Source organism: Apodemus sylvaticus, chromosome 22 (genome assembly GCF_947179515.1).
Source record: "Apodemus sylvaticus chromosome 22, mApoSyl1.1, whole genome shotgun sequence".
In the NCBI taxonomy this organism is placed as follows: Eukaryota; Metazoa; Chordata; class Mammalia; order Rodentia; family Muridae; genus Apodemus; species Apodemus sylvaticus.
Window position 1 is genome coordinate 5,026,634 of NC_067493.1, and position 258,662 is coordinate 5,285,295.

The following is a 258,662-nucleotide window of genomic DNA, read 5'->3' on the forward strand; positions in this document are numbered from 1 at the left end:
CCATTTTACTGATCTGTTTGGTGGGGATGTTCAAGAGGGAATGATTGCTCATGTTGAAAGCTGGCAGAAGTCTGAGGCAGGAAATTATGATCTTAACAATCAACCAGGAGACTTAGTCAGGAGAGAGGTTAAGCTGTCTCTGGTGTTTGTACAGTGTTAGGTAGAGCTGTTTAAATTGCATGTTGGATAATAAATAGTGTGGTAAATCTTATGGAAATCCTATTTGTCTCCTTGCAGGCATGGCATGTGGTTGAAAAAGAAGTGTACATTCCTATCTACTGGAAGAGGAAGGGATATTCTGTAACACTGTATGTTGTAAAGATATTACTTGCTTTCTGATTTTAAAAAATTTGGCCTTCAATATATTACTTTGAGTGTCAGAAGACACTGTAGACATTGAACCGTGTAGGAGCTCCTGCAGAAAATTAACTTCATTGTAGACTGATTGCATTTTCATCACAGGATAAACATGAGCCTATAGCATCCAGGGTCAGAATGGAGGTGATTGAGTCTCCTGGGTATCTCCACATCATGGGGCTTCAAATTTCTACTGGGTTAAGTGCATCCTTTCCACTGAGGCCAGACTTTGGAGTACAGTAAAATGAACAGATACCAAAGATAGGCAGAAGTTTAGGGACAGCCCTTGTTCCAGTTGTTGGAGGACACCAGGGGCCTTAGACAAGCTTGTGTCTGCTATTTGGTTGTTGGCACTCTGAGACCTGCGTCCCCAAGGTTAATGTTTCGTTGAGGCTGCTAGACTACATGAGGAGTACCAACCATCTTCAGGGCCTTCAATCCTTCCCCAAATCTTTTTTAAGGGTTTCCAAGGTCCATCCCATGCTTCACTGTGGTTCTCTGCATCTATTTCAGTCAGCTGCTGGGTGAAGCCTCTCATTGGACACTTATGAAAGTCTCCTGTCTGGGAACATAACATTGTATCCATAATAATGTTAAGGATTGGAGATTGCCCATAAGGTGTGTCTCCAGTTGGGCGAGTTTTCATTGGGCATTCCCTCATTCTGTGCTCCAGGTGTGCCCTTGCTTTTCTTTTAGATGGGACAAATTTTGTTCTGTGTGTCTACTGTGCTGTAGTTGAAACTGATCTTTCAGGTTTCTTCTCATGCTACCATACCGTCAATATTTGGACTGTGTCCCTAAATCACATAAGATGCTTTAGCCCCATTTGCATATAATGCTAAGCTATTTTGCAAGCCTGGTGTTTTAATATTTTTTTTAAATTCCTTTGTTGTCTTCAAGACAAAATCTCTCTGTGAAATCCTTCCTGTCCTGATAGTCAATATAGGAACCACATAAGCCACCTGACATGGTTTAGAACAATAAGGATATGCTTTTGTGCACATTTTAATCCTCAGGTTTCACTTTGAAATTTGGCCAAATATATAGGTTATATTCTAATTCTCAAGTTGATATATGTTCATTACATTAATACTACCTGGACCTTCAGAGTCCTCTGTTCCCTAGTGTATGATGTACTTCCTCACACTTGTGATTGTTCTGAAATGTTTGAATAAATAGAATTTTGCCTATGTGTATGAATATGAATATCATATGTCTCTTCATTACTGTTGTCATAAGATGGCCTCAGAACTCTTGATCTTGAAGTAATGAATAAATGTTGGTCCCCATGCTTATGTGAGAAATTGATGAACACAATGTGGAAGACCAGTTAGAGCTTTCCACTGCTGAGCTCTCTCTCCTGCCCTACATTGCTTATTTAAGATCAACATTTATATTACTGTATTTTCATCTGTTCATTTGTAACTGTTTAAGCACTCATTCCCTTTTAGTAAAATTTTATTGATTTTATAGTTTAAACTGTTGCACTTCATGCTTCTATAAGATGGATATGGATCTCAAGAGAATGTATAATTCGCTATGGGAAATTTTAGTATAGAACTCTGAGTACTCTATCATTTTTATTTCCTTGGTGGATTTTTGTAGGGATTGAACGTCTTAATATATAACTTTTGATCTCCTAGAACATGATACATATGACATGCTGCCATCCAACACACTGACATACACCTGTTTGTACGTCTGTGATTGAAGTCATGGGCAAATACATCCAGCTTGCCAATCACTCTTTTAGTTAGTAAAAGTTCATACAATTTTTCAGATGTGTGCTCAATGTTGTGCATCTGTTTCCCCTGCATCTCCCTCTTAATTGGCATTTCTCTGGCAAGGCTGAATCCTATACAAAGTGTTCAAAAGCAACACAGGTAGATCTTATAATCAATGCTCCTTCTAAAATGACACAGTGATTGTAAATTCTGAGTCAGAATATAAGTGGAGCAAGTGCCAAAATTATATGAATATGTTTTTGAAAAGCATGTATTTCCTTTAAATTGATGTTAGTACCATGCTTTGTGTTGTATACATGTATGAGAAATATAGGATGCAGTGACTTTTGATGATGTGCATGTGAAATTCACTGAGGAAGAGTGGAATTTGCTGGATCCTTCCCAGAAGAATCTCTACAAAGATGTAATGAAACTAATAGGTCTATTTTAACATGTGACTTGTTTTTGTTTTCTTTTTATTGAAGTTTTCATATTTCTTTACATGTATAGTGTTTTGAATATTGTGTGGCAAGGTGATTTTTTTTCTGTTTCAATCTATTTGTTATTTTGGATGCTTCGTGTACCTTAATAGGAATCTTTGTCTTTAGTTTAGAAATTGTTCATTTATGATTTCATTACAACTATTTTCTTGACCTTTGAACTGATATTCTTCTTCTATTGCAGTCAATTGTAGTATTTGCTTTTGGTTTGTTGCAGTGTTCCTGGTTATTTATTGCCTGGAATCTTTTAGATTCCAAATATTTTTTGACCAATAAGTACAGTTACACTATTTATCTTCCTTTCCCTGTTGGGTGTGTGAAATTTGCCTCTGTAGTATTCCATGTGCTAGCAATTTCAATGGCCTGCACTCAGGAACTTAGCACCTGCTTAAATCATTACCTGCCTCCATTAACTGCTGCAGTTTTCAGGTGTGCTTTATATACATGGAGCACTAGCTTCAGCTGCTCTCTATATTTATTCCCTGTTTCTGTTCTCTACAAAAGCCCCATCTATAGTCTTTCTCTACTCTCATCACATTCTCTCTGCTCCCTATCTGTGTTCCAGTCTGCAGGCCTTCTTGTGTACCTCTATCCCTTCCACAGGTTCTCACTCCTGTCCTTTCCATACAACAACCTCTTTTGTATCAGATATCTTGCATGTTTTAATTTTTGAGGATCTGCTGAGACAGGACAAATTGGATTACTTGGTGGCATATTTCCCTGTCTTATCTTTATTATGTTCCAATGCTGATGTATAAGTACCTGGTTTGGGGGCGATTATAGGTCTAGATACTAGTCTCTGGGTTTGTCTGGTTTAGGTAGTAATTTTATTCCTGAGTTACTTTTTGTTTTCTGTATTTTTACTGGATGTTGGCTGAGTGTAGCCCCTTTTACTGACCTGTTTTGCGGGTATGTTCAAGAGGGAATGCTTGATAATGTTGAAAGTTGGGAGAAGTGTCAGGCAGGAAGATATGATCTTAGCAATCTACCAGGAGACATAGTCAGGAGAGAGGGTAAGCTATCACTGGCATTTGTTAGGGACAACTGTGTAAATTGCATGTGGGATAAAAGTAGTGTTGTAAATTTTATTGAAACTTACTTTGTTTCCTGGCAGCCATGTCGTATGTTTGAACAAGAAGTGTATATTCCTGTCTACTGTAAGACGAAGGTGTATTCTGAACCATTGTACGTCAGAAAGAAATGACTTGCATTTTGATTTTATAAGATTTGACTTTCGAGATATTGCCTTGAGTGTCAGTCGACACTTTAGACATTTGAACTGTGTAGGAGCTCCTGCAAACTATTAGGATCAATGTAGACTCAATGCATTTTCATCAAAGGATGAACATAAGCATATAGCATCCCGGGTCAGAATGTAATTGCTTGGGTCCCCTGGGTATCCTTACACCGTGGGGCTTCAAGTTTCTGCCTGGTTAAGTGCATCCTCTCCCACTGAGGCCAGATTTTGGAGTACAGTTAAAGGATACACATTGGAGTCCAGTTACCAGATACCAAAGATATGCAGCAGCTATAGGGGCAGCCCATGTTCCTGTTGTTGGAGAACCCTCATGGAGACTAACCTGAACTTCTGCTACTTATGTGCCAGGAGCTCTTCGTCCAGCTTTTGGATGCTATTTAGTTGATGTCTCTGTCTCTCTGTGTCCCCAATAATCCATGTTAGTTGAGATTTTTGGTCTTCTTGTGGAGTTCCTATCTTCTTCAGCTCCTTCATTCCTTCCTCCGACTCCTTCATACGAGTCCCAGCAGTACATTCAATATTTGACTCTGGATCTCTGCATCTGTTTCAGTCCGTTGCTGAGTGGATCCTCTCAAATAATTATCAAGGCTTATTTGTGTGAGCATAGAAGAGTATCCATAATAATGTCATGGATTGAATCTTGCCCATAAGGTGGTTTTCCTGTTGGGAAAGTTTCCCTTGGGCATTCCCTCAGTCTCTGCTCCATGTGTCCCCCTGCATTTCTTTTGGACAAGATAATTATTTTCTCTGTGTCTACTGTGTTTTGATTGAAACTGAACCTTCTGCTTTCTTATGCACCCATGCAGTCACCATTTGGACTCTGTCCCTAAGATACAGTATAAACTATTTAAGTCTAAGCTATTTTGCAAGCCTCGTGGCTTAATATCTTTAATTTTATGCCTTTTGTTTTGTTTTTCAATTTTTTTTCTCTGTGAAGCCCTTCCTGTCCTGATAGTTGATATAGAAAGTACAAAATCCAACTGAAATGCTTTTGCACAATAAGCATATGCTTTTGTGCAACTCTTCACCCACACCTTTAATTTTGAAATTTTGTCAATTACATTGTTTATATTCTATTTCTCAAGATAGCATATCTTCATGATATCAGTACTACCTGAGGCTTCAGAATCATTGTTTCCAGGTGTATACTACTCTGCCTCACTGTTGTTTTTTTTTTTCCTGGAATTTTTGAATAAATTGTAGTATTTCTTCTGTGTGCATGGATATTAATATCATGTATGTCTCATCTTTACTTTTGTCAGAAGATGGTCTCAGAACCCTTGATATTAAAGTAATGGGTAGTTAGTTGTTCATTCCTATGTGTATGGTAGAAATTGACAACCATTATGTGGAAGACCAGAAAGAATATTCCACTGCTAAACTCTCTCTCCTGCCCTCTGTTGCTTATTTATGATCAACGTTTTCATTACTAGTATTTACATCTGTCCATTTGGAACTGTTTAAACATGCATTCCATTTTGATAAAATTGTATTAATGGTGCAGTTTAAACTAGTGCAATTAACAGTTCTGCAAAATGAATACAGAACTCCAGTGAATGTATAATTTTTTGTAGGAAGGTAAGTAAGGAACTGTGAGTTCTCTATCATTTTTTTTCCTTGGTTGATTTTTTGCAGGGGATTGAAGGTCTGAACATATAACTTTCTCTGTCCTGTAACACATTACATAGACCATGCTTGTATCCAACTCAATGACATAAACCTGTCTGCACCTCTGTGATTAAAGACATGAGCAAATACACCCAGCTTACCCATCATTTTTATATTTAGTAATTGTTCATACAAGTTCTCAGATGTGTGCTCAATACTGTTGATCTGTTTCCCTTGCATCTCCCTTTCAATTGCATTTCTCTTGAAAGGCTATATGCTATTCCGAGTGTTCAGAAGCGACACAGGTGAATCTTATAATGCAAGTCGCTTCAAAAATGACATAGTTACTAGATGATAAATTCTGAGTCATAAAATAAGTGGAGGAAGCACTAGAACTAAATTAATATATTTTCAAAAAGTATACATTTACTTTACAGTAATGTCCATATATTTCTTTCTGTTGTACACATATATGGGATATTTTAGGATGCAGTGACTTTGGATGATGTGCTGGTGACATTCACTGTGGAAGAGTGGGATATACTGGATTCTTCCCAAAAGAGTCTCTACAAAGATGTGATGTTGGAGACGTACCTGAATCTCACTGCTATAGGTAAGACTGTGAATTCTTTTTCCAAATAAGGAAACGAATGTTTCTTGGTTATTGATGATCTTCTGTTATTTCAATTGGTAACAATAAAGATTGAGCTGAATAAATTGGGTTTGCTGAGTTTTCATGATAGCTTTCACAGCACTGTGAAAATTCACAGAACTTGAATTTTACCTTATTTCTAATAAGATATCATTCATTTTCTGGTACGGTCTTTTAGGCTATAATTGGGAAGAGCATCGTATTGAAGAACATTGTAAAAATTCTAGAAGACATGAAAGGTAATTTTCATGTCCAAGCGGATGCACTTATGATTCTGAGGAAAAGTTAATATAATATTCTGGAAGCTCTAAAAAAGCAAAAATGTTAAAAAAAAAACAATCATTTAGGTGTAGCTATGAATATAATATTCTTACCAAACTATGTACCTCAAATTCAGCTGTCCGTTTTGTGTATTCATTTGTTGTGCTGCTCCATTAGAACTATGCTGTGAACTTGCCAATCTGTATAGTCTCACAGTACTTAGATATTGCATATTGAATAGTGATACATTTATAGCTGAAACTTTCTAACAAGCAAATAGTCCATGGTAAATATGGTGATACTCATATTCTTGTAGTGACATTGTAAAATTTGTTGAGAGGGCAGTTTATGAGAATCAAGAATAGTGTAGTGGTGAGACATTATACTATGTACTGCATTTTATGAGAAACAAAAATTCAAATTGGGTGAATGCAATGTGGAAACCTTTCAGTTGTTATTCTTCTTTTATTAAATATATCATGTGTCACAATAAATGCCATGAAACAACGGGGATATTGAAAGAAACAAACTACATTTTTATTCAAAAAGATTAAGAAGATGTGTAGCCTTCTGCCTTCAGTATATTTTGTGAATTTGTTAGACATTTCCAATTAATTAGCTTTCTAATTTTACTGGGAAAATCCCAAAAATCATACCGTAGAACAACTTTATGAGTACTAGGAACTTGGAAATTCTTCTACTTGTCCTGGTTCAGTGTCAAATGTGGTGTAATTCATACCACAGGAAAAATTATGAATGAAATCATTTTTATAAAATTCTGGGTTTTTCCAGTTTTCTTCAGATAGGAGAAATACATCATAGAAAAATTCCATATAAAAAAGTATGTTATAAATAGGAGTCATGTAATAACTATTATACATATCTTGTACAACCCAAAAAGAGAGAGAGAGATCACCATGAACATATGAAGTTATAAAACCTTAAGATCTAATGCATCTTTACCATTAGACAAATCTATAATCTTAATTCATATTGATAAAACTATTGATCAGGTTAATGAATGTTGTAAAGATTCAACATGTGTCAATTATCATTGCAGGCATGTAAGAAGTCATACTGGAGAGAAGCCATATGAATGTAATCAATGTGGTAAAGTCTTAGCAAATCTCAGTAATCTACAAAGACATAAAATGACACATACTGGAGAGAAACCTTATGAATGTAATCAGTGTGGTAAAGCCTTTGCAAAACTGAGTTATCTCCAATGTCATAAAAGAACACATACTGGAGAGAAACCATATGAATGTAATCACTGTAGTAACGCCTTTGCAAGACTGAGTAATCTCCAATATCATAAAAGAACACATACTGGAGAGAAACCTTATGAATGTAATGAATGTGGTAAAGCCTTTGCAGGACTGAATAATCTCCAATGTCATAAATTAACACATACTGGAGAGAAACCTTATAAATGTAGTCAATGTGGCAAAGCCTTTGCACAGCACAGTACTTTGCAATATCATAAAAGGAAACATACTGGAGAGAAACCACATGAATGTAATCAATGTGATAGAACCTTTGCAACAACCAGTCATCTCCAATACCATAAAAGAACACAAACTGGAGAGAAACCTTATGCATGTAATCAATGTGGCAAAGCCTTTACAGGTCACAGTAGTCTGAAAACACATAAAAGAACACATACTGGAGAGAAACCTTATGAATGTAATCAATGTGATAGAACCTTTGCAACAATCAGTCATCTCCAATATCATAAAAGAACACATACTGGAGAGAAACCTTATGCATGTAATCAATGTGGTAAAGCCTTTTCAGGTCACAGTAGTCTCCAAATACATAAAAGAACACATACTGGAGAGAAACCTTACGAATGCAATCAATGTGGTAAAGCATTTTCAAGACCCAGTCATCTCCAAAGACATAAAAGAACACATACTGGAGAGAAACCTTAAGAATGTAATCAATGTGATAGGATCTTTGCAACAATCAGTCATCTCCAATATCATAAAAGAACACATACTGGAGAGAAACTTATGCATGTAATCAATGTGGTAAAGCCTTTTCAGGTCACAGTACTCTCCAAACACATAAAAGAACACATACTGGAGAGAAACCTTATGAATGTAGCCAATGAGGTAAAGCCTTTTCACATCAGAGTAGTCTCCAAACACATAAAAGAAAACATACTGGAGAGAAACCTTATAAATGTAGTCAATGTGGTAAAGCCTTTGCAACATGCAGTCACTCCAAAGACATGAAAGAACACAGCCTGGAGAAGAATCTAATGAATGTAATCATGAATTAAGTGGGAGTTAAGAGGACATTGGATTAGGATTAAGGCAGAAATCGGTGGTTAGGATTATTTCAACTCTAGAGATGGTTCTTATGATGATTTGGCAAAGAATGTTGTCTATTTCCCTTGTTTGAATAGTCTCCTAGAGTTTAAGGTAAAGAGGTTTACATTAATTGCATTGACAAAGGAAGTATCAAAAAAACAACCCACATAGAATTTGGCCTGACAATTTTGATCAAACATAGCAAACTTTTAAAGGAAAAATACAAAAAGGAGGTTTCAAAGAGCAAAGCATCACCAGGAAGTTGAATTAATCTAAATCCTGTTATTAAGGATATTCTATGATATTAAATATATGGTTTCATTAGAACAAGTTTCCATGTAGCTAAACTTATGGATTTGTAGTTGTATAAAACACAAGTGTATCATGTTAGGAATTATTATTACCTGGTAATTGTTTTCCTGTGGACATACAAAGATATATGTATGTGTCAAAGTCAGAAGGGATAGATTATATTTGCGATTCTGGGTTTTCAATTTCAGATCTAAAAAGGTCCAGGCATGGTGTTTCATGATTTTTACCACAGCATTCAAGAAATGGAGTCATGGACATCTCTCATTTCAATGTTAATCTACTGAGCAAGTTCTAGGACAGCCAAGCTTAGGCAGTGAATTGTTTGAAAAATAGAAACTGGTAATAATGTAATAGAAGGGGCCATGTTTCAGCACCAGCAAGCAGCAGAACTCAGCAGCTTTGTCTACATTGCTCTGGATTTAGCAGCAAGATATAAGGGACTAGTGAGACAATTATCGCTGAATAGCTGTAGATAAAGAATTAGAGGCTATGGAGAATAAATCAATATCACTGGAGTAAAATCTTCTGGGTAGTGTTTTTGGAGTGGCAAAGAAGGTGTGTCAGAGGTCAACAAGTGTGGACCTAGTGGAGCAGCTAGACTCAGTCATATGTAAGTGTCACACAGGTGGTACTGGTTTTAAATGCATGATGTTGTTATGCAGAGCAGGTGAGGCTTGGCATCACTGAGTGAGCATAAGGGAGGCTATTGGTCAAGCTTAGTTGCAGCAGAAGAACCCAGCATAGTGAAGATGCATGTACAATGGGATGAGCAGCAAGAACAAAAGGAATAGGAGAGTGGAGTCAAACAGAGCTTAGAGTGATACAGAGGGCAGAGCTGGAGAAGTGACCCAATCTCTTCGAAGGAGTAGAGATGAGCATGTGTAGATCCTGGACATTGAATCAAGAAGACCCCAAAATTATGCGATGTTAGGACTGTGTGTTACCTGCTCAGGAAAACTGCTCTCCGAGAATAAAAACTACACAAAAAAAATTCTTCTGCATTGAACCAAGCAGAAAGGAGTTGGAGATCTGAAGAATACTTTGACAACAGATATGGAGATGCAGAGTTTGGAGATTGTTGATCTGGCTTGGGTCTTATTTAATTCCACTACTTCCTCATGCTGCCTTTAGGAATGGTGAAGTGTATACTGTGATTTGGAGGGAGGCATATGATGTGCTTTTATGTTTTTGAACTTGATTACATGATAGGATTCATATCAGAAGACTCTTTGTCCTTTGGACTCTTAACATTTTTGAGACTACTCTAGAAAATGGGGACTTTTGAAGCTGTCACTCATGTATTCTACATGTTTAAGTATGATCCCCAAAGACTCATTTGTTTGAACAATAATAGGAGGCCAGGCAGTGGAATGGGGTAATTTAAATATGACACCTATATGAGTGGCATTATGCTGTCATATGGCCTTGTTGGAGGTAGTGCATTGCTGTGTGGTTGGGCTTTGGAATTCCTACAGGTCCGGAAGAGCTGAAGGTCACAGGAAGACAGTCTCTTCCTAGTTGCCATTGGATCAAGATGTAGAACTCCCAGCTTCCTCTCCAGCATCAAAGTCTACCTTCATTCCTGGCATTCTTCCTGCTATGATGAAATGGACTAAACCTCTGAAACTGTAACCCAGCCCCAATTAGATGACCGCTTTTATAGGAGTTGTCTTGTTCATTGTGACTTTACATAGCAATGGAAATGATAAGACAGGAGCACTGTGAGTGAATTTAATGCGGTCAAGAATTTGCACAGTTCTGTAGTCTTCATTTTCTTGAAAGAATGTGTTAGAGAGAGACCTCGTGAATGTGTTTAGTATAATGAAGCCTTTGTATACCTCTATAGTCTTCATCATTGTGAAATTATTCATTCTGTAGAGAAATACTTTGAATGTTAGCAATGTGGTAAAACCTTTATGTTATGGGATCCCCTGAGTTCCAACATAATTCACACACAAGGACATGGCAAATAATAAAAATCTTTTGTAGTCAAGTAGTTACTGATTAATCTGGACCAGAAAATATATTAAGAAGCTAATCTGAATCACCCGATCCTGTCCCTGCCTTGAGCTAGAAACTGATATAGATTTCAAAACTAAAAACTATGAACATACTTGCTGTTACAGGTATATTTCCCACCAATTGGGAATTTCTACTGTTGTTACTCGATGTCAAATGATACAGAATGTAGGTTTTATGGTTTATCCTATCACACCACGTTGTTCTTTTGTAGTTAGTAACAGGCATTTTATTTTTAGGAATAAAACATGAATAACAGAAATTATGGTTAGGAACAGTCATTATGTTTTGAGGAACAAAAGTAAATGATGAAAGCTTGCTGAATATTGTTAAATTATGCAGGTCCCCTATGACCTGGGACTTGAAATTTGTTTCAATTCATGATTAAATGGAGGTTGGCAACAAAATTGCAGTACTTAGAGCAAGTTTCATTTGCTTGTTCCCAACATTTGTATATCATAGTAATCTTTAAATATATTATAGAACACATATTGAAGAGAAATCTTATAAATATAATCAGTGTAATACAACATTTTCACAACAGTTATCTATGAATGCATAAAAGAAGATATCCTGGAGAGAAATGCTATGAATGTGCAATTTGGTAAAGAAAGCCTTTGTATGTAGCAGTAATCTTAGAAACCATAAGAAAATGTCATAATGCAGAGAAACATCATAAATGTAGTTAATGGGTTAAAGTTTTGTATTTTCTACGATCTTTATACAAGAGTAAACTCTTTAGCATGTAATTAATCTATTAAAGCCTTTGCTTATCACAGTAGGTTTTGAGAACCTTCAGAAATCTGTGATTAAAATTATTTTCGTATGTACTTAGCCAACACACCTATATTGAGTTACTCAAGGTTATTTATTATGTAAAAAAATTGAGAAGTGTCAACAATAATTTCAAATTTTATGATATCTCTCCATTTTATTTGCACTTGCAAGCTCATTTTTACATACAAAGGCCACTAATTTGTATTTTCTTTTTTAGTTATTCATGTATCCAACAACTTTGCTGACAGTGTTCATCAGCTCTAGAAATTGCCTTTGTGAAGTTTTGATTCACTTATGGAAACTAACATATCAGCTGCAAAGAAAGATAATTTTACTTCCTCCTTTCTAATTTATATTATCTTCCTCTCCTTCAGTTTTATTGCTCTACCTAACTTTTACATAATATATTGAATAGATAGTTATAGAGAGAATGGAACATCTTGTCTAGTTTAGGAATTATTGGAATTAATTTGAATTTCGACCCAGTTAATTTAAGGTTGGCTCTAGACTTGCTGTAAAGTGACATTTTTATGTTCAGGCATGCCCCTTGTATCCTTAATCTCTGCATGAATTTTATCATAAAGTGGTGTTTAATATTGTCAGAGAATTTTACATCATGTCATGAGATGATCACTTCTTCTTTTTTCTTACATTTTAATTCCATTATGTTGAATCATCACTGTGTTTCTTGAATGAATCCTTCCTCATTGATCACAGTGGATGATCTTCTGATGTGATTTGTATTTTATTTTATTTGATTTGTTTTTTCTCTTAAGTATTTTTGCTTCTATGGTTTTATGGAAAATTGGTCTATAAATTCTGTTTTATTGCTTAGTCTTTACTGACAGGATATATGAGTCATCATGGCTTCAGAAAATAAATTGCCTAATATTTCTTTTGCTTTTATATTATTAAATACACTGACGTGTATTTTTGTTAAAACCTCTTTGAACGTCTTGTAGGAGTCCACCCTAAAATTCATGGCCTTTGATTGTATTGGTGGCATATTTGTGATGAATTCTGTTTTCCTAGTTTATGTCTGCTGAAGTTGGTTCTCTTAGTTTCATTTATTTTTGGTATGTGGAATCTATTGAGGAAATTAATCATTTTTTTTTTTTTTTTAGAATTTCCAATTTGGTGGAGTGCACCATTTTTAAACCTATGTCCTTACCATTCTCTGGATTTCTTAATTGTCTGTTATTTTATCTCCAATTTCATTTTAGATTTCACAAAATTGTATATTCTTTATCTTTTAATAAAGGTTTGTTTATCTTGTCAAATAAGACTCAAAAGACTAACTCCATGTTTCATTAATTCTTTGAATTGTTCCTTTTCTATTTTATTGATTTCAGCCCCAAAATTAATAATTTCTTGATGTCTTCTCCTTGTTTTCATTACTGCCTCATTTTCTTCTGCTGTAGTCTTTAAAGTGTGCAGTTAAATTACTAGCATTAAAGCTCTGAATTTTTTTTTCATGTAGGCATTTTTGTTATGTGAACTTTCTTCTTAGCTCCACTTTCATGTTGTGTTCCATGAGATTGTGTATGTTGCACATTCATTTCCATTGAACTCCAGAAAGTCTCTAATTTCTTCCTCTATTTCTGTGTAGACCCATTTTCTCTCACACAGTTAGTTAGTAGTCAGTTAGCTGTCCTCCCTCACCTCCTACCGCACTGAAACATCAACGGGTTTTTGGCACAGATGATGTCTTTTGTCTGATCATATAGTGTGGGGACTCCTGGGTCTGGTGCAGTCAAGGACATGAGGAGCCCAATTTCTAGGAGCCACTCTCGGGGCTGTCTTGTTGCTCTGTGGGATGGAGTTTGTCTTTGCTCATCAGAAGGCTCCTTTCCTCCCCGTGGATATGAGAGGTAGCAATGCCACACCAGCCATCTGTGTCTTGACTGTGGGGAAAAAATAACCTGAGAACAATGTGGAGGTCATTCCTAAGCCTATAAACCCACAGGAAGCGGACACATCAGAACTGGAAGTGACCATTTGAAGTAAGTGACTGTACTACACCTGGAAGTGGCAGTGATGTGACAGGCAGTGACTGGCCATAATCGGACGTGAGTGTACATCACAGGAAGTGGCTCTCTTTAAGAGGAAGTGCCCATTCAATGGCCATAAGTGACCACCACTGTCATAGGAAGTGGCTGTGTCTTGACAGAATGTGACTGTGATATAATAGGAAGTCATCGTACACCACAGGAAGTGGCTTTAATGTCGTTAATATCCTTTTTTAGCACTAAGGTCTTTTTCAGAGGTGCCGGTTCAGCTTTCTGGGCTGACTTTCCTGCTGGGTGTGGTTCTGCCCATGTGATCTTAGTATTTGACACCACCATTGTCCCAGGATACCTCTGTCCAACCTGAATGAGGCTGCTGCCTTTGGTGAATCTCATTACCCCTGCATCTATCTGAGCAGTCATATAGAGGCTCATACAGTGAGGTCTTGGTGTGGCACCAGGTCAGTTGGGAAGTTATCCTGGGAGCATTCAAGGACAGAGGCTGGCAATGAGACGTTCTGCCATCATCTTTAACCAGGAGGTCAATTGGTTATTCATAATAGATCAGTAATTGGAAATGAACACAAATAAATGAGTAACCGATCATCCATCGATCAGTATTCAGTCAGGGGCCAATCAAATGTCCACCTGCCAGTCAGTCACTTGATTGGTGATCAATAACAGACAGGCAGTCGATGACCAGCCAGTGATGAGCTACCAATCAGTCAAGGAATCAATGATCAATAAATAGTAACCAATTGATTGAATATTAATCAATGATCAATATTTAACACATGATGAATCCATTGATAATTTATCACCAATCAATATAATTAAACAACTGACAATTACTCAATTACTTTGGTCTTCACTGGACCAAAAACTGACTCGATTGATTGCTGATTGATTGTGAACTGCAGGTTCGTGACTGACTATAGGTGATTGATTGATTAATTGGTGTCACATTGGCCATTGGTTTATGACAGGAGCCCTGGTCTGAGTATGCATTCCCCAGGTCTACAAAGGTCAGCTAAAGTTGTTAGAGTAAGGCCCTTTTCAGCAGTGTCTTAAATAATCTGAATTTCTCAAGGCAAACAAGAAGTCCTGCATTTTTATTTTTATTCTGTTGCCACTGATAATTCATTTATAAACTGATGAAGAGACTCTATCTGTAGGTTTTAGTAAGACATAATGCTGATCCTTTTATTCTCTGCCTGCACCCAGAGCTGATCCCCTGCCTCAGTGCTCTAATATCCAAATTCTGTGTGGAGAGAGTTGATCTCCCAGAAATTCCATCACACATGTAAGCTCCACTTCTGCTCAAATCCCCAGACCATGAGAGAGCCACACAGAGCCATCAGAACCCAGGAACCAAGGGACAGCTGGGGACAGGATCCTTCTGGATTCTGTCTGCACCTTGGAGGTAGCTGATTATGTGCCAATTATTTCCATACAAAAATTTCTCCTGGAGAGAACTGTTCTCTCAGGAGTACTGACACACAGACTCACAGGAGAGACAAGCCTCAATCAGAGACAGATCAGCTAACATCAGAGATATCCAGAGATCAGGACACAAGGGCAAGATCATAAGCAACAGAACCCACCAGAAACTCTTTGATATGCAAACAATCTAAGAAAGCCCTTACATATTACAATAGTCTTTGAAAACAATCAAGAATACCAAAAGTAATCTGTGACTACAAAGAATTTGGCCAGATCTGAAGCAACACACTTACATTGTTTCACTCAAGATTATTTTTGTTAAAAAAAAAACTGTGACAAGTGTCAAGAATCAATTTAGACTTTATGATGTCCCTCGATTTTATTCGCACGTGTAAACATGCATTGAGAAAAGACACATGAAGGAATCCTTTTCACATTTCACAATTCCCTTAAGTTACATGAAGGAACTTTTGCAGGTGTAAAAAACTTTTGCTGTGTACTAGTGCCTTTTATGTAGTAATGATAAAATATAATGTCTAAGGCCACTTCTAAAAAAGTTTAATTTGTTTTATTATTCCAGAGGGATATGGGTTGACCATGAAAGTGGAAACACAGCAAGTGTCTCTCAAGTGGGAGAATTAGCCTGAGGCAGAGAAAGCTTTCAAATTGCTTATACAACACAAGTCTTCATCTAATTGTTCATCCCTGGACCATATACACACAACCAACAGAAATGCACTCAGCATATTGTATTCTTATATTTGTACACACTTTCTAAAACATACTTAAAATGATTGACTTGGTAGATGTAGTGAAGGCAATGAGAGAGCAAAGACATAACAAAATATACTTTAATTAAAAGGTCAAATAATTTTTCAATAAAAGTGCAGGTAGACAGGCAGAATGCTAGTGAAGAACATTGTGAACTGAAAGAAAAGATGTTTCATTCCCAGAACAACTTGGTAGGTGATCCACTCCTGTAAATGTAGTCCCAAAGGATCTGATGCTCCTCTGGCCTTGCAGGAACTGCACAAAGATATACGCAGGCAACACATCCAAGCACATAAAATAAAAAAATCACACTAAAAATGAATTCACTATAGTCCTGTCTTAGTCCCGAGACAGAGCACAGTCAGGGCGAGTTAAAATGGACTCCTTCTGGTATGGATTTAGGCGCAGCTGTGGCCATCCTTGGAACCATCCTCCTTAGAGTCAAAACTGAACATATGACAGAACTTATGAACCAAATGTATCTGGCAGATATTTGTAGATATTTCATCCTAAAGCAAAAGAACATACCTTATTCTCAGCAGCACATGGTGCCTTCTCTAAATTTGATCACATGATCAGTAGCAAAACAGGGCTCAACAAATACAAGAAGACTGAAGATAACCCAGTGCATCCTATCACATTACCAAAGACTTAGGCTGGGTTTGAAAAAAACAACAGAAATGCCACATAAACATGAAAACTGAACAACATCCTACTCAATGATATCTGGAACATGGAAGAAATAAAGAAATTAAAGACTTCTTAGAATTTAATGAAAATGAAGGCACAAATACCCAAAATTTGGCACACAATGAAAGCAGTGCTAAGAAGACTCATAGCTCTGAGGTTGTGTAATTCCCACAAAAAAAAAAACCATGAAGATTAGCGAACACTAATGTGTTTCCATTCACACTGAGCAGTAGGGCCCAGCCTTAGAGGAGGTTTGTGACTATCTTGAAGGAACATCATAGCAGAGGCAGGATTAAGTCCTCAAAGCAAGTCTTAATTGCAAATAATAAGCCAAGTCTCAGCTGCAGAAGACATTGCTTTAACCAGAAACAAATATTAAATACCAAAGCTTCTGAGCAAAAAGAATGAAATTCTTAAATATGAGGAAACTATGGAGAATAGAAACAAATAAGTGTTTAGAGCATTTACACATAGAGAAAATGAAATTCAAAAAGCAATAGGAACCATTGACTTTTTAAAATGATAAACTTGTTTGAAAAAGACACATAGGTATATTAACATTTAAAAAGAGCAGACATTTGTTGGTAGAGGGCATGACAATAAAAAGATAGTTTTTGACTTTGTCCCTATGGGCAATGTTACTGGGGCCAATCACAGCACAGGGAATGTTTTGTCTCACAAATTTGTTTGCTGACTTAACTATATCATTGAACATTCCACATAGCTCTACGGGAGAATCCCCCAATTGGTAATTCAATATTCACTGGCTCAAGCTAACCTACCCAAATTTCACACCCCCACAATCTGGTGTGTTTTCTTTCACATATATGCATTAGTACATGCTGGGAATTTACTGGGATTAAAGGCGTGCACCACCAAGGCTCAGCAAAAATATCTTTAATGACAGCATGCATTCAGCTCTGGCTAATGCTCTTTTAATTTCACATCCCACGTTATACTTTAGACAATTGAATAGGGACAGGAGACTGCAAGTCTCATCTATTAGGTAGATAGAAGTTTTATATAGAAAAGATATTCCTGAAATTATTTCCTAAGTACATCAGTGCCTCATACAAAGAGTCATTCTTCAGTGACAGGGTCGTAAGTCGGAAGTCTCAAAGGATGAAAACAGAGACAAATATATATACATTTGTGGTGGGAAAGTCTTACAGAAGCCATGTCTTATGCCTTATGGTAAGTAGATCTCTTAATAATAGCAATTTGTCTTTCAGTGGGGGTGAATTGGTCAGTCTGTTGACCATGTTCTCCCCAGCATAGAATTTTAATTTACTCATAGGTATAGAGTGACCAGGATGGAGATATGGGCATCTCCACAGCACCTGAGTTGATGTGAACTGTGACATTGTTCTCCTGACTTTGGAAACCATGGGCTGGAGACCTCTAAGGAGAAGGACCTTTCTATGTAGTAGGGAATAAGCCAAAAAAGACATTCCCTGTGGTGGCTTGAAGCACCCGGCACCCAGTATGTCACCAAAGATTTTGGTCCAGGACAGAGATGCCTACTCTAAAGGTCACATCTCTTGCATCTCTGTGGGGAAGTGGAGATCTCAGCAGCAGGTATTTTCTCTGCCTTCCTACTTGTGCAGGGACGGTCAGATCTCCCCAACATATCAAGGTGGCCCAGAAATATCTATCGGCTCCCTGACCTTCAAGGTCCCCTGGCTGTTCTCTGCCCACTTCACCCACAAGACTAACCGGTGTAGTAAATCCTGGCTCTGAGAGCAGAGACAGTGTCGAGGCTCAGAACGTCACTTCCAGATACCGCACTGCACGAGGGGAAACAGGACGCAAGGGCGTGCCAACGTCAAAGCACACACAGTGTTAACCAAGGGATGGGTCAGCAGGAGCAAAATGCTTCCTCTGGCTCTGGGGTACAAACTGAGCTCTCAGGATGTGAGGCTCACGTGGACAAAGGACAGTCCTGTGTGCCCTCCCCGTCCTCACAGCCCAGCCCAATTCCGCCTGGATTTTTGGTTTGTGTTGGTTTAGAAGCCAAAGTACGCGGAGCTGGTGGTGGTCTCTCCTCACTGCCTGGGGCCTCTACAGGAGCTGAAGCTGCAAGGCTCAGGACAGCAGCCACCGGGCCCTGTTGCAGTTACATTGCAAATGCAGGCTGCTGATCGGAAGCTGGGGTGTGAGCCGGGGGAGAGCTGTTCTGGCACACGTGAGACCCTGGGGCTCATTCCCAGAGCAGATTTTAAAAGAAAAGGGAAGAACCTAGCAGGACAGAGTTAAGTGAAGGGGAGCCCAAATATAAACTCCTTGAGAAGGGAAGAGAAGCAACTCGACGGGACAGAAGGGAGGCTGCGGAACAGGCCACCTCCATGTTATTATTATTAACTGACCTATTATTACTACTATTATTATTATTAACTATATCCAGCAAAATGCTGCCGGTATATTATTAACTACATTATTATTATTATCACTATCATCATCATTATTAACTGCACCACGGTTATTATTATTTTTGTTGCTGTTATTATGATTGTTATTTTCTATTAGTATTAACTGGTATTATTATTTTTAAGTATATCAAGCAAAATTTTGTCACTATATTATTAAGTATATCATTTTTAGTAATAGTAGTAGTAAGTATACTTTGCAAAAGTCTGCTATGAAACCAAAAAATAATATACTTAATGATAATAATAATATAGTTAACATTAACAGTAATTATTATGACATAGTAAATAGTAATAATAATGCACATAATAATAATAATAATGATGATGAAGCTAATAATGCAGTGAACTTAATCAGTTCGAGGACTGCCAGGGCTACACAGAGAAACCCTGTCTCGAAAAAAAATAAGCAATTTGCATCCCTGATTTCTTTCTCAGTTGTTTGTTGTTTGTGTGAAGGAAGGTTACTGATTTATTTGAGGTAATTTTATATCCAGCTCCCTTGCTGAAATTGTTTTCCAGCTACTGAAGTTCTCTGGTGTAGTTGTTGGGGTTGTTTGTTTATACTAAATTATCCTCTGTGAACAGTGATACCTTTATTTCTTCTTTGCTAATTTGTATCCCCATCATCTGTTTTTTGTGTTATTGTTGTAGCTGGCATTTTGAATGCAATATGGAATAGATAAGAGGAGAGTGGGCATCCTTGTCTTGTCCCCGAATTCAGCGAGATTCCCTCAATTGTGTATCCATTTAATTTGATAATGGCTGCTGGCTTGCAGTAGATCATTATTAATATGTTTATATCTGGGCCTTGAATTCCTGATGTTTCCATCATTTTTAACCTGAACGGGTGCTGTGTTTTGTCACGTGCTTTTCCTGGATCTAAGGAGATGATGTTGTGATTTTTTTGTTGGCGTTGTGTATACAGTGGATTGCATTAATGGATTTTTGTATATTGAACCAACCTTGCATCCCTGGAATGAAGCCTACTTGACCACGGTGAGTGAGGGTTTTGGTGAGGTTTTGGATTCAGTTGGCAAGCATTTTATTGAGTGTATTTGCATCAGTATTCATCAGTGAGATTGGTCTAAACTTCTCTGTTTTTGGTTGTGTACTTGTGTGGTTTAGGCGTCAGAGTAATTGTGGCTTCATAGAACAACTCAGGTCGTGTTCTCCTTTTCCTATTTTATAGAGAGGGCTGAGAAAAATTGCCATCAGGTCTTCTTTGAAGGTCTAGTCACATTCCACACTGGATCCATCCGGTCTGGGCTGGTTTGGGTTGGGAGGATTTTAATGACGTCAAAAATATATTTTAAAATACACACAGGTGCACTAACCTTGAGATAGCGCACACATTCCCTGGTAGAGGGAAAAGTCACTGTGGACACACACAGCACACAGTTTGTGTGTCTCAAATTTCTGAAATGTCTCAACATCCGTGAGCGTCCACATCTCTGCACAGCAGAGTCTCCGGATTGTGAACTCAGTAATCACTGGTTCAAGCTCACCTGTGCCGTGTAGACATCCCCAACATCTGGTGTGTGTGTCCTCACAATGGCCGCCCCCCTTGAACTTTAACCTGTGACGTAGCTGCGGCCTCTCCTGTCTCACTCTACAGTGCGCACCGTGACCTGCTTCTCGTGTCCTGTTCTGCAGGCAAAAGCCACGCTGCACCTGCACATCCGTTTCCTGTGGCTGCAAAGGCGAGTTCGCTGCAGGACGCCAACATGGACGCCGACCTCGGCAGCATCGTCCATCTTGTGCTGGTTCTGGAAACGGACAGATGACAATGTCAAGGTCACGGACTCTTCCTCGATGGCGTCAGTTTGGCGCGACTCCCGCCATCTTTCGGCAGAGTCAGGGCCTCAGCGAAGCCTCTGAGAGTTCATGGCATTGCACGGAAGTGGTGAGGACGATGCTTACGTGGCGTTTTGTGACCAGGAGGTGTTGAGTTGCCTCAGGCGTTGATAAATTTCCTAAGAAGACAGGCGGACAAGGAAAAGAAAGACCCGAACTCGGAGACCGAGAACGGACAGGAAGAGGAGCATCGAATCCTCTAGAAACTGAAGTGCAATGTGTGTAAGACAAAGCTGCATCCACATCTGCACAGGAGATGTGAACCTCCGGGTGCAGCCCTTGAAATAAAGAATTCAGGAAGTTTAATCAAGAGGAAAGCAGGGTCACTTACGTGGGGAGCATCACACTGGCAGCAAGGTGTCCTGAGTCAACACAACATATTTGGGAAACATTATTCTAAAAGGATGAAGATACTGCTATCTTAGAACTAATACGCCTTCCCAAGGAGAAAGCACTCTACACACATTTAGAGATTACTTAAACATATTTGTAATGACAGCATGAATTCAGCTCCGGCTAATGCTCTGTTAGTTTCACTCCCCGTGTTACACTTTAGACAATGAAACAGGGACAGGAGGCTGCAAGTCTAGTCATTTAGGAAGACGGAAGATTTACATAGCAAAGACATTCCTCAAACTATTTTCTACGTACACCAGCGCTCTCATACAAAGGGTCATTCTTTAGTGACAGGGTCATAGGTCAGAGGTCATAGAGTATGAAAAAGAGAAAAAGTATAATAAAACTTATTATAAAATATATAAAAGTTGTGGTGGGGAGGTCTTAGAGAAGCCATGCCTTATGCCCAGCAAATCCATGTATATTATATTATATTGTATATTATTTACAGAGGCAAAATGGAAATAAATGGGAGACTTCTATGAACCCAGAAGTTAACATCATACAATAGGACAAAATTGGGAGGAGTCGTATAAACAATGCAGCACTAGGAGAACAGACCTCATCTCAACAACATGACAGACCCAGTCTACAGGAGTCTAAGCACTGACAACCGCAGCCCCACAGGGTAGAAAGTGCTGGGTTCTGAGGATATAAAATGTCCTTACAGCCCCGGCCCTGGATCATTCCCAGCTTTCCCAAGGATGTTCCTGGCTTTAGAAAAGGAGCTCTATTTTTCTTTGTTTCTATTCCATTCATCCAGGATTTTCATTATTTCCTGCCTTCTACTCCTCTTTGGTATTATTGCTTCCCCCTACCCCTGGGAGTTTCAGGTGTACTTTTGGGATGGCTATCCCTGGTTGCCTACTTGACTACATCTAGAATGGACTATAATCATGAAATGAAGGGCACACCTGTGATCCAGATCTTGAAACTGAAAGACACAGGCTTCCGAATTGGATCTTGGCAAGAATATCTAGAAGCAGAGCGGCCAGGAAAAGCATAACCCCAGGCAAAGTAGTCCATGCTTTAATCCTAGGAGACTGTGGCAATTAGATTTCTTAGTTCAAGGTCAGTCTTGGAAAAAGTGAGATCCAGGGGCCTGGTGGGACACACCTTTAATCTGAGCCACACCTTCTCCTGGAGGCCTAAATAAGATCAGTGGAAGGAGGAAGACTCACTCTTTGCCTGCTTGCACTTACTTGCCAGCACATGTATTGGAACAGAGCTCTTCAGGATTCCAGCTTGTACAGGCGACCAGCTGAAACTAATATTGGACTTCCCATTCACAGTTGCCCATTTTTGGCTTGGTTGGACTGCAGATTGTGAGTCATTACAATTAATTCCCTTAGCATAGAGAGACTGTCCATCGGTTCAATGGCTCCAGATCACCCTGTCTAATGTGACTTTCACATTGCCGATATGAGAACTTTCTACTTTCTTTAAGGAGGCCTTGTATTATGAACTATTCTCTTAGTGGCTATGCTGTCTGTAGTGGCTATTCCTGGTTGTCAACTTGACAATATCTGGTATGAACTACAGTCTAGATTTGGAAGGCTCACCTGTATCCTTCCCCCCCCTGCAACTAGTTGGCTAGCGGGCACCCAACTCTTCCGATGGCTACCTCCGGCCTTTGTTCTGCAAACAAAGGGGTTCCACACCTCGGCTATCGACACCGCCCCCAGGCCGGCATTCACCTGAACTGCCAGGCAGAAGGCAGACGACCCACTGAGACTTGGAGCCAGAGGATTCACAGCACCGCCTTTGAAGCTACCGACTTCTGGGGGGTTGGCCGATCCCCCAAATGTCTATAAAACCTGTCTTCAATTTATTAAAAGCAGTCTTGACCAGAATCCTAGGCTTGACTCAAATCCCTTGTCTCTGTCCCTGTACCTCAAGATTCTCTCAACAGGTAACCTGGTTCACATGTAGCCGCTGGCGGTTACATATTGGCGCCCAACGTGGGGCACCTGGCACGAGAGAATTCCTGAGGTAGCCCTATCCAGCGAAGCTTCGCAGAAAAAGGTGAAAATTAATGGTATCCGCACGGTAAGCAACATAGAAGTCAAAACTAGCGCTAGTGAATCCGTGTCTATTGTTGTGAGTGCAAGGAAGGGATACAGTTTTTCAAGCATACTGTGTGCACCCGACACAGGAGTTGCTTGGGTTAAAAGGATAGGAAAAAATGGGACAGGAAATTTCGCGCGAGATCTGCGCACGCAACATTCAAGAGTTGCTTCAGGCAAAGGGGATTGGGTTTGAAGAGGAAAGATTAGAAGATTTCTTGGACCAGATATATTCCTGTTGTCCTTGGTTCCGAGAAAAACGAACGTTAAATGAGAGAACTTGGCTGAGAATTGGTAATTCGCTAAAGGCAGCCAAGGCAGACAATATCACCCTCTGCCTTTGGACTCTGATTAAGGACATCATAGATGAAGGGAGTTTGGAAGAATTAGGTGTTATTCATGAAAGTGAGGATTTTCAAGTAAAAGGCCATGTGGAGAGGATCCCTGTTATAGAAAATTCTCCACAACCTGAGTCTCGTAAACAAAGAGACAGTTCTGATGAGTCTGTGGTTAGGAAAAAAATAGCTCATCCCGAGAAAGGAGCGATTGAAGTTCATGGAGAAACTTGGCCCCCTGTAGCGCCATCCGCGCCGCCTGTGACCTTGATGGCAGAGGCCGAAATCCAGAAGGATACGCAATTACAAAAGTTAGAGTTTGAAATTAAATTGCAGAAATTGACTAATGAGTTACAGGAGCTAAAAAGGGTCTCTAATACTAGAGAGAACAATAACTCGGAGACCCGCCAGTCGCCATTAGAAAGAGTTATAAACCAGGCCCGCAGAGAAGGGCAGGATACGTCAGAAATCTTAGCTTTTCCAGTCCTTGAGATAGAAGACCAGGACAATGTGGTCAGACAATATCAGACCTTGGAATTTAAGGTGATAAAAGAGTTAAAGCTAGCCGTAGCCCAGTACGGCCCGACAGCTCCCTTTACACAGGCGTTGTTGGATACTGTGATTGAGTCGAATCTAACTCCACAGGATTGGAAAACGCTGTGTAAAGCTACGTTGTCGGGGGGAGATTTCTTGCTCTGGAGTTCTGAATGGCGTGAGGCTTGCAAAAGAACCGCCGCCACTAACACTCAAGCAGGCCATCCAGAATGGAATGCGGAGATGTTGTTGGGGGAAGGCCTATTTGAAGGAAATAATAACCAGATTGGGTTTCCCATCGCAGTGTATGCGCAGATTGCGGTGGCCGCCCGCCGTGCTTGGACTCTGTTACCAGCTAAGGGAGATATTAGTGGAAATCTAACAGCTGTGAAACAGGCTCCCGACGAACTCTTTCAGGATTTCGTAGACAGATTGCTGAAAACGGCTAATAGAATTTTTGGAAACTCTCAGGCAGAGAATCCGCTGGTTACGCAACTAGCCTATGAGAATGCTAATGCGGCCTGCCGAGAGGCCATTAGACCCCAGAGGGGAAAGACAGACCTAGCCGGTTACATTCGCCTTTGTTCTGAGATCGGTCCATCGTATAATCAGGGTTTAGCTATAGCTGCAGCGCTGCAGGGAACAACTATTCAAGGGATTCCGTCACAAAGACGAGGAAATAGGAGATGTTTTAAATGTGGTAGTCTGGGTCATTTTAAAAGTGATTGTCCTGATAATAAGCCCAGTATAAACGGGCAATCAGGTGGTCCACCAGGAACGTGCCATAAGTGTAGAAAAGGAAATCAATGGGTTAAGAGAGACAAGTCAAAAAATAACTTCCAAGGTAGACCCGTGTCGGGAAACGGGGGGAGGGGCCAGCCCCAGGCCCCGATGCATCAGACTGTCTGCGGGGCACAGCTACTGCCGAGCCAAGGAAATCCATCCTTGACCTCGCCAGAGCTACACCAGGAAGTGCAGGGTTGGACCTCTGTTGCATCTGCCATGCCGTACTAGCTCCAGAGATGGGAGTTCAGGTTTTGCCCACGGGAGTTTTTGGACCATTACCTGAAGGTACTTGGGGATTGTTGTTAGGACGAAGCAGTTCTACTGTGAAGGGACTGCAGATTTATCCAGGAGTCATAGACAGTGATTATGAGGGAGAAATTAAAATTATGGCTGCTTCCTCTCGTGGTGTCATAAGTATACCAGCTAATCAAAGAATTGCCCAGTTAGTCTTGGTGCCCTTACATCCACTGCCTTCCAAATTCATTAAAGATAAGAGAGGGGAGGAGGGCTTTGGCTCCTCCGGAGTGTTCTGGGTTCAGTCTATTACTAATAAAAGACCTAACCTTAAATTGACTATTGAAGGAAAGAGTTTTGAAGGATTAATAGATACGGGAGCTGATGTTACAATTATTAAGGGACAGGACTGGCCATCTAACTGGCCATTGACAGAGACCCTAACGCATCTGCAAGGGATCGGTTATGCAAATAATCCGAAACAGAGCGTTAGACTTCTAACTTGGAAAGATGCAGATGGAAATTCAGGACAAATTCGGCCTTTCGTGATGCAGAAGTTGCCTACCACGCTCTGGGGCAGAGACCTGTTATCTCAGATGAATTTAATTCTGTGTAATCCTAATGAAATTGCCTCTAAGCAAAAGACAGTGTCGGAGGAATCCGAACCTACTCGGGGGCTTGGATATGAAGGACAAGGCACTAGTAGGTTTAAAAACCCCCAGACAAACCCTAACTCTAGAAGTCTGGGGCATTTTCAGTAATGGCCACTATCTCGCCTGCACCCCACGCCGATAAAATTCAATGGCTTAGCGACATTCCAGTGTGGGTTGATCAGTGGCCTTTAACTAAAGAGAAATTGGAGGCTGCCTCTCTTTTGGTGCAGGAACAGTTAGAGGCAGGACATCTTATAGAGTCATTATCTCCATGGAACACGCCGATATTCGTAATTAAAAAGAAGTCCGGCAAATGGAGATTGTTACAGGATTTAAGAAAGGTAAATGAAACAATGTTGCCCATGGGAACCTTACAAACAGGTCTTCCGTCTCCCGTGGCTATTCCAAAAGGGTTTCATAAAATAGTCATAGATTTAAAAGATTGTTTCTTTACCATTCCTTTGCACCCTGAAGACTGCAAAAGGTTTGCGTTCAGTGTTCCTTCTATTAACTTTGCAGAGCCTATGAAAAGGTTTGAATGGACCGTGCTTCCCCAGGGCATGGCAAACAGCCCCGCCTTGTGCCAGAAATTCGTAGCACAGGCCATTCAACCTGTGAGACAGAAATGGCCAGATATTTACTTTATCCATTTCACAGATGATTTTCTAATTGCAGGAAAAAATCCTCAGACCTTGCTTTTATGTTTTAGAGATTTGCAGCAAGCCCTGGTCGCTAAAGGGCTGCAGATAGCTCCAGAAAAGATTCAGATTCAGGAGCCATATAACTATCTAGGTTTTAAACTTACGGACCAGTCAATTTTTTCCCAGAAGATAATTATCCGCAGGGACAATTTGAAAACTTTAAATGATTTTCAGAAATTATTGGGTGACATTAATTGGCTTCGGCCGTATTTAAAACTTACCACAGGGGAATTACAACCTTTATTTGATATTCTTAAAGGAAATGCTGATCCGACATCCCCTAGGGTATTAACTTCAGAAGGACTTTTTGCCTTACAGACAGTGGAGAAAGCTATTGAGAACCAATTTATTACCTATATAGATTATTCCTTACCTCTGCATCTGCTAATTTTTAATACTACTCATTCGCCTACAGGATTATTATGTCAAAAGGCTCCTCTGATGTGGATTCATTTGAGGGTGTCTTCTAGGCGTAATATCTTGCCATATTTTGAAGCAGTGGCCCAAGTAATTATTCTTGGTAGAAAGCAGGCATTGACTTATTTTGGTAAGGAACCGGACTTTATTATACAACCTTACAGTGTAAATCAGGATGAATGGCTAAAACAGCATAGCACAGATTGGCTGCTGGCTCAGATTGGTTTTAAAGGGTGTATAGACAATCATTATCCTCAAGATAAGTTAATAAAGTTTTTAAATATGCATGAGGTCGTATTTCCAAAAATGACATCTCTACAGCCGCTGCAGAATGCACTCCTAGTGTTCACAGATGGTTCATCAAAAGGAAAAGCCGGATATCGTGTTAACAATCAACAGGTGGTCGTAGAAACGCCTGGGTTATCTGCTCAGTTATCAGAGCTTACAGCAGTGCTGTGTGTTTTTCAAACTGTAAATAGTACGTTTAATCTCTTTACTGACAGTGCTTATGTTGCATTTTCTATACCGCAACTAGAAACCTGTGGCATGTTTAATTTTAATACGCCAGCTGGATCCTTGTTTTCACAATTGCAAGGTATCATTCTTGCTAGAAAAAATCCTTTTTATATAGGACATATTAGATCTCACTCGGGTCTCCCTGGACCTCTGGCTCAGGGCAATGAGTGCATTGACAAAGCACTAATTGGTCAAGTCTTGGCACTCACACCCATAGAATTGGCAAAACGTGATCATGATAAATTTCATCTTTCTAGTCATACGTTGAGGCTCCGTCATAAAATCACAAAGGAGCAAGCTAGAATGATCGTAAAGCAATGCCCTAATTGTCTCACTTTAGCACCAGTGCCCCATTTAGGGGTTAATCCACGTGGCCTGGTGCCCAATCAAATTTGGCAAATGGATGTAACTCACTATGCGGAGTTTGGGAAATTAAAATTTATACATGTTTGCATTGATACGTGCTCAGGACTTATTTTTGCTTCCCTGCATACCGGAGAAGCCTCTAGAAATGTAATTGATCATTGTTTACAAGCCTTTAATACCATGGGAGTACCCAAGGTCATTAAGACAGACAATGGACCAGCCTACACTGGTAAGAACTTTATCTCATTTTGTAAAGAATTTAATATAAAACTTAAAACTGGAATTCCTTATAATCCAATGGGGCAAGGAATAGTGGAGCGTGCCCATCGCACGCTTAAAAATTGGCTTATTAAAACTAAGAAGGGAAATTTATATCCCCCTCGGTCCCCAAAGTCACATCTTGCCTTTGTTCTATTCGTTTTAAATTTTCTCCAAACGGATGCGGAAGGCCAGTCTGCCGCTGACAGACATTGGCATCCGGCTACTTCCAATTCCTACGCCATGGTTAAGTGGCGGGATCCTTTAAATAATTCTTGGAAAGGCCCAGACCCCGTTTTGATATGGGGAAGAGGCGCGGTATGCGTTTTTTCACAAGAACAGGACGAAGCGCGTTGGTTGCCAGAGAGATTGGTAAGACAAGTGGATTCGACCCCAAAAACGGTTGGTAAGTATATTTAGGTCAGAACGCTGTTTTTCAAGCCGCCCCCCCCCATTCATTTGGGGAGATATAGTTCCTTTGCCTCCCATTCACTTGGGGAGATATAGTTCCTTTGTCTTCTTGCAAATTAAGTTGCAAGCCAGGCCTTTTGCCTGAGTGGATTCCACCCCCAAACTGTAGGTAAGTATAATTAATTCAAAGGCTGTTTTTCAAGCCACCTCTCAGTTGCTTGGGGAGGCATAGTTCCTTTGTGTTCATGCAAACTAAGTTGCCGGCCAGGGCTCTTCCCTGAGGCCACTGAATTTCAATTAAACCAAAAACCGGTTTGACCTCCCAAGACTAACCAGACAGGTTCTCTTAATCTCCTTTTATATTTGAAGCAGATAACACTCAGAAGGCGAAATTCCTTCAGCAGTGGCCCTAGGTGGAGGATGGGTTGCCTTTTCAGCTAGCCAACGCTTAGCCGCAGAGAATTTACTCTGCCAGTGGAAATCCTCGGAGATGAGGCTGCTTGATACTCGGAATCATGCGTGTTTGTTGTCACAACAAACATGGGCATCAGTTGAGGTGCGAGGCGAGGCACTGCAAGGGAATGGGAAAAAATTCCTGGCTCTGAGTTTCCCTGAAAAGCACGCCCAGCTGCATGGGGGTTTGACATCGTAAGACCGTCCTGAAAAAGGCGGTCTAGCCCCGCCCCCCCTGAAAAAAGATGTCGGTAACGCTTAAGGGGGCTGCGGCCAATGCTTTCACTCACTGGTGAATGCCCGTCATCCATTGGATGAACTTAATCATTTCCACTGAGTGGTTTTAAATTAATAATTAAGGGGGAATTGTATCCTTCCCCCCCTGCAACTAGTTGGCTAGCGGGCACCCAACTCTTCCGATGGCTACCTCCGGCCTTTGTTCTGCAAACAAAGGGGCTCCACACCTCGGCTATCGACACCGCCCCCAGGCCGGCGTTCACCTGAGCTGCCAGGCAGAAGGCAGACGACCTGCTGAGACTTGGAGCCAGAGGATTCACAGCACCGCCTTTGAAGCTACCGACTTCTGGGGGGTTGGCCGATCCCCCAAATGTCTATAAAACCTGTCTTCAATTTATTAAAAGCAGTCTTGACCAGAATCCTAGGCTTGACTCAAATCCCTTGTCTCTGTCCCTGTACCCCAAGATTCTCTCAACAGGTAACCTGGTTCACATGTAGCTGCTGGCGGTTACACTCACCTATGATCCTAATCTGGAGGCTCAGAAATATAAGTTTCTGACCAGGATCTTGGCAAGGAGGTCTTGATGCATAGTGGCTATGAATTCCAGAAGATTAAGACAAGATCCCAGAGTTCAAGATCATGTGGGATTAAAGGCAGGGAGGCACACACCTTTAATCTGGGCCACACCCTCTGCTGGAGACTCACACACCTTTAATCTCTGCCACACCCTCTGTTGGAGATTTAAAGCCTTTAATCTGGGCTACACCGTAGCCAGATATATAAGGACTTTGGAAGAAGGAAGATTTACTCACTCTTCCTTGCCTGCTTGCCTCAGGGGACTGAGCATCTGCTAGATCCTTGGACTTCCATCCACAGCTGCTGCTGACCATTGTTGGGGAGTTGGACTACAGACTGTAAGTCATCACCAAATTCCCTAACTATATAGAGACTGCCCATACATTCTGTGACTCTAGAGAACCCAAACTAATACAGACTGATTTTACTGAGTTTCAGGAATGTGCCTTCATTATCACTGAATTCTATAGAGTCTTTAATTTCTTCGCTGACACAGAGATCAGTGAGCAGAGAGTTGTATCAGAAGACACTTGCTTCTTGGTCATGATATCTGTGCAGGAATAGAAACGGTGACTAAGTCACCTCAATTTTATGTATGAACCTCAATGTAATGCCTCAATTCATGTATGAACATACCTGGTACATGGATGGATAGAGGAGTGTAGGATCCCACAAGACAGTATTATAGGCAGTTGTGAGCCAATTTCTGTGTGCCTGGGACAGAAAACAGTTCTTCCACAAGAGTGTCAATTGATGCTTAATTACTCTGAGTATTAAGCATAATAGTATTAAATCATGTGTGTGTGAATCCTTGACATTTCTTCTAGATGTGCATTTCCCATATAAATAAAATGTTACCTTGTGTTACATTTTGGTGTGACAGTGCATACAAGCCACGTGAAACACACTATCACCTGGAACTCCATATCCACATGCTTCTTTACCTTCTTTTTGCCACCAAAGTTTACGTTAGGGAATCTTCTGTTTTATAGTGCTTACTTATGGTAACAGATCAACAGGCTTTGCAGCAAGAACTACACCATCTTACGAGCCTTAATTTTTTCTTTTTCATTTTTTTGAGACAGGGTTTGTTTGTGTAGCCCTGGCTGTCCTGGAACTCACTCTGTAGAGCAAGCTGGCCTCGAACTCAGAAATCCACCTGTCTCTTCCTCCCAAGTGCTGGGATTAAAAGCTTGTGCCATCACTGCCTGGCCCCACGGCTTACTTAGAAATTATTAAACACTGAGTATAACAAATGTATTCCACTCTAGGTACCATGGTTAGTTCTAGTTCAGTTGGCTTTAAGGGAATCTACTGTGTTTGTTTATGTGTGTGTGTGTATGTGTATGTGTGTGTGTGTGTGTGTGTGTGTGTGTGTGTGTGTTAGAGAGAGAGAGAGAGAGAGAGAGAGAGAGAGAGAGAGAGAGAGAGAGACTTATTTATTTAAACATGTATGCCGGGCAGTGGTTGCGGATACCTTTGATCCCAGCATTTGGGACATTGAGGAGGGCAGATTTCTCCATTTCTCCATTTGAGGCCAGCCTGGTCTACAGTGTGTGTTCCAGGACAGCCATGGCTACACCGAGAAATACTGTTTCAAAAAACAAAAAAAAACAAAAAAAAAAAAAAAACCAAAATAAAACATACAAACAAACAAACAAAACCAAATAAGGAAGAGCTATATCATAGGAAAGCCAACAAGAGCCAGCGATAATAAGTATCATTAAGCACATGAAACTTGCTCTCCATTAGTTCTGTAAGGGGAATAGCAGATGTAGAAAAAGTAGTGGTGTTAACAGTAGGACTATGAAGCATACCAGATACTGGAGAAGAAAATAAGAAAGCAGTATTACTCCTATTCCTATTAGCATTATTTTTTTTTCTTTTTATCTTCATAGTTTCTCTTTTGGGGCTTATTCATGGTCTTAGTAGGTCCTACAGAAAAAGACATAGGCACAATTTTGGTAAAATGTAATCCATCCTGGTACACATATTTAATCACAGTGCTTGGGAGGCAGAGGCAGGAAGATTTCTGAGTTCGAGGCCAGCCAGGTCTGCAGAGTGAGTTTCAGGACAGCCAGGGATACAAAGAGAAACCCTGTCTCAAAACAAAAGCAAAAACGAAAAACAAAAAAGCAAAAAAAGTAATACATCTTCATAATCTTCCTTATAGAGCCAAAGTCCCCAAGTCCTTCCTTTAATCCAGCATTCTGTAACATTTTTTCCAGACACTAGAATAGGATTACAAAGAAAACTCACACAAGATGCTATTCCTGTCCAGAATCCAGACAGCATGGCTTTGGCACAACAAAAACGATGAAAAAAAAAGAACAATTTTCATTGCCTTTACAACTAGAACTAGATATGCCAGGACATGTTGAAATCCTAGCTACTTTAATTAAATCTCTTTGGGGCTTCCAATAAACATTCCTTTGCACAAACAGCATAGAAAAAATTTTCTGAAAGTCCACAACTATGATCCTGTGATCTAGTCCTGCCATCTCAAGGACACACGCCAATAGCACAAGTGCTTTAATGGTCTGTAAGCACTGGATGTCTACATCCCAACTTTCAGATAAAATCTTCACATGAGCAATGATTTGGATCAGGACGCTTTTTCATTACACTTAAGTTAACCTCCACTGGGTAATTGCTTAGTTAAGTGCCTAAATATGCTGGTAGCTGACAAAGATCAAAACAAGATCAGGTCACCTGGTGTAAGGAGGGTGGCATTGAGAATAGATAGAAAACGCCTGCTATCCAGTAAGGGTGAAGACAACACTGCAGGATAACTTAGATGGGTAATGGGATTCTGAGTTGCCTTCATCATTAGGCAGAGGTAAAAGTATCTGTATGAGTTTGAGACTGTTCCAGAATAGCCAGCGACATGAAGAGTGATGATGTCACACAAAGTAAACATTCATTAGGTAGCATTGGATCAGATTTTAGATAAACAAAGACTAAATTATTTTCTGAAAGGAATTTTTACAATTTACTCTTGGCAGAACAGCTAGTGCAGTGACAGTTGGTTTGTTTTTTATTTCCAAAGATTTATTCATCTTATTTTATGTTTGATTTGTTTTTTTTTTTTTTTGTTTTTTGTTTTTTGTTTTTTGTTTTTTTGTTTTTGTTTTTTGAGACAGGGTTTCTCTCTGTAGTCCTGGTTGTCTTGGAACTCAATTTGTAGACTAGGCTGGCTTTGAAATCAGAAATCACCTGCCTCTGCCTCCCAAGTTCTGGGATTAAAGGTGTGAGCCCCCACCGCCGAGCATTATTTTTGGGTTCTTAACACAGGGCCTTTGTATGTAGTCCTGACTCTCCTGTAAGTGGTTATGTAAACAAGACTGCCTACCACATATGGAAATCGTCTTCCTTCTGCCTCTCAAGTAATGGGATTAAAGGCCTACGCTATGATGGCCAGGCTTATTTTATTATTACAAGTTGTACTGGATGGTTTTGTGTGTCAACTTGACAAATTCTTTCACAAAGAATGGAGCTTCAGCTGGGGAAGTGCCTCCATGAGATTCAACTGTGGGGCATTTTCTCAATTAGTGATCAAGAGGAGAGATCCCCTTGTGGGTGTTACCTTCTCTGGGCTGGTATTCTTGGGCCATACAAGAGAGAAGTTTGAGCAATCCAGGGGTAGGAAGCCAGTAAGTAACACCACCACCATGACCTCTGCATCAGCTCCTGCTTCCTGAGCTACTTGAGTTCCAGCCCTGACTTCCTTTGGTGAGCAACAGCAATGTGGAAGTGAAAGAAGAATAAACACTTTCCTCCCTAACTTGCTTCTTGGTCATGATATTTGTTCAGGAATAGAAACCCTGACCAAGAGACATGTGAATGCCTGAATCCATATTTGAACATACTTGGTACTTAGCAGGACAGATGAGTGTATGTTCCTACAGGACAGGATTATAGGCAGGTGTGAGCCAATTTATGTGTGCCTGGGATTGAAGTCAGTTCCTACACAAGAGCATCAAGTAATGCTTAATTACTCTCACGAGTATTAAGCATCATAGTATTAAATCATGTGTGAGAATCATTGACATTTCCTCCAGATTTGCAATTTCCATGTGAATAAAATATTACCTTGTGTTGCTTTTTGATGCAACAATGCATTCAAGCCACGTGGAACACACTATCACGTGGAACTCCATGTCCAGATGCATCTTTACCTTGTTTTTGCAACCAAAGTTCACTTTGGGGAAACATCCGTTTTTTTAGGGCTTACTTAGAAATTATAAAGCACTGAACATAACAAATGTACTCTTCTCTAGGTGCCATGGTCAGTTCTAGTGCAGTTGGCTTTAATGGAATCTACTGTGTGTGTGTGTGTGTGTGTGTGTGTGTGTGTGTGTGTGTTTGTGTGTGTGTGTGTGTTATTAAATTAAACATCTATGCTGGATGGTGGGGGCTGACGCCTGTAATCCCAGCACTTGGGAGGCAGAGGCAGGTGGAAGTCTGAGTTCGAGGTCAGTCTCGTCTACAAAGTGAGTTCCATGACAACCAGGGCTACACAGATAAACCCTGTCAGGAAAAAAAAAAAAAACAGTCTATTTACTATACATATTTTTGGATACAACCTGATTCATGACTACAGATGTGTGGAAGACCTGAAGAAGGGGAATAAATATAGTTTTATTTATATTCACATCTATACACAACCTCGAGTGATCTCGAGGTTTCAGATTTGTTGAGGCCGGTAGTCTTCTATTGGGGTTGCCCTACACCGCAACTTCCTCTAGTCTTTCCTTAATTCAGCCACAGGGGTCACCCACTTCTGTCCATTGGTTGGACATAAGTATCTGCATCTGACTCTTTCAGCTGCTTGTTGCAACCCTTGGAGGGCAGCCATGCTATGCTCCTGTCTGTAAGCACACCATAGCATCAATAATAGTGTCAGGCCTTTGTCCCTCCCCTTGGCCTGGATCCCAATTTGGGCCTATTACTGAACGTTCTTTCCTTCAGTCTCTTCTCCATTTTTGTCTTTTAGACAAGAAATATTCTGGGTCAGAGTTTTTGACTGTGGGATGGCAACCCCATTCTTCACTTGAATGCTCCATCTTTCTACTGGAGGTGGACTCTGCAAGTTCGCTCTCACCACTGTAAGGCATTTCATCTAAGGTCCCTCCCTTTGAGTCCTTAGTGTCGTTCACTTCCCAGGTTTCTGTTAAAATTTAGAGGGTCCTCCACATCCTACCTCCCAAGGTTGTATATTTCCATTCTTTCTGCTTGGCCGCGGGGCTTTACTCCTGGTACCCCTCCCACATTACCTGATCATGATCCCTTTTTTCTCTGCTCATTTTCCTCCTCTCTTCCACACAGTTACCCCTCCATCTGCCTTCTGCTGTCTTCTTGTTCCCAAGTGGGATTAAATCATCCTCACAAGGGTTCCTTGGTTTGTTAACCTTCTTAAGTTCTGTGGCTAGTATCCTGGGTATTCTGTGCTTTTTACCACAGAATTGGAATATGCACATATTAGTGAGTCCTTTTGTGTCTGCAATACTTCACTGAGATACTTCACTCGGGATGATATTTTCTTTTCTCTTTCTGTGTTTTTAAATTTTTCCTTCTTTTTTCTTAGATATATTCTTTATTTACATTTCAAAAGATTTCTCCTTTCTTGGTTTCCCTGAACCTGAAAGTCCCATAAGCTATCTCCACTCCCCCATTCCCAAATCCACCCCCACCCACTTCTCTGTCCTGGTATTCCCCTACAGTGCTGCATCAAGCCTTTCCAGGACCAGGGGCCTCTCCTCCCTTTCATGTCCTACAAGGCCATCCTCTGCTTTCTATGCATCTGGAGTCATGGCTAACACCATTTGTACTATCTGGTTGATGTTTTTGTCCTTGGGAGCTCTGAGAGTACTGGGTGGCTCATATCTTTGTTCCTCCTATCATGCTGCAAACTCCTTCAGCACCTTGAGTCCTTCCTCTAGGTCCCCTATTAGGGAGCATTTGCTCCATTTAATGGCTGGCTAAGAGGGTCCTCCTCTGTATTTCTTATGCACTAGCAGAGCCTCCCAGGTGAGAGCTATATCCTGCTTCAGTCAGCAAGTACTTGTGGGCATCGATAATAGTGTCTGGGTTTTGCAACTGGATATGGGATGGAACACTAGTTGTGGTAGTCTCTGGATGGCCTTTCCCTCAGTCTCTGCTCCACACTTTGTTTCTGTATCTCCTTCTGTAGGTATTTTGTTCCCCCTTCTAAGAAGGACCAGAGTATCCATACTCTGTTCTTTCTTCTTCTAGGGCATCATTTGATACATGAATTGTGTCTTGGGTATTTCAAGCTTCTGGGCTAATATCCACTTATCAGTGAGTGCATACCCTGTGTGTTCTTTTGTGATTTGGTTATCTCAGGTAGGATGATATTTTCCAGTTCCACCCACTTGCCTAAGAATTTCATGAATTCATTGTTTTCAATTGCTGAGTACTATTCCATTGTGTAAATATACCACATTTTCTGTATCCATTCCTCCGTTGAGGGACATCTGAGTTCTTTCCAGCTTGTGGCTATTATAAATAAGGCTGCTATGGACATAATGGAGCATGTGTCCTTATTACATGCTAGGGAATCCTCTGAGTACAAGCCCAGGAGTGGTATAACAGGATCCTCTGGTAGCATCATGTCCAGTTTTCTGAGGAACATCCAGACTGATTTCCAGAGTGGTTGTACCAGCTTGCAATCCCACCAGCAAGTGGAGGAATGTTTCTCTTTCTCCACATCCTCGCCAGCACCTGCTGTCTGCTGAGTTTTTTATGTTAGCCATTCTGACAGGTGTGTGGTGAAATCTCAGGGTTGTTTTAATTTGCATTTGTCTGATGACTATGGAGGTTGAACATTTCTTTAGGTGATTCTCAGCCATTCATTATTCCTGAGGTGAAAATTCTTTGGTTAACACTCTACCCCATTTTAATAGGGTTATTTGGCTGTCTGGAGTCTACCTTCTTGAATTCTTTGTGTATATTGGATATTAGCCCTCTGTTGGATGTAGGGTTAGTACAGACCTTTTTCCAATTTGTCAGTTGCCATTTTGTCCTATTGAAAGTGTTGATATGAGCCACCCAGTACTCCCAGAGACCCAGGGATAAAAACATCAACCAGAGAGTGCACATGGAGTTACCCAGGGCTCCAGACACTTAGGCAGCAGAGGATGTCCTTGTTGGACCTCAAAGGGAGTGGAAGCCCTTGGTCCTGGAAATGCTCAATGCCACAGTGTGGGATTAGCTGTGACAGGGAAGCCAGAGAGGTTTGATTGGGGAATCGGGTTAGGGGACATGGGATATGTGAAGAAATAAGAAAGCAGTATTACTTCTATAACTATTAGCAGTATTCTTTTTATCTTTTTTTTGTTTCTCTTTATGGGCTTATTTATGAACTTATCAGATCCTACTGAAAAAAGACAAAGGCACAATTTTGGTAAAACGTAATCCATCATCATATCCTCCTTATAAACTCAAAGTCTGCAAGTCCTTCATTTAAGCCAGTGTTCTCTAAGCTTTTTTCCAGACTCAGTGAATTTTACCACAATACGATTACAGAGAAAACTAACACAAGATGCCACTCTTGTCTAGGATTCAGACAGCATTACTTTGGCACAACTAAAGCCATGACAAAAACAATGTCCATTGCCATTACAACTAGAACTACACAGGCCAGGACCTGTTGAAATCCTAGCTACTGTAATTAAATCTCTTTGGGGTTTCCAATAAATATTCCCTGTGGTCTCACATTACCAAACAGCACAGAAAAAACCTTCTGCACCTCCCCAACTATGAGCCTGGGATCTAGTCCTGCCATCTCGAGGACACAGATAAAAAGAACAAATGCTTAAATGGCCTCTAAGCACTGGATGTCTACATCACACATTACCTATAAAACCTTTACATGAGCAAGGTTTGGGGGATCAGGACTCTTTTCCATCACACTCAAGTTAACCTCCATGGGGTAATTGCTTAGGTAAGTGCCTAAACATGCTGGGAGCTGACAAGGATCAAAAGAAGATCAGGCCACCAGGTGTAAGGACGGTGGCATTGAGGACTGATAAAAAGCACCTGTTCTCCAGTAAGGGCAGAGAATACAATTCAGGTAGAGTTATAAGGCTAATAAGGATTCTGAGATGCCTTCATCATTAGTATAATAATCACTATAAGGCTCAGGACCTGAGTCCACTTGGCAAACCAATCTTTTTGGTAGCCATCGAGCTCCATATTCTTTCTGTGAAAAAACACAAACAGAACCTCATCCCCATATTAAAACAGGGTTGGGACCATTCCAAACTATTAGTTAGAGGATCTCAACATTTATCCATGGTATATGAACTGGAATTGACTGGATGCCAGTGGATATCTGCTGCAGTCTGAACTTTAGCATCAGTTTGCAAAATATTACAACAAATAAGACAAAAGAGAGATGTGCTTTAGTGAACTTGGAGGGAATAACTCCCCCTTTTTTGTTTTCAAAAGTCAATTTTTCAGATACATTCAACAATTCCTTGTTCCATTGGATTGTAAGGAATTTCAGTTTTATGTTCAAATCCAAATTCCTTACAAAATTGTACAAAGATGTTTCCAGTATAAGCAGGCCCATTATCTGTCTTGACGATTTTAGGCAATCCCTCAGCAGTAAAAGCCTGTCAGGAATGATCAGTTACATTTCTAGGAGCTTTTCCTGTTAAAGCAGTTGCAACTAGAAAGCCTGAAAAGCTGTCAATAGTCATATGTGCTAAGAGGAAAACTCATAGTGCTAAGTGCCTCCAAAAGGGAAATGGAGAGAGCTGACACTAGCAGCTTGACAGAAAATCTGAAAGCTCTAGAACAAAATGAAAGAAATACACCCAAGAGTAGTACACGGCAGGGAGTAATCAAACTCAGGGCCAAAATCAACCTAGTAGAAACAAACAGAATTATGCAAAGAACCAACCAAACCAGGAGCTGTTTCTTTGACAAAGTCAGCAAGATAGATATACCCTTATCCAGACTAATGAGAGGGAATAGAGGACCCATACAAATTAATAAAATCAGAAATGAAAAGGGAGATATAACAACAGAAACTGCAGAAATTCCAAAACCATCAGTTCCTACTACAAAAGCTTATACCCAACAAAATTGGAAAATCTGGACGAAATGGATAATTTTGCAGACACATGCCAGGTGCCAATGTTAAAACAGGATCAGAGAAAACATCAAAATAGTCCAATATCCTCTGAGGAAAGAGAATCAGGCATTAACACTCTTCGAAAAAACACCACCACCACCACCACCACCACCACCACCACCACCACCATCATCAACAACAACAACAAAAGCACAGGACTATATGGGTTTGTGAGGAATTCTTCTAAGAAGGAATTCTTCAAAGAAGACATACTAGGGATACTCTTTAAACTATTGCACAAAACAGAAACCCAAGGAACACTACCCAATTCATTTTAGGATGTCACAGTATTGCTTATACATAAACCAAACAAAGAAAGAGAATTCCAAGCCAATTTCCAATAAGAACATTGATGCAAACTATGCAATATAATTCTTGCCGACTGAATCCAAGAATACATCAAAACAATAATTCACCAGGATCAAGTAGTCTTCATTCCAGGGAGGCAGGGGTGTTTTAATATATGGAAATCCATCAATGTAATCCACTACATAAACAAACTCAAAGAAAAAAAATACATGATAATTTATTTAGATGCTGAAAAAACATTTGACACAATTCAGCATCCCTTCATGCTAAAAGTCTTGGAAAGATCAGGAATTCAAGGCCTATACCAAAACATAGTAAAAGCAATATACAGCAAACCAGAAGCCAACATCAGAGTAAATGGAGAAAATTTGAAGTAATCTCACTAAAATTGTGGTCCATAAGAGGTTGCCCACTCTCTCCCTATCTATTCAATATAGAACTTGAAGTTCTAGCTAAAGCAATTAGACAACAAAAGGAGGTCAAAGGGTTACAAATTGGAAAGGAAGAAGTCAAAATATCACAATTTGCAGATGATATGTATACTTAAGCGACCCAAAAAACTCCACCAGAGAACACCTACAACTGATAAATAATTACTGCTAAGTGGCTGGATGTAAAATTAACTCAAGCAAATCAGTAGCCTTCCTCTACTCAAAAGATAAACAAGCTGTGAAATAAATTAGGGAAATGACACCTCTTACCATAGTCACAAATATTACATATCTTGGTGTGACTCTAACTAAGCAAGTGAAAAATTTGTATGACAAGAACTTCAAGTATCTGAAGAAAGAAATCGAAGCAGATCTTAGAAGATGGAAAGGTCTCTCTCATTCTCATGGATTGGCAGGATTAATGTAGTAAGAATGGCCATCTTGCCAAATGCAAACTACAGATTCAATGCAATCCCATTCAAAATTCCAAATTACTTCTTCCTAGAGCTAGAAAGAGCTATTTCTACGTTTACCAGGAGTAACAAAAACAAAAAAAAAAACCAAAATAAAACAAGCAAAAAAAAACCCTTGGGATAGCAAAAACTATTCTTAACAACAAAAGAACTTTTTGAAGAATCACCATCCCTGACCTCAAGCTCTACTGCAGAGAAATACTGATTAAAAGCTGTGAGGTATTGGTGCACTGGCAGTCAGGAAGATCAATGGAATAGAATTGAAGACCCAGAAAAGAACCCACACACATGCAGTCATTTGATATTTCACAAAGGAGCTAAAAACATCTGGTGTAAAAAGAGACAGCATTTTTAACAAATGGTGCTGGATGACCTGGAAGTCAGCATATAGAAAAATGCATATTGACAGATTCTTATTTCCTTGCAAAAAACTTCAAGTCAAAGTGGATAAAGAACCTATACATAAAACTTGACACAATGAAGCTTATAGAGGAGAAAACTGTGGACAAGTCTTGAACTCTTGGGCACAGGGGAAATTTTCCTGAACAGTACACCAATGGCTTATGTGTTAAGAACAGGAATCAACAAATGGGACCTCATAAAACTGCAAAGCTTCTGTAAGTCAAAGGACACTATCAATAGGACAAAACATCAACGAACAGTTTGGGAAAAGGTCTTTACCAATGCTACACCCGATAAAGGGTTATTATCCAACACATAGGAAGAACTGAAAAAGGTAGACTCCAGAGAGTAAATTAATCCTATTAAAAACTGGGTACAGAGTTAAATAGGGTACTCTCAACTGTGAACATTTGAACGGGTGAGAAGCCCCTAAATAAATGTTTAAGAGCCTCAGTCATCAGGGAAATGCAAATCATAACAACTTTGAGATTCCACCTCACACCAGTGAGAATGGCTAAGATGAAAAACTCACAGGACAGCAGATGTGGAGAAAGAGGCACACTCCTCCATTGCTGGTGCAATTACAAGCTGGAAAAACCACTTTGGATATCACTTTGGCAGGTACTCAGAAAATTAGCCATAGTACTACCTGACGAGCCAGCTATACCATTTCTGACCATATACCTAGAAGATGTTCTTTGATATTATAAAGACACATGCTCCAATATGTTTATAGGAGTTTTATTTATAATTGCCAGAACCTGGAAAGATCCTAGATGTCCTTGAACAAAGGAATGGATACAGAAAAAGTGGTGTGTGTGTGTGTGTGTGTGTGTGTGTGTGTGTATGTGTGTATAATGGAGTACTACTCAGCTATTATTATTTTTTTGTTGTGCCTTTTTTAATTATATATTTTTATTTTTTATATACTTTCTTTACATTCCAAATTATGTCCCCTTTCCAAGTTCCTCCTTCCCCATATGTCCCATAAACCTTCTTCTCCCCATTCTTTCACCCATCACATCTCTCCTTTTTCTCTGTCCTGATACTCCCCTCCAATGCTAGATCAAGCCTTTCCAGGATCAGGACCCTCTCCTTACTTCTTCATGGGAATCATTTGTTATGCTAATTGTGCCTTGGGTATTCAGAGCTTCTGGGCTAATTAATATCATCTTATCAGAGATTGCATTCCATATGTATTCTTTTATGATTGGGTTGCCTCACATAGGACGATATTTTCCATATCCAAACATTTGCCTAAAATTTTCGTGAATTCATTGTTTTTAATTGCTGAGTAGTGTTCCATTGTGTAAATATAACACATTTTCTGTATCCATTCCTCCATTGAGGAACATCTGGGTTCTTTCCAGCTTCTCGCTATTATAAATAAGGCTGCTATGAATATAATGGCGCATGTGTCTTTATTGCATGCCAGGGAATCCTTTGGGTACATGCCCAGGAGAGGTATAGCAGGATCCTCCAGAAGTGTCATGTCCAGTTTTCTGAGGAACAGACAGACTGATTTCCAAAATGGTTGTACCATCTTACAACCCCGCCAGAGGTGGAGGAGTGTTCCTCTTTCTCCACATCCTCACCAACACCTGCTGTTTCCTGAGGTTTTAACCTTAACCATTCTGACTGGAGTGAGGTTCTAAAAGAACGCAAATGCCAACCAAAACTACTATACCCAGCAAAACTATCAATCACCATAGATGAGGAAACCAAGATATTCCATGACAAAACCAAGTTCACCCAATACCTTACCACAAACCCAGCCCTACGAAGAATAATAGGAGGAAAACAGGAATACAAGGAGGGAAACTTCACCCTGTAAAAAGCAGGATAGTAACCTTCTTTCATCAATCTCAAAAGAAGATAACCAGTCAAATTTAAAAAAATAACAAAAAAAAAATGACAGGAAGTAATAAACACTATTCTTTAATATATCTTAAGACCAACGGGATCAATGCCCCAATAAAAAGACCTAGACTAACAGACTGGATATGTAAACAGGATCCTACATTCTGCTGCATGCAGGAAACACACCCCAGTGTCAAAGACAAACATTACATTAGTGTAAAATGCTGGAAGACAATTTTACAAGCAAATGGTCTCAGGAAACAAGCTGGAGTAGCCTTTCTAATATCAGATAAAATTGACTTTGAACCTAAAGTCATCAAAAGAGACTCTGATGGACACTTCTTACTGGTCAAAGGAAAAATACACCAGGAAGGATTCTCAGTCCTGAACATCTATGTGCCTAATGCAAGGTCACCCTCATTCATAAAAGAAACTTTACTAAAGCTCAAAGCACACATTGCACCTAACACAATAATTGTAGGCGACTTCAACACTGTACTTTACTCAATGGGCCAAACAGGAAAACAGAAACTGAACAGGGACACAGTGAAACTAATTGAAGCTTTGAAGCAATTAAATTTAACATATATATATATATATATATATATATATATATATATATATATATATATATATATATGTAACATTTTATCCTAAAATAAAAGAATATACCTTTTTCTTAGCACCTCATGGTACCTTCTTCAAAATCAATCATATAATGGTTACAAGACAGACCTTAACAAATATAAGAAGATCGAAATAATCCAATGCCTCCTATCAGACCACTATGGAGTAAAAGTGGTCTTCAATAGCAACAAAAACAACAGAAAACCCACATACACGTGGAAACTGAACAATATTCTACTCAATGATAACTTGGTCAAGGAAGAAATAAAGAAAGAAATTAAAGGCTTTTTAGAATTTAATGAAAATGAAGACACTACATACCCCAATCTATGGGACACAATGAAAGTAGTGCTAAGAGGAAAACTCATAGCCCTGAGTGCCTCCAAAAAGAAAATTTAGAGAGCATACACTAACAGCCTAACTACACACCTGAAAGCCCTGGAACAAAAAGACGATAGTTCACCCAGGAGGAGTAGAAGGCAGGAAATCATCAAACTCAGGGCTGAAATCAATCACGTAGAATCAAGGAGAACCATACAAAGAATCAACAAAACCAGGAGCTGGTTCTTTGAGAAAATCAACAAGGTAGATAAACCCTTAGCCAGACTAACCGAAGGGCACCGAGACAGTATCCAGATTAAGAAAATTAGAAATGAAAAGGGAGATATAACAACAGAAAGCGAGGAAATTAAAAAAAAAAAAAAACATTAGATTTTACTACAAAACCTATACTCACCAGAACTGGGGAACCCAGAGGAAATGGACAGTTTCCAAGACAGATGTCAGACAACAAAACTAAATCAGGATCAAATAAATAATCTAAAGAGTCCCATAACCCCTAAAGAAATAAAAGTGGTCATAAAAATTCTCCCAACCAAAAAAGCAGGGGACCAGATGGCTTCCGTGCATAACTCTATCAGACATTCATAGAAGACCTAACACCAATACTCTTCAAACTATTCCACAAAATAGAAACAGAAGGAGCACTACCCAACTCGTTCTATGAAGCCACAATTACCCTGATACCAAAACCACACAAAGATCCAACAAAGAAAGAGAACTTCAGGCCAATTTCTCTTATGAATATTGATTCAAAAATACTTAATAAAATTCTTGCCAACCGAATCCAAGAACACATCAAAAGGATCATTCACCATGATCAAGTAGGCTTCATTCCAGGGATGCAGGGATGGTTCAATATAAAGAAATCCATCAATGCAATCCACTACATAAACTCAAATTAAAGAAAACATATGATCATTTCATTAGATGCAGAAGCATTTGACAAAATTCAGCATCCTTTCATGCTAAAAGTCTTTGAAAGAGCAGGAATTCAAGGCCCATACCTAAACGTAGTTAAAGCAATATACAGCAAACCGATAGCCAACATCAAACTACTTAGCAATTAAATACAATGAATTCATGAAATTCTTAGGCAAATGGATGGAACTAGAAAGTGTCATCCTAAATGAGGTAACGCAATCACAAAAACACACATGGTACGCAATCACTGATAAATGGATATCAGCCCAAAATATCAGAATGAGCAATATATAACAGACAGACCTTAAGAAGCTCAAGAAGAAGGAAGACCAAAGTGCTTAGGATGTTTTGAGAAATGGAACAAAATACCCATTGGGGCAATTGTAAAGACCAAGTGTGGTGCAGAGACTGAAGGAAAGGCCACTCAGAGAATGTCCTATCTCATGATTCATCTTATAAACAGTCATCAAACTCCAACACTATTAAGGATGACAAGAAGGGCTTGCTCAAAGGAGCCTCATATGTCTATTTCCTGAGGGGCCCTGCCAGAGAATTGCAGATACAGAGGCAGATGCTAGCAGCCAACGATTGGACTGAGTTTGAGGTCCCCAATGGAGGAGAGGGAGGGAGGACTGGAGATGCTGAAGGGGTTTGCAGCCCCATGGGAAGAACGACAATGTTGGCCAAACAAACCCCACAGGGTACCCAGCGAGTAAGCCATCAAGGAAATGGTACACACGATTCCAGCAGCAATTGTGGCAGAGGAATGCATTTTCGATCAATGGGGCCTGGGAAGGAGGGTCCTATGAAGGCTCAATAGGTACCCCTCTCTGGGAAAATCTCGGCAGGGTAGGTGGGAGTGTGTTGGGCAGAGGGGCATTTTCTTGGAGGCAGGGAATGTGTGATTTTCGGGGAGGGGAGGAAACCAGGAAATGGTGTAACATTTGAAATGTAAATGAAGAATATATTCAATTAGAAAAAAAGAAAGAAAATTGAGGCCACTGAGAAGTTTTTATAATTTAACGTGCATATTTTCTTGAAATACCAAATTGTTGTCTTATTCTGTTAGAAAGTTGATGATGTAAAGAATGAGATTGATTGCCTAATTGTTCCTGTCTAAAGACCATAATATGACTGGCAAGGAAATCTGCTTGACATTGCGCTCATTAAAGGATCCAGGCAGAACAGTGTGAGCTCTTAAATGACCTATAAAGTATGGAACAGTATGTTCTCTCATTTTATTTATTTATTTATTTATTTATTTATTTATTTATTTATTTACTTATTTACTTGTTTTTGTATTTAGAAATAGATTTTCTCCATGTAGGTCTGGATGTCCTTGAACTCACTCTGTAGACAAGGCTGGCCTTGAACTCAGAAATCTGCCTGCCTCTGCCTCCCAAGTGCTGGGATTAAAGGTGTGCACAACAACTGCTCTGTGAAAGTAATTTCTCTTAAATTGAGATGTATTTGCATAAATAATTGCAAAATTTGAGATTTAACAATATGTAAAAAAAAGAAACTTTTTTAGCAATTGTAAGGAATGAGCTATATATTTTGATTATCAGTCTACAAATTAAAAGCTTGATTATTCAACATTTCAAAAACAATGGTTATAGCACACATAATTCAATACTTTGGGAAGTAGGAGAGAAATTCAAGGGAATAAACATGTGATCCCTTATATATGTCTCTCTCCCATTAGATGGTCAATTTATAAATACAGTAATTGCATTATTTATCAGCTGAATGCATACATTTACAAAAGCATTAATTCAGGCAAATTATAAAAACTTGTCTTTTAAATAATGATTATCAAAATTTCCTAAAAAAATTGCCATGCTATAGGGCAAATGTCCATATTCTGCAATAACCATTTTAATTGCTGTTTAGACTAAGGAATAAATATTTCATCAAGTTCTTTTTCAAAATGTTTTCATGAGTCTATTTTGTCATACTTTATTAATATAGCAAGAGCTTCATAATAGGGTGTTCAAATTTACATGGAGATGAAGAAAGATAAATTCACATTAATGGTCCCTTTTGCAAAGGACTGCTGTGAAACAGAAAACAATGGACTTTTCTCCAAAGCTATTGGTCCCTCATTACTTAATTGTCCAGGGGATTTGCATTCCCTTTCAGACTATTAAACAGAGGATTAGTTCTCCTGTGGCAAGCTTAAGGTGAGGTCTTAACCAATTATCATGTTCTAAAACATTTGAAAATCATTAAAGACAAGTAAATTAGCTTTCCTTATTTGAATTTTCTGGGACAAGACTTGTTTAGGATATAACTGATTCACATGCCTGACTTTCTTCTTAATTACAAATACGGGTGGTTTAAAATCTTGAGCTTGTGATTGAATCGCAAATTGCAGCTAATGGAACATTGTCAGTTTAACGATACTTTTAAGTTTCTTCTCCCATATTAGAACATGCGCATAATGTTAAAAAAACAAAATTTACTTTTAAACAATCTCTTCTCTTTAAAATAAATACCAGGAGCATTTATTTCCCATTCAAAGTTAAGCTGGCAGGTCTTATAAATGTATGCCTGACAGAGTAACATTTAATACCTAATTAAAGAGGCATTGCTTAAAATCATATCCTGTTTCAGTCTAGATTCTAGGATAAGAATTACATTAAATATTATACCAATTTAGAAGTATCTTTAGAGGCCTGTTTTCCTGAGTTGGCTCATGCCACGTGGTATTGTTTAGAAGGAGTCCAACCTTGAGTTACCAAATTTAAGGTAGCTTTCTGTTACCAATATTACACATTTTTAAACATGCCCAATAATATATAAGCCAAAATTCTATAACAAAGACCTACAGAACATATCTATGAATTAAAACCAAGACAGAAGCAAAAGTGAAATATCTACACATATTTACTTATTTCAAATAGAAAATAGGCCTGGTGTGGACAGCATTTTCTTGGAGACAGGGGATGAAGAATGGGATGAAAAAATGTGGGTGGGAGGAATGGAAGGAAAGTAACAGCTGGACTGTGACATAATAAAAGTGAAATACAAAATATAAAGAAATGAAGGATTACATATCACAAAGTTTAAATTCATGGGTTCTATAAGATGAGGTTACACCCGGAGTAGCATCAAAGGGTGGGTGAGAATAATGGATTTGATTATTGCAAGTGGTGGAGCCAAAGGGTGGGAGGGACTTTGAATTCCAGATTTGGAGAGATATATAAGGGCACGTCTTCTGAGTAGAATTCAAACAGAGGACTGAGCAGGTTACAGGAACCCTCTGCATTCCTGGTGAGTTGGTGGGTTGCATGAAATGCCTAAGGTTGCTATGTGAAGGGGATATCATGTTGAGGAAAGCCTGGGAGACAGTGGAGGAGGATTTTTGGTAACTTTTAGTAGCTTGAATGGGTGTTTGTTTGGTAAAGCCTAAAATATGTCCTGTGTACAGGCAGAAGATATTGAAAATTAATACATGTTTCAAGTCTATCCCATAGATGTGAACAGTGCAGAGCAGTAACTCGCCCTGATTGGCGCACTTTAGGAATGAGCTTTCAAGAAACCTCTAGATGCTCTATTGTTCATTCTAGGCACAATATTGAGTCCTGGGTTGTACAGAAAGCCTGAATCAATAGATAGCTTGGCCTGTCTATAGGACAAAGGAAAGAACTGATAATGGGATGTCTTGTGATCTTGGGACCAATTGAGGCTCCAGATAGCCTAGATCAGGCATAGTGGTGTTATTCCTCCTCAAAAATGTGACTTCCAGGATGGTTTTTGGCTGAACAGTGCCTCTTTCATCTAGAATCTTTAACCATTTTGGATGCGTGTTCCAATCCTTTAATCCCAATACTCAGAAACCAATGGCAAGTGGGTTTTTGTGATTATGAGGCCTGGCTTGTCTGTTTAGTGAGAACCAGGAAGTCAGAGACATGCACATGGAACCTCTCTCAGTCTCTGAAGAGAAAGTTTGGAGAAATAATTAGGTATTAGCGGTGTCCAGTAATGTGCATGTCCTCTGAGCAGCAGCATGAGAAGAGAGCCATTTCTTGAGATGGTCACTAGAGAGTAAGGAAATTTTGTTTTCTAGATGGATCCCAATATAGGAGGGAATCCCAGAGAGTGGTTCAGTTCTTTTTTACACACCTTTAATCCTAGCCGTGCTTGGGAAGTAACAGTTAGTCTGATCCCTATGAATTCTGTTTCAGTCTTTACTTTTGTTTGACTCACATAAAGCACAGTTCATATAGAGAACCTCTGTCTTAATGAAAAGAATAGAAAATAAAATGTCTTCCATCAGGCCAGGTTGCCATTATATATTAAGGTGTGGCTAAAAACTGTGTGTGACCACAGGGTTTGAATGTATCCTGGATTAGAGAGTATGAAAAGTTGAGCTTTTGGGAGGTCCTGGATAGGGAAATTCAATGAAGGCTAAGTTCTTAGTACAGAATTTCAATATCAGGGTGATCGGTCTTACTTTTTAGTGCCTTCTGACATCCAGGGTAATTAGATCATCAATGCTGTTCTTTAGAAGATGAAAGTGGAATGGAGTATATAGCAATCGGCCATGCTCTCTGGCCCTTGATTTTTTTGAGGCATGGTGTCATGCAGCAAGGGGGAAAATCTGGGAACATTTATTTTCAATTATGATACTATTCCTTTTTTAAAAAAGTAAATTTTATTTTATCATTTTTACAGTCCAAATTGCCTCATGTTATTGTTGAAAAGGACTCCAACCTTGAGTTACCAAATTTAAGCTAATTTTCTGTTACCAATGTTACACATTTTTAATCATGCCCAATAACTTATAAGCCAACATTCTATAACCAAGACATGCGGAATATTTTTCTATAATAAAATCCAGACAGAATTTTAGTAAAAATAAAAAGAGTTCATATCCTTGCCTCCTTGTCTTGTGGCTTTGAGCAAGAGCTGGTTCCTTTGACTTTAATTCATGGATGCTGCAGACCCTTCTTGGAGATGTGAACTACAGTCTATGCTTATGAGCTGCCAAGAGGGTTCTTGGAACCACATGGCTCCTGTCTTAATCAGGGTTTCTATTTGTGCACAAACATCATGACCAAGAATCAAGTTGGGGAAGAAGGGTTTTATTGAACTTACACTTCCACATTGCAGTTCATCACTAAAGGAAATCAGGACTGGAACTCAAGCAGGTCAGGACGCAGGAGCTGATGCAGAGGCCATGGAGGGATGTTTCTTACTGGCTTGCTTCCCCTGGCTTGCTCAGCCTGCTCTCTTATAGAACCCAAGAGCACCAGCCCAAAGGTGGAACCACCCACAAGGGGCTCTCCCCACTTGATCCCTAATTGAGAAAATGACACACAGCTGGATCTCATGGAGGCACTTCTCCAATTGAAGCTCCTTTCTCTGTGATAACTCCAGCCTGTATCAACTTGACACACAAAACTTGCAAGTACAATTGACCCCTTGTCAACTTGACACACAAACACAGCACTATTAAGCCTCAACCCTTACTTTCTTATTCATCCCCAAGATCTAAATTACTTTAAAGTCCCACAGTCTTTACATATTAAAAGTTTAATCACCTTAAAATGTCCAATATCGTTAAAATTCAAAGTCTTTTTAAAATTCAATCTTTTAACTGTGGGCTCCACTAAAATACTTTCTTCCTTCAAGAGGGACACATATCAGGGCACAGTCACAAACAAAAGCAAAACTCAAACTCCAATGGTTCAATATCTGTAATCCAACTCACAATCTCCCCGGCTCCACCAAAGGCTTGGGTCACTTCTCCAGCTCTGCCCTTTGTAGCACACAGCTTGTCTTCTAGGCTCCAGCTACTTGTACTCCACTGCTGCTGCTCTTCTTGGTGGTCTTCTCATGACACTGGCATCTCCAAAACACTGCTGACTTCTACTGTAATTAGGCTTCACCAATAACCTCTCGTAGGTTCTCTTCATTGTGACAAACCTCTGCTCCTATGCATGACCCCTTCAAGTCTTGGGCCATTAATTGCAACTGAGGCTGCACCTTCACCAATGGACTTCTATGGTCTCTCACTGTGCCAAGAGCCTCACCTGCTCTTCATGACCCCTCATGCCTTCAAAACCAGTACCCTCTGGGTAACTCTTACACAGTACCAATCCAGCCATTGCACAAAATACAACTGTGGCTTTCTCTGGAACACACTCTCTGTTCTCTCAGAAAACACTTCCAAGAAGATTCCATCTCAGTGATGCTGGTCTCTTCTTAATCACCGCTAATTTCTTACCTCCAGCTTACCAGCATCAATAGTCCCAGTAACACAAAGGTTTGCTTTAGTGGTTCTGGTATCTTGTTACTCACAGCTGATTCTTCAGCCCCAGCTAACCAAAACCACAGAATATTCACAATAAAAACATGGCCACTGTAAGTCTTTAATCTTCTCTCTGAAATTTCACAAGCCAAGCCTCCATCTTTTGCAATGTTTTTAACATTGTCTTCCAAGCTCCTACAGAACTTTCCACTGAGCTCTTAATACTCTAATGGATTTTATAGTTCAAAGTTCCATAATCCTTCAACAGTCCTCCACAAAAATGGTCAGGTTGTCACAGGAATAGCCCACTACGCTAGTACCAATTTGTCTTAGCCACTATGCTTCAAGATCTCCATACCAAGATACAGGTCAGAAACTTACCTCTCTGAGCCTCCAAATTAGGATCATAGGTGAGCCTTCCAATTCTAGACTGTAGTTCATTCCAGATATAGTCAAGTTGACAACCAGGAATAGCCACTACAATCCACCCCTTGTCAACTTGACACAAATAATATCTCATGTCCATATGAAACAATAATATTTTGAATACACCTAACATGATATAACTATTCCTAGTACAATTGCAAACGTATTTGTAAATTTACAATGGGGAAATGTCCCTTGGGAACATTCTTTTAGTGTTTCAATACCAATTGATGTTAAAGCGATTGGAAGAAAAATAAATGTATCTTTAACAAAATAAGGTAGAAGCATTCATATTACTTATAACCCTCATTTCTGCAACTGGTTACATGGCCTTAGCTGGTATATATAACTACCTTCCTCCTGCACTCCAGACATAATTAGCATGAGTGGCAAGTGTGCTGTTTACAGCTGAGCTTTTTCCAAGCCCCAGGGTTCAATGAGAAGCCATTGTGAGGACCAGCACAGAAGAGAATACTGTAAGTCAGAGAGCAGCAAAGTTAGTGAGTTTATTCAAAGAGCAGAAAATCAAGATGACCTTAGTGAGAAGGATTATGGGAATGAGTTTTCCCAAGGGCCACAGGAATGTGTGAGGCCCATACCGAGGCCTGGATGACTATCCTAAAAGTCCTGGATGTCAGCTGCTGGGCAACAGAAACCAATCAAGAGAACAAAAAGGAACCTATTCTCTTTTCCTGCCCTTTTTATTTCCTAAATAGCTCTCCTGTTTTAATGTAGTGTCTATTTATGTCTTAAGCTTTCAGTAGGCCAAGCTTTCTGTCTTTCCTTTTCTCTTTTGAGACAGTCTCATGATGCACGCTAGACTCAACTTTTCTATATTGCTGAGGCTGACAGAGGATGTCTGTGATGGCTATGGCTCTCAACTTGATTACATCTCCTCGAATTAACTAAAATTCAAAAATGGAGAGCATACCCGAGAGTGATTTTTGTACTTAATTTAAAGTAGGAAGATAGACTTCTATTCTGTATTATATTTTTTTGGAATTTTCATTTCATTTATTTCATGTGCATTGGGCTTTTGCCTGTATCAATGTCTGTAGTGAGAGTCTCAGATTCCTCTGGAATTGGAGTTATAGATGGTTGTGGGCTGCCATGTGGTTGCTTGGAATTAAAGCCAGGTCTTCTGGAAGAGCAGCTAAGTGATCTTAACTACAGAGTCATTTCTCCTACACTTTTAATCAGGATCTTAAGGTAGGACATCACACCCTTAGTTTTTGCCACACACTCTTCTTTCATTCTAAATAAATACGACATGGAAGGAGGAAACATTTGCCTTTTGCTCTTGGCTTACTAGCACGTGCATTCCTTCTCTGATATTAGAGCCTGCTTTCTTGGGATTCCAGCTTCTTCTGAAGACCAGCTGAGACAATGAGCTTTGTGGACTGAGCAACTTTGGACACTTGAATTTTCCATTCATAATCAGACACCGCTGGATGATAATAAACCCCATGTATGTAAGTACAATATATAGATTTAAAAATGTTTATGTCTATGTGTGTGTGTCAGAGAGAGAGAGAGAGAGAGAGAGAGAGAGAGAGAGAGAGAGAGGGAGAGGGAGAGAGGGAGAAGGAGAGGGAGAGGGAGAGGGAGAGGGAGAGGGAGAGGGAGAGGGAGAGGGAGAGGGAGAGGGAGAGGGAGAGGGTGGAGGGAGAGGGGAGAGGGGAGAGGGAGAGGGAGAGGGAGAGGGGAGAGGGAGAGGGGAGAGGGAGAGGGAGAGGGAGAGGGAGACCGGAGAGGGAGTCTGTTACTCTAGAGTTTGCTACCTCATATAATGCTCCTTACCTTGCACTAAATTCCTGCTGGGAATTCCTTATATTTATTACCATGTCTCTTTTATTATGTACAGAGTAGAATCATACAGGGTTTCTTGCAGCCTAAACATGCAATCTATGAATGTAAGGAATTACAAAGAAAGTCCTCAATGGAGTATATTTTCTAAAAATCTAAAAATTAATGTCACCATTATCTGAGGTAAAGCATAAAATATAGATCCTAAGGAAATTCAAGTCTAGGGCCATTGAGATGGCTCTGCATGTATTGGCCCTTGCTGCTAATCCTGACAGTCTGGGTTTGATATGCAAGACCTACATGGTGGCAAATGGGAACCAGGTCTTACACATTGTTGTATGACTTTCACATCACTGGATGCACAGGCCTTTAATCCCAGCACCAGGGAGCAGAGGTAGGCAGATTTTTGTGAATTTGATGCCACTAAAGCAAAAGGGTAAAAAACAAATGTCTATGAAAAGAGGACATTTCTGTGATAACTTAATGCTTACTCCTCAGTATGTCTGTAAATCCAGGAAACAAAGTCTCCAAGGGAGACAGAAGAACTCCAGCATATCATATTGAATGCCTGCTTCCCAGAGACACAAATCCCTCCTCTGATTAGATTCTGTCAATGGCAGGGCGTGGCCTATGGATCAGGGGTTGGCTTTCCTATAGGATTTAACTATGGTGTGTAGAGAGAGGGTTGAATCAGCCATCAATCTGAGTGAATCTGCTGAGGTTGAATCGGTCCCCAGCACTGACGCACCAATATGCTAGGTGTGGTCTTAAATATGGAAATAGGTTCAGGAATTTCATCTATAGTGACCCAGCAAATCCTTTATTCTCTTTCAGCCTCTTTGGTAGACCTGAGTTCCTTCCATCCCAGAAGACCGGGCTCCAGAATTTGTCAAAATCAGTGGTCAGATTGGTAACTAGCACAAGGAATCCTTTGCCACAATGTCCTGTGTGTACTATAAATTTTCCTTTAAACTCACCTATGACATCATCAAATTTGATGGGCTCCATATCTCCCTGTGCAACTTAAAGAAGCAGATTATGTGGAGAGAAAAGCTGAAAGCTGCCAATAGTGATCTGCAGATCATCAACGCAGAGACCAATGAAGAATATACTGATGATAATGTGCTCATTCTTAAATATTCATCGGTGATTGTCAGAAGAATTCCTAGCAAAGGTGTTAAGTCTAAAAGCAAGAACTCTGTTCAACAGAAAACTGAACCAGGGATGACAACCAGAAAAGCAATTGATGACTCTTTGAATCTATTTCTCTGGCCCAGCTTACAAACACTGCCAATCTGGCTGAAACCAACGCTTCTGAGGAAGACAAAATCAAAGCAATGATGCTGCAATCTGCCTGTGAATATGACCCAGTCAATTACATGAGGAAAACCCAGGCAGGTCTACCAACTCCATCTTATATTTGCCTTCATTGTGGTAAACCTGGTCATTATATTAAGAATTGCCCAGCAAATAGGGACAAGAACTTGGAATCTGGCCGCAGGATCAAAAAGTGCAGTGGAATTCCTAGGAGTTTTTTGATGGAAGTGAACGATCCTAACATGAAAGGAGCAATGCTTACAAACACTGGGAAATATGTAATATCAACTATACATGCAGAGGCCTATGCAATTGGGAAGAAAGAGAAACCACCCTTCTTATCAGAGGAACCATCATCACCTTCAGAACAAGGTGGTCCTATCCCAGAGGAGTACTTGTGCCTCATCTGCAAAGACATTATGAGTGATGCAGTGATCATCCCTTGCTGTGGAAACAGTTACTGTGATGAATGTGTAAGAACAACACTCCTGGAGTCAGATGAACATACATGTCCAACATGTCAGCAAAACGATGTTTCTCCTGATACTTTAGTTGCCAACAAGTCTTTAAGACAGGCTGTTAATAACTTTCAAAATGGAACTGGCTATCCAAGAAGACTACGAAAACGCTTACCTCCACCCACATCCCCAATACCACCAAAAAGGCCACTCTTTCAACAGAACCTGCAGCCTAGGATGAGGTATCCCATATCAGGACAGCAGGATCCTCTGATTCCAGTGACATCTTCCGCAGCTCGCTCAACTCGCTCCATATCTTCATTAACTTCAAATCTATCTTCCTTGGCTCCTTCTGTGCCTGGAAATGCATCTTCTGTCCCAGCTCCAGTACCTGATATGACTGCAACACTATCAACATCAGTCCATGCAGAAAAATTAGATGAACCCTTTCTGGATTCTGATAGTAAATCATTACCAGCTCCTGCACTTACATCAGAGCATTCAAAGGGTGCCTCTTCAACTGCTATTGTGGAAGAAAAGATTTACCAGGTGCCAGTCCTTTCATCTGGTCCAGTAAGAATAAAGACTGGTTCAGGTCTTGTTCGACCAGGTTGGGAACATTCCAACAAGCTTGTGTACCTAGTTTCTCCACCACAGAAAATTAGAAGAGGAGAAAGAAGCTTTTACAGACATATAAACGGAAGGAAACACGACAGTGAAAGATCACAGATAACTCAAGGCCCATCACTAGCAGCAACCCCAGGCTTTTTGCCTGTTCCACTAGCTCCATTGTACCTGCCTCCTCCACAGACACTACCTCTTCCTCCAGGTGTACCTCACCTAAAGTTTTCTCTTCAGTTTCCTCCTGGTCAGCCTCCACAAGCAGGATATAGTGTGCCTCCTCCAGGGTTTCCCCCAGCTTCTGCCAATACAACCGGAGTACAGATTCCCCATTCAAATATGGTCCCTACAAAACAGGCACCTCCTTTGTCCAGAGAATAATTCTATAGAGTGCAAGGGCTACTAAAGGAAGAGTCTAAATATTCCTATAGTGGGGCATCATATTTAAGAAGTTCACACATGTACGCAAAGTCAAGGTCTGGCTCAACAGGCTCGAATTCTTGCTCTAGGTCCTTCAGATGCTCACATTCTCGCTCCTATTCAAGATCACCCCCATACCCCAGGAAGGGGAAAGAGGAGAGCATCAATTACTGTTCACGGTCCAGAACTCATGGATACCACAGATCTAGGTCAAGGTCACCTCTATATCGTCCATTCCACTCAGTGTCTAGATCTTCCAAGCATTTAGTGGACAGTCTCCCACTAAAAGCAAAGTACCTCAAGGAGAAAAAGAGCGTGATTGTTTTTCCTAGATACAGGCACAACACATCCCCTCATGACATCAAAGAGTATTGTGGACAGAGTGTCAGCTTTACAGACTCTCTTTGTACAGAGAAATAATACCACCAGGAATGAGAGAGGAAATACCATGAGTAGTATGACAAGTACCAAACGGTATGCAATGGGTGTGAAGTATAGATCCTCTGCAAACAGAGAGGTCTTTTCTCCAGAGAGACTTTTACCTTCCTCAATATCAGAAATTCACCCTTCACAAGTGGGCACAGAGAAGACTATGCTACTGGACAAATCATAGAAATAAACATCTAGGTGACAACTATCCAGATAAGCTTTCAAGAAGAGACAATCACAATCCAAAAGATAATCCGAAATCAAGAGAGAAGGACGGTGAGAATGTTCCTGGGAACAGAAAAGGAAATAATCGCATGCTGGACATCAGTAGGAGGAGAGACTCTCAGGCATGAGAGTATTCCATTCTCCAGTGTAAGGGAATGCCAGGGTGGGAGAATGAGAATGGGTGGGTGGGGGTGCACCTCCCAGAGGCAAGGGGATTAGGGATTCGATGGGGGAGACCTGGAACAGGGAAATCATTTGAAAGATAAATAAAGTAAATATCTCCCCCCCCAAACGCTTTTGGACTGGTATTCAATATCAATTTTGTTTCTGAGATATCAGTTGGGAGTTCAAGTCCAAGTATGATAAAATCAAATCATCTATGCTAGTTTATTTGTGCCTCAATACCACGATCCTGCACTTCTTTACTTAAATGTACAGATTTCATTTCCAAATATCTACTCAAACATAAAATCTCAGACTCTTAGGCTTTTAAAGCTCTTTGGAAATTGGTTTTGGAGAGACATTTCATTTTACATATATGCATATATTATATGTAAATTAAATTATATTTAAAGCCACATTTGGAGAAAAGAAAAATGAAGAGAAACAATTTATCTCAATGACTTTTATAAAATTGTCTTGACTTATATTTTAACTAATGAAACCATTGCAATTATTTATTAATATGTAAATATAAATAATACTTTCTATATAAATACGCATACACAGAAACATGTATATGACAGTTTTAATGGCCTAATGACACCATTCCAAGCCATTTTCTCAGGTACACAGTTCTTCCATTTTTAGCTGTTCCAAAAACTTGACAAACTGAAGATAATTGCCCTTTTAGTGTATTCTTTTATCACCAATAAAGAGTTAATGCATTTAACGAATAATTGCTTGAAAATGTGTTTGCTTTCCTTATTTTTATCCTAATTACATTTGTCCGTGGATCCATTTTCCTGACAGTAGTAATGAGGTTGATTATTTTAATGGTTTCTTTAAGATCTGAAAATCGGGAAAAGGTCTTTACCAATCTGATAGAGGGCTAAAATCCAATATATACAAAGAACCCAAGAAGTTGGACTCCAGAGAACCAGATAACCCTATTAAAAATGGGGTACAGATCTAAACAAAGAATTTTCACCTGATGAATATCAAATGCCAAAAAGCACCTAAAGAAATGTTCAATAACCTTAGTCATCAGGGAAATGAAAATCAAAACAACCCTGAGATCTCACCTCACACCAATCAGAATGAATAAGATCAATAACTCAGGAGATGACAGGTACTGCACAGGTAGTGGAGAAAGAGGAACACTCCTCCACTTGTGATGAAATTGCAAGTGGGTTAAAAACATAAAAACTATCCACTCGGGAAATCAGTCTGGTGGTTCCTCAGAAAAGTAGTCATAATACTACTGGAAGACCCTGCTATACCATTCCTGGGCATATGCCCAGAAGATTATCCTGTATGTTATGAGGACACATGCTTCACTATGTTCATAGCAGCCCTGTTTATAATAGCCAGAACCTGGAAAGAACCCAGATGTCCCTCAGTGGAGGAATAAATACAGAGAATGTGGTATATATACACAATGGAGTACTATTCAGCCATTAAAAATAACAAATTCATGAAATTCTTAAACAAATGAATGGAACTGGAGACTATCATCCTGTGTGAGCTAAGCCAATCACAAAAGAACACTCATTGTATTCACTCACTGATAAGTGGATATTAGACTAGAAGTATTGAATAACCAAGACACAGTCCACACATCACAATCCACACATCAAATGATGCCCAAGAAGGAGGAAGTGACAGGCAGGTAGATCAATGGACTAGAATTGAAGACCCAGAAATGAACCAACACACGTACGGTCACTTGACCTTCGACAGCTAAAACCATCTAGTGGAAAAATGGTAGCATTTTTCAACAAATGGTGCTGCTTCAACTAGAGTTGAGTATGCAGAAGAATGCAAATGAATCCGTTTTTATCTACTTGTAGTAAGTTCAACTCCAAGTATATCAAGGCCCTCCACATAAAACCAGAAACTCTGAAACTAATGGAAAAGAAACTGGGGAAGACCCTTGGGTACATGGGCACAGGGGAAAAGTTCCTGAAGAGAACACCAATAGGTTATAATCTAAGATCAAGAATTGACAAAGGGGACCTCATAAAAATATATAAAGTTTCTGTAAGACAAAGGACACTGTCAAAAGGACAAAATGGCAACCTACAAATTGGGAAAAGATCTTCACCAACCCTACAACTGACAGTGAGCTAATATCCAATATATACAAAGAACTCAAGAATTTAGACTCCAGAGAGACAAATAACCCTATTAAAAATGGGGTACAGAGCTAAACAAAAAATTTTCACCTAAAGAATTTCAAATGTCTGAGAAGCACCATATGAAATGCTCAACATTATTAGCCATTAGGGAAATGCAAATCCAAACAACTTTGAGATTTCACCTCACACCAGTCAGAATGGCTAACCTGAAAATCTCCGGAGACAGCAGGTGTTGGTTAGGATGTGTTGAAAGATTAACACTCCTCCACTGCTGTTGTGATTGAAAGCTTGTACAACCACTCTGGAAATCAGTCTGGCCATTCCTCAGAAAACGGGGCATGACAATTCCGGAGGCCTTGGCTATACCACTCCTGGGCATAAACCCAAAGGATCCCCCCAGCATGCAGTAAGGACACATGCTCCACTATGTTCATGGCAGCCTTATTTATAATAGCCAGAATCTAGAAAGAAGCTAGATATCCCTCATGAAGGAATAAACACAGAAAATGTGGGCTATATACACAATGGGGTACTATTTAGCCATTAAAAATAATGAATTCATGAAATTTATAAATAAATGAATGGAACTGGAGGCTATCATCCTGAATGAGCTAACCCTATCACCAAAGAACACTCAGGGAATTCTCAAATGGGGAAATGTGAATGGGTGAGAAGCATCTAAAGAAATGTTCAAGAGCCTCAGTCATCAGGGAAATGCAAATCAAAATAACCCTGAGATGACACTTCACAACAGTGAGAATGGCTAAGATGAAAAACACATAGGACAGCAGATGTAGGCAAGGATGTTGTGAAAGAGGAACACACCTCCATTGCTGGTGGTATTGCGAGCTGGTAAAACCACTTTGGAAATCAGTTTGTTGGGTACTCAGAAAATTCGACATAGTACTACCTGAGTAACTAGCTATACCACTCCTGGGCATATACCAAGAAGATGCTGTTCGATATTATAAGGACTCATGCTCCACTATGTTCATAGCAGTTTTATTTATAACAGCCAGTATCGGGAAAGAACCTAGATGTCCTTGAACAAAGGAATGGATACAGAAAATGTGGTATATATAATGGAGTGCTACTCAGCTATTAAATACAATTAATTCATGAATTTTTTAGGCAAGTGGATGGAACTAGAAAATGTCAGCCAAAGTAAGGTAACACAATCACAAAGAACACACATGGTATGCAATCACTGATAAGTGGATATCTGCCCAAAATGTCAGAATGAACAATATACAACAGAAAGACCTTAAGAAGCTCCAGAAGAAGGAAGACCAAAGTGCTTTGGATGTTTTGAGAAAGGGAACAAATACTCATAGGGACAATTGTAGAGACAAAGTGTGGTGCAGAGACTGAAGGAAAGGTCACTCAGAGACTGTCCTACCTGGTGATTCATCTTATAAACAATCACGAAACCCCAACACTATTAAGGATGACAAGAAGTGCTGCTGAAAGGAGCCTCTTATGTATGTTTCATGAGGGACCCTGCCAGATCATTACAGATACAGAGGCAGATGCTAATAACCAACGATTGGACTGAGTTTAAGGTCCCCAACGGAGGAGTTGGAGGGAGGACTGGAGAAGCCTAATTGGTTTGCAGCTCTATGGGAAGAATGACAATGTTGGCCAACCAATCTCCCCAGGTTTCCCTGGGAGTAAGTCGTCAACAAAATAGTGCACATGGTTCCAGCAGCAACTGTGGCGGAGGAATGCCTTGTCGATCAACGGGGGTTGGGTGGAGGGTCCAATGAAGGCTCAATAACCTGTCTGGGGAAATCCAGGTGGGGTAGGTGGGGGTGCTTTGGGTAGAGTGGCATTTTCTTGGAGGAAGGGAATGTAGGATTTTCTAGAAGAGGGGGAACCCGGGAAAGGGTGTAACATTTGAAATGTAAATGAAGAATATATCCAATTAAAAAAAAAAAAAAAGAAAAGAAATTGAGGCCACTGATGACAAGTTTTTATAATTTGACATCCATATTTTCTTGAAATACCAAATTATTGTTTTAATCTATTACTAAGGTGATGATGTAAAGAAGGAGATTGATTGCCTAACTGTTCCTGTGTAAAGCCCATAATCTGACTGTCATGCAAACCTGATTGACATTGCCCTTATTAAGGAATCCAGGCAATACAGTATGAACTCTTAAATGTCCTATAAAATAAGGGACAGTGCATTCTCTATATTTATTTATTTATTTATTTATTTATTTATTTATTTATTTAAGTTTTTTCGAAACAGGGTTTCTCCATGTAGCTCTGCCTGTCCTGGAATTAAGTCTGTAGACCAAGCTGGCCTTGAATTTAGAAATCTACCTGCCTCTGCCTCCCAAGTGCTGGGATTAAAGGCATACACCCCCACCGCCTGGCTAAAACTACATTCTCTTAAATTTAGTTGTTTTTGTACTAATAATTGCATAATTTGAGAATTAGCAATATCTTAATTAAAGAATCAGTTTCGAGCATTTGTAAGGAATGAGCTATATATTTCGATTATCAGTCTACAAATTAAAAGCTTTATTATTCAGCATTCCAAAAAGAGTGGCTATAGCATGTAATTCAATCATTTGTGAAGCAAGAGGGAAATTCAAGAGAATAAACATGTGATCCAATTATATATGTTTCTCTCCCTTTAGATGATCGATTTATTAATACAGTAAATGCATTCTTTATCAACTGCATGCATACATTTACAAAAGCATGCATTAAGGCAAATTATAACAACTTGTCTTTTGAGTAATGATTATCAAATTTGCCTGAAACGTTTCCCATACTATAGGCCAAATATGCATATTCTGCAATACACAATTTAATTGCTGTTTGGACTACGGAGTAAATATTTCATTAAGTTCTTTTCCAAAATATTTTCATGAGTCTATCTTACCATACTTTATTAACATAGCAACAGATTCATAATAATATGCATGGCAGTGTAGCTTTTAATACCTCAATAAAGAGACATTGTTTAAAATCCTATCATATATAAGTCTAGCTTCTAGGATACGAAATATATAAAATATTATTCAAATTTAGAAGTATCTTTAGAGACCTGTTTTCCTGGGTTGGCTCATGCTACATGTTATTGTTTAGGACTCTAACCTTGAGTTACCAAATTTAGGCTAACTTTCTGTTACCAAAGTTACACATTTTTAATCATGTCCAAAAACCTATAAGCCAAAACTATACAACGAAGGCATGCAGAACATATTTATACCTTAACGACAAGACAGAAACAATAATGAAATGGATACACACATTTACTTATTTAAACAAGACCAAAGGCCTGGAGTGGAAGGCATTCTCTTGGAGACATGGAATGAGGAATGTGATGAAAAATTGTGGGAGGGAGACCTTTGAGGAAAGTAACAGCTGGACTGTGAAATAATAAGAGTAAAATATGAAATATAAAGAAATACAGGATTACAAATCAAAAAATTAAACTCATGAGTTCTATAAGATGAGGCTGCACCTGGAGTAGCATCAAAGGGTGGGTGAGAATAATGGATTTGAATATTGCAAGTGGGAGGAGCCATAGGGTGGGAGGGACTTTGAATTCCAGTTTTGGAGAGATATATAAGGGCAGGTCTTCTGAGTAGAATTGAAACAGACAGAGGATTGAGCTGGTTACAGGAAACCTCTTCAATCCTGGTGAGTTGGTGAGTAGCGTGAAATGTCTAAGGTGGCTATGTAAAGGGGATATCATGTGGGAAAGCTTGGAAGGCAATGGAGGAGGCTTTTTGGTAAATTTTTGTAGCTTGTATGGATGTTTGATTGGTGAAGCCTAAAATAAGCCTTATATACAGGCAGAAAATATTGAAAATTAGTAGATGTTTCAAGTCTATCCCATAGATGTGAACAGTGCAGTGCAGTGACTTGCCCTGATTGAAGCAGTCTGTGAATGAGCTTTCAAGAGACCTCCAGGTGCTCTATTGTTCATTCCAGGCACAGGATTGAGTCAACTCTTGGGTTGTACAGAAAGTCTGAATCAATAGAGAGTGAAGCCCATCTATAGGACAAAGGAAAGAACTGACAATGCGTTCTCAGGTGACCTTGGGAAAAATTGAGGCTCCAGATTGCCTAGATCAGACATAGTGGTGGTATTCTGGCTCAAAAGTGTGAAATCCTGGATGGTTTTTGGCTGAGTAGGCCCTCCTTCATCTAGAATCTGTAACCATTTTGGATGCATGGACCAAATCTTTAATCCCAGGACTCGGAAACCAATGGCAAGTGGGTTTTTGTGATTATGAGGCCTGGCCTGTCTGTATAGTGAGAACCAGGAAGTCAGGGACATGAACATGGAACCTGCCTCAGTCTCATAAGAGAAAGTTGGGCAAATAAAGAGGTGTTAGAGGAAGCCAGAAATGTGCATGTCCTCTGGACAGCAGCATGAAAAGAGACACATTTCATGAGAAGGCCACTAGAGAGAAGGGTTTTTTTTTTTTTTTTTCTGCATGGAGCCCAAGAGAGGAGGAAATCCCACAGGATGGGTCAGTTCTTTGTTACACACCTTTTTTCCCAGCCCTGCTTGGGAAGTAACAGTTAGGCTGATCTCTATGAATTCTGTTTCAGCCTTCTCTTCTGTTTGACTCACATAGCATACAGTTCATATAGAGAACCTCTGTCACAAAAGAAAAGAAAAAAGTCTTCCATCTGGCCAGGTTTCCATTAGATATTAAGGTGTGGCCATAGGGTTTGAATGTCTGCCAGATTCAAGAGGATGAAAGAGGAGCCTGTGGGATGGTCCTGGATAGGGAGATTCAATTAAGGCTAAGTACTTGATATAGAATTCAATACCAGGGCGATCTGGCTTAGGTGTAAGTTCTTTCTGACATCCAGAGTAATTAGACCATCAATGCTCTTGTTTAGAAGATGAAAGTGGAATAGGGTCCATTGCAATGGGCCATGTTCCATGTCGCTTGATTCTTTATTTTGAGACAGGGTGTTATGCAACAAGGAGGAGTATCTGGGATCATTTTTTCCAATTGTGATAATATTCCTTTTATTAAAAATAAAGTTTGTTTAATCTTTTTACAATCCATTTTTTATCCCACTCATGATCCGCCCACTGACTATTCCTCATCCCATACCTCGACCTTCCTTATGAAAGAGGATGTCCTGAAACCACCCCCTACCTTACAAAAATTCCCTGCCCACTTGAAGCCTCCAGTGTTTTGAGGGTTAGGTACATCTTCTCTGACGTATTCCAGACCCACAGTATTCTCCTGAGTATGTGTTGGGGACCTCATATCAGTTGGTGTATGCTTAATTGGTAGTTGCCTATTTTCTGAATGATCTTGGGGATCCAGGTTAGTTGAGACTGCTGCTTTCTCACTTGGACTCTTGTATTCTGCTGGTGATGCTAACTTATTCCAGATCTCATTCCTAGGTTTTCAATTTCCAGGGTTGCCTAAATTTATACTTATTATATCTACTTCCACTTTTATGTATTGGGATGCTTTAATAAATACTTTCACTCATTTGAATGTATTATCCTGTATTTCTTATGGGATTCATGTGTTTCTTCCCTAAGTGCTTCTACCTGTTCACCTATGTTTTCTTATATTTCTTTAAGTGAGTTATTTATATCCCCTTTAAGGGATTCTATTATCTTAAAGAGATAAGATTTTAGGTCATCTTCCTGAGTTTCAGGGGCATTTGTATATTCAGGGCTTGCTATGGTGGGAGAAGTAGGTTCTGATGATGCCAAAGTTTACTGGCTTCTGTTTCTTATGGTCTTGCTCTTGCCTCTTGCCATATGGAGCAAGTCTTTTCTGGTCAATATGTTTCGGCCTGGGGAATGCCTCTTTTGTCCCTGGGTTGATTCAGGTCTCATGGTAGGACAGTGGCCATGGATGTAGCAGACCACCTGTGGGATCTTCTGACCGTGGCATCTTCAGAGGGACATGTACACTGGTGACTTGTTGCCTTGGTGGCCGTGGGTCATCAGGGAGGCCTTCTTGGAGACCTTTTAATTGTGGGAACTTTAGAGGTGCAGAGAAGCTGGAGATATGGTACTTTGGCTGTGACAAATCTCCTGGGATGCCTTCATACTGTTGAATCTTCAGATGATCATTCAAGCTGTTGCCCTCTGTTTATCTGTTCTCCAAGGAAGTCTAAGGGCTGTGGGTTCTCTTTCCCTGTGTGCAGCAGAACTGCAGGGAGGCTTGTAGACTGTTGATTTAGTTGCTCTGCATGCTGCAGTGCCACTGGGATGGCTTCAGTCTTTGGTGTCAATTGTCCAGTTGCCTTGTTTGCAGAACTCCTCTTATGTGATTAGAGTGTGGAGTCAGTTGCCCTGCATGTCACAGAACTCCTGTGAAGACTTCATGATGTGTATTTTTCATGGGCAAAGGCAGAATAGCTGGTGGTCTACCCCAACAAAATTTGACAGCCAGAAGGGTAGGAACTGAAAAATATAAACATTGGACAAGAACATCTAACTGCCTTCGTACCTGGATTGACAAGCTCTCCTTAACACTGCTTGTTGGCTATGCTCCCATTACAACTTGGGATTCTGGTCAATCAGCATCATTTGAAGCCCAGAGTGATCTAGCAGTGATTGAAACCCCAGATGGCCTGGAAACTGCCTCCCACAGCCCAGTGGAGTCTCAAAGTTCAGGTCCATCTGCAGAGGAACTCTGGCAAACAATCCTTGAAGACTTTGACAAATTAGAGGACTGGCTTACTCTGAATTCCACTCCAACTCCAAGTTACATCTCTCAGTTCCTTGAGCATTCCAGGCCTTTACAGTCATGAAGAAGTGTGTTATATACACGATTCGTCTCACTAATTGGGGAAATACACTAGGGCTATCTTTAGAAGTTTTGTACCACTGTGGGTTATATAGAGGAGTTGTTTCAAAGTTACTGTAAATAATAATTCTTCATTATTAGATTATGTTCTCATTAAATAAAAGGAGAAAATAGTTACTATATAATTATTTTATTGCATTATATTATTCATTTATATTCTAATCACTACCCCATAAGTCCCACTGGCCCCTAGTTCCTCATCCAATCCATTATGTAAAGTTTTCCCCTAATATTTTTTAACATTTTTTACATTTACTATGATAGTATCACATAATAGAATAGAATAGTCACAAATTAAGAAAGAAAAAAATCAGGATAAAGTTTCCTTGCCATTTTTGTTTACAGGATGCAGTCAGAAAAGGGAACAAATTAAGATGACTAGGGAAACATTCTATAACCACCAGAACCTAGCTAAAGTTACATAATGTTAGAACTCAAATGTTAATTAGATATTACCCAATTACTCGGTAAGTAAAAAGAGACTCCAAAAGTTATGTTGTATAGTATAACAACTTATACGTGAAATACACAGCAATTTTTTTTTCTCAGAAAGCAATAGGGCAACTCTTATGAATTTCCTTTGTGCAGTGACTAGAAAATCTTGATATGACTAGGCAGCTCTGCTTTACCAGTAAGCTGCTCAGAGCTAGTATAGAACTGCTTAATAGAGAGGTACCATTTCAGGTTTCAGAAGGCAGCAATAATTCTATTTTGACTTTTATTCTAAATACTTACAATATTTAGCTTGACAATTGAAGCATATTAAGTGTAGGTCATTAAGATTTAATGACAATTGAGACCTCCGGTTGTGGGTCTTTGTCCTCCCTGGAGAACAGCAGAGGGAGATAATCCCCACAGCCATATTCGCTGCCTGCTGGGGCAGAAGAGCTTCATTAGATACTGTATCACCCTGAGCTTTAAATCTCTGGGGGTGAAAACTGTCAGTGGTCTGCCTGCTCTCAGGAACTGAACACATAGGAGGTTCATCTGCCAGACTTCCTGGTGTGGGGCCTGTGTCCTGCCTGGAGAGCAGCAGAGGGAGAGAATCCCCACGGCCATATTCGCTGCCTGCTGGGGCAGAAGAGCTTCACTAGGTACTATATCACCCCGAGCTTTAGGTCTCTGTGGGTGCAAACCGCCTGGGGTCTGCCTGTACCCAGAAACTGAGCACATAGGCGGTTCGTCTGCCAGTCCACCGGGTGTGAGGCCTGTGTCCTGCCTGGAAAGCAGCAGAGGGAGAGAATCCCCTTGGCCATATCCGCTGCCTGCCGGGGCAGAAGAGTTTCACTAGGTACTGTAGCAACTGAGCTTTAGATCTCTGGAGGTGAAAACCACCAGGGGTCTGGCTGCACTCAGGAACTGTGCCATAGGCAGTTCTGTATGCCAGTCCACTGGCCATGGGGCTTGTGTCCTGCCTGGAGAGCAGCAGAAGAAAAGTATCCCCGCGGCCACATTCATTGCTTGTCAGGGCAGAAAAGAATCACTAGGTACTGTATCACTCCGAGCTTAAGATCTCTTGGGGTGCAAACCACCAGAGGTCTGCCTGCATCCAGGACCTGAGCACACAGGTGGTTCATCTCTCAGCTGGTAGGTAGTAGGGCCTGTGTCCTGCCTGGAAAGCAGCAGAGTGAGCAACTCCCCATGGCCATCTTTGTGGCCTACTAGGGCAGAAAGAATCCCTAGGTACTGTATTTCGTGAGCTTAAGATCTCTGGGGGTTCAAGTCTCCATGGGTCTGCCTGTGCCCAGGACCTGAGAACATAGGCAGTTTATCTGCAAGCAGGTCGGTCGTGGGGACTGTGTCCTATGTGATAATCAACAGAGGGAGTGACCCCACACACACCATCTTTGCTCCAAAACAGAGCAGTCTGAGAACACCTGGTTCACCTTGACAGCCAAAGTATAACATTTCTTGAGGCAAGACTGAGCAGGGATCCAAAGGCAGAAAAGAGGAAGGCAGCATATCAGTAATCTGTGCCAGAGGAAACCCAGTCATCCAGTGTCGTGGACATAACCTTAAAGGTCCAAAGTAGGTTGAAGCACCAGCCAGTAACAATAAGACCATCTAACACCAGTGAAAACTAGATGGCTAAAGGCAAGTGTAGGAATGTTACTAACAAAAAACAAGGCATTATGGCAGCATCCGAACTCAATTCTCCAACAATGGCAAGTCTTGGATACACCAACACACCAGAAAAACAAGAGTTGGATTTAAAAGCACTGGTAAGGATGCTGTTTCCAACACACCTATATTGAGTTAGTCAATGTTATTTATTATGTAGAAAAAATGTGACAAGTGTTTAAAAATCAATTAAAATTTTAAAATGTCTATTTTATTTGTACTTGCAAACTCATTTTTACCTACAAAGGCCACTAATTTTTTTTTTTCTTTTTTAGTTAACCATGGATCCAACAACATAGTTGACAGTGTTCATCTGCTCTAGGAACTGCCTTTGTGAAATGTTGTTTCACTTATTTAAACTATCATATCATCCCAAAGAAAGATAATTTTACTTCCCCCATTCTAATTTATATCACCTTCATCTCCTTTAGTTTTATTGCTCTAGCTAAACTTTCACATAATATATTGAATAGATAGTTATAGAGAGAATGGTCCACCTTGTCTAGTTTGGATTTTAGTGGAATTAATTTGAATTTATCTCCAGTTAATTTAATGTTGGCTCTAGGCTTTCTGTAAAGTGACATTTTTATGTTTAGGCATGTCTTTTGTATCCTTAATCACTCCATGAATTTTATCAAAAGTGGTATTGAATATTTTCAGAGAATTGATTATCTCCTGAGATGATCAATTCTTGTTTTTTCTCACACTTTAATCCCAGTATGCTGAACCATCGCTGTATTTCTAGAATGAAGCCTTCCTCATTGATCATGGTGGATGATCTTTTGATGTGTTTTATATTTTATTTTATTTGTTTTGTCTAATAAGTATTTTTACATCTGTGGTTTTAAGGATAATTGGTCTGTAATTCTCTTTAATTGCTCAGTCTTTCCTGACCGAATATATGAGTAATCAGTGGTTCAAAAAATAAACTGACTAATATTTATTTTGTTTCTATATTGTTGAATACACTGAATTCTTGTTAAATCCTCTTTGGATATCTGGTAGGATTCTACCCTAAAACTCATGGATGTGGGCTCATATTGGTGGCGTATTTTTAATGAATTCTGTTTTCCTTAATGTTTATGTCTGTTCAAGTTGATTTTCTTAGTTTAATTTTGGTATGTGGAATCTACTGAGGAAATTATCCATTTCTTTTATAGTTTCCAATTTGATGGAGTAGACCCTTTTAAAAACTATATCTTTACCATTCTCTGTATTTCTTCATTGTTTGTTATTTAATCGCCAATTTCATTTTAGATTTCATTAATTTGTATATTATTTATCTTTTAATAAGGGACTTTTATCTTGTCTAATAAAAGGATCAAAAGACCAACTCCATGTTTCATTAATTCCTTGAATTTTTCTTTTTCTATTTTATTGATTTCATCCCCCAACGTGAAACTTTCCTGATGCCTCCTCCTCGTTTTCTTTGCTCCCTCACTTCTTTTTGTTGTAGCCTTTAAAACACGCTCTTAAAATTGCCAGCATGGGAGTTTTCCAATTTTTTCATGTAGGCATTTTGTGCTGTGAGCTTTCTTTTAGCTCCACCTTCATTTTCATTGTGTTCCCTGAGACTGTGCATGTTGCATATTCATTTCCAATGAACTCTAGAAAGTCTCTGATTTCTTCCTTTTTTCTGTGTAGACCTATTTTCTCTCACACATTAGTTGGTATTCAGTTAGCTGTCCTCCGTCATCTCTTACAACACTGAGACATCAACAGGTTTTTGGCCCAGATCATATATTTTGTCTCATAAGAGAGTGTGGGGACTCCTGGGTCTGGTTCAGTCAAGGATGTGAGGAACCCAAATTCTAGGGGACACCCACTTTTTTTTGTTGCTCTCTAGGATGGAGTTTAGTCCTTCCCCATCAGAAGGGTCCTCTCCTTACAAATGGGCCCATGGATATGAGAGGTAACAATAGCACACCAGCCATGTGTGTCTTGTCTTTTCTCAGCTCTAATGACATTTCAGAGCTGCCAGTTCAACTTCCTAGGCTGACATTCCTGCCAGGTGTGGTCCTCCACATGTGATCTCGGTATTTGACACCACCACTGCCCCAGTGTACTCCTGTCCATCCTGAATGAGGCAGTTGCCATTGGTGAACCCCGTTACCCCTACTTCTATTTGAGCAGTCATACAGAGGCCCATCCAGCGAGGTCAGGGTCCAACAGCAGGGCAGCTGAGTAGATACTCTGGGGAGATTCAAGAAGGGTGGCTGGTAATGAGTCCTTCTGGTATCATTTTTACCCAGAAGCCATTGTGACCGAGGTGTAAATAGAGTGGTTGTTAGCTTGTGCCAATTGGTTACACATTGGCCATTGGCTAATGTCAGGACCCCTGGTCTGAGTATGCAGTCCACAGTTCTACAAAGGTCACATGAAGTTGGCAGAGTAAGGCTTTTTTTTTTTTAGCAGAATCTTAAATAGTCTGAATTTTTAAGGCATCTACGAAGTACTCCATGTTTGTTTTGTTTCTGTAGCCACTGGGAAGTCACTTGTAAACTGGTGAAGATACTCTATCTGTCTGTTTTAGCAAAACGGAATGTTGAATTTTATCAACAAAAACTGGTGGGTTTACATTTCACTTTTAGGGTGACCCTGATCTTCTGGTGGGGGCACTTTTGATTCTCAGGGCCCCCTCATCTCCTTTATTGAGGCTCCAGTCTGTTGCTTCTCTCCTCCCATCTGCATCTCCTCTGCAGTCTGTCCTCCATTAAACACTCTCTTTTCCACTGTCCTTAAATCTCTTAGACAACTCTTTCCTAAATACTCCACCCTCTGGGGCTTTGTCTTCATAGCTGGTGTTCCCTGATTGACAAAAGCTCAAGCCACTGCTGCCTTTGCTTCTGGTGATTCAGGGTCCATGGGCGTGTACTGTCAAAAATGTCTCCATGACACAATCTAAAAAAGCTGTAAGGCTTTTATTTTCTCTCTTTTATTTTTTCGTACACTCTGGCCAAATTTGTGAGCCATCTTGTGGCTACCTCGAGACCTGCCAGCATAGCCGGACTGTGGACAAAGGGCCTCCTCTTTCCTTCAGTGTTGTTGCAATAACAGTTTGGGTGAGTTAGGGTAGTGCAAGCATATTGGGGCCAGTAACCAGCTCATACACCAAACCCAGACACTATTGTGGATGCCAACAAGTGTTTGCTGACAAGAGCCTGATATAGCTGTCTCCTGAGAGTCTCTGCCAGTGCCTGACACACACAGAGGGCGACACTCTCAGCCAACCATTGAACTGAGCACAGGGTCAACAATGGAGGAGCTAGAGAAAGGACCCAAGGAGCTGACGGGGTTTGCAATCCCATAGGAGAAACAACAATATGAACCAACCAGTACCCCCAGAGCTCCCAGGGACTAAACCACCAACCGAAGAGTACACATGGAGGGACCCATGGCTCCAGCCACATGGGTAGCAGAGGATGGCCTGGTCGGACATCCATGAGAGGAGAGGCCCTTGGACCCATGAAGGCTCATTGCCCCAGGGTAGGGGAATACCAGGTCAGGGAAGCAGGAGTGGGTGGGTTAGTGAGCACGGGGAGGGGGGATGGAATAGAGGGTTTTCAGACGGAAAATGAGGAAAGGGGACAACATTTGAAATGTAAATAAAATATAAATATGAACATATGAATATATAATATAAAATATATAAAAATATAAATAAATTTAAAAATAAAAAAAAATTAAAAAAGCACTTGGGAAGCAGAGGCAGGTGGATTTCTGAGTTTGAAGCCAGCCTGATCTACAGAGTGAGTTCCAGGACAGCCAGGACTGCACAGAGAAACCCTGTTTCAAAAAAGAAAAACAAAAAAAAAATAAATGTAAATAAGAAAATATCTAATAAAAAATTCTTTAAACAAAACACAATATTACCTCTCATTGTGAACACCTTGAATGGATAAAGGTCAATTCACAAGTATCTTAATCACTGCTACTGCTTTGATAAAACACTCTGTCAGAAGAACAGGTTTATTCCAGCTCACGGTTCACAGTAAAGCCCCTCATGGTGGGCAATGCCACCCTGAAGTGTGAAGCAGCTGCACACTCACATCAGGTGTGTAAATAATCAGGACGCCAAGAGCAATGAACGCCTGCTGCTGCTCAGCCCCTTTCCACACACTGCCCAGGATCCTAGCCAGGGAATGGTGCCGCCCACATGCATAGGAGTGAAACAGGTTAGGGTAGTTGTCAGAAAGGATGTAGACATGGCTGAACTGTCAACAAGAGCAGCCTCTGGGGTTTTTCAGTTTACAGATGCATTACTTAGAGGGTGTACTGGCTGGATTTGTATTAACTTGACACAGGCTGGAGTCATCACAGAGTAAAGAGCTTCAGCTTGGAAAGTGCCTCCATGAGATCCAGCTGTGGGGCATTTTCTCAATTAGTGATGGGGGGGGGGTCTTGTGGATGGTACCAACTCTGGACTGGTAGTCTTAGGTTCAATAAGATATCAAGCTGAACAAGCCAGGGGAAGAAAGTCAGTAAGTAACATCCCTCCATGGACTCTGCATCAGCTCCTGCTTAATGACCTGCTTGAGTTCCAGTCCTGACCTCCTTTGGTGAAAAACAGCAATTTGGAAGTGTAAGCTGAATAAACCCTTTCCTCCCCAACTTGCTTCTTGGTCATGATGTTTCTGCAGGAATAGAAACCGTGACTGAGAAAGAAATGGTCTGGAAATCCAAGGACCATGGTGACTCAGCTGAGACCTGCATACCTGAGATCTATAGTAAGGTAAATTTTCTTTTGTTTTTGTTTGTGTTTTTTCTGTGTCTCCTTGATTGTCCTGGCTGATTTCCTGTAGAACAGTTTTTCAGAATAAAATCTACAGGCAGGGACCAGAACTATATTTTAGATGGGCAACAGCTTGCTTCCCTGAATGTCCATCAAAATGCTCACTAAAGTCCTGCCTACTTTATTCTGTTTTCTACAAGAAGTCTGAATGCTGAATTCTTTTTCTGAGCGGTAAAAGCCTTCCTGTACTCCTGAGTTGGAAAGGAAGGGGATGCTACTTAAGTGTCCTCCTCATGCTGACAGCTGTGTGATCACTCTCTAGCCTGGAACATGACTTACTTCACAGCTTAGGGCTTTCTGGGGGAGGGGGGTTGAAGAAGATGCCTTAAAATTCCTGGCAATAATGAAAAGATGAAACTGAAACCCACAGTACAAGAAAGTACAAAACCACTATCTTGGAATCACAGCAGATGTTGACCATGCTGCCTGAGTACTAGCACCCACATCTTCAGCATGGTGTCAAGAACTCAGTTGGCACTGGAGGGAACGGGTTGGCTGCAGAGTGAGAGCTACTAACTTCCCATTGTCTTGTGCAGATGAAATCCCCGGAGAAAGAACATAGCTGACTCTCCCAGTTCCTGAGCACTGTTTTACAAAGCTGCTTCCTTTTATACTCCACAAATGCAGCAAGGATTGTCATTCCGACCCATCCATCATTCATTTATTCCTCTCACTATACATCCATGTCTCTCCTAGAATTCTCTGTGCAAATCAGACTGACCTGAAACTCACAGGGATCCACCTGCACGAGTGAACATGGCAGATCCATTTCCTGCTGAGAGGCTAGGATTTCTGGAAGACCAAGAGGTAAAGTAAGGCTTATAAAATGAGAAGCACTTCCAAGACTGGAAGCACATAAAAGACACCCTCTCAAGGCTAGGTGGCTCGATTTTCTGTGTTAGGTCCAGCACTTCAAATTAGATGCAGAAATGTGCTCTGGAAATTGGTAATAATAGAAAGAGTCACCTGTGTAGAAGTGGTGTCACAGAGCTCTTATACCTTTCGTGGATAGGCATGGCAACGTGAATCTGAGTTCAGGGCTAGCCTATGCTATACAGAAGGAAGAAGGTCTAAAATGGAAGTTGCAGTTGCCTGCTAGATTAATTTGTATTGGAAGCACATTGTTAGATTTGTCCTCCTACATGCTGATTCAGCAGATGGTTGTCTGCTGTGTGCCGGTTATCTTATGGCCCAATACGTGAGAACAGGAATGCCTGAGGTCGTCTTAGGATTTCCTTTAAAATAATCCACCACCAACTAATGTAACCAGCATTAGGAAACTGTAGAGTATCCTCATGTGTGTCCAATCCACCCTTCATCTTTTCCCTTGGGCCATTTTAAGACGAATGTAAACTTCCAGGTTTTAAACACTTTTATTAAGAGAGCTGTAAACAAATAAAGAAACAAAGATCAGATGGCTGCAAAGACACAACTGTCCTGTGTGTGCCTTTTCTGACACAGCTGTCAGAGCAGCTGACACAACTTCCCCTAATTGCAAGTCTTAGAAAGCATCAGTGTTCCTGGGCTCCAAACAGAGATCTGGGTAGCTTTTTCTCCTCCTCCTCTTCCTCCTCCTCATCTTCCTCCTCCTCATCCTCTTCCTTCTCCTCCTCTTCCTCCTCCTCCTCTTCCTCCTCCTCCTCTTCTTCCTCCTCCTCCTCCTCTTCCTCCTCCTCCTTCTCTTCCTCCTCCTCCTCTTTCTTCTCCTCCTCCTCTTCCTCCTCCTCCTCTTCCTCCTCCTCCTCCTCTTCCTCCTCCTCCTCTTCTTCTTCTTCTTCTTCTTCTTCTTCTTCTTCTTCTTCTTCTTCTTCTTCTTCTTCTTCTTCTTCTTCTTCTTCTTCTTCTTCTTCCTCCTCCTCTTCCTCCTCCTTCTCCACTTCTTCCTCTTCCTCCTCTGCTGCCTCCCCTTCCTCCTCCTCTTTTTCTTTCTCCCCTTCCTCCTCCTCTTCCTCCTCCTCTTCCTCCTCCTCCTCCTCTTCCTCCTCCTCCTCCTCTTCCTCCTCCTCCCCCTCTTCTGGAAGCTGTGCCCAGCAGCCTAGGCTTCTGGGACTATCAGAAGCAGGGTCTTGGTCAGTGCTGTCCCCATCATCACAGGTCTCAAGTTCCAGGCCTTTCTCCCTGATCAGGCTCGGTGAGTGTTTTTCTGGTTCTTCTCTATCTTTGTCGTTGGCTACATCTCCCGGGGATACTTGTGGCTCCCTCTGACTCTCACTCTGGAAGACCTCTGTGGCTTTTCTCATGTCACGATCCATTATGTGGTGGTATCTCAAGTAGTCCAAGATCTGAAATACCCAGGGTGAGGAGTAAGAATGCGATTCAACAGTCCAGTTGTCCTCAGAGCACAGGCTTGGCTCTCCACAGAAAGAAAGTGGCACAGATGTGCAAGATCCTGTACTCAGGGCTGTCAAGACACATGTACATGGTAGTCGATGCTCTTCAGAATCTGATGTATTTTTGAAAAAAACTGAGACAGAACTGCTTCATTGCCTTGGCTTTATCCCTGGACCACTAAGAGCAAGTACCTGACCTCCAGAGAAGATTCCAATAAATTAATTATACACTCCCCACCATTACACTGCACGAATCTGGGTCTTAAACCCTCTATCCTAGCAGCTATTGGCATTGCATAAGGAGGCCTGGGTCTTCCCAGGTTGGTGGTATAAAACATTAGTCCCAGCACCTATGGGAAAAGAGCAGATCTGGGAACAAAGGCATAGAAAGGTGGATCTCTGATCTCAAGGACACACTGGTTGTCAGACCATGATTAAGGACAGCTAGGGCTACACAGGAAAACCTAGGCCTCCACCTAAACATCAAGAAACAAAACAAAACAAAAAAGGAGTGAAAATACTTTCACTATGGATGCAATTGTCTATAGTTATTATAATCATTATAGTCAACTGAATAGACAGGCAATGTAGAAAGTGCCCTTTCCTGAAATGGGATATATTAGAATGACTTACACAATGCAGTCAGCCTTTTCACACAACAGCTGGATAGGAAGCCAAGTCCAAGAATTCAGAAGATCTCAGTTCCTGAGGCTGGATGTCTCAGCTCCTCTTCAGTAATAGCTGGACACCCAGACAAGAAAGCTCTAATGACAGCAAAGTAATAAGACTTGCTAGCTAGGAGAGATCAAGTGTGCAATGTGAAAATATTGCTTCCTCGGTGTTCTTATGTAGGCCTCAAGATGAAGGTGTGGCCCCGATTAAAGGTGTGAGTTCCAGATTCAATCTCTGGATTAAAGGTGAGTGTCTGCTGCTGGGTGTGGTGACTTATTCCTTTAATCCAAGCACTATCACAGTGAATCATGAAGCTGGATCTCTGTGTGTAGCCTGGTCTACAAAGTGCGTTCCTAAACAGCCAGTGGTATTGCAGACAAACCCTGGATCATAGAAACAATAACAATCACAATGACACAGTTATGTGGCTTTCTTGCTCCATATCCAGATTAAAGGCCTGTGTCTTTCAAGCTCAAAGAGATTATGCATTGAATTGGAGTGTTCCTACTTCAGAGAACCTGATTACCTTCTACAAATTAAATAGCAAATCCCTTGAAGTTGTGGCATTAAGTTTTGGATTTTGCATAATTCGTGACGTAATCAAGTAAAAGCAGATTTTCAGAACAGTCATGGTTAAGCAGAGAAATACACTCTGTGGTCTCTATTCTTCTCGCCTGAGAAGGAGCCTGGCCAGGAAATGAGTCTGGCCAGAAGGTTAACTGTTTCTTGGCTGTGAGCTACAAGCCAGTACCTACTTCAACTTGAGACTTGCAGCCTAGCTAAATTCCACTAGGCTGTCAACAACTCCAAGCTCAAATTCCGTAATAATTTCAAACCTCACAGGTGATTTTGTTTCTAGGTGCTATCATTTTGCCAATAAGATCAGACCCTGCCAGTGTGATTCTGGGAAAGCACAAGATGTGGACCCCATGCACCAAAACACTGACCAAAATGGTTGGTATCCGAGTGTGAGTGTGTAGGAGATGTGATGCTGTGCTGTGAGCAGGTTGAGGCTTAATCAGACCTTGATTGTTATCAACATAGTTGATATTGTTTGTATGCGTTTTACTCTTCAAATGGAACCAGACTTTGCCAGGGAGGCTGTAGTGAGATCGTTTGTAAACCCATTTCCAGAAGGTGTGGAGAAAACCCTGGATGAAACCCCTGGCGCCCATGTGCCAGTATACAAGAAATGTGATCCAGACACAATTTCATTTTTTTTCAGGTCCTCTCTGTTTGCTGTTATTTCTAAGTATTTCCGTGGTGTGGAGACTCTCTACACTCTCAGAACAGTTGCCATTCATGTTGACTCAGCAGAAGGGTTTCTCAAAGTTCTCAAGGTTGCTTCCTGTGTGGTGGTTATCTTATGGCCCAGCACACATGAGAACCAGATTTCCTAAGACTGCCTGAAAACTTCTTTAAAAAACAAATCATCATTTAGTCCTCTGACCTAGGCTCAAAAGACAAAAGAAGCAGGAAAAAAATGGAGTGAAGCTTCTTAAGTTAAGATCCTATCACTCTGGATGCAATTGTCTAGACTTAATCACTATAGGTAATTGATGAGACAAGCAAAGAGTAAAGTGCTCCTGGGCCAGCAAATCTATTTGAGGAGCCTACTTTAAAGAGTAAAAGATCACATAGAATGATCTCTCAATCACTCTATTTTCCTGAAATAGAATGACTTACAGGATGCAGTCCCCCTTATTACATAATAGCTGCATAAGAATCAAAGTCCAAGAATCCAGATGTTATCAGTTCCTGAGGCTGGAAGTCTCTGCTGGTCTTCAGCAGCAGATGGAATCACAGACAGGCAAGATCTAAGCTAGTGAAATCATAAGACTTGGATGTAAGAGAGAGCAGGCAGGCAATGTGAAAGCTTTCTTCCTCTGTGTTCTAATATAGGCCTCAGGGTGAAGGTGTGGCACAAATTAAAGGTGTGTGTTCCAGATTCAATCTCTGGATTAAAGCTGAGTGTCTTCAAACTATCACTATTTGCAGATGGTATGATAGTATACTTAATTAACCGCCCCCCCCCAAAAAAAAACTCCACCAGAGAACTCCGACAGCTGATAACTTCAGCAAAGTGGCTGGTTATAAAATCAACTCAAGCAAATCAGTAGCCTTCCTATACCCAAAGTATAAGCAGGCTGAGAAAGAAGTTAGGGAAATGACCCCCTTCACAATAGCCAAAAAACAATATAAATACCTTGGTGTGACTCTAAGCAAAGAAGTGAAAAATCTGTGTAACAAGAACTTCAGGTCTCTGAGGAAGGCTGTTGAAGAAGACCTCAGAAAATGGAAAAATTGTCCATGCCTGTGGATGGGCAGGGTTAATATAGTTAAAATAGCCATCTTGCCAAAAGCAATATACAGATTCAACACAATCCCCATCAAAATCCCAACTCAGTTCTTCAAAGAGATAGAGTAATTCTCAAATTCATCCGGAATAATAAAAAACCCAGAACAGCTAAAACTATTCTCAACAGTAAAAGTACTTTTGGGTTAATCAGTATCCTGGATCTCAATCAATACTACAGAGCAATAGTGTTAAAAATTGCATGGTATTGGTACAGTGACAGGCAGGTGGATCAATGGAATAGGATTGCAGACCCAGAAATGAACCAACACACCTATGGTCACTTGATCTTAGACAAAGGGGCTGAAAACATCCAATGGAAAAAAGATAGCCTTTTCAACAAATGGTGCTGGTTCAACTGGAGGTCAGCATGCAGAAGAATGCGAATTGATCCATCCTTGTCTCCTTGTACTAAGCTCAAATCCAAATGGATCAAGGACCTCCACATAAAGCCAGACACTCTGAAGCTAATAGAAAAAAAAAACTGGGGAAGACCGTAGAGGGCATGGACACAGGGGAAAAGTTCCTTAACAAATCACCAATAGCTTATGCTCTAAGATCAAGAATTGACAAATGGGACCTCATAAAATTACAAAGTTTCTGTAAGGCAAAGGACACCATCAAAAGGACAAATCGGCAACCAACAAATTGGGAAAAGATCTTCACCAACCCTACATGAGATAGAGGGCTAATATCCAATATATACAAAGAACTCAAGAAGTTAGACCCCAGAGAACCAAATAACCCTATTAAAAAATGGAGTACAGAGCAAAACAAAGAATTTTCACCTGAAGAACTTCGGATGGCTGAAAAGCACCTTAAGAAATGTTCAACTTCATTAGTCATTAGGGAAATGCAAATCAAAACAACCCTGAGATTTCACCTCGCACCAGTCAGAATGGCTAAGATTAAAAAGTCAGGATATCCGTCTGGCAGTTCCTCAGAAAACTGGGCACAACATTTCCGGAGGACCCTGCTATACCTCTCCTAGGCATATACCCAGAGGATTCACTCACATGCAATAAGGACACATGTTCCACTATGTTCATAGCAGCCTTATTTATAAAAGCCAGAAGCTGGAAAGAACCCAGATGTCCCTCAATGGAGGAATGGATACAGAAAATGTGGTGTATTTACACAATGAATTACTCAGCAACAAAACACAATGATTTCATTAAATTCTTAGGGAAATCGATGGAACTGGAAAATATCATACTAAGTGAGGTAACTCATTCACAAAAAATCACATATGGAATGCAGTCACTTATAAGAGCCCAGATGCTCAGAATACCCAAAACACAACCCACATATCAAATTATTGGCTTCCACATAAAACCAGACACAAGAAGCAGGAAGGAGAGGACCCGGGTCCTGGAAAGGCTTGATGAAGCATTGTAGGGGAATACCAGGACAGAGGAGGGGGAGGGGATTGATTGGAGAATTGGTATAGGGAAGAGGACTTATGGGACTTGGGGGTCGGAGGACTGGGAAAAGGAAAATCATTTAGAATGTAAACAAAGAATATAGAAAATAAATAAGTAAGTAAATAAATAAAGAAAGAAAGAAAGAAAAGAAAAAAGAAAAGAATACTCCCAAAGAATCAGGTGCACTACATTCCAAGTCTGGAATCAGAATAGACCTAACCTCAGAAGTTCACATAAAAACAAACTCAAAAAACACACATACACATAACTGAAATTACATAAATTTTATTTCACTTTACAAAGAGACATTTGGGAAAATTGGTTTCATTTTGACCCAATCTTTTCTTCTTACATTGTAAGAATATTTTATTTATTTATTTATCTATCTATCTATTTATTTGTTTGTTTGTTTAAGTTAACCTTCAAATAATTTAGAAATATTTTATTCCTACTATTTTATATGTAAAATTGTCTGTGACAATCTTCAATTTTAACTTGTTTATCTATATAATTCTTCAAATTTTTCATAAGTATTTCCATGTAGCTTTTTGATTTTTTCATAAAAAATACTCTTACCTTTTTTGTCAGTTAATTTAGCCATGTATATATGTCTTCTATTTTATCTGAATAATGTGTCATGAAAATCGTCAATTTTAACATGTTTTCCTGTATATTTCTTCAATTTTATCAGATTTAATTTCTACTTAAATCAATTTTATCAGAAAATGTGTATAAATCCTCCTGCAATTAATTTAGAAATGTTCTTCAAGTCAAACACTTTTTCCATTATAATCTTCAATTTATCAGTAAATGTTTATAATTCCACTTTGAATTAATTTTGAAATGTTTTTTATGTCAAACTATTTATGTTATTATTGATGAAAATCGTGAAATGTAATATTTTTTATATATTTCTTCAATTATACCTAACAAACTTTCCAGGTAAACCTGTTTTTTCCACGAAATATTTCTACTTCATTTCTGAATTAATTTAAAAATGTTTTTATGCCTACCATTTTATCTGTATGATTTTCATAGAAAATTGTCAATTTTAATGTGAATTTCCATATATTTCTTCAGTACTTTAGAAATATTATCCATGTATCTTCAATTTCATCAGAAAATATTTTACTTTCTTTTTCAATTACTTTAGCAATATTTTATGTCTACCATTTTGTTTGTATAATTTTCCATGAAAATTGTTAATTTTAATGTATCTTTCTATATATGTCTTAAATTTTGTGAGAAATATTTTGTGTCAGTAAATAAATGCCATTCAACTTTAAATCAATTTAAAAATATTTGTAATATTTTTATCTGTAATTTTCCTTTATAATCTTCAATTTTAACATGTGTTTCTCTTACATGTGTTGATGTATTTCATCAATTTTATCAGAACTATTTTTTAATGTAGCTTCAATTTTATCAGAAAATGTTTATACTTTCTTCTTCAATTAATATACATATTTTTTAAGTCAACAAATTTATCCATATTATTTTCTATTATAATCTTCAATTTTGATATTTTTATATATTTCTTCAGTTTATATGAAATATTTCCCTTTAAATCTTTGATTTTATCAGAAAATGTTTACCATCTACTATCACTTAAATTAGAAGTATTTTTTGTTTTTAATTTTGTTTTTGTTTTTTTGTTTTTTTTCGAGACAGGGTTTCTCTCTGCAGTCCTGGTTGTCCTTGAACTCACTCTGTAGACCAGGCTGGCCCTTGAACTCAGAAATCTGCCCGCCTCTGCCTCCCAGAGTGCTGGGATTACAGGCATGTGCCACCACTGCCTGGCAGAATAGTTTTTATGTCAAACAATTGATATATTATTATCCATGAAATTTGTCAATATTTTTTAAAGTTGTCAATTTTAGTACTATTTTCTACATAATTCTTCAGTTTCATCAAAAATACTTTCCATGTAAATCTTCAATTTTTCATAAAATAGTTCTACTTCATTTTTCAGATTATTTAACTATTTTGGTGTGTTTCTTATATATTTCTACAAATTTATCTGAAATAATTTACATGTAATATTTTCCATTTCAATTTTACCAGAAAATGTTTATACTTCCTTCTTCAATTAAATTAGAAATGTTTTTCAAGTCAGTCAATTTATCTGTGTTATTCCATGAAAATTGTCAATTTTAACATTTTTGTATATATTTCTTTAATTTTATCAGAAATGCTTATAATTCACTTTTAATTATTTTGTGATTTCTTTATTGCTTCTGATTTTAAGTCTTAGTCTCTCTTGTTCCATTCCACCACCTTTTAAATTGCATTTTCTTCCATTTCTTCAAGTGATTTATTTTCCCCTCTCTAAGGGCTTCTACCTGTTTGTCTGTGGGTTTCTGTATTTCATTAAAGGAATCATTTTTATCCTCATTAAAGACATTTGTCATCCTCATGAGGTGACATCTTAGGTTAGACTCTTGCTCTCATTGTGTGTTTGGGTATCCAGGGTAGGAGAACTGGGTTCTGATATTGCCAAATTACACGGCTTCTGTTGTTTATGTTCTTGCCTTTTTCTTTCACCTCCTGGTCATTTCTCTTTTTAACTTGTCTGGGCCCCTCTGACTGGAGCAGGCGACTTTGGAGACAGGCAGTGCTGTCTCTGGTTAGGTCAGGTCTTCCGTGTCTGTGCTTAGTGCAACCTTCATGTGTCCCCATGTCTCTGATTAAGGAACACGTTCTAAAAGCCAGGTTGGCTTTGGGTTCCGGGGCAGACATATTGATCTGCCATAGTTTGAGATGGAAATGCAGACTGAAAGGACAATGTGGCTCAGGAAGAGCCTGCTAGATGCCACATCTGCTAGTCTTTGTGGGGGTACAAAATGTTGTGGGGGTAAAAAATGTCTGACCTATATTTCTAGATATGGAAGGCCACCTGTTTGACAGGTAGACTGTTAGGAGTTTGGGGGACACCTGTTTTTCATAAGTTCAGACAGTGTAAATCCTTCAGGTATAAACTCTTTATACAATATTGTGTATGAAATGAAAACAGATAGAGGCTATCTCATGTTCCACACAGCACAACATGGAATCAGATATATGGTTTCAACAAGAAATAAAAGGACAACAAACTGAAAAGAAGCTATGAAATATTATTCGTGAGATATAGAAGAACATTTTCTTTATATACTCATAAAGTACTGTAGGGAATATCTTAAGACTGCAATGCAAATGTATAACTTAAAGGAAAATGAAAACAAAACAGCAACAACAATAAAAGGCTCCCTGGATAATCAGGAAGGATACAGTGGTGTGTGGTGTGCCTTCTTTCCACCATGTCAAGTCAATAACATGAGCTTAAAGCAGAAAGAAAAGCAATTACAAGAAATATCATTTGTGTTCCAAGGACATGGAGAATTTCTCTGTAGAAAGCCACATGGAGTCTCACCTCTCAATCTTGGCAAAATCAAATTCAAATTTATTGGAAGACCTTTATGTTTGACCTCTAGTCTGACTATGAGTATAGCATGGATCCAAGTCCAATGCTCATGTGCATCAATGACTTCCAAAAGAATGCCACAGCACAGGATGGCATTTCCATAGTAGACACATTAGAGTGAGAGTCAGCTTCCATGCAAATTCCCAATTCATTTGTCATGGTATTAGTACCCAATATACAAGAAGTATGGAATAAAACAATATCAAGGCACACAATTTTCCCAATCTACAGGTCTGCAAAAGTACAAAAAATATTCAAATTGACAAAGTTATAATGCAACTGAAGTATGAAACAAATTTTTATTCGTAGTAGATAAGATGGTACAATAAACTACATAGCAAGATTTTCTTAGAAGCCAATGACATAGCAACCATTCCACTAATTGAGTTAAAGATTCCATTTTATTCAGTGTGTACATTATGGGTCAAATATAATGTAGTTGAAACTATCATTAATCAAATTCAATGCTCCATCTGTGACCCTCTTTGTTACCAAGTGACATGAACTGGCATAACAGACATACATCTGTGTTGTTGCAATGTAATCCAAACAGGACTGTTTCTAAACACCAACTAGACATGGATGAAAAATATAAGGTATATACTAACGTAAGCAATAAAATTCTCTCTCAGAAATGGCATGTGGATTCATGCATTTCTTTGAGAAAATCTGTGAAATTGTTCTCAAGCTTCTTAATGAGGTGCAAACAAACATCAACAAAGAAATGTTTCATCAAATGGCACTGACTGCCAGGGACTGATTATCAGCCAAGAGATCAGCATGATAACTCAGTGAATGTCTGCACAGTTACTGATATTGGACAGGACGGGGGTTGGATTTTTATAATACAGGCATTTTGGATTTAGCATAATGACGTGTTCCCCAGATGACAGGAGTCACAGGAAGTTTAGATATATTTTGTAAACATGACTAGTGTACAATAGCATATGAACAACAGAGAGAATGTTTAACTCCTGGCTCAGTGTTTCATGTGAGACTGTGCTTCCCTACACTAGACAATGGAAGACATAATGTCCCATGATTCTTCTCACAGTGTGAATGATAAGAAACTTTTATGCCCTTTTAAACTTTTGTCTATGGAATTTCTGTTGAAATCCATTGTGTTTTCCATATGGCTGTTGACACATATTCTGGGCCAAGCTGCCCAGGAGAAGATTGTCCTTGGGAATTATGCCATGCATACAAATGAAATCATGGCACCCGAGGATGGAGAGCATGATTTTCAAAACATGTTTTCAGAAATATGAATGACATCATGGCACCTGAGGATGGAGAACGTGATCTCCAAACCATGTTTTCACAAATGTTTTGATCAAAAGTTTTCAGACCTCAGATGTAAAGCTTGAGGCCAGATTTTTCTAAAATTATCTAGGGAGCATGACATAGTTTGAATGGAAAGGAATTGCAAATATTATGTGAATCTCTGGATAGCAATAGTCTTAAAACAGACACTTAGTTGTAAATGTCTGTGTTATGTTTGTCTGCATAAGAAACGGATTTCACAACTGCTACATCCGAAGGCCTAGCCGACATGAAGAAGCTGTGTGCTTTCTCTATTTCATTTTTGCTCCTGAAGTTTTTTCCCTTCTTGTGCTGTTTGACAGAACCCATTTGCTTTTGGAGGATGAAAAATAATGAAGACAATGATGGAGATTTTAGAAGTGACTGTGGTTTTTTACTTTGGCCAGAGGAGGGACCTGTTGAAGACTATTTATATAATAAAATGATTGATTTTAGGTAAGTCATTAACTTTATTTTCTGCATCAGTGTCATGAATTAGAAATATGTTACCCCCTGTAACTTTAGAAACCACTGAAAATTAATTATTACACCAATCACTATTTTAATAGCTATAAATGAATCACAGTTTAGTATAGCTTTAATACATTGGGCTCCATCTCACAATGATGGAAAATGACTCTTGATTCTCCCTCTTGAGTATTTGTTGATATTATGTATTATTGAAAGATGTCTTTGCATCTGCCTTGAATGCACAATTCCCAGCTTTATTAACAATTCAATATGAAAAAACAGCATCACTGACTATATTCAATTGCCTGCCAATGATTCCTGTATGAGCATACATCTAAATGCCTTCATAAAATGGTTATCTAATTTTGGTCTACAACAGTTGGGCATACATTCATTCATTAAAATATTTCGGTATGTTTTGGTTTACTCTACCTGATTACAAGTATAACATTACATATATACTTGTGAATATACATATACTTTGCTTTATAAAATAGTCATTAAATGAGAACCTCTTGAAATTCTAGATTTAACTCTGAATGTGGGAAAAGGCTGCCAGGCTTCATATTCTGTTATGAGAATTAACTTTTGGTTCAATTACACAAATACCCAGACACAGAATATGCTTATTGTCAGGATCAGAATAATGGTCAATATTTCTACTAACTATTGAATAAATCTAGGAGAATAAATATACTTCTTTTTGAGAAGAAGATGTCCTCAATATCTAAGATCCTAAGCATGAGATGTTGCCATATGTGCATGGAGATAATGGGATAAGGTGTGTTGAAATAACTCACCTTTTAGCTAATCAATGCACTTTGGATTTCTTACTTTCATGAAGCAAGATTTTTGGTGCTTTTCTGTCTCTGATGCTCATCACATCTCTTATTCAATTTTCATGTCTTTGGGATTTAAATAACATGTTTTTCCATTTGTAGCCACAATACACTGTACACTTTGATAATGATGGTTGCTTCACATGATCATTTTTCTCTGTGGGGTTAGTATGAATTTCTCTTCTGGTGTTTTCTGTATTTTTCCACACTTCATTGGAAAATAGTGGAAATTATCCTTGGTGACACTTTGATAAGCCATTATATGATTTATATCCAAACATATATGAACTGTGTCAATGCACTTATCAGGTTTTAGAAAGAAAAACTTATCTCCAAGCATTCAATTGAAAGTCCAAATTTCATTAAAAGAGCGTGTTTGGTATGTTTTCTCCAGATGAGAAGTAATAGGTAATAATAACAGATGAACTGCTAACTGTGTTGGTGTAGATCAACAAATTTCTTAGGCAGGGAAGATCTCTGTGCGAAGACACCATTTAAAAGATTGCAAAGATTGAGGAAGAGTGAAGTGATAAGAGAAATCTGATTGGTTTTTAATAAATTGACATACTAACAACATACTAAAAGTTAATATTAAATTAGTGCATAAAACAGCTCAAATGATAAAAAATCTGGATATGTGGTATATTATATCATTGTGTGTAATTTGAAATGGATGAAAAATTTAAATGAAATATATTTTTAAATAATAATTCTGTTTGATGAATATTAACATTTGAAAATAACAAAAACATGTTCTACAAACATCATGGATATATTATTGATAGCTTTTCTCATTGTGCAAGAACTTAGCATTTTCATAATATTTAACTTCACAATGTTTATTCTGTTTGGAAATTTGTAACATATTCTTACTGACAAAATAATGTCTTTCTTTGTAAAGCAGATAACCATTTTCAAGTATAATGATTGTTAGACAATATACACACATACAAAACACATTTTAAAAACACTCACACAATGCCAGGTATTATCACATAAGAGCTTTTGAATATATATTTTTTTGTTTTCCTTTATTGGATATTTCCTTTATTTGCATTTCAAATGTTTTCCCTTTTCCTCTTTCCCCTCCAGAAACTCCCTACCTATCTCATCCCTCCTGCCCTTGTCTTATGTGGGTGTTCCTGCCCACAACCACCCACAGTAACCTCACCACCCTGACACTACACTGGGGTACCAAGCCTTCACAGGACCAAGGACATAGCCTCCCATCGAAGCCCTGCAAGGCCGTCCTGTGCTTCATATTCAATGACAGCCATAGTTCTCTACATGTGTACTCTTTTGTTTGGTTGTTTAGTCCGTGGGAGTTCTGGGGTTTCCAGTTGGTCGATGTTGTTGTTCTTCCTATGGGTTGCAAACCCCTTCAGCTCCTTCTGTCCTTTCTCTAACTCCTCCATTAGGGAACTGATGCTCAATACAATGGTTGTCTAGAGCATTCATGCCTGTGTTTTTCAGGCTCTGGCAGAGTTTGTCGGGAGGCTGTTCTATCAGGCTACTCTCAAAAAGCATTTTTCAGCATCCACAATCGCGACTGGGTTTGATGACTGTATATGCGATGGTTTCTTGACAGTCTCTGCATGGCTCAATGTCTGTTCCACACTTTATCTCTTATGAGTATTTTGTTACCCCTTCTAGAAACGACTGCAGAATCCACAATTTGGTCTTCTCTTGGAGTATCATTTGGTCTGTGAGTTGTGTCTTGGGTGTTCCAAATGTCTAGGCTAATATCCACTCAGCAGTGACTGCATACAACGTGGGTGCTTTTGTGACTGGCTTACCTGACCAGTTTTGATGAGTATAGATATTTGTAGTAAGATCAATTTTTTTAATTTCCTCAGTTTCTGTTGTTATGTCCCCCTTTACATTTCTGATTGTGTTAATTTGGATACTGTCTGCGTACCCTGTGGTTAGTCTGTCTTAAGGTTTATCTATCTTGTTGATTTTCTCAAATAACCAGTTCCTAGTTGTGTTGATTATTTCTATAGTTCTTTTGTTACTACTTGGTTGATTTCAGCCCTGAGCTTGATTATTTCCTGCTGTCTACTCCTCTTCGATACATTTACTTCATTTTGATCTAGAGCATACAGATGAGCTGCTAAGCTGATAGCGTATGATCTCTCTACTTTCTTTATGGAGGCACTCAGAACTATGAGATTTTATTTTAGCACTGCTTTCATTGTGTTCCATAATTTGGATAGGCCCAACTTTATTTTCATTAAATTCTAAAAAAATCTTTAATTCCTTTCTTTATTGTCTCTCTGACCAATGTGTAATTGAGTAAAGTATATATTGAGTAGTAGTTATATATTGAGTAGTTGTTCAGCTTCCACGTGTATGTGGGATTTCTGTTTTTATTGTTATTGAATATCAGTCTTAGTCTGCGGTAATCCCATAGAATACCATGGATTAATTCAATATCCTTGTATCTACTGAAGTTTGTCCTACTGAAGTTTGTCCAACTATATGGTCAATTTTTGAGAAGGTAGCAATATATTTCTTAATGGTTCAGTTATAACATTTTATGTTCTTTTCCTATGCCTAATCCCCAAATAATACCATGTAGATTTTGAAAAAAAATTCTCAATGTTAGATAAAGGACCCTCAGCTGCAGATATGGTTAAATATGCATTAATGATAATTTCAGGCTATGAAAATATACAAACATAAGAGTTGAACAAAAATTTTGATGTATTATTTGCTTCTCAAAAGACACAATATTATTAAGATGTTTGATGTATAAAATCATTTTAAATAATTAAAAAGTAAGGAGAATATGTTGTATGTTTTGTATGAGTATCTTTTAAAAATATATCTGTTGAATTACATCTCTAAGATTATTTTATAGTGTCTTATTCAATAGGACTGTATTCTACTTCAAGGATGGCATTGAGTCATAGAACAAACTCCTTAACATTTTACACAAATACAAATTTTATCATATCATATCATATCATATCATAGTGCCTTATACCTATGAATTCCTAATTTTGGATTCAACACTAAATATGACTCATTCATGAGACTTATTTCAAGATATTTATTTAGAAATTTACAATGTATCATAGTACAAACTATTGCAATTGAAATTTTATGTTTCACACATCTCCCTTAATCATCACTATGCCTTGTTTTAGAATACCAGCAAGAAGATACGAGTTTTTTCTGGTTATGTTTTTTGCTACTGAGGAGATTAATGAGAATCCTTATCTATTACCCAATATGTCTTTGAAGATTGCAACCATGCTTGGTCTGTGCCAAGATACGTTGGAAGTTCTGGATATAATACATTCACAACAAATGTATAGTGAGAAATTTATTAATTATTTCTGTGGAATACATGAAATTTGTTATGTAGACCTTACAGGCCCATCATGGAAAACCTCCTTAAAACTGTCAATTCATTTCTGGACACCAAAGGTAAGAATGCATGACATTGGATGAGTCAACAACATTAAATTCCATTTAAATGTGCCAACAAGAAAACTTTGACAGCATGCATTTATGAGTGTTCTGCTACACATTCAGACAGACACAGACACACATAGGCTACATGTTTGTGTGTGTATGTGTGTGTATGTAAATCTATGTATATCTATACACACACACACACACACACACACACACACACACACATATATATATATATATATATATACAAATCTATCTATCTATATATATCACTGTATATGCATATCACAATATAAATATACATAGAGAGAGAGAGAGAAAGAGAGAGACAGACAGACATACAGACAGAGAGACAGAGATAAAATGTGAGAGAGATAAATACGTAAATTAAGGAATTAAATAATCAGTTCACAAATGTACCGGAAAAACAGGCACACTGTGTTCTAGAAATTCCAACTTGTAAGAAATAGTCTAGAATCTAAAAGGAATAATACATGATATTTAGAATATATTCGTACTATCCTTGATAGGAGTTCAGAAAGGTGAGATATATTATTTGAATATAATTCCAAACATTCTAATAATCATATTCCTGGTGTGGATGTTTCATCCTCTCTTCTACATTCTTTAGGTTTTCTTTGGACCATTTAATCCTAACCTAAGTGACCATGACCAGTTTCACTATGTGCATCAGGTAGCCACCGAGGATACACATTTGTCCCATGGAATGGTCTCCTTGATGCTTCATTTTAGATGGACTTGGATAGGCGTGGTCATTTCAGATAATGACCAGGGAATTCAGTTTCTCTCAGATTTAAGAGAAGAAATGCAAAGTCATGGGATCTGTTTAGCTTTTGTGAATGTAATACCAGAAACCATGCAGATATACACAACAGAGGCTATGATATATGATAAACAAATTATGACATCTTCAGCAAAGGTTGCTATCATTTATGGTGAAATGAACTCCACTTTAGAAGTCAGCTTTAGAAGATGGGAATATTTAGGTGCTCAGAGAATCTGGATTACAACTTCGCAATGGGATGTTATCACAAATAAAAAGGAATTTAGCCTTAATTTTTTCCATGGGACTGTCACTTTTGCACACCACAGCAGTGAGATGCCTAAATTTAGGAATTTTATGCAAACTATAGACACTGACAAATACCCAGTAAACATTTCTGAGTCTATCCTGGGGTGGAATTATTTTAATTGTTCAATCTCAAAGTACAGAAATAAAATGGAACATTTTAAATTTAACAACACATTTGAATGGATAGCACTGCAAAAATATGACATGGCCCTGAGTGAAGAAGGTTACAATTTGTATAATGCTGTGTATGCGGTGGCCCACACCTACCATGAACTCATTCTTCAACAACTAGAGTCTCAGATACCAGCAGACTACAAAGGAATGTTTACTGACTGTCAGCAGGTTAATCAATGTGACCTTTTATATGGACCCAGAGAAAAACATGCATATTGGTTAGAGATTATTCTCTCAGTTGAAAGATTTCTGCCCTGCAAAATTCACTAATTTATTTTTCACTTGGATGAATATCATGCACAAGGAAAACATTTCATAGGAAACAGTAATTTTTTTTTTATGATATCAGTGAGGTTTGTGAAAACATGTCTCAACATTTCATCAAATGAGTTCAAAAATTAAAATAGAATCCAAGGTTTTTATAATAAGAGCCCTAAGTGATGACTAAATTAGAATATTTTTCTAAAGAGTGATTTTTCAAGAACCAGTACATATGCTATAACTAATACTTACTCATTTAAATTAACAATGATTTACAAAACCACAAATGATTAATGCTGTACATTTTATTAAGTTTCTGTTTACCTCATATATGTTCACTATCTTTACATGAGAGACCAGCAGCCATTCTTTATTTTCACACACATTCAGAATTCCCCTTCATTTGTGCACACATGGCTACATTTTTAAAAATGTATTTTGGAAAACATAAGCACACATACACTCATACACATTCACATAGAAAATGCTACTTGTTATATGCTAATCAGTTTTTGCACAATTTACCATCGAACATTAATATAATGTATATAAATTTTCAGTTATCAATGAGGTATATATATATTTCTTATTACATGGGCGTATTTCAATTCTGCTGTCTTTTTTGAAAATCATAAAGAAATTAGGGGAAATTCTCAATTTTGCTTTCTCTTTATTGATATGCACATGTAAGCATCTAATGATGGATCTCATTTAGGTGTCTTCCTTGCTGAAGACCAGGGTATTTATGAACCCTGTTGGAGAACTGGTGAACATGAGACATAGGGAAAACCAGTGTACAGATTATGACATTTTCATCATTTGGAATTTTCCAAAAGGATTTGGAATAAAAGTGAAAATAGGAAGCTATTTTCCTTGCTTTCCACAGATGCAACAACTTCACATAATTGAAGACATGGACTGGGCCACAGGAGGAACTTCAGTAAGTATACCACAGATTTTAGTTGTTTTCAAGATATCTACATTTTAAAAATTGAGGTACTGAAATAATATCTCTGCAGTTAATTCCAATTGCTACTTTTGCAAAAGACCATGCTCAGTTATAAGCACCAATATCTGTTACCTCTCAACTCCCTGTAAATCTTATCATAGAGATAAATAGCCTCTGTATTCCAAATGTCTATTCTCCACACACTACAGCAATATATTTATAAATTAATATAGATAATGAAAATTTTGAAACTATATGTATACCATGGAATTTTTTAATTCTGTAACAACATATATATATATATATATATATATATATATATATATATATATATATATATATATATATCCTAATTAAATATAGAATGTATTCTTGAACAGAAACCTTTTTCCATATTCAAGGTTTACTTTTTTATTTATGTATATGTTATTGGTTATTTTATTTACTTACATTTCACATGTTTTTCTACTTCCCGGTCTCCCCTCTTCTATAGGGGGATTGCCTTATCTGGCATCAGTGGGAAGGGAGCTCCTTGCTCCTGTGCAGGCTCAATGCCCCAGGATAGGGGTATGCTAGAGTGATGAGACAGGAGTCTCGTAAAGGCAGGGAAAGGGGGGAAGGGAAAGAGATTCAAGTTATTGTTTTAAACTTCATTAATTTTAGGGAAGTCTTATAAAACATATTTTGTTCATATCAGTCAAATAAACTTTTTTTGATTTACCCTACATTGTCTCTCTACAAACCTCAGTATTCTGATTCTTTTATTTATAAATCATGAGAAAAAAAAAAAAAAACCTGATGCCATGTATGCATTCTTTTTGGACATATCAGTTTAGGAAGTAAAGTTTGAAATTGCCACAACCTGAAAGTTACATATATAATATTGCATGCTGTAGAAAATATTGTACGGCATTTGGTGTACTCTAGGGAAATACAAAATAATAATGTGTCTGAAATTGTGAAGAAATACTGGTTCACAGAGGAATATTTACAGCCATATCTGTTAAGGTACTATATATATATATATATATATATAAATAAATTTATATTTATATTTATGATGTATACATGAACTACACACACACACACACACACACACACACACGTACACACACACGTACATATACACACATTCACTCTTACACACATACTATATAATATTTATATTTTGTCTCAGGTTCCATCCTCCTTGTGTAGTGTGCCATGTACTCCTGGATTTAGGAAAATTCATCAGAAAGAAACAGCAGACTGCTGCTTTGATTGTGTTCAGTGCCCAGAAAATGAGGTTTCCAATCAAACAGGTACCTGCTTGCATGGAGAAAAGAAATGCTGAATTTGAATCCTTCTCCTTCCAAACTAGAAAAGTTATATGGCCTAAATGGAAACTGAAATCCTAAGATCTTCCCATTTCAGAACTTACTCAGTTAAATAATTTCAGCTTCTTTTGAACCCAGCAAATAACCTGCAGACTCTTCTACAAACAATACATTTCTCTCACAGTATGCTGGTTTATGATTTTATATTATGCAGACAACATTTAGGAGGACAAACATGTGTACCAATTGTTAAGGACGGATTTTTCAGCATAATCTAGGAACATATTTATTTTTCTTTGATTTTTTTTTTTGTACAAAGAAACTTGATTAGTTGATCAGTCGATTATCTTTCCCTCAATCACCCATCTTCCTTCCTGACAATACTAGATGCTCAGGATAAGAGTTGTTGTTTTATGAAATATATTTTAAGATGTAAGATGAATGCCAGGCAGTGGTGCCACATGCCTTTAATCCCAGGACATTGAATGCAGAGACAGTTGGATTTTCTGGATTACAAAGCCAGTCTGGTCTACAGAGTGAGATCCAGGAAAGCCAGGACAGTACCAAGAAACCCTGTCTCAAAAAAGCAAAACAATTCATAACAATAAGAGGTAGATGGCTTAAGGGATTGAGCATTTCCTGTCAAACAGTAAGAACAAGAGTGAAGAGTTCAAGAGTGAAGATTTCAAGAAAGAAGAGATGGCATAGTGTTTATCATCAGTCACCACCTACTTAAGTCAAGAGAGATGAATATGAATATTCATTACCTTCACGCCACCTTGGAATGAATAGTGGGGAAAAAAGAAATTGTACCAAAATGAGAGGAATATGCAAATGTTTATGAGACAGAGAGCATCAAGAATGAAAATATTCGTTTAGGCAAACAGTGTTTGCATGAGGAATTGTATGTTCTGATTTCTATAGGAGATATTGTCAATTGGCACCACCCAAAAAGCAAACAAAGTACATAATGCATTTCATCAACAGACATCAGTAACTACCCATAGACTAACCTTGTCTATGAATAGTGATATTATGGTTTGACGAATTTGAATGTATCTGAGATCATCCATATTACTATTTATCATATTTTCTTTCTTTTTTGTTTAATACATAAATTTTTTTCCATTCCATTTCTTATCATGGTGCTTTGTTTCACTACAAAACGTAGGTAAGTAGAGAGCAATCTTAAGTCAGTTGTCCCTAAAACAACAAGGAATGGATTAGATGCTCAGTACCTAAATATTTAGTGATATATTCTCTGAATAATACAAATACATAATTATTAACTACATAATTATAATATCTTATATGGTTTTATTGTTTTTGCCAGCAGATATGGAACAGTGTGTGAGGTGTCCAGATGGTAAGTATGCCAACTTCGAGCAAACCCACTGCCTTCAAAGAGCTTTGTCATTTCTAGGTAGCTGGAGCCATGGGTCCCTCCATGTGTGCTCTTTGACTGGTGATTCAGCCCCTGGGATGTTACAGATTGTAGGTCTGCCGTGGGATAACCGAGATTTTTAGGTCGAGGAAGACACGGTCCCAGAGGAGTTACAAACTGACGTGACAACAGAGGTGGTTTGAACTCTGAATGTATTTTCAGGAATCTCCCAAAGTCCAGTCAAGTTAACATCTCAAATTAAGCATCATATACATCTGTAAAAGGCTAGCTTGGCTTTCTTGGGCAATACAGGTGTTTACCCAAAGTCCAGAGCCCATGTGGCTAAAGTGCTTCTTCATCTGGGTCTCAATGTCGCACCTACCCAGGAGGTGAAGAAGGAGGATTCTTGTGGCCAGCCTCCTGGCAAAAATGGCGACATTGTAGAGCTTGGGAAGCTGTGTGGCTCACGCTGTCTTTCAAGAGTCCTTCGGCCTAGTCTGTTGGTTTCATTCTTCTCTGTGTCAGGCTTGGGGCCATCGTAGGCCCAGGGCGATCAGCTCTAATGATTAGCTCTGGTCGCAGCCTCTAGCCGGGTAAAACCAATCGGCTACAGCTTTTTGGGCCAGCCTGGTAAATTAATCGGCTGTTAGCCATTAGGCCCAGCCTGAATGAACGAACTGATTTGTCCTCTGAGAGTTTCTCTGAGTAGAAAAAAGTATCTACTGTCTCTCTCCCAGACTCTAAAGTGAGCCTTATTTGAGTATTAAGTATAAACTGTTCCTGAATCACACCTGGATAAGCTAAGGTTGCCTTGCTCAAGGACTCCCTGGGTGGGGCCTGTAATAAAAGGCCAGTTCCTCATCAACTTCCCTTGCTATTCAGGTGGGCGTGACATAGCTGGTCTGCAAGCAAAATCAAGAGTTAAAGGAGGAATTGGAGTAAACTGTGGGGGAAGGTCGCTAGGAAACCAACTCAAACGTAAATTATTTTTACCTTGCCCAATATTCATTTGTATGGCAGGGACCTCTTAAGCTTTTTCAGATGTAAATATCCTTAGTCTGGGCCCATTGTTTGGGATCCACCTGCCCTGCAAGGCAGTGACTAGAAAACCAAAATAAATAAATAAATAAATAAATAAATAAATAAATAAACAAAACAAACAAAAAAACAACAACAACAAAAAAAACAAAAACAAAAAAAGAACTAGTGACTGGAGTTTCTGGAATGCCTTCTCTACCATAATAACATAAATGGTTGGAGCAAAGCAAAGCAGAATTTTTTGCTATAAGATGGATTCTTGCATCTCTATATTTGCTTGGATAGACCATGTCCCGGCCATCAGAATTGCCGAGTGAGATTTTTAGCTTCTAAATATATAGAGAGGCCTGCGATCCCCAGGAGACATTTTTTCTTTCGCCTCTGTCTGTAAAATATCATGTTCACAGACTTCACTGGGCCCCCGCGGCACTGGGAGTTCTGTGGGTACTGCTCCCACAGATCAAAATTATTGTTCCTCCTGCAGGACTCCAAATCTCTTCAGCTCCTTGGGTCTTTTCTCCAGCTGCTCCATTGGGGAACCTGTGCTCATTCTATTGGTTGGCTGTGAGCCATGGGTGTTTTGATCTACTTTTCAGTAAGGATTAAAGTATTCATACTTTGTTCTTCCTTCTTCTTGAGCTTCATGTGGTCTGTGTGTTGTATATTGCATATTCTGAGATTTTGGTGTAATACTCACTAATCAGCAATGGCATAGCATGTGTATTATTGTGAGATTGGGTTATCTCACTCAGGATTATAGTTTCTAGCTACTTCTATTTGCCTAAGAATTTCATGAAGTCATTGTTTTTAATTGCTGAGTAGTATTCCATTGTGTAAATATACCACATTTTCTGTGTCCATTCCTCCATTGAGGGGCATCTGGGTTCTTTCCAGCTTCTGGCTATTATAAATAAGGCTGCTATGAACATAGTGGAGCCTGTGTCCTTATTACATGTCGGAGCACCTTCTGGGTATATGCCCAGGAGTGGTATAGCTGGCTCCTCAGGTATTATTATGTCCAACTTTCTGACGAATCGCCAGACTGATTTCCAGAGTGGTTTTTCCAGTTTTCAATCCCACCAGCAATGGAGGAGGGTCCTTATTTTTCCACATCCTCTCCAGCATTTGTGGCCCTCTGACTTTTTCATCTTGACCATTCTGACTGGTGTGAGTTGGAATCTCAGGGTTGTTTTGATTTAAATTTCTTGATGATTAAGGATGTTGAACTTTTCTTTAGGTGTCGCTCCACCATCAAGTCTTCCTCAGTTGAGGATTCTTTGTTTAGCTCTGCACCTCATTTTTAATTAGGGGTTATTTGGGTCTCAGGAGTCTAACTTCTTGAGTTCTTTGTATATATTGGATATTCGCCCTCTATAAAATGTAGGGTTGGTAAAGATCTCTTCCCAGTCTGTAGGTTGCCATTTTGTCCTATTGACCGTGTCCCTTGCCTTACAGAAGATTAGCGATTTTATGAGGTGCCATTTGTCAATTATTGATTTTTGAGCATAAGCTATTGATGTTCCATTTTGGAAAATTTCCCCCGTGCCTATGTGCTCCAGGTTGTTCCCCACTTTCTCTTCTAATTATTTCAGTGCATAACTGTGTATGAGCACAAAAGTTCAGAATATCCATGATTCAGTTGACAAACATCATGAAGCTCAAGGAAAAGGAGATCAATGTGTGGATTCTTTGGTTCTTTTGGAGACACGATTCTCACAGGAGGAAACATGGAGATAAAGTTAGAGCAGAGACTGAGGGAAAGGTCACCCAGATGTGGCCCACATGTGGATTCATCCCACACACAATCACACCGGCATTATTGATGGCAAGAAACGCTTGCTGAAAGGACCTGGTATGGCCACCTCCTGAGAAGCCTTGCCAGAGCCTCTCAAACACAGCTGCCGATGCTCTCAGCCAACCACGCATCTGAACATGGCGTCCCCGAAGGAGGTGACAGAGAAAGGACTGAAGGAGCTGACGGGGTTTGCAACCTCATAGGAAGAACAACAACATCGACCAACCAGGGACTAAGCCATCAAACAAGGAGTGCACATGGCTGCATATGGAGCAGAGGACGGCCTTGTCGGGCATTAATGGGAGGAGAGGTGATTGGTCCTAGGAAGGCTTGGTAGATGGCCCAGTGTAGGGGAATTGAGGGTGGGGTGGTGGGAGTGTGGTAGGTGGAGGAACACCCTCATAGAAGCAGGGGAAGGAAGGATGGGATGGGGGTTTCTGAGAGGAGGAAGCCAGGAGAGGGTTGAAACAGTTGAAATATAAATAAATAAAACATTCAGTAAAAACTAAATAAACCCACATACTTTTAAAAACTTATTATTATGAATAGATATTTTATTTCTAATTGTTCACCCTCTTGATCATCTTAGTTATTAAGGTGTGCTGTCATACTCCTGTAACTTCAGAACACACAGGCAAAAATCATTCCCTGTAAATTTTGGGAAAGCAGGGCTATATAGTGAATTCTCAACCAGCTAGGTGTACTCAGGGAGTTGTGTTTATTGTGTGGATGACACGGCTTACTCCACTTTATTATGCAATCCATATCAAACTATAGTCACACTGTCATGTTTATTGTTACCCCTAAAACATATACTCTATAACCCACATTGATTATTGCCAATGTGGACTTATTTATTAAAAATACAGTCACCTTACTCTTCCGATACCAAGGAAATAAAAATATTCACAAGACAGTATAAAAGAAATCCAGAAATGCACATCATTTTGCTAAATTTTGCTTGTAATATAGCATCAGTGATAACCACACAACAGAGATAATGATTTCTCAGTCATGGAATAAAAGAACTTTTTAGAGATGGTGGTCTTGATGTGATTCCTTTGCTGTTTGTGTTGTTCATGTATATTTTTAAATCTATTTTATATGAAAGAGTGGTTCTTTTTTGCTTAATTTTTTTATCACTACCATTTGGCTATGGCCATCTTACAATTAGTTCCCTCAGCTGCCAAAAGAGGTTATCAGATCCTCTATTATCAGGTGTTCCTTGTCAAACACCATATGCGGCCACCCTGAGAACAACAAATGCTCTTATGAGCTATTACTCCAAATTCTGCACTATGTCTTTGACTTCCAGCATTTGTGCTGTGCTAATTGAACTGTATCATTCCCACTTAAATAGAGATACCTCTTCAGATGGGAAGGTACAAGTAAGTGAGGTATGCATGATAGTTATCTTAGGATATCACACATTTATGCAGGGCTCTATAGTCCACAGTGATCTCTGTGGGTTCAAAATCACGGCCCAGCATCACTTACTTTAGCATCAGTTTTGGAGGAGATAGCTCACTTCTACTGTAGAATGGCAATGTAAATTAAGCACATCTATAAAGTACAGAATTGATATAATCCTCCTTGAGTCTGGAGTATTATAATGAATCCTTCTTGAAAACAAGAAACTTATATCTATCTAAAAAGTGTTGGAAGGAAGCTCTAGTGTAGTCACAGTGTATGGATCTACAGTCTAGACTACAGGTTTCTGCGGGAAAGCATGTCTGCCCAAGCCTTCGAAAATTAGAGGAACAGTTAATGAGGCCATTTTGTAATGGAAGGTCTCAGAGTATATTGAGGAATTTATCTTCTAGCTGACAACTGACTACTTACAAGGAGGGCTAAAGGGGTTTGCCTGGCAGGCATTGTTAAAGAGAGAATGACATGGTTTCTGCCTTTGGGATAGAACCAGCATGCATGGGCCTCCATGAGTGTTGATAGTTGATGTGGGTATAAATCTAATTTCTATAATAATGTACATATTTTATGTTCTTCCTTTGAGGAATTTCCTTATTGTTAATGTTAATGACTCTATGATAATTATAGTTAGCTGGAGTCCAGAGGCAAGGAGTGGCTAATTTCTCAGCAAGTGGTAAAGGCAGGAGCCTTTTGGACAGCCATTTATGGTATTGAAAATTCTTTAAAAATATGGCTTGGAAAAAATACATAATTTCTCAACTATGTAAAAACATAAGTATTTAATATGAATTGTGTAAGTGGTTTAATAAAACTAAAGTTAAAAAGAAGTTGAATTTTGTGGTAACTTCTTTGAATTTTAGTAAGTAAAGAAATTAAGAGAATTAGGTATTTTTTTAAAGGCAGTCATATTACTACTTTCAAGATCAGCCTGTCACAGATCATGGTTAGACCCGGGTGTGGTAGAAGTTTTAATTTCTAGAAAGGATGCCTACAGCTTGTTAATCATTTGTGCTTAACAGAGGCAAGCAGATCTCTAAATTATTTTCCAATGTTAAAGGGAAATATGTGATTGATATCTCCTAAGAAGCAAGGGACTAGGTTCACAGGATGCTGATTTATAGGATAATCAAAAAGAGAGCAGGACTCATTTACTAGATTTATATGTAAAATAAGAGACTGGGCTTATGAGCTGCAAGAGAAAAACTATCAAGATAATATTTTCAGAATAGCAAAAAAATTGCTGGGAGAACTGTCACAGGAAACACGTAGAGAGAAAGAAAGCTGTGTGGAGATTCTCAGGGAAAACTGATCAGAGGAAAGATGACAGAACAAAGAGAAAGCAGGTTGTACAGCTTACTTGAACTGAACATCAGCCACCAGCTTGCACCCACAATTCTAGTCATTTGTTTTTCTACTATCAGATACCTCTTCCCTAGAATCTCTCTTCAAGCTAAGACTGTTCTTTGACAACTGATTTATGATTTATGGAGTGTCACTGACTTACTGAGATGGGATTTAGGCCAGAGAGTAAAATGTGGAGGAAGTGATCTAAGTGGACCCCAGACAGTTCTGGCAAGCAAGAGCTTTTCAAAGATCAACATTCAGATTATCCAGGCAGAAGATTTTGTAACACTCTGCCTTAAGTCACCTTGTCTTTTTGAGCTGACCCTGACACTGAAAGGACAGACTAAAAAGTTTGTAAAACTAGATTTAAGACACACTACCAAGGAACTAGTCTATTGAGTAGTTCTCAATGCCTATATTAGTACCTGGAAGGAGCCTGGGCCTGGCTATGACATATTCACCTGTGGGTTCTTGGCATAATGTGTTGTTGCTTTGGATATTGCTATTATATGAATAGATTAACCTGGTGTCTTCTACTGTCACACGTGCAGGTATAGAATAGTTTCATATAAAACTTTCCCAGACTGAAATGTTCTTATTACACACTGTGGAGTCTAGTTTCTCTATCAGGTAGCTAAACATTGCCAATCTTGATACCATTCTTTCAACCATTCTCTATGACGGTCAATATGGAAGGCCAAATTCCAAGCTAAATGCATTCATTCAATCTACCCTGTGATTTTGTAGATGAATGGGAATCCAGAGCTGCATCTCATTTTTAGACTATTTGTACAGCATGTTCAATGCCCTAGAATCAATCCTATCCTAAGAGCCTTCAGAAAAGGAGTTTCTCCATAGAGACTTTAATTCAATCTAAACCCCAGTCTCCTCACAGGATGTACATGGATTTCCAACATATGTATATATCATGTATATATGTAGATGTATGTATGTCTATATGTATGTATATGTACATATATGTGTATGTGTGTATGTGTGTGTGTGTAGGTGAATATAAAGATATATTTTTATAAAGAGCAGATATATAGATTAAGAGCTTCTAAAATTCCTTAGATAAAATGATAAGGTAAAGGGATGGTTCCGTTGTAAGAACACAACCAGGCCACAGGAATCCATGAAGACCTAGAATAGGGAAAAATAAGCCATGAGAGCTGTTATCCCAGTACCATAAACAATAGGTATACTCGTCTCTCCAAAAGAAGAAAACATCTCCCGCTGTCTCTGACTGACAAAGGTAAAGGGAAAAAAACAAATATTTGTGTAGAGGATCAATATTCTCAAGATTGTACAGGAGACCAAAGGGAGGATATTCTATAAAACTATTCATTAAAAATCAGATTTGTAAACCCTGCCTGAGCCCAGAGCTGCCATACTTTATTATTATTATTATTATTATTATTATTATTATTATTATCAAGGCTCATGAGGCTGAAATGACAATGTTTGGAAGGATAACAGTCTCTGCCATATTTAGCAAAATTTGCCCAAATCCCACAAGGTTATCAGATAGGCAAGAGGGAGAACGGATAAAATAAGGCTACAGAATCTGCAGTCCACAATTAGGCAGACACAACCATTCCGCAACTGGTGGTCTTCCTGAGAGGCACATAGCAGTAGAAGCATTTCTTCTTCTTGAGCTTCTTGTGGTTCTCCGAGGCTTCACTCTTCTCATTCTCTAATCTCTGTAGGTATGATATTACCTGCTCATGACCTAACTTCAGCTTCTCTTAGAAAGAATATGCTCTGTGGTAGGACATGTCCCTAGGATTGTAGACTCCCTTACTCACTGGCCTAAAACTGCACACCAGCACAGCGTGCTCCTCAAAGAACACACACCATGGATTGTGACATCCTTGATCCTGTGTACTCTCAAATTATGGTGATTATAAAACATGATATCCTGACACTAGACAGATAAAGGCTATGTATTCAACTGGAGGATGACTGGTTGCATGTGGTCACTCAGCACGATTTGGAATGCAGTCTATCCCATTAGGTTTTCAGGAGCAAAGTCTTTCAAAAATTATACATTATTGTGCGGATTTAAATCAAGAACAAGGCAACTTTATAAACAGCTCAAAGTTTCCAAAATGTAACAAGGTACACTCTTCATCGGAGAAGCATTTACAGATATGAGATTGGACATAGTGGCATCCTTGAGGTAAAGCCACCTAGAATAAAAGAATTGAAAAATATAAGATGAGCAGGGCATTGGAGACCCAAGAATGACACCATGGGATTTGAAACAATGAATAGCTATAGTCCATTTTATCAGTCCATTTATTAGTGATAAATGCCAGTCAATCTCACAACTCATTTCTCTAGCTGGGCATCAGGTGAGTGGTAAGATTCTCCAATTACTTTTCCTTTTTCTTAATAACAATTGTTTGGGGGTAGAGATTTATGTCAAACCCCACCCTCTGTAGCTAGAGGAGCACAAGAAAATATGCAAAGTGGGAAGGCATAGAGAATGCACAGACCAGGCTGAGGAGCAAACAGAAAGAGAGCACACCTGGGATCCAGTGAGAAACCAAAGACTTTGTCACAAGTTTGAAATGCCTGCTCTGTGAATCTCACCTCTACCATCAGCCTGTAGAGATTTGGGTATCTAAGCAGCCTTTTGTTTTGTTTGCATACCTTCACATTCTAAGGATGACCAAAGAGATGGATTCTTCAGGCTTTTTAACAACTACACAAGTTATAATTTGGCTTCAGAGCCCCCAAACGTATAGCTATAGAAACCAGAAAATAAATGGCAGAGTCCCCAAGCACCCATATGCAGTTTTCGTAAGCAGCTGCCCTACCATGGATTCTAGGCTCATAACTGTGGATTAAATAGTCATGTATGACAAACCATAATCAAAAGCCTGAAAAATTCATTCAACTGAAAGATTAAAACAATCTAGAGCTGGAGAATATATCCAGTCCCTGATTCTGAAAGTTGTTTGGCTGCATTAGGGATATGTCTGATTCAGGAAGCTCAGGGTGTCATTCTCAGGAATAAGATTATCAAAGGAGGTCTGAGAATGGAAGTTTTCATGAGAATAATTTTTTTCTCACTTTCTAACCTCTTATAGCCACTGTACCTAGAAAAACAAACTGGGAGTAAAGTGTTGAACTAATATAAACTGGGAGAAACCATTTTCTCCCTGACTCTTTATGGTCTCATTTTACCCCACATTACACACCCATGTACACTAAGAGGAAAAATATAAAAATTCACACTAGAATCGCTTTGGAACAGCCAGCTCTGGTTTTTGGGGATGGAAACACTACTAATGTACTAGAATCCTCAACTTTCGGGAATTATGAAAAGCAGGAAAGTTCACTAGCTTCACAGTGGTACCATTTCCTATTACCCTCTCCTGGGAATCCAGGCTCACAGATGCCTACTCCATAAATTTTCACATCACTGTTCCATGACTCACTGAGCCTTTCCCAGGACCACATCTTCCTCACTGGTTTACAATGAGATGGAAAGTCAGTTTCCTTTGTCCTCTCACTTCTCTAAGCTCTCCATTCTCACTCTCAAGTAGACTCCTCCTCCATCTTGCAGACATAAATATGGGTGAACTCTCTAGGGACTAATTGAAAGCCCTGAGAGCAGTGGGTGTTGTGACATCACTGGTGACATCACAGGGGATGCCCAGAGCTCTCCAGGATACACTAGAATGTTCAGACAAGGGATTGTTTATGTCATGGGGAACAGGCTTTTTCTTCCTGTTAATGTTGTTCCTCTACTGAACAGAAGCTGAGGTGCCCATCCCAGGAGACTCTCCTGGGACACAAATGTTGATCACCTCCCTTTCAAAAGCCAGAGGTCTCAGCCACTGAGATTTGTCAGTGTCAGAACAATGGGAAAGTGCTGTGCTTTATTTCCAAATGTGTTAGCTGTGGAGACCTGGGTCAGGATGGAGAGAAGAGCCAGCCCATCACGTTGGCAGCAGAAGACTTGAGATGTCCACTTTCTTCCTAGGCTTTGGCCGCATGAACTTGTTAGAAGGCAGTTCCAGGGTCACCTTCAGCATGTGGAGATTCAGGATGGGAGGGACGTTCTCAGGACGGTCTTGCTTGGAGATGATGGCTGCGGACAGCGATCAGGAAAACAAGATGACTCAGCTCTGACACTGTGACTGAGAGATGAAAACAAAGGGTATAGTGAATTCTCTGTATTCCCTGCTCTGTCAGTCAGGCTGTGAGAGACTCATCTTACCAGACACTCCCCAACAGTTGTGTGTCCAAAATTGTCAACAAATGACAAATTATACATGCTCTGAATAGCTCTTGTCTGTCTCTTTGCCTTAGTAATATGTACAAAAATGTTTTAAAATTGAATATTTTCATGGAAAATAATAAACATAAAATGATAGACATATTAAACATGTCTAAACTAATTGAAGTGTTATGTAGAAATATTTTATGATAAAAGTGTAGACTTTAATCAAAAGTATTTCTGATGAAATTGAAGAAATATATAGAAAAATATGTTAAAATTGAAGATATTTCTGGAAAATTATATAGATAATATGGAGGATATAGGAAACATTTCTAAACTAAATGAAGAGGTAAGTAGCAACATTTTCTGATAAAATTGAAGAATTATATGGAAAATATTTCAGAAAATAATTGAAGGAATATATAAAAATGTGTTAAAATAGAATTTGTTGGTAAATAACAATGGTAAAATAGAAAATATAGATACTATATATTAATTGACCAAGCACAAAGAATAATGTTTTAATAAAATTGGATATTTTGATAGAAAATATGTCTGATAAAATTGAAGAAATAAAGATGTCATGAAATATAATACATAAAAAATGATAGAGAAAATTAAATGTTTCTAAAATTACTGAAGTAGTAAGAAGAAACAATATCGGATAAAATTTAAGGTTTTCATGGATACTATTTCTGATAAAATTGAGGAAATATATAGAAAAACATGCTACAATTGAAGAATTTGTTGGAAAATAATAAAGGTAAAATAGTATACATAGGAAATATATCTTCACTAATTGACTAAGCAGATAGAAAAACATGCTGAAAAAATTGGAGAGTTTGAAGGAATATATTTCTGTTAAAATAGAGAAAATAAAAAGTAAAATATTTAGATAGAATATTTTCATGGAAAATACTACTGATAAAATGGTTGAATAAAAAACATTTGTAAAATAATTAATAAGGAAGCAGAAACAATTTCTGCTAAAATTGAAAATTTAGAAGGAAAAATTTATTTTTGACAAAATTGAAGAAATATATTGAAATTTTACAAAAATATATTGAAAATTCATAAGGAAAAATTTATTTTTGACAAAATTGAAGAAATATATTGAAAGTGTTGAAATAGAAGAATTTGTTATAAAATAATACAGTTAAAAAGCAAATATTGAAGAATTACTTTTAATAAATAACCAAGCATAGAAAAGTTTTCTGATAATGTTGACGATTTTGATGGAAAATATGTCTGATAAAGGTTAATAACTCTAGAAAAAAGTGTTAAAATAGATTTTCATAGGAAATAATATAGCTAAAATGGTAAAAATAGAAATATACATTGGGGCTGGAGAGGTGGCTCAGCAGATAAGAGCACCGACTTCTCTTCCAAAGGTCCTGAGTTCAAATCTGAGACAGCTACAGTGTACTTACATAAAATAATAAATACAGCTTTAAAAAAAAAGAAAAATTCTAAATTAATTAAAGAGTTAAGTAGAATCATTTTCTGATGATATTGAAGATTTTGATGGAAAATATTTCCAATATATTTGAAGAAAATATATACAAAATGATAGGATTGAAGATTTTGAAGGAAAATTTTACAGATAGTATGTGTTATAGATATTACCATACCATATAGATATGGTAGACATATTAACCATTTCTAAGCTAATTAAAGTGGTAAATAGAATCATTTTCTGATAAAATTGAAGATTTTCATGGAAAATATTGATAAAATTAGAGAAATATATGGCAACAAGCATTAAAATTGTAGAATTTGTTGGAAAACAATAATTGTAAAATTGTGAAAATACAAAATATCTTTTCTAATTGGCCAAGCGTATAGAAAAAATTCTAATAATTAGATTTAGATGGAAAATATTTCTTTTTTAAAATTATTTTATTAGGTTTGTTCTTTATTTATATTTTAAATGATTTGACAAAGCAAGTAGAAAAAATCTAATAATATTGAAGTTTGTGATGGAAAATATTTCTGTTACAAATGAAGAACTATAGAAAAATGTATTAAAATTGAAGATTTTCATGGAAAATAATATAGATAAAATGGAGACAGAATACGTTTCTAAACTATTTAAATAAATAGAAACTTTTTTCATAAAATGGAAGATTTACATATAATATATTTCTGATAAAATTAAAAAATACATACAAAAATAACTTAAATAGAAGATTTTCAAGGATACAGATAAAATAGTAGATATATTAAGCATTTCTAAAATAATTGAAGTGGTCAATAGAAACTTTGCTTGATAAAATTGAAGAAATACATAGGAGAAAAGTGCTAAAATTGAAGAATTTCTTGAAAAATAATAATGGTGAAATAGTAAACATAGAAAATATATCCATACTAATTGGCCAAGAACAAAGAAATATTTTCTAATAAAATAGTGGATATTGATGGAAAACATTTCTTACAAAATTGAAGAAGTATAGAAAAAAGTGTTAAAATTAAAGATTGTCATGGAAAAATAATACAGATAAAATGGTAGACATATTACACATTTCCAAGCTTAATGACATGGTATGTAGAAACATTTTCTGATAAATTTGAAGATTTTAGTCTAACATATTTCTGATGAAATTGTAGTGATATGTAGACAAATGTAAAAAAGTTGAATAATTTTATAGAAAATAACCATAGTAAATTGGTAACATAGAAAAAATGTCTTTAATAATTGACCAAATGCAGAGAAAATTTTGTGGTAAAATTGGATATTTTGATGGAATAAGCTAATAAATTTGAAGAAATGTATAGAAAAATGTGTTAAAATAAGAGCATTTGTTGTACAATACTAATGGTAAAAACTAAACATATCAAATTAATCTTTGCTAAATGACCAAGCACAAAGAATAATTTTCTGATAAAATTGAATGTTTTGAAGGAACATATTTCTGATAAAATTGAAAAATTATAGAAAATTTGTTAAAATGAAGATTTTCATGGAAAAATACAGGTAAAATGATAAATATAGAAAACATTTCTGAACTAATGAAAGAGATAAGTAGAAACATTTCCTGATAAAATTGAATATATACTTCAAATATATGGCTGAAAAAAATATGAAGTATACAAAATGTGTTAATATTGAATGTTTTCATGGAAATATTACTTAAAAATAGAAGAAACGTATAAGAAATAGATTTAAAATTGAACTTAGTGGAAATTAATAATGGTAAAATAGTAAACATATAAAATACACCTTTTCTAATTGACCAAGCAAATAAAATATATTCTAATAAAATAAAAGGTTTTGATGGAAAATATTTCTGATAAAATATAAGAAGTATAGAAAAAAGTGTTAAAATTGAAGACATATGGATAAAATTATAGACATTAATACGTCGATACTAATTGAATTGGTAAATAAAAGTATTTTATGATAAATTTGAAGATTTACATGGTATTTCTGAACTGGAGAAATACATAGAAATATATATTAAATATGAAGAATTTGATGGAAGATAATATTTTCAAAACTGTAAACAAAGAAAATATTTCTGTAGTAATTGGCCAATCACATAGAAAATATTTCCATTATAACTGTAGATATTGATGGAAAATATTTCTGATAAAATATAACACATATATAGAAAGTGTTCAAATTGAAGATTTCCATGAATCTTCAATCCAGGGTAGACATAGAAAGGAATTCTACTCTTCTTAAAGAGTTAATTAGAAATATAGTCTGATAAAAGTGAATATTTTCAAGGAAAATATTATTGATAAGATTGAGGAAATATATAGAAATATTGTTAAAATTGACAATTTTGGAAAACAATAGTGGCAAAATAGGAAACAAAATGTATCTTTACTAATTGACTAAGTACATAGAAAAATTTTTGATAACTTGGAAAGGTTTGATGAAAAATATGTCTGATAAAATTGAAAAAATAAAAAATTGTTAAAATGGAAAATTTTCATGGACAACATTTCTAAACAAATTGAAGTGGGAAATAGAAATATTTTATGATAAAGTTGAAGCTTTACATAGACTATATTTCTGAAAAACTGAAGAAAGGTAAAGAAAAATAATGTAAATTTGAATAATTTATTGGAAAATAATAATGGTAAAATGGTTAACATAGAAAATATTTGTTTACTAATTGGCGAAGCACATATAAATTTTATGAAAAAATTGGAAATTACATGCAAAATGTTTGTGAGAAAGTTGAACAAATATATAGGAAAATGTTAAAATAGAAGAATTTGTTGGAAAATAATAATGGTAAAATAGTAAAAATACAAAATAAATTTATTTATTTAATTTATAAATATGTCCTGTCTACCATTTTATCTTTATTATTTTTCCAAGATAATCTTCAATTTTGACACTTTTTCTATTTAAAGAACACTATCATCTTTACAAGGTTGAATTGTAGTCATTTTCCTATATTTCTTGCTATTCCGGTCTTGCTGTATCGGTCTAGGCCTTCTTTGGAGGTATTATGTATTATGTATCCATGTCTTTTGATGATTGTGTTGTTTCAAGGGTTTCCTGAAAATGTTGGTCCATAAAAATTCACCTGGGAGCTCAACTCTGCTGAGGTGGGCGGGGCCCAGTGCCAGAGGGCGGGGCGTCGCCGGGTGAGGGAGGGCCAAGGCATGAATACTGAACAAGCTCACTGCCCTGTGTGTCTGTCAGTCACCGACCCCGCCCCCTCGTGCGGCCCCGCCCCCAGCCCTCTGTAGAGGGAGACCCTGGGTCTCTACCCTGTGCCCACAGCAGGAGACAGGCAGGCTACGGGCAGGCAGGAGAGCGGTCCCACAGTGATGACATCACAGCCCCGCCCCCAAGGCCCTGATTCACCAGGAAGTTCCCGCAGCTGCTGAGCAGCACAGGGAGAAGCCACTCGTGCAGGAGGATTTCCTGCCCTTCCTGCGGGTGGGGAAATTCATCCTTGCTGTGCAGCTTGAATGATTCTCCTTGTCCTGCTCTGAGCTCTGCTGTTGTGTGCTGTGAGGGGACCTCAGGGAAGCTGTGACATCGCGACATGGTGAGCACAGGATCACTGCCCACAATGGGTTGGGACAGGCGGCTGAGCAGTGGGTGTTGGGGTGAGGGGGTCCTCTCTTTGGCTGGAACGGGAAACATCAGCCAGATGTGCACATCTGTGAGGTCCCTTGTGCTGCTCCTCACTTGACACATCAGCCAGTGGTCTCTGAGTGACCTCACTGTCATGGCTGATTCTGAATCTGCCCAAAACATTCAGACCCGTGGCTTTCTTGTAGGAACATGTGTGGTTTCTGTGACTCTGCAGCACGTGTGCAAACCCTTTTGTGTTTTATAACATTCATTAAAAAGACAGGTATAAATCGAACAGCTCTGCTTGCATATGTGACTTGTTTTTATTCTCTAGTTTTGTTATTTTTTCTATTGTAGTTTGTTTATTGTTTTACTTTACAAGTTCAGTGTTTTTATTATTATATGGCAAAGGGACTTTTTCCCAAAGTATTTTGTATTTTGGATGCTTCTTTTAAATTAACAGGCACCTTCTTTAGTTTGGGAATGTTTTCATTTAGTGTTAATTGGAAATATTTTCTTGTCCTTTTTACTGATTGATCGCCATCACCCCCACCCTCACCCTCACCTTTGCCCTTGCCCTTGCCCTTGTTTTCTTCTTGTTTTCTTCTTCTTGTTGTTGTTGCTGCTGCTGCTGCTGTTGTTGTTCTTCTTCTTCTTCTTCTTCTTCTTCTTCTTCTTCTTCTTCTTCTTCTTCTTCTTCTTCTTCTTCTTCTTCTTCTTCTTCCCCTTCTTCTTCCTCTTCTTCTTCTACTTCTACTTCCTCCTCCTCCTCTACCTCTTCCTCTTCCTCTTACTTCCTCCTCTCCCTTCTTCTCCTTCTTCTCCTTTTTATTTTTTTCTCTTCCTCCAATCATTTGTGGTTTTGCCTTATGATATGTTGCAGAACTCTTGGCTATTTAGTGCCTGGAAAGTTTTAGAATTCAATTTTTTTTTTACCAATTTATTGCTTTTTTTGTGATTCATATTTTGGTTGTTGTTGTTGTTGTTTTGGATTTGTTGGCTTTTTTTTCTTTCAAGATAGGGTTTCTCTGTATAGCCCTGGCTGTCCTGGAACTCACTCTGTAGAGCAGCCTGGACTCTAACTCAGCAATCTGCTTGCCTCTGCCTCCCAGAGTGCTGGGATTACAGATGTGCACCACCAATGCCTGCTTGCTATTCATTTTTAATTCTTGTGATTCTCTCTTCCATTTGTTGTTCTTTGGATGATCCTTGCCTCAGTATTTATCAGTGGACAGGCAATTTCCATGTCCTGCTCTTACTGACTTAGGAAATGCTTAGGCCATTAGCTACCTCAATCAACTGTTGCTGTTTCCTCTGTGTGCGTTATATACCTGTAAAACCTTCTATATTTGTACTCTGTCTCTATTTTCTGCACATGCACTCTCTCTATTCTCTTTCTCTTCCTTCATTGCTCGTTCCCTGCTCCCCATCTGTCTGCCTGACTTCAGGTTTTCTTGTGTACCTCTATCCCATCCTCAGGTTCTCATTCCTCTCCCTTCCCCATAGAACCTCTTTGGCATCAGATCTCTTGCATGTTTTAGTTTCTCAGGACCTGTTGTGAAATCACAGCTTGTCTTTCTTGGTGAAATATTTTCCTGGGTGTTATTCATTATATTCCTATGTTCGTGTCTAGACATCTGGATTTGTGGTGATAACGGGTCTAGGAATTAGTTTCTGGGTTTGTCTTTTTTGGGTGTGAGCTTTATTCCTGGTTTAGAGTTTGCCCTCTGGGTTTTCATAGGATGTTGTTTAAATGATGTCTCTTGACTGACCTGTTTGGAGGGTGTGCTCAAGAGGGAATGCAGGCTAATTTTGAGAGCTAGGAGAGGAGGTGGCAGGAAGAGTTCATCTTAGCAATCCACAAGGACACATAGGAGAGAAGTGAAGCTGCCAACATTTCAACATTTCAGAGCTACAGTTATCTGGAGATGCCTCAGTTGAGGGTGTGCCCTCATCAGAATTTCTGGTTGCTATGTGTGTGAGATAGTGTTGATGATTGATGTGGGAAGGCTTTTCCCTGAGGGTGACAATATTCATAAGCAAGTGGGCCTGGGCTGGATGACAGAGCTACCTGAGCATGGGACACTGACCAAGCAGGACGGCAAGCCAGGAGACAATGTTTGTCCATGCTTTTACCTTCAGTTTGTAGCTTCAGTTTCTACTCTAAGCTCCCAAAGCGATGAATTGTGCTCTGACAAAACCATTCACAACAACAGTTCATTAAAAGAGATGCTTCTGCTCAAAAGATTCCATCACGGCAGCAGAGTAGCAAGCTAGAACAACAACAATAGCAAAATAAATGGTATCAGAAGTTGATTTTGCGGCCGGACAGAATTTATTCTTTTTGGCAGGAATGTGGAATATATCAGAAATTGAGATGATGAAAGTCATAGAAAGCTGTCCGTGGAGCTTAATCACTTGTTCTCATGGGACTTGCAAGATTGGACAATTTTGACAGGATGCAGCCAGAGGAAACTGAGATCATAGCATTTTAGAAGAAAAAAGAAACTGTGTGAATTTTACCGAGAGGTCATTTGTGTTATATTTTGGCCAAAAATCTTTTCTCCTTGTCTTACACCTGAAATATAGAGTTGGGTATATTTTAAAAATAATGGGCTGATTTCTAAATTTTCATTCTATTTATATGTATTTGTTTACTTTCCCCACTTATTTATTTATTATTTATTTATTTAATTTACATTCTACTTTCTCCCAACTCTCCATCCCCCTTGTACAGTCCATCATCCCTGACTCCTTTTATCTCTCAAAGAAGCACAGGAACCACTGTAGTATCAAAAAACCATGGCATTTCAAGTCTCTGTATGGCTGAGCATATCTCTTCTACTGAATTTAGACAAGGCAGCCAAGTAAGAAGAACCTTGTTCTGGCTGTTTTTTTTTTTTTTTTTTTTTTTTTCGTGTCAGCTTGACACAGGCTGGAGTCATCACAGAGAAAGGAGCTCTACAGTTGGGGAAGTGCCTCCATGAGAAACAGCTTTGGATATTTTCTAAATTACTGATCAAAGGGAGAGGGCCCATTTTGGGTGGTGCCATCCCTGGACTGGTACTCTTGGGTTCCATAAGAGAGCAGGCTGAGCAAGCCAGGGGAAGCAAGCCAGTAAGAAACATCCCTCCATGGCTTCTGCATCAGCTCCTGTTTCCTGACCTGCTTGAGTTCCAGTCCTGACTTCCTTTAGTGATGAACAGCAGCATGGAAGTATAAGATGAATAAACCCTTTCCTCCCCAACTTGCTTTTTGTTCAAGATGTTTGTGCCAGAATAGAACCTTGACTAAGACATGGGGTAATAAAAATGAGTAGCAGTTGAGTTTTGCCAGTATGAGAGGCCAGGAAAGGTCAGTGGAGAGGTGAAGACACAGGGGCAGTTGAGGAGTCATGACTGACCAGACTTTGAAATGAAACTGGGTCTTGCAAAGTTTGGTGTGTGTGTGTGTGTGTTTTGCAGGGACATGCTAATGCTGATCTGGTTACCCATTTTTTTCTATTACCTCATCGTGGAGTTTCACAATTCTTTTCTTCTAAGTGTATTCTTCCTTTCCATCCCCTAATTGCTTTTGGAGAAACTTGGAAACACAGTTTTGCCATTGGGAAGGCAGTGGTGAAACTTACCGGATCTTTGAAGAGCTTCGTTTCTTTTTTTTTTAAAAACTGCAAAACAAAACAAAACTAGATTTGCCCATCTGTTGAGTCTGGAATTCAAAACAGTGGAAAAAAAGTCTATCAGGACTTTATCACCATTACTATTATTATCTTGAATTTTCAAGACCTTTTTCTTTCTTTCTTTATTTTTCTGTGTAGACCTGGCTGTTCTGGAACTTGCTCTTAGGCCAGGCTGGCCTCCAACTCACAAGAGATCTGCCTGTCTCTGCCCCACAGTGCTGGGAATAAAGGTGTGTACCACCACTGCTTGGCTGTCCAGGTTATTTTGAAATATGGGAGGACATAGACTAACAGTGAGAGCCACCTGAGACCTGAGACCACATGGCAACTGCTAAGAGCAAAACCTGTTCATGCTGTCCTACTGTTTAGTTGAAGAAGTAGGTATACCAGACTGGATTAGAAGCGTGGTAACTTCATCAGCCAAGCCATTAGCTCAGTTGTGAAACATTTGGCCCATATTTTTTTACTCTGTTTTGAAGTTATCACTGTAAAGCTGTAAGGCTGGCCAGTGTTATTTAATATTCCTTCTGAGAAAGGAATCCAAGGCCTGAGTGCAGAGGTTGCTGTGTTGAAGTAACTTGGTGTAATTTCTAATTGTCTGCAAATTTGTTCCTAAACTGAAGTTCTTTGAGTAGCACACATGTAGTGTGGATGCTTATTAACTTGAGTGTTTTGAGACAGGATCCTGCTGTTTAGTCTAGGGCTGCCCTAGAATTCACTATGTCTTCTAGGTTGGCTGGAGCTCACTGCAGTCTCCTGGTTTACAAATGCCCAGTGATGTGTGTGTGGTGGTGGCAGTGTATGCATGCCTCACCTGTCTAGGCTGATGCTTTTAAAGAAGCTTTTCAGAGCCTGGGGAGGGATGAAGTGTGTCCTGACCTCAGAGTATGTAATAAATTGATCAACAAGTACTAATTAATAACAAGGTCATTTTACTGCCATTCTTTAATAAACTTAAGAATATCTTTAGGTGCAGTTTGTTGGTGAGCTTGGAAAAACTGATGTTGTGAGTCATATTTACTCTTCTGTTGTATGTGAACTGGGCCCCATAATAATGTAAAGAACGTTCTCATCTGGGAATTCTAGGTACATGGATAATTCACTTTCCACTTTCATTGGGGGCAAGAAAGAAGATTTTGCTATTATGAAAACAAGGACTAGGAAGGCAGATGAGAGAAAATGTAGAAGCTGTTTTCACAAAGCACAACAAACAAATTCTTTGACTTAATCCTGAGACTGACCCTAACCCTGACATTTCTTATTTGTCTAATAGAGATACTATTGATTCAGTGGGAGTGGGACCATCAAGAATAATGGTGGCCAACTTTACCCTAAACCTGAGACTAAGCCTGAGACTTATCCTAAATCTCTAATCATATCTTAACCTCTTAATTTCTTAAACATCCTAACCCTAACAACCCTTGTACCTTAACCCTAACCTTAACCCTCTAATCCGCAACCATAACTAACCCTGGCTACTCTGGGGGGTGTTTCTTAATTATATCTTTTAAATTGAGAAACCCTTTCTTGTTCTTGATCTTCAGAGATGTTCAGATCCACCTTTGATCAAGGATATAGATTGTTTTTCAACCTATATATGGAAAGGTCATTTTTGTTTTTTTGTATTTGTACTACTTTATTTTACAAAACAAAGGTGATTAGTTTGACTTGTTTTTCATTTTAAAACTCTCATAGGAAGTAATTATTTCTTAAATATTCTCTCTAAGATCCTGCAATATGAGATAAACCACTCCTTGATTTATTTATGCTGGTGTCTGGGCAGCTGCTTTTGTGGTGATTATTGGTCTAGGTAAGGTTTCTCAGTTTTTCTTGTTTGTGTGGATGCTTATTCCTATTTTACATTTTTCTGTCTAGATTTTCATAGTGTTGGCCGAGTGTGGCCTCTTTTATTGACCTTTTTGTTATGTTCAAGAGAGATTGCTGGTTAATGTTGAAAGCTAGGAGAGGAGGTGGGCAGGAAGAGATAATCTTGTCAATCCACAAGGAGACATAGTCAGGAGAGAGGTGAAGCTGCCAACATTTCAGAGCTACGGTCATCTGAAGGAGCCTCAGTGGAGGGTGTGCCCTCATCAGAATGGCTGGTAGCTATGTCTGTGTGAGATAGTGTGGATGATTGAAGTGTGAAGGGTCTTCCACTGAGGGTGACAATATTCATAAGCCAGTGGGCCTGGACTGGATGAGAGAGCTACCTGAGCATGGGATACTGACCAATGGGGAGGAACATGCAGCTGAGCAGTGGGTGCTGGGGTGGTAGGTCCACTGGATTGGAAGCATCAACCAGATGTTACTTCCTGTGAGATTTCTACTGGTGCTTCTTACTTGCAAGTTGAGGCCATGACCTATGAATAACTTCAGTATCATGGCTGATTGTAATTCTGTTCGAAATATTTGGACTAGTTGCTTTCTTGTAGAAGCATGGGTGGTGTCTATGCACCTGTGTCCAAACTATATTTTCCTTTTATAATATACATTAAGAAGGCAAGGTCAGGCCTGGGGAGATGTCTCAGAGGATAAGTGCTCTGGCTATTCTTACTCAGTCCATGAGTTCATTTCTAGGCAACCACGGGGTGGCTCATAATTATATGTAATTGGATCTGGGATCTGATACCCTATTCTGGACTGCAGGAATACATGCAGGGAGAACATTGTATTAGTAATGAATTAATTCCTTATGGAAAGACTAACCCTAACCCTGGCATTTTTTTCTTTGTGTAATAGGAATACTATTGATTCAGTGGGACCATCGAGAATAATGGTGGTCAGCTTAACCTTAAACCTGAGTTTAATCCTGGGATTTATCCTACATTTCTAATCCTATTTTAACCCCTTAATTTCCTAACCCTAACAACCCCTATCCTGATACTAACCATTACCCTCTAATCCCCTAACTGAAACCCTGATTTCGGTGTGGGATGCTTCGTTTGATGTATGTAAACTGGTTTGGTTGGTGTAATTAAATCTCAACTGGGGGGGTGTCCTGCTTGACTTTAGGATGTGGCCCTCTTCAATGTCTAATTCTCACTACTATGCATTTCAGCTAAGATCACCCCCATAGACTCCCTCTTGCCATCCCTTTCATTGTCTGTGGCGCATCCTTAAGCCTGCACCCTTTGAACCCTGACAGCTACAGATTTCAGTTCATTTTCCTGACCCTATGGCCCTTCCTTTTCTCTCACCACACCTGTTCCTTGCCTCCCCTTCCCCTTTCTTTACTACTGGTCCTTCCAGTTCTCTCTCTTTCATCTGCCTCCTATGTCTGCTTTATTTCACTTCTGAGTGAGATTCAACCATGCTCATTTTAGCCTTCCTTTTCTTTTTTAAAGATTTATTTATTTAAATTTTTTATTCATTCATTTATTTATTTATTATTATAAGCAGGGTATCTGTCTTCAGAAACACCAGAAAAGGGTATCAGATCTCATTATGGGTGGTTGCGAGCCACCATGTGGGTGAGGGATTTGAACGTTGGACTTTCACAAGAGCATTAAGTGCTCTTCCTAGCTGAGCCTTACTGCTTGTTTATGTTCTTCAGGGCCAAGAAATGTACTATGAATATCCTGTGCTATATGGTTATTATTCATTTGTTAGTGAGTACATACGTGCATGTCCTTTTGGGTCTGGGATTCCTCATTCAGGATGATTTGATCTAGTTGTACGCATTTGCCTGCACAATTTTTTGTAAAATAAACATGTCTTTAAGCTGTTTTATATCCATATCTTTAGTTTTGAAATATAGCCAAATATATAGGTTTTTTTCTATTTCTCAGAATGGCATATGTTCATGAGGTCAATATTATCTGAAATTTCAGGGTCATTGTGTGCCTGGTGTACGCCGTTCTGCCTCAGTCTTGTGTTTGTTCTGAAATGTTTGTATTAATACGACTCTTTTGCCTTTGTGCATGAATAAGAATATCATGTTTCTCACCGTTACTATTGTCAGAAGATGGCCTCAGAACACTTGATTTTGAAGTAATGAGTAGTTGTTGGTCCTGTGTGTTTGTGAGAAATTGACCACCATTATGTGGAAGACAAGCAAGAGCTCTCCACTGATGAATTCTCTCTCCAAACCTACATTGCTTACTTATAATCAACATTTATATTACTTTTATTTTCATCTGTTCATTTGTAACTATTTAATCATGCATTGTCTTTTAGTAAAATTTTATTAATGTTATAGTTTAAACTGTTGCACTTCATGTTTCTGCAACATTAACACAGATCTGAAATGAATGCATGATTCTTTGTAGGAACTCTTTTTAAAGAATTGTGAGTTCCCTATCATTTTTGTTTCCTTGGTTTATTTTGGTAGAGTGTTGATGTTCTTAATATATAACTTTTGGTCTCCTAGAACACATTACATGGGCAATGCTGCCGTCAAGCTAAATGACATATACTTGTCTGTAACTCTGTGATTAAAGGCATGAGCAAATACACCCCGCTAGCCCATGAGTTTTGTAGTTAGTAATCGTTCACACAATTTTTCAGATGTGTGCTCAGTATTGTGGATCTGTTTCCCCTGCATCAACCTCTCAATTGGCATTTCTCTGGCAAGGCTGTATCCTATTCAACATGTTCAAAATTGACACACCTAAATCTTATAAATCAAGATCCCTTTAAAATGACACAGTGATTATAAATACTGAGTCAGAATATAAGTGCATCATGTGCCAAAATTATATGTATATGTTTTTGAGGAAGCATATATTTCCTTTACAGTGATATTAATATGATTCTTTGTGTTATACACATGTATGGGATATTTAGGATGCTGTGACTTTTGATGATGTACATGTGAACTTCACTGGGGAAGAGTGGATTTGCTGGATCCTTCCCAGAAAAATCTCTACAAAGATGTGATGTTGGAAACCTACCTGAACCTCGAAGCTATAGGTAAGAATGTTATTTTTTTTCTAAAGGAAAGAAATGTTTCTTGGTTATTGATGATCTTCTATTATTTTAATTGTGAATAATGAAGATTGAGCTGAATAATTCAGTTTTACTGAATTTTCATTGTAACATTCATAATGCAGTGATAATTCACAGTACCTTGAATTTTGCCTAATTTCCAATAGTATATCATTGATTTTCTGGTACTGTGTTTTAGGCTATTATCGGGGAGACCATCATCTTGAAGAAAATTGTCAAATTAGTAGAAGACATGAAAGGTAATTTTTATGTGCAAGCTGATACAACTTTGCCTCTGAAGAAGTGTCCATATGTTCTGGAATCTCCATTGAAAAGCAAGAGTGTAAAATAACAGTCCTTTAAGTGCAGCTCTAATTATAATATTCTGACAAAAACCATATACCTTAAGATCTGATATCTGGTTAATGTATCCATTTGATATGTAGCTCCTTTAGAGCTATGCTATGCACCTGTCAATCTGTATAGTCTCATAGTACTTAGAAATTGTATATTGAATAGAGAAAAATTTATATCCAAAACATCCAAATAAGCATATAGTCCATAGTAAGATTATAGGGATATTGAAGGAAGCAACAATTTTTTTTTGTTGTTCTAGAACAATGAGAAGATATGTACTATTCTGCCTTTGATAGACATTAGGAATATGATGTACATTTGCAACTAAGTGGTTTTATAGTTTTACAGGGAATATCCCCAAACTCATAGTGTAGAAAATCTTTATGGGTACTAGGAATTTGGAAATTTTTCTGTGTATCCTGGTTCACAGTAAAATGTGTTGTAATTCACTCTATAGGGAAAATTATGAATGTAATTAGTGTTGCAAAGATGAGAGATGTTCAAACTTTCTTCAGATAGCTGAAATATATTATATAAAAATCCCTATATAAAGAGGATGTTATAAATATGAGCCATATAATAACGATCACAAGTGACTTGAACAACTCATGATGAGGGAGAACACCATAAACATGCAAAGGGTTAAAACCTTAGGATCTGATGCTTTTCTATCATATACCAAATTGTAAACATAATTCAAACTGATTACATGATTCATAAGAGTAGTTAATACAGTAAAGGTTTCACATGTGCTAATTATTGTTGCAGGCCTTTAAGAAGTCATAGTGGAGAGAAACCATATGAATGTAAAGTCTTTGCAAGATCCAGTCATCTCCAATATCATAAAAGAACACATACTGGAGATAAACCATATGAATGTAATCAATGTGGTAAAGCCTTTGCAAGACCCAGTAATCTCAAATATCATAAAAGAACACATACTGGAGAGAAACCATTTGAATGTAATCAATGTGGTAAAGCCTTTGCAAGACCCAGTCATCTCCAAAGACATAAAAGAACACATACTGGAGAGAAACCTTATGAATGCGATCAATGTGGTAAAGCATTTGCATGTCACAGTTATCTCCAATATCATAAAAGGACACATACTGGAGAGAAACCTTATGAATGTAATCAATGTGGTAAAGTCTTTGCATTTTACAGTAATCTCAAATATCATAAAAGAACACATACTGGAGAGAAACCTTATAAATGTAATCAATGTGGTAAAGCCTTTGCACAGCGCAGTAATCTCAAATACCATAAAAGAACACATACTGGAGAGAAACCTTATAAATGTAATCAATGTGGTAAAGCCTTTGCACAGTATAGTCATCTCCAAAATCATAAAAGAACACATACTGGAGAGAAACCTTATGAATGTAATCAATGTGGTAAAGCCTTTGCACAGCATAGTCATCTCCAATATCATAAAACAACACATACTGGAGAGAAACCTTATGAATGTAAACAATGTGGTAAAGCCTTTACAAGACCCAGTCATCTCCAGGATCATAAAAGAACACACACCGGACAGAAAACTTATTAATATAATCAATGTGGTAAAGTGTTTTCACCAGGGATAAATCTCCTAATTCTGTGTGCTATACAGAATCATAATGAATATGATCATGAGTTAAGTGGGAATTAGGAGGTTATCATAGTAGGATATGATAGACATGGGTGCTTGGGATTATTTCCACTCTGGAGATTTTTTTTTAATGCTTTTGCAAAGAAGTTTGCTGCCCTCATCTGAAGAGTGTCCTTGAGGTTAAGGTAAAGCTGTTTGCACTACTTGTATTGACAAAGTAAGTCACGAAAATCACTGCATAGAAATTGGCCTGAAAGTTTTTAACAAGCATAGAAACTAAGAAAGGAAAAATTAAAGAAAATAAAGGTTTAAAATACAAGGCATCATCAGGAAGTTGAATAACGTTTAATCTTATGATCAAGGTTATTCAATGGCATGAAAGGAATGGATACATTAGGACAAGATTACATTCAGCTAAACATATGGGTTTGCAGTTGTATGAAGGGGAACTGTGTCATGTTAGGAATTTTTATTACCTGGTTATTGTTTTGATGTAGACATATGAAGATACAAGTATGTGTCAAATTGCTAAGGGATATATTTGGATTCTGGGTTCTGAATTTAAAATATAAACAGAAAGGCTTAGTTCATGTCATTGTGTTACATGCTTTTTAACCCACCATTCATGAGACAGAGTCATGCAAATCTTTGAGATAAAGGTAGATCTCTAAGCAAGTTCCAGGAAAGCCAAAATCAGGCTGTGATATATTTAAATATTGAAAGCTGCTGATAATGGAATGGAAGGAGCCGTGTTCCAGCCCCAGTAAGCAGCAGAACTCAACAGCTCGGTCTTAAATGGTAAGAATAGAAGGAACTACTGAGGCCATTGATGCTGGCTAGCTAGTAATTAGAGGTGATGAAGAAGAAATCAGCATCACTGTGGTGAAAACTGACTAGTATTTTATGAGTGACAAAAAGGTGTGTTCTAGAGCTCACCAAGGTTGCACCTGATTGTGCAGCTCGGCTTGGTTATGTGTAAGAATAACCCAGGTGGTACTGACTTCGAATTCATGAAGTTGTCATGCATAACAGCTGAGGCTTGGCACCATTGAGCAAGCATAAGGGAGGCTATGGGTCAAGACTAGTTCTAGCAGAAGAACCCAGCATCTTGAAGATGGAAGTACCATGGGACGAACAGCAAGAACAGCAGGAGCAGTAGAATGGAGTCAACCAGAGCTTAAAGTGATACAGAGGGCAGAGCTGGAAAAGTGACCCAATCTCTTTGGAGGAGCAGAGAAGATCATGTGTGGATCCAGGACATTGAAACAAGAAGCTGTGAAATTGAAGTTATCGTAGAGACCCCAAGTTTTTGATATGTTAGAACTGTATGATACCTGCTCAGGGATTGAATAAAAGCAGTCAAAGAGAACAAATTGTGCTTCAGTGAACAAAGCAGAAAGGAGTTGGAGATCTCAAGAACACTTTGACGTCAGACTTGGAGATGCAGAGTTTGGAGATTTTTTGGCTGGCTTTGGTCTTCCTTCGGTCCAGTATTTCCTCATGATTACCTTTACGAATAATAAAGTATATCCTGTGAATTTCAAGGTATATGGTGTGCTTTATTGTTTCCAAAAATATAGCGGATTACTCTTGCATGATAGGATTAATCACAGAAGAGTCTTTGGCGTTTGGACTTTTAACATTTTAGAGACTTTGATAGATGATGGTGCCTTTTGACATTGGAGATCAGGGATTTTTCAATATGCTATCTTTAAGTATGGTCCCCATACACTCTTGTGTTTGGTCAATCATATGGGGCCAGGCAGTGGAATGTAGTAGTTATGATTTATATGCTAGAGGGAGTGGCACTAATAGCAGGTGTGGTTTTTTGGAAGAAAGTTTAACAGTGTTGGGGTGGGCTTTGGTGTTCCTCCCAGTGCTGAAGAAACCCTCCTTTTAGCACCCTGGAAGATGTCTCTTCCTAACTTTCTTTGGATCAAGATGCAGAACTCTCACATCCTTCTCCAGCATTATGTTTGCCTGTATGCGTACCATGTTTCCTCCTATGAGGAAAATGTTCTAATCTTCTGAAACTGAAAGATGGCCCCAATTAAACTTTTGCTTTTATAAATGTTGCATTGATCATCTCATCTATTCTTAGTAATTAAAATATAATTTAGAAATAAAGTGAGTGAATTTAGGATGGTGAAGCTTCTGCACAATTCTACAGTCTTCTTCATCATGTAAGAATTCATACTGCAGATAATCCTTGTGAATATATTTGGTATGGTGAAGGCTTTGCAAAAATCTGTAGTCTTTATCATTATGAAATTATGCATGCTGGAGAGAAATTATATGAAATGCAGCACTGTGGTATAGCCTTTATGTTGTGGGTCTACTGAAGTACATCACAACTCAAACATCAGAAGAATGCAAAATGATAAGAAATTATTGTAATCAAGTCAGTACTGATAAATCCGGGTGAGAAAAATACACTTCCATGCTTATCTGAAATATTCCACTCCTATCCACGCTGAGTCTGTAAATTATATAGCTTCCATTCTTGAAATCCACAAATACCAGTGACAAGTTATATCTATATTTCCCCCCAATCACTACCGTTTCCTATTCTTAATCTTTGGCAACAGATACAGAATATAGATGTTATGTTCTCGCCTATCATAGCCATGTGTTCTTTGGTGTTTAGAGACAAGCATTATATTTTGAGAAATAAAACAGGAGTAATGGAAATTACAGTTATGAATAGTTGGGTTTTTTTTGGAGAACAAAACATGAGCAATGAAATCTACCTATCGTTAAGTACTAAGTTCAGCTATTACCTGGCACTTAAATTTAGTTTGAACTTATGTTTAAATGGACGTTGTTAACAAAAAGGCAGTCCTTAGGACAAATTTATTTTGCTTGTTCCCAACATTTATATATTATAGTCATACACATACACACACACACAAACACACATATAATTACATTATATATGTCATATATAATATAATATATTACGTTATATATGTAAGTCATCATATATATATATATATATATATATATATATATATATATATATTATATACATCATATCAAATGTACAACAGAACACATCTTACAAATGCAATTAGTGTGATAAGACATTTTCACAACACATTTATGTATAAATATATAAACGAACCCATCCTGGAGAGAAACACTGTGCAAAAGCAATGTGTTAAAGTCTCTGCATGTAACAGTAGCCTTAGAAAAAGACTATGAAAAAGTCATAAGAAAAAGTCATAATTCAGATAAACCCCATAAACATAGACGATGGGTTACTGTTTTTCACATTCTGGCATCGTGGTACTAGATGAAACTCTTTGGTATGCAATCAATCTACTAAAGCCCTTACATATTACAATAGTCTTTGAAAACAATCAAGAATACCAAATGTAATCTGTGACTACAAAGAAATTGGCAAAATCTGAAGTAACACACTTGCATAATTTCACTCAAGATTATTTATTTTTCTTAAAAAAACTGTGACAAGTGTCAAGAATCAATTTAGACTTTATGATACCCCTCGATTTTATTTGCACTTGTAAACATGTATTGAGAAAAGACACATGAAGGCAACAGTAAGGAAAGCTTTTTGTATTTCACAATTCTCTTAAGGTACATGAATGAACTTTTGCAGTTGTAAAAATTTATGGCTGTGTACTAGTGCCATTTGTGTTGTTATCATAAATTATAATATCTAAGGTTACTTCTGAGAAAGTATAATTTGTTTATGATTCCAGAGGGATGTGGGTTCACCATGAAAGTGGAAACACAGCAAGTGTCTCGCAAGAGGGAGAATTAGCTTGAGGCAGAGAGAGCTTTCAAATTGCTTACCAATGCATGTGTTCATCTAAGTGTTTATCCCTGAATCACATACACACAGCCAACAAAAATGCACTCAGCATACTGTATCTTAATATTTGTACATACTTTCTAAAACATACTGACTTGAAATGAATGACTTGGAAGGGAAGACGTGGGGAAGGCATTGAGAGATAACAAGGTATACAAGATATAATTTTATTAAAATGTCAAATCATTTTTCAATAAAATCACAGGTAGACAGGCAGCGTGCTAGGGAAGAAGATTGTGAACTGAAGGAAGATAAGGTTCAGTGCCATAAACAACTTGGTAGATAATCAAGTCCTGTAAATACAGTCCCAAGGGTTCTGATGCTCCTTGGCCTTGCAGGTATTGCACAGAGATGTACGCAAGCAACACAACCATGCACATAAAAATGAAACTATAAAGGAATTGACTATAGTGCTGACTTAGCCCTGAGACAGAGCACAGTCAGGGCGAGTTAAAATCAATTCCTTCTGGTCTGGATTTAGGCACAGCTGTGGACATCCTTGGAACCAGCCTCCTTAGAGTCAAAACCAGCCATTTTCTAAAGATAGAATAGCACCACATAGCTGTTCATCTTAGATCTGCAACCACGGTGCTATTAGAACACTTTTCCTTGATGTTATTTGTATTCTTTGTCCTTGAAATGTCAGAAAAAAATTGTTAAATCTCTACATCCTTGAACATGGGAGATCTTTCAGTCTTGGTTTTTTTTTTTTTTTACCTTTTAACTCTTTTATTACTTTCATATTTTTCTCTAGTTCTTACCTCTCTCATTGTACACAATCCCAAAAATGCCCATCCCATTCCTCTATCCCTCTCTCTCTAATAGCATGTTTCAATCCCTCAACACCCAGTTCAAACTACTAAAAAAAAATCTTCAACAAAATCATTTAAATAAAAACCTTCTCAAACCTAAATAAGAGGATGGCCGTAAATATCCAAGAAGCCTATAGCACCCCAAATAATTTAGAACAAAAATAAAATTCTCTTGTCACCTTTAACCAAAACAATAAATGTGAGAGCTAATTCTGTGCCACAGTTCTCCATCCCCAAGAGAGGGTCTTCCAAGAGTGACAGCAATCCTGTGAGTACAGGTAAGACTACCACATCTGCACAAAAGGACCCCCGCAGAGAACTCAGGTCAAACAACTGAGGAGCAGCCTGGGACATGACCCTTCCATTGTCCTCCTGCACCCAGAGCTGATCCTGTGCCACAGTGCTCCATATCCAAATACTGTGGGGAGGGAGCTGATCTCCCAGGAGTAACACCACACCTGCAAACATAGGTAAGACTCCACTTCTTCTTAAAATTCCAGGGCCAAGGGGGATCCACCCAGAGCCATCAGGACACAGAAACCAAGTAACAGCTGGGGACAGGATCCTTCTGGAGCTCCACCCAGGAGCTGACTGACTATGTGCAAATTATCCCCATACCAAAATTCCTTCTGGAGAGAACTGTTCTCAAGAGTCCTGACACACAGGCTTGCAGGAGAGAGAAACCTCAGTCACAGACAGATCAGCCAACACCAGAGACAACCAGAGAGTGAGACACAAGGGCAAAAACAAAAGCAACAGAAACCAAGGCAAATTGGTATCATCAAAATCTAGTTCTCCCACCACAGCATGCCCTGGAAACCCCAACACACCAGAAAAGCACTGATGTTGTGAGTCATGTTTATTCTTCTGTTGTATGTGAACTGGGCCCCATAATAATGTAAAGATAGTTCCCATCTGGGAATTCTAGGTTTATGGATAACTCACTGACATATTTCCTTGGGGGGAAAAAGGAAGATTTTGATATCATGACAACGAGCATTCGGAAGGCATATGAGAAAAAATAGAAGCTGAGTTAACAAAAAACAACACACAAATTCTTTAACCAAATCCTGAGACTTACCCAATCCTGACATTTCTTTGTTTAATAGAGATACTAATGATATGTGTGTGTGTGTGTGTGTGTGTATGTATATACATATATGTATGTATATATATATATATATATATATATATATATATATATATATATATAAACATTAGTATTTTCCAAAAAATTCTGCAAGTTTAACTCTTTTTTTCCATTTTTTCAAATATATCTTTACTAATGGACCAAACACATAGGAAACATTTGTAATATATTGAAGAATTTGATGGTAAATATTTCTGATAAATTTGAAGAATTATAGAAAATGCATTAAAAGCAAAGATTTTCATGGAAAATAATACATAAAAAAGGTAGACACAGAAAACATTTCTAAAACTATTTCAAGAGTTAAATAGAAATATTTTCTCATAAAATAGAAAACTCACATCGAATATAAATGGAGAGAAACTTGAAACAATCCCAGTGAAATCAGGGACCAGACAAGGCTGCCCGCTCTCTCTCTATCTGCTCAATATAGTACTCAAAATCCTAGCCAGAGCAAATCTCCCAAGGGCGAGGCCCCAGGCTGTTATTGTCTCTGCCAAATATGTTCCTGGGTTTGAAGAGGAGCTATGTCATTCTCCATCTATGAGGGTCTCATGGAAAGACTTGCTGGATGAGGCTAGCCCTCCATACAACTCTCTCTCCCTCCCTCCCTCTCTCTCTCTCTCACACACACACACACACACACACACACACACACACACACACACACACTCACATCCTCTCTCTGCCTCTATGTATGTCTGTCTGTCTCTTTAATTGTTTTATTTACTTATATTCCATATGTAGTCTCAGTACCCAGTACCCCCTCCCAGGGTTCGTTACCCTATTGCCCCTCCCTTTTGTCTTTGAGAGTGTGCTCCATCATCCCCACCTCCACTCCTCTCATCCCCCCATCCACCACCAGCTCACCTCCCCCATTTTCCTTCCTTGGGACAGCCTGTCTATTCAAGATTAGACAAATGGTGTCCCATTGAGTACAAACAATGCCTTCCTCTGCTACGTATGCCATGGCCAGCCCATGCTTTTAGGTTGATGGCTTAGTCTCTGAGCTCCCAGGGGTCTGGAATACTTGATATTGTTGGCCTTCTTAAGGGATTGACATCCCATTCAATCATTCAATAAGAACTGGTGGTGTTTCAGACATGCTGTCACCATGACGGCAGCTTGGACTGGTCTCCGCCCCTCTCTGCCCGGCTAGGACTTCTCAACAGGTGTGGTTGGTGTGGAGGTGTTGGCAATGACCTTGGAACACAGCCTCAGAAAAGTAGCTCTGGACTGAAAGCCATCTGACTGATCATGCTGGAGCCATGAGTTCTAGAATGCATTCTATTCCCACCTTGGAACAGACCAGGCAGTGTTGCTGACTGAACTGTGCTTTAAGGTCGGCCAATGGTCAAGCCTGTGTGGCCGCAGGGACCTTTCTTCTGCAGGAGGGGAACGTGGTCACAATGTAACGAGTAAGTCCCATTGTGTGTTCATTGTGTATCCAGAATGGCTTTCACTCAAAGCATTCTGACTACAGAGTCTTTCTGTGGGACTTCACAGTCATGAGATGTGTGATTCTTGAGGCCTCTCTGCTGACAAATATTCATCAAGAGCTCACCTTGTGTTTCCATCGGGGTGTGTACAGAAAGCAGATTCCATGAGAAGATTTGTTGAGGAGGGTTCCCCTGACCCCGTGAGACTGTTTAGAAAGGTGTGGGATCAGGGCCACACAGGAAGAAACAGCTACTTGTGAGTCGCCTGTTCTACAAAGTGAGTTCCATCGAGGTGAGAAGAGATTTGTGGTGCTAGGGAAATGTTAGTGATTTACAAAATAACAGACAGGAGCCGAACTGGTGTAACTTATATTATATTATGGTTGTTATTTATTTTATTTTATTTTATTTTATTTTATTTTATTTTATTTTATTTTATTTTATTTTATTCGACTTATCTTGGTCCCTTCCAAGGAACCACTCTCATGCAGGATGGTTGTGGTGGTTGAGGGCAATGCAGGAACCAGAGTCAAGGAATGAGGCCTGGCAAGAAGGCTAAAGTCTCCATTTGCAGACCCTCAGTCCTCCTACAGAGCTGCAGTCCAGAAAGTTCTTCACCACAGGGGGTGCTGCAGCACTGGAGTTCCTGGTGATGGGGCCCTCAGTGCTCCTCCTGTGAACCCGCTTCTCTAATAGCTATGACTTGTCCCTCAAGCCATCTTCCTTAGGCTGTCAGCAGGCCCGAGTTGTTTTCCGAAGGTGATTTGAAACCACATGTGTGTTTTTGTTCCTCCGAACATTCACTGTGCTGACAGGATTATGCTCTGCCAGGACAACAGAGGTGCAATTCTGCAGGAGCTCTGGTTCTGGAAGGTGTGCTCCGAAAGGCTAACAAAAACACCTGGCACGTTTGATCAAGAATGGTGATGCATTGCAGGTGCCACGGGTTCACATTGTTTTCTGCCCTGCTCAGCCTCCTGACATTTCGAAAAGCAGCCTTCATACTGTCTACTTTAGGTAAAGACACATCTGGCCCTACAAGTGTGCTAAGACTTCCAACACACAACCCCTCATGCAATGCAACAAACTCAGTGCAAACATAAATCTCCTTACAGCTGGTTTTCTTTCTGTTCTTCTAAGATTTTCCAGATGGCTCAGACAAGTACTCAACTGGTATTCCTTCTCATCTGGACTATCCATCAAGCTGTAATTTCCCTGTTGCCTTGGGGCCATGGTCCAAGAGTCCACTTGAAAGGGAAAACACAGGACAGCCACGATTGACTCACTCAAAAACCCTGAGTTTTGTGTGAGTCATGCAATCCTGGCAGGGTAGTTAGTCGCCCTGTTGGCTTGTCCACACTTATAGAGGCCACGGCTGGAGCAGAAACCAAGGAAGGAGCCAGAAGATCCTAAGCCCCCTAGATCCACAGCTCAGCTTCTGAGGTCCAGGTGCCACCACTTCTTCACAACAGGGGTCGCTGTGGGGCTGCTCTTCCTCCATAGAGGAATGCTAATGGTCAGTGCACATCCTTGGAAGCTCAGGGCTGTGCTAACTGCGAATTTCCCACACAGTCAAATTTTTCTTGGCTGTTAGCTTGTGTGAGCTGAAATCATTTCCAACTGTGTCTGTGATTTTGATTCTTGGTGCTTTCATTTTCACCACCAAATCAGAATATGCCCAGCAAGCTGCAATGGGACTTGACTCGAACCCAGGGTGAGCTACTAATGCTGACAGAACTGGTGCCCAGGGATGAATCATTCTCTCAGTGAATGCAAGGTGTATTACCTGAGATTTCCCACCTCTGTTGTACGTTCTAGGTGATGTGAATGAAAGAAAATACTAAATATTCAAAGGACAACATGCTGGTCAGTATTTCTGTGCAGTGTTTATTTTATTTCCTGAGAAATGAAGTTCAGAGAGTTAAATGTAAGAAATGATACATAATTGACCTTTTGACACTGAGAGCTGTGCAGTCATTCTTTAGCCTGGTACGTGGGATTAAACTGTGAGGAAGACCAACAGTAGAAGTAAGGCTTGTAAAACATGAAGTTCTTCCAAGTGCTGAGGGCAAGTCCTTGACCTTCAGATACAGAGAAATCTCCAGTTAGTTAATTATACCCTCCTGAGCATTACACTGTGGAATATTTGGTGTTAAACCCACAATAACAGCATCTATTTGCATTGCCTAATAGAGGCAAAATTTTGCCCAGTCTGACAATGCAATACTTTAGTCTCAGCACCTATAGGAAGGAAGCAGATTGAGGATAGAAGTAGAAGCAGTTGGATCTCTGAACTCAAGGCCAACCTGGTAGTCAGACCTAGCTTCAAGACAGCTAGGGCTATAGATGAAAACCTAGGCTAAAATATCCAAACAAGCAAATAAGAAAGGAGTGAAGCTTCTCAAATTAGGATCCTATCACTCTGGATGCAATTGTCTATAGTTAAAATTATAATGGACCGATGAAACAGGCAATGGGGGAAGTGCTCATGGGTCAGTAAATCTACTTGGGGTGCCTGTTTGAAAGAGTAAAAGACCACATAGAATGATCTCTCACTCACTCTACCTTTCCTGAAAAGGGATTATATTATAATGACTTACAGGATGCAGTCTGCCTTATTCCACAACGGCTGGATGGGAAGCAAAGTCCAAGAATCCAGAAGTTCCCAGTCCCTGAGGCTGGATTTCTCAGCTGGTCTTCAGTAGAAGATGGAATCACAGACAAGTAAGCAATAATGCCAGGGAAGTCATAAGTCTTGCTATCCAGGAGAGAGCAAGCAGGCAATGTGAAAACTGACTTCCTCTGTGTTCTTATATAGGCCTCAAGATGAAGGTGTGGCCCAAATTAAATGTGTGTGTTCCAGATTCAATCTCTGGATTAAAGGTGAGTGTCTTCTGCAGGATGTGGCGACTCAGACCTTTAATCCAAGCACTATGGGAGTGAATAATGCAGGTGGATCTCTGTTAGTAGCCTGGCCTACAAAGTGAGTTCCAACAAGGTGGGAAGAGAAGTTTAGTGCTAGGGAAATGTTAGTGATCTACAAAATAACAGATAGGAGCCGATCTGATGTAACTCATAGTAGGGTTGTTATTTTATTGTTTTATTTCATTTGAATTAGCTTGGACCCTCCAAGAAACCACTGTGATGCAGGATGGTTGTGGTTTGTGAGGGCAATGCAGGAGCCAGAACCATGGAATGAGGCCTGGCTAGAAGCCTAAAGTCTCCTTTTGCAGATCCTTAGTTCTCCTACAGAGCTGCAGCCCAGCGACTTCTTCACCACAGAGGGCGCTGCACCACTGGCGCTCCAGGTGGTGGTGATCTCTGTGCTCACACTTTGGATTCCCTCCTCTAGTTGTTGTGACTTGTCCCCCAAGCCAAGTTCTGCTAGGCTGTCAGCAGGCCTAAGTTGTTTTTTCGAAAGTGATTTGAAACCTCATATGTGTTTTTGTTCCTCTGAACATTCGCTGTGCTGACAGAATTGGATTGTGACAGGCAGGCAGAGGTGGAATTCCGCTGGAGCTCTGGTTCTGGAACTTGTGCTCCTAAAGGCAGGCCAAAATGCATGGTGCCCACGTTTGAGGCTGGACATTCATTGCTGGTGCAGAATTTTTTTTTTCCTGACAGCTCAGCCTCCTGTCATTTCAAAGAGCAGACTTTATTCTGTCTACCATAGGTAAATGACACCTCCAGCCCTACAAGTGTGCCAAGACTTCCCACACTGTCCCCCTCTGACGCAATGTAATAAACTCTCTGCAAACACAAATATCCTTGCAGTTGCTTTCCTTTCTGTTTGCCTAAGATTTTCCAGATGGCACAGACAAGTGCTCAACTGGTATTCTGCCTCAGCTGGTCATTTCATCTAGCTGTAGTTTACCTGTTGCCTTGGGGCCATGGTCAAAGAGTACATTTGACACACAGGGACGACCCCGGTTGACTCATTCATACACGCCGAGTTTTAGGAGAGTCTTGGAATTCTGGCAGGGCAGGTCCATTGTTAGTCCCCCTGCCGGCTTGTCTACACTTGTAGAGGCCAAAGCTGGAGTGGGAACCAAGAAGCCAGTATCTACAATGATCCCTAGATCCACAGCTCTGACTCTGAGCTCCAGGTGCTTCCACTTCTTCACAGCAGGGGTCGCTGTGGGGCTGCTCTTCCTCCATAGAGGAATGGCAATGGTCTGTGCACATCTTTGGAAGCTCAGGGCTCTATTAGCTGCGAATTTCCCACACAACCAAGTTCTTGGCTGTTGGCTTACATGAGCTGAAATCATTACGAACTGTATCTGTGATTTTGTTTTTTGTTTTTTGTTTTTTTTTTTTTTTTTTGGTGCTTTCATTTTCACCACAAAATCAGAATATGCCCAGCAAACTGCAATGGGACTTGATTCGAACCTGGGGTGTGCTCCCAAATACTGACAGAACAGCCTGGTGCCCAGGGATGAGTCATTCTCTCAGTGAATGCAAGATGTATTACCTGATTGATGTCTTCCCACCTCTGTTGAAAGTTCTCGGTCCTGTGAATTACAGAAAATATTGAATATTCAAAGGAAAACATGCTGGTCAGTATTTCTGTTCAGTGCCTATTTTGTTTCCTATATACACTTCCTGAGAAATGAAGTTCAGAGAGTCAAATGTAAGAAACCATTCTTTAGCCTGGTACATGTCTTAGCCTACCGAGGGATTCAACTGCTAGGGAGACCAACAATAGAAGCAAGGCTTATAAGAGGTGAAGCTCTTCCAAGACTGGAAGCACTTAAAAGACACAATCTCGAGGCCAGGGATCTGGGTTTTCTGTGTCAGGGCCAGCACTGTCCTGAGCTTCCATGTTAGCCTGTCCAATTTCTGCGGGTGAGTTCCCTTGTGAAGCAGAAATTTCCAAAGGAAATTGCTGAAAATAGAAATACTCTCCTGTGCAGAAGTCGTGGCACAGGCGTCTAATCCACATACTAGAGAGACAAGGCAAAGTAAATCTGAGTTCTGGGCTAGTCTAGTCTATGCAGAAGAAAGAAGGGGTAAAATGGAAGTTGTAGGTGGCCCCTAGATTAATTTGTAAAGGAAGCACTGGGTAGATCACTCCTCAACCATATTAATTAAGCAGAGTGGTTTCCCAAAGTGCTCAAGGTTACTCCCTGTGTGATGGCTGTTTTATGTCCCAGCACACATGAAAACCAGGATATCAAAGTCTCCTAAGGACTTTTTAAAAACAAACCACCAGTTACTCCTGTAACCAAAGGTAGGAAAGAATAGAATATCCTCATCTGTGTCCACTCCACCCTTCATTTTTTCCTTTGGCCATTTCTAAAAGAACACAAACTTCCAGGTTTTCACTCTTTTATTAAGAATGAGATAAACAAACAAACACCAGATGGCTGCAAAGGCACAACCGCCCTGTGTATGCCTTTGCTGTAATAGAGGAGCTGAAAGAGAGTCCCCTAATTGCAACTTTTAGCAGGGATCAGGGATCCTGTGATTCAAACAGAGTTATGGGTGGCTTGTTTACTTTTTCATCTTCTGGCCAAAAGCTTTTGAATCCATGCACAGAATCCTAGGTTCCAGGGACTGTCAGAAGCAGGATCCTGGCCAGGGCAGTCTTTACCACCACAGGTTTCAAATTCCAGCCCTTTCTTACTGAGCAAGCTGAATGAGGGTTGGTCTGGATCCTCTATAGCTTTGTCTTGATTGTTGTCCACATCTCCAGAAGCCACTTGTGGCCCCTTCTGAATCTCACTCTTCAAAACTTCTGTTCACTTCTTCATGTCACAGTTCAATCTTTGGTAATATCTCAGGTAGACCAAGCTCTCAAATACACAAAAGGAGTAGAGATCCCAATCTTCAAACCAGCCATCCACAGAACACTGGCTTGACTCCCACAGAAACAATGTGGTTCAGACTTGGAACACCTTGTATTCAGGGCTGGAAATACACGTGCACTTGGCAATGCATGTTCTTCAGAATCTGATGTATCTTTGACAAAACTGGGAGAGGACTGCATCATCTCCTTGGCTTTATCCATGGAACTCAGTGGGCAAGTCCATGACCTGATTCAGAGAAGTCTCTAGTTAGTGGATTATACTCTATACTTCATGTCCTTTTCCAACCAATACACTGTGGGAAACTGTGTTTTAAGCACAACTTACAATCTCACAATCCTAGCATCTATTTGCATTACCTATGGAGGCAAGATTCTGCACAGTCTAAGGGCAAAAACCTTTCATCTCAGAATGCTAGGGAAAGAAGCAGAAAGGCACAGAAGCAGAGGCTGGTGGTTCTCTAGCTCAAGGCAAGCCTGGTTGTCAGACTTAGCTTCAGGACAGCCAGAGCTACACAGGAAAACTTAGGCTCAAAGAACAAAACAAGCAAAAAATAAAAGAGTGAATCACCTTAACATAAGATGCTATGACTCTGGATGCAATTGTCTAGAATTAAACATTATAGTGGACTGATGAGACAGGAAAAGGTTAAAGTGCTCATGGACCAGCAAATCTACTTGGAGTGCTTGTTTTAGAGATTAAAAGATCGTGTAGAATGGTCTCTCACTCAGTGTCTTTTTTCTGATAGGGGATTTTATTAGAATGACTTACAGGATGCAGTCTGCCTTATTCCACAACAGTTGGATTGGGAGCAAAAATCCAAGAATCCTGAAGTTATCAGTCCCAGAGCCTGGAGATCTCAACTGGTCTTCAGTAGAAGATGGAATCACATATAAACAACTCCAATGAATGCCAACAAAGTAGTAAGACTTGCTACCTAGAAGAGATGAAGCAGGCAATCTGAAAACTTTCTTCCTCTGTGTTCTTATATAGTTCTCAAGAAGAAGGCATGGCCCAACCTAAAGGTGTGTGTTCAGATTCAATCTGTGGATTAAAGGTGAGTTTCTTCTGCTGCGTGTGGTGACTCAGACTTTAATCCAATCATTATGGGAGTGAACAATGCAGGTGGATCTCTGTGAATAGCCTTGTCTACAAAGTGAGTTCTGGGAGAACCAGTGGTATTTACAGACAAATCCTGGCTCATAACAATAACAACAACACAACAACAATAATCATAACAACAATAATCTGTGGCTTTCTTGCTCTATATCCAGATTAAAGTGTCTTTCAAGCTCAAAAAGATCTGCATTAAGTCTTCCTACTTCAAAGACACTAATAATGTTCTTGCTTTTTATAAAGATTTATTTATTTATTATATGTAAGTACACTGTAGCTGTCTTCAGACACTCCAGAAGAGGGTGTCAGATCTCATTACAGATGGTTGTGAGCCACCATGTGGTTTCTGAGATTTCAACTCAGGACCTTTATTAGAGCAGTCAGTGCTCTTAACCATTGAGCCAACTCTCTAGCCCCACTCATAACTTTCTACAGATTAAACAAAATCCCTTGAATGTGTGTCCTCAAGTTGTTGATTTTGCTTAAATTGAGATTTAATCAAGTTGACAACAAAGAATAGCGACCACATAGTGTTACTCTGTGTAACCCTGGATGTTCTGAAAATCACTTTGTAGACCAAGGTTACTACCACTTCAAAGGTCTCCGTTTCTTTGACTCCCTCCTTCTGCGATTAAAAGCACAAGCCACCATGCAGTGATTTCTACTTGAGTAGGGATATTATTCTAGAACAGCTATACCTGCAGCAGTTTGGAAAAATGAATCTGAGACAAGTTGTCCTATGTTTGGCTGGCTCAGGAGGCCTTGATTCCACAATTTTGTCCCCTAGGTCAATGACCGTGCATTTATTTTAATTGAACTAAATAAATTCTTAGATTAAATGGTTGTGTCAGCACTCATTTACCTATTGAATCATATAAACTGGTCATGGGAGAAGGATTTGCATGTGGAGCATGGTTTCTGCCTTAAGAGCAGAGTAAGAGGACTTGCTTGTGTGTGTTCTTAGTGCCTGCAGTATTAGTGTTCTGTTCAGAAACTGGTTTCCTGTGGCACTGAGTGGAAGTTTGTTCTCCACTTTTTATTCTACTACATTGCTGTTAAGATCTTTGAATCACATAGACTTCAGATTAATTTAGTATCATACACATGTTTGCATCATTCCGACATGTAGACATTCCATCTGAACTGCATCATTTTCTAAAGATCCATTCAGGGACATGAGAAAGATTAAAATAAAAGATGGTCTTATTTCCAGGAATTCATTTATATATAGTTCAGGAATGTTATAGTTATCCTAGAGGTATTTGTTTGTTTGTTTGTTTGTTTGTTTTACCTAGGAAATTGAGTATGGTCCTTGAAAAGTCTACAAAAATTTGAGATGAAATTTTGAGGGGGCTTGTATTAAATCTGCTGATTGCTTTTAGTTTGCTGACCTCAATATTATGTTAAGTTTACATATTCTTGAACATGGGAGATCTTTCAGTTTTATTTATTTATTTATTTACATTTTTATTACTTTCATTTTTTCAGTCCAGTTGTTACTTCTCTCCCTACACACTATCCCAGAATTCCCCATGACATTCCTCTTCCCCACTGTCTCCAATAGCATGTCTCAACCCTCCAACACACAGTTCAAAGTACTAGAAAAAGATCTTCTATAAAATCATTAAAAAATCCTTCTCCGACTTAAAAAATATGATGGCCATAAAGATACAAGAAGCCTATAGATCCCCAAACAATTTAGACTAAAAAATAAAATTTTCTTGTCACACAAAATTCAAAACACGAAATGTGAGTGCTGATCCTGTGCCACAGTTCTCCATACTCAAATACTACAGTGTGAGAGAGGGTCTCCCAGGAGTTCTGACAAGACTGTGAGTAGAGGTAAGAATACCACTTCTGCTCACAGGTAAGAACCCCTACAGAGCACTGAGTTCAAAAGAGCTGAGGCCATGATCTTTCCATTCTCCGTCTGCACCCAGAGCTGATCCTGTGCCACAGTGCACAAATTCTGTCCGGAGAGAGCTAATCTCCCAGAAGTATCATCACACCTGTAATTACAGGTAAGACCTCCACTTCTGCTCAAACTCCAGGCCAAAGAGCAACCCATGCAGAGCCAACAGAACCCAGGAACCAGGAAACAGCTGGGGACAGGATTGTTCTGGATTCTGCCTGCACCTTGGCGCTAGCTGAGTATGTGCCAATGATCTCCATAGCAAAATTCCTCCTGGAAAAAAAATGGTTTCTCGGCAGTACTGACACACAGGCTTGCATGAGAGACAAGCCTCAGAAAGAGACAGAGCAGCTAACACCAGAGACAACCAGATAGCAAGGCACAAGGGCAAGATCATAAGCAATAGAACCCAAGGCAAATTGGTATCATAAAAATCTAGTTCTCCCACGAGAGTAATCCCTGGAAATCCCAACACACAAGAAAAGCAATACTCTTATTAATACTCTTATTTAAAATCATAACTCATAATGATGATAGCAGACTTTAAGAAGGGCATAAATTGCTTCTTTAAATAAATACAGAACTGAGGAAAACAGCTAGAATCCCTTAACGAGGACACACAAATTTCCCTTACACATTTTCAGGAAAAAAAAACAAAACAAAACTAAAATGGTAGAGGAATTGAACAACATCATAAAATGTGCATACATGCATTAAAGAAGACATAAAAACAAGAAAAACGACAGAAATCCCACACAAATATGGATATTGAGCAACACCCTACTCAATGGTAACTTGGCCAAGGAAGAAATAAAGAAAGAAATTAAATTCATTTTAGACTTTAATAAAAATGAAGGCACACCATACACAAACCTTTGGCACACAATGAAAGTACTACTAAGAAGACTCATAGCTCTGAGTATTTGTGATTCCTACAAAAATATATGGAGGTTAGAGGACACTCATTCACTCATGTCTTTTCATTCACACTGTGCAGTAGGGCCCAGCCTTAGGGGAGGTGAATGACTGTTTGGAAATCACAGTGCAGCAGATGTAGGATTAGGTCTTCAAAGCAAGTCTTATTTACATATGATAAGCCAAGTCTCAGCTACAGAACACACTGCTTTAAGCAGAAAAACAGTCTGTATCATCCACACTAACCTGTGCCTCATGTTCTAGACTGAAGGCAGAAGCCATGCTTCACAGGCAAATACATTTCCTGTTGCTGCAATGGACAGTTCACTACATGATTCCAATGGGGACTTGTAAAACTCTGTTGTGTCTCTGTCTTTTAACCAAAGAATTTAGGATGTTTAATTAAGAGGAAAGCAAAGGTCATTTCCCTGGGGAGCAACAGACTGACAGTAAGCTGACCTGAGTCAACACAGATTTCCTTGGAAACATTTTTCTAAAAGGCGGAAGACCCAGCTGTCTAAGACTTAATATGCCTTCCCAGAGGGAAATCACACTGCACAAAATTAAACATTAATTTAAAAGTGACGGAAGACCACAATTCTAGCTTGCCAAACCACCTCAGTCAGATCTGTGTGACAAGTTCCAAAGACTGGGGGGTTTGACCTCAACAGGGGGAGGCCTCCTCGAACCAGTTGTGGACCTCTTTGCAGGAGAAAAAAATATTGAGTTTTAGTTCACTTGGCAAATTATCTGTCTTATGTTTCCTCTTCCTTTTCTCATTTACAAGATGTTCCTGATAGCCTAGACTAGGATCTTGAGCAGGAATAATGGGTCAGTACCCCTCTCTTGAGATGGATTCATTAACCATGACATCATCCCTGGGTAAACCAGTGCTTCACTGTATAAATCATTTATGAAATAGTATTGATAAATATAAACTTCCCAACAATAACACTTCATTTGGCTGCACGTGCATCATTGGAAATACAGTTTGGTATATTGTCTATGAAAGCTAAAAATAGCTGGGTGGTGGTGGCGCACGCCTGTAATCCCAGCATTTGTGAGGCAGAGGCAGGCAGGTTTCTGAGTTCAAGGCCAGCCTGGTGTACAGAGTGAGTTCCAGGACAGCCAGGGCTATCCAGAGAATCCCTGTCTCGAAAAGCCAAAAAAAAATAAATAAATAAATAAATAAATAAATAAAAATAAAAAAAATAAAAAATAAAAGCTCAACATAGAAGAGAATTAAAATAGGAAGTGTAAGTTACATAGTAACTGATCAAAAAAAAATATTAGTTCATTTTGGAAATGTGCCACAAGCCTGGGTGATTTTTGTGATTTGAAGATCATAACAATATCTGTTCTGCCAGGCTGCCTCGTTGAATATATCTTATTGAGGTTGTACTGTTTGAATTATTTTGTATTTTGCTGTGCAGAATGATGATTGCAATGTCCTCCCTGTCAATCACTGAACAGAGCATTTCAGTGTTGAAAAAACGGTTTCTTTATGTATAAAAACCCTTGCTTGAGAGCTGCAAAATACACTCAGATTCAAACTGTCTCTGTGTGACTTTTGTGTGTCACCACAGAACCCTTACCCACCTGGCTTTGAAACCCACATTCCAGGGACCACCATACCCGGCTTGGGTGGTCCCTGTCAGGGCACTGTGATGGACAGTGGGGCACTGTGATGGACATTGGGGCACTGTGATGGGAGAGTGGGGCACTGTGATGGACAGTGGGGCACTGTGATGGACAGTGGGACACTGTGATGGACAGTGGGGCAGTGTGATGGGACAGTGTGGCACTGTGATGGACAGTGGGGCACTGTGATGGACATTGGGGCACTGTGATGGGAGAGTGGGGCACTGTGATGGACAGTGGGGCACTGTGATGGACAGTGGGGCACTGTGATGGACAGTGGGGCAGTGTGATGGACAGTGGGTCACTGTGATGGACATTGGGGCACTGTGATGGGAGAGTGGGGCACTGTGATGGACAGTGGGGCACTGTGATGGGAGAGTGGGGCACTGTGATGGACAGTGGGGCAGTGTGATGGACAGTGGGGCACTGTGATGGACAGTGGGGCACTGTGATGGACAGTGGGGCAGTGTAATGGACAGTGGGGCAGTGTGATGGACAGTGGGGCACTGTGATGGACAGTGGGGCAGTGTGATGGGACAGTGGGGCACTGTGATGGGACAGTGGGGCAGTGTGATGGGACAGTGGGGCAGTGTGATGGACAGTGGGGCACTGTGATGGATAGTGGGGCAGTGTGATGGACAGTGGGGCACTGTGATGGACAGTGGGGCAGTGTGATGGACAGTGGGGCAGTGTGATGGACAGTGGGGCAGTGTGATGGACAGTGGGGCACTGTGATGGACAGTGGGGCAGTGTAATGGACAGTGGGGCAGTGTGATGGACAGTGGGGCACTGTGATGGACAGTGGGGCAGTGTGATGGGACAGTGGGACACTGTGATGGACAGTGGGGCAATGTGATGGACAGTGGGGCACTGTGATGGACAGTGGGGCAGTTTGATGGACAGTGGGGCAGTGTGATGGACAGTGGGGCAGTGTGATGGACAGTGGGGCACTGTGATGGACAGTGGGGCACTGTGATGGACAGTGGGGCACTGTGATGGGACAGTGGGGCACTGTGATGGACAGTGGGGCACTGTGATGGACAGTGGGGCAGTGTGATGGACAGTGTGGTACTGTGATCGGACAGTGGGGCAGTGTGATGGACAGTGGAGCACTGTGATGAACAGTGGGGCACTGTGATGGACACTGGGGCACTGTGATGGACAGTGGGGCACTGTGATGGGACAGTGGGGCACTGTGATGGACAGTGGGGCAGTGTGATGGGACAGTGGGGCAGTGTGATGGACAGTGGGACACTGTGATGGACAGTGGGGCAGTGTGATGGACAGTGGGGCATTGTGATGGACAGTGGGGCAGTGTGATGGACAGTGGGGCAGTGTGATGGACAGTGGGTCACTGTGATGGACAGTGGGGCAGTGTGATGGACAGTGGGGCACTGTGATGAAGCCTTCAGTCACAGGGTGGGGTCGGGTGCTGCTAAAAGGCATTCTGCCAGCATTTACAGCGACTGTGCTCAACATGTCTCAAAAATGGAGCTTACATGAGGTTCCCTCACAGCACCTCAAATTTATTAGGATTATTTCCATGTAAATCTCCAATTTTATTAAATTTTTCTAATTCTCTCTTTATTTAATTTAGAAATATTTTTATGTCTATCCTTTTAGAAGCATCCCTTTCCTTGTAAATCTTCAACTTTCACACTTTTTTCTATGTATTTCTTCAATTGTATCAGGAATACATTCCATGAAAATCTTGCCTTTCATCCCCAATTTTTTTTATATCCTTTATCAGTTAGTAAAGAGAAAATTGTCTATGTTGTTTTAATAGTATTTTCCAATAAATTCATCAATTTTAACACATTTTTCTATATAGCTCTTTAATTTTATCAGAAATGTTTTATATGTAAACTCTCAATTTTATCAGAAAATGTTTCTACTTTATTTTTCATTCATTTTAGGAATTTTTATGTCTACCATTTATCTGTATTTTTTTCAATTTGATACCTTCAATATTTCAAGTTCCACCTCATTTTTTATAAATATTATCAGTAAATGTTTCTACTACCCTTTTCAATTAGTTTAGAAATATTTTATATGTCTAACATTTTATCTTTATTATTTTTCTGATATCTTGAATTTTAATACATTTTCTACATATTACTTCAATTGTATTAGAAATATTTTCGACCAAAATCTTCAATTTTATCAAATTTTTTCTAGGTTCTTGGACAATGTTATAGGTTTATTTTCTATGTTTACTATTTTACTATTATTATTTTCCAATTAATTCTTCAATATGAACACACATATCTTCAATATCACTACAGATATTAGTTAAGATAAACTTCAATTTTATCAGAAAATATTTCTATATAATTTTTCAATTATTTAGAGATGTTTTATGTATACAAAATTATCTGAATAATTTCCAGTGAAAACCTTCAATTTAACACTATTTTCTATATATTGTTTCAATTATATCAGAAACAAATTCCTTGAAAATCATGAATTTTATGAGAAAATGTTTCTAGGTGCTTGATTTAGCAAAGATAATTTATCTTTTTACCATTATTATTTTTCAACTGATTTTTTAATTTTAACACATTATTTTTCAATTTCTTCCTAAAATTGAATTTGCTTACACATTTAGTTTTCTTTGTCAACTTTTTATGTGTATTTATTTTCAATGCCAAATTTCAAATTGAAATAAAATTTCTGTATATTTCTTCAATTTTATAAGAAGTATTTTCCATGAAAGCCATCAATTTGATTAGAATCTTTTTACATGGTTTGTCAATCAGTTTTGATGTATTATCTATGTGTACACTTTCATGTGTATTATTTTACATCAAATTCTTCAATTTTAACACACATATTTATATATTTCTTCAAATTCAGTGAAAATGTCACATTGGCATCACTGTCAGTCACTCAGAGACTGCTGGTCCTGCCCCTGACATCACGCCAATCCCGCCCCTCACCCATCTATCTCAGCCCCTGGCAGGAGCCATGTTGGATTCCCTGACTGTCACCCAGCAACCGCTGGCCCCGCCCCCTGACGTCCCCCGAGCCTAGCCCCTGGCCCTTGCAACTCAGCCCCTGGTGGGCGCCATGTTGGCGTCCCTGTCCGTCACCCGGCAACTGCTGGCACCACCCCTGACGTCACCGCAGCGCCAGCCCGGCATCCAGCCTCCTGGAATGTCGTCATTTCCTGTCTAATTTTCGTGAATGAAAGTGGGCTGGGAGTTTGAATGTGTGCGTTTGTCGGAGGTCTGGCAGAGGCGGGAAGAGGTGAGCGCTCGCATTTAGTGACTGCTGCGATTGCTGAGCTTCCCGGGCTCTGAGCAGCCGGGCCTGGAATTGTGGAAAGGGACCGCATTCGCATGCGCATCCGGATGAAGATAGTGCTCCATGCTGTGGGTGTCTGTGAGCTCTCAAGTCACACCACGCTATCCTCCTATCCTCTCCACCAAAGCAGTCTGTAAGTTTGGAGAGGCCGGGCAAGACGCGGGCTTCCTGCTTTGTAAAGTTTACAGTGGGGCGGAGTCCAAACCCTCTCTGTGCTCTGTGCTGGGACAGTGGACCAGCAATTTGCGGGCTTCCCGCTCTGGAAAGCTTGCAGCGGAGCGGAGTGCAAACCCTCTCTGTGCTCTGGGCAGGGACAGTGGACGGGCAAGGTACAGGCTTCCCGCTCTGGAAAGTTTGCAGCAGGGCAGAGTGCAAACTCTCTGTGCTCCTCCAGGCAGGGACAGTGGCTGGGCAAGGCATGGGCTTCCCGCTCTGGAATGTTTGCAGCGGGGCAGAGTGCAAACCCGCTCTGTGCTCCTCCAGGCGGGGACAGTGGCCTCCTGGCATGACCCTCCTGTGGGAACAGAAGCCGAGCCTGGCCGCCATGGATTGCTGGGCTGTGTGCCCGGCCCTGGCTTCTGGCTGTGAGCTGGTGAGACAGGAAGGGAATTCACAGGCCAATAAACTGCATCCTGTTCCTTAATGACACAGGCCAGGCTGAGAAAAGACAAAGACCTGGTAGAGTTTACAGAGGTCTGGGCTGGCGCTTTCCCAAGGAACATTAATAATCAGGTTGCAGCTGGCTGGGGTCAAGGGCTGAAGGATTGGAAGGGCTAGGTCCCAGGGTAACTTGTTTTGTTTTTTTGGTTGTTTGTTTGTTTGTTTGTTTGGGTTTTTTTTTTTTTTAGTTTTTTTTTTTTTAGTTTTGTTAATTATTTCTGTAGTAGGTTTTTTTTTATTGCTTTATTTCAGTTGCTTAGTGTTTCAATTATTATGAAGTAAAGGGACTTTTCCCCAATCTCTTTGGTATTTTGCATGCTTTTACATTAACTCTGGCTATATATTTACAATAACTCTGGCTATTCTTACATAGGCACGTTCTTTAGTTTAGGAAATTTTCTTTTATGATTTTATTGGAAATGTTTTCTAGACATTTATGCTGATTGATCTTCTTCACTCTCACCCCCACCTTCTCCTTCTGAGGTGTTCCCTGTGGGTGTGCAGCTTGAATGCTTCTCTGTGTCCTGCTCTGAGCTCTGCTGTTGTGTGCTGTGAGGGGGACCTCAGGGAAACGCTGAAATCAAGACATGGTGAGTACAGGATCACTGCCCACAATGGGGAGGAACATGCAGCTGAGCTGTATGCACTGGGGTGGTGGGTCCTCTATGGTGTTGGATCAGAAGCATCAGCCAGATGTGACTTCCTGTGAGGTTTCTAGTGGTTCTTCTTACTTGCAATTTCAGGCCATGACCTCTTGATAACTTCAGTATCATGGCTGATTGTAATTCTGTCCAGAACATCTGGACCAGTTGCTTTCTAGTAGAAGCATGGGTGGTTTCTGTGACTATGCAGCACCTGTGTCCAAACCTTTTTGTCTTTTATAATATACACTAATAAGGCAGGAATAGGACTGGAGAGATGGCTCAGAGGTTAAGAGTTCTGACTATACTTACACAGGTCATGAGTTCAATTCTTAGCAACCACATAGTGGCTCATAACTGTATGTAATGAGACCTGGTGCCTCATTCTGTGCTCCATCTTTTTGCCTGCATTTCTTGTAGACAGGACAAGTTTTGGGTGGAAAGGTTTTTGGTTTGGTTGGTATAATTAACTGCATTGGGGGAACAGCCTGGCTACAGAATCTGGCCCTCTTCAGTGTCCATAACACACTGCTATGCATCTCAGCTACAGTCAACCCCGTAGACTCCCTGTTGCCCTCCCTTTCGTGGTCTGTGGCACATTCTAAAGATGCCTAAACTCTTAGACCCTAACAGCTGCAGACTTCAATTAATTTTCCTCACCCTATGGCCCTTCTTTTCTCCTCACCACAACTTGTTGTTACTTCCCCTTCCCCTTTCTTAACTACATGCCTTTCCAGTTCTTTCTCTTTCATCTGTCTCCTATGATTATTTTATTTCTACTTCTGAGTGAGTTTCAACCATGCTCATTTTAGACTTCCGTCTTTTTAAAGATTTATTTATTATATATATATATGAACACTCTTAGCTGTCTTCAGACACACCAGAAGAGGGTGTCAGATCTCATCACTTGTGGTTGTTAACCATCAGGTGCTTGCTGATATTGGACCTAAAGTCTTTCCAAAGAGCAGTCAGTGCTCTTAGCTGCTGAGTCATCTATCCAGCCCCTTAGCCTTCCTTCTTGTTTAGTTTCTTCAGGGCCAAGAAATGCAGCAGGGATATCCAGTACATTATGGCTATTATTCATTTGTATGTGAGTACATATATGCATGTCCTTTGGGGTCTGGGATACCTCACTTAGAATGATGGTATCTAGACGTATCGATGTACCTGCAAAATTCATGTTGTCATTGTTTTTACAGGCTAAACATAATTCCATTTTGTAAATGATCCATATATTCTGTATCCATATTTTGGTTGATGTAGATCTTAATTTTTTTTAGTTTCAAGCTGTTATAAATGAAACAGATATGAACTTAGTGGAGCACATACCCTTGTGGGTAGATGGCTAAGAACATATCCTAAGTATATCACTTCCTCCAGCTAAGTCTTAAATTCATAAAAGGAGTAGGCAATGTGTTTCCTAGTTGCAAGAAGGAACTTTTAATAAAACCTGCTGCAAATGTGGTTTAAGTGACGCAATGTCCATCAACTTAGAAGTCAAACTTGAGAGGATCATTCATATGGTATGTCTTCTGAAAACTGATAGATGATACATTTCAAGATTATGGGTTATTCCTGTATGGTTTCAGTTTGGCACTATTACACCATTCTTTTGTACAGTCAGCACCCCAGGGAAGTTCATTGCAGTGAAATTATGAGGATGATGCTTGAGTTGCATTTTGCGACCACAACTTGTTGAGATAACTAAGGTATTGGTAAATCTACCATAGAAAGATGTATACAGGGAAAGGAAGTAGCCAAAATTTTAAAAGATGTGACTTTCAAGATTTTGCCTTGAGTGTCCAAGGAGACTTTAGACATTTGAACAGTGTAGGAGCTCCTGCAGACTGCTAGGATCACTGAAAAAAGACTGAATGAATTTACATCACATCATGAACATTTGCCTATAGTGATCAGGGTATGTAGTTGATTGAAACAAAAAGCTGCCAGAGAGGATGATGTCATTGGCCACTTGTCTGTACTGTCTGTCTTTCTTTGTGAAGCTTGTGGAAGATCTTGTGGTAGGAGCCATTCCAGATACCTTCCAGGATAGTGTTTATAGAATGAAATCTATATTTTTTTCTCTCTTTTTTGCTTTTCCAATAATTTATATATTCATCGTCACCCTTATCACTATCCCCATTATATGTCCCTTGCCATGGCAGAGTCCCTCCTCCAGTCCCCTCTGTTTTTCTTTGAGAGGTTGTGGGGACCCCAGGTATCCCGAAAATTGGTGCATCAATTCTATTGTGAGTTGAGTACATCCTCTCTCACTGAGGCCAGACATGGCAGACCAGTTAAGGAAACAGATTCAAAAGATATCCCGCCCCACAGCTATAGGGAAAGCTCTTGCTACTGTTGTTATTAGATGACCTTCTGAGCCTGTTAGCTGCACATCTGCTATATATGTGCCAGGGGCCTTAGTCCGTCTTGTGTATGCTATTTGGTTTGTGGCTTAGTCTCTGAGTGTCCCCAAGGGTGCTTGTTACTTGAGTCTCTTGGTGTTCCTGTGGAGTTCCTATCCTTGTCAGGGGTTTCAATCTTCCTGCCAACTCTTCCATAATAGTCCCCAAGGTCCATGCAAGGTTTGACTCTGGATCTGTGCAGCTTTTTCAGTCAGCTGCTTGGTGGATCCTCTCAATGGACAATTGCTCAAGGATTCAGTATGGGAGCATAACAGAGTGTCGTTAATAATGTCATGGAATGGTGCTTGTCCATAGAATGGCACTCAAGTGGGGCAAATTTTCATTGGTCATGCCCTCAGTCTCTGCTCCACATTTTATCCCACATTTCTTTTAGAGGGGAAACATTGTGTCCTTGGTGTGTTCTGTGTTGTGATTGAAACTGACCCTTCAGCTTTCTTCTCATGCTCCCAAACCTTCACTATATTCTCTTTTGTTAAATTATATAAAATACAATAGATACATTTGCTATTCAGTAATAATCTATTTATTAGTCCGGTTGTTTTATATTTTTAAATTTATTTTATTTATTGCTTTTATTTTCCAAAACATATTTCTCTGTGAACCTCGTCTGTCCTTAACGTAGGAAGAGAAACCGCAAAAGACCCATGTCTTGTGGTTGTAATATAAGCATATTTTTGTGCAGTTTTTCCCTCCACATCTTTAGTGTTGAAATTTGCCCAAATATATAGATTATATTCTATTTCTCATAATAGCATATATTCATGACATCAATATTATCTGAGGATTCAGGTTCATTAGGTTTCACATGAATGCTGTTCTTTCTCAGTCTTGTGTTTGTTCTCAAATGTTTGAATAAATGGAAATATTTTGCCTGTGTGCATGAATAGGAATACCATCTTTGTCTCATCTTTAGTGTTGTCAGAGGATAGCCTCAGAACTCCTGATCTTGAAGTAATGAGTAGCTGTTGGTCTCCCATGTGTTTACCAGGAATTTTCCACCATTATGTGGAAGATCAGCAGGTGCTTTCCAATGCTGAGCTCTCTCTCCTACCCTAAGTTGCTTATTTATGATCAACATTTATATTACTATTATTTTCTTCTGTCCATTTGTAACAACTTAATCATGTATTCTCTTTTAGTAAAATTTTATTAATATTATAGTTTAAACTGTTACACTTCCTGTTTCTGCCCGATGAATTCAGATGTGCAGTGAATGTATAATTCTTTGTAGGAACTTTAGTAAAGAACTGTGATTGCTATATCATTTTTATTTCCTTGGCTGATTTTTGTATGGATTGACGGTTTTAAAATATAACGTTTAGTCTCCTAGAACACATTACAAAGGTCATGCCAGTGTCTAGGTAAATGACATACACCTGCCTGTGACTCTGTGATTAAAGACATGAGCAAATACACCCAGCTTGCCCATCATGTTTGTAGTTAGTAAATGTTCATACAATTTTTCAGGTGTGTGCTTAGTTCTGTGGATCTGTTTCCCCTGCATGTCCATCTCAGTTGACATTTCTCTAGCAAGGCTGTATCCTATTCAAAGTGTTCAAAAGTGACAGAGGTGTAACTTATAATTAAAGATCCTTCTAAAATGACACAGTGATTATAAATTCTGAGTCAGAAAATAAGCAGAGCAAGCACGAGAATTATGTGAATATATATTTGAGAAAGTATAGATTTATTTTCTGGTGATGTTAGTATCATGCTTTGTGTTGTACATGTATGGGATATTTAGGATGCCATGACTTTTGATGATATGCATGTGAAATTCACTGAGGAGGAGTGGAATTTGCTGAATCCTTCCCAGAAGAGTCTCTACAAAAATGTGATGTTGGAAACCTACCTGAACCTCAAAGCTATAGGTAAGACAGTTATTTTTTTTTCTGAAGGAACCTAATGTTTCTTGGTTATTGACGATCTTCTATTATTTTAATTGTATAAAAATTGAGCTGAATAATTCAGTTTCACAGAATTTTCACTGTAACTATCACGGTGCAGTTAAAATTCACAGTACCTTTAATATTGCCTATTTTCCAATACTGTATCATTCATTTTCTATTACTGTGTTTTAGGCTATAATTGCGAAGAGCATCATCTTGAAGAACATTTTCAAAATAATAGAAGTCATGAAAGGTAATTTTCATGTGCAAGCTCTTACAAATTTGTCTCTGAGGAAATTTTAATATCTTATGGAATCTCTAGCAAAAAGCAAAAGTGTAAAATAACAGTCCTTTAAGTGTAGATATGATTATAATATTCTTACAAAACCATGTACCTCAATATCCAATATCTGATTTGTGTATCCATTTGATAAGTAGCTCCATTAAACCTGTGCTGTGGATCTGCCAATCTGTATAGTCTCATAGTATTTAGAAATTGCACATTGAATAGTGATAAATTTATATCCAAAACATTCTAATAAGCAAATAGCCTATAGAAAATTTGGTGATACTCATATTCTTGTAGAAATATGGTTCAGTTTGGTGAGAGGGAATATTATGAGAATCAAGAATATTGTTGTAGTGAAACATTAGTCCATATTGCACATGTTATGAGAAACAAAAATTCAAACAGTGTGAATGCAATGAGTAAACCTTTCATTTATCATTCTTTTTATTAGGTATATCATGTGTCACAATGGATAATAATCATGTGAGCATAGGGATATGGAAAGAAGAAACATAAAATTTTTGTTCTAAAACAAGAAGATATGTAGTATTCTATCTTTGAAAGAAATTAAGAATATGAAATACATTTGCAATTAGTTGGTTTTTTAGCTTTACAGGGACTATCCCAAAACTCACTGTGTAAAAAAATCTTTATGGGTAGTAGGAATTTGGAAATTCTTCTGTGTGTCCTGATTCCCAATCACATGTGTTGTAATTCACACTAGAGGAAAAATATGAATACAATCAGTGTTATACTGATCAGAGATTTTCTAACTTTCTTCAGATAGCTAAAATACATCATATAAAAAGAGGGTATTATAAATATGAGCCATGTAATAACCATCACACTTATCTTGAACAACTCATAATGAGAGAGAACAATATGAACATATAAAGAGCTAAAATCTTAAGATATGATGCTTCTTTACCATTAGACAAATTGTAAGCATAATTCATATTGATTACTTGATTGATCAGAGTAATGAATGTGATAATGTTTTCACATGTGCTAATTATCATTGCAGGCATGTAAGAAGATATACTGGAGTGAAACTCTATGAGTGTAATATTTGTGGTAAAGCCTTTACAAGATGCAGTAATCTCCAATATCATAAAACAACACATACTGGAGAGAAACCGCATGAATGTAATCAATGTGGTAAAGCCATTGCAAGATCCAGTTATCTCCAAAGACATAAAATGACACATACAGGAGAGAAGCCTTATGAATGTGATCAATGTGGTAAAGCCTTTGCACAGCGTAGTAAATTTCAATATCATAAAAGAACACATACTGAAGAGAATCCTTATGTATGCAATCAATGTGGGAAAGCCTTTGCATGTCACAGTACATTCCAATATCATAAAGTAGCACATACTGGAAAGAAACCTTATGAGCGCAATCAATGTGGTAAAGCCTTTGCATATCACAGTGCTCTTCAAATACATAAAAGAACACATACTGGAGAGAAACCTTATGAATGTAATCAATGTGGTAAAGCCTTTGCACAGCACAGTTATCTCCAAATTCATAAAAGAACACATACTGGAGAGAAACTTTATGAATGTAATCAATGTGGTAAAGCCTTTGCATGTCACAGTAATCTGCAAACACATAATAGAACACATACTGGAGAGAAACCTTATGAATGTAATCAATGTGGTAAAGCTTTTACATGTCACAGTAATCTGCAAACACATCAAAGAACACATACTGGAGAGAAACCTTATGAATGTAATCAATGTGGTAAAGCCTTTACACATCACGATAATCTCCAATATCATAAAAGAACACATACTGGAGAGAAACCTTATGAATGTAAACAATGTGGTAAAGCCTTTGCAAGACCCAGTCATCTCCAGTATCATAAAAGAACACACACCGGACAGAAAACTTATTAATGTAATCAATGTGGTAAAGTGTTTTCACCTGGAATAAGTCTCCAAATTCTGTGTGCTGAAGAGAAACATAATGAATATGATCATGAATTAAGTGGGAATTAGGAGGGTATCAGAGTAGGATATGATAGACATGGGTGCTTGGGATTATTTCCACTCTGGAAATTTTTTTTTATGCTTTTGCAAAGAAGGTTGCTATCCCTGTCTGAAGAGTTTCCTTGAGGTTAAGGTAAAGATATTTACATTAATTTTATTGACAAAGTAAGTCACGAAAATCACCGCATAGAATTTGGCATGAAAATTTTTAAGAAACATAGAAACTAAGAAAGGAAAAATAAAAAAAGAGAGGTTCACGATACAAGGCTTTATCGGGAATTTGAATGAAGTTTAATCTTGTGATCAAGGATATTCAATGGCTTTAAAGGAATGGTTACATTAGGAAAAGATTGCATTCAGCTAAACATATGGATTTGCAGTTGTATGAAAGAGAACTGTATCATGTTAGGAATTTTTATTACCTGGTTACTGTTTTGTTGTAGACATATGAAGATACAATTATGTGTCAACTTGCCAAGAGATAGATTTGGATTCTGGGTTCTGAATTTAAAATATAAGCAGAATTGCTTAGTTCATGTCATGGTGTTACATGCTTTTTAACCCACCATTCATGAGACAGAGTCATGCAGATCTTTGAGATCAAGGTAGATCTCTAAGCAAGTTCCAGGAAAGCCAAGATTAGGCAGTGATATATTTGAAATATTGAAAGCTGCTGATAAAGTAACAGAAGGAGCTGTGTTCCAGCCCCAGTAAGCAGCAGAACTCAGCAGCTCGGTCTTAAATGGTAATAATACAGAGACAATTGATGCTGGCTAGCTAGTAATTAGAGGTGATGAAGAAGAAATCAGCATCACTGTGGTGAAAACTGACTGCTATTTTCGGAGTGACAGAAAAGGTGTGTTCTAGAGATCACCAAGGTTGGACATAATGGTGCAACTGGGCTTTGTCATGTGTAAGAATAACCCAGGTGGTATTAAATTTGAGTTCATGAAGTTGTCATGCAGAACAGCTGAGGCTTGGCACCATTGAGCAAGCATAAGGGAGGCTATGGGTCAAGACTTGTTCTAGCAGAAGAACCCAGCATCTTGAAGATGGAAGTACCATGGGATGAACAGCAAGAACAACAGGAGCAGGAGAATACAGTCAACCAGAGCTTAAAGTGATACAGAGGGCAGAGCTGGAAAAGTGACCCAATCTCTTTGGAGGAACAGCGAAGATCATGTATGGATCCAGGACATTGAAACAAGAACCTGTGAAATTGAAGTTATCTTAGAGACCCCAAGTTTTTGAGATGTTAGAACTGTATGATATCTGCTCAGGAATTGAATAAAAGCAGTCAAAGAGAACGAATTGTGCTTCAGTGAACAAAGCAGAAAGGAGTTGGAGAACTGAAGAACACTTTGACATCAGACATGGAGATACAGAGTTTGGAGATTGTTCTGTTGGCTTTGGACTTCCTTAGGTTCAGTATTTCCTCATGATTACCTTTATGATTAATAAAGAATATCCTGTGAATTTCAAGGTATATGGTGTGCTTTATTTTTTCCAAAAATATACCGGATTCCTCTTGCATGATAGGATTAATCACAGAAGAGTCTTTGACCTTTGGACTTTTAACATTTTTGATACTTTGATACATGATGGTGCCTTTTGACACTGGAGATCAGGGATTTTACAATATGCTTTCTTTAAGTATGGATGCCATACACTCTTGTGTTTGAACAATCATATGGGGCCAGGCAGTGGAATGTGGTAGTTATGATTTATGTGGGGGAGGGAGTGTAAATAATAGGAGATGTGGTTTTTTGGAAGAAAGTTTAACAGTGTTGGGGTGGGCTTTGGGGATCCTCCCAGGGCTGAAGAAACTCTCCTTTTAGCACCCTGGAAGATGGCTCTTCTTATCTTTCTTTGGATCAAGATGCAGAACTCTTATATGCTTCTCCAGCATTATGTTTGTCTGTATGCGTACCATGTTTCCTTCTATGAGGAAAATGTACTAAATTTCTGAAACTGAAAGACAGCCCCAATTAAATGTTTGCTTTTATAAATGTTGCATTGATCATTTCATATATTCTTAGTAATTGAAAATATAATTTAGAAATAAAGTGAGCAAATTTTGGTTGATGAATCTTCTGCAGAATTCTACTGTGTTCTTCATCATGTAAGAATTAGTACTGAAGATAATCCTTGTGAATATATATGGTATGGTGAAGGCTTTGCAAAAATCTGTAGTCTTTATCATTATGAAATTATGCATGCTGGAGAGAAATTATAGGAAATACAGCAATGTGGTAAAGCATTTATGTTGTGTGTCCCCTGAAGTCCATCACAACTCAAACATCAGAAGAATGCAAATGATATGAAATTATTGTAATCAAGTCAGTACTGATGAATCTGGACGAGAAAAATACACTCCCATGCTTATCTGAAATATTCTACTCCTATCCACACAGAGTCTGAAAGTTATATAGCTTCGATTCTTGAAATCCACAAATACCAGTGACAAGTTATATGTATATTTTCCCCTCAATCACTACATTTTTCTATTCTTAATCAATTTCAACTGATACAGAATATAGATGTTATGTTCTTCCCTATATTAATCTTATGTTCCTTTGTGGATAGGAACAGGTATTATATTTTGAGGAATAAAACAGGAGTAATAGAAATTTTGATTATGAATAGTTGCTATTTTGGGGGGAACAAAACGTGAATAAAGAAAGCTTCCTAGATATTTTTAACTACTAAGTTTAAGTATCACCTGGCACTTAAATTTAGTTTGAACTTACATTTAAATGAAAGTTGTTAACAAAAAGGCAGTCCTTAGAACAAATGTCTTTTTGCTTGTTCCCAACATCTATATATTATAGCCATACACACACACACACACACACACACACACACACATACACACACACACACACGGGGTCATTTGCATAAATTTGCATGCACTGTCAGTCTCAGGAAGCTGATTCTTTCTAGGGATCTTCACAAGAAAAAAGCACTGGAAGAAACAATAAAAGAGCAGCGCTAACCAACCCTGTCCATGCTTAGCCTTGCAGAGACGCACTCTCCACCAGGTGCATGTGGAAACTGAGGCAGGCTCTGTCCACTGCAGCTGGGTGTAAGGCTCCTCCCACCATTGCCTACCCAGACGTCCACCATTCTCTTACCCACATTCACAACCAGGAGGGTCTGCTCAACTGTGTATGTCACACATGTAATCCCAGAACTTGGGAGGCAGAGGCAGGGGGATATCTGAGTTCAAGGCCAGCCTGGTCTTCAAACTGAGTTACAGGATAGTCAGGGACCCTGTCTCGAAAAAAAGAAACAATAACAACAAACAAACAAAAATGTATCTGTCATCTGATGGGCCTAATCTGCACTGATATCCTAGATGAGAGGTGACAAATCTGTTGTAAACTGACAATCACTGATCCTGCTGCTGGTTCCTGAACTCAAAAGATCCTAGCATGGATGTGTAGCAGCCTAAGACAATTAGCATGGCTCCCTCATGTTCCTGTCACTGCAGGTTTCCAGAACTTTCTCTCTGTGATTGGGAGTGATCCAGCACACGTGGTGGGAAGAACAAAAGTCAAGTGTGGAGTGGGCTGCAGAGATGTGTTCTCCATTAACAACATTTGTTGCCGTCCCAGAGGACTCACCTGACAGCTACAAACCTCTTTAACTTGAATTCTGGTGGAGTCTGATGCCTGCTTCTGGACTCTGTGGGAATTGTGTGCATGTGGGACAAAGACATTCAGCAGTCAGAACAACCATGTGTAATAATATTTTCTTATTAAAAATGATATCAGTTTAATTGTTCTATTCAATGTTCATTCATGTCTACGTTGTTAGTGTAGTTTTCATCATGCGCACTGCTCCTCAGGAGACAATTCTCTTGAACTCTGATTTAATTAAGATAGATATTGATAGGGATGATAATTTGTAGAGGTTTTTAAATTGTTTTGGGTTTTTTATGTTTTGTTTTGGTTTGCTTCTTTGTGTTTTTTTAATTTTGTGGTTTTTTTTATTGATTTTTTTTGTTTTGGGGGGAGTTATTTATTTATTTATTTTTCTTTTGTGACTTTCATTTTCTTTACTTTTGGGTAATTTTGTTTTTTATTTTATTATTATTTTTTGTTTTTTTTTAATTGATTCTTTGTTTTCCATTGTTTTTTGATTCTTTGGGTTTTTTATTTTTTATTTTTTGTTATTTATTTATTTATTTTGTTTTTTTGTTTAATGAGACAAGGCTTCTCTGTATTGCACTAGTTGTCCAGGAATTCACTCTGTAGACAAATATGGGCTCAAACTCAGAAATCCCCCTGCCTCCACCTCCCAAGTTATAGGATTAAAGGTTTGCATCACCACTGCCTGGTGAGTTTTTATTGAATGTGTGCAAAGACATGGACTGATTCACAAGTACTGTACAATCAGACTTAATGCCCATGTTTATAACCCCAGCACCCAGGAGTTGGAGCAGAAAGGAAACCATTGGAAAATATCTTCAGACAGGACACAGTGAGTGTGTGATCATCCTGGATCACAGTGCATCACTAAATACATACAGTGAGAATTGCACACAGGCCTCTCCTAACATGGAATGGCAACACTTGTCACATGGCTTCTCTATGATCCTCTTCCCTTCTTTCTTTTTGGCCTGGACTTTATTTGAATATTTTTATAATGAAAGTAGTTTTCAAATATCCTGAACTTTGTGGAGTTAATGTACAATTTTTGTACCTATGCTGATTTAAACCAAATGGCTCCTAATCTATAAAGTTCATTAACATACACAAAAGGAGAGAACACTTTTTGATATTGTGGTTTCCTGCATATCTCAGGACTGTCTTTTAGAAAATAGATAAAGCACCTGAATAAAGACAAGTTCCTAATATGATAGTAGTGACTTTTTTTGTATGTGTGTGTGTGTTTTCTGTGTCTCTGTTGAGCGTGTTCCTGTGTTCTCTCTCTCTCTCTCTCTCTCTCTCTCTCTCTCTCTCTCTCTCTCTCTCCCTACTCTGTTTATCCAATCTTTCTCTCTGCATGCCTGTGTGTTTTTGTATGTCTGTACATATGATTGTGTGTCTGTGTGTATATGTGTGTGTGTTTGTATGTGTCAGGGTGTGTGTGTGTGTGTGTTTGTATGCATTTGAGAATCCCGGTTCTTGGAAATTTTAGAGTGTTTCTTTACATGATGTTATAGACCAGGGGATATTAAAGGGAGAGATATATCAAAGCCACAGAGGATGATATGTACAGCAGATTAATTCTCCAGCATGCTGACTGTATCTGCATGTAACCTGTAACTCACACAGAATATTAGTTACAATCAGCATCTTAGGTTTTCTTCAAGGGTCTGTTTCATGAAATGCAGATCCTCTGGTTTGCACGATCACCAAACACACCTGAACCACCTTCTTTACCTAATTTGAAGAAACAGTTGTATGGCAATGTGTCTTACAATCCTGTATTTAGCCTTTCCCATTCTTCAGGTTTCTCACAAATTCTCCTGATTTTCCATGAATGCAGCACTGGGACTGTTGTGACAAGATGGACAGGAGTGGCCCGCACTGAAGTCATGTGTGAGACAATATCTGTACTTTTTGGTGTTTGTTGAATGGATCCTCCTACATTTTTAAACTGACCAAAGGGATGATATCAAAAGAACAACAGTTATGATGCCTCAGAGAAGAGTCTTTCTAAGCAGCTAAAATGAAACCAAAGAGATGACAAATAATCTGATAAAAAGGCAGTCATCAAACACCTCATGCATGAAAGGATTCAGTTATATGACTGGTGTAACAACCACAATACATAAAAGTCAGACAGTATTATAATTTCTATTCAGAATGCAGTTAAGAACATAACTAGGGCAGTGTTACACTTATAGGAAGAAAACAGTCAAGTGTATGATCTAAAAGTGAATGTCATGGTTTGTGTTAGAAGATTAATTTTTGGCCTTCTTGTAAGGCCAGTAGTTTGGTGGAAACAATTGAGGAATTTTGCACGAAGCAGGATAAGGTTATATTCAACAACTGTATCTACTCTATTACAACTTTGTGTGATATATGAACAATTAAAATTTGAGAAAATAGTCTTAGGATCATTATTAACACGTTTATGTTTATTAAGGTGAAATTAGCCTCCTCTGCAGAGGTCACACATGGATCTGGAGGGTCTCTAGTAGGGGAAGGCCAAGGCATTCACAGCCTCTTTCACTCTCACAGACTACAAATTTGAATCTTTGGTATAAACTGTACAGACACCACGAAGAGCCTTGTTTCTTATCTCCTGGAGTGATTTCTTTGTTTCAGATTTCCAGAATTACACAGTTGAGGAAAGCAGAGCCTTCTCAGCAGCTTGGGTGTCATGAGGCACAACCTGGCCAGACAGACAGACAGCTCTGCTTTATTTTAATACTCTATCTAGGGGAGAGAGGTCTGAACCCTGGTGGCTAGTGGCAACTGTATGCTTACCTAGCCTACAAAAAAGATGGGGAAGAGAAAGAAGTGGGGACCAAAAATTCGAAGAAAGCACAGAGATAACATGGGTGCGTCGTTGTCTCTATTTTTCCATTGGGGTTCGTGTCTGGATACAGGAAGTGGTCGCATCAAACTCCATATTCCCAATGTAGTGAGTCACAGCTAAGGTAACCCCTACTGATTCTTGAGCGCCTCCCTTGTCCCTGGCCAGGTATCATCCTGGAGATTGCCACCACCACCTCACCCCTATCAGCTGCAGATTTCCATTCATTTGCATGGCCATCTGGGCATTTCTCCTGTCCTTCCCCACACCTGATCTCTCCCCTCTTCCAAGTTCCCTCCCTCTATCTGCCTCCTATGTCTATTTTATTCCCTCTTCTAAGTGAGATTAAAGCTTCCTTACTTGGGTTCAATGGGCGCTGAACCAGCCAGAAGATGACAGCTCCAACAGCGGTGGAGACATGCTTGACCCAGGTGAATTCTGGAGCCAAGGCAGTTCCCATAAACGACTAAAAACAGAGCCTTAGTGAGAGAGGAACCTGGAAAGGAAAGACACCCAAGCATTGTACAGAACATACACCTTGAATCCTTCAATATATTAACTGGGAGGAGCCAGAGCAAAACTGAACAAGAGCCTCATGTTGTCTCTGTGGATTTATGAGCTGGGACTGTGCCCCACATGCCCAGAAGCCTTGAAGTCTCTGTATTTTGCCCTTCTGACAGTTCAATTGATAATAATTGAGGAATTTTTCCTTAAATCTATGTAGAATCATTGCATTCTGGTGGAAAATGTTCATAATTAAAATATGTTCTCTCAATCACCTGTGTAATTGTATTTCAGTGTCAAAATCAGGATTCAAATCTGTGGTAGGAAGTGTTAACTAATTAAGTCAGAGAAATTTCACTGTATGGAGTTTCATTAGGTTTGGGACGTGGAAACAAACAGGTTTCGTAGGGACAAAAGAGTGCCCCACCCACTAGGATTTCTTATATTGTTCTCTAGAAGAGGGCAGAGTGGATGTGTGGATAAAAGCGGGTGGGCGGGGTTGGGGGATGGTGAGTGTGGTAATTGACCTGCAGTTTATAATGACAAGAAAGGAACAATCTGATTATAGATCTTCCAAACTGGCAACCAAGAGGTGACAGATGATCAGGTCTAGGCAAGCACATAACACTTCCCTCTAATCCATGTCTTTAATGTATAAGGTTGACTGCCACATCCACCAAATCAGGCTCATGGGGTCTAAGGAACAGCAAAGGACTTTAAGGTTTGTAATCAAATAACAAGGATTTGCAGAGGAAGACACGGTTGTGCACACATTTAATCCTAACACACTAGAGGTAGACAGGTCACTAGTTGTTTTTTTTCTATTTTGTTTTTTGTTTTGTTTTGTTTTTTTTAATAGCCCAAGCACTTGCTTGGCAATGTGGGGAAGTCTGTATGCAGAGAAATGGTGAAGATTGGTAGCAACTGTCAGGACAAGGAAATAAGTCCTTATGCTAATAGACTTACAGGAAAGGTCTCTGAGCTGGTCAGATCAGGGAAGGAATCAGACACAATGCAGAGCAGTAACTGAAACAGCTAATCATGCTGTCCCACTCTAGGTTGCCCCTGAGTTCCACATGCACAGGAGTGAAACAGCTTAGGGTAGTTGTCAGAAAGGATGTAGACATGGCTAATCTGTCAACAACAGCAGTGTCTGGGATTTGATAGTTCAGAGATGCCTGACTTAGAAGGTGCACTGGCTGTTTTTTTTTTTTTTTTTTTTTTTTTTTTTTTTTTTTTTGTCAACTTGACACAGGCTGGAGTCATCACAGAGAAAGGAGCTTCAGCTTGGAAAGTGCCTCCATGACATCCAGCTGTGGAGCATTTTCTCAATTAGTGATCAAGGGGGCAGGAACTTGTGGATGGTACCAACTCTGGAGTGGTATTGTTAGGTTCAGTAAGAGATCAAGCTGAACAAGCCAGGGGAAGAAAGCCAGTAAGAAATATCCCTCCATGGCCTCTGCATCAGCTCCTGTTTCCTGACCTGCTTGAGTTCCAGTCCTGACTTCCTTTGGTGATAAACAGCAGCATGGAAGTGTAAGCTGAATAAACCCTTTCCTCCCCAACTTGCTTCTTGGTCAAGATGTTTATGCAGGAATAGAAAACTTGACTAAGACAGACATGGTCTGGAAATCCAAGGACCGTGGTGAGTCAGCTGAGATCTGCATTCCTGAGATATACAGTAAGGTAAATCTTCTTTTCTTTTTGTTTTTGTTTGTGTTTTTTCTGTGTCTCCTTGATTGTCCTGGCTGATTTCCTGTAGAACAGTTTTTTCAGAATAAAATATATTGGCAGGGACCAGAACTATCTTTTAAATGGAATATATCTTGCTTCCCTGAATGCCCATCCAAATGCATTCCAAATGCCCATAATAGTCCTGCCTACTATTCTCTGTTTTCTTGATGGATATATTTCTACAAGAAGTCTGAATGCTGAATTCGTTTTCTGAGTGGTACAGCCCTTCCTGTACTCCTGAGTTAGAAAGGAATGGGATGCCACATAAATGTCGTCCTCACGCTGAAAGCTGTGTGATCAGTCTCTAGCCTGGGACATGACTTACTTCACAGGTTAGGTCTTTCTGGGGGTAGGGGGGAAGAAGATGACTTAAAATTCCTGGCAATAATGAAAAGTCAGAACTGAAACCCACATTCCAAGATAGTACAAAACCACGATCTTGGAATCACAGCAGACGTTGGCCCATGCCTGAGTACTAGCACCCACATCCTCGGCATGGTGTAGAGAACTCAGTTGGCACTGGAGCAAAAGGGTGGGCTGCAGAGTGAGAGCTACTAACTTCCCAGGCATTGTCTTGTGCAGGTGAAATGCCAGGAGAAAGAGCATAGCTGACTATCCCAGTTCCTGAGCATTGTTTTACACAGATGCTTCCTTTTATACCCCACAAATGCAGCAAGGACTGTCATTCAGATCCATCCATCATCCATTTATTCCTCTCACTATATAGCCCTGTGTGTCCTAGAATTGTCTGTGCAAATCACACTGACCTGAAACTCACAGGGATCCACCGGCCTGCATGAACATACATACCTTAGATACATTTCCTGCTGAGAGGCTAGAATTTCTGGATGACCAAGAGGTAAAGTAAAGCTTATAAATTGAGAAGCAGTTCCAAGACTGGAAGCAGGTAAAAGACACCCTCTCAAGGCTAGGTGGCTCAGTTTTCTGTGTTAGGTCCAGCACTACAAATTTGATGCTGAAATGTGCTCTGGAAATTGGTAAAAATTGAAAGATTCACCTGTGTAGAAGTGGTGTCACAGACGTCTTATCCCTTTCGTGGAGAGGCAAGACAACGTGATTCTGAGTTCAGGGCTAGCCTATGCTATACAGAAGGAAGAAGATCTGAAATGAAAGTTGCAGATGTCCCCTAAATTAATTTGGAGTGGAAGCACATTGGTAGATCTGTCCTTATACATGCTGATTCAGCAGAAGGTTGTCTGCTGTGTGCTGGATATATTATGGCCCAGCGCACATGGGAATATGGATGCCTCAGTTCCTTTAAAACAATCCACCAGTGACTCATGTAACCAATATTAGGAAACAATAGAGTATCCTTGTGTGTGTCCAATTGATCCTTCATCTTTTCCCTTGGGCCATTTTAAGAAGAATGTACACTTTCAGGTTTTAAACACATTTATTAAGGTAGCTGTAAACAAACAAAGAAACAAAAATCAGATGGCTGCAAAGACACAACTGTCCTGTGCGTGCCTTCTCTGACACAGCTATCAGAACAGCTGAAAGAGGATCCGCTCATTGCATGTCTTTGATACCCTGGACTCCAAACAGAGATTTGGCTAGCGTTTTCTCCTCCTCCTATTCTTCTTCTTCTTCTTCTTCTTCTTCTTCTTCTTCTTCTTCTTCTTCTTCTTCTTCTTCTTCTTCTTCTTCTTCTTCTTCTTCTTCTTCTTCTTCTTCTTCTTCGTCTTCTTCTCCTTCTTCTTCTTCTTCTTCTTCTTCACCTTCTTCTTCATCTTTTTCTTCTTCTTCGTCTTCTTGTTCCTCTTCCTCTTCCTCTTCCTCTGTCTCTTTTTCTTTCTCCTCTTCTTCCTCTTCTTCTTCTTCTACTTCCTCTTCTTCATCTTCTTCCTCTTCTTCCTCTCCATCTTCCTCTGTTTCTTTTTCTTTCTCTGCTCCTTCCTGTTCTTCTTCTTCTTCTTCTACTTCCTCTTCTTCCTCTTCTTCCACTTCCTCTTCCTCATCTTCCCCCTCCCCTGAAAACCACACCCAGCAATATAGGCATCTGGGGCTGTCAGAAGCAAGATGCAGGTCAGTGCTGTACCCACAATCATAAGTCTCAAGTTCCAGGCCTTTCTCCCTGAGGAGGCTAGGTGAGGGTCGGTCTGATTCCTCCCTATCTTCTTCTTTGGCCACATCTCCTGGGGACACTTGTGGCTCCCTCTGACTCTCACTCTGGAAGACCTCTGTGGATTTTCTCATGTCACGATTCATTATGTGGCGGTATCTCAGGTAGTCCAAGATCTGAAATACACAGGGAGAGGAGTAAGTATCCCATTCAACAGTCCAGCTGCCCTCAGAGCAGAGGTTTGGCTCTCCACAGACAGAAAGTGGCACAGATGTGCAAGATCCTGTACTCAGGGCTGGCAAGACACATGTACTTGGTAGTCGATGATCTTCAGAATCTGATGTATTTTTGAGAAAACTGAGACAGAACCGCTCATTGCCTTGGCTTTATCCCTTTACCACTGAGTGCAAGTACCTGACCTCCAGAGAAGATTCCAGTAAATTAATTATACACTCCCAACACTTATACTGCATGAATATGGGTTTTAAACCCTCTATCCTAGCAGCTATTGGCATTGCATAAGGAGGCATGGGTCTTCCCAGGTTGGTGCTATAAAACATTAGTCCCAGCATGTATGGGAAAAGAGCAGATCTGGTAACAGAGGCAGAGAAAGGTGGATCTCTGATCTCAAGGACACACTGGTTGTCAGACCATGATTAAGGACAGCTAGGGCTACACAGGAAAACCTAGGCCTCCACCCAAACCTCAAGAAACAAAACAAACAAACAAAAACGGAGTGAACATACTTTCACTGTGGATGCAATTGTCTAGAGTTATTATAAGCATTATAGTCAACTGAATAGACAGGCAATGTAGAAAGTGCCCTTTCCTGAAATGGGATATATTAGAATGACTTACAGAATGCAGTCAGCCTTTTCACACAACAGATGGATAGGAAGCCAAGTTCAAGAATCCAGAAGTTCTCAGTTCCTGAGGCTGGATGTCTCAGCTCCTCTTCAGTAAAACCTGGAACCACAGACAAGCAAGCTCTAATGCCAGCTAAGTAATAAGACTTGCTAGCTAGGAGAGAGCAAGCGTGCAATGTTAAAAATTGCTTCCTCTGTGTTCTTATGTAGGCCTCAGGATGAAGGTGTGGCCCAGATTAAAGGTGTGTGTTCCAGTTTCAATCTCTGGATTAAAGGTGAGTGTCTTCTGCTGTGTGTGGTGACAAATGCCTTTAATCCAAGCACTGTGGGAATGAATCATTTATGTGGATCTCTGTGAGTAGCCTGGTCTACAAACAGTGTTCCAGGACAGTCAGTGCTATTACAGACAAACACTGTTTCATGATATAAACAACAATCACATTAACAAATTTCTCTGGCTTTCTTGCTCCAAATCCAGATTAAAGACCTGTGCCTTTCAAGCTCAGAAAGATCTGCATTAAATTCCAGTCCTCCAACTCCAAGACATTGATTACTTTCTACATACTAAACAAACATCCCTTGAAGGTGTATCCTCATGATTTGGATTTTGGTTAATTGGAGATATAATCAAGTTGACAACAAAGAATAGCGACCATGGAGAGGGTTTCACTGTGTAACCCTGGCTGTTCTGAAAATCATTTTGTAGAATAAGACGACCACCAAGTCTGCCTCTAACTCCCTCATTCTGAGATTAAAGGCCTCAGGACACGTGTCGCAGTGTCCTGCTTAGAAACCCTGTTCTGTTTCCTTTCCTTAACTGGAGTCCTAAGCAGATGCTAATCCTATGTTCCCAGCAGAGAGATGGTTACAGGGAACATCTAAGTGTAGAGATGAACATTCAGGACACAGAATCTCTCTACCTGCCCACTCCCCAGCCCCTGTCACTGTCTCATATTTTATGTTCTACCTTTGAGATGAACACACATAATTTTCCATCCTGTAGTCTCTTTTTCTGCACAGAAGGCAGGCAGGGATCTAGCTGGGCTCCAGGCTGCCCCGGAAAGGAGTCATATTGATAGGGAAGCAGACAGCAGGACTTTTAAGCAGTTTCCTGAGGGACTGTCAAACCAGAGGTCTTCTAAGTCAGGGATATGAAAGGTAGAAAGCCAGGGCTCTAGGTCTTCTCATGGCAGAACTGGAGGTTGTCAGAAGCCACTGGTGCCAAATCCCAAAACAGCTTCGTTACACACAAGGAGTGAAAAACCAGCTCTGCTGCTCTAGGTCCAGGAATACAAGGAAATCAGCAGTGTTTTTCCTGGGATGGATGACACTGAGCCTTCCCCACTCTTTCTGTGGTGGTATCCATAATCCTGAAAGAGGTGGGGAGGCAGCAAGCACATGATCCTGAAATCTGGTGCTTAGAAATTCATGAAACAAACAAAGAATTGAAAAAGGCAAACATTATTTTTAGGGTATATAAAACAGAAACAACACACCAAGGAGGTAAGTGGCTAAAAGAGAAGTGTAGTACCAGGGAAATGTTAGTGATCTCGAAAATAGAGAGGAACCAATGTGATGTAACTCATAGTAGGGTCTTTATTCTATGTTTGGTCGGGACCCTCCAAAATCCCACAATCACCTAGTACTGTTTTGATGGATGGAAAGGCCGCAGGATCTCTCTGTGGCAAGGCAGGAAGCAGGTCTTATGTGTGCAAAGATCTAACTGGAAAGCTTTTGTGACCTTTTTCAGAGTTGGATGATGCTGGAAGGCAGTTCATAACTTTAAATATTGCTCCCCTCTGCATAGTTGGTCATTCAGAAGAGTGTGGGCTTATATCCTGGATTTGTAGGTTTGTTGGGAGAATATCTTTAAAATGCTGTTTTGTTGAGTGTAGAGAATGGAGCAAGGTTTGAATTTTGTTGGGGGTCAACTTGTAAACTAATGCTAGGTATCAGCGTGTTTGTTTACTTGAGTGGAAACTTAAGTCATGTTTTCTAAAATGCAGACCAAACTAAAATGATTTCGTCTGCCATTCATCCCTTTCTCTTGTGACTAGAAGTCTAAATCATGGAACTTCCTAAAGCTCCATGAAAACAATTAGTAACAGGGCTATGTCTTTATGGAGCCCCAGGGGCATGGGTAGGGCCCCATCAATGGGAAACAGGAGGGAGTCTTGAGGTTGAATTTTCCTCCTGTTGACCAGATTCTTTTTCAACTGTAAAGAGATATGCTGTAGATCTAGGCTGAGACTCTGTAGCACAGGTACCAATTCAGTGAAGCTCTAGTGATCCCTGAAGTATCTCTTGAATAGGGCCAAATCTCTGAGCTAAAGCTGGCACCAAAATCATCTGGTCCTGGGCCTTTTTTGGTAGGGTGACTTTTAATGACTGCTTCTCTTTCTTTAGGGTTTAATTTTTTTTTTTTTTTTTTTTTTTTTGCTATTTAAAATGTTTGCCTGATCATGATTAAAATTTGGTTAGTAGTATCTGTCTAGAACATAGTCCATTTTGTTAAGATTTTCCAATTTTGTAGAGTACAGGTTTTTGCAGTAAGACCTAATGATTCTTTGTGCTTCCTCACTATCAGCTCTCAGGCCTCCCTTTTAATTTTGGATTTTGTTTTGGATTCTGTCTCTCTATCTCTTTGGTAATGTGACTAAGGTTTGTCTATTTTGTTGATTTTCGCAAAGAACCAGCACTTGGTTTGATTGATTATTTTCATTGTTTTATTTGTTACTAACTGATCCCTTTCAGCCCCAATTTTGATTATTTCCTGCCTTCTACTCCTCTTTGGGAAGCTTGATTCTTCCCCTTTTCCTAGAGCTTTCAGGTGTTTTATTGTGATGGCTATTCCTGGCTGTCAACTTGACTATGTGCGAAATGAAGGATAATCCAGAAGTAGAGGCCACACCTGTTATCCAGGTCTTGAGGCTGGAAGGCAGAGACTTCTGAGCTAGATCTTAGCAGAAAGATCTTGAAGCCAAGTGACCATGCAAAGCTTAGCCCCAGGCAAAAAAGGCCATGCCTTTAATCCTGGGAGACTTAGACAATCAGTTCTCTGAGATCAAAGTCAGCCTGGGACAATGCAAGTTCTAGATCCAAACCTGGTTGCACTCACCTTTAATCTGAGCCATACCTCCTGCTGGAGGCCTGTATAAAGACGGGGAAGGAGGAGTCACTCTCTGCTGGCTTGCAGTGACTTGCAAACACATGTGTTGCAAACTACCTCTTCAGTATTCCAGCTTGCACAGAATATCAGCTGGAACTACTAGACTATTGGACTTCCCATTCACAGTTGCCAATTTTTGGGTTGTTTGGATTGCAGACTGTAAGTCATTACAATTAATTTCCTTCATTTATAGAGACATTCCATAAGCTCTGTGACTCTAGAGAATCCTAACTACTATGACTTATATGTCGTCGATATGAGAACTTTCTGCTTTTTTATGTAGGCATTGTACTATGAATTTAGGACTATTTTCATTGTGTCTCATAAATGTGCCTTCATTTTAATTGTGTTCTAGAAAGAACTGAATATCTTCCTTTATTTCTTACCTGACACAGAGATCAGTGAGCAGAGAGTTGTGTAGACTTTCTGTTTGTTGTTTCTGCTGTTGTTGCAGGGCAGCTTTAACTCATGGTGCTCTGACAAGATACAAGGTGTCATTTCAATTTTCTGACATCTGTTGATTTGGGATTCATTATATGGTCAATATTGGAGAAGGATCCCTGAGGTGATGAGAAGAAGGTCTCTTCCTCTGTGTTTGACATTGAGCTACATCCACAGTCACTGAAATGCCATTCTGTCTTTGAAGACAGGCAAAATACACAAGGCAGATATCATAAAACAGATATCAGTTGAATGCATTTGATAAATTTATCTCTATAGATTTAGCAGCCTCACCTGTTGATACTAGTAATATGTAGCCTAAATCTTCCACCAGTCCTGAGGTAAATATATTACATACATATTACAACGAGAAATATACAGAATATAATATAACAGATAAATATTATTAATTATCTTTTCAAATTTTCTCAGATTTTAATCTGGAGAAAGTCACCTGCTAAACTCTGCTACTTGGTTGAGAAGCTGAAGCTATGGCTTCTGCATCACACTTGGAAGAGCTGCCTGGAAGGAAGGACCACCCAGAGCCCTACATGCCTCCAGACCTGACCCGAGAACAGGCATGGGCCTGGGCAATGGATAATTTTGAAGACTTGAGTCATCCCTCTTGCCAGCACCCTTGGTGCTGTGGGCCTGGGAACCCCAGCATAGCCACACTGCTGGATGAAGCTGCATGTGGAGAAGAGAGGGGACAGAAACGCTCTAGAGAGCCACATGGAGAGGAGCCAATGGATGAGAGTTCAGAGAGTCTTTGGGGTCCTCTAGAAGTAGGAGCCACTTCCAGAAGGGTTCAATGGGCTCTGAACCAGGCAGAAGATGACAGATCAGACAGCGGTGGAGACATGCTTGACCCAGGTGAATTCTGGAGCCAAGGCAGTTCCCAGAAACAACTAAAAACAGAGCCTTAGTGAGAGAGGAACCTGGAAAGGAAAGACACCCAAGCATTGTACAGAACATACACCTTGAATCCTTCAATATATTCCCTGGGAGGAGCCAAAGCAAAACTGAACAAGAGCCTCATGTTGTCTCTGTGGATTTATGAGCTGGGACTGTGCCCCACATGCCCAGGAGCCTTGAAGTCTGTTTATTTTGCCCTTCTGACAGTTCAATTGATATGTTGAGGGATTTTTCCTTAAATCTATGTAGAATCATTGCATTCTGATGGAAAATGTACATAATTAAAATATTTTTTCTCAGCCACCTGTGTAATTGTATTTCAGTGTCAAAATCAGCATTCTAATCGGTGGTAGGAAGTGTTCACTAATCAAGTCAGAGAAATTTCTCTGTGTGGAGTTTCGTTAGGTTTGGGCCATGGAAACAAACAGTCTTGGTAGGGACAAAAGAGTGCCCCACCCACTAGGATTTCTTATATTGTTCTCTAGAAGAGGGCAGAGTGGAAATGTGGGTAAAAGTGGGTGGGCGGGGTTGGGGGGATGGTGAGTGTCGTAATTGACCTGCAGCTTATAATGACAAGAAAGGAACAATCTGATTATAGATCTTCCAAACTGTCAACCAAGAGGTGACAGATGATCAGGTCTAGGCAAGCACAAAACACTTCCCTTTAATCCATGTCTTTAATGTATAAGGTTGACTGCCACAGCCACCAAATCAGGCTCATGGGGTCCGAGGAACAGCAAAGGACTTTAAGGTTTGTAATCAAATAACAAGGATTTGCAGAGGAAGACACAGTTGTGCGCACATTTAATCCTAACACAATAGAGGTAGACAGGCCACTAGTTGTTTTTTATCTATTTTTTTTTTTTTTTGAAATAGCCCAAGCACTTGCTTGGCAATGTGGGGAAGTCTGTATGCAGAGAAATGGTGAAGATTGGTAGCAACTGTCAGGACAAGGAAATAAGTCCTTATGCTAATAGACTTACAGGAAAGGTCTCTGAGCTGGTCAGATCAGGAAAGGAATCAGACACAATGTAAAGCAGTAACTGAGACAGCTAATCATCCTGTCCCACTCTAGGTTGCCACTGATTAACACATGCACAGGAGTGAAACAGCTTAGGGTAGTTGTCAGAAAGGATGTAGACATGGCTAATCTGTCAACAACAGCAGTGTCTGGGATTTGATAGTTCAGAGATGCCTGACTTAGAAGGTGTACTGGCTGTTTTTTTTTTTTTTTTTTTTTTTTTTTTTTTTTTTTTTTGTCAACTTAACATAGGCTGGAGTCATCACAGAGAAAGGTGCTTCAGCTTGGAAAGTGCCTTCATGACATCCAGCTGTGGAGCATTTTCTCAATTAGTGATCAAGGGGGCAGGGGCTTGTGGATGGTACCAACTCTGGAGTGGTATTGTTAGGTTCAGTAAGAGATCAAGCTGAACAAGCTAGGGGAAGAAAGCCAGTAATAAATATCCCTCCATGGCCTCTGCATCAGCTCCTGTTTCATGACCTGCTTGAGTTCCAGTCCTGACTTCCTTTGGTGATAAACAGCAGCATGGAAGTGTAAGCTGAATAAACCCTTTCCTCCCCAATTGCTTCTTGGTCAAGATGTTTATGCAGGAATAGAAACTTTGACTAAGACAGAAATGGTCTGGAAATCCAAGGACCGTGGTGAGTCAGCTGAGATCTGCATTCCTGAGATGTACAGTAAGGTAAATCTTCTTTTCTTTTTGTTTTTGTTTGCGTTTTTTCTGTGTCCCCTTGATTGTCCAGGCTGATTTACTGTAGAACAGTTTTTTCAGAATGAAATATATTGGCAGGGACCAGAACTATCTTTTAAATGGAATATATCTGCTTCCCTGAATGCCCATCCAAATGCATTCCAAATGCCCATAATAGTCCTGCCTACTATTCTCTGTTTTCTTGATGGATATATTTCTACAAGAAGTCTGAATGCTGAATTTGTTTTCTGAGTGGTAAAGCCCTTCCTGTACTCCTGAGTTGGAAAGGAAAGGGATGCCACATAAATGTCCTCCTCACGCTGATAGCTGTGTGATCACTCTCTAGCCTGGGACATGACTTACTTCACAGGTTAGGTCTTTCTGGGGGTAGGGGGGAAGAAGATGACTTAAAATTCCTGGCAATAATGAAAAGTCAGAACTGAAACCCACATTCCAAGAAAGTACAAAACCACGATCTTGGAATCACAGCAGATGTTGGGCATGCCTGAGTACTAGCACCCACATCCTCAGCATGGTGTAGAGAACTCAGTTGTCACTGGAGGGAAAGGGTGGGCTGCAGAGTGAGAGCTACTAACTTCCCAGGCATTGTCTTGTGCAGGTGAAATGCCAGGAGAAGAGCATAGCTGACTATCCCAGTTCCTGAGCATTGTTTTACACAGATGCTTCCTTTTATACCCCACAAATGCAGCAAGGACTGTCATTCAGATCCATCCATCATCCATTTATTACTCTCACTATATAGCCCTGTGTGTCCTAGAATTGTCTGTGCAAATCACACTGACCTGAAACTCACAGGGATCCAACGGCCTGCATGAACATACATACCTTAGATACATTTCCTGCTGAGAGGCTAGAATTTCTGGATGACCAAGAGGTAAAGTAAAGCTTATAAATTGAGAAGCACTTCCAAGACTGGAAGCAGGTAAAAGACACCCTCTCAAGGCTAGGTGGCTCAGTTTTCTGTGTTAGGTCCAGCACTACAAATTTGATGCTGAAATGTGCTCTGGAAATTGGTAAAAGTAGAAAGATTCACCTGTGTAGAAGTGGTGTCACAGACTTCTTATCCCTTTCGTGGAGAGGCAAGACAACGTGATTCTGAGTTCAGGGCTAGCCTATGTTATACAGAAGTAAGAAGATCTGAAATGGAAGTTGCAGATGTCCCCTAAATTAATTTGGAGTGGAAGCACATTGGGAGATCTGTCCTCATACATGCTGATTCAGCTGAAGGTTGTCTGCTGTGTGCTGGATATATTATAGCCCAGCGCACATGGGAATATGGATGCCTAAGTTCCTTTAAAACAATCCAGCAGTGACTCATGTAACCAATATTAGGAAACAATAGAGTATCCTTGTGTGTGTCCAATTGATCCTTCATCTTTTCCCTTGGGCCATTTTAAGAAGAATGTACACTTTCAGGTTTTAAACACATTTATTAAGGTAGCTGTAAACAAACAAAGAAACAAAAGTCAGATGGCTGCAAAGACACAACTGTCCTGTGCGTGCTTTCTCTGACACAGCTGTCAGAACAGCTGACAGAGGATCCCCTCATTGCATGTCTTTGATACCCTGGACTCCAAACAGAGATTTGGGTAGCGTTTTCTCTTCTTCTTCTTCTTCTTCTTCTTCTTCTTCTTCTTCTTCTTCTTCTTCTTCTTCTTCTTCTTCTTCTTCTTCTTCTTCTTCTTCTTCTTCTTCTTCTTCTTCTCCTCCTCCTTCTTCTTCTTCTTCTCCTCCTTCTTCTTCTTCGTCTTCTTCTTCTTCTTCATCTTCTTGTTCCTCTTCCTCTTCCTCTTCCTCTGTGTCTTTTTCTTTCTCCTCTTCTACCTCTTCTTCTTCTTCTACTTCCTCTTCTTCGTCTTCTTCCTCTTCTTCCTCTTCCTCTTCCTCCGTTTCTTTTTCTTTCTCTGCTCCTTCCTCTTATTCTTCTTCTACTTCCCCTTCTTCCTCTTCTTCCACTTCCTCCTCCTCATCTTCCCGCTCCCCTGAAAACAACGCCCAGCAATATAGGCATCTGGGGCTGTCAGAAGCAAGATGCTGGTCAGTGCTGTACCCACAATCATAAGTCTCAAGTTCCAGGCCTTTCTCCCTGAGGAGGCTAGGTGAGGGTCGGTCTGACTCCTCCCTATCTTCATCTTTGGCCACATCTCCTGGGGACACTTGTGCCTCCCTCTGACTCTCACTCTGGAAGACCTCTGTGGATTTTCTCATGTCACGATTCATTATGTGGCGGTATCTCAGGTAGTCCAAGATCTGAAATACACAGGGAAAGGAGTAAGTATCCCATTCAACAGTCCAGCTGCCCTCAGAGCAGAGGTTTGGCTCTCCACAGACAGAAAGTGGCACAGATGTGCAAGATCCTGTACTCAGGGCTGGCAAGACACATGTACTTGGTACTCGATGCTCTTCAGAATCTGATGTATTTTTGAGAAAACTGAGACAGAACCGCTTCATTGCCTTGGCTTTATCCCTTTACCACTGAGTGCAAGTACCTGACCTCCAGAGCAGATTCCAGTAAATTAATTATACCCTCCCAACACTTATACTGCATGAATCTGAGTTTTAAACCCTCTATCCTAGCAGCTATTGGCATTGCATAAGGAGGCATGGGTCTTCCCAGGTTGGTGCTATAAAACATTATTCCCAGCACCTATGGGAAAAGAGCAGATCTGGGAACAGAGGCAGAGAAAGGTGGATCTCTGATCTCAAGGACACACTGGTTGTCAGACCATGATTAAGGACAGCTAGGGCTACACAGGAAAACCTAGGCCTCCACCCAAACCTCAAGAAACAAAACAAACAAACAAAAAAGGACTGAACATTCTTTCACTGTGGATGCAATTGTCTAGAGTTATTATAAGCATTATAGTCAACTAAATAGACAAGCAATGTAGAAAGTGCCCTTTCCTGAAATGGGATATATTAGAATGGCTTACAGAATGCAGTCAGCCTTTTCACACAACAGCTGGATAGGAAGCCAAGTCCAAGAATCCAGAAGTTCTCAGTTCCTGAGGCTGGATGTCTCAGCTCCTCTTCAGTAAAACCTGGACCCACAGACAAGAAAGCTCTAATGCCAGCTAAGTAATAAGACGTGCTAGCTAGGAGATAGCAAGCGTGCAATGTGAAAAATTGCTTCCTCTGTGTTCATATGTAGGCCTCAGGATGAAGGTGTGGCCCAGATTAAAGGTGTGTGTTCCAGATTCAATCTCTGGATTAAAGGTGAGTGTCTTCTGCAGGGTGTCTCATAAATGTGCCTTCATTTTAATTGCATTCTAGAAAGAACTAAATTTCTTTCTTTATATCTTCCCTGACCCAGAGATCAGTGAGCAGAGAGTTGTGTAGACTTTCTGTTTGTTGTTTCTGCTGTTGTTGCAGGGCAGCTTTAACCCATGGTGCTTTGACAAGGTACAAGGTGTCATTTCAATTTTCTGGTATCTGTTGATTTGGGATCCATTATATGGTCAATATTGGAGAAGGATCCCTGAGGTGATGACAATAAGGTCTCTTCCTCTGTGTTTGCCATTGAGCTATTGAGCTACATCCACAGTCACTGCAATGCCATTCTGTCTTTGTATATAGGCAAAATACACAAAGCAGATATCATAAAACAGATATCAATTGAATGTATTTGATAAATTTATCTCTATAGATTTAGTACCCGCAACTGTTGATGCTAGTAATATATAGGATAAATCTGCCACCACTCCTGAGGTAAATATATTAAATGCATATTATAAGGAGAAACATACAGGATACAATATAACAGATAAACATATGTTAATTATCTGATTAAATTTTCTCAGATTGTAAGCTGGAGAAAGTCACCTGCTAAACTCTGCTACTTGGTTGAGAAGCTGAAGCTATGGCTTCTGCATCACCCTTGGAAGAGCTTCCTGGAAGGAAGGACCACCCAGAGCCCCACATGCCTCCAGCCAAGACCCAAGAACAGGCCTGGGCCTGGGCAATGGATAATTTTGAGGCCCTAAGTCATCCCTCCTGTGAGCACCCCTGGTGCTGTGGGCCTGGGAACCCCAGCATAGCCACACTGCTGGATGAATCTACATTTGGAGAAGAGAGGGAGCAGAAACAATGTAGAGAGCCACATGGATAGGAGCCAATGGCTGAGAGTTCAGAGAGACTTTGGGGTCCTCAAGAAGTAGGAGCCACTTCCAGGAGAAGGTTCAATGGGCTCTGAACCAGGCAGAAGATGACAGCTCCAACAGCGGTGGAGACATGCTTGCCCCAGGTGAATTCTGGAGCCAAGGTAGCTCCCCAAAATGACTAAAAACTGAGCCTTAGTGAGAGAGGAACCTGGAAAGGAAAGACACCCAAGCATTGTACAGAGCAAACACCTTGAATCCATCAATATATTAACTGGGACGAGCCAGAGCAAAACTGAGCAAGAGACTCATGCTGCCTCTGTGGATTTATGAGCTGGGATTTTGCCCCACATGCCCAGGAGCCTTGAAGTCTCTTTATTTTGTCCTCCTGACTGTTCAATTGATATGTTGAAGAACTTTTCCTTAAATCTATGTAGAATCATTGCATTCTGATGGAAAATGTACATAATTAAAATATTTTCTCTCAACCACCTGTGTAATTGTATTTCAGTGTCAAAATCAGGATTCAAAATTGTGGTAGGAAATGTTCACTAATTAAGTCAGTGAAATTTCTCTGTGTGGAGTTTCATTAGGTTTGGGATGTGGAAACAAACAGGCTTGGTAGGGACAAAAGAGTGCCCCACCCACTAGGATTTCTTATATTGTTCTCTAGAAGAGGGCAGAGTGGAAGTGTGGGTAAAAATGGGTGGGCACGGTTGGGGGGATTGTGAATGTGGTAATTGACCTGCAGCTTATAATGACAAGAAAGGAACAATCTGATTATAGATCTTCAAAACAGGCAACCAAGAAGTGACAGATGATCAGGTCTAGGCAAGCCAAAACACTTCCCTTTAATCTATGTCTTTAATGTATAAGGTTGACTGCCACATCCACCAAATCAGGCTCATGGGGTCCGAGGAACAGCAAAGGACTTTAAGGTTTGTAATCAAATAACAAGGATTTGCAGAGGAAGACACGGTTGTGCACACATTTAATCCTAACACACTAGAGGTAGAAAGGTCACTAATTTTTTTCTAGTTTGTTTGTTTGTTTTTTTAATAGCCTAAGCATCCTTGCTTGGCAATGTGGGGAAGTCTCTATGCAGAGAAATGGTGAAGATTGGTAGCAACTGTCAGGACAAGAAAATAAATCCTTATGCTAATAGACTTACAGGAAAGGTCTCTGAGCTGGTCAGATCAGGGAAGGAATCAGACACAATGCAAAGCAGCAACTGAGACAGCTAATCATCCTGTCCCACTCTAGGATGCCCCTGAGTTCCACATGCACAGGAGTGGAACAGCTTAGGGTAGTTGTCAGATAGGATGTAGACATGGCTAATCTGTCAACAAGAGCAGCCTCTGGGGTTTTTCAGTTTAGAGATGCCTGACTTAGAGGGTGTACTGGCTGTTTTTTGTGTCAACTTGACACAGGCTGGAGTTAACACAGATAAAAGAGCTTCAGCTGGGGTGGTGCCTCCATGAGATCCAGCTGTGGAGCATTTCCTCAATTAGTGATGGGGGTGCCTTGTGGGTGGTACCAACTCTGGGCTAGTATTCTTAGATTCAATAAGAGATCAAACTGTGCAAGCCAGGGGAAGCAAGACAATAAGGGACATCCGTCCATGGCCTCTGCATCAGCTCCTGCTTCCTGACCTGAGTTCCAGTCCTGACTTCTTTTGGTGATAAACAGCAATTTGGAAGTGTAACCTGAATAAACCCTTTCCTCCCCAACTTGCTTCTTGGTCATGATGTTTGTGCAGGAATAGAAACCCTGACTAAGACAGAAAGGGTCTGGAACTCTAAGGACCATGGTGAGTCAGATGAGATCTGCATACCTGAGATCTACAGTAAAGTAAATTTTCTTTTGTTTTTGTTTTTGTTTGTGTTTTTTCTGTGTCTCCTTGATTGTCCTGTCTGATTTTCTGTAGAACAGTTTTTCAGAATAAAATCTACTGGCAGGGACCAGAACTATCTTTTAAATGGACAGCAGCTTGCTTCCCTGAATGCCCATCCAAATACCCATAAAATCCTGCCTACTTTTCTCTGTTTTCTTGATGGATATATTTCTAAAAGTATGAATGCTGAATTCTTTTTCTGAGTGGTAAAACCCTTCCTGTACTCCTGAGTTGGAAAGGAAGGGGATGCTACTTAATTGTCCTCCTCACGCTCACAGCTGTGTGATCACTCTCTAGCCTGGGACATGACTTACTTCACAGCTTAGGTCTTTCTGGGGGGTGGGGAAAAGATGCCTTAAATTTTCTGGAAATACTGAACTGATGAAACTGAAAACCACAGTCCAAGAAAGTACAAAACCACTATCTTGGAATCACAGTGGATGTTGAACATGCCTGAATACTCACACCCACATCCTCAGCATGGTGTAGAGAACACAGTTGGCACTGGAGGGAAAGGGTGGGCTGCAGAGTGAGAGCTACTAACTTCCCAGGCATTGTCTTGTGCAGGTGAAATCCCAGGAGAAAGAGCATAGCTGACTCTGCCAGTTGCTGAGCACTATTTTACACAGCTGCTTTTTTTATACTCCACAAATGCAGCAAGGAAGGCCATTCAGACCCATCCATCATTCATTTGTTTCTCTCACTATACATCCCTGTCTGCCCTAGAATTTTCTGTGCAAATCAGACTGACCTGGAACTCACAGGGATCCACCTGCCTGCGTGAACATACCTACCTTAGATACATTTCCTGCTGAGAGGCTAGACTTCTTGGAAGAATAAGCGGTAAAGTAAGGCTTATAAAATGAGAAGCACTTCCAAGACTGGAAGCACATAAAAGACACCCTCTCAAGGCTAGGTGGCTTGGTTTTCTGTGTTAGGTCCAGCACTACAAATTTGATGCAGAAATGTGCTCTGGAATTTGGTAAAAATAGAAAAATTCACCTGTGTAGAATGTGACACCTGTGGTGTCACAGACCTCTTATCCATTTTGTGGAGAGGCAAGGCAATGTGAATCTGAGTTCAGGGCTAGCCTATGCTATAAAGAAGAAAGAAGGTCTAAAATGGAAGTTGCAGGTGGCCGCTAGATAAATTTGGAGTGGAAGCATATTGTTAGATCTGTCATCATTCATGCTGATTCAGCAGAAGTTTGTCTGCTGTGTGCCGGTTATCTTATGGCCCATCGCACATGAGAAAATGGATGCCTGAGGTCCCTCTTAGGACTTCCTTTAAAAAAATACACCTGTTACTCATGTAACCAGCATTAGGAAACTGTAGAGTATCCTCATGTGTGTCCAATACACTCTTCATCTTTTCCCTTGGGTCATTTTAAGACGAATGTAAACTTCCAGGTTTTAAACACTTTTATTAAGAGAGCTGTAAACAAATAAAGAAACAAACATCAGATGGCTGCAAAGACACAACTGTCCTGTGTGTGCCTTTTCTGACACAGCTATCAGAGCAGCTGACACAAGTTCCCCTAATTGCAAGTCTTAGAATGCATCAGTGTTCCTGGGCTCCAAACAGAGATCTGGGTAGCTTTTTCTCCTCCTCCTCCTCCTCCTCCTCCTCCTCCTCCTCCTCCTCCTCCTCCTCCTCCTCCTCCTCCTCCTCCTCTTCTTCCTCCTCCTCTTCTTCCTCCTCGTCTTCCTCCTCCTCCTCCTCTTCCTCCTCCTCCTCTTTCTCTTCCTCCTCCTCCTCTTCCTCCTCCTCCTCTTCCTCCTCCTCTTCCTCTTCCTCCTCCTCCTCCTCTTCTTCTTCTTCTTCTTTTTCCTCTTCCTCTTCCTCCTCTGCTGCCTCCCCTTCCTCCTCCTCTTTTTCTTTCTCCTCTTCCTCCTCCTCCTCCTCCTCCTCCTCTGCCCACACTTCTGGAAGCTGTGCCCAGCAGCCTAGGCATCTGGGACTATCAGAAGCAGGGTCCTGGTCAGTGCTGTCCCCACCATCACAGGTCTCAAGTTCCAGGCCTTTCTCTCTGATCAGGCTATGTGAGTGTCGTTCTGGTTCCTCCCTATCTTTGTCGTTGGCCATGTCTCCTAGGGACACTTGTGGCTTCCTCTGACTCTGACTCTGGAAGACCTCTGTGGCTTTTCTCATGTCACGATCCATTATGTGGCGGTATCTCAAGTAGTCCAAGATCTGAAATACACAGGTTGAGGAGTAAGAATCTGATTCAATAGTCCAGCTGTCCTCAGAGCAGAGGTTTGGCTCTCCACAGAAAGAAAGTGGCACAGATGTGCAAGATCTTGTACTCAGGGCTGGCAAGACACGTGTACTTGGTAGTCGATGCTCTTCAGAATCTGATGTATTTTTGAAAAAAAAACTTAAACAGAACCGCTTCATTGCCTTGGCTTTATCCCTGGACCACTAAGACCAAGTACCTGACCTCCAGAGAAGGTTCCAGTAAATTAATTATACACTCCCCACCATTACACTGCACGAATCTGGGTTTTAAACCCTCTATCCTAGCAGCTATTGGCATTGTATAAGAAGGCAAGTTTCTGCCCAGGTTGGTGGTATAAAACATTATTCCCAGCACCTATGGGAAAAGAGCAGATCTGGGAACAGAGGCATAGAAAGGTGGATCTCTGATCTCAAGGACACACTGGTTGTCAGACCATGATTAAGGACAGCTAGGGCTACACAGGAAAACCTAGGCCTCCACCTAAACCTCAAGAAACAAAACAAACAAACAAAAAAGGAGTGAAAATACTTTCACTATGGATGCAATTGTCTATAGTTATTACAATCATTATAGTCAACTGAATAGACAGGCAATGTAGAAAGTGCCCTTTCCTGAAATGTGATATATTAGAATGACTTACAGAATGCAGTCAGCCTTTTCACACAACAGCTGGATAGGAAGCCAAGTCCATGAATCCAGAAGATCTCAGTTCCTGAGGTTGGATGTCTCAGCTCCTCTTCAGTAATTGCTGGAACCACAGACAAGAAAGCTCTAATGTCAGCTAAGTAATAAGACTTGCTAGCTAGGAGTGATCAAGTGTGCAATGTGAAAAATTGCTTCCTCAGTGTTCTTATGTAGGCCTCAAGATGAAGGTGTGGCCCCGATTAAAGGTGTGTGTTCCAGATTCAATCTCTGGATTAAAGGTGAGTGTCTGCTGCTGGGTGTGGTGACTTATGCCTTTAATCCAAGCACTATCACAGTGAATCATGAAGCTGGATCTCTGTGTGTAGCCTGGTCTACAAAGTGCGTTCCTAAACAGCCAGTGGTATTGCAGACAAACCCGGGCTCATAGAAACAATAACAATCACAATGACACAGTTATGTAGCTTTCTTGCTCCTTATCAAGATGAAAGGCCTGTGTCTTTCAAGCTCAAAGAGATCTGCATTGAATTGGAGTGTTCCTACTTCAACGAACTGATTACCTTCTACAAATTAAACAACAAATCCCTTGAAGTTGTGTCCTTAAGTTTTGGATTTTGCATAATTTGTGGTTAATTAAGTAAAAGTGATTTTCAGAACAGCCATGGTTACACAGAGAAATACCAACTCTGTGGTCTCTATTCTTCTCGCCAGAGAAGGAGCCTGGCCAGAAAATGAGGCTGGCAAGAAGGTTAAATGTTTCTCAAGGTTCTCAAGGTTGCTTCCTCTGTGGTGGTTATCTTATGGCCCAGCACACATGAGAACCAGATTTCCTAAGACTGCCTGAAAACCTCTTTAAAAAACACCATTTAGTCCTCTGACCTAGGCTCAAAAGACAAAAGAAGCAGGGGAAAAAAAAAACAGCACAAAGCTTCTTAAATTAAGATCCTATCACTCTGGATGCAATTTTCAAGACTTAACCATTATAGGCGATTGATGAGAAAGGCAAAGGGTAAAGTGTTCATGGACAAGCAAATCTCCTTGGGGAGCCTACTTTAAAGAGTAAAAGATCACATAGAATGATCTCGCAATCACTCTATCTTTCCTGAGAGGGGGTATATTAGAATGACTTACAGGATGCAGTCTGCCTTATTCCACAACAGATGTATAGGAAGCAAAGTCCAAGAATTCAGAAGTTCTCAGTTCCTGAGGCTGGAAATCTCTGCTGGTCTTTAGTAGAAGATGGAATAACAGAGAAGGAAGCTCTAAGCCAGCGAAGTAATAAAACTTGCTATCTAGGAGGGAGCAAGCAGGCAATGTGAAAGCTTTCTTCCTCTGTGTACTTATATAGGCCTCAGGATGAAGGTGTGGCCCAGATTAAAGGTGTGTGTTCCAGACTGAATCTCTGGATTAAATCTGAGTGTCTTCTGCTGGGTGTGTTGACACATGCCTTTAATCCAAGCACTGTGGGAGTGAATCATGCAGGTGGAAATCTGTGAGTAGCCTGATCTAAAATTTTGGTTTCAGGACAGCCAGTGGTCTTACAGAGAAACCCTGTTTCATGATAACAAAAATGATCACAAAATTCTGTGTCTTTCTTGCTCCATATTCAGATAAAGGATTGTGTCTTTCAAACTCAAAAAGATCTGTGTTAAAGTCCAATTTTTCAACTTCAAAGACATTGATTACTTTCTACATTCTAAATAAAAATCCCATGAAGGTGAATCATGGTATGCACTCACTAATAAGTGGATATTAACCTAGAAAACTGGAATACCCAAAACATAATCCACACATCAAATGAGCTACAAGAAGAAAGGAGGAGTGGCCCCTGGTTCTGGAAAGACTCAGTGAAGCAGTATTCGGCAAAACCAGAACGGGAAAGTGGGAAGGGGTAGGTGGGAGGACAGGGGAAGAGAAGGGGCCTTACGGGACTTTCAGGGAGTGGGGGGCTAGAAAAGGGGAAATCATTTGAAATGTAAATAAATTATATCGAATAAAAAAAAAGAATATTTGCTCTGAGTTACTATAATCTCATAGCTCCTGTACCTAAAAAAGAAAACTGGAGGTAAAATGTTGAACTGACATAAATTGGGAAATATTTCCTCCCTGACTCTTTATGGACTCCGCTTGACCCCAGGTTACACCCCCATGGTCAGTAAGCAGGAAATATAAAAATTCAAAACATAATAGCTTTGGACTAACTACTTTGTGTCTTTGGGGTGGACAAATTAATGTACTAGAATCCTCACCTTTCAGGAATTATAGTCAGGAAAATTCATTAAATTCACTGCATCAGCATTTCCTGTTACCAACTACTGGGAAGCCAGGCTCAAGTGTGCCTACTTCAGGATCTTTCACATCACTGTTGCATGACTCACTGAGCCTTTCCCAGGACCACATCTTCCTCACTGGTTTACAGTGAGATGGAAAGCCAGCTTCCTTTGGCCTCACTTTCTCATTTCTCTAAGCTCCCCATTCTCACTCTCAAGTACACTCCTCCTCCATCTTGCAGATATAAGTATGGGTGAACTCTCTAGGGACTAATTGAAAGCCCTGAGAGCAATGGGTGCTGTGACGTCACTGGTGACATCACAGGGGATGTCTAGAACTCTCCAGGATTCACGAGAATATTCAGACAAGGTATTGTTTATGTCATGGGGAACCGTATTTTTCTTCCTGTTAATGCTCTTCCTCTACTGAACAGAAGCTGAGGGGCTCCTGGGACACAAATGTTTATCACCTCCATTTCAAAAGCCAGAGGTCTCAGCCACTGAGATTTGTCAGTGTCAGAACAATGGGAAAGTGCTGTGCTTTATTTCCAAATGTGTTAGCTGTGGAGACCTGGGTCAGGATGGAGAGAAGAGCCAGCCCATCACGTTGACAGCAGAAGACTTGAGATGTCCACTTTCTTCCTAGGCTTTGGCCGCATGAACTTGTTAGAAGGCAGTTCCAGGGTCACCTTCAGCATGTGGAAATTCAGGACGGGAGGGACGTTCTCAGGATGGTCTTGCTTGGAGATGATGGCTGCAGACAGCGATCAGGAAAACAAGATTATTCTGTTTTGTTCTCTTCGGTCAGAGTGTCAGATCTGAGTAATCTTGTATATATTATATAGTATATTGTATAGGATATATCTCTGTATTCCATGATCTGTAAGTCAGGCTGTGAGAGACCCATCTACCCAGACACTCCAGCACAGTCGTGTTCAGCTGCTTTCTCTTCCCCTTTGTGGGCAGTGATCCTGCACTCATCGTGACCTGACTTCATAGCTTGTTTGAGAATTCCGCACAACATTTTCCCTTCTTCTTTCTGATATCTAGGGGGATTACCTGTTACATGGCTTCCACTGGAGGTATAAAGCTGGCCCATCAGAAGAAGAAGACCAGTTAAGAATCAAGGCTCTTAACATTAAAGAGGGATTTTAGGAAACATGTGTTTGCTATGTGGCTTCATACAATTCCCTTCTACTATATTATTCATATGAATAATACCCGGGAGAAAACCAGGAAACAGATGACAAACAGTGTGGAACACTACTTATAGTCAGCACATCTTTCTCAATGGCAAGGTGGGGAAAAATCCACAGTTGTGTTAGAACAGATTCTCTAGAACAAAATATCTCATAGAGAGGGTGAATTTTTCTGTGTATGTAGAAAGAAGATTTATTATAATGTCTCAGAGACAGCTGACCTCTTCTTCTAATAATGGCTGTCTGCCAAGGCCAAGGGAAACTTCAAACAAGGACTTATCATCCAGCGAAAGAGAGCTGCAATTTCCCTGAGCCCAGCATGAAGCCAGAAAAGAAAACTCTTGTTTCCTAAAGTCACTACTTAAAGTTAATAGCCTGGGCACCCTTCCCCTTGTGAGTCAGATTGATATCTTCAGTGCACCTGAGGAATGGGCTATGCAACTTATTAACCTTGATTACATGAAGGTGAAGGCAAGTGCTCTGAGGAAAGCTCAAGGAAGGTCTGAATTTAGGTCCTGTCAAGTGCAGGGTCATTGCTAACAAGGAGAGTCGCAGGCAGCTGAATAGCATGAGGTGGAATAGTGGGGTCCTTCCATAGGGCTGCTTGGTGTGAAAGTCCTCTTGCAAGGCAGGGCACAAATGCTAAGTGAGTGCAATCCACGCCTAAGATCTGTAAAAATTTTCACACTGGACTAGAGGCACATTTTAACTGTAAGGAGTGGTAAGGCTTACTGGCCAATCTAGAACTCAAGCCAGACCTGCCATTCAAAGAAAGAGGCGTGATCTTCCAGGTACCTTTCTTCAAGTTCCCTGTGGCTTTGCAGACCAGGATAGTTCACTGTTTCCTGATCTGAGCTCTGCTGTTCTCTGTTGTGCTGTGAGGGGACCTCGGGGAAGCCCTGAAATCTGAACATGGTAAGCACAGTATATCTTCCCACAATGGGGAGGAACAGGTGGCTGATCAGAGGGTGCTGAGGTACAGGCTCCGATCAGTGGTTGGATGGGAAACATCAGCTAGATGTGACTACCTGTGCGGTTTCTAGTGATGCTTCTTACTTGCTAAATAAGATGGTGACCTCTGAATATCATTACTATCAAGGCTGGATCTTCCCAAATCATTTGTACCATTGGTTTGCTTGTAGAAGCATCATGGATGCTTTTCTTGATTCTGAAGGATATGTCTAAAACATTTTGTGTTTTACACTACACATTGAGAGGGCAGGTATGAAACTAATAGGTCTATTTTAACCTATGATTTGTTTTTGTTTCATTTTTATTGCAGTTTTCATATTTCTTTACATGTATAGTGTTTTGGATATTTTGTGGCAAGGAAACTTTTTTTGTTTCACTCTATTTGGTATTTTGGATGCTTCATGTACCTTAATAGGAATCTTTATCTTTAGTTTAGAAATTATTCATGTAAGATTTCATTAAAACTATTTTCTTGACCTTTGAGCTGATATTCTTTTATTACAGTCAATTGAAGTCTTTGCTTTTGATACATTGCGGTGTTCCTCATTATTTATTGCCAGTAAAATTTTATACACAAATTATTTTTTGACCAATAAGTCCATTTATTCTATTTATCTTACTTTCTTGTTCAGTGTGTGTGAACCTTGCCTCTGTAGTTGTCCATGTGCTAGCAATTTCAATGGCCTGCTCTCAGGGACTGAGCTCCTGCTTAAGTCATTACCTGCCTCCATCAGCTGCTGCTGTTGTCAGGTGTGCTTTATATACATGGAGCACTAGTTTCAGCTGCTCTCTATATTTGTTCCCTGTTTCTGTTCTCTACACAATCCCCCGCTATAATCTTTCTCTACTCTCATCCCAGGCTCTCTGCTCCCTATATGTGTTCCAGTCCACAGGTCCTCTTGTGCACCCCTATCCCTTTCCCAGCTTCTCACTCCTCTCCTTTCCCAAAACAACTTCTTTTGTATCAGAACTCTTGCACGTTTTAATTTTTGAGGACCTGCTGTGACAGGACACCTTGTATTTCTTGTTGACATATTTTCCTGGCTTATGCTAATTATATTCCTATGCTGATATCTAAGTATCTGGGTTTGTGGTGATATGTCTAGATACTTGTCTCTGGGTTTGTCTTGTTTAGGTGGTAATTTTATTCCCAAAGTATTGTTTGCTGTCTGTATTTTCAGAGAATGTTGACTGCGTTTTTTTCCCATTTTACTCACCTGTTTGGTGGGTATGTTCAAGAGGGAATGCTTGCTCATGTTGAAAGCTGGCAGAAGTCTCAGGCAAGAAATTATGATCTTAACATTCCACAAGGAGACTTAGTCAGGAGAGAGGTTATGTTGCCTCTGGTTTTTGTACAGTGTTAGGTAGAGCTGTGTAAATTGCATGTGGGATAATAAATAGTGTGCTGAATCTTATGGAAAGCCTAACTTTTCTCCTGGCAGGCATGGCATGTGGTTGAAAAAGGAGTGTACACTCCTGTCTACTGAAAGAGGAAGGGTTTATTCTGTACCATTTTATATTGGAAAGATAGTACATGCTTTCTGATTTTAAAAGATTCAACTTTCTAGATATTGCCTTGAGTGTCAGAAGACACTTTAGACATTTGAACCGTGGAGGAGCTCCTGCAGACTATTAGGATCACTGTAGACTGAATGCATTTTCATCAGAGGATAAACATAAGCCTATAGCATCTAGGGTCAGAATGCAGTTCATTGGGTCCCCTGGGTATCCCCAAAACGTGGGGCTTCAATTGACTGCTGGGCTAAATGCATCCTCTCCCAATGAGGCCAGACATTGGAGTACAGTTAAATGAACAGATACCAAAGATATGCAGCAGCTTCAGGGACACCGCCTGTTCCAGTTGATGGAGGACCCTCATGAAGATTAACCTGAACTTCTGCTAATTATATGCCAGGAGCCTTAGTCCAGCCTGTGTCTGCTATTTGGTTGGTGGCTCAGTTTCTCAGTGTCCCCAAGTTTATAGGTTAGTTGAGTTTGCCAGACTACCTGTGGAGTTCCTACCATCTTCAGGGCCTTCAATCCTTCCCCAACTCTTCCTTAAGCATCTACAAGGTCCATTCCTTGTTCACTTTGGTTCTCTGTATCTATTTCAGTCAGCTGCTGGGTGAAGCCTCTCATTGGACATATATGAAAGTCTCCTGTCTGGGAGCATAACATTATATCCATAATAATGTTAAGGATTGGAGATTGCCCATAAGGACATCAGATAACCCCATGTGTCTCTAGCTGGACGAGTTTTCATTGGGCATTCAATCATTCTGTGCTCTAGGTGTGTTCCTGACTTTCTATTATGCGGGAAACATTTTGTTCTGTGTGTCTACTGTGTTGTAGTTGAAACTGATCCTTCAGCTTTCTTCTCATGCTCCATACAGTTAATATTTAAACTCTTTCCATGAATCACATAAGATGCTTTAACCCTATTTGCAATTAATGCTAAGTTATTTTGCAAGCCCGGGGGCTTAATTTTTAATTTTATTCCTTTGTTTTTGTTTTTCAACACAAATTCTCTCTGTGAAATTCTTCCTGTCCTCATAGTCGACATAGAGACCACATAAGCCACCTGACATGTTTTTGCACAATAAGTATATATTTTTGTGCAACTTTTAATCCTCATGTTTCACTTTGAAATTTGGCCAAATATATAGGTTATATACTATTTCTCAAGTTGATATGTGTTCATTACATCAATACTACCGGAGTCTTCAGAGTCCTTGGATTCCAGGTGTGTGATGTTCTTCCGCACACTTGTGATTGTTCTGAAATGTTTGAATAAATAATATTTTGCCTATGTATAGGAATATGTATATCATATGTTTCTTCTTTACACTTGTCATAAGATGGTCTCAGAATTCTTGATCTTGAGGTAATTAGTAGTTGCTAGTCCCCATGTGTATCTGAGAAATTAACAAACACAATGTGGAAGGCCAGATAGAGCTTTCCACTGCTGAGCTCTTTCTCCTGCCTTAAATTGCTTATTTATGATCAAAATTTATATTATTATAGTTTCATCTGTTTATTTGTAACTGTTTAAGCATGCATTGCCTTTTAATAAAATTTTATTAATGTTATAGTTTTAACTGTTGCACTTCATGCTTGTACAAGATGAGTACAGATCTTAAGTGAATGTATAGTTCTTGGTGGGAACTTTTAGTAAAGAACTGTGAGTTCTCTATCATTTTTGTTTCCTTGGTTGATTTTTGAAGGGATTAAGGGTCTTAATATATAACTTTTGGTCTCATAGAACAAATTACATAGGCCATGCCAGCATCCAGCTGTATGACATACACCTGCCTGTACCTCTATGACTAAGGACATGTGCAAATACACCCAGTTTACCCATCAGACTTGTAGTTAGTAACTGTTCATACAATTTTTCAGATATCTGATCAGTATTGTGGATGTTTCTTGTGCACTTCCATCTCAATTGGCATTTCCCTGTCAGGGCTGTATGTTATTCAAATTGTTCAAAAGCAAGACACATGAATTTTATAATTCAAGCTTCTTCTAAAATGACACAGTGATTGTAAATTCTGAGTCAAAATATAAGTGGATTGCCAAAATTATATGAATATGTTTTCGAGGAAACATGTGTTTTCTTTTTTTTTTTTTTTTTTTTTTTTAAAGATTTATTTATTATCCACAAGTACACTGTAGCTGTCTTCAGACACTCCAGAAGAGGGTTTCAGATCTCGTTATGGATGGTCGTGAGCCACTATGTGGTTGCTGGGATTTGAACTCAGGACCTTCGGAAGAGCAGTCAGTGCTCTTAACCGCTGAGCCATCTCTCCAGCCCGAAACATGTGTTTTCTTTACATTGATGCTAGTATCATGCTTTGTGTTGTACACATGTATGGGATATTAGAATGCAGTGACTTTGGATGATGTGCATGTGAACTTCACCGAGGAAGAGTGGAATTTGCTGGATCCTTCCCAGAAGAATCTCTACAAAGATGTGATGTTGGAAACCTACCAGAACCTCAACGCTATAGGTAAGACTGTTATTTAATCTAAAGGAAACAAATGTTTATTGGAAATTGATGATTTCTTATTTTAATTGTGAATAGTGAAGATTGAGCTGAATAATTCAGTTTCACTAAATTTTCACTGTAACTTTCATGGTGCAGTGAAAATTCACAGTACCTTGATTATTTCGTAATTTCCAATAGTATATCATTCATTTCTGGGACTGTATTTTAGGCTATAATTGGGAAGACCAACATCGTGAAGAACATTTTCAAAGGATTAGAAGACATGAAAGGTAATTTTCATGTGCAAGCTGATACCAATTTGGCTGTGAGGAAATTTTAATATCTTATGGAATCTCCAGCAAAAAACAAGAGTGTAAAGTAACAGTCCTTTAACTGTAGCTATGATTATAATATTCTTACAAAACCATGTACCTCAAAGACCGATACCTGATTTGGGTATCCATTTGATAAGTAGCTTCTTTAGAGCTATGCTGTGGACCTGCCAATCGGTAGCGTCTCATAGTATTTAGAAACTGCACATTGAATAGTGATAAATTTATATCCAAAACATTTTAATAAGAAAATCATCCACAGAAAATTTGGTGATACTCATATTCTTGTACTAATATGGTTCAGCTTGGTGAGAGGGAATTTTATGAGAATCAAGAATATTGTTGTGGAGAAACATTAGTCCATCTTGCACATGTTATGAGAAACAAAAATGCAAACAGTGTGAATGCAATGCATAAACCTTTCATTTATCATTCTTTTATTAGGTATATCATGTGTCAGAATGGATAATAATCATGTGAGCATAGGGATATGTAAAGAAGAAACATAAAATTTTTGTTCTAAAACAAGAAGATATGTAGTATTCTGCCTTTGAAAGAAATTAGGAATCTGAAAGACATTTGTAATTAGTTGGTTTTTTAGCTTTACATGGATTATCCCAAAACTCATAGTGTAAAAAATCTTTATGGGTACTAGGAATTTGGAAATTCTTCTGTGTGTCCTGGTTCCCAGTCACATGTGTTGTAATTCACACTAGAGGAAAACTATGAATACAATCAGTGTTATACAGATCAGAATCTTTCTAACTTTCTTCAGATAGCTAAATACATCATATAAAAAGACGGTGTTATAAATATGAGCCATTGAACAACTCATAATGAGGGAGAACACCATGAACATATAAAGAGCTAAAACCTTAAGATCTGATGCTTCTTTACCATTAGAGAAATTGTAAACATCATTCATATTGATTACATGATTGATCAGAGTAATAAATGTGGTAATGATTTCACATGTGCTAATTATCATTACAGGCATGTAAGAAGTCATAGTGGAGAGAAACCCTGTGAGTGTAATATATGTGGTAAAGACTTTACAAAACCCAGTCATCTCCAATGTCATAAAAGAACACACAGTGGAGAGAAACCTCATCAATGTAATCAATGTGGTAAAGCCTTTACAAGATCCAGTCATCTCCAAAGACATAAAATGACACATACAGGAGAGAAACCTTATGAATTCGATCAATGTGGTAAAGCCTTTGCACAGTGCAGTAATTTTCAATATCATAAAAGAACACATACTGGAGAGAAACCTTATGTATGCAGTCAATGTGGGAAAGCCTTTGCATGTCACAGTACTTTCCTATATCATAAAGTAACACACACTGGAGAGAAACCTTATGAGTGTAATCAATGTGGTAAAGGCTTTGCACAGCACAGCACTCTCCAATATCATAAAAGAACACATACTGGAGAAAAACCTTATGAATGTAATCAATGTGGTAAAGCCTTTGCACAGCGCAGTCATCTCCAAAGACATAAAATGACGCATACTGGAGAGAAACCTTATGAGTGCTATCAATGTGGTAAAGCCTTTGCACAGCGCAGTCATCTCCGAAGACATAAAATGACGCATACTGGAGAGAAACCTTATGAATGTAATCAATGTGGTAAAGCCTTTACACAGCGCAGTAATCTCCAATATCATGAAAGAACACATACTGGAGAGAAACCTTATGAATGTAATCAATGTGGTAAAGCTTTTGCCCGTCACAGTGATGTCCAATATCATAAAACAATACATACTGGAGAGAAACCTTATGAATGTAATCAATGTGGTAAAGCCTTTGCACAGCACAGTACTCTCCAATATCATAAAAGGACACATACTGGAGAGAAACCTTATGAATGTAATCAATGTGGTAAAGCCTTTGCAAGACCCAGTCATCTCCAGTATCATAAAAGAACACACACCGGACAGAAAAGTAATTAATGTAATCAATGTGGTAAATTGTTTGCACCAGGGATAAATCCCCAAAATCTGGGTGCTGGAGAGAAAATTAATGAACATGATCATGAATTAAGTGGGAGTTAGGAGGGTATCATAAAGTAGGATATGATAGACATGGATGCTTGGGATTATTTCCACTCTGAAGAATTTTTTATGCTTTTGCAAAGAAGTTTGCTGCCCTCATCTGAAGAGTTTCCTTGAGGTTAAGGTAAAGATGTTTACATTAATTGTATTGACAAAGTAAGTCACGGAAATAACTGCATAGAATTTGGCATGAAAATTTTTAACAAACATAGAAACTAAGGAAGGAACAATAAAAAAAGAAAGGTTCAAAATACATGGCATCATCAGGAAGTTGAATGAAGTTTAATCGTCTGATCAAGGATATTCAATGGCATTAAAGGAATAGTTACATTAGGACAAGATTACATTCAGGTAAACATATGGATTTGCAGTTGTATGAAAGTGAACTGTATCATGTTAGGAATTATTATTACCTGGATACTGTTTTGATATAGACACATGAAGATACAATTATGTGTCAAATTGCCAAGAGATAGATTTGGATTCTGGGTTCTGAGTTTAAAATATAAACAGAAAAGCTTAGTTCCAGGCATGGTGATACATGCTTTTTAACCCACCATTCACGAGACAGAGTCATGCTGATCTTTGAGATCAAGGTAGATCTCTAAGCAAGTTCCAGGAAAGCCAAGATTAGGCTGTGATGTATTTGAAATATTGAAAGCTGCTGATAATGGAATAGAAGGACCCATGTCCCAGCCCCAGTAAGCAGCAGAACTCTGAGAATTTTATCATGAAGTGGTGTTGAATATTGTCAGGGAATTTTACATTAGCTCATGAGATGATCAATTCTTGGTTTTTCTTATACTTTAATCCCATTTTGTTGAACCATCACTGTTTCTAGAATGAAGCCTTCCTCATTGTTAATGGTGGACGATCTTTTGATGTGCTTTATATTTTATTTTATTTGTTTCATCTTTTAAGTATTTTTGAATCTGTGGTTTTTGGGATAATTTGTCTGTAATTCTCTTTAATTGCTCAGTCTTTCCTGACTGGATATATGAGTAATCAGGGGTTCAGAAAATAAATTGACTAATATTTATTTTGTTTCTATATTGTTGAATACACTGAATTCTTGTTAAATCCTCTTTGAAAGTCTGGTAGGACTCTACCCTAAAACTCATGGACGTGGGCTCATATTGGGGACATATTTTTAATGAATTCTGTTTTCCTTCATGTTTATGTCAGTTTAAGTTGTTTTTCTCTAGTTTAATTTTGGGATGTGGAATCTATTGAGGAAGTTAACTGTTTCTTTTAGAATTTCCAAGTTGGTGGAATGCACCCTTTTTAAACTATGTCTTTATGACTCTCTGGATTTCTTCATTACCTGTTATTTAATCCCCCATTTCATTTTAGATTTCATTAATTTGTATATTCTTTATCTTTTAATAAGGGTTTGTTTATCTTGTCTAATAAAAGGATCAAAAGACCAACTCCATGTTTCATTAATTCTTTGAATTGTTCTCTTTATATTTTATCAATTTCAGCCCCCAACTTGAAAATTTCTTCTTGTCTCCTCCTCATTTTCTTTGCTCCCTCATTTCTCTTTGTTGTGGCCTTTAAAGCATGCTGTTAAATTGCCAGCATGGGAGTTCTCCAATTTTTTTCAAGTAGGCATTTTTTGCTGTGAACTTCTTTCAGCTCCACTTTCATTTTGTTTTTGTTCCATGAGATTGTGCATGTTACATATTCATTTCCAATGAACACTAGAAAGTCTCTGATTTCTTCCTTTATTTCTGTGTAGACCCATTTTCTCTCAAACAATAGTTTGTAGTCAGTTAGCTGTCCTTCCTCATCTCTTACAACACTGAGACATCAACAGGTTTTTGGCCCAGATCATATATTTTGTCTCATCAGAGAGTGTGGGGACTCCTGGGTCTGGTGCAGTCAAGGATATGAGGAACCCAATTTCTAGGGGCCACCCACTGGGCTTTCTTGTTGCTCTCTGGGATGGATCTTAGTCCTTCCCCATCAGAAGGGTCCTCTCCTTACAAATGGCCCCATGGGTATGAGAGGTAACAATAGCACACCAGCCCCCTGTGTCTTGCCTTTTCTCAGCTCTAATGATATTTTCAGAGCTGCAAGTTCAGCTTTCAGGGCTGAAATTCCTGCCAGGTGTGGTCCTCCACATGTGACCTCGGTCTTTGACACCACCGCTGCCCCAGCACACCTCTGCCCATCCTGAATGAGGTAGTTGCCATTGGTGAACCCCGATACCCCTACATCTATTTGAGCAGTCATACAGAGGCCCATCCAACAAGGTCAGGGTCCAACAGCAGGACAGCTGAGTAGATACTATGGGGAAATTCAAGAAGAGAGGCTGGTAATGAGTCCTTCTGGTATCATTTTTACCCATAAGTCATTGTGACTGAGGAGTAAATAGAGTGGTTGTTAGCTTGTGTCAATCGGTTACACATTGGACATTGGCTAACGCCAGGACTCCTGGTCTGAGTATGCAGTCCACAGGTCTACAAAGGTCACATGAAGTTGGCAGAGTAAGGCTTTTTTTTTTTTAGCAGAGTCTTAAATAGTCTGAATTTTTAAGGCCTCTACGAAGTACTCCATGTTTGTTTTGTTTCTGTAGCCACTGGTAAGTCACTTGTAAATTGTTGAAGAAATTCTATCTGTCTGTTTTAGCAAAACGGAGTGCTGAATTTTATCAACAAAAACTGGTGGATTTACATTTCACTTTTAGGATTACCCTCTCTGCTTAATATTATTCACTCTGACCAAATTTGTGGGCCGTCTTGTGGCCACCTTGAGACATTCCAGCAGAGATGGAAGGGGGACAAAAGGCCTCCTCTTACCTTCAGTGTTGTGGCAATAACAGTTTGGGTGAGTTAGGGTAATGCAAGCATATTGGGGCCAGTAACCAGCTCACATACTAAATCCACACACAATTGTGGATGCCAACAAGTGCTTGCTGACAGGAGCCTGAGATAGCCGTCTCCTGAGGGTCACTGCCAGTGCCTGACAAACATGGAGGTTTGGCATGCAGTCAACAATTGAACTGAGCACAGGGTCATAAATTGAGGAGCTAGAGAAAGGGGTCAAGGAGCTGAAGGGGTTTGCAGTCCCATGGGAGAAACAACAATATGAACCACCCAGTACCCCCCAGAGGTCCCAGGGACTGAACCACCAACCGAAGAGTACACATGGAGGGACCCATGGCTCCAGTCACATGGGTAGCAGAGGATGGCCTGGTCGGACATCCATAAGAGGAGAGGCCCTTGGACCCATGAAGGTTCATTGCCCCAGGGTAGGGGAATACCAGGTCAGGGAAGCAGGAGTGGGTAGGTTATTGAGCATGGGGAAGGGGGATGGGATAGAGGGTTTTCAGAGGGGAAATGGGGAAATGGGATAGCATTTGAAATGTAAATAAAGTATAAACATAAACATATCTATATATAATATAAAAATATATAAAAATATATAAATAAATGTAAAAATAAAAAAAAAAAAAAACACTTGGGAGGCAGAGGCAGGTAGATTTCTGAGTTTGAGGCCAGCCTGGTCTACAGAGTGAGTTCCAGGACAGCCAGGGCTACACAGAGAAACCCTGTCTCAAAAAAACAAAAGCAAAAAAATAAATGTAAATAAGAAAATATCTAATAAAAAAGTCTTTAAACAAAACACAACATTACCTCTCATTGTGACCACCTTGAATGGATAAAGGTCAATTCACAAATATCTTAATCACTGCTGTTGTTTGATAAAATACTCTGTCAGGAGAACAGGTTTATTCCGGCTCACGGTTCACAGTAAAGTCCCTCATGGTGGGCAATGCCACTCTGAAGTGTGAAGCAGCTGCTCACTCACATCAGGTGTGTAAATAGTCAGGACGCCAAGAGCAATGAACGCCTGCTGCTGCTCAGTCCCTTTCCACAAACTGCCCGGGATCCTAGCCAGGGAATGGTGCCGCCCACAGTGGGTGGGGCTTCCCACACCAGTTAAGATAACCAAGGCCGTCCCTTAAAGCCACGCCCCGAGGCACCTCCCCCTTGTTAGGATTCTGTCTAAGCTCCACCCCACAGTTACCTGGCAACAGCCATCTATGCCCCTCCCCACCGTTACCTGGCAACAGCCAGGTAGGTCTGGTGCACTATAAAAGGGGCTGCTTGCCCCTCCCACTCTCTTATCCTCTCACTCTCAGCTTCTCTCTTGCCCCTTCTTGGGCTCCCCTCCCTTCCTCTCCCATTCCCCCCTCTCTCCACATGGTCATGGCCGCCTCTGCTTCTCTATTCTCTCCCTCTCTCTGCTTTTCTCTGCCTCTACTTCCCTCTTGACTCCCCTCTCCATGCCCTGAATAAACTCTATTCTATACTATACTGTCTTGTGTCTGGTAACCTCAGGAGGAAGCGATGCATTGGCATGGGCCCACTGAGGCACGCCCTTCCCCCACACCATGGTTAGAACATAGTCTCTCACCTCTTTCTCTTTTTATGATCACAACACCCCAGGCCACTCTAGATCATATCAAGTAGACAGTTGAGGTTAACCATCATGGTGGTGGTGAAGCTCGGTCTATTTATCTAGACACTAAGTGTGAGAGCTGATCCTGTGCCACAGTTCTCCATACCCAAATACATCAGTGAGAGAGAGGAGTGCTGACAAGCCTGTGAGTAGAGGTAAGAATGCCACTTCTGCTCAAAGAGACCCACACAGAGCACTCAGGTCAAAATAACTGAGGAGCAGCCTGGGACATGATCCTTCCATTCTCTGCCTGCACCCAGTGCTGATCCCCTGCCACAGTACTTCACATCCAAATCCTGTGCTAAGAGAGTTGATCTCTCAGGAGTAACATCACACCTTTAAGAACAGGTAAGAACTACTTCTGCTCGAATTCCAGGCCCAAGAGGGATCCATGCAAAGCCATCAGAACCCAGGAACCAAGGAGCAGCTGGGGACATGATCCTACTGGATTCTGTCTGCACCTAGGATCTAGCTGACTATGTGCTAATGATCTCCATACCAAAATTCCTCCTGGGGAGAAATGGTTTCTTAAGAGTTACTGACACATAACCTTGCAGGAGAACCAAGCCTCAATCAGAGACAGATCAGCTAACATCAGAGATAGCCAGAGAGCAGGACACAAGGGGAAGATCATAATCAACAGAACCCATGGCAAATTGGTATCATCAACATCTAGTTCTCCCACCAGAGCAAGCCCTGGATACCCCAACATATCCGAAAAGCAAGAATCAAATTTAAATCATATCTCATGATGATGATAGAGGACCTTAAGAAGGGCATAAATAACTCCTTTAAATAAATACAGAACAGAGAAAAACAGCCAGGATCCCTTAAAGAGGAAACACAAAAATCACTTAAAGAGTTTCAGAAAAAAGACAGCTAAAGAGGGGAAGGAATTGAACAAAACCATCCAGGATCTAAAGATGCACATACATACAATAAAGAAGTCATACAGGGAGACAGCCCTGGAGATAGAAAACCTAGGAAAGAGATCAGAAGTCATAGATGCAAACATCAAGAGAATGCAAGAAAGAGAAGAAAGAATCACATGTGTAGACGATACCATAGAAAACATTGACTCAAAAGTCACGGAAAATGAAGAATGCAAAAAGTTCTTAACCAAAAACATCCAGGAAATACAGGGAACAATGAGAAAACCAAATCTAAGAATAATACTTACAGAAGAGAGCAAAATTTCCCAACCTAAAGGACCAGCAAACATCATCAACAAAATTCCAGAAAGAAAAAATAAAAAACTTCCCTAACCTAAAAAAGAGATGCCCATGAAGATACAAGAAGTCTACAGAACTCCAAATACACTGGACTAGAAAAGAAATCCCTCCTGTCACATAATAATCAAAGGACAAAATGCACAATTCAAAGAAAGAATATTTAAAGCAATAAGGGAAAATGCTCAAGTAATATATAATGATGAGCCTACCATAATTACACCAGACTTCACATCAGGAACTGTGAAAGACAGAATATCCTGGGCAGATGTCATACAGACCCTAACAGAACACAAATGCCAGCCCAGGCTACTTTACCTAGCAAAACTCTCAGGTACTATAAATGGAGAAAACAGGATACTCTGTGACAAAAGCAAATGTACAGAGTATCTTTGCACAAACATAGCCCTAAAAATGATAATAAATCGAAAATGCCTAACAAGAGGGAAACTCCCTAGAAAAAGCAATAATATAATCTTCTATCAAAAAACCCAAAATAAGATAAACATACAGATATAAAAACAACATGAAGCAACAATTACTATTCCTAAATATCTCTTAACATCAATGGCCAATAAAAGGACAGACTAATAGACTGGATATGCAAACAGGACCCAGCATTTTGCTACACACAGGAAATGCATCTCAGTGACAAATACAGGCACTGCCTCAGAGTAAAAGGTTGGAAAATAATTTCCAAGCAAATGGTCCCAAGAAACAAGCTGAAGTAGACATTCTAATAATGAATAAAATTGACTTTCAAGTAAAAGTTATCAAAAAAGATAACGAAGGACCCTACACATTCATCAAAGGAACAATCTACCAAGATGAACACTCAATTCTGAACATCTATGCTCCAAATGCAAGGGATCCCACATTCACAAAAGAAACTTTACTAAACCTCAAAGCACACATTGCACCTCACAATAGTAATGGGAGACTTCAACACCCCAGTCTTAGAAATGAACAGATCATAGAAACAGAAACTAAATAGAGACACAGTGAAACTAACAGAACATATGAACTAAATGTATCAATATTTGTAGAATATCTCATCCTAAAGCAAAAGAATATACCTTATTCTCAGCACCTCATGGTGCCTTCTCTAAATTTGATCACATGATCAGTCACAAAACAGGTCTCAACAGATACAAGAAGGTTAAAAATAATCCCATGCATACTATCAAATTACCAAAGACTTAGGCTGGGTTTGAAAAAACAGAAAGCCCACACAAACATGGAAACTGAACAATACCCTACTCAATGATAACTTGGTCAAGGAAAAAATAAGTTAAAAAAAAATTAAAGACTTTTTTAGACCTTAATGTAAATGAAGGTACAACATTCCCAAACCTTTGGCACACAATGAAAACCGAGCTAAGGAGACTCATAGCTCTGAATATGTGTAATTCCCACAAAACCTGTGGAGATTAGAGGACACTCATACAATAATATCTTTTCATTCACACTGAGCAGTTATTGTGGGGATGAGAACCAAGAACAGAACAACTTTATAAACTGCCAAGTGTCTCAAAAGTATACCAAGGTGAACTCTTCCTTCGAGAAGCATTTATGGATATGAGATGGGGCATAGTGACATCCTGGAGGTGCAGCCACTTAGAAAAGAAGACATGAAAAATATGAGTGGGGCATTGCATATCCAAGGATGACACTATGGGATTTGAAATAATGGATTGCTGTAGTCCAGGGATCCATCAGTGATGACTGTCAAGTGATCTTGCAGCTCATTTTTCTCACTGGGCATCAGGTAAGTGGTCAGATTCTCTATTTTCTTTTCCTGCTTGTTGATGACAATTGTTGATAGGAGGTGGTTGTGGCATATGCCAGCCTCTGTAGCTAGAGGAACACAATTGAACTTGCTTAATGAGAAGGAGTAGAGGGTGGACAGATCAGACTGAGGCTCAAACAGAAAGAGAGAATGCTTCTATTTACTTTTCCTGCTTCTTTTTTTTTTCGGATTTGGTTTTTTTCAAGACAGGGTTTCTTTGTGTAGCCTTGGATGACCTGGAACTCACTCTGTAGACCAGGCTGGCCTCGAACTCAGAAATCCACCTGCCTCTGCCTCTCAGAGTGCTGGGTTTACATGTGTGTGACACACACACACACACACACACACACACACACACACACCCTGGCTTACTTTTCCTGCTTCTTGATGACAATAGTTCTTAGGAGGTGGTTGTGGCATATGCCAGCCTTTGTAGCTAGAGGAACACAATTGACCTTGCTTAATGAGAAGGAGTAGAGTATGGACAGACCATTCTGAGGCCCACACACACACACACACACACACACACACACACACACAAAATCTGCAAATAGTCCAAAACTGACTGTGGCCCTTTACTGTGTAACTCCCCCAATCTCCTCAATCTCCTACACCAGATCTAAAGTCCAGCACTGTCTCCCCAGAAAGCCCCGCCTACTTTCAGGGATTGTTTCTGTGACTTAGGACGCCAGGGGCAGCATTTTCTTAGCCCATCTGGGCAACGGACAGGCTTGCTCCGACCCTGGGTTGACCCACAGCCCCAAAGCCTAGGACGAACACACTTCTTACCACTTGTGATTCTAAAGATGGTTTACAACACCCGCACTGCCCGGTATCCTGCTCCATAAGACAAGGCCTCTGTTTTCAACAGCATCCCCAGGGGGTTCCCTCGATACATGATACCCCAGAAAACACCAACCTGATGCAGCCATCGCCCCCCACCCCGACCGGGGCGCGGCCATGGCCACTTGATGACTTCCACTCCCAGGCAGTGCTGGTGGCTGCCCTGAGATGTCTACCTTTCTGTGATGCAAACAATCAGACTTTCCCCATGAAGGGCGAATGGAGAGTCACAGCCATGCAAGGCCAGGTCGGCAGCCAGGGCCTGGCCAGCCAACTAGCTGCCATCTACAGAGACAGGGCGTGGCACGTCACCTGCAGAAGCCAGAGATTCATCTGTGTTGAGGGTGAGAAAAGCCACCTGAAGGGTGCAGGGAGTCAAGATGATGGCTGTGGTTAAACATTAGATTGAGGAGCACGACGAGAAGGAGTGGGGGTGGGGAACAGAGGTGGGGAAAACACCAGCATCTGCAAGTCACCTCACCACAAGCCAGAGGCAGGCTGCAGACAACAGAAGACCCTCCTGAGGCCTAGAGAGACGCTGTACAGTAAGGCTGGTCTCTTGGGGGAAGTACTTGGGAAGGAGGACTCTAACTCAAACAGGTTGCTGCTTGACTACCTGATTAAAATAATAATAATAATTATTATTATTATTATTATTATTCACCCAACACCTGTGTAAAGACTTCTCCCCTTAACCTCAGACTTGCAGAGGGAGAGAGCAGCAGAGCTGAACCTGCCTTCCCTAGACACTCCCCCACCCCCACAAAAAGAAAAAGGACCTTGAAGCTGAAACCTGAGAAGATGCCAAGGGGCAGTGGGAGGCAATTTACAGCTGGGGAAACTGAGCCTTCGGCCAGATGTGGGCCCTGGGCAGGAGGGGGTGGGCTAACCCCTGTGCATAAGTGCCTAGAGGGGCTCGCTTCTCAGGTCTCTGGGCGCCGGGCCTGGTTCCGAGCGGAGAGCCTGGTGAGTGTAGAGAAAAGTAGGACAGGGCGGTGCCCAGGACTCAAAGCCATCAACCAGGGCAGGACATGGGGTACAGCGCAGGGGGAAGGGAGACAAAGAGAAGGAACAGGGCGGAGAGGCCAGGAGGAGGTTTGCTGACTGCAACAGAGGTAGAAGGGCTTCTTCCCACTCAGGGATCCCTGACAGGGCCAGGAGGAACCAGCCAGAGGCCTGCTCCCTTTTGCCCAGGCCCTAGACTCCACTGCCTCCTGAGCACAGAGGGTGACTGTGTGGGATCCGTCACAGGTGTGCACGCCTCTAGGGCCCCTTGCAGCACTAGAGTCACCCCGGAACAAGAGCCAATCTGATACAATCACAATATCAAAGTCAGAGGCCAGAGAACTAGCAAGCATGGCCCCTCACCACCAACACAGGACAAATGAAGGACCGAGAGGCCCAGAGAGGGTCAGTGCTACCCTGAAAGTCACACAGCATGGGGGCAGGACAGTCAGGACCCTGATACCTAATGCTGGGCTCAGGAACCCAAACTACCCTCCTCCCCAGCCCAGACCAGCACAGCTCAGCTATGGAAACAAAGCTTCCCACTTCAAGAGCATCTAAGAGGCTGGGAAAGAAAGGGGGAGTCGGCCTCTCTAAATGCAAAAATTGCTCTGACAAGTGGTGGAATTATTGGAAAAAAATTAATGAAAAAACCTCCCTTACCAGACCCCAGGGGTATTTGGCTGTACGCTGATGTAATAGGGAGAAGAGAGGCCAAGGGGAAGGAGCCCCGCCCCCAGCCCCCAGCATGCCTTCTGCCAGAAGCACAACAGGGAAGCTGCAGCTGGAGTCTGGAGACAGGAGCCAAGCAGGATGTCGGAGCTTTGGAAGGAAGCCTAACACAGCCAGGCTGGCGGACTGCGAGGGAAGCAGAAGCCTTTGAAACAGCGAGCTCATAGTGGGGGGCTCCACGGAGCCCCTCGCGGATAGCCCTGGGGTGGACACAGACACCAACACAAAGCCTGCGGAGGGCAGCGGAGGGTGTCTGTGACAAAGCTGGCTGCAGGCAGAGCCAAGAAGCAGAAAGAGGGGGCTGTGGCCCAGGCCATCAGGAGGTCGGGGCCTGACTTGGGATGGGGGGGGGCAGGCATCTACTGGTGATGAGGAGTAGAACTGCAAAGGGAACTTCTTCCTGACCCCGCCCCACAGACGGAGGACTTCTGATAAAGTAGGTGTGGCTACACAAGGACCTAGGACCCCATCCTGGAGCCTCAAAAATACCCAGCATGCATAGGGCACTGATGTGAAGAGCCAAAGTCATGCCACCGTGCCCCCCGACGCCCGGCGTGGACAGTGCTCCCAACACGGGGAGGCCACCCAGAAAGGGGTCCCGGAGAGAGCAGCGGCCAAGGGTAGGCCTGGGCAGCAACACTACCTCAATAGGCCTGTTAGATCCGCAAGGCACTGCACCAACACTGTCTTCCCCCACCAGATACCTGCACAGCATCACAGTAGAAAGCCCTGGAAGCTGGGGGCCCCCTGGTAGCTCCGCAGAGCCACTAAGGTCCCATCCCTGCCTACAGTTTGGGGTACAGACAAGTAGGGTACTTAGAGGTAGTAGGCGGGGTAGTGACAGTTTGTGTCCCCATTTCTGGCATCCTGGTGAGAATTTCTCTTTCACCCACTAACCCCGTCACGTGCAGAGCCGATCATGACAGGAAGAATACAGAAAAGTCCCGGCCTTCGGAGCAGTGGCCGCCGGTTCAGCATTTTATCCGGGAAATGTTGAACATGCCCTTGACCTCTCTGAGCCTCCAGTGACCCCCACCCACGGGTCTCAGGAGGACAACCCAGTCCGTGGGAAAGACACATGAACCCCGCGCAAGAAAAAAATGCAGCCCCAGAAACAACACTCAGTAGAACTGCACAGGGAACTTCTTACTGACCCCGTCCCACAGATGGAGGACTTCTGATAAAGTTGGTGTGCCTACACAAGGACCTAGGGTTTAGAGTTAGGGTTAGGGTTAGGGTTAGGGTTAGGGTTAGGGGGTTAGGGTTAAGGTTAGGGTTAGGGTTAGGGTTAGGGGTTAGGGTTAGGGTTAGGGTTAGGGTTAGGGTTAGGGGTTAGGGTTAGGGTTAGGGGTTAGGGTTAGGGAGTTAGAGGGTTAGGGGTTAGGGTTAGGGGTTAGGGTTAGGGTTAGGGTTAGAGTTAGGGTTAGGGGTTAGGCTTAGGGTTAGGGGTTACGGTTAGGGTTAGGGTTAGGGTTAGGGGTTAGGGGTTAGGGTTAGGGTTAGGTTTAGGTTTAGGGGGTTAGGGGTTAGGGTTAGGGGTTAGGGTTAGGGTTAGGGTTAGGGTTAGGGGTTAGGGTTAGTGGTTAGGGTTAGGGATAGGGTTAGGGTTAGGGGTTAGGGATTAGGGTTAGGGTTAGGGGTTAGGGTTAGGCTTAGGGTTAGGGTTAGGGTGGGGTTAGGTTGGGGGTTAGGGTGGGGGTTAAAGTTAGGGTTAGGGTTAGGGTTAGGGTGAACCTGAAATGGGGCGTGGCTTGGCACTCTGTGGGCCTACCCCGCAGAGATCTAAGGCTACCTGTGGCCATGACCTACCCGGGGCAACAGGATGGAGGACTACACCCAGGGGCTGCTGGGAGTAGATAGGTGATGAAACCGGAAGACTCCGCCCACTTCCGCACTCTAGCTGAGTGGCCAGGGGGTTTGCTATTGCTATGTCCCTGTTGCTGGAAAGCGTGTCCTTGACCTTACACTGCTGCTGTTCCCAGGCTAGCCCCACCCCAGCCATGACCTCCCTCCATGACCAGCACCATCCACGGTCCACACAAGCTGCCAAGCTGAGGTCTGGGGTTTGGGGTGGGGGGAGGAGGGGGAGTTCCGACTCCCTCAGAGCCCAGTTCTCTGCTTCTGGCTCCCACACAGCCCTGGGATGCACACTAGAATTCACTCTACAGCAGGAACTCACTACAAAGGGTTTGGCCACAGGTAGGGTGCTTAAAGGCCACCTGCAAGTCTGGGACAGCGCCCCGAGACAGCCACTTCCCAAAAGCAGACTGCTGTGCCTTCATCTCACTCAGCCTGGCCCCGAACCATATATATATATATATATATATATATTTAAATATATATGAAACGTATATATTCACCTATTCATATATTCACATATTTACCTATTCATATATTCATGCATTCACATATTCACAAATTCACATATTCATATATTCACATGTTCACATATTCACATATTCACATATGTGTATATTCGTATATTCGTATATTCGTATATTCGTATACTCGTATACCCGTATATTCGTATACTCGTATACTTGTATATTCGTATATTAGTATATCCGCATATTCATATGTTCATATGTTCATATATTTATATGTTCATATATTCATATGTTCATATATTCACATATTCATATATTCACATATTTATTCATTCATATATTCATATATTCGTATATTCGTATATTCGTATATTCGTATATTCATATATTCATACATTCATACATTCATACATTCGTACATTCGTACATTCGTACATTCGTACATTTATACATTCGTACATTCATGCATTCCTGCATTCCTGCATTCCTGCATCCCTGCATTCATACATTCATACATTCATACATTCATACATTCATATATTCATATATCCATGTATTCATGTATTCATGTATTCTTGTATTCGTGTATTCATGTATTCATGTATTCATGTATTCATGTATTCATGTATTCATGTATTCATATGTCCCTGGGGAGCGTCATGCTGGTACGCAGGTGACCTGTGTCATCATAATGTTTTTTGGAAATATTTTACTAAAAGGCGGAAGATACAACTGTCTTAGAATTAATATAATTTCACATGGAGAAATCACTACATATAAAATTAAATATTACTTAAAAATGTCTTAACGACAGCATGAATTTGGCTCTAGCTAATGCCATTTTAGTTTTAGGACCCATGTTATACTTCAGAAAATTCAAAAGAGACAGGAGATTGCAAGTGTAGTCAATTAGGAAGACAGAATATTCACACAGAAAAGATATTCCAGAAATTATTTCTAAATTACACGAGTACCCTAGTACAAAGGGTCATTCTTCAGTAACAGTGTCATAAGTCAGAGGTTTCAGATGATGGAAAAGAGAAAAATTATAAGGTAAGGTAAATAAATATTGTGGGAAGGTCTTAGAGAAGCCATGCCTTATGCTAAGAAAAGGTCTTAAGAATAGCATCTTGTGAACTACTTAAACAGTGAAAATGGAAAGAAATTGGAGACGTCTATAAAGCCAGCAGGAGCTATCATACAATAGGACACACTGGGTGGGGGAGTCTCATAAACAATGCTGCACTAGGAGATTACACCTTATCTCACGAACATTACTGACCAAGCCTACAGTGGCCTTAGGACTGACAACCGCAGCCCCATATGGTGGACAGAGTTGGGCTCTGAGGATATAAAATGTCCTGAAGGCCCTGGCCCCAGACCATTACCAGCTCTCCTAGCATATCCCTGGCTTTAGACAAGGAGCTCTATTTTATTATCAGTACATTGTGGCCTCAGGAAAAGATCCCAAGGCCTAGGCCCCAGGCTGCCATTGTCTCTGCCAAGCATGTTCCTGGGTTTGAAAAGAGCTATTTCATACTACATACATGAAGACCTTATGGAAAGACATGCTGGATAAGGCTAGCCCTCCATACAATACTCTCTCTCTCTCTCTCTCTCTCTCTCTCTCTCTCTCTCTCTCTCTCTCTCTCCCTCTCCCTCTCCCTCTCCCTCTCTCTCTTTCTCTCTGTCTCTCTCTCTCTCCAAAACCCCTCTCAATTGTTTTTTTACTTGCATTATAAATGTTGCCCAACTCTCCTGTTCCACCTCCCAGCATTCCTTACCCCATTCCCCTCCCCTTTTACTTTGAGAGGGTGCTCCATCACCCCACCTCCACTCCTGCTATCCACACCCCCAGAACCACCTCACATCTGCTGTTCTCCTTGATGGCATCAAGTCTCTATATACTGAGTACAGACAATACAGTCCTCTGCTATATATGTCCCTGGGGCTTAGCGCACTACTCATCTGTGGGGTGTTTTTGAGGCAGTCACTATCAAGTAAATGCTACTTACTGTCACTATTTCCTAAGCTTGGTAAGTCCTTTAATTATAAATTCTACTCTTCTACATCACAGGTTAATATGGTTGTGCTCCCCAATATATGAGATGCCTTTTATCAGCTCTACACAATTATCTGCAGGTGGATCTTACACATAAGTGGCAAATGCTGAGGGCAGGGCTTGTCTAAGAATCAAGAGAAACTAGGGTTGTCCATGTTTGGCATCCTGCCCATGACATTTCTTCAAGCAAACCCCTGGTCCAAATGTTTTGAGAAGATTCAGCCCTGGTAGTGAAGTTATTCAGAGGTCACCACCTCATGTACCAAATGAGGAGCACCACAAGGGACCTCAAAGATGGCCACATCTGGCTACATGTGACTGATGCTTCCCATCCAGCACCAGGGAGGACCCACCACCCCAGCTCCAGTGCTCACCCACTTTCTCCTCTTCATGGAGATAGACGCTGTGCTCAACGCGTGTCAAAAATCGAACTTTCTTGAGGTCATCACACAGCAGCCAATAACATCATTCAAAGCAGGACACAGAGAGTCATTCAATCTGGTTAAGCTAAACAAACTTCAACAAGGCACCAGGAAGAACCTCCCTCTCAGACTGATTGGCAGGTCTGCCTGGTATCCTTGATTGGCCAGTGAGCATTACCTGTCTTCAAGGCTAGAGTGTGCTTCCAGTCCTGTGCTAGAACTTTCTTATATCTCAGGTCAAGTTTGCACTCCCATAGCATTTGTGCCTGTCCTCCAAGAATGTCATCCTTCTGCACTCCCACCCAGCCTTGGAGGAGGACACACCATTGCAACTGAGGCTGTGAGGAGTTGTTCAGCTGCTTTCTCTTCCCCTTTGTGGGCAATGATCCTGCACTCATCATGACCTGACTTCATAGCTTGTTTGAGAATTCTGCACAGCATTTTCCCTTCTTCTTTCTGATTTCTAGGGGGATAACCTGTTACTTGACTTCCACTGGAGGTATAAAGCTGGCCCATGAGAAAAAAGAGCCCAGTTAAGAGTCCAGGCTCTTAACATTAAAGAGGGATTTTAGGAAACATGTGTTTGCTATGTGGCTTCATACTATTCCCTTCTACTTGATGATACATATGAATAAAACTGGGAGAAAACCAGGAAATAGATGACAAACACTGTGGAATACTATTTATACTCAGCACATCTTTCTCAATGGCAAGGTGGGGGAAAAACCCACAGTTGTGTGAGCACAGATTCTCTAGATCAAAATATCTCATAGAGAGGGTGAATTTTTCTGTGTATGTAGAAAGAAGATTTCCTATAATGTCTCAGAGACAGTTGTCCTCTTCTTCTAATAATGGCTGTCTGCCAAGGGAAACTTCAAAATCAAGGACTTATCTTCCAGTGAAAAGGAGCTGCAATTTCCCTGAGCCCAGCATGAAGACACAAAAGAAAACTCTTGTTTCCTAAAGTCACTACTTAAAGTTAATAGCCTGGGCACCCTTCCCCTTGTGAGTCAGATTGATATCTTCAGTGCACCTGAGGAATGGGCTATGCAACTTATTAACCTTGATTACAGGAAGGGGAAGGCAAGTGCTCTGAGGAAAGCTCAAGGAAGGTCTGAATTTAGGTCCTGTCAAGTGCAGGGTCATTGCTAACAAGGAGAGTAGCAGGCCGCTGAATAGCCTGAGGTGGAATAGTGGGGTCCTTCCATAGGGCTGCTGGGTGTGAAAGTCCTCTTGCAAGGCAGGGCACAAATGCTAAGTGAGTGCAATCCACTCCTAAGATCTGTAAAAAAATTTCACCCTGGACTAGAGGCACAATTTAACTGTAAGGAGTGGTAAGGCTTACTGGCCAATCCAGAACTCAAGCCAGACCTGCCATTCAAAGAAAGAGGCGGGATCTTCCGGGTACCTTTCTTCAAGTTCCCTGTGGCTTTGCAGACCAGGATAGCTCACTGTTTCCTGATCTGAGCTCTGCTGTTCTGTATTGTGCTGTGAGTTGACCTCGGGGAAGCCCTGAAATCTGAACATGGTAAGCACAGTATATCGTCCCACAATGGGGAGGAACAGGTGGCTGATCAGAGGGTGCTGAGGTGCAGGCTCCTATCAGTGGTTGGATGGGAAACATCAGCTAGATGTGACTACCTGTGCGGTTTCTAGTGATGCTTCTTACTTGCTAAATAAGATGGTGACCTCTGAATATCATTACTATCAAGGCTGGATCTTCCCACATCATTTGTACCATTGGTTTGCTTGTAGAAGCATCATGGATTCTTTTCTTGATTCTGAAATATATGTCCAAAACAATTTGTATTTTACACTACACATTGAGAGGGCAGGTATAAAACTAATAGGTCTATTTTAACCTATGATTTGTTTTTGTTTCATTTTTTATTGCAGTTTTCATATTTCTTTACATGTATAGTGTTCTGGATATTTTGTGGCAAGGAAACTTTTTTTGTTTCACTCTGTTTGGTATTTTGGATGCTTCATGTACCTTAATAGGAATCTTTATCTTTAGTTTAGAAATTATTCATGTAAGATTTCATTAAAACTATTTTCTTGACCTTTGAGCTGATATTCTTTTATTACAGTCAATTGAAGTCATTGCTTTTGATACATTGCGGTGTTCCTCATTATTTAGTGCCAGTAAAATTTTATACACAAATATTTTTTGACCAATAAGTCCGTTTATTCTATATATCTTACTTTCTTGTTCAGTGTGTGTGAACCTTGCCTCTGTATTTGTAAACGTGCAGGCAATTTCAATGGCCTGCTCTCAGGGACTGAGCACCTGCTTAAGCCATTACCTGCCTCCGTCAGCTGCTGTTGTTGTCAGGTGTGCTTTATATACATGGAGCACTAGCTTCAGCTGCACTCTATATTTGTTCCCTGTTTCTGTTCTCTACACAAGCCCCCTCTATAGTCTTTCTCTACTCTCATCATGTTCTCTCTGCTCCATATATGTGTTCCAGTCTGCAGGTTCTCTTGTGTACCTCTATCCTTTCCCGAGGTACTCACTCCTGTCCTTTCCACAAAACAACCTCTTTTGTATCAAATCTCTTGCATGTTTTAATTTTTGAGAACCTGCTGTGACAGGACACTTTGGATTTTTTGGTGACATGTTCCCCTGGCTTATCTTCATTATATTCCTATTCTGCTGTCTACACATATGGGTTTGTGGTGATAATAGTTCTAGATTCTGGTCTCTGGTTTTGTCTTTTTTGGGTGGTAATTTTATTCCCAAGTTACTGTTTTCTGTCTGTATTTTGAGAGAATGTTTGCTGAGTGTTGTCCCTTTTCCTTACCTGTTTGGTAGGTATGTCCAAGAGGGAATGCTTGCTAATGTCAAAAGCTGGCAGAAGTGGCAGGCTGGTAGATATGATCTTAGCAATCTACCTGTAGACATAGTAAGGAGAGAGATTAAGCTGCCTCTGGTGTTTGTACAGTGTTAGGGACAGCTTTGTAAATTGCATGTTGGATAACAAATAGTGTGGTAAATCTAATGGAAAAACTTACTTTGTCCCTGGTAAGCATGGCATGTGGTTGAAAAAGGAGTGTACATTCCTGTCTACTGGAAGAGGAAAGTGTATTCTGTTCCATTGTATGCTGGAATGATAGGACTTCCTTTGTGATTTTAAAAGATTTGACTTTCCAGATATTGCCTTGACTGTCAGAAGACACTTTAGACAATTGAGCCATGTAGGAGCTTCTGCAGACTATTAGGATCACTGTAGACTGAATGAATTTTCATCACAGGATAATCATGAGCCTATAGCATCCAGGGTCAGAATGGAGTTGATTGAGTCCCCTGGCTTTCCCCACACCACGGGGCTTCAATTGTCTGCTGGGTTAAGTCCATCCTCTCCCACTGAGTGCAGACACTGGAGTCCAATTAAAGGAACAGATACCAAAGATAGGCAGAAGCTTTAGGGGAAGCACATGTTCCAGTTGTTGGAGGACCCTCATGGAGACTAACCTGAATTTCTTCTACTTATGTGCCTGGGGCCTTAGTCCAGCCAGTGTATGCTATTTGGTTGATGTTTCAGTCTCTCAATATCCTCAATATTAAAGGTTCATTGAGTCTGTTAGACTACCTATGGAGTTCCTACCATCTTCAGGATATTCAATACATCCCCAAGTCTTCATTAGGAGTCTCCAAGGTCCATCCCATGATTCACTGTGGTTCTCTGCATCCATTTCAGTCAGCTGCTTGGTGAAAACTCTCACTGCACATTTATGCAAGGCTTCTGTCTGAGAGCATAACCGAGTATCCATAATAATGTCATGGATTGGCACTTGCCCATAAACAGTGTCTCCAGTTGGGCAAGATTCATTGGGCATTCTATCAAACTCTACTCCAGGTGTGTCCCTGCTTTTTTAGAACAGGACAGATTTCGTTCTGTGTATCGACTGTGTTGTGGTTGAAACTGATCATTCTGGTTTCTTCTCGTGCTCTCATACTGTCACCACTTGGACTCTGTCCCTAAATCACATAAGATGATGTAGACACATTTGTTATTCAATGCTAAGCTATTTTGCAATCCTGGTGGTTTAATATTTATAATTGCATTCCTCTTGTTTTCATTTTCAAGGCAAATTTTCTCTGTGAAGCTCTTTCTGTCTTGAGAGTCAATGTAGAAACCACATAATCAAGGTGGCATGTGCAATAAGCATATGCATTTGTGCAGCTCTTCATCCACACCTTTAATTTTGAAATGTTGCCAAATATATAAGTTATATTCTGTTTCTCAAGATGGCATATGTTCATGACATCGGTACTACCTGAGGCTTCAGTGTCACTGGATTCCAGAGATGGGCATCAGTTTTAGGAACAGTCCCTGCTCCAGTTGTTGGAGAACCCCCATGAAGACTCCCCTTAAATTCTGCTACTTATGTGCCAGGGGGCCTTAATACAACCGATGTATGCTATTTGCATTTGTATGTATGTATAATGTTCTTCCTCACTCCTGTGTTTGTTCGTGAAATTTTGAATGAATAGGAGTGTGCATGAATAAGAGTATCATGAATTCCTCATCTTTACTGTTGTCAGAAGATGTCCACAGAACTCCTGATCTTGAAGTAATTTATAGTTGTTGATATCCATGCATATGGTAGAAATTAACCCCCATTATGTAGAAGACCAACGAGAGCTCTCCACTGCTGAGCTCTCTCTCCCGCCCTTCATTGCTTATTTATGATCAACATTTACACTGCTAGTATTTTCATCTGTCTATTTGTAACTGTTTAAACATGCATACACTTTTAGTAAAATTTTATTAATGTTGCAGTTTAAACTGTTGTACTTCAGGTTGCTGCAAGACGAATAAAGAACTTCAGTGAATGTACAATTCTTTGTAGGAACATAAGCAAAGAATAGCATGTTATCTATCCTTTTTGTTTCCTTGGTTGATTGCTGCAGGGGAATGAAGGCCTGGATACATAACTTAATCTGTCCTGTAACACATTACATAGATATGCTGGCATCCAACTTAATGACATACACCATTTTGTACCTCTTTAATTAAAGACATGAGCAAATAAACCCAACTTGCCCATCATATTTGTAGTTAGTAATTGTTCCTACAATTTTTGCAAATGTGTGATCAGTATTGTGGATCTGTTTCCTCTGCCTCTCCCTCTCAATCGGCATTTATCTGGCAAGGTTGTATCCTATTCAACAAGTTCAAAAGTGACACAGGTAAATCTTATAATTCAAGGTCCTTCTAAAATGGCACTGTGATGATAACTTTTGAGACAGCAAATAAGTGGATCAAGAGCAAAAATTATATGAATGTTTTTGAGGAATCATATATTTCCTTTACAGTGATGTTAGTATCATGCTTTGTGTTGTACACATGTATGGGTTATTTAGGATGCAGTGACTTTTGATGATGTGCATGTGAACTTCACTGAGGAAGAGTGGAATTTGCTGGATCCTTCCCAGAAAAATCTCTACAAAGATGTGATGATGGAAACCTACCTGAATCTCAAAAGTATAGGTAAGACTGTTATTTTTCCTAAAGAAAACAAATGTTTCTAGGTTATTGATAATCTTTAATTATTTTAATTGCAAATAATGTAGATTGACCTGAATAATTCACTTTCACTGAATTTTCATTGTAATTTTCACAGTGCAGTGAATATTCACAGAAACATTCATTTTCTTGTATTGTGTTTTAGGATATAATAAAGACCATCATCTTGAAGAACATTGCCAAAGTAGAAGAAGACATGAAAGGTAATTTTCTTGTGAAAGCTAATACAAATTTGCATCTGAGGAAATTTTAATATCTTCTGGAACCTCAACCAAAAAGCAAGAGTATAAAATAACGGTCCTTTAAGTGTAGATATGATTATAATATTTTTATAAAACCATGTACCTCAAGAGCTGTTATGTGATATGTGTATCCATTTGATATGTAGCTCCATTAAAGATATTCTGTGGAACTACAAATCTGTATATTAGTACTTAGATATTGCACATTGCATACTGATAAATTTATATCCAAAATATTCAAAGAACTAGGCCAGATAGACCATAGTAAATTTGAGATACACATATTCTTGCAGTAATATGGTTAAGTTTCGTGAGAGGGCATTTTATGAGAATCAAGAATGTTGTTGTGGAGAATCATTAATCTATATTGCACATGTTATGAGAAACAAAATTTAAACAGTGTGAATGCAATGTGTAAGCATTTCATTTGTCATTCTTTTTTATTAGGTATATTATGTGTCATGTTTCACAATGGATAAAAATCATGGGAGTATAGGGTTATTGAAAGAAGAAACAAAGTATTTGTTCTAAAACAATGAGAAGATATGTAGTATTCTGCATTTGAGAGAAATTAGGAATATGATAGACATTTGAAATTAATTAGTTTTCTAGTTTAACAGAGAACATCCCCAAACTCACAGGGTAGAAAATCTTTATGGGTACTAGGAATTCAAAATTTTTTTCTATGTGTCCTGGTTCACAGTCAAATGTGTTGTAATTCACAGTACCAGAAAAATTATGAATACAATAACTGTTATAAACATCAGAGTTGTTCAACTTTCTTCAGATAGCTAAAAATATATTATATAAAAATCCCATATAAAATGAGGGTGTTATACATATGATCCATGTAATAACCAACACAGGTGTCTTGAACAACTCATGATGAGGGAGAACACCATGAACATGCAAAGTGCAATAAACCTTAAGATCTGGTGATTCTTTACCATTAGACTAAATTGTAAACATAATCCATATTGATTACATGATTGGTCAGAGTAATGAATATGGTAAAGTTTCTCACATGCTAATTATCATTGTAGGCATGTAAGAAGTCACAGTGGAGAGAAACCATATGAATGTAATCAACGTGGTAAAACCTTTGCAAGACTGAGTAATCTTCAATGTCATAAAAGAACATATAGTGGAGAGAAACCTTATAAATGTAGTCAATGTGGTAAAGCCTTTGCAAGACTTTGTTATCTCCAGTCTCATAAAATAATACATACCGGAGAGAAACCTTACAAATGTAGTCAATGTGGAAAATCCTTTGCACAGCACAGTACTTTACAATATCATAAAAGGACACATACTGGAGAGAAACCTTATGAATGCAATGAATGTGGTAAAGCTTTTGGAAGACCCAGTCATCTCCAAAGACATAAAATGACACATAATGGCGAGAAACCTTTTGAATGTAATCAATGTGGTAAAACCTTTGCAATACTGAGTAATCTCCAATGTCATAAAAGAATACATACTGGAGAGAAACCGTATAAATGTAGTCAATGTGGTAAAACCTTTGCACACCAAAGTACTTTCCAATATCATAAAAGAACACATACTGGAGAGAAACCTTATGAATGCAATCAATGTGGTAAATCTTTTGCACAGCACAGTACTCTCCAGCATCATAAAAGAACACATACTGGAGAGAAACCTTATGAATGCAATCAATGTGGTAAAGCTTTTGCACAGCACAATACTCTCCAGTATCATAAAAGAACACATACTGGAGAGAAACCTTATGAATGCAATCAATGTGGTAAAGCTTTTGCACAGCACAGTCATCTCCAATATCATAAAAGAACACATACTGGAGAGAAACCTTATGAATGCAATCAATGTGGTAAATCTTTTGCACAGCACAGTACTCTCCAGTATCATAAAAGAACACATACTGGAGAGAAACCTTATGAATGCAATCAATGCGGTAAAGCTTTTGCACAGCACAGTACTCTCCAGTATCATAAAAGAACACATACTGGAGAGAAACCTTATAAATGTAATCAATGTGGTAAAGCCTTTTCATTTCAGAGTAGTCTCCAGAGACATAAAAGAATACATGCTGGAGAGAAAACTTATGAATGTAATCAATGTGGTAAAGCATTTTCATATCACAGTGATCTCAAAAGACATAAAATGACACATACTGGAGAGAAACCTTATGAATGTAATCAATGAGGTAAAGCTTTTTCATTTCAGAATAATGTCCAAAGACATAAAAGAACACATAACAGACAGAAACCTTATTAATGTAATCAATGTGGAAAAGTATATTCACAAGTGAGAAGTATCCTAATTCTCTGTTCTAGAGATAAACCTAATGAATACAATCATGAATTAAGTGGGAGGTTCAAAACATAAGACTTCATCATGAAGTTGAATGAAGTTAAATCCTGTGATCAAGGATATTCATTGGTATTAAAGGAATGGTTACATTATGGCAAGATTCCATCCAGGTAAACAAATGGATTTGCAGTTGTATGAAAGTAAACTTTATCATGTTAGGAATCATTATTACTTGGTTATTGTTTTCATGTTGAAGTATGAAGATACAAGTATGTGTCAATCTGACAAGGGATGGATATTGATTGCTATTCTGGGTTTTCAAATTAAGATCTAAAAGGAAAAGCTTCTGTCTAGGTTGGGTGTTGAATGCTTTTTATCCCAGCATTCATGAGACAGAGCCCTGCAGATCTCTGAGATCAAGGTAGATTTCTGAGTATGTTCCAGGACATCAAAGCTTATGGTTATGGATCAAGCCTCGTTGCAACAAAAGACCACAACACACTAAGCATGCAAGTACCATGGGTTGATAAGCTAGAATAGACAGAGCAGTAGATTGTAGTCAATTACAACATAGGGTTATAAAGAGGAAAGATCTGGAGAAGAGACCCAATCTCTTTGGAGGATCAGAGATGATCATTTGTGTATCCTGGACATTGAAAGAAGAAGCTATGATATTGACATTAATTTTGGTACCTCAAGTTTTTGAGATGTTGGAACTGTGTGATAACTGCCCAATAATGTAATAAGACCAGTCTAAGAGAAAGAATTATGTTTTAGTGAACAAAGCAGCAAGGAGTTGTAGATCTGAAGAACACGTTGACATTGGACATGGAAGATACAGAGTTTTGAGATTGTTCAGCTGGCTTTGGTCTTCCTTAGGTCCAACATTTCCTCATTATTACCTTTAGGAATGATATAGTATATCCTTTGAATTTTAAGGTATATAATGTTCTTTTTGTTTTTGAATGTATAGGTAACACTTGCATGATAGGATTTATCACAGAAGAGACTTTGACCATTGGACTTTTAACATTTTTGAGACTTTGACCAATACTGGTGCCTTTTGAGCACTAGGGACATCTAAATTATTAATGCATTTATTGTTCCTTTACAACTTACATTATTCCTTTATTCCTGGCAGAGATCCAGCACAAAGGCATTCAGGTTTCTTGGAATGGGTTTGAACTTGCTGGCTTTGGCTTTGTTGGAGTAGGCATGGAATTTTTGAATTAGATGTGTCCCCGTAGGAGTGGGTGTGGCCTTGTTGTAGTTGGTGTGTCCCTTTCCTTTGGGTATGATCTTGTTGGAGTGGGGGTAGCCAGGTTGTGGTGGGTGTGGCCTTGTTTTAGTTGGCATGTCCTTGTTGGATTATATGTGGCCCTTTTGGTGCGGGTGTGTCCTTTTTGGAGAGAGTGTAGCCTTGTTGGAGTAGCTGTGTAAGTGTGGGTGTGGACTTAAGACCCTCTCACCCTAGCTGCCTGGAAGTCAGTCCTCCATCTCCAGCCTTGAGATGAAGATATAGAACTCTCAGCTTCTCCTGCTCCTCACCTGCCTGGATGCTGCCATGCTCCCGCCTTGATAACAGACTGACCTCTGACCTGTGAGCTGCTCCAATTAAATGTTGGCCTTTTAAGAGTCGCCTCAGTCATGGTGTCTGTGCACAGCAGTGAAAGCCCTACTGAGACACATGTCTTTCTTTTCCTTTTGAGAAAATGCTTTTATTAATAAGAAAATTGTTTTTAATAATAAAATAAACAAGCTGGACACTCAGAATGTGAATAAACATATTTTTAATTTTTTATGGTATGTGCATTGCTGTTTTGCCTGCATGTACATGTGAGGGTGTCATAAGTGCCTACATATATATATATATATATATATATATATGTACGTATGTATGTATGTATGTATATACACACACATATACACAATGGAAAAGAAATCTATCTTCAATAAATAGTGCTGGTCTAACCAGCAATTGGTATGTAGAAAAACGAAAATAAACCCATGTTTGTTATTTTGGACAAAGCTTAAGCCCAGGTGCATGAAGTACCTCTACATAAAACTGGATACACATATAGTAATAAAAGAAAAAAAATTGGAAAGAGTCTTGAATTCACTGGCACAGGGGTATATTTCCTAAACAGAACTTCAGCTGCTCAGGCACAAAGATCAAGAATTCATAAGTGGGGCCTCATGAAACTGGAAAGCTTTGGTAAGGCAAAGGGCATGGTCAAGAGGACAAATAGGAAACTTCTGATTGGGAAAAAGTCTTCACTATCCTCCCATCTTGTAGAGGGCTAATATATAAAATAGAGTATTCAAGAAGCTAACCATCAAGAAAGCAAACAACTATATAAATAAATGGGTATGGAACTAAACAGATAATTCACAACATTGTTATCATGGACAGATGAGAAGCACCTAAAGAAGTGTTCAACATTCTTAGTAATCAGGGAAATGCAAATCAAAATGACCCTGTGATTCCACCTCACACCAATCAGAATGGCTAAGTTGAAAAACTCAGGTGACAACACCCGTGGGTGAGGATGTGGAGAAAGAGGAACATACCTCTATTGCTGGTGTGATTGCAAAATGGTAAAGAAACTCTGGAAATCAATTTGGCGGTTCCTCAGAACATTGGAAATAGATCTGCCTGAAAACCCAGCTGTACTTCTCTTGAGCATATACCAATGAGTTGCCCTAACACAGGATCATGTATTCCACTATGTTCACATTATTCTTTTTCGTGATATCCAGAAGCTGTCCACAACCCAGATGTCCCACAACAGAATGATTAATACAAAAAAATGTGGTCAATTTACACAATGGAATGCTACTCAGCTACTAAAAAGAAGGTCATAATGAATTTTGCATGCAAATAGATAGAACTAGAAAATATCACCCTAGGTTAGGTAACTCAGACCCAAAACCATATGCATGCTATGCACTCAAGCAGAAGTAGATATTAGGCAAAAAGTACAAAATATTCAGGATACAGAACTCAAGAAGGCTAAGAAGCCAAAGGACCCAATCACACTTGGGAGGGCAAAGAAACCGATCACAGGAGTACAGAGGGCCTTGGGTCGGAATGAAATAGAGAGGGGGAAGAGGGATAACCTGATCAGGTAATGAGGGGAACAGGATTGGTGCTCTGAGTGCCAGCAGAATGATTTTAAATAGGAAACCTCAGGAAGTAGGAGGTGGTCTAACCCTCTGGAATACACCAGAGAGCTGGCACATGAGAGACACTTAGATGAAATGCCCTACTGAGATGAGAGAGAACTTGTAGAATATACCTACAATAGAATGGCAGGACATCAAGTGGAGGGATGGGGTTGCCATCCAATGGTAAATAATTCTGACCCACAAATGTACCTGTTTGAAAGAACAGCAGAAAAAAAAGTGTAGAGGTGCCTGAGGGTGGGGAGGTCCAGTTACAGGCCCAAATTGAGATCCAGCTCAGAATGAGGACCCAAGGCCTGACACTATTACTGAGTCTATGGTGTTACAAAGAGTGACCTATCATGACTGCACTCTGGAAGGCCTAGCAAGCATCTGGTAGAGTCAGAGCTAGATATTTGTATCCAACCTATGGATAGAAGTGGCTGACCCCTGTGATTGAATTAGGGGAAACCTGGAAGAAACTGGGGAGAAGGGTGACCCATAGGAAGACCAGCAGTCACTTTTAACCTGGCACACACTCAGACATCGAGCCACCAACCAGACAGCATACACCAGCTGATATGAGGCCCAAAATAGAAAATATTTTATAATTTATTATTGTTATTATTCTATTTTACTTAGTCATTTTAGATCCCATTAATTGGCTCCTTCCCTGTTACCCCTCCAACCATCCTTGCCCATCCCCTTCTCTTCTGTTCCAGTGGGGGCACCCTGGGAAGGTACTACCCACACTGGCACTCAAGTCTCTGGCAGACTTCCTCTCCCTGTGAGGCCACACAAAGAACCCCAAATAGTAGAAATTATCTCACTTACAGGCAACATCTTTTGGGGTGCAGACCCTCCCCACATCCTGACTCCTCTCAGATGTTGAGGACCCACATGAAGGCTAAGCTACACATTTGCTGCTTATAAGTAGGGATGTCTAGATCCAGCAAGTGTGTGTTCTTGGTTGGTGGTTCAGGCTCTGAAAGCCCTAAGGGTCCAGGTTAGTTGACGCTTTTGTATATTTTGTGGAGTTCCTATCCCCTTCAGAACATGCAATCTTTCTTCCTATCCTTCCAAAAAATCCCCAATCTCTATCCACACTATAGCCGTAGTCTATCAGACCCTGGCTGTCTGATTTGATGCTGGGTGGAGTCTCCCAGAGGGCAAAGTGCTCCTGTCTGCAAGCATCACGGAGTATCAACAATAGTGTTAGGGCTTGGTGTTTGCCCATGGGATGGGTCTCTAGCTGGTCTGGTTATTGGTGGGCCATTCCCTTCGTCTCTGTCCCCCACTTTATGCCTCCATTCTTGTATTACTTGTAAACAGGGTAAATTTTGTTTTGAATGTTTTTGGGTGGGATGATGTCTCTATTGCTCCACTGGGGTATCTGTCGGGATAGAGGAGGTGGCTTCTTCAGGTTCCATATCCCCAATTTAGTGAGCCAGGGCAAAGGACACACCATTGATTCTTGGGCTCCTTCTTTGTCCCAGGCAATGTAACCTCGTCCTCTGCCCTGTCAGGTGCAGATTTGCATTCACTGTCATGGCCACCTGGCCATCTCTCCTCTGCTTTCCTGTACTTGACCTTGAATCCCCCACTCCCCTACCCAATCTGTCCCTTCTAGTTCTCTTCCCCCATCTGTCTATTATGACTATTTTATTCCCCATTCTAAGTGAGATTCAAGATTCCTTGCTTTATGATTCCCTTCTATTTAGCTTTTTTGGTCTGTAGAGGTGGATATGGTACCTGTAATTTAAGGATAAAATCCATTCATAAGTGAGTACTAATAAGTGGACACTTGGTAGTTTTGGTAACCACATGACTTTGATAAATAGAATGAGTTTGATAGTGTTTCTTCTGTTTTTATTTTGAGAAATTGAGGAGATTTGTAATTAGGTCTTCTTGGAGAGATGGGAAGAATTCTGCACCAAAACCATCTGGCTCGGGGATTTTTTTTTTTTTTTTGGTTGGGAGAGTGTCAATGGCTGCTTCTATTTCTTTTGCGGTTGAGGGCTCTTTAAAAACATTACCTTATATTCATTTAACTTTGGTAAATGGTATCTGTCTAGAAAATCATCCATTTCATTAAGATTTTCCTGTTTTGTGGAGTACAGGCTTTTGAAATAGACCTAAAACTGTTTGTACTTCCTCCCTTTTCATTGCTGATTTTGTTAATTTGGATGCTATCTCTCTATCTTCTGCTTACTTCACTTAAGTAATTGCATATCTTGTTGATTTCCTCAAAGATCCAGCTCTTGGTTTGGTTGATTCTTTGCATTCTTTTCTTTGTTTCTAACTGATTAATTTCAGATCAGATTTTGATTATTTCCTGTCTTCTACTCCTCTTTGGGGTGCTTTATTCTTCCCTTTATTTTCCTAGAGCGTTTGGGTGTTTTATTGTGATGGCAATTCCTGGCTGTCAATATTACTATGTGTGAAATGAATGACAATCTGGAAGTGGAGGGCACACCTGTGATCCAGATCTTGAGGCTGGAAGTCACAGGCTTCTGATCCACATCTTGAAGGGAGATCTTGAAGCAGAGTGGCCAGGAAAAGCTTAGCCCCAGGCTAATTAGTCCATGACTTTAATCCGAGGAGACTGGGGCAATCGATCTCTGACTCCAGGGTCAGCCTGGGACAAAGAAATTTCCAGATCCAGGACTGGTGGGGCACACCATTAATCTGAGCCACACCTCCTGCTGAAGGCCTAATAAGAACACTGGAAGAAGGAGGACTCTCTCTGCCAGCTTGAACTGATTTGCTAGTACATCTATTGTATCCTAGATCTTCAAGATTCCTGCTTGTACAGGAGACCAGCTGAAACTACTAGACTATTGGACTTTCCTTTCACAGTTGCCCAATGTTGGGTTGGTTGGCGTGCAGATTGTAAGTTATTACAATTAATTCCCTTAGCATAGAGAGACAGTCCATTGGTTCAATGGCTCCAGAGAACCCTATCTAATATGACTTTCACATTGCTGATATGAGAACTTTCTACTTTCTTTATGGAGGCCTTGTACTATGAACTATGCGCTTACTGGCTATGCTGAGGTGGCTATTCCTGGTTGTCAACTTGACTATATCTGGAATGAACTACAATCTAGAATAGGAAGGCTCACCTATGATCCTAATCTGGAGGCTCAGAGATATACATTTCTGACCTGGATCTTGGCATGGAGATCTTGAAGCTTAGTGGCTAAGAATTCCAGAAGATTAAGACAAGGAGATCTCGAGTTCAAGATCATCTGGGATTAAGGGCATGGAGGCACACATCTTTAATCTGGGCCACGCCCTCTGCTGGAGACCCACAAGCCTTTAATCTGTGCCACAACCTGTGTTGGAGATTTACAGCCTTTAATCTGGGCTATACCATCTGCTGGAGATATATAAGGACATTGGAAGAAGGAAGATTCTCTCTCACTCTTTCTTGCCTCGTGGGACTGAGCATCTGCTAGATCCTTGGACTTCCATCCACAGCTGCTGATGACCATTGTTGGGGAGTTGGACTATAGACTGTAAGTCATCGACAAATTCCCTAACTATATAGAGACTGCCCATACGTTCTGTGTCTCTAGATAATGCAAACTAATGCAGACTGATTTCACTGAATTTCATGAATGTGCCTTCATTATCACTGAATTCTATAGAGTCTTTAAATTTTTCCCTGACCCAGAGGTCAGTGAGCAGAAAGTTGTTTCTGGTGTTTCTATTGTTGTTGAAGGGCAGCTTTAACACATGGTGGTCTGACAAGGTACAGGCGTTATTTCAATTTTCTTGTGTTTCTTGATTTGGGATTTAGTATATGGTCAGGTTTTTATTTTTATTTTATTTTTATTTTTTTTTTGTATTTTGGTGTTTTTTTTGTTGTTTTTTTTTAATAATCCAAGCACCTGCATGGCTGGAGGGAGGGGAATTCTGTGTGCAGAGAGAAGGTAAAGGTAAGTAGCAACACTCACAACAAAGAAATGAATCCCTTAGAGGAAACATCTCTGAACTGGGCAGATTGGTGAAGGAATTGGTTACAATGTAAAGCAGCAACTGAGACAGCTAATCATCCTGTCCCACTCTAGGAAACCCTTGAGTTCCACATCCATAGGAGTGTAACAGTTTAGGGTAGTTGTCGGAAAGGATGTAGACATGGCTAATCCATCAACAACAGCAGCCTCTGGGGTTTGACAGTTCAGAGATGCCTGATTAAGAAGGTGTATTGGCTGGTTTTTGTGTCAACTTGACACAGGCTGGAGTTATCACTGAGAAAGGAGCTTCAGCTGGGAAAGTGCCTCCATGATATCCAGTTGTGGGGCATTTTCTCAATTAGTGATGGGGGAGTATTGTGGATGGTACCAACTCTGGGCTGGTATTCTTAGGTTCAATAAGAGAGCAATCTGAACAAGCCAGTGGAAGAAAGCCAGTAAGGAACATCCCTCCATGGACTCTGCATCAGCTGCTGCTTCCTGACCTGCTTGAGTTCCAGTCCTGACCTCCTTTGGCAAACAACAGCAATTTGGAAGTGTATGCTGAATAAACCCTTTCCTCTCCAACTTGCTTCTTGGTCTTGATGTTTGTGCAGGACTAGAAACCCTGACTAAGACAGAATGGGTCTGGAAATCCAAGGACCATGGTGACTCAGCTGAGATCTGCATTCCTGAGATCTATTGTAAGATAAATTTTCTTTCTTTTTTTTGTGTGTGTGTGTGTCTACTTGATTGTCCTGGCTGATTTCCTCTAGCACAGTTTTTCAGAATAAAATCTACTGGCAGGGACCAGAACTGTCTTTTAAATGGGCAACAGCTTGCTTCACTGAACGTCCATCCAAATTCCCAAAAAAGTCCTGCCTACCTTTCTCTGTTTTCGTGATGGATATATTTCTAAAAGAATTCTGAATGCTGAATCCTTTTTTTTTAGCAGTAAAACCTTTTCTGCACTCCTGAGTTTGAAAGGAAGGGGATGCTACTTAATCCTCCTCCTCACGCTGACAGCTGTGTGATCACTCTCTAGCCTGGGACATGACTTACTTCACAGCTTAGGTCTTTCTGGGGGGTGGGGAAAATGCATTAAAATTTCTGGGAATACTGAAAAGATGAAACTGAAACCCACAGTCCAAGAAAGTACAAAACCACTATCTTGGATTCACAGCGGATGTTGACCATGCTGCCTGAGTACTAGCACCCACATCTTCAGCATGGTGTCAAGAACTCAGTGCGCACTGGAGTGAAAGGGTGGGCTGCAGAATGACAGCTACTAACTTCCCAGGCATTGTCTGGTACAGGTGAAATCCCAGAAGAAAGAGCATAGCTGACTCTCCCAGTTGCTAAGCACTGTTTTACACAGATGTTTTCTTTTATACTCCACAAATGCAGCAAGGACTGTCATTCAGACCCATCCATCATTCGTTTGTTCCTCTCACTATATATCCCTGTCTGTTCTAGAATTCTCTGTGCAAATCAGACTGACCTGGAACTCACAGGAATCCACCTGCCTGCGTGAACATACCTACTTTAGATACATTTCCTGCTGAGAGGCTAGAAGACCAAGAGGTAAAATAAGGCTTATAAAATGAGAAGCACTTCCAAGACTGGAAGCAAATAAAAGACACCCTCTCAAGGCTAGATGGCTTGGTTTTCTGTGTTAGGTCCAGCACTACAAATTTGATGCAGAAATGTGCTCTGGAAATTGGTAAAAATAGAAAAATTCACCTGTGTAGAATGTGACACCTGTGGTGTCACAGACCTCTTATCCCTTTTGTGGAGAGGCAAGGCAATGTGAATTTGTGTTCAGGGATAGCCTATTCTATAAAGAAGAAAGAAGGTCTAAAACGGAAGTTGCAGGTGGTCGCTAGATAAATTTGGAGTGGAAGCACATTGTTTGATCTGTCATCATTCATGCTGATTCAGCAGAAGGTTGTCTGCTGTGTGCCGGTTATCTTATGGCCCATCGCACATGAGAAAATGGATGCCTGAGGTCCCTCTTAGGATTTCCTTTAAAAAAAATACACCTGTTACTCATGTAACCAACATTAGGAAACTGTAGAGTATCCTCATGTGTGTCCAATACACTCTTCATCTTTTCCCTTGGGTCATTTTAAGACGAATGTAAACTTCCAGGTTTTAAACACTTTTATTAAGAGAGCTGTAAACAAATAAAGAAACGAACATCAGATGGCTGCAAAGACACAAGTGTCCTGTGTGTGCCTTTTCTGACACAGCTGTCAGAGCAGCAGACACAAGTTCCCCTAATTGCAAGTCTTAGAATGCATCAGTGTTCCTGGGCTCCAAACAGAGATCTGGGTAGCTTTTTCTCCTCCTCCTCCTCCTCCTCCTCCTCCTCCTCCTCCTCCTCCTCCTCCTTCTCCTCTTCTTCCTCCTCTTCCTCCTCCTCCTCCTCGTCTTCCTCCTCCTCCTCTTCCTCTTCCTCCTCCTCCTCTTCCTCTTCCTCCTCCTCTTCCTCCTCCTCCTCTTCTTCCTCCTCCTCCTCTTCTTCCTCCTCTTCCTCTTCCTCCTCCTCTTCCTCCTCCTCCTCTTCCTCTTCTTCTTCTTCCTCCTCCTCCTCCTGCTCCTCCTCTTCTTCTTCTTCTTCTTCCTCTTCCTCTTCCTCCTCTGCTGCCTCCCCTTCCTCCTCCTCTTTTTCTTTCTCCTCTTCCTCCTCCTCCTCCTCCTCCTCCTCCTCCTCCTCCTCCTCCTCCTCCGCCCACTCTTCTGGAAGCTGTGCCCAGCAGCCTAGACATCTGGGACTATCAGAAGCAGGGTCCTGGTCAGTGCTGTGCCCACAATCACAGGTCTCAAGTTCCAGGCCTTTCTCCCTGAGCAGGCTAGGGGAGGGTCGGTCTGACTCCTCCCTATCTTTGTCGTTGGCTACATCTCCCGGGGATACTTGTGGCTCCCTCTGACTCTCACTCTGGAAGACCTCTGTGGCTTTTCTGATGTCACGATTCATTATGTGGCGGTATCTCAGGTAGTCCAAGATCTGAAATACACAGATGGAGAGGAGTAAGGATCCCATTCAACAGTCCAACTGTCCTCAGGGCAGATGTTTGGATCTCCACAGACAGAAAGTGGCACAGATGTGCAAGATCCTGTACTCAGGGCTGGCAAGACACATGTACTTGGTAGTTGATGCTCTTCAGAATCTGATCTATTTTTGAAAAAACTGAGACAGAACCACTTCATCACCTTGGCTTTATCCATGGACCACTGAGAGCAAGTACCTGCCCTCTGATACAGAGACGATTCCAGTAAATTAATTATACCCTTCCAACCATTACACTGCATGGATCTGGGTTTTAAACCCATTATCCTAGCAGCTATTGGCATTGCATAAGGAGGCAAGGGTCTTCCCAGGTTGGTGGTATAAAGCATTAGTCCCAGCACCTATGAGAAAGGAACGAGAACAGAGGCAGGGACAGGTGGATCTCTGATCTCAAGGACACACTGGTTGTCAGACCATGTTTAAGGACAGCTAGGGCTACACATGAAAACCTAGGCTCAAAAAACAAAACAAGCAAATACAAAAGGAGTGAAAATACTTTCACTATGGATGCAATTGTCTAGAATTATTAAACATTATAGGCAAGTGAAAAGACAGGCAATGTAGAAAGTGCTAAAGGGCCAGCAAATCAATCTGGGGTGCCTGGTTTACAGAATAAAAGATCAAATAGAATGACCTCTCACTCCAGCTCCCTTTCCTGAAATGGGATATACTAGAATGACTTACTGGATGCAGTCGACCTTATCACACAGCAGCTGGATAGGAAGCAAAGTCCAAGAATCCAGAAGATCTCAGTCCCTGAGGCTGGATGTCCCAGCTACTCTTCAGTAACAGCTGAAACCACCGACAAGCAAGCTCTAATGCCTGCTAAGTAATAAGACTTGATAGCTAGGAGAGAGTAAGCATGCAATGTGAAAGCTTGCTTCCTCTGTGTTCTTATGTAGGCCTCAAGATGAAGGTGTGGCCACAAATAAATGTGTGTGTTTTAGACTCAGTCCTTGGATTAAAGGTGGGTGTCTTCGGCTGGGTGTAGTGAATCATGCCTTTAATCCAAGCACTAATGGCGTGAATACTGCAGGTGGATCTCTGTGTGTAGCCTGGTCTACAAATAGTGTTCCTATACAGCCAGTGGTATTGCAGACAAACCCTGGTTCATAGAAAAATAACTATCACAATGACACAGTTATGTGGCATTCTTGCTCCATATTCAGATTAAAGGCCTGTGTCTTTCAATCTCAAAGAGATCTGCATTGAATTGAAGTGTTCCTACTTCAAAGAACCTGATTAACTTCTACAAATTAAACAACAAATCCCTTGAAGTTGTGTCCTTAACTTTTGGATTTTCCATAATTCATGATGTAATCAAGCAAAAGCGATTTTCAGAACAGCCACGGTTACACAGAGCAATACACTCTGTGATCTCTAGGAGCCTGGCCAGGAAATGAGTCTGGCAAGGAGGTTAAATGTTTCTTGGCTGTGAGATGAAAGCCAATAACTACTTCAACTTGAGACTTGAAGTCTAGCTAAATTCCACTTGAGAACAACTCCAAGCTGAAATTGCATAATGATTTCAAACATCACTGGTGATTTTGTTTCTAGGTGCTATCCTTTTGCCAATGAGATCAGACCCTGCTGGGTAGGGTGAGTAGGATTCTGTGCAAACCCAAGATGTAGACCCCATGCACCAAAACACTGACCAAAATGCTTGGTATCTGATTGTGAGTGTGCAGGAGATGTGATGCTGTGCTCTCAGCAGGCTGAATCTAATTCACATATTGCTTGCAAACAACATAGTTGATTTTGTTTCTATGTGCTTTACTCTTCAAATGGAACCAGACTTTGCCAGGGATGCTGCAGTGAGACCCTTTGTAAACCCATTACCAGGGTTTACAAGGTGTGGAGGAAACCCTGGATGAAACCCCTAGCGCCCGTGTGCCAGTATACAAGAAATGTGATCCAGACACAATTTCATTTTTTTCAGGTACTCTCTGTTTGCTATCATTTCTAAGTATCTCTGGGGTGTGTTGAATCTCTACACTCTCAGAACAGCTGCCATCCATGTTGACTCAGCAGAGGGGTTTCTCAAAGTTCTCAGGGTTGCTTCCTGTGTGGTGGTTATCTTATGGCCCAGTACACATAAGAATAAGATTTCTTAAGACTTCCTGAAAACTTCTTTAAAAAAACACCATTGAGTACTCTGACCTAGGCTCAAAAGACAAAAGAAACAGGAAAAATGGGGCAGAAGCTTCTTAAATTAAGATCCTATCTCTCTGGATGTGATTGTCCAGACTTAACCATTATAGGCGATTGATGAGACAGACAAAGGGTAAAGTGCTCATGAGCCAGCAAATCTCCTAGGGGAGCCTACTTTAAAGAGTAAAATATCACATAGAATGATCTATCAATCACTCTACCTTTCCTGAAAGGGGATTTATTAGAATGACTTACAGGATGCAGACTGCCTTATTCCACAACAGCCGTATAGGAAGGAAAGTCCAAGAATCCAGATGTTCTCAGTTCCTGTGGCTGGAACTCTCTGCTGGTCTTCAGAAGAAGATGGAATAATAGTCAAGGAAGATCTAAGCCAGCAAAGTAATAATACTTGCCATCTAGGAGAGAGCAAGCAGGCACTGTGAAAGCTTTCTTCCTCTGTGTTCTTATATAGGCCTCAAGATGAAGGAGTGGCCCAAATTAAAGGTGTGTTTTCCAGATTCAATCTCTGGATTAAAGCTGAGTGTCTTCTGCTGGGTGTGGCAACTCAGACCTTTAATCCAAGCACTGTGGGAATGAATCATGCAGGTGGATCTCTGTTAGTAGTCTGGTCTACAAAGTGAGTTCCAAAGATTTAAGAAGAAAAGTGTAGTGCTAGGGAAAAGTTAGTGATCTACAAAATAACAGATAGGAGCCAATCTTATTTAACTCATAGTAGGGTTGATATTTTATTATTTTATATTATTTGAATTAGCTTGGACCATCCAAGGAACCACTGTCATGCAGCATGGTTGTGGTTGTTGAGGGCAATGCAAGAGCCAGAGCCAAGGAATGAGGCCTGGCAAGATTGCTAAAGTCTCCATTTTCAGATCCTCAGTTCTCCTACAGAGCTGCAGAACAGCGACTTCTTCACCACAAGGGTTGCTGTGGCATTGGCGCTCCAGGTGGTGTGGACCTCAGTGGTCACACTGTGCGCTCCTTTCTCTATTTAGCTATGACTTGTCCTCCAAGCCAAGTTCTTCTAGGCTGTCAGCAGGCCTGAGTTGTTTTCCGAAGGTGATTTGAAAATTCATATGTGTTTTTGTTTCTCTGAACATTCACTGTGCTGACAGGATTGGACTCTGCCGGGTGAACAGAGGTGGAATTCTGCAGGAGCTCAGAGTCTAGAAGGTGTGCTGCTAAAGGCTGACCAAAATGCCTGGTGCCCGGATTCAAGGAAGGAGATGCATTGCAGGTGCCACGGGTTCATTTGTTTTCTGCTCCACTAAGCCTCCTGACTTTTCAGAAAGCAGACTTCATTCTGTCTACCTTAGGTAAATAACCCATTCAGCCCTACAAGTGTGCCAAGACTTGTGACCCATCCCCCCCCCATCATGGAATGCAACAATGTCAGTGCAAACATAAATCTCCTTGAAGCTGCTTTCCTTTCTGATCTTCTATGATTTTCCAGATGGCACAGACAAGTGCGCAACTGGTATTCTGTCTCAGCTGGTCTTTTCATGTAGCTGTAGTTTCCCTGTTGCCTTGGGGTCATGGCCCAAGAGAACATTTGACAGGGAAAGCACAGGACAACCATGGTTGACTGACTCACTCACCCCGAGTTTTATGTGAGTGTTGCAATCCTGGCAAGGCAGGTCCATGTTTAGTTCCCCTGTCTGCATGTCCATACTTGTAGAGACCACAGCTAGACCAGGGACCAAGGAAGGATCCCGAAGCTCTAAAGCTTCCTAGTTCCACAGCTCTGCCTCTGAGCTCCAGGCACTGACATTTCTTCCCAGCAGGGGTCACCATGGGCTCTGCTCTTCCACCAGAGAGGAATGCAATGTTCAGTGCCCATGTTTGCATTCCCCGGGCTCTACTAACTGTGAATTTCCCACACAGCCAAGGTTTCCATGGCCGTTGACTTGCAGGAGGTGAAATCATTTCCAAATGTGTCCATGATTTATTGTTGCTATCGTTTTGACAAGCAAATCAGATTATGCCCAGCAAGCTGCAATGGGACTTGATTCGAACCCTGGGTGCGCTCCTAAATGCTGACAAAACTGGCTGGTGCCCAGGGATGAGTCATTCTCTCAGTGAATGCAAGATGTATTACCTGAGTCTTCCCACCTCTGTTAAAAGTTCTAGGTGATGTGAATGAAAGAAAATATTGAATATTCAAAGGAAAACATGCTGGTCAGTATTTCTGTGCAGTGTCTATTTTTTTCCTACATATACTTCCTGAGAAATGAAGTTCACAGAGTCAAATGTAAGAAATCATTCTTTAGCCTGGTACATGGCTTAACCTACTGAGGGATTCAACTGTAAGGAAGACCAACAATAGAAGTAAGGCTTGTAAGAGCTGAAGCTCTTCCAAGGCTGGAAGCACTTAAAAGACACACTCTCGAGGCCAGGGAGCTGGGTTTTCTGTGTCAGGGCCAGCACTGTCCTGAGCTTCCAACTTAGCCTGTCCGGTTTCTGCAGGTGAGTTCCCTTGTGAAGCAGAAATTTCCAAAGGAAATTGCTAAAAATAGAAAGAATCTCCTGTGCAGACATCGTGGCACAGGCCTCTAATCCCCATGCTGGAGAGATAAAGCAAAGTAAATCTGAGTTCAGGGCTAGTCTAGTCTACACAGAAGGAAGAAGGGGTAAAATGGAAGTTGCAGGTGGACCCATAGATTAATTTGTAATGGAAGTACTGGGTAGATCACTCCTCAAACATGTTGATTAAGCAGAGTGGTTTCCCAAAGTGCTCAACTTTACTCCCTGTGTGCTGGTTGTTTTGTGTCCCTACACACATGAAAACCAGGATGTCAAAGTCTCCTAACGACTTTTTTTTTAAAAACAAACCACCACTTACTCCTGTAACCGAAGGTAGGAAAGAATAGAATATCCTCATCTGTGTCCACTCTACCTCCATATTTTCCCTTGGGCTACTAAATAAGAATACAAATTTCCAGCTTTTAGCAGTTTTATTAAGAAAGCTGTAAGGTGGGTGATGGTGACACAAGCCTGTAATTCCAGCACTTGGGAGGCAGAGGCAGGTGGATTTCTGAGTTCGAGGGCAGCCTGGTCTACAGAGTGAGTTCCAGGGCAGCCAGGCCTATACAGAGAAACCCTGTCTCGAGAAAACAAAATCTGAATAACCAAAAAAAAAAAAAAAAAAAAGAAAGAAAGAAAGAAAGAAAGAAAGAAAGAAAGAAAGAAAGAAAGAAAGAAAAGAAGAAATTTGTAGATTTTGATTCAATATATTTCTGATAAATTTGAAGAAATATAAACAAAAATGTGTTAAAATGGAAGATTTTCATGGAAAATAATACAGGTAAAATGTTAGATATATTAAACATTTCTGAATTAATTGAATGGTAAGTAGAAACCTTTTCTGGTAAAATTGAAGAGTTACACAGAAAATATTTCTGATCAAATTAAAGAAATATATAGAAAATGTGTTAACACTAAAGAATTTCTTCAAAAATAATAATTGTATAATAGTAAACATATAGTAAATGTGTTAAAATTGAATTTGTTGGTGAGGGGTTAGGGTTGGCCCCTGCAGTTTCTTTATGTATAAAAACCATTGCTTGAGAGCTGCGAAATACACTCAGATTCAAACGGCCCCTGTGTGTGTTTCTGTGTGTCACCACTGAATCCATACCTCAGCCCCAGGATGGAGGTGTGTTACCATCCCTGTCACCTGGTGACCGCAGGCACAAACCCCTGACATCACCCATAGCCCCGCCCATGGCCCGTGTCCATCCACCTCAGCCCTAGGCTGGTGCTCTGTTGGTACCCCTGTCAGTCACCTGGCAACTGCTGGCCCTACCCTGACGTTACCCCACCACCTTCCCACTTCTGTCAATCTCAGCCTCTTGTGGGTGCCATGTTGGTGTTCCTGTCTGTCACCTGGAGATGGCTGGCTCTGCCTCTGATGTCACCCTGGCCCTGCCTGTTTTCTAGCCTCCTGGAACGTCATTTTTTGTCTTTCATTTTTATGAATGAAAGTGGGCCGGGAGTTTGAACTTGAGTATTGGTTCGTGGTGTGGCAGAGGGGGGAGGTAGGTGAGCCCATGCTTTTATCGACTACTGGGATTGCCAAACTTCTAGCGCGGGCACGGAATGGCCAGGCGGGGAATGGGGTGACAGGACCACATCTGCATGCTCTTTCAGATGAAGATAGTGCTCCACGCTGAAGATGTCTGTGAGCTCTGGAGTCTCTCCGCGCTATCCTCCTGTCATCTCCGCAGACGTGGTCGGTGAGTTTGGAGAGGCCTGGCAAAACGTGGGCTTCTCACCCTGGAAAGTTTGCAGCAGGGCGGAGTGCAAACTCTCTCTGTGTTCCAGGCGGGCACAGTGACCTCCTGGCAAGACCCTCCTGTGGGAACAGAAGCCAAGCCTGGCTGCCATGGATCGCTGGGCTGTGCACCCGGCCCTGGCTTCTGTGTGTGAGCTGCTGAGACAGGTAGGGAATTCACAGGACAATAAACTGAATCCTGTTCCTTAATGACACAGGCTGGGCTGTGAAATGACAAAGACCTGGTAGAGTTTACAGAGGTCTGGGCTGGCGCTTTCCCAAGGAACATAAATGACCAAGTTGGAGCTGGCTGGGGTCAAGGGCTGTGGGAAGGGTGGGGCTAGGTCTTTATCAAAGAATAGCACCAAGTTCAATGATTGCTTCCATCTTATGAGGGAAGATCCCCAAGTGAAATGTAGAACAACAAATGCCGCTGTGGTTTTCTATTTTATGTGACCTGGTCACCACAGTAGTAAAGATGTTTCCTGTCAGGAAATCCCAAATTCTTGGATAAGGAAATCCCAGATTCTTGGATAATTTTCTTTCCACTTTCCATGGGGCCATAAAACAGATGGTGATACTTTGAAAACGAGGGCAAGGAAGGCAGAGGAGAGAAAAGATAGAAGCTGATTTCACAAAGCACAACAAATACTTTGCCCTAACCCTGACCCTCTGAGCCAAACTCTAACCCTGATATTTCTTCTTTGTGTAATATTCATACTATAGACTTAGTGAGACCATCAAGAATAATGTTGACCACCTTAACCCTAACCCTTCCCCTCACTCTGGGAATTACTCTAAAGCACTAACCCTATCTTAACTCCTAAATTTCCTAATCACACAAACCCTAAGAACTTTACCCTCTTCCTCAATATAATACTTAAATCATGTAACTCTTATGCAAACCCTCCTTACTGATAGGATTTATTTTTTTGTTTTTTGAGACAGGTTTCTCTGTGTAGCCCTGGCTGACCTAGAACTCACTCTGTAGACCAGGCTGGCCTCAAAGTCAGAAATTCGCCTGCCTCTACCTCCCAACTGCTGGGATTAAAGGCGTGTGCCACCACCACCTGGTGGGAAATTTCTTAATTATACTTTTTGAAGTAAGAAACCCTTTCTTAACCTTGATCTTTTGAGATCCACCTTTGATCTAGGTTATAGATTCTCTTGGCAAACTATATATATATATATATATATATATATATATATATATATATATATATATATATATATATATATATATATATATATGATAATGAACATAGTGGGGTTTTTTTGTTTGTTTGTTTTGTTTTGTACTGTATTTTTTTTTTTTTGGTTGTGACCCTATATTTTTTAACAAAAATAGTTGATTTCTTTGTTTTTCTTTGTTTTTTTGTTTTTGTTTTTGTTTTTTTAAACTGGCATTAGTATGTACTTATTTCTTCAAAATTCTGGTATATACTGAATATAAGTTTTAATATCCTGCAACATGAAATCAACCAGTCCATGATTTTTCTAATTCTCTTTGGCTGGTAGCCTTTATTGGGACATTCTATTAACTAACCTTTCTGTATACTTAGATTCATTACCTTTATGATTTCAGACATGTTTATCTAGAGAAACTATACTAATCCAACTGTGTTTTTTCTCGACTTAGCCACAAATGAAGATGTGCGTGCTAACAATATTGCTCAACAGGGTTTCCCTTATGTTTCTGGCTTTTCTCCCAGGGTTGTTTGATACCTATCATCTGGTGAAAGGGAGCTGCAATTTCCCTGAGGCTAGAATGAAGCCAAGAAAAAAAATTTTTTTTTTCTTGAAGATTTATTTATTTATTATGTTTAGGTACACTGTAGCTGTCTTCAGACACCCAAGAAGAGGATGTCAGATTTCATTACAGATGGTTGTGAGCTACCATGTGGTTGCTGGAATTTGAACTCAGGACCTTTGGAAGAGCAGACAGTGCTCTTAATAGCTGAGCCATCTCACCAGCCCCTTTAAAAAAATCTCTTCTTTTCCTTTTTCTTTCTTTCTTTCTTTCTTTCTTTCTTTCTTTCTTTCTTTCTTTCTTTCTTTCTTTCTTTCTTTCTTTCTTTCTTTCTTTTCCTCTTTCTTTCTTTCTTTCTTTCTTTCTTTCTCTCTTTCTCTCTTTCTTTCTTTCTTTCTTTCTTTCTCTCTTTCTCTCTTTCTTTCTTTCTTTTTTTCTTTCTTTCTTTTTTTTTTTTTTGATATTCAAGGCAGGGTTTCTCTGTAGCCCTGGCTCTTCTGGAACTCACTCAGTAGACAAGGCTGGCCCTGAACTCAGAAATCCACCTGCCTCTGCCTCCAAAATGCTAGGTTTAAAGGTGTGTGCCACCACCACCAGCCCAACAAAATTTTTGATTCGTAAAATCCCTCTTTAATGCTAATAGCCTGGTTAACTTTTCACTCCTAGGTCAGACTGACAGCCGCACTGTACCTTGAATAATGTGCTATGCAAGCTGTTCACCAGGATTTCTGGAAGAAGCAGACAAGTACTGTGGGGAAATTTCAGGAAAGGTCTAAATGTCTAAAGTCAGGATTATTGCTAACAGATGGGAGTAGTGAGCAGCCCAATTGGTAAGTCCTCCCCCAGTGCTGGGTGGGGTGAGATTCCTCCTGGAGGGTGAGCCTAAATGCTAATTTAGTGTAAACCAGTTCTGAGATCTAGAAAGAGTCTGTCCCTGGAGAGGAAGCACACTTTAACCTTTAGGAAGGATTAGACTCACTGGCTGATCAAGGTCACCAGGTAGACCTGCCAGTCAGACAAAGAGGCGGGATCATCTAGGTGCCTGACTATGGTGATCGCTGTGGCTGTGCAGGCTTGAATGATTCTTTGTGCCCTGCTTTGAGCTCTGTTGTTGGGTCTTGTGAGGGGACTTCAGAGAAACTCTGAAATTGAGACATGGTGAGCACAGGTTATCTACCCACAAAGGGGAGATACAGGCGGCTGAGCAGAGGGTGCTGGGATGGTGGGTCCTCCATGTGATTGTATTGGAAATATCAGCCAGATGTGATCTCCTGTGAGATTTTTAGAGGTGCTTCTTAATTTCTTGTTCAGGTCATGAATGTTTTTTTGAGACAGGGTTTCTCTATATATCCCTGGCTGTCCTGGAGGTGACTCTGTAGACCGGACTGGCCTTGAACTCAGAAGTCCGCCTGCCTCTTCCTCCCAAGTGCTGGGATTACAAGTGTGCACCACCATGCCTGGCTAGGTCTTGACCTCTTAATAATTTTAGTATCATGGCAGATTGTAAATCTGTCCAAAATATCTGGACCAGTTGCTTTCTTTTAGATGCATGGGCGCTTTCTGTGACAATGCAGCAACTGTGTCCAAACCTTTCTGACTCTTATAATGTAAATTAAGAAGGCAGGAATAGGGCTGGTGGGATGGCTAAGAGATTAAGAGCTCTGGCAGTTCTTACACATGTCAGGAGTTCAATACTTACCAACCACATGGTGGCTCACACCCATATCTAACGGAATCTGGCAATCACTTCTGGCTTACAGGAATAAATGCAGGGAGAACATTTCATACTTAATGGATTAAATACTTTAAAAGACAGACATGAATCTAGTAGTTTTGAATTTATACATTACTAGTTTTTGTTTTATTTAATTTGTTAATTTTTTTGGCTGTAGTTTTTTTATATTTCTTTAACTTATATGGTTAGTATTTTGCTTATTATGTGGGAAAGGGACTTTTTCTCACTCTGGTTGGTATTTTTGATGCCTCTTGTACATTAACAGGCACCTTCTTTTGCTTAGGAAAGTTTTCATTTGTGATTTTATTGGAAGTATTTTCCAGAACTTTATCTTCTTTGTCCTCCTCCTCCTGCTCCTCCTCCTCCTCCATTCTCTCTTCTTTTGTTTATCTTATTGAAGGCAGGGTTTCTCTGTGTAGCCCTGGCTGTTCTGAAACTCAGTTTATAGACAAGGCTGTATTCAAATTCAGGAATCAGCCTGCCTCTGTCTCTCAAGTGCTGGGATTAAAGGTGTGTGCCACCAACACGGGGGGGCGCTCCTTCTCCTTCTACTTCCTCTTCCTCCTCATCTTCTTTCCTACTATTTCACCTCCTCCTCCTAATTCTTCTCCAAACGTTTGTGTTCTTGACTTCTCATATGTTGCTGAACTCTTGGTTGTTTAATGCCATGAAAGTTTTAGAATACAGGTTTTTTGAATAATTTATCCATTTTTTCTATTCATTTTTAAATATTTAAATTTTCTATATTCTTTGTTTACATTCCAAATGATTTCCCCTTTCCCAGATCCCCCCTCCCCATATGTCCCATAAACCTTCTTCTCTCAGTCCATTCTCCAATCACCTCCCTCCTTTTTCTCTGTCCTTATATTCCCCTCCAATGCTAGATCAGTCCTTCCCACCATCAGGACGCTCTCCATACTTCTTCATGGGAGTCATTTGTTATGTAATTTGTGCCTTGGATATTCAGAGCTTCTGGGCTAATTAATATCTACTTATCAGAGATTGCATTCCATGTGTATTCTTTTGTGATTGGGTTACCTCACTTAGGATGATATTTTCCAGATCAAACCATTTGCCTAAAAAATTTGAGAATTCATTGTTGCTAATTGCTGAGTAGTATTCCTTTGTGTATATATACCACATTTTCTGTATCCATTCCTCCTTTGAGGGGCGTCTGGGTTCTTTCCAGCTTTTGGCTATTATAAATAAGGCTGCTATGAACATAATGGAGCATGTGTCTTTATTGCATGCCAGGGAATCCTTTCGGTATATGCCCAGGAGAGGTATAGCAGGGTCCTGTGGAAGTGTCATGTCCAGTTTTCTGAGGAACCGCCAGACTGATTTCCAGAGTGGTTGTACCATCTTACAGCCCCACCAGCCGTGGAGGAGTGTTCCTCTTTCTCCACATCCTCGCCAACACCTGCTGTCTCCTGAGTTTTTGACCTTAGCCGTTCTGACTGGTGTAAGGTGAAATCTCAGGACTGTTTTGATTTGCATCTCCCTAATGACTAATGATGTTGAGCACTTCTTAAGGCGCCTCTCGGCCATCCGAATTTCTTCAGGTGAAAATTCTTTGTTTAGATCTATACCCCATTTTAATAGGGTTATTTGGTTCCCTGGGGTCTAACTTCTTGGGTTCTTTGTATATATTGGATATTAGCCCTCTATCAGATATAGGGTTGGTGAAGATCCTTTCCCAATTTGTTGGTTGCCTTTTTTCCTTTTAACAGTGTCCTTTGCCCTACAGAAACTTTGTAATTTTATGAGGTCCCATTTATCAATTCTTGATCTTAATGCATAAGCTATTGGTGTTCTGTTCAGGAACTTTTAAAATTAGTTGATTTATTTGTTTCGTTTTTGTTTGTTTTCTGTTTTTTTTTTTTTTTTTTTTTTAAACTGGCATTAGTAAGTACTTCTTCAAAATTTTGGTATATACTGAAAAATCATTGGAAATATCCTGCAACATGAAATCAACCAGTTCTTGATTTTTCTAATTCTCCTTGGCTGGCAGCCTTTATTGGGACATTCTATTAACTAACCTTTCTGTATACTTAGATTCATTTTCTTTACGATTTCAGATATGAATATCTAGAGAAACTATACTAAACCAACTGTGTTTTTCTCCACTTAGCCACAGATGAAGATGTGCTTGATAATAATAATGCTCAACAGGGTTTCCCTTATGTTTCTGGCTTTTCTCCCAGGGCTATTTGATACCTATCATCTGGTTAAAGGAAGCTGCTCCAGGCTGCCCCGGGCTGCCCGTGCTCATGAAAGGGCACAGAGAGAACCTCAGCAAGGAAGGGCTGTGTGAGGTGAGGCGCAGTGCTACAAGGTGCCCTCGAGCTGTGCAAGGCAGGACCCAAGCTGCAGGAGACCAGCCTCAGAGCGCTAAGGTCTGGGGAAGAGGGAAGGGGTGAGGACCATCAGAAGGCACCATTCACAGTCGAATCCCTCTGTGTCCTCATCTTGCCCAAATGCAAATGTGACTGAAGGGTGCCCTGGCATAGAACCACACACTCACAATGTCTTGTTCTCAGAGTACAATCCAGGGCACCCCTGGGTGACATACTTCACATAGGAAAGTCAGTGAGAGTACTTGGGGATCCAGCCATCTAAGAAAACATTTGCCCGAGAATATGGGGCACCACACCCACCATCTTTGACAGAAAGTGAATATTCCCATTTGCAGAAGATGGACAGCAATACCCATCAGATGCTTCACTGTGTATGAGTTGTCATGGTTGTGGTATTTTATCACAATAATAGAAACATCACCTAACACCTGAAACAACAGAATTCACGCCCCAGAGTTCTAGACAGCCAAGATGTCTGTCCACAGAGCCAGGCCTCTGTGACACTACTGGGAGAGCTCCCAGGGGTCTGGGATACTTGATACTGTTGTCCTTCTTAAGGGACTGACATCCCATCCCATCATTCAATCGGAACTGGTGGAATTTCAGACTTGGCTGTCACCATGACGGCAGCTTGGACTGGTCTCCGCCCCTCTCTGCCCTGCTAGGACTTCTCAACAGGTGTGGTTGGTGTGGAGGTGTTGGCAATGGCTTTGGAACAAAGCCTCAGAAAAGTAGCTCTGGACTGAAAGCCAGCCAACTTATCATGCCAGGGCCATGAGTTCTAGAATGCATTCTATTCCCACCTTGGAACAGACCAGGCAGTGTTGCTGACTGAACTGTGCTTTAAGGTCGGCCAATGGTCAAGCCTGTGTGGCAGCAGGGACTTTTCTTCTGCAGGAGGGGAACCTGGTCACAGTGTAACGAGTAAGTCCCATTGTGTGTTCATTGTGTATCCAGAATGGCTTTCACTCAAAGCATTCTGACTACAGAGTCTTTCTGTGGGACTTCACACTCATGAGATGTGTGATTCTTGAGGCCTCTCTGCTGACAAATATTCAAGAGCTCACCTTGTGTTTCCATCGGGGTGTGTACAGAAAGCAGATGCCGTGAGAAGATTTGTTGAGGAGGGTTCTCCTGACCCCGTGACTGTTTAGAAAGGTGTGGGGTCAGGGACACACAGGAAGAAACAGCTACTTGTGAGTAGCCTGTTCTACAAAGTGAGTTCCATCGAGGTGAGAAGAGATTTGTGGTGCTAGGGAAATGTTAGTGATCTACAAAATAACAGACAGGAGCCGAACTGGTGTAACTTATATTATGGTTTTTATTTTATTTTATTTTATTTTATTTTATTTTATTTTATTTTATTTTATTTTATTTTATTTTATTTTATTTTATTTTATTTTATTTTATATTATATTATATTATATTATATTATATTATATTACTTTATTTTATTTTATTTTTATTTTTATTTTATTTTATTTTTATTTTATTTTATTTTTATTTTTATTTTATTTTATTTTATTTTTATTTTTATTTATTTTATTTTATTCGAGTTATCTTGGTCCCTTCCAAGGAACCACTCTCATGCTGGATGGTTGTGGTTGTTGAGGGCAATGCAGGAACCAGAGTCAAGGAATGAGGCCTGGCAAGAAGGCTAAAGTCTCCATGTGCAGACCCTCAATCCTCCTACAGAGCTGCAGTCCAGAAAGTTCTTCACCACAGGGTGAGTTGCGGCACTGGAGTTCCAGGTGATGGGGACCTCAGTGCTCCTCCTGTGAACCCGCTTCTCTAATAGCTATGATTTGTCCCTCAAGCCATCTTCCTTAGGCTGTCAGCAGGCTCGAGTTGTTTTCCGAAGGTGATTTGAAACCACATATGTGTTTTTATTCCTCCGAACATTCACTATGCTGACAGGATTATGCTCTGCCAGGAGAAGAGAGGTGCAATTCTGCAGGAGCTCTGGTTCTGGAAGGTGTGCTGCAAAAGGCTGACAAAAACCCCGGGCACGTTTGATCAAGAATGGTGATGCATTGCAGGTGCCACCGGTTCATATTGTTTTCTGCCCTGCTCAACCTCCTGTCATTTCGAAAAGCAGACTTCACACTGTCTACCTTAGGTAAAGACACATCAGGCCCTACAAGTGTGCTAAGACTTGCAATACAATGCAACAAACTCAGTGCAAACATAGATCTCCTTATAGCTGGTTTCCTTCCTGTTCTTCTAAGATTTTCCAGATGGCTCAGACAAGTACTCAACTGGTATCCTTCTCAGCTGGACTTTCCATCAAGCTGTGGTTTCCCTGTTGCCTTGGGGCCATGGTCCAAGAGGTCACTTGACAGGGAAAACACAGGACAGCCACGATTGATTCACTCAAAAACCCTGAGTTTTGTGTGAGTCTTGCAATCCTGGCAGGGCAGGACCATAGTTAGTCTCCCTGTCGGCTTGTCCACACTTATAGAGGCCACGGCTGGAGCAGGGACCAAGGAAGGAGCCAGAAGATCCTAAGCTCCCTAGATCCACAGCTCAGCCTCTGAGCTCCAGGTGCTGCTACTTCTTCACAGCAGGGGTCGCTGTGGGGCTTCTCTTCCTCCAGAGAGGAATGCCAAGGGTCAGTGCACATCTTTGGAAGCTCAGGGCTCTGCTAACTGCGAATTTCCCACACAGCCAAGTTTTTCTTGTCTGTTGGCTTGCACAAGTTGAAATCATTTCCAAGTGAGGAATTTTGTTTCTTGGTGCACTTGTTGTCTTGACACTGAGAGCTGTTCAATCATTCTTTAGCCTGGCACATGGCCTACTGAGGGATACAAATGTAAGTGATACAACAATAGAAGTAAGGCTTGTAAATCCTGAAGCTCTTCCAAGACTGGAAGCACATAACAGACACCTTCTCAAGGAGAGGGATCTTGCTTTTCTGGGTCAGGAGCATCACTGCCCTGAGCTTCCATCTTATCCTGTCCTGTTTCGGCAGGTGAGTTTCTATAGGAAAGAAGCAATATGGGGATAGAAGCAAATGCATTTGGATCTCTGATCTCAAGGCCAACCTGGTAGTCAGAACTAGTTTCATTACAGCTAGGGATACATAGAAAAACCTAGGCTAAAATATCCAAACAAGCAAACAAGAAAGGAGTGAAGCTTCTCAAATTAAGATCCTATCACTCTGGATGCAATTGTCTAGAGTTAAAATTATAGTGGACGGATGAAACAGGCAATGGGGGAAGTGTTCATGGGTCAGTCAATCTACTTGGGTTCCCTGTTTTAAAGAGTAAAAGATCACATACAATGATCTCTCACTCTCTCTCTCTTTCTTGAAAGGGGATTATATTAGAATGACTTACAGACTGCAGACTGCCTTATTCCACAACAGCTGGATGGGAAGCAAAGTACAAGAATCCAGAAGTTCTCAGTCCCTGAGGCTGGGCGTCTCAGCTGGTCTTCAGTAGAAGATGGAATCACAGACAAGTAATCAATAATGCCAGGGAAGTCCTAAGTCTTGCTATCTAGGAGAAAGCAAGCAAGCAGTGTGAAAACTTTCTTCCTTTGTTTTCTTATATAGGCCTCAAGATGAAGGTGTGGCCCAAATTAAAGGTGTATGTTCCAGATTCGATCTCTGGATTAAAGTTGAGTGTCTTCTGCTGTGTGTGGCAACTCAGACCTTTAATCCAAACACTATGGGAGTGAATAAGGCAGGTGGATCTCTGTTAGTAGCCTGCTCTACAAAGTGAATTCCAACGATTTGAGAAGAAAAGTGTAGTGCTAGGGAAATGTTAGTGATCTACAAAATAACAGATAGGAGCCGATCCGATGTAACTCATAGTAGGGTTGTTATTTTATTATATTTTATTATTTGAATTAGCTTGGATCCTCTAAGAAATCACTATCATGCTTGATGGTTGTGGTTGTTGAGGGCAATGCAGGAGCCAGAACCATGGAATGAGGCCTGGCTAGAAGGCTAAAGTCTCCTTTTGCAGATCCTCACTTCTCCTACAGAGCTGCATCCCAGCAAATTCTTCACCACAGAGGGTGCTTCGGCAATAGCGCTCCAGGTGGTGGTGATCTTAGCTCCAGGTGGTGGTGATCTCAGTGCTCACACTTTGGATCCCCTTCTCTAGTAGCTATGACTTGTCCCCCAAGCCAAGTTCTGCTAGGCAGTCAGCAGGCCTGAATAGTTTTTCGAAGGTGATTTTACACCTCATATGTGTTTTTGCTCCTCTCAGCATGCGGTTTGCTGACAGGATTGGATTGTGACAGGCAAGCAGATGTGGAATTCTGCACGAGATCTGGTTCTGTAACTTGTGCTCCTAAAGGCTGACCAGAATGCATGGTGCCCAGGTTCGAGGATGGAGATTCATTGCAGGTGCTGAGAATTTTTTTCCTGACATCTCAGCCTCCTGACATTTCAAAAAGCAGACTTTATTCTGTCCACCATAGGTAAAAGACCCATTCAGCCCTACAAATGTGCCAAGACTTCCCATATTGTCCCCCTCTCAAGCAATGTAATAAACTCAGTGCAAACAAAAGTCCCCTTGCAACTGCTTTCCTTTCTGTTTGCCTAAGATTTTCCAGATATCACAGACAAGAGCTTAACTGGTATTCTGTCTCAGTTGGTCATTTCATCTAGCTGTAGTTTCCCTGTTGCCTTGGGTCCATGGTCCAAGAGTACACTTGACAGACAGGGAAAACACAGGACAACCCAGGTTGTTTTTCAGAAGACAGTCATGCTCTGCTCCTTCTTGCAAGTACATAGGTGCTTTTCCCTCTCAAATGGCTGTCAGCTAGTGTAGTCTTTCCACTGAGGCAGAACTATGCTTTTTTCAATTAGAAAGTGGGCACGTGAGGCACACCAGCCCTTAACGTTTGTTATGATGTTGTAATGACTCATGGAAATGTTTATTACAGTCCTGATTTTTGCTATGTGCATGTTCCAAGAAAATGGACATTTGTGCTGTACATTGCAGTTGCCTCACCTGTTATGGTTTGTAGTCATATATGTAGACTCACCTGGTGAACAAATATGTGAATCCTAACATCCAAGTTTCTAGCCGGCCTGCTTAGCATACTACTCATCTGTGGGGTGTTTTTGAGGCAGTCCTCTATCAAATAAATGCTACTTACTGTCACTATTTCCTAAGCTTGGTAAGTCCTTTACCTAATAAAGTCAACTCTTGTACATCACAGGGTAATATGGTAGTGATCCCCAAAATGACTTTTAACAGTTTTACAAAATTAACTGCAGGTCGGTCTTACACATAAGTAGTAAATGCTGAAGGCAGAACTTGTATAAGAATCAAGACAAACTAGGGATGTCCATGTTTGACATTCTGTCGATGACATTTCTACAAGCTAGACCCAGGTCTACATGTTTTGAGCAGATTCAGCCCTGGTAGTGAAGTTATTCAGAGATCACCACCTGATGTACCAAATGAGGAGCACCACAAGGACTTCACAGGTGGCCACTTCTGGCTACATGTGACTGATGCTTCCCATCCAGCACCAGGTAGAACCCACCACCCTAGCTCCAGTGCTCATCCACATTCTCTTCATTATGGGCAGAGACCTTGTGCTCTACATGTCACAAAAACAAAACATACTTGTGGTCACCACACAGCATCCAAGAGCAGCAATCAAAGCAGGACACAGAGAACCATTCAAGCCTGTTTAGCCGAGACAAACTTCACCATATCACCAGGAAAAATGCTCCTCTTAGTCTGACTGGCACGTTTGCCTGGTATCCTTGATTGGCCAGTGAGTCTTCCCCTCTTCAACGTTAGAGTATGGTTCCAATCTTGTGCTGGACCTTTCCCATATCATAGGTCAGGTTTGCACTCCCATAGCATTTGTGCCTGTCCTCCAAGAACCTCATCCATCTGCACTCCCACCCAGCACTGGAGGAGGACACACCATTGCAAGTGAGGCTGTTCAGCTGCTTTTTCCTCCCTTTTGTGGGCAGTGATCCTGCACTCATGACCTGACTTCATAGCTTGCTTGAGAATTCCCTCCAGCACTTCCCCTTCTTCTTCCTGAAATCAAGGTGGACAACCTGTTACTTGACTTACAGTGGAAGTATAAAGCTGGCCCATCAGCGAAAGGATCCCCAGGCTTTTAACATTAAAGAGAGATTTTAGGAAACAAATGTTTTGCTTTGTGGCTTCATACAATTCCCTTCCACCAGATGATAGGTATGAAACAACCACGGGAGAAAACCAGGAAACAGATGGCAAATGCTCTGGAGCACTATAGTTACTCAGCAGTTGTTTCTCAATGCCTCCCTCTCCCTGCCTTTACCCCAGTCACTCCTCTCCTCCCCGCCCACAATGACGTCCAATCTCACTGAACCCCGCCCCCATCGCCTATAAGTAACGCCCACAATGATGCCCAGTAGCGCCGATCCCCGCCCCCATCCCCTATAAGTGACGCCCACAATGATGATCAGTAGTGCTGAGCCCCGCCCAACTACCCTGTCAGTGACTCCCACAATGACGTCCAATCTCACTGAACCCCGCCCCCATGCCCTATAAGTGACGCCCACAATGATGCCCAGTAGCGCCGAGCCCCGCCCCCATCCCCTATAACTGACGCCCACAATGATGATCAGTAGCGCTGAGCCCCGCCCAACTACCCTGTCAGTGACTCCCACAATGACGTCCAGTCTCACTGAACCCCGTCCCCATCCCCTATAAGTGACGCCCACAATGATGCCCAGTAGCGCCGAGCCCGGCCCCCATCCCCTATAAGTGACGCCCACAATGATGCCCAGTAGTGCTGAGCCCTGCCCAACTACCCTGTCAGTGACGCCCACAATGACATCCAGTCTCGCTAAGTCCCGCCCCCACCCCTATATGTGACGCCCACAATGATGCCCAGTAGCGCTGAGCCCCGCCCAACTACCCTGTCAGTGACGCCCACAATGACACCCAGTCTCACTGAACCCCGCCCCCATCCCCTATAAGTGACGCCCACAATGATGCCCAGTAGCACAGATCCCCGCCCACCTCCCCTGTCAGTGATGCCCACAAAGACTGCCAGGTACACTGAGCCCCACCCACCTGCTCTGTCAGTGACGCCCACAATGACACCCAGTTGCGCTGAGCCCCGCCCACCTCCCCTGTCAGTGATGCCCACAATCATGGCGGTTCTGTCATTTTTCTGGAACTCGGTGAACTGTGCACACCCAAGAAATGCTTGTGTGTGGTGATGGCAATGTATGGACCCGGTTGATGTGTCCTCGTGCATCCAGCGCACGCAGGGAATATGCGCAGTTTTAGCTAAACTGTCGCCAGGAGTCGCCTTCCAGATATTCAGTGGATATCTATGGAGACACGCCAGGCATTCGGTCAGATTTTAGTTTGTATATAATGTTTATACATAATATTCATATATAATATTTACATGTAATATATTATTTGAAAACATAATATTTATATATAATATTTATATAGATTTTCTTTTGTATGCTAATAAAATATGTAAATTGGCACAATTTAAATAGTGGCAGGAGACTGTCCATATTTATGGAATATGGAATATATATATACATATATATATGTATATGTGTGTGTTTGTGTATGTATATGTATAATAAATCATTAAAATAAAAAAGAAGGTATCAAAGTTGTGCTGCAGAGCTCTTGCAGAAGCCATGCCTTATGCTAAATAAAGCTCTTAAGAATAATGTATATATTTACATATTTATCTAAATATACATTTATGTGTTTATGTATTTCTGTATTTTATATATATTTATATATTTTATATTTTTATTATTTTATATTTTATAAATTTTATATTTTATGTTTTAAATAAATTATAAATATAAAGACATAATTATGAAATATAAATATATAAATATAAAATATATTTTAATAAAAATATAAATATAAAAATATAGAAACGTTTTAAAATAAATCTTTAAAATAAAAGAAAAACTATGTATAAATGTTGTGGTGGGGAGGTCTGGCAGAAGCCATGCATTATGCTGAATAAAGCTCTTAAGTATACCATATATATTTACATATTTATTCATATATTCATGTATATATTTATGTATTTATATATCATATACATTTGTATTTATTATTTATTTTATATTTTAAATGTAATTATGTAATATACATATATTTATATAATATATTTATAAATATATAAATATAAAATATATTTTTATAAAAACATAAATATAAAAATATATAAGTCTTTTGAAATACACCTTTAAAATGCAAAAAGTATGTGTCTAAGTTGTGATGGATGTTTTGCAGAAGCCATGTCATAGACTAAGTAAAGCTCTTAAGAATAGCATCTTGTGAACTACTTACAGAGGGAAAAAGGAAATGGGAGACTTCTATGAAGACAGCAGAAACTATCAAACAATAGGACACACTGGGTGCGGGAGTCTCAACAATGCTGCACTAGGAGAATACACCATATCTCAGGAACATTACTGCCCAAGCCTACCGTGGCCTTAGGACTGACAACCGCAGCCCTGTATGGTGGACAGAGTTGGGCTCTGAGGATACAAAATGTCCTGAAGGCCCTGGCCCCAGACCATTACCAGCTCTCCTAGCATATTCCTGGCTTTAGACAAGGAGCTCTATTTTATTCTCAGTACATTGTGGCCTCAGGAAAAGATCCCAAGGCCCAGGCCCCAGGATGTTATTGTCTCTGACTGGTATGTTCCTGGGTTTGAGAAGAGCTATGTCAGTCTACATACATGCGGACCTTATGGAGAGACATGCTGGATAAGGCTAGCCCTCTATACAATAGCCTCTCTCTCTGTCTCTGTCTCTGTCTCTGTCTCTCCAAACCCCTCTCAATTGTGATTTTTTTTACTTACATTACAAATGTCGCCCAACTCTCCTGTTCCACCTCCCAGCATTCTTTACCCCATCCCCCTCCCCTTTTACTGTGAGAGGTGCTCCATCACCCCAACTCCACTCCTGCCATCCACGCACCCAGAACCACCTCACATCCGCCATTCTCCTTGATGGCATCCAGTCTCTGCAGGATTAGGTGCATAGTCTCCCACTGAGGACACACAATGCAGCCCTCTGCTACATATGTTCCTGGGGCCATGCACCCGTCCATACATGCTCTGTGGTGGATTGCGTAGTCTCTGTGAGCTCCCAGGGATCTGGGTCACTAGACACTGTTGGTCTTCTTAAAGGATTGGCATCTCTCAGAGCCTCTTCATTCCTTCCCCTAAGTCTTCCCCTGACTCTGATGTGAGTCCAATGATTGGCTGTAAGTATTTGTATCTGTCTCAGTTGTTGTTAGAGCCTTTCAGAAGACAGTCATGCTCAGCTCCTGACTGCGAGTGCATAGGTGTTTTCCCTCTCAAATGGCTGTCAGCTAGTGTAGTCTGTCCACTGAGGCAGAACTATGCTATTCCCAATTAGAAAATGGGCACTTGAGGCACACCAGGCCTTAATGTTGGTTATGATGATGTAATGACGCATGGAAATGCTTATTACAGTCCTGATTTTTGATATGGGCATGTGCCAAGAAAATGGATATTTGTGTTGTACATTACAGTTGCCCCACCTGTTATGGTTTGCAGTCATATATCTAGACAAACCTGGTGAACAAATATGTGAATCCTAGCATCCTAGTCTCTAGCCAGCTTGGTTAGGACACTACTCACCTGTGGGGTGTTTTTGAGGCAGTCTCTATTAAGTAAATGCTACTTACTGTTACGATTTCCTAAGCTTGGTAAGTCCTTTACATTATAAATTCTATTCTTCTGCATCACAGGTTAATATGGTAGTGCTCCCCAATATATGAGATGCCTTTTAACAGCTCTACTAAATTAACTGCAGGTGGATCTTACACATAAGTGGCAAATGCTGAGGGCAGGACTTGTATAAGAACCAAGAGAAACTAGGATTGTCCATGTTTGGCATCCTGCCCATGACATTTCTACAAGCAAGCCCCTGGTCCAAATGTTTTGAGGAGATTCAGCCCTGGTAGTGAAGTTATTCAGAGGTCAAAACGTGATATACCAAATGAGGAGCACCACAAGGGACCTCACAGGTGGCCACAACTGACTACATGAGACTGATGCTTCCCATCCAGCACCAGGGAGGACCCAGAACCCCAACTCCTCTGCTCATCCACATTCTCCTAAATATGTGCAGAGACCCTGTGCTCAAAATGTCTCAAAAACTGAACTTACTAGCATTCACCACACAGAAACCAAGAGCAGCACTCAAAGCAGGACACAGAAACATTCAAGACTGCTAAACCAAAACAAACTTCAAAATGGCACCAGAAGAACCCTTGTCTTATTCTGACTGGCAGGTCTGCCTAGTGTCCTTGATTGGCCAATGAGTTTTACTCCTCCTTAAGGTTAGAAGGTGCTTCCAGTCCTGTCCCAGACATTTCACATATACCAGTTCAGGTTTGTGCTCCCATAGCATTTGTGCCTGTCCTCCAAGAACCTCATCCATCTGCACTCCCACCCAGCACTGGAGGAGGACACACCATTGCAACTGAGGCTGTTCAGCTGCTTTCTCCTCCCCTTTGTGGGCAGTGATCCTGCACTCATCATGACCTGACTTCATAACTTGCTTGAGAATTCCTCACAGCACATCTCCTTCTTCTTCTTCCTAAAATCAAGGTGGATAACCTGTTACTTGACTTGCATGGTTGACATAAAGCTGACCCATCAGTGGAAGGATTCCCAGTCTTTTAACATTAATGAGGGATTTTAGGAAACACACTTGTTGCTTTGTGACTTCATATGATTCCCTTCCACGAGAAGATAGGCATGAAACAACCCTAGGAGAATACCAGGAAACAGACGACAAACACTGTGGAGCACTATTATTATTCAGCAAATCTTTCTCAATGGCAAGGTGGGGAAAAACACAGTTGTGTTTGCAGAGGTTCTCTAGATCAACATATCTCATAGAGAGAGTGAATTTTTCTGTGTATGTAGAAAGAAGGTTTAGTATAATGTCCCAGAGAGAGTTGTCCTCTTCCTCAAATAATGGCTGTCTGCCGAGGGAAACTTCAAAAGCAAGAACGTATCTTCTGGGGAAAAGGAGCAGCAATTTCCCTGAGCCCAGCATGAAGCCAGAATACAAAACACTTGTTTCCTAAAGTCATCCATTAAAGTTAATAGCCTGGGAACCCATCCCCTTGTAGTTCAGATTGACTCCCCCACTGCACCTGAGGAATGGGCTATGCAAGCAATTCACCTTGATTTCAGGAAGAGGAAGGCAAGTGCTGTGAGGGAAGCTCAGGCAAGGTTTGAATTTAGGTCTTGGTAAGTGCAGGGTCATTGCTTACAAGGAGAGGAGCAGGCAGCTGAGTAGTTACGGGTACCTCTCTGCAAGTTCACTGTGGCTGTGCAGGCCAGAATAGTTCACTATTTCCTGCTCTGAAATCTGCTGTTCCGTGCTGTGCTGTGAGGGGACCTCAGGGAAGCTCTGAATTCGAGACATGGTAAGCACCGGACATCTGCCCACAATGGGGAGGACAGGTGGTTGAGCAGTGAGTGCTGGGGTGGAGGGTCCTATCAGGAATTAGATGGGAAACATCAGCTAGATGTGACTATGTGTGAGGTTTCTAGTGGTTCTTACTTGCTAAATCAGGCACTGACCTCTGAATATCTTCCCTATCATGGCTGAATTTTTCTAAATCATTTGGACCACTGAGTTGATTTTAGAAATATCATGACTGCTTTTTTTTTTTTTAATTCTGCAGCATGTTTCCAAAACATTTTTTTTTGTTTTACACTGTTTATTGAGAGGGCTGATATGAATCTAATAGCTTTATATTACATGTGATTGGTTTCTGTTTTATTTTCTTTATTATTTTCTTCTTTTTTTGCACTATTCCTATTTCTTTACATGTACAGTGTTTTGAATATTGTGTGGCGAGGGGGCTTTTTTTTTTTATTCCAACCTATTTGGTATTTTAGATGATTCTTATACCTTAATAGGAATCATAGTTTTAGTTTAGAAATTATTCATTTAGGATTTCATTAAAAGTACTTCCTTGTCTTTCAGATAATATTCATCTTCTATTACAGTCATTTCTAGTATTTGCTTTTGATATGTTGCAGTGTTCCTGTTTATTTAGTATCAGGAAACTTTTAGACTACAAATATTTTTTGATCAATTAGTCCATTTATTCATTTAATCCTCCTTTCCTGTTTGGTATGTGAACCTTACATCTGTAGTAGTCAACGTGCAGGCAATTTCAATGGCCTGCTCTCAGGGACTTAGCTCCTGCTTAAATCATTACCTGCCTCCATCAACTGCTGCTGTTGTCAGGAGTGCTTTAGATACATGGAGCACTAGCTAAAGCTGCTCTCTATATTTCTTCCCTGTTTCTGTTCTCTACACACGCCCCTTCTATAGTCTTTCTCTACTCTCATAATGTTCTCTCTGCTCCATATAGGTATTCCAGTTTGTAGTTTCTCACTCCTGTCCTTTCCACAAAACAACCTCTTTTGTATCATATCTCTTGCATGTTTTAATTTTTGAGGACCTGCTGTGACAGGACACTTTGAATTTCTTGGTGACATATTTCCCTGGCTGATCATTATATTCCTATTCTGTTGTCTACACATCTGGGTTTGTGGTGATAATAGGTCGAGATTCTGGTCTCTGGGTTCGTCTTATTTGGGTGGTAATTTTATTCCTGCATTACTGTTTGCTGTTTGTATTTTCAGAGAATGTTGGCTGCGTTTTGCCTCTTTTACTGACCTTTTTGGCGGGTATGTTCAGGAGGGAATGCTTGAGAATGTTGAAAGCTGGGAGAAGTGGCAGGCAGTCAGATATAATCTTAGCAGTCCACCCAAAGAATTAGACAGGAGAGAGGGTAAGCTATCTCTGGTGTTTGAACAGTGTTAGGGACAGCTGTGTAAATTGCATGTGGGATAACAAATAGTGTGGTAGATCCATGGAATGCCTACTTTATCTCCTGGCTGGAATGGCATGTGGTTGAAAAGGGAGTATATATTCCTTTCTACTGGAAAAGGAAGGAGTATTCTGTATCATTGTATGTCAGAAAGATATGACTTACTTTGAGATTTTAAAAGATTTGAAGTTCAAGATATTGCTTTGAGTGTAAGAAGACACTTAAGACATTTGAACCATGTAGGAGCTCCAGCAGACTATTAGGATCACTGTATATTGAGTGCATTTTCATCACAGGATAAACATGAGCCTATAGCATCCAGGGTCAGAATGGAGTTGATTGGGTCCCCTGGGTGGGGCTTCAAGTTTCTGTTGGGATAAGTGCCTCCTCTCCAACTGAGTCCAGACTTTGGAGTACAGTTAAAGGAACAGATACCAAAGATAGGCAGCAGCTTTAGGGATAGCCCCTGTTCTGGTTGTTGGATGACCCTCATGAACACTAACCTGAATTTCTGCTACTTATGTGCCAGGGGCCTTAGTCCAGCCTGTGTATGCTATTTGGTTGATGGCTCAGTCTCTCAGTATCCCCAAGGTTAAAGGTTCATTGAGTCTGCTAGACTACTTGTGGAGTTCCTACCATCTTCAGGGCATTCAATATTTCCCCAAATCTCCCTTAAGAATCTCCAAGGTCTATCCCCTGTTTCACTGTGGTTCTCTGCATCTGTTTCAGTCAGCTTCTGCGTGAAGCCTCTCATTGGACACTTATGAAAGTCTCCTGTCTGTGAGCATAACATTGTATCCATAATGTTAAGGATTGGAGATTGCCCATAAGGTGTGTCTACAGTTGGGCGAGTTTTCATTGGGCATTCAATCATTCTGTGCTCCAGGTGTGCCCCTGGTTTTATTTTAGATAGGACACATTTTATTCTAGGTGTGTACTGTGCTGTAGTTGAAACTGATCCTTCAGGTTTCCTCTCATGCTCCCATACAGTCAACATTTGTACTCTGTCCATAAATCACATAAAATGCTTTAAACTCATTTGCATTTAATGCTAAGCTATTTTGCAAGCCCAGTGGTTTAATATTTTTTAAATATTATTTCTTTGTTTTTGTTTTTCAAGACAAAATCATTCTGTGAAATTCTTACTGTCCTGATAGTCGATATAGGAACCACATAAGCCACCTGACATTGTTTGGCACAATGAGAATATGCTTTTGTGCAACTTTTAATCCTCATGCTTCACTTTGAAATTTGGCCAAATAGATAGGTTATATTCTATTTCTCAAGTTGATATATGTTCATTACGTCAATACTACCTGGGCCTTCAGGGTCCTTGGATTCCAGGTGTGTGATGTTCTTCTGCACACTTGTGACTGTTTTGAAATGTTTGAATAAATAATATTTTGCCTATGTATAGGAATATGTATATCATATGTTTCTTCTTTACACTTGTCATAAGATGGTCTCAGAATTCTTGATGTTGAAGTAATTAGTAGTTGATAGTCCCCACGTGTATCTGAGAAATTGACAAACACAATGTGGAAGGCCAGCTAGAGCTTTCCACTGCTGAGCTCTTTCTCCTGCCTTACATTGCTTATTTATGATCAACATTTATATTATTATAGTTTCATCTGTTCATTTGTAACTGTTTAAGGATGCATTGCCTTTTAATAAAATTTTATTAATGCTATAGTTTAAACTGTTGAACTTCATGATTGTACAAGATGAGTACGGATCTGAAGTGAATGTATAGTTCTTGGTGGGAACTTTTAGTAAAGAACTCTGAGTTCTCTATCATTTTTGTTTCCTTGGTTGATTTTTGTAGGGATTAAGGGTCTTAATATATAACTTTTGGTCTCATAGAACATATTACATAGGCCATGCCAGCATCCAGCTGTATGACATACACCTGCCTGTACCTCTATGACAAAGGACATGTGCAAATACGCACAGTTTACCCATCAGACTTGTAGTTAGTAATTGTTCATACAATTTTTCAGATGTCTGATCAGTATTGTGGATGTTTCCTGTGCATTTCTCTCTCAATTGGCATTCCCCTGTCAGGGCTGTATGTTATTCAAATTGTTCAAAAGCAAGATGCATGAATTTTATAATTCAAGCTCCTTCTAAAATTATATAGTGATGGTAAATTCTGAGTCAAAATATAAGTGGATTGCCAAAATTATATGAATATGTTTTTGAGGAAACATGTGTTTTCTTTACATTGATGTTAGTATCATGCTTTGTGTTTTACACATGTATGGGACATTTAGGATGCAGTGACTTTGGATGATGTGCATGTGAACTTCACTGAGGAAGAGTGGAATTTGCTGGATTCTTCCCAGAAGAATCTCTACAAAGATGTGATGTTGGAAACCTACCTGAACCTCAATGCTATAGGTAAGACTGTTATTTAATCTAAAGGAAACAAATGTTTATTGGTAATTGATGATTTCTTATTTTAATTGTGAATAGTGAAGATTGAGCTGAATAATTCAGTTTCACTAAATTTTCACTGTAACTTTCATAGTGCAGTGAAAATTCACAGTACCTTGATTATTTCCTAATTTCCAATAGTATATCATTCATTTCTGGTACTGTATTTTAGGCTATAATTGGGAAGACCAACATCGTGAAGAACATTTTCAAAAGATTAGAAGACATGAAAGGTAATTTTCATGTGCAAGCTGATACCAATTTGTGTCTGAGGAATTTTTAATATCTTATGGAATCTCCAGCAAAAAACAAGAGTGTAAAATAACAGTCCTTTAACTGTAGCTATGATTATAATATTCTTACAAAACCATGTACCTCAAAGACCGATACCTGATTTGGGTATCCATTTGATAAGTAGCTTCTTTAGAGCTATGCTGTGGACCTGCCAATCAGTAGCGTCTCATAGTATTTAGAAACTGCACATTGAATAGTGATAAATTTATATCCAAAACATTTTAATAAGAAAATCATCCACAGAAAATTTGGTGATACTCATATTCTTGTACTAATATGGTTCAGCTTGGTGAGAGGGAATTTTATGAGAATCAAGAATATTGTTGTGGAGAAACATTAGTCCATCTTGCACATATTATGAGAAACAAAAATTCAAACAGTGTGAATGCAATGCATAAACCTTTCATTTATCATTCTTTTATTAGGTATATCATGTGTCACAATGGATAATAATCATGTGAGCATAGGGTTATGTAAAGAAGAAACATAAAATTTTTGTTCTAAAACAAGAAGATATGTAGTATTCTGCCTTTGAAAGAAATTAGGAATCTGAAAGACATTTGTAATTAGTTGGTTTTTTAACTTTACAGGGATTAACCCAAAACTCATAGTGTAAAAAATCTTTATGGGTACTAGGAATTTGGAAATTCTTCTGTGTGTCCTGGTTCCCAGTCAAATGTGTTGTAATTCACACTAGAGGAAAACTATGAATACAATCAGTGTTATACAGATCAGAGTCTTTCTAACTTTCTTCAGATAGCAAAATACATCATATAAAAAGAGGGTACTATATATATGAGCCATTGAACAACTCATAATGAGGGAGAACACCATGAACATATAAAGAGCTAAAACCTTAAGATCTGATGCTTCTTTACCATTAGAGAAATTGTAAACATCATTCATATTGATTACGTGATTGATCAGAGTAATGAATGTGGTAATGATTTCACATGTGCTAATTATCATTACAGGCATGTAAGAAGTCATAGTGGAGAGAAACCCTGTGAGTGTAATATATGTGGTAAAGCCTTTACAAAACCCAGTCATCTCCAATGTCATAAAAGAACACACAGTGGAGAGAAACCTCATGAATGTAATCAATGTGGTAAAGCCTTTACAAGATCCAGTCATCTCCAAAGACATAAAATGACACATACAGGAGAGAAACCATATGAATTCGATCAATGTGGTAAAGCCTTTGCACAGTGCAGTAATTTTCAATATCATAAAAGAACACATACTGGAGAGAAACCTTATGTATGCAGTCAATGTGGGAAAGCCTTTGCATGTCACAGTACTTTCCTATATCATAAAGTAACACACACTGGAGAGAAACCTTATGAATGTAATCAATGTGGTAAAGCCTTTGCACAGCACAGCACTCTCCAATATCATAAAAGAACACATACTGGAGAGAAACCTTATGAGTGCTATCAATGTGGTAAAGCCTTTGCACAGCGCAGTCATCTCCAAAGACATAAAATGACGCATACTGGAGAGAAACCTTATGAATGTAATCAATGTGGTAAAGCCTTTACACAGCGCAGTAATCTCAAATATCATGAAAGAACACATACTGGAGAGAAACCTTATGAATGTAATCAATGTGGTAAAGCTTTTGCCCGTCACAGTGATCTCCAATATCATAAAACAATACATACTGGAGAGAAACCTTATGAATGTAATCAATGTGGTAAAGCCTTTGCACAGCACAGTACTCTCCAATATCATAAAAGAACGCATACTGGAGAGAAACCTTATGAATGTAATCAATGTGATAAAGCCTTTGCAAGACCCAGTTATCTCCAGTATCATAAAAGAACACACACCGGACAGAAAAGTAATTAATGTAATCAATGTGGTAAATTGTTTGCACCAGGGATAAATCCCCAAAATCTGGGTGCTGGAGAGAAAATTAATGAACATGATCATGAATTAAGTGGGAGTTAGGAGGGTATCATAAAGTAGGATATGATAGACATGGGTGCTTGGGATTATTTCCACTCTGAAGATTTTTTTTAGGCTTTTGCAAAGAAGTTTGCTGCCCTCATCTGAAGAGTTTCCTTGAGGTTAAGGTAAAGATGTTTACATTAATTGTATTGACAAAGTAAGTCACGGAAATAACTGCATAGAATTTGGCATGAAAATTTTTAACAAACATAGAAACTAAGGAAGGAACAATAAAAAAAGAAAGGTTCAAAATACATGGCATCATCAGGAAGTTGAATGAAGTTTAATCGTCTGATCAAGGATATTCAATGGCATTAAAGGAATAGTTACATTAGGACAAGATTACATTCAGGTAAACATATGGATTTGCAGTTGTATGAAAGTGAACTGTATCATGTTAGGAATTATTATTACCTGGATACTGTTTTGATATAGACACATGAAGATACAATTATGTGTCAAATTGCCAAGAGATAGATTTGGATTCTGGATTCTGAGTTTAAAATATAAACAGAAAAGCTTAGTTCCAGGCATGGTGATACATGCTTTTTAACCCACCATTCACGAGACAGAGTCATGCAGATCTTTGAGATCAAGGTAGATCTCTAAGCAAGTTCCAGGAAAGCCAAGATTAGGCCGTGATGTATTTGAAATATTGAAAGCTGCTGATAATGGAATAAAAGGAGCCATGTCCCAGCCCCAGTAAGCAGCAGAACTCTGAGAATTTTTTCCTGAAGTGGTGTTGAATATTGTCAGAGAATTTTACATTACCTCATGAGATGATCAGTTCTTGGTTTTTCTTACACTTTAATCCCATTTTGTTGAACCATCACTGTTTCTAGAATGAAGCCTTCCTCATTGTTAATGGTGGACGGTCTTTTGATGTGTTTTATATTTTATTTTATTTGTTTTATCTTTTAAGTATTTTTGAATCTGTCGTTTTACGCATAATTTGTCTGTAATTCTCTTTAGTTGCTCAGTCTTTCCTGACTGGATATATGAGTAATCAGGGGTTCAGGAAATAAATTGACTAATATTTATTTTGTTTCTATATTGTTGAATACACTGAATTCTTGTTAAATCCTCTTTGAAAGTCTGGTAAGACTCTACCCTAAAACTCATAGACGTAGGCTGATATTGCGGACATATTTTTAATGAATTCTGTTTTCCTTCATGTTTATGTCAGTTTAAGTTGTTTTTCTCTAGTTTAATTTTGGGATGTGGAATCTATTGATGAAGTTAGCTATTTCTTTTAGAATTTCCAAGTTGGTGGAATGCACCCTTTTTAAACTATGTCTTTACGACTCTCTGTATTTCTTCATTACCTGTTATTTAATCCCCCATTTCATTTTAGATTTCATTATTTTGTATATTCTTTATCTTTTAATAGGGGTTTGTTTATCTTGTCTAATAAAAGGATCGAAAGACCAACTCCATGTCTCATTAATTCTTTGAATTGTTCTCTTTGTATTTTATCAATTTCATCCCCAACTTGAAAATTTCTTGATGTCTCCTCCTTGTTTTCTTTGCTCCCTCACTTCTTTCTGTTGTATCCTTTAAAACATGCTGTTAAATTGCCAGCATGGGAGTTCTCCATTTTTTTTTGTAGGCGTTTTGTGCTGTGAATTTTCTTTTAGCTCCACTTTCATTTTCTTTGTGTTCCATGAGATTGTGCATGTTGCATATTCATTTCCAATGAACTCTAGAAAGTTGTTGTTGTTGTTGTTGTTGTTGTTGTTCTTCTTCTTCTTCTTCTTCTTCTTCTTCTTCTTCTTCTTCTTCTTCTTCTTCTTCTTCTTCTTCTTCTTCTCGATACTGCAGGGTGTTTTGGTATTGGTGTGTGTGTGTGTGTGTGTGTGTGTGTGTGTGTGTGCTTTCCATTCTTTTGTAGATAAAACGAGACTTTTGACTACCTGTGTATCATTATCTTCTTTGGATTAGATTCTTCTTCGATTACTTTGTGAAGGTTTGTATTTGCAGACAGATATTGTTCAAATTTAACTTTATCATAGACTATCTTATTTTTCATTTGTGGTAATTAAATATTTTCTACATATAATAATCTGGGCATGTGTACATTCTGCAACACGTGTGTACAAGCCCTTTTGGCATTAACCGACTCCAATGAGAAGTCATCTGTGATTTCAACACATCTTCCTTTATATGTTTTTTGGCTTTTATACCATTGTATCATTTAGAATTTGTTCTTTGTATTGTATGTTTTGATTATTATTCAGGGAAGAGACTTCATTTTATGGTCCATTCTGTGTGGTGTTTTGATGATTCTTGTACTTTGTTAGGTACCTCACTCTTTAGGTTAGGAAATTTTTCTCGTATGATTTTTTTGTCAATACTTTCTGAGACTTTGATCTAGTGTTCTTCCTTTATTGCTAGTCTTCTAATGCTTTGATCTTACACAATGTCCTGGATTTTGTGGATATTATGTCAGGAAGTATTAGATACAACATTTATTTCCTGATGCATCCATCCCTTCTATTTTAATTTCGGTGCTTGAGATTTGTCTTTCATCTCTGTATTCTCTCACTGAGCCTTGCCTGTAGTTCCAATGTGCACTCCTAAACTTTTATTTCCAGTATTCCCTCAGTTTTTGTTTGCTTCATTTTTTGTATTTCTTCGTCTCTAATAGTTTGTTTCCTTCAACACTTGGTTTATGATTTCTTTATTTATAGAATTTATTGGTTTCATCCACTTTTTTTGTTTTTGTTTTCCTGGGTGACTTTGAGGTATTTATTGATTTCCTCCAATTGTTTGTGTTTCCTGGATTTCTGTAAGTGATTTAGCCATTTCCTCTTTAAGGACCTCCAGGAACTTCTTATAGTTGGCTTCAAAGCCTTTGTCTTATAATGCAGCAATGTTGGGATATTTAAGACCTTCTTTGGTAATATAAATGGACTCACAGTCATTAACCAGAGAGAGATCAATGTTGGTCCTTATTACATCATCTTTTGCCAACATCGTGGAATGGAATGGTGATATCACTTCTCGAAATGAAAAGTTCCTTTTCATGTGGAGGAACTTGATACTCTGTTTGTTTCCATACAAAGAAATTTGTTGTGGGGACCACCCATGAAACCATGATAGAAACAGAATGAATACTGCCTAATCCATTCTATCATTATTTGTTTAGTAAGTCAATAATTAATTTCAAATGCATCACTGCTGTAATCTCTTGCTTGAGATTATTCCTCTAAAATTCCAGATAATTAAGAATTCTTTCTTGTTTTTTTTTCAAGTCTCCTTTTGCAGATCCTCAGTTCTCCTACAGAGCTGCAGCCCAGCAACTTTTTCACCACAGAGGGCGCTGAGGCACTGGCGCTCCAGGTGGTGATCATCTCAGTGCTCACACCTTGGATCCCCTTCTCTAGTAGCTATGACTTGTCCCCCAAGCCAAGTTCAACTAGGTTGTCAGCAGGCCTGAGTTGTTTTTCGAAGGTGATTTGAAACTTCATATGTGTTTTTGTTCCTCTGAACATTCGCTGTGCTGACAGGATAGGATTGTGACAGGCAGGCAGAGGTGGAATTCTGCAGGAGCTCTGGTTCTGGAACTTGTGCTCCTAAAGGCAGGTCAAAGCACATGGTGCCCAGGTTCAAGGATGGAGATTCATTGCAGGTACTGAGATTTTTTTTTCCTGACAGCTCAGCCTCATGACATTTCAAAAATCAGACTTTATTCTGTCTACCATAGGCAAATGACACCTTCAGCCCTACAAGTGTGCCAAGACTTCCCACACTGTCCCCCTCTCACGCAATGTAATAAACTCTGTGCATACACAAATCTCCTTGCAGCTGCTTTTCTTTCTGTTTGCCTAAGATTTTCCAGATGGCACAGACAAGTGCTCAACTGGTTTTCTGCCTCAGCTGGTCATTTCATCTAGCTGTAGTTTCCCTGTTACCTTGGGGCTATGGTCAAAGAGTACATTTGACAGACAGGGACGACCCTGGTTGACTCATTCATTCACGCTGAGTTTTACGAGAGTCTTGGAATCCTGGCAGGGCAGGTCTATAGTTAGTCCCCCTGTCAGCTTGTCTACACTTGTAGAGGCCACAGCTCGAGTACTGACCAAGAAAGCAGCCAGTATCTACAATGTTCCACAGCTCTGACTCTGAGCTCCAGGTGCTTCCACTTCTTCACAACAGGGGTCGCTGTGGGGCTGCTCTTCCTCCAGAGACGAATGTCAATGGTCTGTGCACATCTTTGGAAGCTCAGGGCTCTATTAAGTGCGGATTTCCTACACATCCACGTTCTTCTTGGCTGTTGGCTTGTGTGAGCTGAAATCATTTCCAACTGTATCTGTGATTTTGTTTTTTGGTGCTTTCATTTTCACCACCAAACCAGAATATGCCCAGCAAGCTGCAATCGGACTTGATTCTAACCCAGGGAGTGCTCCCAAATACTGACAGAACAGCCTGATACCCAGGGCTGAGTCTTTCTCTCAGTGAATGCAAGATGTATCACCTGAGTCTTCCCACCTCTGTTGAAAGATCTAGGTCATGTGATTTACAGAAAATATTGAATGTTCACAGGAAAACATGCTGGTCAGTATTTCTGTGCAGTGTCTATTTCATTTCCTACATACACTTCCTGAGAAATGAAGTTCAGAGAGTCAAATGTAAGAAACCATTCTTTAGCCTGGTACACGGATTAGCCTACTGAGGGATTCAACTGCTAGGAAGACCAACAACAGAAGTAAGTCTTGTAAGAGGAGAAGCTCTTCCAAGACTGGAAGCACTGAAAAGACATACTCTCGAGGCTAGGGAGCTGGGTTTTCTGTGTCAGGGACAGCACTGTCCTGAGCTTCCAACTTAGCCTGTCCGGTTTCTGCAGGTGAGTTCCCTTGTGAAGCAGAAATTTCCAGAGGAAATTGCTGAAAATAGAAAGAATCTCCTGTGCAGAAGTGGGGGCACAGGCCTCTAATCCCCATACTAGAGAGACAAGGCAACGTAAATCTGAGTTCAGTGCTAGTCCAGTCTACACAGAAGGAAGAAGGGGTAAAATGAAAGTTGCAGGTGGCCCCTTGAGTAATCAGCTGGGCTCTCACTGTTGCTTCAGAGAAAATCTCTTCCAGCATCTAAGCATTTCAACTGAGTTCTCTCTCCACCATTGGCAGCAGACCCATATTTCACAAATGTCACACTACCCCAGGGCCACCAGTCCCTTTGGTTCCTCAACCAAGGTGCCCCAAATTACCCAGAAGGACAGACTCTCAACACGTAGTTAATTTGCCAATTAGATTTAAATATATTTAAAACTCGTGTACAAGATGTCACTAAGGTAATAAGAAACCAAATCTAATATATTAAAAGTTCTATCCCAATATTCTAACCTTTAGATATATTTACCTCTGATTCCATCTTAGTATGCTATGCCTCTCTCCCACTTGTGGCTCCTGCAAGCACCTCCCTGTGTCTCTCTCCGGCGTCCTCCTCCTCACTCCATTCTAATCACTAGCCTCTCACCACCTCAATGTGTACGCATGAGAAATACCTTGCAACATGCAATTGTCTAGAGTTAAACATTATAGGCAACTGATTAGACAGGCAATGGGGAAAGTGCTAATGGGCCAGCAAGTCTACTTGAGGTTCTTGTTTCAGAGAGCAAAAGATCAAATAAAATGATCTCTCACTCCCTCTCTCTTTCCTGAAAGGACATATATTAGAAAGACTAACAGAATGCAGTCTGCCTTATTCCACAACAGCTGGATAGGAAGCAAAGTCCAAGAATCCAGAAGTTCTCAGTCCCCAAGGCTGGATGTCTCAGCTGGTCTTCAATAGAAGATGGAATCACAGAAAAGTGGACTCCAATGCCAGTGAAGTAATAAGTCTTGCTAGCTAGGAGAGAGCAAGCAGGCAATGTGAAAACTTTCATCTTCTGTGTTCTTATATAGGCCTCAAGATTAAGGTGTGTCACAAATTAAAGGTGTGTTTTCCAGATATAATCTCTGGATTAAACCCTGGATGAGTGTGTACTACTAAGTGTGGCAATTCAGACCTTTAATCCAAGCAGTATGGAAGTGAATCAGGTGGGACTTTGTGAGTAGCCTGGTCTACAAAGTGAGTTCTAGGACAGTCAGAGGTACTACAGAAAAACCCTGGCTCAGAATATCAACAACAACAACAATCACAATAACAAAGTTAGTTGGCTTCCTTACTCCATATACAGATTAAAGGCCTGGACCTTTCAAGCTCAAACAGTATGAATTAAAGTGGAGCATTCCTACCTCAAAGACATTGATTGCTTTTTACAAAGTAAGGAAAAATCCCTGTGATGGAGTGTCCTCATGTTTTTGATTTTGCTTAATTCAAGGTTTAATCAAGATAACAACACAGTATAGCGACCACAGAGGCTTACTTTCTGTAACCCTGGCTGTTTTGAAAGTCACTTTGTGGACCACCAAGTCAAAGATCTCCCTGCCTCTGCCTCCTTCATACTGAGATTAAAGACACATGTCACAGTGTACTGCTTGTAAATCCTGTTAAGTGTCATTTTTTTAGCTGGACACTTGAGCAGATGTTAATCCTCTGTTCCAAGCAGAGAGATGGTTGGGGGCAACAGCCAAGTGCAGAAATGAACTCTTAGAGAAAAAAAAACCGATATAATTTTTATTTCTTTACAGAAAACAAATTTGGCCTCAAAAAGGAAACAGGGAGCCCATCAGCTAAGAGGAGGAAAAACAAAATTTCGCAAAGAGTACAAAGAAATGGCATAATTTATATTGTTATGAAAAACATGAAAAGAAGCTTGGCCCTGAAAGAGGAATCAGTGATCCTGTCAACCAAGGAAAGGAAAGGCAAAGCTGAGCTCTACGAACCCAAAAGCACCTAGAAAGGTCCATGCTAAGGAAGGCTGTGGCAAGGACTGAGATTGCTGCCCAGTGATGCCGGCCTCCTCTTGGCCCAGGGCTGATCTGGATTTAGGGACCCTAGTTCCTCTGCTCTATAGCCAGGTCCCTGGAATAAACACCCAGAGAAGTCCAGAAGCCAGCTCTGACTGCCTCCTTGCTGTGCAGGGCTCAGTGGTCCATTCTGCAAAGGGGAAGTACTAGGCTGAGTAAATATTGCTGGCATGGTTTAATTTCTGCAGTTTCACAACAAATAGAAATTTTGCCTTTGGCTAGCGTAGCTCTATTTCAGGGAAAGCACGGAAAACTAAACGTGAAGCAGCAAGAACTTGATCAGATTCCAGGAGACCTTTGTGCTTGCCAAATAAATTCAGACTGGAGATTTTGTCAAGGATTATAAGCCTAGTATGACATTCTTAGAGTCGGTTTTCTTCACAACATGGACTACTATCAAAAGGCAAATGTATGAAAACGATAGTTTATTAAAAGGATATGCATAATGAAAAATTAAATTTGGGGGATAATAATAGCATTTAATTTACTGCTAGCTGGACATTTACTTAAAAGGGCTGATTCTTGTAACAATGAACCCATTTAAGAAGACCGCCTACCATTTACTTAAAGAACTGACTTAAAGAGTTACGCTGAGCCAGGTGTGGGAAATCAAACCTTATATCCCAGCATTCAGGATGCAGAGTCAGGCAGATCAATGCGAATTCAAGGCCAGATTGTTCATAGAGTGTGGCAAGGGAGGAGGGGCTGGTGAAAGAGAGGGAAACTGACAGAAACACACACACACACACACACACACACACACACTGATTTACTCTGAATTTAAAAGATTGAGTTTTTAAATCTTGGCATTTTTAATTGAAAGGTAATTACTTTGTTTTTGCTCCTCTTCTTCACTGACCCTGTGCTCAACATGTCTTTGGTTTTTTTGTTTGTTTGTTTGTTTGTTTTTGTTTTTTATGCCACAAAGTTCCTTCCTATTTAAGTGTATTGTGGCTTATACTTGTCTTTTTATGTAATTTCATTTTATGAATATTAGTTTGTGTATGTTGAGGTTTCTTAGTTGTTTTATTTATGATGGAAATATTTTCCATCAAAATCTTCAATTTTATCAAAAATTTTTTTCTAGGCTATTGGACAATGTTCTAGGTATATTTTCTATTTTTACTATTTTACTATTATTATTTTCCAATTAATTCTTCAATTTGAACACACATATCTTCAATATCACTACAGATATTAGTTAAGATAAACTAATTTTATCAGAAAATATTTCTATTTAATTTTTCAATTATTTAGAGATGTTTTCATGTACACAAAATTATCTGAATAATTTCCAGTGAAAATCTTCAATTTAACAATACTTTTCCATATATTGTTTCAATTATATCAGAAACAATTTCCTTGAAAATCATGAATTTTAGGAGAAAATGTTTCTAGGTGCTTGATTTAGTAAAGATAATTTATCTTTTTACCATTATTATTTTCCAACATATTCTTCAATTTTAACACTTATTTTTCAATTTTTTCCTAAAATTGATTTTGCCTACACATTTAGTTTTCTTTGTCAACTTTTTATGTGTATTTATTTTCAATGCCAAATCTTAATTTTAAATAAAATTTCTGTATATTTCTTCAATTTTATAAGAAGTATTTTCCATGAAAGCCATCAATTTGATTCGAATTTTTTTACATGGTTTGTCAATCAGTTTTGATATATTATCTATGTGTACACTTTCATGTGTATTATTGTACATCAAATTCTTCAATTTTAACACACATATTTATATATTTCTTCAAATTCAGTGAAAATGTCACATTGGCAGAACTGTCAGTCACTCAGAGATTGCAGGCCCTGCCCCTGACATCACGCCAACCCCGCCCCTCGCCCATCGATTGCAGCCCCGGGCGGGAGCCATGTTGGATTCCCTGACTGTCACACAGCAACCGCTGGCTGCGCCCCCTGACTTCCCCTGAGCCTCACCCCCGCCCTGTGACCTTGCACCTCAGCCCCT

At 40.0% G+C, this 258,662-nt stretch overlaps 2 protein-coding genes and 1 pseudogene across 2 annotated transcripts; all 3 read left to right on the forward strand.

Moving 5' to 3' along the window:
* The first annotated feature begins 2,421 nt into the window (after window positions 1-2,421).
* On the forward strand, window positions 2,422-186,689 carry LOC127672895 (zinc finger protein 709-like; annotated as a pseudogene).
* On the forward strand, window positions 84,240-94,444 carry LOC127673167 (vomeronasal type-2 receptor 116-like). The gene is made up of 5 exons (XM_052168778.1): window positions 84,240-84,445; window positions 88,452-88,734; window positions 89,357-90,160; window positions 90,969-91,193; window positions 94,229-94,444. The coding sequence occupies exons 1-5, from the start codon at window positions 84,240-84,242 to the stop codon at window positions 94,442-94,444; spliced, it is 1,734 nt and encodes a 577-aa protein (XP_052024738.1).
* Window positions 186,690-207,146: 20,457 nt separating the features above from the next.
* LOC127672897 (zinc finger protein 431-like) lies at window positions 207,147-209,642 on the forward strand. The gene is made up of 3 exons (XM_052168329.1): window positions 207,147-207,180; window positions 207,362-207,419; window positions 208,568-209,642. The coding sequence occupies exons 1-3, from the start codon at window positions 207,147-207,149 to the stop codon at window positions 209,640-209,642; spliced, it is 1,167 nt and encodes a 388-aa protein (XP_052024289.1).
* The last annotated feature ends 49,020 nt before the right edge of the window (window positions 209,643-258,662 follow it).

What these genes read in the sequence shown, in the direction of transcription:
- LOC127673167 (XM_052168778.1), top strand. Translation starts at nt 84,240, where the DNA reads ATGAAGAAGCTGTGTGCTTTCTCTATTTCATTTTTGCTCCTGAAGTTT. An exon ending in AATAAAATGATTGATTTTAG is followed by an intron (nt 84,446 to 88,451) that starts GTAAGTCATTAA and finishes GCCTTGTTTTAG; the next exon opens with AATACCAGCAAGAAGATACG. An exon ending in TTCATTTCTGGACACCAAAG is followed by an intron (nt 88,735 to 89,356) that starts GTAAGAATGCAT and finishes TACATTCTTTAG; the next exon opens with GTTTTCTTTGGACCATTTAA.
- LOC127672897 (XM_052168329.1), top strand. Translation starts at nt 207,147, where the DNA reads ATGATGGAAACCTACCTGAATCTCAAAAGTATAG. An exon ending in CCTGAATCTCAAAAGTATAG is followed by an intron (nt 207,181 to 207,361) that starts GTAAGACTGTTA and finishes ATTGTGTTTTAG; the next exon opens with GATATAATAAAGACCATCAT. An exon ending in AGTAGAAGAAGACATGAAAG is followed by an intron (nt 207,420 to 208,567) that starts GTAATTTTCTTG and finishes AACCTTTGCAAG; the next exon opens with ACTGAGTAATCTTCAATGTC.